Source organism: Cryptomeria japonica, chromosome 4 (assembly GCF_030272615.1).
Source record: "Cryptomeria japonica chromosome 4, Sugi_1.0, whole genome shotgun sequence".
Taxonomy (NCBI): Eukaryota; Viridiplantae; Streptophyta; class Pinopsida; order Cupressales; family Cupressaceae; genus Cryptomeria; species Cryptomeria japonica.
In genome coordinates, this window is record NC_081408.1 from 467,553,871 (window position 1) to 467,842,228 (window position 288,358).

At 37.5% G+C, this 288,358-nt stretch overlaps 1 protein-coding gene across 4 annotated transcripts; it reads left to right on the plus strand.

The window, feature by feature from the left end:
- The first annotated feature begins 31,805 nt into the window (after nucleotides 1-31,805).
- On the plus strand, nucleotides 31,806-217,914 carry LOC131066634 (ribosome-recycling factor, chloroplastic). 4 transcript variants are annotated; one of them, XM_058001447.2, is made up of 13 exons: nucleotides 31,807-31,959; nucleotides 32,071-32,189; nucleotides 52,764-52,866; nucleotides 140,149-140,311; nucleotides 140,436-140,505; nucleotides 140,662-140,757; nucleotides 177,983-178,080; nucleotides 178,168-178,279; nucleotides 216,263-216,304; nucleotides 216,482-216,538; nucleotides 216,664-216,714; nucleotides 217,399-217,455; nucleotides 217,561-217,914. In XM_058001447.2, exons 3-13 carry the CDS (start codon nucleotides 52,770-52,772, stop codon nucleotides 217,576-217,578), a joined length of 861 nt encoding a protein of 286 aa, XP_057857430.2. In that variant the 5' UTR covers nucleotides 31,807-31,959; nucleotides 32,071-32,189; nucleotides 52,764-52,769; the 3' UTR covers nucleotides 217,579-217,914. The 4 variants fall into 4 exon arrangements, with proteins under 4 accessions (XP_057857451.2, XP_059075868.1, XP_057857430.2 ...); XM_058001456.2 differs by having other exon boundaries at nucleotides 31,838-31,968; XM_058001468.2 differs by lacking the exons at nucleotides 216,664-216,714; nucleotides 217,399-217,455; nucleotides 217,561-217,914 and having other exon boundaries at nucleotides 31,806-31,959; nucleotides 216,493-216,539.
- The last annotated feature ends 70,444 nt before the right edge of the window (nucleotides 217,915-288,358 follow it).

A 288,358-nucleotide genomic window follows, 5' to 3' on the forward strand; every position in this document is an offset into this window, starting at 1 on the left:
TGTAATGCTTAAATATATGATGTAAGATGTATGATGTAGGAGGTATGCCTTTTATATGCTGTATCTTGAAAATGAGATGTATGTTTTATTTATGCTACTAAATGTATCGTGATATGTAAATGATGTTTAAATGATATGGAATGATGTGTATGCAACTAATTGTAAAATGATGTGCAACTAATTGTAAAATGATATGCAACTAAGTGTTTTTGGAGCATCCCTCATTCTGTATTTGCCATCCGATATAACCATATTTTTGCTTTCTTTGTAAATATCATCACTGAGCATTGATTTGTTTAGGATATGTTGAAAATCTATACAAGCATAATGGTATAATTGAACCATACTGACTTGAGAAAAATTTACATGATATTTGATTTTGCAAGATAGCACAAGCGTCAAGGTATAATTGAACCAGGACGACCTGAGTGCGTATTGCGTAAACAGACAAGATTTGATCATTTATATGCGTGAAGTGGAATCAGGCCTTTAGTGATATTCGATGTATCACATCTCGAGGCAAGTATTCACACAGTACAAGTGATCGCCTCCCAGATAGAAGACTAAGAAAATATTGGAAGTTCCCCTTGACCTCTAGCTGTGAAGCATTTAGTGAGACAAGGAAGAGAATCCAATAATGCAAAAAGTTCAAAATGCAAAACTAGTTAAGATTTTATGCTATAGTGCAACATTCAGTACTTCAGAAAATCATCAATCCTTCGTATTTTTGTGAGTTGTTTAGTTTTGTTTGGCGATGAAGCGTAGTTGTTTGTTGGATGTCATGCTGTTGAGTTTTGCATCTCGTCTTGATGTCTTGAGTGTTTGCAATATTATTGACATGCCCCTAGCTGAGTGTACCTCTTGATGTGAATATATACAGTGATTCCAAGCCATGGTGGATTAGTGGTAAGAGGATATATATAGACAAATCAGGATAGTGACTACGCTAAGTATGTCCTGAATGGATATTTGCTAAGTGTCGGGCGATGGCCGATAGTGTTTGTAGGGATAAAATGGTGTGGATATAGATGGAGGAGCCATTCTTTCACAAGGGCGCCTGTTTACCAGGTTTTTACCCTTTGTTTTTATTGTACTTTGCTTTTTTTTTGCTTTTTTTCTGGATTTTTTTTTGATTTTTTTGTTAGTTTTGGGCTTCTTCCGTGCACTAGGCTATTTTAAGTATAGTACCTTTTTAGATGGATGTTGTTAGTTGGTTCATCGAGCACATCTCCTTCAGAATTTGTTAGCTGATAAGCACCTAATCCATAAACCGATATGATAACATAGGGACCCAACCAGTTAGGTTCAAATTTCCCTTTCTTTTCTCGATCTTGCTGATTTCTTGGATTTTCTTTAAGGACTAGGTCACCAACCTTGAAGTTGCGGGGAATGACCTTGTGATTGTAGCTCCTGCACATGCGTTGTTGATATGCTTTGAGATGAGTATAAGCATGTTGGCGTCTTTCATCTAATAGCTCAAGTTCTTGTAGACGATTAACTCGATACTCTTCATCTGGGATTAAGCCTTGCAAAGAGACTCTGAGAGATGGGATCTCTACCTCCAGGGGTAAAATTGCCTCTAATCCATATACCAATGAGTATGGTGTTGCTCCTATAGGTGTGCGGATGCTGGTCCTGTATGCCCAAAGTGTTGGATTGAGTTGTACATGCCAATCTTTGCCTGCATCATTCACTGTTTTCTTGAGGATTTTCAGTATTGTCTTGTTAGATGCTTCCGCTTGACCATTTCCTTGTGGGTAATATGGTGTAGAGAACCTATGTTGGATTTTGAATTTTTCACATAATTCTTGGACATCTTGATTCTTGAAGGGTTGTCCATTATCTGTGATGATTGAACTTGGAATACCATATCTACAGATAAGATAATTGAGGATAAAAGAGGCAATTTGTTTCCCGGTCACCGTGGTCATGGGAACTGCTTCTATCCATTTGGTAAAGTATTATGTTGCTGTTATAATGAACTTGTGTCCATTTGAAGATGACGGATGAATTTTGCCAACTAGGTCCAGTCCCCACTGGCAAAAGGGCCATGATGTTGTAAAGGGCTGCAGTTCCTGTGCTGGTGCATGTATTAGATTTCCATGGATTTGGCATTTAGGACATTTCTTGGCAAAGTGATATGAATCTTTCTCCATTGTAGGCCAGTAGTATCCCATCCTTAGAAGCTTTTTAGCAAGAGTAGTGCCGCTTGAATGTGTGCCACAAATACCTTCATGAAGCTCATTTAAAGCCAAATCAGAATCATTACGATCAAGACAACGAAGAAGAGTACCATCGAGACCTCGACGATATAAAGTATCAGCGGTAAGGGTATAACGGGTAGCTTGTCGAATAAAGTTACGTTTTTGGTTGCGGGATTGGTCAATGGGTAAAATATTGTGTTTGAGGTAGTCGTATATTGGTCCATATAACAGAGAATCTGAACCAGTCAAGGCATAGATAACATGGGATTCAGAGTGGTCATAGGCGGGGGAGAACAGTTGCTCTACCAGGAACTCATAATGACTCTGTTGCTCAGGAATTTGTAGTAGCGAAGCGATTGCAGCCATTGCATCGGCTGCTTTGTTGTTCAACCTTGGTATTTGCTCGAAGGTGATGTGCACAAAATACTGTTTGAAGTCATCCACCATTCATTTGTAGGGTAGTAGCTTGTCGTCCTTTGTCTGATAGTTGTTATTGATTTGATTAATGACCAGTTGTGAGTCTCCATAGACTTTTAACTCTATGATTTTCCATTCTACGGCCATTTTGATGCCTATGACCAGTGCTTCATATTCAGCCACATTATTTGTGCATGGAAACATAAGTCTATATGACTTTGGCATAGTGTGTCCGTCAGGAGTGATGAACAGAATGCCGACACCTGAACCATGTTGAGTATAGGATCCGTCAAAGTATAGTGTCCATTGTTTAGTAGAAAGAGGAAGAACGTCCCTATCTGGAAATTCAACCTCCATGGTTTGTTTGCCTGGTAGCGGTGCTTCGGCCAACTGATCTGCAATTGCTTGTCCTTTGATGGCTCGTCTTTTTGTGTATTGGATGTCGAATTCACTGAGAATCATGACCCATTTAGCCAATCGGCCTGTAAGAGCTGCCTTGCTGAGTAGATATTTGAGAGGATCAATTTTCGCAACTAGCTTGATGGTGTGTGCTAGCATGTAATGTCGGAACTTCTGAGATGCAAAAACCACTGTTAGGCAAGCCTTTTCAATAAATGTATAATTGAGCTCATAGCCATTCAATGTTCTACTAATGTAGTATATGGCGCGTTCCTTTCCTTGTTGATCTTCTTGTGCCAATAATGCCCCCAGTGAAATATCTGTTGTTGAGATATATAGAATAAGTGGCTTTCCGGCGACTGGTGGTACTAGAACTGGTGGATTCATCAGGTACTGTTTGATTTGATAAAAAGATTCTGCACACTTAGCCTCCCATTTGAATGGTACATTTTTGTGTAGCAAATGGTTAAATGGTAGACTTTTATCTGCTAGCTGAGCGATTAATCGTCGGATTGATTGAAGTCGTCCCTGTAGAGATCTGAGTTGACTGATATTCTGTGGTGGTGGCATTTCCATAATGGCTTGTACCTTTGCTGGATCCACTTCAATACCCTTAGCTGAGACTATGTAGCCTAGTAACTTGCCTGATGTAACCTCGAAGACACACTTCTTAGGGTTAAGCCTGACTTGGAATTTCTCCAATCGATTAAAGATTTTTGTTAGGATGCCCAGATGTTCTGCTCTGGTGAAGGATTTAGCTAGTAAGTCATCCACATAGTCTTCCATAAATGTGTGCATCATGTCATGGAATATTGTGGTCATTGCTCTTTGATAAGTGGCCCCTGCATTCTTTAAGCCAAAAGGCATAACATTCCAACAGTACGTCCCCCAAGGACAGGTGAATGCTGTTTTATCTTGATCTTCAGGAGCTATCTTGATTTGGTTATAGCCTGAGAAACCATCCATTAGTGAGAGCATTGCATGGCCTGCTGTGAGATCCACAATTATATCGATACTTGGCAGAGGAAAGTCATCTTTTGGACAAGCTTTGTTGACGTCTCTGAAGTCAGTGCATATTCTGATACTACCATTCAGTTTTGATATTGGAATGATATTGGATATCCACTCTGCATAGTCAATGGGTCGGATGAATCCGACGTCTAATAATTTCTTTAGTACAGTTTTGACCATGAGTGCCACCTGTGGATTCATCTTTTGTAGCTTTTGCTTGACTAGCCTAACTCCTGTAGAGATGGACAGATGATGCATAATTAAGTGTGGATCTACTCCGGGCATATCAGCATATGACCAAGCAAAGTTGATTTGCTATTTTTTAAAGAAGATGATGAATGTCGATCTTTCTTCCTCTGTCAGAGATTCTGCAAGATGTATATTTCTGGCTGCTTCTGTGGTACCAATGTTGATTGATTGAGTGGGCTCAATCAATATGGGCGATCGCTCATGAAAGTGCTCAGGAAGAGTGTCCAGTCTCCCATCGTTAGGTGCCTTAAAAAGGTTTTCACCCTCCGATGCGTCCTTCATTCTTACTTTTTTATGATCTAGAGATGCCATTGACTGGTTTTCAGCACTAGATTCGTTATTTGGTTCATTTTTGCGACTAAGAGACTTGGCACTCCCGGATTGACAGATATCATTATTTTGTTCACTGGTAGAGCCTGTTTCCGGATTTACGGTACATAGGTAATGGACAATAGATGCATCATCTGGGAAAATTGGTATATCATTTGTTTCAGGTTCGTCCCAGTGGATGAGGTCAGGAAAGACAAGTGGTAAGGAATCGTTGGGTGGATTAAGTTCGGCTACTGTAAGTGTTAGGATAGAGTTTTCATCGTGCTAGGTTTTGGGTTTAAAGAAATTTAGGATTTCGTCAAGGTCTTCGATAATATCATCTTCCACATAGACTTGTTCATAATGTTTCTGTTCACTTTCCTGAGCGTCATAGATATGTTGCGGTCCAAATTCAAGAGGTCTATCCTCTGCGTTATGTTCTTCCTGAGAAAGGGATATAGAATCAGTATCATCGAGGATATCAGTAGTAGCATTGGAGCAGGTACCCCATTCATATTCATTGGAATCTGTCTCATAGGCATCATCCCAGATTCTATCTGTGCTGTAAACAAGTGTGTTGTATGGTGAAAACAAATCTTTGATGATGGTTACCATTTTGATGGTTTTTGTAGATTCTGTATCAAATCCGTCTTCTACTTGCTGGATTTGTTCATAGACTGTGCTTCTTCGAGGAGGAATAACAGTATTTGGAGATGACCTGATTTGTTCTTGAGATATTGGTGTTTGAATATAAGCTACTGCTGCAGATAGGGCTTTCTTATGACTTAGAAGCTTTTCCTGATGTAACTTCTGATCTTGGCGTTCCTGTGCCTTGCGGATTGTTTCTACTAATTCAAAAAGTGCTTCCTGCCAGGATTCTTCTTTATACTTCTTCTTTTCCTTCCATTGAGGTTTTATAGTTGTGTGTGGCGGCCGTTTTAATAGGAATGTGAGTTTAGAACCCAATCCTGCTTTGTTCCTACTAGGTTGTGAAGGAAGATCTATAGGTTCAGTGACTCCTTCTTTGCATTTGCCAATAGGTCCTTTACCGCCATATCCCATTTGCTTCATGATTAAGTAGCCTTTTCCATACATGTGTGTTGGTAGAACAATGTCTAGAGCAGCTGCTCTATGATTTTCTTCTTCACCTTTGTATAACCAGCTAAGAACATCTTTGTCTTCTGATTCATGCGCTAGAGTACCCAATTGGATAAAGGTACCATCAAATTTAGTGATGGGCTAAGTAGCCAGTTGTGTTGATGTAGTAGGCAAACCATATGATCTAGGTGAGGTTGGCAATTTTGCCAAACATAAAGGCTCCAAAGAGTATTCTCCCATGCCTTGGTCTTTGATTTGCATTTTCTGCTTGAAGTCTCCCCATAAGGAGTTGGATTTTGCTGTTTGTGGATCTGACGTTGAAGATTGCTGCTTTTCTCTATTATGAGGAACCAAACTGTCCTGGGCTGCCCCCATTGTATTGCAATGTTGAAATGGATTGTGATCAGCAGATATGGAGATTTCTTGTCCATCATAAGGAAACTTGACACATTGGTGATATGTAGAAGGTACTGCTTGCATTTCATGTATCTAGGGTTGTCCTAACAAGATATTGTAGGTTAGATCAATATCTAAGACTTGACAAATAGTATCCTTTTGTACTGGGCCTACTTGAATAGGTAATATCACTATACCTTTAGAGGACCTTTCCTCATCATCATATGCTTTTATGGTAATTTTCTTGCAAGGGTCAATAGATTCTTCTGAGAAGCCTAATGCACGGATAAGCTTTAAAGTACATATATTAAGACCTGCTCCTCCATCTATTAGGACTCTTTTGACTCGGTGTTTGCAAACAATGACTTCAATATGGAGAGGAGTATTATGTGGATGGATCAAGGAAGCATTGTCGTGCTCTGAGAAGGTAAGGTTATGAGGTCCTGTCATATGGGCGACCATGGCTTGAAATCTGTCTGTATCCAGATTTTGAGGTACATTGGTTTCCAATAGTGCAAGTTCCAATATGTCTTTGTGCTTAGGTGATAGTTTCAATAATTCCAGAATAGATATCTGAGCTGGAGTCTTGTGTAGTTGGCTAACCAAGTCATATTGGATTTTTGGTGTGGCGGTTGTAGGTGCAGTATGTCCCTTCAAGACATATTTCTGAGTTCGGGTTGTTACATTGACAGATTCATGATCACGCTGATCTCGGATGGTGATGACATTTACTTGATGATCTTCAGCTGATATATGGTTGATAGTGTTATTGTAGATGTGATTAATACGAGCTCCGCGTGTATCATCTGAAGTAGATGCTCCATCTTTGTTGTAATTTGGGAGAGGATTTTTAAAGGCTCCGTGATCACCATTTGTTTTGAGACCATCGACCGTTAAGTCACCTCGATCAATCATGTCCTGTATTATATGTTTCAATCTCATACATTTGTTTGTTCTATGACCCTTGTTGCGATGGAAATCACAATAGTGTGAATCATTCCACCAAGGTGGTTTGATTGGGGGTTCATAATTGTTGAGTGGCGGTAAAGAAAGAATCTTGTTTGCCAAAAGTTCTCTGAATGCTGATTCTAGTGATTGTCCCAGTGGTGTGAAGATGCGCTTTTGGAAATTGTTCGTGTTGTTGCGTGGATTGTTGTTAGGTCCTGGATTCATGTTTTTGCCTTGATTATCGTTGGTGTTGTTTGTGTTGAATTGTCCTTGATCAGTGTTTTGTGCATATGTGTTAGCACTGGGAGTAGCATTTTTAGGATTTTTCATGTTCTGAGGATTTCCAGATAATGCAAGCACTGGTTGTTTCGATTTAGGATCGTGTGATTCGTTGTTGCCTTCATTTTTGTTTCGAGTCCAAAATCAAGATTTGTCAAAGTTGGTGTTGTTTTGGTTATTGTAGTTTGATGAGTTTGTTCCTTCCTTGTAGAATTTGAGTGTTCCCTTTTTGACACATGCTTCCTCTACTTGAATGCCATTTTCAATCAATTTAGCGAAAGATGGTATGCATTGAAGTTTTAGTCTGTAACTCATTTCGCCATTCAAGTTATCAATGAAGATTTCCATTTTCTCCTTTTTAGGAATATCTCGAGGATATCTGGAGACCATGCGTCGCCAACGTTGAAGGAACGCCATGAATGTTTCATTGTTCTTTTGTTTGGTGTTGCAAACATCTAGCATGGTTATGGCATGTTGGATGTTGTAGGAATAGTGGGTGATGAATTTGTTAACCAACTCATCAAATGATCTGACAGGTGGCGAAATTTTGGATAACCATTCCATGGTTTGCCCACCCAAGCTTCTGGAGAATAACCTCATCAAATAGGTGTCATCATGAGCGAATTCAAGGCTTAGTGTGCAAAATTCCCGTACATGATCTCTGGGATCACTTTTCCCATCATATTTATCAAATTTGGGAACGTCCGAGTTTGGAGGAAAAGGCACCATATTCAAGCTTCTGTCAAATGGATAAGGACATATTTCATTTAAAGAGTACCGCACTGTTGTCCCTTGTTGCATATCCTGTATTTGTCTTTGCAACATTTGCATTTGTTGAGTAAGGGCAATCAAAGGTGCATTGTCTTGCCGAGGAAAAAGTTCTTGCCTTGTATTGGTTCTCAGCTGAAAAGGTGTGGTAAATGGTATATGTTGCTCTGGTGTTTCTAGTTCAGGTATACGCATTTCTGGTATGCGTTGTTCTGGAATGTGTTGTTCAAAGTTATGTTGTTCAGGTATGCGAGTTTCTTCTTCTTTGTTTTGTTCTTGATATGCATATTGCCGAGATCCGATTTGAAAAATGTTTGGGTCAAAATCTTCAGGAAGTTTACCGCCCTTTCTTTTGAGCATCAACATATATTTTTCCTTGTCATTTTCCATGAGCTTTTCAACAAGTTTTTGGAAGGAGGGATTTACTTGACATTCCCGAAGAAGGGATTCAGTAATTTCAGGTTCTTCTACGGGCGGAACTTCAAAAGGATTTGATAATCTTCGATTCATACTGGACTCAGTGGGTGTCTCGCTTTGTTTGTTACTTTGAGAGCGAGTAACAGGCATTTTAGTAGAAGCTTTCAGTGATGAAAGGGACAAAAGCCTCCTCGATGTGTTGCTCGGGCGTTGGTGGTTCTGGTCGAGATGTGTTATATGTGATGTACTCGTCGGGCAAGAATGCTGGATTGATTTTTCCACCGCGATTTATGGTTTGATTAAAAGTAGACTTTTGACAGTATGCTCTTGTCTTCAAGGGTTCTTTGTCAAATTGGCTAGATTTTTTTTGGATATAACGTTTGACGTGATGAAGGAATACCCGATGAGATTTGAAGAGTTGACGATTGATGTATAAATACTTATTTCGCTTGATGAATTTGGAAAAACTAGGTTGTCGTTTCTTCAACGTGATGTTACAATAGAGGTTCTTTCTTCTCAGAATAAGGGGATTAGTCATGCACGAGTGATCAATGATTTCCTTTGATTGGTTTGGATTCAATTGGTTCTTGTTTTGAAAAAATTCAAATCTTACTTTATCAGAGTGAAGGTTTAGATGTCCCTTCACGATAAAGCGTGTCAAATGATATGGATAAAAGCTTCCCGATCTGGAAACTGGATTTGACGATTTGAGAATTTTAAACAAGTGTTTTGAGATAGAAATCCGTAAGATGGTAAAAGATTTTGATGACACTGATGATGAAAATTTTTCGGATTATGATAGGAGAGACATCCTCTATTGCGCGATTTGTTTATGGATTCGGACAACTTGTTTAACACAAATTTAGCTCGAGAAAAGTTTTTAATAGTTTGTTTTTGTCACTCTGGTTTGATAAAAGATGATTTTTGATGAAAAAGTCTTCTAAAATGTTTTTGAAATTTTCAAAAAAAATTCAGTTTTGGACTCTCTGTTTTTCGGCCTTGGATCACGCGCTAAAACAGAGTTTACATGCGCTACTGAATTTACCTGATGCGCTAAAGGAATAAGCACACGCGCTAATCTGCCCCTAGATACGCGCTAAAGTTTGGATTTTGGAAAATTTTTGTTTAACTGGTGAAAAATCTACGCGCTAGACTGGGCTTTATACGCGCTAATTGTTGGAGTATATGCGCTAAAATATGGTTTCTACACGCTAAGTTGTTTCTTCCACGTGCTAAAGTTAGGACTGTTGAAAATTTGTTTGGAAAATCTACGCGCTACACTGGGCCTGATACGTGCTAACTGTTTGCGTGAATGCGCTAATGTGTGTAAGCCACGCACTAAGCTGTTGCTGCCAAGCGCTAAAAGTAGGACTGTTGAAATTTGTTATTGAATTTTTGAAAAAGTTACGCGCTACACTAGGCCTGTGAAGCGCTAACTGTTTTGTTTTATGTGCTAATTCTTAGTTCCCACGCGCTAATAGGTTGCTGCGACGCGCTAGACTGTGTTGTGGATGCGCTAAAGTATCATTACTATTTTTGCCTCAGAGTAAAATGCTACTGTTTTAAGTCCACGCGCTAATTTGAGGTTTGGATGCGCTAGAAAAAGTCTTCCACGTGCTAAGATGTTGTTCTTATGTGCTAGACTGCCCTGATTTTTTTGTTTGGGTGTTTGCTTGAGATTTTTTATTTTTGTTGAGAATTTTTCAAGTACGATGGATGATTTTCTGAAGTAATAAATGCAAGCACGACACAAAAAGTACAACCATTTTGCCTAATCTAACAAAAAGTGTATGTTCTGCGAGGATGTGTTCAAATCCCCAATGTTTTAACAGGTTTGGATACAAATAATACACTTCAGAAAGACTCTTTATTCAAGGGTCATAAATAACATCATAGCCCACTAGTCTCGATACTCCGTCAGCTCAAACAGCCGTGTCACCCCCTAGGGGGCGCCCATTTTTTTGTCTTTTGCCAGAAGTTAACCCAAAGTGAATTGCTTCACAGTTGAGTAGTTATCTTGGGAGATATATGGTGAGTAATCTTGGGGGCAGATTCTTCCCCACCCTTGCACTATGATGTTACAAATGTTTGGTTACTGACTCGGTTCAAAGCTTCTAATTCTATGGTTCATAATCAGGCTTCCCGTTCGGCCGTCAGTGATAAACTCCCTCAGGAGGCTTCCCAACCTTTAGAACAAAGGCTTTACGTATCTCAAGGATACTGGGGGAAGGCTAATCACTGCGCGCAACCGTTGAAAAGGACTTTCGTCACTTTCCACATTTGATTATAGTGGGTTGGAATTCTTGGCGTCAAAGTCGTTCCCCACTTAGGTCGTTCCCTTCACACCGGCCATAAACGGCTTTAAGAGTTGATTGCAACTCCTCGGGAAGGCAGGCCTGCTAAAGGATTTATTGCTTGAATGAAATAAAGCTGTAAGAATGTTCTAGATTTTTTATCACCCAGTTAAGGGGAGAGCATATTCCTACCACTTTCGAGACAAAACAATCAATTTTATTTTAGTCTTTCAAATCAGTGATTTTGCTAAAATCTATGTGGAGATGTTGCTCCACAAAACATGATGTTCATTTTTATCCTGTCAAAGCAATGATTTGCTGATCTATGAAAGGAATTTTGTCAACAAAGCAAATTTTTCGATGTGTTGGTCAACAAAAGAAATCGTTAAAAGGGAAAGATCTTCCCTCTTTAGTTGTAATTGACTCTGGACTTATGTGATTCTTTTACTTGACAGAAATTTGAAGTGAATCCTTTTATGCACCAAAGGATGGTGAGGTTCCTTTTAAAACTTTTGCCAAAATAAAATTTTGCTGGTTCTTTTTGGAGCTTCCAAAATGAATTGTTTTTCTCCTAAAAGCAGGAAGATGTTGGATAGTAGTTCGTTTTATAGCCCAAAAGAAACTAGTGATTTCAATTTTAAGACTAAAAGATGTTATAAAATTTTAAACTAACTTAACTAAGTTAGAGAAAATTTTAAACTATCTAAAATGCTAGAATCACGCTCCCTTCTGCAACAAATGTGGTTAGTAGCCTGCAAGCGAACCAAAGAAAATCGTTAGCTGATTTGGTGGACTTCCACAAGTCTAAAATTTTCTTTTCGGTTACAATTTGAAAATTTTCCTCTATCTGTTATGCGCTACAGAATGGCTTTTACGTGCTACAATAGAGACATGGTGCGCTACAACTATTTTCTGATGCGCTACACTGTTAAACGAATGCGCTATCCTGAAAGTTAGAAGCGCTGTTTTGTGGTTTTTTCTGAGACCTGCAGGAAAATTTTGAATTTGATGCGCTACTGTTTGGGTTGCACGCGCTGTATTATGGGTTATAAGCGCTGAACTGGGGATCGGATGCGCTAGTCTGGTTGTTGAATGCGTTGCTCTGTGATTCGCCCGTGTCGAGACCTACAGGAAAGTGTTAGAAGGAGTCATGCGCTAAGAGAATGTCTTCACGCGCTAATCTTCAGACCACACGCGCTAAACAGGGAGTTGGATGCGCTACTCTGTTGATTGGATGCACTAAACAGTGAACTGAAAGCACTACTTCAATTTTCCCGCATGCCTGCAAAAATGGTTAGTTTCAAAAACCGATTTGTTATTTGGGGTCGGGCCCCACGGTGGGCGCCAGAAATGTATGCGGGAAAAGTGGGCTGATAGAATTCAATATGTGAAAATATTTCAAAATACTAGTCCACACACACACACAGGACTTCTTAGTGCAAGCTATGGAGTAATAACATATTTACTCAGCTTCCCAAGGAGGGTCCCATGGTTCTCTATCTCACAATGTCCCTCAAACCAATGTTTTTGCTCTCAGATCACTGAGCAAAATGGTTTAGGGATGGCAAATGCAAGAACGAGGGATGCTTTGATAGATTTTAGTATGATATGTGTTATAAGCTATGTATGATTTTAAAATGCAATAAACTAAATGATAAGATGACAAGATTAGTATGAATACTATCTTAGCATACTATATTTAGTCTATGATTGAACTAAAATGATAAAGAAATTATTTTAAACATGCATATTTAGTCTACTTCCTGATCTAAAAGAGAGGCTAAATGATGAGCATAAAAATGATATGAAAGCTTGAAAGAATTTGAGCATAAGTGTAATGCTTCAAATTTGAAAGATGATTGTTTTCAGAATGGAGGAATGAGAGCTCTATTTATAGCATAAACAGGGCAATGGATGGTCAAGATTGAATGGTTTAATCAAGGGCCAAGTTTGAAAGTTGAGGATCCATGTGCACAATTGATACCAATGAAATGGTGACAAGTGTCAACATAGGATTGGGTTGAGAGAAGAGGTTGGAGGCATTAAAGGCCTGAGAAGACCTCATGGTTATCTAAAGGCTAAGGGTCAAGTCTAGATTAGGATCGCCCAATGGATTAAGATTTAATCCAAGGATAAACCTTTGTGCAAATGATTAAGAGATAATCATGGTCAAAGCATTAATGGCTTGATGAGACCCTTGGGTTGGATAGAGGTTGAGTCAAAACAAATGTTTTAACCATGTGGGAGGGTTTGAATTAACCATTAATGGTTATTGGAGACTTTGGGGATTAAGTGGTTGAAGGTTAGAAGCCTTCAATGGTTTTCAAAGACTTTGAGGATTTAGTGGTTGAAGGTTGAAAACCTTTAATGGTTATCAAAGACTTTAAGGTTTTTGAGAAGTGACTTCCCTTTGCTTAGGGATGTGACAAAGTTTAGAGGAGGGTTAGGTTAATTAGAAGCGATTAGAAGATTCTAGAAGGGATTAGGAAGGGGTTTGGGATTTTGCAAGTGGATGGGGGGATAATAGGATTTAATTGAAATAAAGTAATTTAATTCAATTTGGTTGTAATTTGGAGAAATTAAATAAATTAGATTTATTCAATTTTGGATAACTATTTAATTAAATTTGAATTTAATTAAAAGTGGATAGGGGGATTTAATTGAATAAAATGATTTATTCATTAAATGGGTATAGTGAATTTAATTTAAATAAATTGAATAATTTATTTAATTAAATAGAGGAATGTGGATAGTTTAATTAAATTGGATTTAATTAAATAGAGAAATGAACATAAAATATTCATTTAGGAATGTGGTCATTTTTATACGTCTACAGACTACATAATGGAAGCGGTGGAACCGAAAAAAGGAAGTAGTTGGCCCTATGGGGTATGAAGTGGTGAATGACATGTTGATCGGGTATGCCTCTACCCTACTTGCCTCTCTAGTGGAAGCAAAGAAGAAAAGAACCGGTACCTACTTCGAGAGGGTCACACCGATTGAGGAATCGAAGCAGAAAAAGGGCAAAGCAGTGCCATCCTATATCTGCACTGGTTACATCTGCCAGTCTTAAAGAGACCAAGCGGTCACCAACCAAAAAAAAACCTTAGAGTATTCCAACAAAATTATTCGAGAGGAAGCGGAAATCCAAAACCCACTCACCAGAGTCAGAGGACACTGAACCGAAGATTCAAACAAAGAAGACAAGGCAATCAAGCAAAAAGAAGAAGTCTACCGGTAATTTACCTGCAACATCAACACCGATAAATATAGATTTTCCTCTTATAAGCCAATGACACATTGTCAGAGGACACTAAAGAATATTAAGAGGAAAGTGCTTGACAATTTAAAGGAATATTTTGATGATTTTAATGATAGTGAGAAAGAGGAGGTAGAACAGGAGGTCATTAAATATTTATGTGTTAATGATCGGTCGCCATCAGAGACTAAATCTGTTACTCCAAATTCTTTGTACAATTCTTTGGATAATAAATGGCGCATTGCCATTGAGAAAGAACAAGAGATTAGGGAGAAAATTTTTGCACAATACTTTCCTGGTGCTTCTAATTTTGAATTATTTGAAATCATGGATAAGAACAAAGGCATTTTATTTATAAGAAGGAGGCAACTCGGGCTTCTAGAAGGTAAAACTTTTGAAGTGGAAAAGGATACACACATACATGTGAAAGTTGTTGTCAATATGCATTGAATATTTGAAGCCGCTAGACAGGTTGACCAAGCACCTGACCTATCCTCAAACAAACCAGATGAGGTATTTGACAATCAAAGTGAAAGAGTGTCAGAACAACCTATTGATATCGATGCATTAGATAATGAGGATATCACTCCTGACAAAGAGAAAGAACAAGAGGAAAAATCAAGGCAAGAAGAAGATAAGAAAAAAGAAGAAGAGAAGAAGAGAGAAGAAGATAAGAGAAAATAAGAAGAGAAGAAGAGAGAAGAAGATAAGAGAAAAGAAGAAGAGAAGAAGAAAGAATAAGACAAGAGGAAGGAAGAAGAAAGGAAGAAGGAGGAAGAGAAGAAAAAGAAGGAAGAGGATAAGAAGAAAGAAGAAATGGAGAAGAAACAAGAAGAGGAGAAAAAGAAAGAGGAAGAGAAGAAGAACGAGGAAAAAAAGAAAAGAGTGGAAGAGGAGAAGGAAGTAGAGAAGATAAAACAAGCAGAGATCCAAACTGAAGAAGGAGGGCAGACTCCTAAGACAACCGGTGATCAAACCAAGCAGGTTGATTCCACCAATACTATTGATCTAACTCTTGCATGTCTGACTCAATCTCAAGATGAGTCGGAGCTACTTCAAGGCATCAAACTTGCACAGGAGAGACTGGGAGAATTGTGGAAGAATAAAGAATAAGATGTCATACAAATTGCAGTTGACACCCTTACCAGTCTCATTCCCGGTACTAACCTCCCCAGTACCGACTCCTCTCTATCCAAGCTCAAACTTCTTTGTACCATAGTAGAGGACCAGGTACAATGCTTGGAAGATGTTACTCAAGCAACTGCAAGTAAGGAACATGAAAAGGCACTCAATATTGCCTTAGTCAAGAAAATGAATGAACTCAGGACACAACTACTGAAGCAACAGAATGATATCAGTGTTGCTATGGGAGAGGGTAAATTAATTTTGAATAAAATCTGCCAACCCCATCTGTTTTGTGAAGATGTGCTCAAATAGAAAGCTAAACTCCAATCAGAGTTACAAGAATATATCAACACGTTCAAGATGCCCTATGATTTATTCACTGCCTATGGACAAACTGTGCATCATTATCAAAATCAGACGGCCAAGATGGACTTAGAGATCAACAACCAGACTCAAGATTTGTAGGAGCTTCAACTACTCCTATTACCTAAACTGCAGGTTCTTCAGAGATGTTTTCTCAACTTGGAAGCCATCACGGTAACTCAAGAGCTGAGTACCATTGATGCAATGGAGGAACTGACGTTCCAGATGGAGACTGAAAGTGAGGTTGCTACCTCATTACTTGATTCATGGACCTTGGACATGAAAACTTTTGTGCAGAACTTTAAATGTGTTTTTGAGAAATTTCATTCCTTATTGTCATGAACATCTACTCTATTTTATTATATAAGCAAAAAGAGGTTACTTTGCATTACCTTGTCATTGTTGGCAAAGGGAGAGTAGTGTACGTTAAAATTTTGGTGAATGTTACCATTTCATGCACTTTCATGTTACCATTTTGGGGAATAGTGTACATTGTAATCTTTGCAAAAGGGGCAGTGTATATGCTTAGGGGGAGTAACTTTGATTATGGCATTTTTTGTTGTAAAAACACTTAGATGTCAAAATTTTCTCAAGTGTTGCCATCAATGCCAAAGGGGGAGATTGTTGGCATTTTGATGATGTTTTGATTGTCATTGATGGACACACACTTTCTTGATGTATGAGTTATGCTCAACTGGTAATTGTTCCAATCGGTATTGTGTATTATTGAATGTATAGTCTTTAGAGTATCGATATTTTGCAGAAGATGGTTTACTGGTCATAGATTGATTGAAGACCTCAAGAGGTTCGAGGATCTCAAGTGATACAAAGGACCTAAGCGGTAGTTAACTTTTGATAGGAACACTACGATCTTCTAGTCTTCATTTTTGACAACCGGTAATCAGTATATTATATTAATCGGTATATATCTGTGATGAGTTACCAACCGGTATTACTATAATGTGTGATGAGTTATCATCTACCAACACTTTGGCGATGAGTTTGTGTCGTGTTACCAAATGTGTCTAGATGCACTATACCTAGGAACTTGTAGTCTAATTCTATTGGACCGACATGAAATCAGATTCCTTTATAAGGACATCATGACTAGGGTTTGCATGGATGAGATAATGTATGAGAGATAGAATAGAAAAGGTTGTGTGCGATCAGTGAAGAGAAGATTAGGTCTGTGTGAAGAGGTAGAGTGTGCAGATATTGAAGACTGAAGTAATGTTGAAATGCATTAACAATGAGTTGTCAAGGATCTAATTAAGCATACTATGCTAGCATCTAGATCATTCACTTGTTGATTACTAATATCTTCGACAAGTCTGAAACCCTTAACCGGGTAGGCCCAACAAAGCCTTTGTAAATCCTCTAACAAGGTGGTTCACAACTATGGATCTGAAATCCTTTAACAAGGTAGTCTTTAACAGGACTTATCTCCTAACAGAGATCTAGATTCCTAACAAGATTTGTTCTGGTGAAGAACATTGTATGACCTTAATCGGTCTGGTTACTATTTTGCAGATAGTTACTTGTGAGTTTCTGCTCGCCATGGTTTTTCCCATTTGGGTTTCCACGTTAAATATCTTGTGTTATGGTGATTGTGCTCTTATGGGTGAACGCTTTGTTTGCAATTTGGTTTGCATTTATCTTAACCGGTTTATTAGTGAATCTGTTGCACCGGTTATCTGCTAAACTATTTTAAAAGATTGATTACAATATTTTTTGGTATACTAATTCACCCCCCCTCTTAGTATTCATTAGATATTATATGCAGAAACGTCGGTTGGGGCAAGTACAAGTAAAGAATTATGCTCTAGATTAGTGGAAAGGTTAAGTTTTTTTCTAGTGTATTGTATCAAATATGATTTGTCAGTGCCTACATTCCCTTGTATAATCATGTGGAGAGGTGGTATGGGTCAATGAGATGAATAATGGGCAAGAATAAGGTCAAGTACAAGTTTTTGTTTTGCCGCCAAGGGGAATGTATCAGTGGTAGAAGAAGCTGGTTGGATAAGGGTAGGCTGGCAATTTATTTTATTTGTGGAAATGAATTTAACAACAGTATGATGAAGTGGATTAGTGGGATGAGGTTCAGTCCAATCAAAGTTAATATCGTAATCACATCTACCCAACATTTAGAGATCATTGATGTTGATTTTGTTAGAAGCGCCCATTTGTGAAAGGTACTCCCATTCATACTGGTCTTCATTGTGTGAATGTAAGAAATCATTATCATCAAAGTCTGCATCATTCTCTGTTGTGCATTCTTATTCTATTCCATAAGTATGCCAACATGAGTAACCATGCATGTACAATAGCTTCCAATTTGCAATGATTTGGTCTGTTGATGTACCTATATCTGCAGGAATATGATGAAAGGGTTTGTACAAGAGCAACTCACTCCAACAATAGGCTTCAAAGTTGTCATCAACCTCATTTGGAGAGGTTTTAAATTGTGGGTAAACATTGACAATTGCTTGTTTTTGTAGTTTTTGCCATTTATGCTTCTTATGTTGGCTATTGTATGAAAATTGTTGTGTTGATTATATCAGTGAGACTTTTTCCAATTCAATAGGTCTTTCCATATAAGTAGAAATATAAGATTTGCAAAGTTCGACATTGTCATTTTGATCAGTAATACGATGGAGGACCTTCCTGCTAACATTAAGGGAGACAAAATGACAGCTACAACTGATCAATGGTAGTTTTTGCAACATATGGAAAGTTTCCTATGCGCTGATGTCTCGATCAACAACTATCCCCATCATGAATTTTTGGTATGATAGCAAGATAGTATCTTGAGTATTAGTTGTAGCAACTATTTTGTTTAGCATGTCAACATAGCCTTCTGATTTTTGTTATGTTTTTGAAGCATATTTGGAGATATATTGCAGAACAACCATTTTGGAACAAACAGGCTGGCAATCAACATTTGCACGCCATATTGCCAGCATAATTGGGTTGTGAATATTTAAATGACTGTCATTTCTTGCTGGTTGATAACATGGCTTGCGATCAGTATCAATAATCAGCGTTGAAAAATCTTGCTCGGGCCAAGGAGCTCTATATTGACAATGGAGGACTGGACCTTTTTTTTTAAGCAAGTATGAGTAGAGCATTTTGTATGCCACTGAACAACATTGACCAGTTCCTCATAATCAGAGAAAGGGTTAGCAGATAGAATTTGGTTTGTATTAGCCATGCATGGATCAAACAGTGAAGCAGTGTGCAGTTTATTGTCTCGGGCAAGTTGGTTGCGAGGATTCCATGCTGCAATATACCTATCAAAAAAGGACTTAGTTGATTGCACATCATCATAGTTAGACCAGTCTATATTGTCCATATCAGGCACATTCAGCAACCACAAAAAGCCATGTATATGTGTGAAGCCACGATGCTGCCATTCGTACCTGTACCAATGGTATTTTGATCTCAAAACTTTGTCAATAATCTCCTCATGAAATATTGTGAATCTAAAATGCAAGACCAATGCTGTAACGTGTGGATTTTGGATAATGTTTTGTATAAATTATTTCTTTGTGGATTGGAATTATGAAGATGAGTTAGCTAGAAACAAATTATGTAGCTCTGGCCATTTTGTATCAGTTGCACTCAATGTGAAGAACAATGTAGGTGCTCCCAATTGGTGCACCATTGTAGTGAGGTCCTTGCGTGATCTATTCCAATAAGCTCTTGGGCCTCACAATGAAGCTGCAAAATGCATTAATGGTTTGACAATTGATTGGAAGGTGTAGACTACAACTGTTCACACAAAGCTTGCAACGTAGTTGGGAAGGAGTCTTCTAAGTTGGTCCGTAGGAAAAATGAAGCTGATTGTTGGGAACAGTGTCTCATTATTAGATTGTAAAGATAATATCTGAACCTAACATACTGTCCAAATCTTTGGTCATGATATCTTATCAAGTGCAAAGCATATTCATGCAAGTGAACATGTTTTGTCCTTGGTTGGAGTGGTAGTGCAGATTTGTTTGGGAACAATGTTGGGAAATTCATAGTGAACAAGCCTTCAGTATTATATTCATTAATGGGTGAGCAACGTATTTCAGGCCAAGCTACAACATTTTGATCATCCTTATCTAGGTGCAATATCTTTTTAATGACATCTAGTTCAGGGGTTGAACATGGAAACTTTGGAATGAACGATGATGTGGTCTGTAACTCAACTTCATCATCATTATGGAATGGCTCTTGTGTTGGTGAAGGAGACTGTAGATCAATGGAATTTGGAAGGGTATGCAAAAAATCAGATATATCAGTAGATGTTTGTGGCAATAAATCAGCAGCTGCAATGTCAATGATAACATCATTGTAGTACTGGTCATGTTGAATTTTGTAATTCAATGCATCCATAACATGGAACCTATTTACATAATAGTCATATTTTTTCCCTTCGAGATTTGTCCTTCGAATAATCACAATCTCCAAATATTGGAATTTGTGTGGCAAAGTAGTTGCTATTTCTGAAATGTCTTGTGTAAAATTAATGGTGTGTCCTATATATTTGCATTGACCACCCCTGGCATGGGTAACTTGCAAAACAAGAGAAATCCTTGCTATAAGCATTTCTTCTACTTGTGAAACCATGAGTTGTTCGCCAGGATCCATATTGTTTGTAATAGAGAATCGGTGAACACCCTTTTCATTATAGCATCTTGAGTAAATGACATCAGGTTGAGTTAATTTGACATGCATACCAACATACTTTTCTTTGCAGATTGTACATATGTGTAGATGCGACAAGCTATCTATTCTTGTTCGGAAAGAAGCCAATGCATGTGTAAATTCAGAAGATCTGAAATGGTCTGAGATTGGTGTTGTTGTAGCAATAAAAGTTGCATTTGTCTACTAATCAATTGGCAAAGGTTGCTTGTAGGGTTGTTGAGCATATCTGAAGGATGGGTTGCAGATGAGCCTAACAATATGTGAGGTATGGGAATACCTATAGAGTTGGTTGCAACCATATTTGGCAATGGCTGCAAAGTATTGGAATCCATGTTTTGATTAAGGTGTTTGTATCACTGCTTTATATAAATTTCTTCTCTATGTTTTGCATAGTAAAGCCTATTTAGTTCTTTCTTTCTAGCTTTTTTCAAATCAGATATTTGTGCAGCAGGCTCTTTGGAGATGTGAGAGAAATACAATAATGGTGGTGTGTTAGAATGAGAAGCAACAAAGGGGAAAGAATAGGTGGAGGGCTATTGAGTGTGCGACACATATGGTTGGAAGCATATTTGTGATGCAACAATTTGAAATGCAGTGAAGAGTCTTTAATCGGTAGAACCCCAATTCCCTTCCAATGGTTCTCCACCCTCCTCCACCAATTGAAGATGAAGGGAATTCTATTGTATGGATGGCCTAATGAGAAGGGGTGCAACTTGGTCATGTGCGTTTGTGGAAGGGTGTATACGGGTGTGGTTGCATACTTATATGAATAGAAATGGTATACAAGGGGACATATAAATGGTGCAGTGCATTTATGCAAGGGTAGATATAAATGTGGTTATTTAGATAAATGTAAGGACATATGGACATACTTATTTATGTATATAGATATATACGTAGTTCAAAATAGTATATAGTTACATGTGTGCATATGTAAATACATAGATAGAGGAGCATATATATGTATATGAACACACACACACACACACACACACACACACACACATAGATAAATAGGTAAATAGTCACATATATGTAGTTTAGGATAATATATACTTACATATGTGCATATGCAGATAGATAAATATGTTAACATGCATATGTATATGTATACACACACACACACACACACACACATATATACCAACATGCATATATATATATGTGTGTGTGTGTGTGTGTGTGTGTGTGTGTGTGTGTGTGTGTGTACGCAAAGAGATAGATGTATATGTACAAATATTTATTTCAAGAAGGTAGTATATATGCAATTTAGAATGCCAATCCCATGCCATTTGACAGGTAGGCTAGGAGAACAACCATTATTAAGCAACAACATTAATTTAGCAAAGGACATTGCACAATACATACAACAGAGTTATCAGTATGGACAGAAGACACTTACATTAATGCCTTTGTGAACAGTGGAATGGGGAGATTTAAAAAAAACTGAAAGAATTACATAATGGTGGGAAACCAGGATATAGACTACTAAATGTTTGAAAAAAGTAACTAATCTAAGATATATATAAACAAAGTTAAATAACAAAAAAATAAATATTTTTTGCCAAATCACATAACGTAGATGTTGTTTCCTTAAGCAAATGTAAATATGAACTACAAAATTTGTAGGGCTCATAAAGAACACCAATAACCTATGGGAGGGCTTGAGGACTTCTTAGAACTAATAAGTTGAAAAGAGATGGTAGCAAACACAGATGTGGGCAACCATGTTTTTAATTTCCATTTTTTCCCCCAAAATCCCATATGTCTACACTAAATTAGTAATTCACTATTTCATAGGCAAGTTAATTTTCCAACAACCGCTTACAATATAACAAACTTATAATTGAGTAATTTGCAACCATTCCTATTTTTTATTTGGCAAGATTCAATCACAATGCAATAAAGTTGTAGTTCACAAGTTGCTTTAAATTCTAGCGCAATGTGAAATAACACAGATGGAATTTTAGAATCTAGATGAAAGAATGCAAGTGGAATGTAAATGCACATGAACAATCAGTGCAAAGATAAACTTGTTGGATTATAATTGGAAGGTTGAGTTTGGGTCTTTGAAATTCATGTAAGAGCCTTTTAGCGGAAGACTTATTACAGTAAAAAGAGGCCTTGTGAGATCAAAGCTGTATGAAAATAATACTTACCATTATGGTTGGCCAAGTAAAACAAAGATAAAGGAAAAATAGTAATTGTAGGAAGCATTTTAGATAATGGGGAAACTAGACAAATGGCAGTTAATCCTATTACGGTCTGTTCCATTTAGAAGTCCTATCAACGATGGTGGTAACATATAATCTAACAAAGATTTACAATGTAGAAGACTTGTGAACTATGCTTGCAAGGCAGAATATAACAAAAGTGTATGATGGCAGAAATATGTTGTTCAATATGCATGAAAGGCAGTGAATACGTTTCAATCAGTAGAACCCCAGTTCCCTTCCAATGGTTCTCCACCCTCCTCTGCCGATTGAACATGAAGGGGATTGTACCATATTTATGTATATAGATATATATGTAGTAAAAAATAGTATATAGCTACATATGTGGATATGGAAATACATTGATAGAGGAGCATCTCTATGCAAATGCATACACACACATACATATATACCTACATACATATATATATATACATAAATAGATAAATAGATACATATATGTAGTTTAGAGTAGTATATACTTACATATGTGTATATGCACACACACACACACACACACACACACACACACACACACACACACACACACACACACACACACACACACACACACACACATACTCACATCCACATCGATATATATATATATATATATATATATATATATATATATATATATATATATATCGATGTGGATGTGTGTGTGTGTGTGTGTGTGTGTGTGTGTGTGTGTGTGTGTGTGCAAACAGATAAATCTATATGTATAAAGATTAATTTGAAGAAGTTATCATTGTCATGATTTGAACTTTAATTTTGCTATGTAAATATGGAAGAGGTGGCAACAAAGCGCACATAGAATTGCAGTTTGAATAGAAAAGAAAATCCATAGACATGCACATTGTGATTAAAATTGTGGAGATATGTTTATGTATATAAATGCTAAAATATAAAGGTGTCATATGTTTCTAGTGTTGTTTGAATCAAATTTTAAATAAGGGATATAATGAACCATAATTGGATAAAATAATGTCTATTTAGGTATAACAGTGGATTGCACTACACATGCATACGAAGAGAAGTAAAAGTTAGTTCTTGGAAAATGAGCTTAAGTGTATTTTTTTTCAATCATCTTCAAAGAAAACTGGTAAATGGTTTGTTTTTTAAAGGAGAGAGTGAAGAGATTGCAGGGGCAAGACTTTAAAATTGTGGGTGTTTATATATATATACATAGATACATCCATACATATATATGTATACACATATATGTACAGAATGATATAATATGCAGTTACATATGTGCATAGGCAGATATATATATATATATATATATATATGGGAAGACATTAATTTGTGTATACACATATGCACATATGCTTAGGCACACACAGATTGAGATAGATATACATGCACGAAAATACATTCATATATATATAAAGAGAAATATTTGGACAAACTTGTACAGTGGTAACCTCAACTTTACTTTTATTATGTAACAATAAAAAACAAGGCATAAAACTGTAGTCAGAATTGCAGTTGTAATAGTATAAAAAGGAGACGCACATTTATATGTATGCAAAGAGAGTCTTAAAACAATGTAGACAACTTGAGGTACTCTTCCAAATGTAATTTTGTAAATATGCACATAACAACAAATATTGTGTGTATATGTGGATACCAAAATGGAATGTTATTAATATTCACATAAAGTATTTTTTGAAGTGGAGGATTGTCAGAATAAAAACATGCATAGAAAAAGAGGTTGTGAATAAAAGTAGACACAGTAACCACCAACCTTCATTAGCAAAAAAACATATCATTTAAAGGTTTGAGCAAGCCATCTCAAAATGCAAAACAACACAATAGTAATATGTCATTATATGTAGTAGTTCAATGTTTGAAATAACTGCGATTGAGTTTGGAGGAACAAAATATTGTCAAATTGTTTGCAAATGCAAAAATATGAGCTTCATATAGTGTACATAGTAAAAAAGAAATCCTATTTTTTTTCCTGCATTATAGAGTCATGCGGTTGCACCCATTCTGACAATCTCTGCAAGTAGATAGTTGGACTCAGCTTCAAAATCGAGCCTCTACACTTTGTTGATTGTTACTTTTATTCTACGTTCAGAGTTGTATGTGTCAGTAGACACCAAAACTGTAAAGCTATAGTGGTTGAACATAACTTTATTAAGTATGGTGGGAGGTGTTTTTTCTATTGTTAAGTCATATTGCAGCATGCATAGTTCCTTTGCGGACAGAGCCAAGAGTTTTGTGCCAACCTCATCAAATGCATTAGCCCAAACAATGCCTATTTGATCTTGTAGTTTCATCTGTAGGAGGTATTTGTAATTACATTCAGGGAATTGTGTTTGACACCTAGGACAGAGCCACAAATTCTCATCTTCTTTACTACATTTCTTTTTACATTCTTTACCGTTGAACTGTAATGGGCAAGCTGTATAATAAAATTGGTCATCCTTTATGAATCGCAAGACAACTATAATAGTAGTCTCAATGGTTTCTGGCAAAATGCTAAGACGTTATAGGATGGATGCAATTGACATTCTTTGATACTGGTTATTTTTGTGATGCACACCCGAAGAGTGTGGATCAAGGCATTGTTGTACAGGGCCTCTTAAACGGAGGGGGTTTGCTTCAGGAATGGAAGGGTTAATTTCGAAAGTTGTTGAGGCTGAAATATTAATAACTTCCATTGAAATAACCAACCCTTGCATTTTGAACAGCAAGGATGACAAATGTTCCAGATGCATGCATATTCTTCAAGTCATTGCGTAGCTGTTCTGATGGCGGTCCCCAAAGGTTAACACCAATTGTCAAAGTTGACATATCATTTATTTTTACTATTCTCTTGTTTACAGTAGAGCCATCCTTTCTACGAATTACAGGAATCTCTCCAACATTGACAACAACACCAATAACATCAACCAAAGTATTGTTGGTACTGGTGAGAACTTCATTAATAGGGGTGAAGTGAGTTTTTTTTTCTGTCTCAATAGTATCAGGGGCACACCGCTTCAAAACTGAAGTTTCTGTCAAGATAATCTCAAGGTGGTTGTTAAGCTTATTGTATATTGTGTTTGCATCTTTTACAGAACCTTTGGAAACAACATATGAAGCTCCTTTTTCAGCTTGGTGATAGTGCAATTATGCTATTTCATCAAAGGAAGTAATTCTAATTTCACAACCCTCTTCGTCTATAATATCGAAACTAAAAACTTGGCCATTGTGCTTTGGCGTATTATATTGATGCATCTTCCTCTTATTTGTTACCCAACCTTATGGTCCAATTGTTTTTGTAAGGGTTCAATATTTTAATAGGGCTGATATTTTTAGAGGGAGAATTTTGTGGAGAAGGCAAATCTGCACCAAATTTAAGAGCACATTTAGTGGAGGGTGGGGTTTCTCGACCCAACATTTGCTATTCATGTTCTTTAAAGAGGTATCTAGGTTTTCTAACCAAATCACAATTCATTTTTTTCACATCTAGAGTGAATATAATAATGGTCCTATAAAAGCGAGAAGGAGGTTTGCTCAATTGCAGGAAATATGTTTGTAAACAACATAGAAATAGGTTCACATAAATGAGGAAAATAGACTATAGAAGCTACCTTGTGTTCCAAACATATCGACAAGCATAGTTTGTCAACAAAGAATAGAACCTATCTTCAACGTCTCTGCATGCAATAAGTCAACATACTTGGGTGGTAAAATGGCTAACTGCATATACATGCCATCAAACAAGACTATTTTATATTTGTCATTGTCATTTGGATCTCCAGGCATTTTTTCAAATGACAAAAGCTGCAGCAATGGTGAAGGGATATCATCTCCAGCATTCATAGATTAGATTGCATATGGGGTAAGCTTGAGGTGGTCATTAAGTCCCTACAAGGAGAGGACGACAAGGCTGAATGTATAGACGAGGGAAGTTTCATAGCAGCAATGCAGATACGATAAAAGAAAACTATGTTTGGTGATATATATATATATATATATATATATATATCCATCCAAATTGGTGCCATTCTATATATCTATTTATGCAACGAGATAATAGAATGCCAGTCATATTAGAAGATGGTGGAGCAGTTTTGAATAAAAGAATGTGTCCCTGTATATTTCTATAAGTTAATGTGTTTGTGAGTTTTGTTTTTTTTGCCAATGGATGGATAGAATATATGCCCAGACTATGAAACATGGGAATGATGATAGCTATGTGGATGCAACGAAACATGTATACAAGTGATGTTTTCTATGTTGCTGAAACACCCAAAAGAATGCTCATATCTTTAAAGTTGCAATAACATAGAATGGATTATCTTACCGAAGTATCTAGGGGAGGCTGTTGTGATGGAGCAGGAGAGCTAGTAGAAGATGACATAGTGCTTAATGCTCTTCACAATTGGAGGAAGGGATCTTTTGTGAGAGCAGACAACATCTATAGAACAATAAGCAACATAAAGAAAGGTTGAATAACATATTCAAATAAATCATCCAAAGGAAAGTGCAACATAAAAAACAAACATTCATAAATATTGAGATTAATATACATGCAAATTATACATGCACACTTTGACTGTTTCCTATTTTTCCAAGGCAACAAAATACAAAATTATAGACAGCCAAAAAAGAGGCAACGAACACAAAATTATCAACTAAGGTGGTTTTTTAATTTTAAAATCTGCCTACTTGACATAAAAAGAGAGATGAAAAATACAAACGTATCAACTAAGTTGCTTCTTAGTTTTTAAGTCCGCCTAGTTGACCCAAATAAGCTTGGCAGTAAATACAAAACTTTCAGTTGAGCCGGTTCTTTAGTTTTAAAGTTTGCCTACTAGGCCCAAGAAAAGTGGTCATAATTGGAAAAAGTGTAAAGACAGATGGAGGCAACAAACACAAAATTATGAGTTAAGTAGATTCTCCAGTAACCTTTTGAAAAATGACTCACACCTTTGACGCATTATAATCGGTGTGAAGCTGTCAACATTTTATCTTACATTAAAAAATCAATTTGAAACCCACAATTCCAAAGGAATACATTTTACCTATGAAAGATAAACAGAGCAACCGACAAAGCTGAAGTGTAGGCAGGGCAAGTCATATCAATGTTCAACGCATGACCCATCAATGTTCAAGCCAACTCAAGAGCAATGTCAAATTAATTTTGCTACAAATTCACATAGAATGCACTACTTACAACTCGACACAATTCAATGAATCGGTGAAATGGAATGATGTCTTTCTTGCGGGAGGAGGCCATTGAGAGAAAATCAAATGACCATGAAAAAGTGGACTACATTTAATTAGAGTATGGAAATTCGCTTTTGCAAGTATTTGAAAGCATAGCCAAATCTAGCAGGAGGTCGTGTATGCAAGGAATTTTTAGGCAACACATTTTGTCGTGCATCCACTGCTTTAACCGCAATGTATTTATTACTCATGAACCTTGTAACTCGCATTTCTAACCTTGTAACTCGCATTTCTACAAGGTCACCGCTAACATATTTTGTTGTTCCTCGTTTAAAAATAAAATAAAATGGAATAATGACAATTTTCCAGGCATAAATGCCTCCACTAAAGCTGATATATATATATATATATATATATATATATATATATATATATATATATATATATATATATATATATATATATATATATAAAGCTATATATCTGCATGCACAGACATAGAAATCCATATGCATGTGTATGTAGAAACATAAATATGTATGTATATATATACATATACATATACATAGATATGTATATATGTACATGGATATATAGATGCAGAAGCATGTATGTATATATGGATATATGCATAAGCATAAAGCTATACATTTGCATGCACAGACATAGAAAATCCATATGCATCTGTATGTAGAAGCATAAATATGTATGTATATATGTACATATACATATACATAGATATGTATGTATGTAGATGGATATATAGATGCACAAAACGACAATCATTCTTTCCATGATCTGCCAGTCAGAAAAGCAAATAACAAGCACAAAAGTATCAGAAAAGATGGTTGTTTAGTTTTTAAATTTGCCTACTTGGCCCAAAAAAGACATAATAAATACAAAATATTCAAGCAACGTGCAACTACTTTGAGCCGATTCTAGGGTGATTCCATCAAGGAATGACAATTTCAATGCATTTTGCTTGAATTTTGATGGGCAAAATTGCCCCCTAAACCTTAAATTTAGTCATTTTTGCTTTATTTGTTTGACAAGAAATAGGGAAAAAAACTTTGTATTATTTGACAAGGAAACAGTGTCGTAATAAGGTTCACAGCGGTGAGAGTAAGGAGAACCATATATTTCGTCTAATGTTGCAGATATTTTCACTTTGTGAGCAGTCTTATAGTCAGCATATTTTTATTGCGAGTTGCAGTGGACTTGCTTCTAGTTCTTCTAGTCTATCCAGACTATCTTACACCAATTACAATGATGATGTCATCTTGATAAAATGAGCAAAGTTTACAAAATTTTCTTTTTACCAAACCCTACAAAATCAGTTTTGTTTAAAAAACGAGCCAGTGTGCCTATTTTGAAAGTTTTTATTTGTGAACTTAGCACTTGGTTTGTGTTTATTTTCTCCTGGACTACATATGTCTCAAAATATGTTAACTGTATCTAAGAAATCTATGACATGAGCGTGCTTGATTTCAGCACAGAATAAATCTAAAATTGAAACAAATCCCCAAGCTCCCATCCCCCAACAAAAAATGCGGGGGTACACAAATTGATGAAGAAGCACATACCAAATACCACATTCAAGCTATCATGGATTTCTCTTTGTTTAATCTCTGCATTTCTAAAAAATCCATGAAGTGGGTCATTTTTAATGATAGTGCATATTCTGAAAACCCTATGAGCAAGTCTCCTTTGTAATAACTCCATATTTCTAAAACCTCTAGAACTTGATCTACTTAATTTCAACATAAGCTACAATAAAAGTTGAAAGAATATCAAAGAAAAAGATCCTTAAGGCAGTGGTAAGGAAGTTGAAGGAGAAAGTTATACAAGTGTTAACATGAAAACAACCATGGATTCCTCTTTTTTCTAAACTTTAAATTCTAAAATATATGAAGTGGGTCCACCCTATTCACTCTATAAATCTATATAAGTGGGTCAGCTTCGTCGAAACTGCATATTTCTAAAAACCTTTAAAAAGACTCTACGTTATTGGAGCACAAAATACAATTAAATTTGAAACAAAATAAGACGAAAAATAAACCAAATATGGCAATACAACAACCATGGATTCCTCATTGAGGTTTATCATCCCCTTCATGAATTCTTTTCTATTGAAGGTGCATATTTGAAAATCTATAAATGGGTTTGATGAGATGAAAATGAGTATTTCTAAAAATCTATAACATGGGCGTGATTTATTTCAGCACAGAATAAACCTGAAATCGAATGAAATCCCCAGGCTCCCATCCCCGCAAAAAAAATGCGGCTGCACACAAATTCATGAAGAAGCACAACATATCAAGTAATACATTCATGTAATATTGGATTTCTCTTTGTTTAATATCCGCATTTCTGAAAAATCAAGTATATGGCATATGGCTATAGAGCTACTGTAAGTGAGCAGTGTTTACAAGTTGATAATATACCAGCACGCTTAACAGTAAATCTATTAGTCTGACATCTAAGTGGTTCGAAGGGCTAAGGATTTCATAGTGTTTGCAATAAGCCTTGCTCGCTATAGGAGTTGCAAATTAAAATCTATGTATTCTTGTGTTGTGGATAATATAGAGTTGAATAATATTATATTGTAAGAGTGTTTTTGCTTGTGGTGACATTGTACAATGATATTTTTTTGTGGATTATCGTATAAAATGAAGCTTGTTAATTTATCAGAATTAAGAAAATCAACCTTAGAAATAGTATGACAGACCAAAACATTATAAAGACCAATTTGCAATTGTGAAGTATATACCTTCGGTGTCTTGATCAAACTCCCAATAATTTTCCAAAATAAATTTGTATTTTTCACTAACATTTCAATACAGCCGAGCACTTTGACTCTTTAGAGGAGGTGCTAAAACAGAGTTAGAAAGACAAAAGTAAAGTCAGCTGTATAAATCTAAGGTCATGCTTTCTGTGAAAGACATTTTTAATCTACGAGATTTGAGCATAAAAAACAATTAAATGCAAAACAAGCACAAAAAACAAGAAGGCAAACAAACCAGATATGGCATTAAAGCAATCATGGATTCCTTTCTGAGGCGTATTATCCCTTTCATAAATTATTTTCTATTGAAGCTGCATATTTCTAAAATCTATAAGTGGCTTTGATTTGTTGAAACAGAATGTTTATACAAATCTATCAAATGGGTCTGCTCTATTTCAGAAAGGAATCAAATAAAGATTGAAAGAAAATAACTCTAAAGGCCATGAAAATAAACACAAATAATTTAAGGAGATGATTGGAAATCCAAAAACATAATGAAATTAAACAGAACAAAGAATACTATACGGCCGTATGCAGATTTTGCCCAAAAAGGTTCACTAAAACGAAGGAAAGGAACTTACCTCAAAATCATTTTTGTTTCAAAAATGACCCAGTGTGCCTATTCTGAAAGTTTTTAATTCTGAACTTAGCACGGTAATCGCCAATGCTCTACTTGCTCGTGAAGAGCGTCCTGAAGTTTCCTTTTCTCTTCGGTATCATGTCTGCGAATGGCTCATAAACACTTCAAAGACGTACTGCATACATCTCACGCAAAAAATAATACTCTGCTGACATGAACGATGTTCAACGCAAATGAATTAACTCCGCTAATAAATACTTGGAAGACGTGAAACCTTGGCAACAAGAATTTTTGTCGTCGACCGGAAGCTACTTTTTCTGATGGGCTGTCGGAATGTCGTCGACTGGAAGCTACTTTTTCCGATGGACTGTCGGAATGTCGTCGATTGGAAGCGACTTTTTTCGATGGACTGCCGGAAGGCTGACAATTTTTCGGGCATAAATGCCCCCACTGAAAGCCTATCGGCTTAATTAAAATAGATATTAAAAATAATGTTCATGATAACTTTAAAAATAAAAGTAAAATTAAATAATTTGTTACAAATAAAGTAAAGTTAAAATAAATAATATTTAATATGCCTTTTCTTATTTATTGTTTATTAATGACATGTTTATGAATCTATCTAAAGATTTTTAATTTTTTTTTTTAATCTATATTAATTTATCATAATTCATATCTGAAATATATTTGTTCAAAAATACTAGAAAATATCAATGACAAAACACTTATCTATTTTCTATGATAATATAATATAAACACTTCCAAGACTGATATCTCTCACATTTTTTAATTAATATATCTATACTAATTTAATTAACCTCAATAAAATTAAAAAATAATTCCACAGCAAACCATTATTTTTGGTTGAAACTCGCTCACATGGATTCTCAAAGCCTCGTATTCATAGTCTAACGTGATATTAAGATAGCCCTACACTGAAATTGAACTTATCCTTCAGTGAACTTATCCTCCCCACTCAAAGTAAGCCTGGTCAGAATAATCCACCATGGAACCCCTCCTAAAAAGAGAGTCTAAAATATTCAATCTGTTTATCTGCACACTAACTCACAAATTTTAAAATTGAATTCTCAGGATGTGCAACAAAGATAGCGGCCGTAGATTTGCGAGAGGCAGATAAAGTAGCAGTCGCAGCAGCCAATAAACAGGAAAGAAGAAAGAAGCTCCATTCAGCACAAGTTTTTCTTTCTAAGGCATGACTGCATTTTATTTCATTAGCTTGCTGGAAGTTAAATTTCCTTGTCCCATATTTTGAATATTATATTTTGTCCGTCTGGTAAATTTTCTAATTCAGGAAACCGGAAGGAGTTATTGATAAGCATCATAAGAAACCCTGTTCAAATATATAAGCTTAGGAGGACTAAAGAACTTGGAAAACTTTATTTATTTATCCTTTCATTGCTCAAATTTTGAGCTTAGAACCCACTTGTTTGCCGGGGGTTAAATTTTGTCATTTTGATGTTCACAAAGAATGCTATTATTGTTCTTTCCACCTACGTGATGGAACCATTTACTAGTAGATTTGTTAAATTTTCTATTTTGAGTCTTAACATTTCGCTTACATGGCACAACCCAGGTGTACCTCTTTAGTCAAAGTCATCAGGGACTTGCACACAAACCCCCACTTCCGGAAACACTGCAACGAGCATGTTCGATACTTTATTTACCCAATTTTAACATATTTTAGTATCTTCTTGAGTTTTGAGCTTGAACCTTCACTTTGAAAAACATTGTTAACTTCTCTCCTTCATGTGGCTCTGTTTCTCTGTTTCATTTATCTGAAGATATTTCTGTATTTCTTGTTAGTGCAGTGGCCATAGTGGCTTAGTTGGCGTATACCTTATATTTTCTATTGCAGTTGCCAATGGTTTGAGAATTTCATCATAAATTCATACTTTTAGGTAATGCAAGCCTCTAGGGATGCATACATTTTGAAGACAGAACTTAATACGAGGAACATCTAATGATTCACATGGATATTTCTCTCTCTATTTGTTATTTTTAATTTTGCACCAACAATTCTCGTGAATAGAGTGTATGCTTTTCTCATTCTAAAATTGTGTATGATAGCCCCAAAAATATTTTGGGGAAAAAATCGGGGAAGCAAAAGTATAATTTTTTTCTGGAAAAATGGGAAAGAAATCAGATTAAAAGAAAAGGCATAAAAAAATTATAGAAAAAGAGACAAAAACTACTTGTTTCTGAAATTCAAAGGCATTTCCAGAGATATAAAGATCAAATAAAATTGAGAGTTTAGCCTATGAATTGAAGAAAATAGATCTTTGTTGTTTATGTTCATATCGTTGATTACATTTTACTGCACAAAGCATACTTCATAGTGTATAAATAATATCTAGATGTTGATAGTTCAGAAATTTTCAATTATAATATAGATTGTACAAAGTCAACCTATAAACTAAGTAGAAAGTTCCACAAAATCAAATGTAGCCAATTGCTACTACAAAGAGAGTTATGCTAGAGGGTTGTAGGTCTTAATGATGAAGCTGATGGGTTAGAGCATCTCCTAATTTGTTTAACCTCATTACTATCAAAGTTGGGCTACATTAGGATGTCAAAATTCTTAGGTTCAAGGAAATCATCATCACTGACAATCCTCACGGATTCTAGATCAATTTCATTAAGGTCGATTGGCTTGTCATCTTCAGTAGTACCTGATTTTGTCCATGTAGAAATTTGTCTTGACAATTGAAAATGAAAAATATATTGAATACAATTATAAATATGATTGTAAGTATATTAAAAGTCTAACTTTGATCTTCCTTTAGCTTCAGGTGGAGGTTGTGGTAAAAATACATCAAGTCATTCATTCGTTGTTGTATTAGATAGTTGAATTTATTGACGTGTGCGTCCAGAGACACTCAAGTACAATTGCAAGTGAAGGAACTATATGGCTGGTTTAAAATGCATCTTGCCATCCATTTAAGATTTTTGTTTTCTTGACAAAAAAAATTCCACTATTGTGTTGAAAAACACAAATTATTTCAAGGTGATATCATTTAAGAATATCTTTAAATCTTAACACCTTTAATTTACATGTCCACAATATAGAGAGACTATCAAATGTTTAGAGTCTATCTGGTTTGAAGGTCTTCCTGCCTTCCACAACAATTATAGTTAAGAAAAAGCCCCTTTCTTGCTTGGACATTGGCAACTCTGCCATAACAGCCTGCAATTTTTTTGAAGTAGGAGGCTCATTTTCTCCATGCATATGAACAAGCCCTGTGTGACCTCAACATCATCATCTTTGAACAAAAAGCTATAGAGCAACATTGAATTCAAATGTTTTTGGCAACACTGAGAGGAGAGTGCATTTGTCAGTCCTGTTGTGAGGTATTCACACATCGCCCCATCGCAAATGGGGACCCCCCACTTTTTGCTTTCTAGCATTAGCTCTTTTGGTTTTGTTGTTGGTCGTTTTGTGTCTTAGCCTTTGCATTGAAGGGTTTGAGTTTCTCAAAGGTCATCAAGTCAGGTGGATCTCCTTAGGGTGGAGTGGAAGTCAAGTCAGTTGGGTGATTAGGGGTTATTTAGATCATTCCTAGGGTTTTTATGTACTATTCGGTCATGCTTCAAGTTGCTAAATTAAACCTTGGTTGAATGCATAGTGACCTCCTAAGTCTTGTCCCTTACATCCAGGTCAGAGAAAACTCGCTTTAGAAGTCTGGAATGTCGTCTTGATCCTAAAGTGTCCTGAAATTTGACTAAGTCTGGAAATTTGAAGGATCCTCCAAAAACTAGATTTTTCATTATTACTCTTGGAGGTCCAAAACCACTCTCAAACATCCTGACAATATATATGGAATATAACTTAAAGTATAAGATTTTCTTATACTTAAATGTTATATTCCATATATGAATCCTGACGGAAAGACTAACTTGTCAACAACTTCCTACCTTGACCTTGTCCTTAGAGAAGTCTTAGAGAGAATTTATCATTTTCGCTCCTGTACCTCTCAGGAGGACAGGAGCGAATTTTCCTAGACTTCCCTTCTTGCTTCTTGCTTCTTGCTTCTTGCTTGGGTCAAAATTATGTTCTTAGGCCTTGATTGAAAGGAAATTGATTCATGTATGCCTTTGAAAGTAAGTTGAAATGAAGTTGATGATGAAAATGTAAAGAATTTGTGCAATTTTGCCAAATTCGCTCTTGTACCTTTGTTGATGTATTTTTCATGCACATGCGAACACAGAATAAAATACCAAGGTATCTTATCCTCTCTCGAACAAAGTTTCCCTGACTGCTGAAGATCTCGCCGAAGGATCAATCGGAGCAACTCCAAGGTTTTGATATGCAGTGTCTCTACGTGTGGATAAGCTCTTGCGGTATGATGTGATTTTGCTGGAATCACGAGGTGACTTACATTTGATGCTCTGAGCGTCTGATTTACTTTGGATATCACTGGAATGTGGGTCTTTACTGATCCTTGATTTTTTAAAAAAGGGGAAAGGATAAGGGTTGGGGAGGATCTAATTCTAATACTAAGAATGTAGGAGGAATGGATTACCTTTGATGAAACTTTAACTAAGTCTTGCTTTGACATGCTAGGATCATCTCCACAAGGTTAGTGCAATCTTCTAAGGAAAGCTTTATGATGTTCAGATCACCGCTACAAGCATAGACACCATCAGGTTGATGCATATCAATGAAAAAGCGATAATTGAAGTTAAGCTTAAGCTGAATGATTCCAGTTGACTACGCAAGGCAAGTTTGCAATCAACAAACCGCTAGTAGTATGGATATAGAAATTTCACCATTGATCATACAGATTTCTTCCATTCATCTAATAACATAAAATTAAATTTGAGAAGTATAGAGACCATGCAAATTGTAGAATCGACACATAGAATTCACCATTCCTTCAATGAAGTTTACATGTCTTTTGCAACAATGTCTTGGCAACAATCTTTGCCTTCTCTTTTCTCGTCTACTCTAAAAGCTAATTGCTCTTGAACTACCACTACTGATTATTGACTATCTCTAACTATTCCCCGTCTATTAACCTTTACAAAAGAAGAGCCAGGGCTTTATATAGAGAGCCCTTTACAAATTGACGGCTCTAATTGACTTAGAATCAATGGCTAGGATTAAAGGATAGAAACCCTAATTAGGGTTTGTTATAACAAACTTCCTTAGCCAATGAGAAAATTACATTCCAGGAGTGAGGACCAAAAGGAAGCAGGGGTAGGTACATCGAAGTTTGTGCCGTCCCCGATGAGTCAGGTACATTGAATCTGGACATGCTGAGGTGGACCAATCCGACTGGAGGAAAAATGATTGGGATGCCACCTTGTTTGACATCTGTGTCTTGGTTGATCTCTTTTTTGTCTTTTAACGCGATGAATGATGTACCTCCTTGACTCCCATATGCTTGATGAGACTTCCTCATTGTCAAGTGTTCTTTCTCTGGTAGCATACCTCGCCTTGAAGTGTCATTCTTCTCTGTCATCATGTGGTTTCTTCATGTGGTAGAATGAGGTCTTGAGGCTAGCTTGCAACTCCTCGAACACTTGAAGTCTTCCAACGCTTCAAAACACCTTGAGTCCTCCTTTGTGCATCTGGGACGTCCTTGATGGTGATGGGCTTAGAATAGGTCATCCTTGTCCTGGCCTGATTTTCTTCCACCTGCAAAACAAACCAAAAGATGATTAAGTACACATGGTATATTTATCTCACATAGCATTTTCTACTTTAAATCATCAACAAAAAGGCGTTAGAATGAAATTCACTCAAGATCCTCCCCATGGATAGGCCCTATAAGAATTTCACTCTTGACCCTTTGGAAGGGTCAGGAGCGAAATTTGCTATTTTGCTCAATTTAGACCTCATCTCCTTGCCTTGAACTTCTCTTGACCTTTGAATTGCTTTCTCCTAAAGACATCATTGATTTGACCTCCAAAAAGACCAAAAAAGAGGATTTCGCTTTGGACCTTGGCCAAGGACAAGACCTATAAGGAATTTCGCTCTAGACCCTTTGGAAGGGTCAGGAGCGAAATTTGCATTCTTGGCTCAAATTCTTCTCATTTTGTGACCACAACTTGCTCAAATGCATGTCTAAGAATGCCTATAATCTCAATCAACACTAGGTTTGATGCAAAATTGGAGCAAAATAGAGGATTTAAGAATTTCGCTCTGGACCCTTTGGAAGGGTTAGGAGCGAAATTCACATTCTAGGACAAAACCTATCATTTCCTTACTCGAAATTGCCTCCCAAGTCAAGCACATGCTAGCCCTCTCTCCACCAAGGCCTGGGAATCCATCTCTTAATCTCAATCATGGGCAAACTAGGTGATTTTGGGAATTTCGCTCGGGACCCTTTGGAAGGGTCAGGAGCGAAATTCTTCCTTGAGCTCATTTCACACCTCCTTCCTCCTTTCCTTGCCTTGGATATAACTTCTCAAGACTTCTCCTATCACCATCAAGTCAACTTGCTCTTAAAGTGGCGTTTATTTCAAGGTCTTAGTGAGGAAATAAGGTCATTCAAGAATTTCGTTCTGGACCCTTTGGAAGGGTCAGGAGCGAAATTCTTACTTGGGCTCATTTCTCACCTTTTTCCTCCCTTCTTTGGCTTGAATATAACTTCTTAGGCCTCCTTCCATCATGATCAAGTGAATTTGCTCCTCAAGTTGGCATCTAGTTCAAGATTTTGTGAAGAAATAGGGTCTTACAAGAATTTCGCTCTGGACCCTTAGGAAGGGTCAGGAGCGAAATTTGCATTTTGGGTTGATTTCTGGCTCCATTTCCCAAATTTCTTCATTTAAACAAGTGAATTGCCTTCAATAATACTTGGGACATGGATTAGCTCATGGCTTTGGGCAATGTAGAGTGTCTTACAGAGGAATTCGCTTTGGACCCTTTGGAAGGGTCAGGAGCGAAATTCCTATTCTAGGCTCAATTCACCTTGGATTTGACTTGACTTTGCCATGTGACCTTTGTCTTAAATCCTTGAATCTAGCAAACGATGCATCAACTAGAATACTACTAATGTACCTATACACAACAAGAAGTTTCACGTTAAATTTGAAACAGCTGCAGAAACAACCTCTTTGGAGGAGAGTAGAAAACCTTCACTTCTTGAAAGCCTAATTCCTATTACACAGCTAAGGCTTCAATGACCAAAGACAACCTAGAATGCAAACACAACTTCAAACAAGATTCGGACAGGTTTATCACCCAAATACCAAAGCCACAAGGTAGCAAAACTGGGATGATTTTAACCCAACATCATTCAACACATGAGCAAAATAAACACTATAAATATAATATAATGATCCTAGAAAACCTTAATCACACCACCATCAGAGAGGAGAGCACTTTAACAAGAAATTAAAAAAAAAAGCTCACAGCATGTTAGCAAAACACAACCGTGCTTGAGAGAATGCAAAAAACCAGTAATCAGCAACACTTACGGACAATATTTTATAACCATAAATTATTAAATTCCTGCATAAGCTGCAAAAGAATATCATTTGCACAAGATTTTGGCCCTACATCCTCTTCCAGCATACAAGGTTGATCTCCTACAACAATATAATTGAGAGAAGAAAGGTATATGTGCTTCTATAATGTGTCTAGCAGCAATCTCAAACTAATTATGTCAAGGTTTCCTAATCCATTTCTATATTGATCTTTCATGTAAAAGAATGTCTTTTTGCCCCATTAAATTTAATGATGTGAAAATATATTAATGCCTGTGAATAACTAAATTATAGATAACAAGGTTTACTAACATAAAAGCAAGGAAAGCAAAACAAATTGAACAGAACAAAACCATGAAAAAATTGCCTACCTCTGACCTAAGGAAATGCACTGCCTTTTTCTGCCTCTCAACTCTCTACAACTAGTCGCATCAATTATGAATGTCTTGGTGCAGTTGCGCTCTAAAAATGTCATGCGACTGTTCTATAAAGAATGATTTTGCAGGTTTTGCAGGTTGGGGAGAGTTTTTTTTGATGTTTTAGACATGATTTTTAGGTGATTTAAATAGGAAAAAATCATTGAAAATTGTTGTTAACGATTTTTAGTTTATACACTATTTTTACCCCAAAAAAATTGGTTGATGGACCCGTTGATGTGTTTTTTAGGTACAATCAAACACTTCATAAAATACCCAAAGGCATCTTATCCTCTCTAGAGCAAAATCTTCCCAAATGCTAAACTATGTGATCAATTGGAAGACTCCAAGGTTTCTATTGTTTGGTCACAACTTGTGGATAAACTCAATTGGTCGTTGTGATTGCTGTTACTCCAAGGGGCCTTACGTACTTCTTAAGGGATAGATGAATGTCTAGACTTCAAGGAATGCTTTTCGAATGATATGCAATAAAGCTCTTATACTTGCTACTACTTCTACTAGTTTGATAAAGAAAATGCAAAAGTTTAGGGTTGAGGGATACCACGCTACACCTAAGAATGCAAGGATGAAGGATGGCTTTACATGAAACTCCATTAGTCTTTGTTTTGACATACAAGAACAACTCCACAAAGACTAATGCAATCTTCTAAGGACATTAAATGATTTTCAAATCATTTCCAAGCATAGACATCATTAATTGAATGCATATCAATGATTGAATAACAATTGAACTTAAGCTCATCTAAGAGTTCTAGTTGACCACACAAAATTTGCAATCAACAAACTGCTAGTGGTATGGATTAGGAGTTTCATCATAGATCATACACAACATTCTATCATTCAACCTAAATACTTAAACAAATTTTAAAGTTTAGATTGAGAAGATGAATAACCATGCAAATGCTCCAAAGATTGAATAGAAAACACCACACTTCAATGTCTTTATTAATCCAATAGCAAAATAGCAACAATTGTTCAAGTCTATCTCATACATTACAAAATGAAAGATGGTAGTTTATATAGAGCTCCCAAAATGAAATAGAGGCCAAGATTGCCCTGAAATGAATGGCTAAGATCAAAACCCTAATTAGAGTTAGTTGTAGCCAACTAACTAATTCCATAATCAACCAATAGAAATTAGGCACGTTTTTGGCTCGAAATTTCAGGAAATTTCCACCAATGAGAAAATAAACATCACATGGGGATGACAACAAACTTTCTTCTAGAAGCTCATTTCCTTGATCCTTCTCTTTGATGGCGAATGCAACGAATCTAGACACCCCTGCATTGAGCTCCTCCATGGACAAGCTAGGCAAATTATCGAGTTTGAATTCGATCACCTCCAATGTGTCAGCACAATTGGCAAAGACCTTTTTGCCATTCCATTTCGTGTTTTCGAAACATCCCCATGAAGACCATGAATGAAAATACTTCATTCAAAACATTATTTGAGAAGCCTGTGTTTGGAAAGAAGATGGACTTTATCTTGTTATGCAATTCATTAACATTGAAACCATCTTCATCAAGCATGTCCTGGACAAACACTTCCCTGGTTGAGATGATAAATTGTTCTTGAATACTTTTAAGTGTCTCCTCCATTTTGATACAATCATCTCTTGTTTTATCCGCTTTTGCTTCCATCACTCCACCATCAATTAGCACCTGCTTGGGAATTTCTTTCAATGCTTGCAAACGTGGTGTAGCGTCGTAAATTGTACGCACTTGCTAGGGTGGTACAATTTCACACCTAGTTTACCACCCGCCTTGGCGCATTTTGCATTTTGCATTGCATTTCCCCTTTAGCACTTAATTAATTAAATTAATTAGGTCTAAGGTCCTATTTTATCATCTCCCATATCATAAAGTTGGGCCCTTTCATTAAAGTGTGCCCCTTTCATTTTATTCTTCCAATACATCATTTAATCAAAAACCCTAATTAGGTCCTATTTTGAACTTGGGGGCTTGATTTCGGGGGTCAAAACATTTCGAAATCACCTGTAACTTCGGGATTCTCTCTAAAATCATCATATCTGACGGCCCTGAAAATTTGGTGAAAAGTTGTCGGGACCATGGCGCCCGTGCAACATGGTCCCGGACATTTTTCCCGAAATTTTGGGAGCACGATCCAATCATAAAATAAAGCTTAACCCCAAGAAATTGGTGGGACATTCAATCTCTAGGTCGGCCAAAATACGAATTTACGACCTAGGGTTTCATACATAAGAGCTCTCTTTCTTCATTTGAAAGGATCGGATTTTTGGCTTTCAAGGAACTTCATAGGCAGCGAAAGAGCAAATCTTTGAAGACTTCAACAACATTCAACATCACTCTATCAAGCATCTATCAAATTCATTCATTCATCCATTTAGGGCTTGGAAGACATTGAAGAACAATAGGAAATTACCGACTGAAGATTGGCTTGTACTCCTCCCTTGAGGGTTGGGTATGATTTCATGTTGTTTTCATGTCTTTGCATAAGCTTCAATATATCCTTTATTCATGCTTTAGATCACATTGCATCTTGATTTAGAGCATTTGCATTATCATTTACAAGCAATTAGGGTTTACTTTCTAGGTTGCTCTAGTTTGCTTTCTTGCATTTTGGACCTTGCACACACACTAGGTCTGCACACACAATACATTTTACAAAACAACTTGGCTATTCGTGGAGGTGGAAATCACCGAAGCGGGGGTTTGACTAAGGCAAAACCCTATATAGCCGCCCTTCCCCCTTTTCAGATATTTTTGCAGGTTTCGGGATTCGGACGACGCCGCGGGACACAGATCCGGAGAGAGAAGACTGAGACAGACCTTTCCACCAAATTTCAGTGCAAAAGACCAGGACAGGGGCGTGGGGCGCCCTGGTCCTGCCAGGACAGGGGCGCTGGGCGCCCTGGTCCCTTCTGGGCGCCCTGGTCCCTGGGACAGGGGCGCTGGGCGCCCTGGTCCGACAGCATTTTCAGCATTTTTGACAGCTTTTTCCAAAGTGCAAAAACAGCAGTTTCCGGAGCAGTTTCAGGGGCAGAATCAGGACAGTGGCGCCCGCGCCCCCGTCCCGAACATTTTCAGTCAGATTTTAACTCCGGGTACGCACCGACATTCTTATTTCATCCTTGTATTTACAGCTTTCCATTGTTTAAGTTCAATATTGCAATCTTGTTATTAGTTCATACTTGCACTTTGGGGTTAGGGATTGAACTTGCATCATTTGATCTTCCAATTTCAACAAAGGAATAGAAATCCTAATAGATATCCCGTGGCTCTCTCTTTCACAAAAAGAAGTAGCCAATTGTGCGATATCTCTAGGCTCTTTCGTATTCCGTAATGTGTGTCAAAAGGTAGGATTAGGGCATGTTAACCTAGTCTCGCTTTTTCCCCTACACACGTGGTATGGTCCTATCTCGGATAAATTGAAACTCTTCCCATATCTCCATGATGTTCTGGATCCTGCACAAGAATGTGGTGACTCTATCATATGTTTGCATGAATTCATGAGTGAAGGTACTGGCTTGTTGAAAAGCATTCTCAATCCATGTTTTAGTGACTTGGGCTATCATTTTTGTCTCTTCCACTCCTTCAACTGCTTCTTTGGAGAGTATCTGTGGTGGACATGGTGTGTATTCTTCTTGCCGGGATGACATATGGTGAATGTAGTTTATCAATTGCTTGTTTTCCTCTTTAAGTTGCTTCCTTTTCCTCACCTCAATCTCCAGTTGTTCTTCCATGTTAGAGGCTGATCCTCTAAATTCTTCAACTACTTGAGTGCGAGTGATAGGACCAATGTCTATCTCTCTTATGTCATAATCTTCCGCTGTAATTTGATCCCTTGTCTTATCAAATTTAGGAATAGCCACTTGTACTTTTCGAGAGCCAGATGTGTCATTCACAATCCTGGAATATTTCTTAGGCTTCTTTTCTTTATTTTGTTCTACTCTGGCAAGCAAAGTGTCCAAATCTCTTACCTCATCAACTATTGTCACTGTTTTCTTTTTCATTCTTTCTTTCAACCATTCAGGCACTTGATCATCTTCCTCCTCCAATTTGGATTGCTGCTGGTTACCCTCGGGAGCCGTGAATGTATCTTCATAATGTTCTTGATTTTGATCATTGACATCCATGCATTGTGTTTCTCCCATTGGATTGGTTTGTTGATCGTAAACAGGTTCTTCATCATGAGGTGGTGAATTAAATTCTTCATTATCTTGCTGATTGGTATCACTGGATTCATTAGCACTTCTCCTATCTTGTGTGTTTGAATGACTCCCTCATCTTCTTGTGAGATGTTCTTCCCTTTTGAGGCTGCATTCATGTCCACAAAGATGTCTGCCTCTCTGTTAGAGGGAGTACTAGTAGTAGATGGAATACTTGTTGTCTTTTGTTTCTTTCGCTGAGTTGAATCATCATCTATTTCTTTTCTCTTACTAGCTTGGGCTTGTGAACTTTCGAGAATGTCTTGTTGACTACTCTCCCCTTGTGTGATCACTTCATTTCCTGTGCTTTCATCTTTAGACTCTTCTGAATTCTTATATTGATAAGATGATGACTCCTCATTATCCATTCGGTCATATGTTGGAGTGATGCCTTTTTCTCTTAACTTGTTTGCCTGGTATAGTATCCATTTTTTAGTGTTTTCCAACACTAATTGATTTATTACTTCTGGTTGGGTGACTTCAGGAACATACCAATCTATTGCAGAGAGGGGCTTGTCTTTTTCTTTCTTATAGTGTGGCAACACCATATCTTCATCACCTTGGATTTGGTCTGGAACGCGTAACACCTTTGTGAGCCTGATCAACTTGAGAGATAGTCTTGAATACTCTTTCTCTCTTATCTCAAAATCGTCAGCTGCATTTGCCCAATGGTCTTCAATATGCATGAAATGATGAAATATCTCCTTGTTTATTGTCCCAATGCTGTGGTAGGGATCGAAGTTGCTTCTTGAGGTATGAGTCTGGAGATTGTAGTGCTGTAGCTCTTCCTCTGATCCTTGTGCTGCTGAAATAGTGGGGCATGTTTCAAGTGATTTACCTATCTTGACTGGGAAGGTAGTCTTAGCTTTCTTCTTTCTTCTCTCGAGTGCATCATATTATAACAACTGCCTAGATACCTCCAATAGTACCATTCTATTTGTAGGAATTCTAGGAAGACGATAAGCATAAGAAGAGCATCCTTGTATTCTTAAGTAGGTGAATTTTGGAAACTGAATGTACCAAAAACCATATTTTTTCACCAACTTCTTGGATTCCTCAGATAGCCTAATATGTGTTCCTCCTTGCAATGTTCTTACAATATGCATGGTGAAAGCATCATTCACCCTTCTATAATGGGCAATACTATTCTTCAAATGCAATTGTGGATATGCATCATATGACAACATTTGACCCTCAGCTGGTCCTACTGGTGCTCTACAATTCAATCCCTTGTATTTACCATATCTAGCTAAGATTTACATCAAGTATGAGCTCATGTAAAATGTTTTAGTTTGTTCCACATTCATCAATTGCTCATGTAAATTATCACTTACTAATTTCACCCAGTTGATGATGTTAGCTTCTTTGGTTGCTCTTCAATGTAGTACTACCACATCCATGGTTCATATGATGAAGCTTGAGGTGATCCCATGACTCTGTTTAGCATCATGATCAATTCTGCTAATCCTTCCTTGAAATCTGATTTGAGGAGTGTTTTCTTCGGTTTTCTCTTATGACTTTTTCTAGGCTCTAGGATCCAATTTCTATGGAGGATGTCGTCACAAGCTTCTGGTTTACTTTAGTACAAAGCTAAGGCATCATCTTTGCTTTTGTAGATCATCTTGTCGTATGTAGGAACAATGAACACTTCAGCTACTGATAGTTCTGTGAGATATGCTATCTTCCTTCCATTTGGTGCTACGATTTGCCTCTGCTTCGGGCGGTAATGCTTAGCACATTCGAGGACCAGCTCACTACATTGGACTGCCGATGGGAAGCAAGCTATATGAGATATGCCATTCCTTGTGAACTTCTTCGCCATCTTGGAGGTATTGTACTTGCCTCTCCCAAACACTTGATCTCGGAAGTCATCCATATCTGTGTGTCCAAAGTTGGTGTCACTAATCTTCCGCCATTTGGATGTGAGCTTAGTATTGAAGAGCATGTCTTTGAATTCGTTCTTCATTAGTGCTTGCCTTCGTTTTCCTTGTGTCTTCATGTCAGACATTAGCCTACAAACAAAATGATCTTGTTACCAAGTTGATATGGATTTTTGAAGTTCTAAAGAATAAGGTATGGTAGATAAGAATGCTAGTAATGTTCAGCTTGATCAATAACTTCTCATACCTCAGATAAGGCAAACAAAAAATCTTTTCTTAAGAAAATTGTAAGCTACAGCTCTTTGTGATGACGAAAATCAGACCTGGAAATGAGAAAATAAACTCAGATTTATAGCAACTAGTGAGACCCTAGGGTCTGTAAAAGTGGTTTTGTTTTGAAAAATGGTCTTACAAATAGAGATTCGCCAAATATCAACACCTGATTTAACTTTTATTTGTCTCTCTGTGCTGCTGCAAGTCTAATGATGCATACAATTTCGCTAAATTCTGTCAATGTCGCCTTTAATTTGGACTGGGATTTTTTCAGATTGGATTTAGAATTGTTCTAATCCAAATCGCTTCTCTTAAAGGTTCATTTTGATCAATGAAATGATCAAAATCCTTTATCTAAATCGCTGACTTCCTTTGTTCAATCGCTAGCCTGAAGACAGCAATTGTTCTTCAAAATTATCGCCTTGAATGACAAGATCGCTAATGTCTTTGAACTTGCAGATCGACTTTTGTTTGAATGATGTTTTAAAAATGAATTTGAATGCCTTCTTAATATAGGCGTTAAAGACATAGAGTCACCACCTTTCATCTCTAATTCCCACACAGGCTGACTTTGTATCTTAATAAAAACATTTTAATTCGTTTTTTCCTAGCTGAGCACTTCTCCTTCATGGCCGACTTCTTCTCTTCTTGCACAATATTTTCTGCTTTTGATGTCTCATTTGGACTTATGTCAAGTCGATTTTTCAGATTGCATTGATGGCGAAACATTTATTGGTTTGTACTTATCATCATAGGCGGTTGTTTGCATTTAGACAACTTGGCGGCCTTTTGATCTTCATTTGCACCTAAAGGTTCGAGTGGCTTTTTCTCCTCCGTTTGTACTTCAAGATCTTGATTGTTATTTTAAGGTTCATTTGCATCTAGCAATCCTGGCAGTATTTTAAGGTTCATTTGCACTACATTATCTTGGTGGCATTTTGGACTTCGTTTGTACCTTGAGACTTGGGCGGCTTTTCATGCTTCGTTTGCACCATTTGATTTGAGCGGCTTTTCATGCTTCGTTTGCACTTAAAGGTTGGAGCGGCTTTTCATGCTTCATTTGCACCATTTGATTTGGGTGGCTTTTCCTCCTTCGTTTGCACCTAGAGGTTGGAGCGGCTTTTTTCCTTTCATTTGTACCTCATCATCAGGGTGGTCTTTCAAGCTTTATTTGGACTTGATAAACTTGGAGGAATGTTGATCTTCATTTGGACTTGATGAAAACTTCCTTCTCAAACTGGTGATTGGAGCTTTATTTGCACTTAGGTGTTTTACATTTCATTTGTTCCATTTCCATTTCGCATCTCGTTCGTACCTCTTTTCTTCATTAATTTCAAACTTGAGTGAGGCGGCATTTTGTTATCCATTTGCACCAAATTCGTTTCACATTTCGTTCGTACCTCTTCCCTTTTGTGAAATCTCCAACTTTAAGGGCGGAAATTTATCCTTCATTTGGACTGAATTCATACCTCAATCAAATCTGGATTTCAAAGCTCTCACCTATACAAACTCGAAATTGCTAAGCAATCATTCATCAAGATCAATTTTAGCAAATTTAGGCCTTAGCCTATTTTCATCTCAAAATTCCTATCCGGCCTATGCTATGAGGTTACATCATCTATCTTCCCTGAAAGGGATCCTGATGACTCTATTTCTCACTCGGACCTAGACCACTTCAACTTTCATTTTTGTATTCTTTTAACCCTAAAAGACCCTTTGAATTGTCATCAAGATTTGAAATATCCTAAGGCTAGGGAAACCTTCAACTTGGAGTCCGACTAGGACTATTAGCTACTCAATCAATCAACTTGAGCTACTGGAAAAAGGGGGTCTCCATTTTGATGGGGTGATGTGTGGAATGGTCACAATAGGACCGATTCACAATTTATCACATATAATCGTGACTTTTTTAGTTTTTTGCTTCTATAGATTGTTAGCCATGCAACCTATCTGATATTGATCACTACGAGTCAAGGAATGACTTTTATAATTAAGGATTGCACATCAAATATGGTTTAATAGTATAACTAGATACTATTTGTTTAAAATGTTCAATTTGATGAATAATGACCATTTGTACTATATCCAAAATATGATCCTCAAATATTCTAATTGCTGAGACTCAGATGTGTTGTGATGTAATCGCACATCACCCCATTGCAAATGGGGACCCCCACATTTCGCTTTGCTTGGTAATTTCTTGGTTGTTAATCTTTACTTATGAGTGGAAGATGGTTCTGTCAGCCCAGGATGAGTCTTGTCAAGTCAGGGTTAAGTTTGTATTGCTAGGGGAACAAGATGTCATTGTGAGTCTATGATTGAATAGGTAGGGGCAAACTTGCTTGTAGTTCCATCAGGAACTTCAAGCATTGCACCAAGTGTCTTGAATTTCAGCATGCACTATATAGCACCAAGGAGGTAAAATCATCAAAATTTGACTAAGGCATGAATTTGCTCAAAAGTGTGATCTTAATTTGGGTTTTCTTAACAAGTTCAAAATTGTGCAATTGACGAGCAAGAGGCCGCGTAGGACAAGTTTAAGTTGCTCATGACAAAGACAAAATATCACCTAAGTAAGAGGGTTTCATGCAAATCAAAGGTAGAGGGCCGAAATGATCTTAGTGCAAACAAGCCTCCAAAGGCCGCACAAGTTGATTGCAAATACAATTGAACCATCAAAAGCCGCCACCCTAAGCCAGATTTGAGCAAGTTTGAACGAGTGAAAGGGTTTTAAATCACCTACCTTGTGCAAATAAGAGCAAAAATACCGACTAGCAATGAGAGTTTTGATCAAAGAAGAGATGAGTAATATGTTCGCCAAATTTTGTTTTGTGCAAACCAAGCCCAAAAGACAGATTTATCTTGGTGAGGTAAGAAAAACAAAATTTGATTGATCAAATCATTGCATACAAATGGAGCTCTCATGACCGATTGAGCAATGAAGGTTCTTGCTCACAAAAGGATAATAAAGGCTCTTCACCAAACAACTTTGTACGAATGGAACCCCAAAAGCTGCCACATCAAGTTTGACTTAGGAAAGGTGAAAATGGTGCAAATGAACACATGAACGCTGATCTATCTTGGTGAAGAAGGGCAATCACATTTGACTAAATGAATGATCTCATGCAAACAAGGCCCTTAAACCCAATTCACCTTGATGAAGTGAAATAACTATAATCTGATCGGTCAAAACAGATCATGCAAATGAGCCTTGGAAAGCCGATTTGATCAAATGCAACAAGGCAACCTAACTTGATTGATCAAAACATCATATGCAAATCAGACCACAAGGGCCGATTTGTCTTGACAAGATAAGTTGCAAGGTAAGATAATCCAAAGTTGATCGATCAAATCACTGCATACAAATGAAGGTGCAAATACCGATCAAGTTTGTAAATACAAATGAAGATGCAAGTACCGATCAAGTTTGTAAATGCAATTGAGGACCCAAATGCCGACCAAAACCTTGTAGTGCAAGTGGAGGGGAAATTACCTAAATTCATGTTGAGTAAACAATCAAGAAAAGTCCTCCTAAGGTAGGTCAATGCAAATGAAGGAGAGAGAGAGCTGATTATCCTAATGAATTTTACAATGCCAAAGTCATAATACAATTGAGATTGCAAATCCCGAAATGCAAATGGAGTCATTTATGCTGCTCAAATCATGATACAAATGGATCATTCAAGACCAAACTCCTAATACGAATGAATAAGAAAAGACCGCCCAAGTTCAAGCCAATACAAATGAAAGGATGGATGCCGACTAGGCTATGCAAGTAGGGATTCAAATGCCGACCCCCTAAATTAACCAAAAGACGATAGTAAGTCGGCCATCTTGTGAAGTGCCCAGCAAGAATAACAAAATTAAAATGTTTTATCTAAGAAATACAAGTCGGCCTAAAGAGGTTAGAGTGAAAAAAAAGGTGACTCTTGTTAGAGTGAAAAAAAAGGTGACTCTTGGACACTCAATGCCTATATAAGAAGAGTATTTCAAACTCAATTCATTTCAAACATCATTCATTATTCAAAGCAATTTCCAGTTCTGATCTGCACAGCGAATTGCATCATAAGGCAGTGATTTTGCAATTATTTCATTTAGAGATTCTGATCAGACATAAAGGCAGAGCGAATTGCACCATAAGGCAGCGAATTTGCAACCATTTTGATCATTTCATTTATCAAAATACACTTTCAAGGCTGATTATAAGGATTTTGAACTCATTTCCAGCCTACTTTTGAAGGCAGAGCTGAGTCGATTTTTCACATATGATCAGACCTGTGGAAACATAAAATCAGACTTAGAATCAGATGTTTCCAGACAACAAAATGCATTTCCAGATTTGAAAGAGGGTTTTCACACTTAATTGATGAGGTTTTGATGTGATAAGGGTGTGTTGGATTAAGTCCATTTTATTATCTCATCAATATGATTCAATATGTTTTCTTTTTCAGGTTTGGTTAGAAAATCATAGCGAGGAATGAGGATGCACATTCAAGATTACATCAAGATGGGATGCAATACAAGGGGTTACTCCATAAGTTAACAGTCTCCAATGTGAGGAGTTTACAACACCAAGGTGTTCAAGTGAAGATCAAGGTAGCTCCAAGACTTTCCAGACATAAAGGAAAAAGGGAAATCAATCACCTCAAGACAAGGAACACTTCAGCAAATTAAGGGCAAATCAACATCAGGGCAAGATAGGCAAGCAAAGGTAGAAGGTTGACTTGATCGTGATAATGCCATCATCATCACTCCAAGCTTTGAGATGTTGAGTATCAAGAGATATTGCCCAAGGCATCAACACTCCTTCATGATGACGTATCAAATCTACCAAAGGCAAGAAAATTTAGGTGGCATCCTAGTCATCAACTCATTCAATCAGGGTTCTACATTAGCATGTCTAGATGCAATGTATCTGACTCATTCAAAGGAGGCACAAACTTCGAGATACCTAACCTCATTTCCTATTGGTTCACATTCAATATTGAACTTAAATGTAATTTTATCATTGGCCAAATGGAGTTGTTATAACAAACCCTAACTAGTGTTTTTGTTTTGTAATCTCGACCATTGATTGTGATTCAATTGTAGCCATTCATTGCAAAGAGCTATCTATAAAAGGCTCAAATCTCTCATTTGTAAAGGTTAATAGCAGGCAAATAGAGAATAGTTAGCAAGAGTAGAAGAATATATAGATTAGAAGTTAGAAGCTAGAATAGAGTAGGAAAGGAAGAAATTGTTGCTAAGACTTGTAAATGGAAATACTCTTTTCATTGAAGATATGGTGAAATGTGTTGTTTCAACAAGTTGCATGCTTTCTCCTTTTTTATTTGCTTTCATGTTGATTGGATGAATGAAAGGAATTGTGAATGATTAATGGTGAAAGTCATATATCCATACCACTAGAAATTTGTTGATTGTAAGTTTGCCTTGTGTGGTCAACTGGAATCCTTAAATGAGATTAACTTCAATTGCTACTTGCCTCATTGATATGCATCGTCTTGATGGTGTCTATGCCGTTGGTGGTGATTTGAACATCACTTTGCTCTCCTTAGAAGATCACATTAGCTTTGTGGAGTTGTTCTTTGATGGCGAAGCAGAGCTTGGTTGAATTTCACCCATTCGTTCATTGTCTCTTGCATTCTTAAGATTAGATTAGACTCCCCTAAACCTATCTCTTTTGCTCTTTTATTTTCCAAGCAAGTAGTTAGAATCTGAGTTCCAACAACATCCAGACGTTCAACATTCAAGTATTCAACGTAAGTTCCCTTGGATTACCAGCAATCACATCAACCAATTGAGCTATCTACTCGTCAAGACCTGACTAAAGAAACCTTGGAGTCATCTTGGTTGATCATTCAATTTAACATCCAGGAAGATTTTGATCAAGAGAGGATAGAATACTTTTGGTATTTTATTTTGTGTTAGAGGTGCATAAAAACAAATCAACAAGATGTTGCCCTGGAGTAGGGTACCTTTTTTCAGAGATGAGGGAACATGATAGAGTGGTCTCTTGCGAGTAGGGATGGCCTTTGATTCTCTTGGTGCCTCAGTGAGTGCCTTCTCAATATAGAGAGGCAAAAAGTAAATGAAGGTCAAAAAAGCCCATGCAGACTATTTCTCACAAATCCAAACAAAGAAAATGGCAGCAAATTTGAAGAGCATATAGAACTTACCAAAATAATTGTGGAGAAAATAGGGGGACAAGGTTACCTTGGAAGAATTATGTTTATTTGACAGAATTTTAATTTTTCTTTTTGGTGCATATATATCAGACATATCCTGTATCTTGAACCTTTGCACATCAATACCTAAGTTCTGAAAATGGCATTCCATATCTGTATCTATGTCTTTTGGAAACTATGCCTCTTGTGCATATACTATTCCAAGTCTTACAAACACTTGAAGTCATGTTTTGAAAATGGAACTCAAATTATTGTGTCTCTGAAATTGCAAAAGAGGGCTGAATCTTAAAAATGGGTTTTGGCATGTGAGTTGTATGTCAAAAATTAAATTTTAGTTTGAAATTTCAAGTAGGTGTAAGAAATTGTTGAGCAAACAACTACTCTTGAAAGTTGAAACTAAGTGCTAGCAGCGTGTTTTGAAAATCATGGCCTTAGGTTTTGCTGGGGTTGACCAACTCTTTGCTACAGCTAAAAAAATATAGGAAATAAATATGAATTTAAGTTCCTTTTTGGAAAAGATGTTCTATTACATCAGGTCAAGTACTAATGTGGTTCTCTTGTCTCCATACAAGGTCATTTATTGAAGAATTTCCAAAATGTTTAGAGGGTGTATATGAGTCTGTATCGTGTTGGAACTCTTAATAAGTTTTCCATTAACAACAAGCTTTGATGTAAGGGATCAATGGCTATATCGGAAAGAACTTAGTGTATATATGAAGTATGAACAAATTTCATTGACCCTAGGTTTCATTTTTCATTTTGTGTTGGTAATATTCAATGACTTAGGTCCTATGCCAAGAGCGGGATAAAGTATAAAATAAGAGTATGAAATACCTAGTGAATTTGATGAAGTTCAGGCTTTATGTGAAACCAATGGCTCCCAATGTGAATAAATCGTGACTAGGCACCTAATTTTGAATATGGCTAAAAATCACCATGGAACAAAATTCAAAAGGAAGAAAAAATATCTGTAAAAATCACACGTCTTACCTGCCACACTCTCACATAAGGAGCAAAATTATTTGCTTTAAATATGTTAGGCATTGCATTATCTATATCACTCTTTTGTCGTATGTTTCTAGTATATCCATTATTGAACTATTTAGTCATGGCATGGCCCAATCATTTTTGGAGATTATAACTTTCTCATAGTTTGTTGAAACTTCTAATGTTGTTTTTTTTCCATTGAAATCCTTTGAGTTCAAATGACAATAATTATGCTAGCAAGGCACTTTGATTGTAAAAGATGTAGATGAAGCAAGTATTTCATGAAAATCCATTTATCTCACCATATTTCTTATAAATGTAACTCTGCTACTATTTGACAACCATATGTAGTTTTGATCATCTTTTTTGTTTCATTGGCAGGTCAAAATGACATCTACATTTTCATGTGCTTCAAGTGGTTCCACGGTTGTTTCAATCTCAAGAGGCCCAAAAGCTTCCTTCAGAAGAAGGGGTGCAGGACAAGGTAAGAGTCTAACTATGGTTCACTCTTCATTCTCATTCTTAAATGGATTTATGTGATATTGGAAGTTATTACTTTGAATCATGTTATTGAAGATGATAGTTTGCAAGGACTCTTAGGTATTTCCTATTTTTTGATGAAGTTTTACATGTGTATTGTGATGATTGTTAATTAATTTAGAGATTCCAATAAATGGTTCAGTAGCATGGAACCCTTTTTACTTATGCATTATCTCAATGCAATTTTCTACCGAATTCACTACATAGAGTGCAAAATTTTGATGTGTTATAGGCTTATGGCTCTTGGTTGCCATCTACATCTTGTTAGGTTTTGTGTTGTATACTTTGCATGCACATCATGTTGGGTATGTGTTGCACCCCATCATTCCTAGTGGTGCCCTAGTTATGGAATATGAGGAGTCATGTTCAAGGTATGTGGACCCATGTTTGCGATGTGAGAAATCATGTTCAAGGTATGTGGACCCATGTTTGCGATGTGAGAAATCATGTGTGTGATGTGAGGAGTCACATGTGGAACATGAGGAGTCATGACTAGGGTATGTGGACCAATGTCTAGTACATGAGGAATCGTGCGTGGGTTGTGAGGAGTCAAATGTGGAACATGAAGAGTCAAGTGTGATGTGTGAAGGGTCTGTTACCTATTTTTGCTACAAGCTCAATATGCCTTAGAAGGAGAAACAAGTGCTAAGTATGAAAAGAATACATGTTTTTGTCTAACTTGTTTGCTTCATGTGCAGACACAGGGTAAATAACTTTTTGTTCATTGAATTATAGCATGTGGGGTAAAATGTGGCTCCCAAGAGGGTTGAGCCCAACATGTTGATGGAGATGGGTGTTTCTTGCAGTTTTTTGAATTTTTGCCCTATCGGTAGGACTAGTCGCACGCTACCCCCATGACCCGATGAGTAGTACGGAGCGCGGAATGTTGTCATCGGCTATCGGAAGGAGTGGTTTCATGTTATCCTGATGACCCGATGGAAAGGCCCAAGCGTAGACCATTTATCCCACATTGGCCGCGCAGAGGAAATTTATCGCATTTATATGCAAGACCGCATATATCCTTAGTGTCAAAGCTTAAGGGCTTTTGGCAAGTTGCAGCTCAATGTGTGGGCCCCTGCGTGCGCGCGCGTCTCAAAGCGGCCAAATTTTGCAGTAAAAGGGCAAATTAACAGGCGAGCAGGTTGCAAAGGATTTGACGGCCATTGCTATACCGCTATGCGAAAGTGCTCAACTGTTAATCTCCACGACTTAGCGACTAGTGAGGTGGTGTCCAGGTGGAAGTTGAGGTGGTGCCTGGGTGGATCATGTGGCAAAACAGAGGTTGACACGTGGTGACACCGTGGCATAAGAGAGAGCTGCTTAGAGAGACTAAAGACCGAGTAGATTCAGGTAGATCAATGGTGATCAAGAAAGATCCGACGGCTGTCGCTATGTCGCGATGGGAAGATAATCGCCAAATACTCCCTGCGACTTGGCGACAAAGCACGTGTCGAAAAGGGAAAGTTAAAGCTCGAGCATATCATTGAGATTCAATGATAGATCAAGGAAGATCGGATGGTGGAGTGACATTCCGGGGCTATCCATGATTGTCGCTGTACCGCGATTGTGAAGTGCTCGAAACGAATACCCTCGCGACAGGTGGCAGGTCAGGTGGTGCCGAGGTGGACTCTGAGCGTATCACAAGGTGACATGTGGTGACACGCCTTGCGACAGGTGGCATGTCATCAAAGTGAATGTCGAACAAACCTTGGCTGCGATAGATCTCTAAATGGTTTCACCGAATGCATCAGTTTCATCAAAAGAATAGGTATCGATGAAATTGCAGTTTCGATGATACATGAAAACTGTTCGCCGAGGGAGGTAGTTTGGCCGAAAGACTGATGCCGAACAAACCAAAGTAAAACGGTGGGTCTGGTGGCGCTGAGGTGGCGGATGAGGCCGTGCTTACGTGGATCAGGTAGCAAACCGGAGATTGACATGTGGCACGGATGGACGAAGAGGTAAGGGTCGAGCAGATCAAGAAAGATCAACGGTGATGCAAGAGATCTAATGGCCATCGCTATACCGCTATAGAAAGAAGCTCGCCAGTTATCCTCGTGACTTGGCGACAAAGCACGTGCGGAAAAGGTGAGCGCCTTAGGTGAGATAAAGATCGAGCAGTTTGAGGGCAGATCGACGACCGTCGCTATACCGCAAGATGAAGATGCTCGATAGTTATCCCCCACGACATAGCGATTGGCGAAGTGGTAGGTCCAAGTTTCGAGACATGCGGATCTCGTGAACGAACCAGTGGTTGATGCGTGGTGACACCGTGGCATAAGAGAGAGCCGCTCAGAGAGGTTGTGACCAAGGCAAATCAAGGAAGATCAACGGTGATCACAAAGATCCAACGGCTGTTGCTAAGGCGCAATGAAAAGTTGCACGCCTAGTTATTGCTGCGACTTAGCGACTGATGATGTCGCGGTTTAGGTGGAGCCCAGGTAGTGGCCACGGACAAGTTGGATTGTAACACGTGGCAAGGGTCTACAGACGAGTGACTCAAAAGTGGGCCCGTTTTGAAGAAAAAGCAGAGTGGTTAAAAGCCGAACAGGTTCCTGAAGATCCGAGGGCTGTCGCTATACTGCAATGAAAAGGTGCATAAAGGTTAATCCTTGCGACATAGCAACAAGCCGTTAGCAGTCCCGACGGTTTCTTTTATGTGCTGACGGTTAATGTAGGCGGCTAAATCAAATGGTTAGGTAACCGGTAGCATCCAGGTGAACTCAACATGAAATGACATGAAGTTGTGTTCAGTTTGGCTACTCTTTTTTGCAGTTTTGGAAGAGTTTCTTTCTCAGTTAAGCCCCCTGATTTTGAGGAAAAGCTTAGAATTGATGACAACTGATCCATCTTGGAGCCAAATTTTGAATTTTTGCGAGCTTTTGTATAAGTGATTGTTTTTCACTCTTTTTTTTTGAGAGGAGTTCTGGAGTTGTGTTGTGACCATTTCACACATCACCCCATTAGAATGGGGATCCCCTCTTTTTGCCTTAGGTTTTGCTTTCTCTTTGCTTGTTTTTCTCTTGGCTTTTAGGGTTTTGGGTGAGTGAGTGGTCTGCTTGGGTTGGCTAGATTAGGGCTAAACTTTGGAAGCTCATTTTAGGGTTTCTTTCAAGCTAAGTCTAGTCTGGTTTAGGAGGTTGTTAGTCGTCTGCCTGAAGCCTCAAGATTGCCAGAATGAAGCATGCCCTTCAGGAGATTCAAGTTGGTTAGATCAGGGGGCAGGGTGAATAGGTCTTATCTCAGGTCAGGTCTAGATTGAAAGAGGGTTTTTTCTGGTCAGGGTCATGTTTGTTTCCCAGGCTGAGTAAGTTGAGCAGAGTCGGTAATTAAAATCAGGATCTCGATGGAAATGCGTGAAGGAGAATCTGTGTTTGCCTTTCAGGGAAAATTGGAGTTTAAAACATCCAGAATCAAGCTGAGAGAGGATTTCCGCTCCTGACCCTTCCAGAGGGTCCAGGGCGAATTTCATCCTAAACACTATTTCTTGCCTTGGATAGCCTTGCAATTTTGTTCCTGGCTTAGAAAAAGACCTAACTTTGCCTTATGAGGTGGTTTAAAACTTGAAAACTGAGCAATTTGGCCTGGAATGGAGATTTCGCTCCTGACCCTTCCAAAGGGTCCAGAGTGAAAATTTTATTTGAGCTTATTTTTCACTGACTTTGGCTAAATTGTGACGTGCAGGGTATCTTGGGGGAAAGATTGGACATCCTTGAGATTTGGAAGCATGAAAAAATGGAGAACTTTGAGCAAAATGGGAAATTTCGCTTCTGACCCTTCCAGAGGGTCCAGGGCGAAATTCCCAAAAGGCTCTTATTTTGCAATGAAGAAGGTCAAGTTTTTGACATGATGGAAGAAGAATAGCTTGTTTTTGCCTCCTGAAGAAGTTTCAACTTTGAAGAATGAGGGATTTTGCTTAAAACCTAATTTTCGCTCCTGACCCTTCCAAAGGGTCCAGAGTGAAAATCTCTATGAGGGATATTTCTTGCCTTGTTTGGTCAAGTTGAGGAGTCTAAGGCATCATGAAAGGAAGAATGAGCATATTCAAACCCTTAGGTATGTTTAGAAGTCATGAAGAAATGAAGGATTTTGCCCAAAAGAGGGAAATTTGCTCCTGACCCTTCCAAAGGGTCCAGGGCGAAAATTTTCAAATCCTTCTATTTTTCTTGCAAAAATCTAGTCAAGCTTGGCATAGATGTAAGAGGAGTAGTGTCTTTTTCTTGAGAGGTGAAATCAACTTGAAATGATGATTGAATTGAGCCTAAATTGAGGAATTCGCTCCTGACCCTTTCAGAGGGTCCAGGGCGAAAAACTTTATAGGAGGCATTTCTTGCTCAGCTTGACCAAATTGTGATGCCCAAAGCATGTTGAAAAGAGAAATGGACATGATCTTGCTTTGAGAAGTGTTTGATGGCAAAGAGAGATGGAGATTTTAGCCAAGAAAGGCAATTTCGCTCCTGACCCTTCCAAAGGGTCCAAAGCGAAATTCCTTGTAAACCCATTTTTAACCTTTCTTGGACATGAAAACCTTGTTCCTAGGGCAATAAAAGATGAAACCCCACTAAGCAAAGAAGTTTTAAGGTGAAAAAATGAAGATTTTTGGTCAAGATTGCAAAAATCGCTCCTGACCCTTCCAGAGGGTCCAGAGCGAATTTCCTCAAAATCACCTTTTGCTATCAAATTTTGCTAAGCCAAGTATGGGATAAGGTCAAACCCTGAAAGAATTGCCCCTAGGAGTGAATTGAGATTGCAAGAAATCATCAAAAAGTGAAGGAATTGAGCGAAATTCTTAAAAGCATCTATTTCCTTGCAAGGTCAAAGCAACTTTTTAGTTTTTATGGCTTGGATGGGTGTGAGGAAGAGTGTTTTGCATTTTGAAGATGATTGAAATTGTCAAGAAGAAGCAATCTAGACTAGAACATGATTTTCGCTCCTGACCCTTCCAGAGGGTCCAGGGCGAAAATCCTAAAACCTATCTTTTCTTCGAAAGATTGGACTAGACCAAGCTTAGACATGGGTTTGAAACGACTTTTGAATTGCCTTGAAGAGGAATTGGATTGCTAAGAATGAAAATTTTGAAGCCAAGAGGGAAATTCGCTCCTGACCCTTCCAAAGGGTCCAGGGCGAAATTTCCAAATCCTCCTATTTTCCTTGCAGTTCAAGATTAGATTTTGGTTTTCAGGACTCAAAGAAGAGTGAGACATGATGTTCTATCACTTGGAAATGATTTGAAGATGAAAGGATGAAGGAATTGCCTTGAAACCTAAATATCGCTCCTGACCCTTCCAAAGGGTCCAGAGTGAAAAATCTAAAACCAGTGCATTCCTTTCAAGTTTGTGCTAAGACAAGGCTAAACCAAGCTAGAAAAGGCCTTTGAGACCACTTGTGAGTAGGTGTTTGTTTCAAAATTTGATGATTCTAGGTCAGAGAAGGAAAATCGCTCTTGACCCTTCCAAAGGGTCCAGGGCGAAAATCCTTCAAACACCTATTTTGCCTTGCAATAACAAACCAAGCATGCATGAAGTGAATGAAGAGGATCATTGCCTAACCTTGTGAGGTGGATTGGAATTAAAATGATGGAGGAGTAAGCCTAAGCAAGAAAAATCGCTCCCGACCCTTCCAGAGGGTCTAGGGCGAAAAACCCTAAATTCACCTTTTTCTCCAAGATTTGAGTGAGACTAAGCCTGGACCTCAGTGAAAGAACCCTTTTGAAATGCATTAGAGAGGTTTTGGACTTACAAAAATGAGAATTTTTGGGCTTAGGAGAGAATTTCGCTCCTGACCCTTCTAGAGGGTCCAAGGCGAAATCATCAAAAAAACCTATCATTCAACCTTGGTTGATTAAGTCTTAAGGCAAATTGCAAAATTGTGAAGACAAAGTCATGGAAATTTGCAAAAATGTAGGTTGAGAAAATTTCAATTTGATCAAGTGAACAAGCCTGGATGGGTTCAAACAGGTCTTGAACTGAACCTAGACCTTCATCACTATTGAATATTTCAAAGCCTAAGGAGAAAGGAAGCTCCATTAAGCCTCAACCAAACCTCCGTATTCCCAAATTTTCACCAAATTTGCTAAAATTAAGACATTTGGGGAGGTTAAATTAAGTTCGCATAATTTGAGGCCTTTGTAATAGAATTGATTAATTTTCAAGCCTTAAAATAAATGTAAAAATCCACCCTTAAAGCTTTGAAATTAATTCAAAAATGAAAAAATAAAGGTGAGCGCTCAAACACATTTATTGGCTTTTACAAGCAAGTCGGCCTCCTTTTTAATGGATTTTATCTTATTTTAAAGCTTATTTGCTAGGTCGGCCTTATGCTTAACTAGGGTGAGCGCCCTATATAAGAGAGGGGTGTTGTAGCATTTTCAAATCATTCATTCATTCCTTCTTATGCGAATTTGAGGAGCAGATCATAGGAGCGAATTTCTTAGCGAGTTGGGGGATAATTTCCAGATTTTGAAGTTGTTTGAAGGATAATTTCCAGATTTTGAGAAGCTAGTGGAAGGCGAACTTCTTTTGAAGGTTAATCAAGACATAATTCATCCAAGAAGGCCAGCAATTCAATCCTTATCCAGCAAAGTCTGATCTTCGTTCTTCATTTTTCAAGGTTCATAGTTAGGCTTTCAAAGGAGAAGGTATGAGGAATCAAATTATTTGAAGCTCTTATTCAAGACTTGTTTTGATTTTCATAGCATTTTTTTTTAAAGTTTAAGTTTTGAAAATCCAATTTTCATTCATAATTAATTTGAGGAATCATGTCCTTTTCAAATTAATGTTTTGAATTATTCCCGTGGAAGTTCTTAAATGCTATGCTTTAAGGTATGATGCTTAAAGACTAATCTTAAATTTTTGTGTAGGCATTAAATGACGACCCCCAAAGCCGGAGGATCTACTAGTCGGCAGGCTCTCATCAAGGAAGATCAGAGGAGCGACGAATTGGAGACCAGGATCGTGTCCAAGTGGAATAATGTCGGAGACACCAACTTAGGAAACTTCAATGTGAAGAAGTTTCGAGAGGTCCCCTATATTGGCAAGCCATCACCTGTTGCAAGGAGGATAATCGAGAGTGGCATCATCAAGGCGACAGGTTTCCCTCCCGCAGTCAAGTGTCATGAGTTGATGATCGAGTGTGCCCGCCACTATGACTTACAATCAAGGATGATTGTAACCAAAGACGGGAACATCTTAGCCTACCTTTCAGAGGAAGCTATAAGCGAAGCTCTTCATCTTCTAGACCATAAAGATATGATTTACAAAAGCTTAGAAGGAGCCAGGTCGATCTATGAAGATGATCCCGAGTCTTGTTTGAACTTCATCAATAAGAATTGGTTGCTCAAAAGTCAGCCTCGCCTGAACAAGATTCCCAATACACCACATAGGATCGACTTCCAGGAGGAATACAGAGACTTGATAACTTTGCTCAATCGAGTTACAGGTGCTTCTCAAGCCTTCTTCTTCGAAAAGTGGATGTTCTTCTTTATACAAGTGATAGTCCAAGAAAAAGGAATGCTTCATTGGGCCAGAATCATTAGCAATTGTCTGGACGTGCAGTTGAGAAGGCTAAGACCCACCAAATCATTCCACATGAGCTCATATGTTATATATGCCTTGATCAGGAGTTTCGAGTATTCAGGGCTACCTCACAGAGGAGTGATTGGAAGAGGACCCGGAGAAATAAGGGTTTGTGATTCTTGTGTTCATTTGCATCATCCGCCTAGAAGTGACTACAAGTTAGTCAATGACACCTTCACGATGAACATTACCAGGATATTGCAAGGGGGAATTCACAATCGATTGTCTCTAGATGCACAAGACCTTATGAAGAAGTATGGCGCATGGTTCATCCAGTTTCAAAAGTTCACCTCCTTACATGTTGCCAAGATATCCAACAGATAGGATAGTGCTACTTGAGGTGACTAGACAGTTGGCAGCTTATGCGAAGGCATCCAGACACAAGCATGGAAATGGGATTCCCGTGCCCATCATACTAGGGAACTCAATTGAGGTGTGTCCTAATACTCAAGCCGCGGAAGATGCAGAGAAGGAATTATCTTTATACTCATTCACATCCTTTGCCTCGCGAGAGAACTTTGACCCTCATGGTTATATGGACGAGATAGTCGGTAGAAAGTACAAGCATGAGTTTCAGGTGGAGGACTTTTGGATGAATCTCCTAGGTGATTTAGAGGTTAAAAGAAAGATGCATTCCAGGCTACCCTTAGATATCATCAGGAAATGCAAAGTTTATAGAGTAGCCGATCAAGCCCAGGATAATGGTAGATACCTCTAGTCGTCCTATGAGAAAGAGGACAAAGAAGTGAAGATAGATTGGAATGAACCCGAGGTTTTAGACTTGAGAGCTTTGATGGCTCCCGTTTTATCCTGCACTCGCAGATGGGTGGATGTATAGCATCAAAAGTTGAAGGAGCAGAATGTATCAATGACATTTACTTTGGAGGCAAGACCATAAGAAGGAGAAGCAAGTGTGAGTGAGAATACTTCTCATTCCAAAGGCTCAAAGAGGAAAGGAGGACCTGAGAAGAAAGAACCTTCCAAGAAGAAGCAGAAAACAAACCCTCATCACCCACCAAGCACATCTTCTAGGCATGAAAAGGAGGCGAGTCAAGGGGAAGATCAGAGGCAGATAATATATGAAGTTGATGAGTCTATGGAATCCATGGTACAGATTGATAAACAAGAGAAAGGACAGACACCTCAGCATTCATCAAGTCAATCTCCCCAAGTTGATGCTAATGAGCAACACGAAGAAAAGAATGATGAAGAAGCAACATCTCCTTTCTGGGAAGATAGGCCACTACCTAAAGAAATACAAGTGAGGGAAACAAGATCTGCCATTCCCGATTGGCTGAAAGAAAGACTGACAAAGGTAGTTGTGGTTGAAGAGGAAGATGTGTTTGACTTGGAAAGCCTTATAGGAAATTCTCATGAGGTAATGGAGAAGAAAAAGGCCGCAAAGATGTCTAAGGTAATTAGAGATGAGACAGGATCCAGGAAAGTGCAGGTAGCTACACCAGTGGTGGACAAATATGAGGATGAGATTCTTGCAGAAGAGTATGACTTAGAAACATTTGAGCTTGGTCCACTTACCTCTGAGCAAGCGATGGAAGAAGCAACTGATTCATTTGAAGCACTTAAAGACAAACTTAAAGAAGAAATGGAAAAGAATAAAAAGCTTGAAAGGGAGGTCAGTGCTTGGAGGAACTATTTTAGTCACCTTAATCAACCCTTGAGACGTCAGGATCCAGCAGTATCTCCTTTACAAGCACTCTCTCCTGAATCAGTAGGTGAGGCAGAAAGGGTGAAGAGCTTGGTTCAACTTATAAGTTCTTGGATTGATAAATCCCACACGGTAGCCGTTGAATTTACAACAAGAATGATGAAGACAGTTCATCGAGCTATCTAGGTCCTTGAGATTATCCATAATCTAATGATAACTGTAGTTGCATTCGCTCACACTAGAGATGTTATCATTCATGTCTTACAAGTAATAAGACAAACACCAAGATGGATTCTGGCACAAGAAAAGATAATGGATGGAGGAACTCCTAACCTCCTACTGTGGTCAGCTCTGCTCCAGATGAAAGAGGTCCTTTTTGAAGACATCAACACCAGATGCAGTCGAGTTGAAGGTATCATTCATCCAATTCAAGATAAGGTGTTTGAGGTGTTGTGTACCATTCTTAACAGGCGGATCAAGATCGAGACAGATGTGGACATCCAAGAGTTGGAGGATAGAATTAAGGTCATCTTTTGCAAAGAGGAGAACATCATCACAGATAAGCAACGAGATCAGATGTACACTACTATGTTCCTGATTGAGAAGACCAAAGAACTTGAACCTGGATGGGAGACAACTCTTCTCACTGCTTTTGATCAAGTCCTTCACTTGGAAGAACGAATGAAGAATCCTCCTGAGATTCCCATTACTGAGATTGAAGGAATTGTGTCTAGATTCATTGATTATGCTAAGAAAGAGGATAGGAAAGGGAACAACATTCTAGATGAAAAGTTGTTATAGGATGATGTGGCAGCTTAATTCCTATTGGTCTATGTCTCCTCGGTTTTTGTGCCAATTCTTTATTGGCTATGGATTGGTGATGTTTATCTAAATGGGGACTTTTTTGTAACAAACCCTAATTAGGGTTTAGGTGTCAAAATCTTAGCCGTTGATCTTCTTTTGATCTGGGCCATTCATTGTATTTGAGGATGCTATATATACCCTCACTCATTTCATTTCAAGGGTTACAGAGAGAAAAGTTAGAGAAGAGAGAGAGCTTAAAGAGAAGAAAGTTAGAAAGTTATTGTTGTAGCAAGATTGAGTAGTGAAGAAAGAATTTTGAACAATTGTTGTCCATTTGGCTATGAGATCAATAAAATATTGAAGTTATGGTGTTTTATTGCAATACTTGTGGTTGTCTTCATGATTGTTTATCTTCTTGAATCACTCTCAGTCGAAATAGCATTTAGATTTTAAGTTTGAAAGACGAAGTGTTGTGCTTGATCTTTGATAAGATTCATATTCCAAACCACTAGCTTCTTACTGATTGTAAGGATGCCTTGTGTGGTCAACTGGAAACCTTGAGATTGATTAAGAATTCAATCATACTTGGAAGTATTGATATGTATCTCTATGGTAGTATCTATATCCTTGATGATTTGAAAAACTATTGAATCCCCTTAGAAGATCGCATCAATTTCAGTAAAGTTGTAATTTCTTGGCGAAACTGAAATTGGTAGAATCTTATCAAGTCTAGTCTTCATTGAGTCATTCTTAGGATCAGTTCAAGTATTCCTTCCTTGAAACCCTTACCTTTTGACATTTTTTGAAAATCTATTAGTGTTAGGAAAATCCTGTTCTTGCATTTGGAAAGAGAGTAACACGGACAAGCTTTCTCTGAAAGTACGTAAGGCCCCTTGAAGAAACAACATATACAACGACCACTGGTGCTTATCCACACATAGAGATCCTACAACAAAGAACCTTGAAGTCATCCCGATTGATCCTTTTCGCGACATCTTCAGCATTCAGAGACTTTAATCAAGAGAGGATAAGGTACCTTTTAGGTATTTTATTCTGTGTTTGGTCGTGTACAAAATACACATCAACAAGTTGGTACCTATTCAGTAGTACAGATCTTTGCTCTTGTAACTCATTTTTTTTATGAATATTTTCAGATTTTCATGAGCATTATTCAGACTTTGTAATGAGAAATACTCCTTGTTTTCAATAAACAACTGAATCCTTCTCTTATTTTGTGTTCTAAATGTTGTTGTGAATATTTTTGGATGAATTAGTTGTGATTATTATCAAATAATTCTTTATTTTATCTCTATTCCTTCAATGTTTAGTACATGGTTAAGCATACTATAGTGCAGATCAGTGTTTGAGTTATACTTTTTGGTAAATGAAGTTGTGGGAACTATCTTTGTTCTCCTTCACAAAAATATCAGAAAGACTGAACCTTTCACATGAAGCATTTATGCAACGTATGCAATCTGGAGTTGTGAGTGTTTTAGTTTCTTTATTGGATTCTTGTGAGTTCCTTATCATTGCAAGTCATTTTCAATCATTGGTGGATCGCCTAGCAGTAGTTAATTTTTAGTCTTATGCATATCCTTCTTCCCTTTTCTCAGAATTTCAAGTCAGTATTAGGTGATCAAATAGGAAGCCGGCCTATAATCCGGAGGTCTGCTCTCATAATAGGATACCCACAGCTTGAGAGTAGTCCAATGTGTCACTAGATTGCAGGAATTTCAAGCTTGGATGGGGTGCAAATCCATGTGACAATAGTTTTTGGCACGCCCGGTGGGACTGTTGAACTTTATAATTCATAGAAGGCCACCGTATGCTATCTCGGTGTGTGCAACAACAAATTATTTTTCACACCTGGCAACTCAAATCTTTGGTATTTTAGCAGTCCAACCTTCCTAGCTTATGAGAAAGTACCGGACTAGGCAAAGTGCAACCTTAGTCAATCATACCCAGCTATCACCCCCAAAAAGGAGAGCTAGGGTAGTTAACAAAGTTCCAGATCCAGCAGTTGGTTTGCTGCTTGTTAATTCCAATTCTTACCTTGCTATTACAACTTATAACAATCCACTGTTTGTAAGTTCTTCCAATTAGAATACACCAAATATGGCTCTTAATTTACCCCCTAGTGTACATCCATTTGTGCCTTTTAATCAGGGTAGTCCTTTAAATCTGGTTCAGCATGATGATATACCAGCAACAGCACTTAAGAGCTTGCCATTTTCACTAGAGAGGATCAAACAATGGCTGTTGAACACATTATAGATATGGCTTCCTTGTGTGGAGTGCATCATATCATTGTAGAGAATGTTGCATTAAGACTTTTGGCAACCTCTTTCAAAGGGAAAGCCCTTCAGTGGTTCACGGGTCTACCTGTGAACTCAATAGCTACTTGGGATGAGCTGGTACAGTTGTTAAATCGGCATTTTGAAGACAATTTAGATCATCTTTCATGGGTGGAGCAGCTCACTACCATCAAAAGAGCTCCACATGAGCATATGATGGATTTCAACTATCGGTTTCAAAGGACTTGGAATCGGATTTCTGCATCGGTAAAACCTCTTAATGATTATGCTTTTTTGTTTTACCTAAAGGCTTTGAATAGTGATATTGCACTCATGATATAGTCTATGGGGGGAAATACTCTACCAGCAGCATTTGATGTTGCTGTTAGGGCTGAGAATAGTCTTATTCAAGCAGGGAAGATAGCACCTAGGCCTCCCATGCCAATTTTAGCTGATATACAACCCATTATCCCTGTAGTTCCACCTGTTATAGCTGTTGTACCTTCATTTCCAACATATAATGCTCAAGTTGCAGCTCAAGAGCATGTTGTCCCTAGTCATTTGCAGGAGATAATAATTATTAAGGAGCAAAACGCTAACCTACAGAAGACTTTGCAAAATTTTGTTAATGAATTGGTTAATATCAAGAAAGCCCAAACTCAACCACCTTACCAAATTCCTTTCCAAGCTCCATACCAGGCCTCATACCAGCCAAACTCTCAAGGTCAAAGAAGGAATTTTAACCAAAGGCCTTTTCAACAGTATAATCCTAATACACCTAGTTCCTCAAGGGATATTGTTCCAGTCCAGAACAACTTGGTAGCTGACTATGAGTGGTGTTTTCCTTGCAACCAGCCACATAACCAATCTACATGCTCCAATGGCGTGTTAAATCAGGCATTGACGGTGCAAAACAGTGTTGTTGTTCCAAGAAATCAGTCTTAGGAAGTCAATGAACAACAATTTGCACCCATGGAACAAGGTAGTGCTGATGTTACTTTGATGAATTGGCAAGGTGAGGAGTTTTGTGGGGTTAATCAGCCTCAAAATTAGTCATATATCCCTGTAGCAAACAACACAAGATCCAAGAAAAGGGCTGTCGACATGGGGCAGCAGACTGATAAGAATAATGATCAGCCTTTCTCAAGTACCCAAGCTCAGGCAGGATCTTTCTCCACTCAAAATACACAGATTCTTTAGAGATCACAGCCTGTGGTGACCAAAGATCAGCCAAAAAGCCAACCTCAGGCAACACAAATGCAAAAGGACATTGTTGTTACTAAGGGACAACAGAAGGTTAGTATGACTGATTTTAATATTTTGGATCAGTTGAAGAAAACTCATGTTAGTGTGTCAATGTGGGATTCACTAGCTCTACCTGGGCAAAAAGATTTGTTACATGATGCTTTGTCTAACCTTTCCTTGACTGCCCAACCATCTAATCAACAAGCTTCAAAAGTTGTTCTTACCAATAAATCTCAACAGAAGAGTGAACAGCAGTCTCAGTAGTCCAAGGTAAACAAACCACCTCCCTTTTATGTCACTCTAATCATTGCCCAGCACCTAGTGCTGCATGATAGATTCAGGTGCAAGTAGCTCAGTCATGCCCAAGCAGTTGGTTGACCAGTTAGGATTGACTTATGAGCCATTGAATAATGGTGTAGTGCAGTTAGATAGGACTGCTGTAAATACTGTAGGAGTCATTAAAAATTTGAGTCTAACACTCCATGCTTGCCCCAATTTTTCTATTCCGCAAGATGTATATGTGATAGACCTGCCACCCTACTTTACAATTTGCTTATCAAGAGACTTTACAGCCAAATTAGGGGGTTATTTGCCATCTGACTGGTCACATATGTTTTTTAGGACTAGGTATGGAACTAAAGTTACTATTAAATCAGAAGCTTTAGCTAATGATCACATAGAACCCTATGTCCCTAGTGCTATCAATGCCAATTTGACCATTCATGAGCAGGATGACCAACACATTCCGCGAGATCCAAACACCCCTATTGATGACATTCTTGACATTATTCTGGATGAATGGGTAGCTGAGAATCTTGAGGAAGATCCTTTTAAAAATATGGATGAGGTAAACCTTGGAGTCTATATGTTTCATGAACAAGGTTTTGCTGTCCCAAACTTGATGAAGGATGCTGGACAACAAGATAATCAACATCAAAATAGAGCTTTGGAAGCTCTATTTTGATGGGTCAAGAAGTAAGAATGGTGGTGGTGGTGGTTGCGTGTTGATTTCCCCTATTGATAATAAGTATTATGTAGCTTTCAGGTTTTCTTTTAGCTGCACCAATAATATAGCTGAGTATGAGGCTTTAATTCATGGTCTAAAATGGGCAAAGAAGAGAGGAATCAACTGTTTGTAGGTTTATGGTGACAGTGAATTGGTTGTCAGCCATGTAAGAGGTCTCCATACCACTAAGAATGATCTTTTAAAGTCTTATAAACATAGGGTATGGGATCTTATTGAAGATTTCCAAACTTTCAATCTGCTGTCTATTCCTAGAAATCTTAATAAGCATGCTGATAGACTTGCTGCAATAGGAGCGCAGTATGATATTCCAAGTGATATCAGCAATATTAATAAACATCAATATGTAAAAGTGATTGTTAGGTCTTCCATTCCTAATAATGCTGATCATTGGCAAGTTTTTGATAGTGATCAGTAGATTATTAACTTTTTGAGGGAAGAGATAGAGTTTTCAAATACCAACCAAGAGAAGCTTAAGCAACAATATGATGATCAGGTCATACAGCTGAAAACAAACAAGCTACCTAAGGGTTTGGTCACATTGGAGTCAATTTTTAATGAGGATGATCAAGTGAGAAAAGAAAAATCCAGCTTGCAGATCAAGGAGGAACATTATGAAAATGTTGAGATTCTCAAAAATAAGCTGTTAAAGCTTGGCAAGGTGTGTACTTTAGAGAAAAGGCATGCTTCTGTTTTACCATGGCAAGAGTTTAGTGACATATTTGCTTGGCAATATTCTGATTTAAAAGGCTTTGACCCTAGTATTGCCCAACATACCATAGAGCTTGAGTCAAATGCTAAACCTGTGAGGCAAAAAACAAAGGCCTCTTAATCCAAAGCTTGAGCCCCTTATGGTCAAAGAACTTAATAAACTCATTGAGAGCAACATCATTTTTCCTATTAAACACACCTCTTGGGTGTCAAACCTTGTCCTAGTTAGGAAAAATAATGGTGAAATCAGACTTTGTGGTGATTTCCGAGATCTCAATAGAGCCTCATTGAAGGATAGATATCCACTGCCCTCTATGGAGCAGATTCTGCAAGTTGTTGCAGGTTCTGAGAGATTCTCCTTGCTAGATGGTTTTTCAGGTTCTAACCAAGTTTTAGTGAAGGAGGAAGATCAATTTAAGACAACAATTACAACTAAATGGGGCACTATGGCATATAAAAAGATGCCATTTGGTTTGTCAAATGCTGGTGCCACTTTTCAGCGTGCTATGGATATGGCATTTCATGGTTTGATGTATAAATTTGTACTTGTTTATTTGGATGATTATCACTGTTTATTCCAGAAATTCAGTTGAACACCTAGCTCACCTAAAGAAATTTTTTGAGAGGTGCTGAGAGTATGGTATATCCCTTAACCCAAAGAAATGTGTGTTTTCTGTTCATGAGGGTAAGCTTCTGGGCTATGTGGTGTCAAAAGAGGGTATTACTATTGATCCGGAGAGGGTAAGTGCTATTCTTTCCTTACCTCTACCAGCACACAAGAAGGGCTTGCAAAGCTTCTTGGGTAGGATTAATTTTGTTAGGAGGTTTATTCCAGATATTGCAGAATTATTAAAACCTTTAACTTCTATGTTGAAAAAGGATATTCCTTTCAGCTGGTCTAAGGATGGGAGGAGGAGTTTTGAGCTTATAAAAGAGGCACTTGCAGCTGCTCCTACTTTGCTAAACCCAAATTTCTTAAAAGACTTTATTTTGTATGCTTATGGCAGTATTGACAGCATGTCAGCTATGTTGGTTCAAGAAAATGAGCATGGTTTGGAGCAGCCTTTGGCCTTTTTCAGTCAAGGCCTTAAGGATTATGAGGAGAAATATTCTTTTGTTGAAAAACATGTTCTTGCTGTTGTTAGGAGTTTGAAAAAGTTTAAGCATATGCTGTCTAACAATAGGATTAAGTTGATGGTTTGTCACCCCTCAGTTAAAGAGTTTTTGCTCAGCAAAGAATTAAATGATAAGAGGGCTGGTTGGGTGACTAAGGTGATGTAATTTGATGTTGATATTAAGGTCACCAAGCTAGTCAGAGTTAAGGGACTTTGTGAGCAGCTTGCTGATCACACAAACAACAGTAAAGAGGACGAGGAGAAGGTTGTTTTGGCCCTCCAAGACGAAGAACAAGTAGCTGTTTCTGTTCCTCCTATTAGCTGGGTACAAGAAATGACTCATTTCTTGCTGACCGGTGAGTGTCCTCATGGATTGAGTAAGTCAAGAAGAAGGTATTATAGACTTCAGTCCATTCCCTATGTACTCTAGAATGGTTTTCTATTTAGAAAGGATTTTCATGGTGTATTATTGAGGTGCATAGATGCTGATCAGGTTGATAAGGTATTGCATGAGTTTCATGAAGGATCAACAGGAGGACACTTTTCAGCAAGAGCTACAACTCTGAAAGTTATGAAAGGAGGCTATTATTGGCCTAATTTGTTCAGAGATGCACATTCCTGGGTTAGAAAGTGTAAAGAATGTGCCATGTTTGCAGGAAAAGGGAGGTTGGCAGCGCTGCCATTGCAGCCTATTCAGGTAGAACAACCCTTTATGAAGTGGGGTTTGGATTTCATTGGAGTCATAAATCCACCTTCAAATGCTGGCCACAAGTGGGTGCTCACAGCCACTGATTATTTTACTAAGTGGATTGAGGCTGTAGCACTAAAGGAAGCAAACGAGACAACTGTTTTGAACTTTTATGATGAGTTGATAACTAGATTTGGTGTCCCTCAATCTATAGTTTTAGATAATGCTCTTGTTAGGGAGCCGAATATCTGATTGGGCAGTAAAGAATGGTGTTTATCTCAACACCTCATCTAACTATTACCCTCAGGGCAATGGATAAGCTGAGTCCACAAATAAGAATCTGCTCAGAATCATCAAACAGACTATGGAAGGAAATCAGCGAGCTTGGCATACCAAGCTTAAATCAGCCTTATGGGCTGATAGAATCACACCAAAGAGGTCCACTGGAATGTCTCCATACATGCTTGTGTATGGGAAAGAAGCAAGGTTGCCTATTTCACTTGAGTTTCCAGCCCTTGATCTATCTAACCAGCTGGATATGATTGAAGAAGAGCCTATGATAGCAAGATTGGCTCAACTGATTGAGCTAGAGGAAGTTAGAAATGAGGCAATGAGGCAAATTGTACATCACCAAGCTCAAATGAAAAGATCTTTTGATAAGAGAGCTTCTCCTAGAGTTTTCAAGGAAGGTGACATTGTCTTGAAATGGGATGAATTCAAGAGCAGGCCAGGCAAGCATACAAAGTTTGATGCTTTTTGGAGTGGGCCTTATATGATTTCTGACTGTAAGCAACACAGTGCCTTCCAGCTGTCTAAGTTGGATGGTAAAGTTGAACCAATCCCAGTTAATGGGATTCACCTCAAGCATTGCTTTTGAGGTATGCCTAAAATTTGTACTTTTTTCAGTTTTTCTAGTGGTAATAAGTGCTTTGCACAGTAGGTCAGTTTGTAGTTTTGTTTTCCCTTAGTGCCTAGAGCTCAGTTCTGAAGGAGTAATAAGAGTCATACTGCTGCAATCCATCGAAGCTATAGACCAGAGGTGTCCATCATATGAAACAAGGAATATGTTTATCCCCTCTCACACACAAAAGGCATCTCCCTCATATAGCTGCAATAAATTGTTGCAGTGTTTCAGAAGTGTTTGGTTGTTTTGTCCTGTCCTAATCTGTCAATACACATGCCTAATTCATGACAGTAAGGTTGTCATGTCCCCTCCTTGATCGTTATATCGATCCTAAATGAGACAAATATTATTATTAATTAATATAATGATTAACAAACGAATGGTTATTTGTTTATTAAATAATTATTTTTAATTAATATATATTAATACTTATTCTTGAAATGTGATAAAGTCAATTATTAAAATGATGAAATATATTAAATATGGTTAATATACTATAGGAGGAGTTAAATTATTAAATAATATTAATTACAAGGAATAAATTATTATATTTAAAGGTGGAGAAAACACATTGATATATTTAAATATATTGAAGATGGGGAAATGAACAAGCTTCGTGCCCTCACGGGAAGAACACGTGGACTCCCCTCCCCCTGCAGGAAGTGGTGGGATGGGAAGCCGCAGCAAAGGCTGCAACTACTGTCATAGCCCTTCCCTCTGAAGGGAAGTAGTGTGATGGTAGCCGCAGCCTAGGCTGCGACTCGTCACACCCCTTCCCACGGAAGGGACCCCGTGGAGGGACACGACTATTCCCCTCCACGGGTATATAACCCATGCAAACCGTAGGACCTGAGGGGCACGGGAGGATAGAGGGAGAGTTAAGAAGTACAGGCGGTGTCATCCTTGTTCTTGGGGGTATGCATAGGATCGTGCTTAATATGTATGCTTAATATTTGAAGCCCGATAACATTCCTCTACAGAAATTAATAGTAATATATATCTAGATAATAATAATATAATTATACTAATACTAATAATAATAATAATAATAATAATAATAATAATAATTATTATTATTATTATTATTATTATTATTATAATGTTTTATAAGTTCTGCATCTGCAGTAATATAATGATAATATCTAAAGATAAATAATGTATATTAATATGTATAAAACTATATGTATATTAATAATAAATATTAGTATATAAATCAGATAGAATGTTTAAGATTATATCAGGAAGAAGCCTATGTTCTTTGTTATCACTGATTGGACTCATGTTAAAGATAGTTTTGTCTCCTAATCAATTTAGTTTAAGCCAAAGTACATCGAGATGGATTAATTATGGTTAAAACAAGCCAAGACTTAGTAGAGGACATTACAAGTGATACGACAAGAAGGGAGACGGGAGGATAGCAAGCGGACTACGGTCTAGGAGCTTCAACAACAGACAACAAACTGCGACAGGTAAGTGATGTCTGCGGTTCACATAGGATATATATGTGTGTGGACGTGTGTGCCACACACACACATATATAGTAATGGATATTTTAATACATGTTAATGAATATTTCTAGATATATGTTAATGCATATTTGTGAATATACGTTAATGAATAGCCATGCAAATATGTTAATGAATATTTGTGAATATATGGTAATGAATAGTTCTGAATATATGTTTATGAATATTTCTTTATATGTTAATGAATCTTCCTGAGGACATGTTAATGAATATTTTCTGAATATATGTTACCAAATACATGTTAATATAGGAATATGTAAATGTGGATTACAGAATGAAAATGATAATGAATTATAGAATGTAATATGAATGATGTGGCTATATGATGGAGGCTATTGGGAAGAAATTCCCTTAGTCTAATGGAGGGATTATGATAATCTTTGGTAGGCAGTATATTGTAAATGTGGATTACAGAATGAAAATGATAATGAATTATAGAATGTAATATGAATGATGTGGCTATATGATGAAGGCTATTGGGAAGAAATTCCCTTAGTCTAATGGAGGGATTATGATAATCCTTGGTAGGCAGTATATACTGAGAATCTATATGCATATATATTATGGCTTGGTTGACAAAGTCATCCAAGAAGAGACGGATCTGGCCGGTCCTCTCTGGTAGACTTGGATGATGAGATGCATCATCCAAGGCAAGGAATTGATCATATATGATGGTCTTCCTTGGTATGGCTTGGGTGTAAGAAATTACATTCAAGACAAGAATCGAATTAACCTTCGATTTCTTGGATGGCTTGGGTGTAAGAAATTACATCCAAGACAGGAACCGAATTAACCTTCGATTTCCTAGTATGGCTTGGAACCAAGATGGGTTCCAAGAAGGCGAGCTTCACAGTCGCCTAAGGACATGCCCCGGTGCTGCACTCGTATCCTTTTTTAAGAATTGAGATTAGTGTTAATTAAGTAATTGAACTTTAATTGCAAATTAGATTAGTTATGTATATATTTTTGTTGTGTTCTAACAATCTATTTTGCAGAATAATGATGTCTAACTAGTAGGGACATTACAGTGGTATCAGAGCATAATCCTGCCATCCTGTGGGACAAAATTACAACATTACTCTTTATATATGTGTGTACTTTTCAAATAAGAAACACCACATTTATTCTGCATGTATGTTCCTTACCTAGTGGGTATTCATAGGTGTATGGCTCATGTCATAAAGGTTTCACATGCTTCGTGTTCTACGTATTGATGTACATGTATCCCGCTTTAAAGTCTATTGGCATGAATGCATGTGTTTGCATTGAGTACCTTACTTGTATTTATGTGCTTCACATGTATAATTCATACTACATATGTATGCATTTGAAAGCTTCTTCCCCTAAGTGAATAATTGACAAGGTAATTACAATAGGGTCGTATTAAATTGAATTCTTAACCTAATGATTTTAGTGTTTTGACTCTTCACTTTCTCTAATGCTTGCAAAGATAGGGAGTGTGTGGGGGAAAGGCCGAATAACTCAGTCACATGGCGAAAATGTCCCAAGACAGGTAGCAAACCTTGAGGGAGCCACATGTAGACAGTGTCATGCGCCCTTGGCACAACAAATTTACCATCTTGTAAGATGGAGGAGAATGAGGAAGAGGAGACTCATGCAATCTATGAGAGCTAAGCATACAACAGATTAACAACTATTCACCATATTTGATAATATTTTTAACCTTTCATTATGGGTGTCTTGTATGGTTGTTTATGAGAATGCTCAAAGTTGTCATGTACGCTTCAAGTACTCCTTGCTTATATACTACGTATACTCATGTGTTGGCCTCATGTCTGTTACGCTTGCAACATGTATGCCTTGTGTTTTTATGTGTGCCTGAGGACTAACGTGTCTTTAACATGTTCACTCCATGATCGCCTTTTCTTATACATACATAGTACCTTCTGTACTGCTTCAAGCCCTACATGTCTTATGTACATACTTCACGCCTTGAAGGTAGTCTTGTGGATGATTCACCTATATTTCCATATATGATTCATACGTGTGTTTAGGTATATAGTCCATACTCAAATGAAATTATATGTGCTATATACATTCGCTGCGCTGCCGATTCCATCCTTGATAAGTACTTCAAGCAATGCTTTTCATCATGTTCCTCTGTCTCATGGACTCGACATTGCCCTGGTCTTGCAAACTCGGACAATCTGCGTGGATAAAGCTGTGTATCTAATCTCCACCAAAGTTCAGGAAAATCAACTTGTTGCTCATCGTGAAACTGTTGTTGCTCCATGAGAAATCTTTTCTTTTTGATTTTTTGATTTTTTTTGGTTTTTCTGTTTTCACTTTTTTTTTTTTGATTATCTATTTTTACTTTTTTTGAATTTTTTGGTCTTTTTTTTTGGATTTTCTATTTTTCACTTTTTTTTGGATTTTTTGGAATAAGAGAGATCTTGAATATCTCATATTCAACTAGAACGTTCAACTGGTTCCAGCTTGCTTCCTTGTTTTCGCAAGTCCAATTGACGACCTAGCGATCACCACCTTTCTTTGTATCACTTCCGTAGAGTGTTTGAGAAAAGGCTTTCCACTGATCTTCCTTGGATTCAAGAGTTCGTATTCGCTCACCTTTCTTCTGCTCCAATTTTGTCGAGCGTGGAGGAGGGTAAAAAGCTCTGGATAATTTCTTCAAATGCGATGTGACTTGACAAGATCCGACGTTCAAATGCTCAGCCCTCCTTCTAGCGCCAGTTCTGTTGATGCACGGGAGGAGGGTAAAAAGCTCTGGATATCTTTTCTAAATATGACTTGATAAGTTCCACTGATCGCGGCTTGACAATGATCAACCCTCCCTCTAGCGCCAATTCTGTTGATGTGTATTTTGTACATGACCAAACACAGAATAAAATACCCATAGGTATCTTATCCTCTCTTGAGTAAAACTCCCGAATGCTGAAGATATCGCAGAAGGATCAATCGGAAAATTTTCAAGGTTCTGTTATGTAGGATCTCTACTCGTGGATAAGCTCTTCGTGGTATGATGTGATTTTTGCTGGAATCACAAGGGGACTTACTTTTGACGACATGAACGTCTGATTTGCTTTGAATATTACTGGAACACAGGATTTCACTAGCCTAAATTTTTGAAAAAAGGAAAAAAAGGATGAGGGCGAGGAAAGGATCTAATTCTGACACTAAGAATGTAGGAGCAATGAATGACCTTTGATGAAATTCTAACTAAGTCTTGTTTTGACATCTCAGGACCATCTCCACAAGGTTAGTGCGATCTTCGGAGGAAAGCTTTATGATGTTCAAACCATCGCTACAGGCATAGACACCATCAGGCTGATGCATGTCAATGAAGAAGCGGCAATTGAAGTTAAGCTTAAGTTGAATGATTCCAGTTGACTACACAAGGCAAGTCTGCAATCAACAAACTGCTAGTAGTGTGGATATACAAATTTCACCATCAATCAAACACATTTCTTCCACTCATTTAATAACATGAAATCAAATCTGAGAAGTATAGAGGCCATGCAAATTGTTGAATCGACCCATAGATTTCACCATTTCTTCAATGAAGTTTACAAGTCTTTTACAACAACATCCTGGCAACAATCTTTGCCTTCTCTTTCTGTTCTACTCTAACTGCTATTCTATTTGTTATTAATCATTAGCTATTCTAACCTCTATCAACTAACTATTAACCTCCTAACTATTAGCCTTTACAAATGAGGAGCCAGGGCCTATATAGCGCTCTCAATACAATTCAATGTCTCAGATCAATTTGACATCAATGGCCAAGATTTTACAATGAAAACCCTAATTAGGGTTTCTTACAACCAACTCAATTCTGGCCAATGAAATAATTGCATTATTGGGACACCTCTTCTCTGGAATATTCGACCAATGGATAATTGGGGTAGGTACATCGAAGTTAGTGTCATCTTTGATGAGTCAGGTACATTGAATCTGGACACGCTGAGGTGGACCAATCCGACTGGAGGAGTGATGACTGGGACGCCACTTTGTCCGACACTTGTAACTTGGTTGATGTTCAATTTGATGATGCTGAGAAGCTAACTTTAATTAACTCTTATGAAACTATCTGCTTCTCCAATGGACCCTTGCTCTGACCTCCTTTGTCTTTGATGTGCAGGATGGATGGTGTACCTTTCCTTGAAATGCTAGACTGGAAGAGGTCGTCCTTGATGATGCTGGACTGGAGAAGGTCGTCTTTGATGATGCTGGACCAGAGAAGGTCGTCCTTGCCCTGGCCTAGTCTTCTTTCATCTGCACAACAAACCAAAAGATGATTAATGTCATATAATAAATTCATTTCAACATAGTATTTTACACCTTAAATCATCAACAAGAAGATATAAAAAATAAAGCTTGTTCAAGATTTTCCCCAAGGATAGGCCCTATAAGAATTTCTCCTTGGACCCTTTGGAAGGGTCAGGAGCGAAATTTGCTATTTTGCCCAATTTAGACCTCTCTTCAACATTATTTCACAATTAGCTCTTCGCCTGGCCCCAACAAGGTGAAAAATAGTAGTTTCAAAGGATTTCGCCCTGGACCCTCTGGAAGGGTCAGGAGCAAATTTTGCATTTTTGGACAAATTCCATCATGTCTCTACTCCTAAATGCCTTCCAAGTCCAGCATACGCTATCCTTCTCCTCACCAAAGGCTAGGAATCCACAACTTGACCTTCCTCATGGGCAAACTAGGTGATTTTGGGAATTTTGCTCTGAACCCTTTGGAAGGGTCAGGACCGAAATCCACTCTTTAGTTCAAAATCCTTACCTCTTGGACTCAAAACCTGTTGAAACACATGCCTATGGCCATCTTTAGGTCCAATTTGCCTTGATCATCGTCTTGGCTTAGCTCAAACTTGAAGGAAAAAGGACATTTTGTGAATTTCGCCTTGAACCCTTTGGAAGGGTTAGGAGCGAAATTCAAGTTTTAAGCTTGATCCTTCATCATCTTCACTCCAATCTATCTTGCAAGGCTAAATAACATCCTTCCATCCTCAACCACGCCCTAAGAATCAAAGTCTTGGCCTCATACAAGGGAAAAATAGTTGATTTGAAGAATTTCGCTCTGGAACCTTTGGAAGGGTCAGGAGCGAAATTCATTCCTAGCTTGTCTTCCCTCACTCAATTCCATTCTTCTCACTTTGTCTCCCCTTGACTCCCTCAATTGGATCTATCTCTCAACTTGACAACATTTGCTTGATCCCCGGAAGGCCTAAAAGGGAAAATTCGCTCAAAATCATGGCTAAGGATAGGACCTATCTAGGATTTCGTTGTGGACCCTTTGGAAGGGTCAGGAGCGAAATCCTTGTCTTAGCTCAAAATCTACATTTTTGGTGGCCAAAATCCATTCAAGGGCAATCTTAAGGGCTTATCTTACCTAGGTCTAGGCTTGGCTTGGCACAAATTTTGGAAGATAGGATGGGTTTTAGGATTTTCGCTCTGGACCCTTTGGAAGGGTCAGGAGCGAAAATCCTAAAACCCATCCTATCTTCCAAAATTTGTGCCAAGCCAAGCCTAGACCTAGGTCAGGAGCGAAAATCTTGTTTTGAGCTTATTTCTTCGTTCTTTCAACCTCAATCAACTTCAAAAGGCAAGGACACACCTTCTCACTCCCATCCACGCCATAAAAACCAAAAGTTTGATTTGATCCAAGGAGAAAATGATGGATTTGAAGAATTTCGCTTTGGACCCTTTGGAAGGGTCAAGAGCGAAATTCTTGTTTTTGCTTAATTCCTTACAGTTCATTGATTACTAGCAACTCAAAGCCATTCCTGAGGATATCTCCAATCTCAACTCACTCCGATCCACACTTGACTTAGCATAAACTTGAGATAAAAGAGAGTCTTGGAGAATTTCGCTCTGGACCCTTTGGAAGTGTCAGGAGCGAATTTCTTCCTCTAGCCCAAAATCATCATTTTTGGAGACAACAATCAATTCAAGGGCAATCTCAAGGGCTTCCCTCACCTTAGTCTAGGCATGGCTTGGCACAAATTTTGGAGAAAATGATGGGTTTTAGGATTTTTGCTCTAGACCCTTTGGAAGGGTCAGGAGCAAAAATCTTGTTTTAGGCTCATTCCTCCATCCTTTCAACTTGAATCCACCTTGAAAGGCAAGAAAACACTTCTCCTCACCCATCCAAGCTACAAAAAACCCAAGTTTGACTTGACTTTGCTAGGAAAATAAGGGATTTTAGGAATTTTGCTCTGGATCGTTTGGAAGGGTCAAGAGCGAATTTCCTATTTTGAGCTTGTTTTGACTACTCCATTACCTCAATCCAATATTCAAAGGCAAGAACACATCAAAGTCCTTCTAACCATGCCATAAAATGCAAGAATTTGACCATCTCCATGAAGAAAATATGAGTTTCCAAGAATTTCGCTCTGGACCCTTTGGAAGGGTCAGGAACGAAATTCACCCTCTTGGCTAAAATCCTTCATTTTTCAATGCTTTCAAACATTTCCAAAGGCCAAACATGTCCACTCTTCCTTTTAAGATACCTTGCAAGTCAAATTTTGGTCAAACAAGGAAGGGAATGAGGTCTAAGAAGATTTTCGCTCTGGACCCTTTGGAAGGGTCAGGAGCGAAAATCATGATTTGGGCTTGTTTGTTCAATTTTCAAACTTTCAATCTCATTTGGGAGAAAACATAGATCATTCTTCATCTAAGGAGCAAGGTTTCAAGCTAAAACAAGGGAGCAAATGAAGTATATAATGGATTTCGCTTTGGACCCTTTGGAAGGGTCAGGAGCGAAAATCATCCTTGGGCTCAAATCCTGACTTCATTTTCACATTTCCTCATTCAAACAAGCGTTTTTACCTTCATTCAAGCCTAGGAATGCGTTAGTTCTAGGTTTTGGTAAAAGTAGAATGTCTTATGGAGAATTTTGCTCTGGACCCTTTGGAAGGGTTAGGAGCGAAATTTGACATTTTGGCGTCTCCATCAGGATCACTTTATGGAATATAACATTTAAGTATAAGAATTTAAGTTATATTCCATATATACTGTCAAGATGTTTGAGAGTGGTTTTGGACCTCCAGGAGTTATATTGCAAAATCTAGTTTTTGGAGGATTCTTCAGTTTTCCAGACAGTCAAATTTCAGGATCAGGACATTCCAGACAGCCAAATTTCAGGATCAGGACATTCCAGACTTAGCCAAATTTCAGGGCATTTGAAGATCATGATGACATTCCAGACTTCATCACTCACCAACTTGACCTAGCTCGGACCTTCAAGAATGATACTCACTCACCAAGCAAGACACAATTAGCAACAAGAGCAAAACCAGGCCCTAAGGAAGAATTTCAAAGAAACCCTAATTCTGGGGCCTGTTGTGATCATTTCACACATCGCCCCATTAAAATGGGGACCCCCTCTTTTCGCTTTTGTTTTGCCTGTTCTTCTCTCTGCTTTTAGGGTCTTGAGTGAGTGAGTTGTCTGTCTGGGCTAAGGCTAAACCTTAGGGGTTTCTTTTGAATGTTTTTTAAGCTGAGTCCAGTCAAATTTTGAAAGTTATTAAGCGTCCTCCCGAGGATTGAGATTGTTGAAATAAGGTAAGTTTGTCAGGAAGTCAGATAGGTCTCAGGTTAGGTCTAGTCAGGGTTTTTGTGGTAAAATCCTAATTTTGTCTAGGTGTTAGCATTTTGAAGGTGAAGCTATGTATTCTTGCTTAGGTAAATTTTGATCAAATTTCGGAGGTAAAATGATGCCTGAAACGGAGAAATCGCTCCTGTCCTTCACTGGAGGCCCAGGGCAAAATACATTCTAAGTGCAATTTCTTGTTTTTGACAGGCGTGCTAACTGGTTCCTGGCCTTGAAAATGACCTGACTCTGCCTTGTGAAATGTTTGGAGACTTAAATTTTGAATGGATTAGCCAGAAAGGACAAAATCGCTCCTGTCCCTCACTCAGGGACCAGGGCGAAAATGTTATTTAATGCATATTTGTCACTGACTTTTCTATTTTGTTTTGTGCAGGGTCTCCAGGAGTGATGATCGAACGTGACTTGATACTTTTGGAGATTTTGAAGGCACGAAAATGGTGAATTTTGAAGATTTAGAGAAGTTCGTTCCTGTCCCTCTCCAAGGGACCAGGGCGAAAAGACTTAGCAGAGTCATTCTTGACCTTGTTTGGTCAAATTGAAACATCAAAGGCATGGTGGACGGCGAAATGAACGTGATAGAGCATCTAGACTTGATTAAAAACAATGAGATGATGAAGTTTTTGCCTAGAAGGTTAAATTCGCTCCTGTCCCTCTCTGAAGGACCAGGGTGAGATTCTTTATATCCACATTTTTGGACCTTGCTTGGACTTGAACTCTTATTCATAGCATGTAACAAGATGAAATCTTTCCTAGCCAAGACATTTCATGATGGAAGATGAAGCATTTTGGCCTAGAAGGCAAAGTTCGCTCCTGTCCCTCACTGAAGGACCGGAGCTTGATTTTCAAATTTGCACTATTCTTGTAGGATCAAAGTAATTTTATGATTTGAAGAGATCAAGGAGGGCATGTTTTGTCCATTGAATATAATTTGAGTGGTCCACAAAGGAGGAAATCAACCCAAGTGGCAAAGTTCGCTCCTGTCCCTCACTGAAGGACCATGGCGTTTTTTCAAGATTGTCCTCTTCGTTTGAGATTTTGAGGCAAAACCTGACTTGGATGGGAGGGAAAAATGATGTTTTATGCCTTAGATGCGATTGAAGGTTTAAAGAACAAGGAAATATACCTAGAAGGCAAAAGGCGCTCCTGTCCCTCTCCAAGGGTCCAGAGCGATTTTCCAAAAGTGCAAATTTCTTGCAAAAGACAAGGCAAGTTTGTGATTGAAATGAATGGGATAAGGCATGTTTAGCCCGTTGAAGATAATTTGGAAGGCTAGCAAAGGACGGATAAGTTTGAAATTGCAAAATCGCTCCTGTCCCTCTCTGAGGGACCAGGGCGAAAAACATGTTATCTAGCCTTTCTCTCCAAGATTGGACGAATCTAAGCCAAGGCGCAAGTTTGAAAGAGTGTTTAAAATACCTTGAGGTGGAATTGAGATTGCAAGGACCACAAATTTTGATGATAATAAGAAAAGCGCTCCTGTCCCTTGCTGAGGGACTAGGGCGAAATTTCCAAGTATGCCCATTTACCTTACATTTCAAGATGCTATTTTTGTCCCCAAGACTCAAGAGGAAGTGAGGTGTGATGTTCTACGCCTTGAGGGTAATTTGAAGATTGAAGCGATCAAGAATTTGCACAAAAGACTCAAAAGCGCTCCTGTCCCTCACTGAAGGACCAGGGCGATTTTCACAAAATCAACAATTTCCCTCTAAGATTATGCTAAGGCAAAGTTGTGCAAGATGAGAGATGTCTTCTAAAGCATGGTGAACAATGGTTTGACTCCAAAACTTGACAATCCTGGGCTAAAAGTGAAAAGTCGCTCCTGTCCCTCTCCAAGGGACCAGGGCGAAAATCTTTGGAGAATCAATTTTGCCTTGCAAAAGCAAGTTAAGCATGCATGGAATGGATGAAGGGGATCATTACTTACTCCGCATTGAAAGTTGGCAATTAAAGGATGAAGGATTGAAGACAAAAGTAAAAAATCGCTCCTGTCCCTCACCCAGGGTCCAGGGCGAAAATGTCCTAATACACTTCCCTTCTTAAAATCAAGCGAATTAAACTCAAGACTCCAATTGAAAATGCCACTTTAGATGCCTAGATGAAGTTTTGGCGATTAAAAATGAAGAATGCAAGGTTTAAATTGCAAGTTCGCTCCTGTCCCTCTCCAAGGGACCAAGGCGAGGTTATTGGCATTCTTTATTTTTACCTTATTTCAACGTTGATATCCTCTAAAATCGCATTAGATGCCAAAATTGTCAACTTTGGAATATTTGAAAAAATTTAAATTAAATTGGCATTTAATAAAAGGCGCATTGGTATTTAATAAATTAATTTTGAGCCTTAGAAAATTGAATTTTTATTATAAAGGCATTTAAAATTAATTTTTGTGAAATTAAAATTTAAAATGGAGCGCTTGAGGTATTATTTTTATTTATTTTATCAAGTCGGCCTCTTCTTTTTGCAATTTTATTTATTTTTTAGGCCTATTTTGCCAAGTCGGCCTATGGGAGGCAAAGTGGTGAGCGCCCTATATAATAGGGGTGTTTTGATCAAGTTTAATCAATCATTCACTCATTACTTTAAGTGCGAATTTGGAGATCAAGAAGAAGGTGTGAAAGCTGGTCTAGTTGGAGCGAATTTATCTTAAGTATTGAAGACTAGAGGTGGTGGAGTTGATGCTTGTGAGGACTAAAGGAGGCGCATTTTGCTAAAGGGAGTTTTGGTCCACATTTTGCCTAGCGATTTCTCCTATTTTTGCGTCATTTCTTATAATGAATTCTCAAGAGGAGGTATGGCGAAATTACCTTGACACCATTATTGAAGATTTGAATTTTGAAAATTGCATAGTCAATTAGGAAATGATAACTCAAGATTTATCATGAAGTTTCCTAATTAATATCTTTTATCTTCCTTTTGAATCTTCCTTGCTACTCTCTTAAATATTTTACTCATTATGAAATGTTGTGTAGGTGTCAAGATGGCGACTCCAAAGGCAGGAGCATCTACTAGTCGTCCAGCCCTCATGAAGGAAGATCAGAGGAATGAAGAATTGGAGACTAGGATCGTGTCCAAGTGGAGCAATATTGGAGATACCAACTTGGGAAACTTCAGTGTCAAGAAGTTTCGAGAGGTCCCTTACATTGGCAAGCCATCACCTGTCGCAAAGATAATAATTGAAAGTGGCATCATCAAGGCGGCCGGTTTCCCTCCAGCAGTCCAGTGCCATGAGCTGATGATTGAGTGTGCCCGCCATTATGACTCACAATCAAGATCGATCGTATCCAAGGAAGGGAACACTTTGGTGTACCTTTCGGAGGAGGCTATAAGCGAAGCTCTCCATCTTCCAGAGCATAAAGATATGATTTACAAAAGCCTAGAAGGAGCCAGGTCAATGTATGAAGATGATCCAGACACTTGCTTGAGCATCATCAATAAGAATTGGTTACTCAAAAGTCGTCCTCGCCTAAGCAAGATTCCCAACACACCACATAGGATCGACTTCCAGGAGGAGTACAGAGATTTGATAACTTTGCTCAATCGAGTTACAGGGGCTCCTCAAGCCTTCTACTTTGAGAAGTGGATGTTCTACTTCATCCAAGTGATAGTTCAAGGGAAAGGAACAATTCATTGGGCTCGAATTATTAGCCATTGCCTGGACGTGCAGTTAAGAAGACTAAAGCCTACCAAGTCATTTCACATGAGCTCATACGTCATATATGCCTTGATCAGGAGTTTCGAATATGCAGGACTACCTCACAGAGGAGTGATCGGAAGAGGACCCGGAGAAGTGAGAGTTTGTGACTCTTATGTTCATTTGCATCATCCACCTGGAAGTGACTACAAGTTAGTCAATGATACCTTCACGATGAACATCACTAGGATATTGCAAGGCGGGATTCACAATCGACTATCTCCGGATGCACAAGAACTTGTAAAGAGGTATGGTGCTTGGTTCATCCAGTTTCAAAAGTTTACTTATATTAGAGTTCATGGGTGTCCTTCACCTCCCTATATGTTGCCAAGGTATCTGACAGACAGGATAGTGCTACTTGAGGTGACTAGGCAGTTGGCGGCTTATGCCAAGGCATTCAGACACAGGCATGGAAGTGGAATTCCCGTGCCCATCATATTGGGGAATTCAGTTGAGGTATGTCCTAATGCTCTAGCCTTGGATGATGCAGAGAGGGAATTGGCTTTATATTCATTCACGTTCTTTGCCTTGAGGGAGAATTTTGATCCTTATGGGTATATGGAAGAGACAGCTGGCAGAAAATACAAGCATGAATTTTAGGTAGAGGACTTTTGGATGAATCTCTCAAATGATTTAGAAGTGAAAAGAAAGATGCATTCCAGATTACCTTTAGATTTCATCAAGAAATGCAAGGTCTACAGAGTGGCTGATCAAGCTCAGGACAGTGGCAGACATCTCCAGTCATCCTATGACAGAGAGGACAAAGCAGTGAAGATAGATTGGAACGAGCCTGAGATTTCAGACTTGAGGGCTTTGATGGCCCCAGTTTTGTCATGTACTCGCAGATGGGTGGATGTACAACATCAAAAGTTAAGAGAATAAAACGTACCAATGACTTTTAGTTTGGAGGAAAAACCAGAAGAAGGAGGAGCAAGCGCAAGTGAAGACAATTCTCATCCTAGAGGCGCGAAGAGGAAAGAAAGACCTAAGAAAAGGGAACCCTCCAAGAAGAAGCAAGAGGCCAGTCGAGATCGCTCATCAGGCACATCTTCTCGACATGAAAAAAGGACAAGTCAAGTTGAAGAACAAGAGAAGACGGTGCCTGAGGTTGATGAATCTATGGAGTCGATGGTACAGAATGATAAACCTGAAAAGGGGGAGGCACCTCAGCATTCATCAAGTCAATCTCCCCAAGTCGATGAGCTACATGAAGAGAAGAACGATGATGAAGTGACATCTCCTCTCTGAGAAGACGAACCATTGCCTAAAGAAATACAAGTTAGAGAGACAAGATTCGCCATTCCAGATTGGTTGAAGGAGAGACTGACGAGGGTAATTGTGATTGAAGATGAGGATGATGTAATTGACTTAGAGAGCCTTATAGGAAATTCTCAAGAAATAATGGAGAAGAGGAAGGCCACCAAGATGTCCAAGATGATCAGAGATGAGACAGGGTCCAGGAAGTTGCAGATAGCTACACCAATAGTGGACAAGTATGAAGGTGAAATCCTTGCGGATGAGTATGATGTGGAAACATTTGAGCTTGGTCCACTCACTACTGAGCAGGCACTAGATGAGGCAACCGATTCATTTGAAGCACTTAAAGACAAGCTTAAGGAAGAAATGGAAAAGAATAGAAAGCTTGAGAGAGAGGTCGGTGCTTGGAGAGGTTACTTTAGCCATCTCAATCAGCCCTTGGGACGTCAGGATCCAGCAGTGTCTCCGGTGCAAGCACTTCCCCTTGAATCAGTTGGCGAGGCAGAGAGAGTCAAGAGCTTGGTTCAGCTTATGAGCTCTTGGATTGACAAGTCCCACACAGTAGCCGTTGAATTTACAACAAGAATGATGCAAACAATCCATCGAGCTATCCAGGTCCTGGAGATCGTCCACAACCTAATGATAACAGTAGCCGCTCTCGCTCACACTAGAAATGTTATCATTCCTGTTCTGCAAGTGATCAGGCAAACACCAAGGAAGATCCTGGCACAAGAAAAGATAATGGATGGAGGAGCTCATAATTTACTTCAGTGGTCAACTCTACTCCAAATGAAAGAGGTTCTTTTCGAGGACATCAACACCAAATGCAATCAAGTTGAGGGCATCATCCATCCAATTCAGGACAAGGTGTTTGAGGTGTTGTGTACCATTCTTGGCAGGAGGATCGAAGTTGAGACAGATGTGGACCTTCAAGAGTTGGAAGAAAGAGTCAAAGTCATCTTTTGCAAAGATGAGAATGTCATCACAGATGAACAACGAGATCTAATGTTCACTACTATGCTCCTGATTGAGAAGATCAAAGAACTCGAACCTGGATGGGATACGGCTCTCCTCAAAGCCTTTGATCAGGTTATCCACTTAGAGGAGCGAATGAGGAATCTTCTCGAGATTCCTATTGCTGAGATTGAAGGAATTGTGTCCAGATTTGTTGCATATGCTAAGAAAGAGCATTGGAAAGGGAATAAGGGTCTAGAAGAGAGGTTGTTATAAAATGATCTGGCATCTTAATTATCATTGGTCTATGTTCCCTTGATTTTTGTGCCAATTAAATATTTGGCTATGCATTTAATATTGTTCAACTAAAAAGGGAACTTTTTGTAACAAACCCTAATTAGGGTTTAGGTGTCAAGATCTCAACCGTTGATCTTCTTTTGATCTGGGCCGTTCATTGTAATTGAGGATGCTATATATACCCTCACTCATTTTCATTTTGTCATAGTTAGAAATTAGAAGATTAGAGCTTTTGGAGAGAAGAAAGTTATTTTTTAGCAAGATTGAGTATTGAAGAAAGAATTTCAAGCAATTGTTGTCTATTTTGGCTTTGGGATCAATAAAATATTGAAGTTATGGTGTTTTATTGCAATTCTTGTGGCTACTTTCATGGTTGTTTACTTTCTTGAATCATTCTCAGTTGAAGTAGTATTTAAGTTTGAAGGACTAAGTGTTGGGCTTGATCTTTGGTGAGATTCACGTTCCAAACCACTAGCTTTTTACTGATTGTAAGGACGCCTTGTGTGGTCAACTGGAGATATCCATATTGCTTGAACGTTCAATCATTATTGAACTATTGATATGTACCTTCATGGAAGTGTCTATAATTCTTGATGGTTTGAAAAATCACTAATCACCTTAGAAGATCGCATCAATTCCAGTAGAGTTGTAATTCCTTGGCAATACTGAAATTGGTAGAATCTTACCGAGTCTAGCCTGCATTGAGTCATTCTTAGGATTAGATTAGAATTCATCTCTTGCAAACCCTATCTTTTGATCTTTTTTGAAAACCTGTTAGTTTTAGGAAAATTCTGTTCCTGCAACTCGAAAACGTAAGGCCCCTTGAAGAAACAGCATTTACAACGACCACTGGTGCTTATCCACACGTAGAGATCCTACAACGAAGAACCTTGAAGTCACCCTGATTGATCCTTTCTCGTGATATCTTCAGCAATCAGAGGCTTTACTCAAGAGAGGATAAGGTACCCTTGGGTATTTTATTCTGTGTTTGATAGTGCATAAAAAACACATCAACAAGGCCCCAAAGACTCAACCTTGGCTCAAGCAAAGCTTGCCATCCTAGTGATCCCCCTGGCAACACTCAAAAAGCAAAGGCTAACAGACAAAACCCTAAAAACCCTAGAAAAACAAACCCCAGAAAGCAAAAAGTAGGGGTCCCCATTTGCAATGGGGGATGTGTGAATACGTCACAACAGGAACCAAGATGGGTTCCAAGAAGACGAGCTTCACAGTCGCCTAAGGACATGCCCCGGTGCTGCACTCGTATCCTTTTTTAAAAATTGAGATTAGTGTTAATTAAGTAATTGAACTTTAATTGCAAATTAGATTAGTTATGTATATATTTTTGTTGTGTTCTAACAATCTATTTTGCAGAATAATGATCTCTAACTAGTAGGGACATTACAAAGGTGTTAAGCTCACTGCCATAAACCACACACCTGTACTCAATAGATTAGGATAGGTTTTTGAGGGAAAAGAGAGTTCTTGCAGTCACGTGTGACGTGTTGTTTTAGTTTTCTATCAGTCTCAGTGACTCTGTGCCCAATAGATAGACTTAGGCAGCTGGTCAAGATGTTTAGCAGGCAAACATATGGCAGATGTTGTAAAAAATGTTACCTATTTTCGCTACAAGCTCAATATGCCTCAGAAGTAGAAACAAGTGCCAAGTATGAAAAGAATACATGTTTTTGTCTAACTTGTTTGCTTCATGTGCAGACATAGGGTAAATAACTTTTTGGTCATTGAATTATAGCATGTGGGGTAAAATGTGCCTCCCAAGAGGGTTGAGCCCAGCATGCTGATGGAGATGGGTGTTTCTTGCAGTATTTTGAATTTTTGCCCTATTGGTAGGACTAGTTGCACCCTACCCCCATGACCCGATGAGTAGTGCGGAGCACGGAATCTTGTCATCGACTATCGGAAGGAGTGGTTTCATGTTATCCCGATGACCCGATGGAAAGGCCCAGGCGTAGACCATTTATCCCACATTGGCCGCACAGAGGAAATTTATCACATTTATATGCAAGACTGCATATATCCTTAGTGTCAAAGCTTAAGGGCTTTTGGCAAGTTGCAGCTCAGCGTTGGTGGGCCCCCACGTGCGCGCGTCGCAAAGCAGCCAAATTTTGCAGTAAAAGGGCAAATTAACAGTCGAGCAGGTTGCAAAAGGATCTGACGACCATCGCTATACCGCTATGTGAAAGTGCTCAACTGTTAAATTCCGCGACTTAGCGACTGGTGAGGTGGTGTCGAGGTGGAAGTTGAGGTGGCGCCTGGGTGGATCATGTGGCAAAACAGACGCTGACATGTGATGACATCGTGGCATAAGAGAGAGCCGCTTAGAGAGACTAAAGACTGAGCAGATTCAGGTAGATCAACGGTGATCAAGAAAGATCTGACAGTTGTCGCGATGGGAAGATAATCGCCAAATACTCCCCGCGACTTGGTGACAAAGCACGTGCCGAAAAGGGAAAGTTAAAGGTCGAGCAGATTGCTTATATCCAACGGTAGATCAAGGAAGATCGGACGATGGAGTGACATTCCGCTATCCATGACTGTGTGCAGAAACATTGGGTCTTCAAATTTGAAGTCGTTCTTCGACCTTTCGAGATTATGCCCAAAAAGGCTAGGTGTTGCTTTCTTTTGATCAAAGTGAAGTTTGCTTCCATGTTTGGCCCTTTGCAACTTGACAACCACTTTGTAGCACTCTTCTCACCAAAACGCCCAAATGAGGAGTGAAATGACATTTTCTGCTTCTTAATACATCTTCGCACGATTTCCGTTTCATGATGGACACGTTTCCCTTATTTTCTCATTATGATAATCACATTTGGTTGCATCTGGTACCATCCTCTCCTCAATATGAATACTTCTAATATCTTTCTAAATCTCTTTTGCTTGATTTTCATTAAATGCGGCCTCCCACTTTGATAGGTTGTCTATTACTTCATTCCCCTCTCTCTTCGTATGGGGGATTTTGAATTCTGAAAACAATGACAAAATATTTCTTGTAAATTTTATATATTTATTTAACTTCGATGCCAAGGCTTGACCTTTGATAGTTGCATTGATAATTTCTGATGAGTCTCCTTCTAAATTTAGCCTCGGAATCGAAAATCTTCTCGCCATTTTGATTGCCAATAGTGCAGCTTGAGCTTCGGCTTCACTATTCGTCTCATCAATCAACTTCTTTGCTCCAAAGGCTACAATGATACCCTTTAACACCCCGTCAAAATTTATCTTCACCTATCCTCCTTCCGACTTGATCCACATAACAGTCTTGTTCAATTTGGCATCTAGATGAACCCAAGAAGCTTGATTAACATGTCAAAACCTGATCAATGGCCATTTTGTTTGAATAAAATTGTCCACTTGATTAAAAGGAATTTTTGTGGGATTCAGTTGTGCAGCTGCTGCACCGACCAGTTCAAATATAGCATTTTCAATGCATGCAAACATGCGAGACAAAGATTCCTCCTCTCGAAATATTTGCTTGTTCCTCGCTATTTTATTGGGTTTTTTACTCTAAAGGGTTTCCTAGGTTAAAATTTGTGTCATTGCTTACTTTCTATTGTATTTAAACATTTTGTTACCATAACTTATCTTGTAAAAGGCTATCAAACTTTATTATTTCCTTTCATTTGGTATTAGAGCTAGGTTTTAGCTAAATCCATGCAAGGGAGGGCATTTTGGCGTTGCAATAAGCTTTTGCTTGAGTGGGAACTTTGTGTAGGTGAACAAAGGTTTACACAAGAAATGGTGAGCACTTAAAGGATGGTGATTGAAAAATTTAATGACTAGAACTTTGAGCTATGGAAGCTCAAGATGGAAGATCTTGTTGTTGATATGGATCAATGGATTGCCATGTTAGGATGGAGGCCCTTAGATACGCTGTCAATAGAATGGACAAAGATTGATAGGAAAACAAGAAGTTTAATCTTACTTTCGCTTTCAGATTCAATGGTGTTGAATGTCTCAAGAGAAGCCATCGTGAAGGCCTCCAAAAAATCATCAAAAGTTATAATGGGGGAAGGGCAACAATTATAGAAAGGTGAGATCAAACAAGAAATGGTTGATAATTTGCTCGCCATAAGAAACTATAGATTCATTGCTCATACACTATCAAGGCTAAACTGGACAAGTGGGATGGGGCGAGGTTTGTCAAGGCCTACAAGAAAAAATGGACGGGGGTGGGGAAGGGGTTCCCTAGCAAAATCGACACCTATCCCAGCAATCTAGGGGATAAGCTATGATCTTTGTATCAGACAAATTCTCTAGTTAAACTTTTTCTTTGTAAGTTTTATTCTCTTAGAATGATTGCTGGTGACTTTGTGATGGATTATTTGAATGCATTTAATATCGTGGTAAGCCAATTAGCCTTTGTTGGTGTTAAGATGGATGAAGAAGATAAATGTGTTACTTGGTTATGTTTGCCTAATTCGTAGAATAATCCTGTTATGGCCATTAATAGTAACTCAACCAAGTTAATCCTTCAGGATGTTGTCACTGCCCTTTTGATCAGAAGAAATGAGGCAGAAATCTATGGAAGATGTTACAAAGGATATCCTATTTGAAAGAGTCTATTCCCATAGGAAAGGGAAGAACAAATGAAGAGATAGACAATCAAAGTCTAAATGTACATCTCTTGGAAGATTTAAAAAAATGTTAGACTTGTAGTAAATCTGGACATTTTATAAGGCAATGTAAGATTAAGAAGACTAAAAAGGAATTGTTTTTTGAATATGAAATTTATAATGGAAGTGATGTCTTCTTAGGTGATAACTCAAGTCATAAGATCTTTGACTATGGTAAGGTCCAAGTGATGCTTGGAGATGGAAGGGTCAAGTCATACTCTAGAGTTTTTCATTATCTAGGTCCATGAGTAAGTTGAATGATATAGGCATGTAGATAATCTTTAACAAAGCTAATTGCAAGATGATTTGAGGAGCAATGGTGTTGGTGAGAAGTGTTCATATTGGGGCTCTATTCAAGTTGGATGAAAGCATTGAAAGAATTGTTATTGTTGGTATTTTGGTATGGTTTTGTCATTGATGTCAACACCTGCTAAAACTCTAGCACTTTGGAGATCCAGCAACATTCATCGGCAAGTAAGTGACTTTTGCATAGTCATCGGTATATGGTACCCCGTCAGGATATAATGATCACCGACACTTGGAATGGCGTGGAAAACACTTGGTTATGTTGAAGACATTGTTTGGACATCTTATCTTGGAGAATTGTTTATTGGTATATGTGTATTTGCATATTTGCTGTTACGGGCGAATAGGTCGAGGATATACACCGAGAGGTTTATCTTTTCCAGATCAGCACGAGACGCCATGGAGATGATTAATTATTGTTGTAAATACATTAAGCCGACATGTTGAATCGGTTATTGCATCGTATATTGTATTGTTTGTAAAATGTTTTTATTGTAATATCTTATAGAGCCGACCTACTAAAATTGGTCTTAGGTTATGGTATAAATGTAAGATCTTGCTTGTAAGATTGGTTGTGGGATGCAAAAAGGAATTGTAAGAAGGTATATGCGAGATTAAGCAGAGCTATACACGCATACATCATTTGAAGGTGAAGCTAGGTTTTTGCAATCAGAACTACACTGGTACTGAATCCAGCATATGAAGATGCTATTTTGAGCAGTACATTCTTATTTGATTTAACCATCCAATTGTAGTCAGTGTAACTCCCATTTGTGTTTCTCTAGGCGCTTGGCCTTTCTGCATGTGTAGACCCCATTTATGTTGACTTACTATCTGCAGTAGTATTATTTGATTGTGGATAAGGTTTCCCACGGTGGTTTTTCCCCTTACAGGGTTTCCACGTACAAATATTGGTGTTATGTGTTGTGGATGACTTTGTCTTTTTGTTTCATGCATTAATGTTTACTGGTATTACAATTATCTGATAAAACTGTCCACCGGTATAACAAACTGGTTCACCGATATTTAGCAGTAAATTGGTTAAGTTGTTTTTGGTTTAAATTTAGTTGACAACTGATTCACCCCCCCCCCCCCCGCCCCTGCCCTTCGCAATTGTCTCCGGGACCTAACAATTGGTATCAGAGCCTAGTCCTCTTTTGCAGAAGCTTAGTAGCTTGAGGAGATCCAATGTCTACTAACTATTTCAGGAAGGAAAGTCCTAAACTTGATGGAACCAACTATGGCATATGGAAGATCAGAATGGAGACACATCTAAATTGCATTGGAAAGGATATCTGGGAAGTTACAAAGAATGGCTATACTGGTCCTACTTCCAGTAAGCCTAATCCACCCAACTTGACTAAAGATGAAGAAAATGATTGCAAAGCAAGAGAAGCACTTTTGAGTGCATTAACAGATTAGCAAATCATGGGATTATCAGACAGATGAACTACTAAAGCTATTCGGGATCATTTGGAAACAGTGAATGAAGGAGATTCCACAGTCAAAATTGCAAAACTTGAAAGCTTCTGGGTCAGGTATGAAAATCTGAAAATGGAAGAAGATGAAAAGATTTCTGCTTTTATGGAAAGAGTTAATGAAATTGTTTTGGGTATTAAATGTTGTGGAGGAACCTTAAGTGAAGATGAAATTGTTTCAAAAGTTTTAAGAGGATTGCCACCGGCATATAAAATGAAGGTTAATGCTATAAATGAGTTAAGAACAATACCTAATACATCAGTAACTAGGGATGCATTGATTGGAAAACTTTCAGCCTTTGAAATTGAGGAATTTGGTCCTGTTGCTACTATAAAGACAGATTTAGCCTTCAAAGCATCAACATTGTTTGCATCATCATTTGACAAATCTGATTGGAAAGCCTTATATGCAAGAGAACTTGAGGAAAGTAGGAGAGAAAATGAAGAACTTGAAGAGCTTGAAACACTATTTGCAAGGAAAATGTCTAAAGGTCCAGTTGGAAGTAAGTATGAAGGTAAAGCACTCTTTAAATGTTTCAACTGTAATAAGATTGGTCATATGGCTTCAAGCTGCCCTGATAGACATGCTAGACTAAGAGAAGAAGCTAGAACGACATACAAGCCTAACCCTGAATATCAGAGATACAGATTCAAGAAGAATAAGGACAAATCTTGTTATATTGTTGATGAAGGAGTGACTGATGATTCTGATGAGGATTCGACAGACAATGGATGGGTTTTTGTGGCTATAACAGAAGATCAACTGGCACCTGCAGTCCAACCGGTAGAGCAGGCCTTGGCAGCTAAAATTGAAATTAAGGATGAATGGATCATTGATTCTGGATGCTCACATCATATGACAGGAGATAAAGGTAAATTATTGAACTTTCAAGAATATAATGGAGGCTTAGTGAGATTTGGAGATGATAAACCTTGCCTAATCAAAGGTAAGGGTTCAATATTTCTTGATGGTAAGCATAATACTGACAATGTCTACTATGTTGAAGGTTTAAAGCATAATCTTTTGAGTGTTGGTCAATTAGTTGAGAAAGGATTTCAGTTACAATTCAAAAATGGAAAATGCAAAATCATGAATAGAACTGGTTTAGAAATTGCAACCGGTAATCAGACTAGAGGTAATATCTTTCATTTGAATAACAGTGAAAAGACATGCTTGATTGCACATATTGATGAAAGTTGGCTATGGCATAAGAGACTCTGTCATGTAAACTTTGATTGCATGGTAAAAATCAATACTACTAAGGCAGTTATAGATCTACCTAAAATTGTCAAACCTTACAATATAGTATGTAAGGAATGCCAATTTGGAAAACAAGTTAGAGCTAGTTTCAAAAGTATTCCAGAAAAATCTAATAATGCTCTTGATTTAATTCACACTGATTTATGTGGTCCAACTAGAACTAAAAGCTTACAAGGTGATAGATATTTCTTGCTAATCATTGATGACTATTCTAGAATGTGTTGGGTTACTTTTCTCAAAGAAAAATCAGAAGCACTTGGAAAGTTTAAATTGTTCAAAGCAATGGTGGAAAATGAAACCGGTAAGAAAATCAAATTTCTAAGATCAGATCAAGGAGGTGAATTTACATCTAAGGAATTTAATGCATTCTATGAAGTGAATGGAATTAGAAGACAGCTATCAGCACCACTGACACCACAACAGAATGGAGTTGTTGAAAGGAAAAACAAAACTATCTTGGATGCAGCTAGAAGTATGTCATCAGAAGCAAACCTACCACATGTATATTGGAGAGAGGCAGCAAGTACAACGGTCTAGACATTCAACAAAGTTCACATCAAAGGTGAAACCGGTAAGACCCCTCATGAACTATGGTTTGGTATTACTCCTACTCTTAAATATTTCAGAATATTTGGAAGCAAATGTTATATTAGAAGAGGTTAGTATATTGGTAAATTTGATCCTAGAAGTGATGAAGGAATATTTCTTGGCTATTCATCTAAGAGTAAAGCATATAGATGTTTCAACAAGAGATTGTAGAAAATTGTTGAGAGTACAAATGGAAAGATTGATGAACAATTCAGAGGAACTTCAAGGTACATAGATTCTGAACCGACAATAGAATATCTAACAAATGAATCTACACTGAACCCACTGGTACAGAATGAAGATCTAGTTACACCGGTATCATCTGAAAATTCCACTATGACTGAGGAACAACAACAAACAAAGACACCCCGATATATTCTGAAGATCAGATAATTGGAAACAAGTATAAAGGAGTTATGACAAGAGGAAGATTGGCAAATGAAGAGGTATGTCTTATTTCTCAAATTGAACCATCATCAGTTAATGAGGCATGTGAAGATAAATATTGGACTAAAGCTATGGAAGAAGAATTATAACAAATTGAGAATAATAACACTTGGACATTAGTTCCCTGACCTAAAGTTAAAAATGTAATTGGAACAAAATGGGTATTCAGAAACAAATTTAATGAAGATTGTAAGGTTATCAGAAATAAAGCAAGACTAGTGTGTAAGAGATATTCTCAAAAAGAAGGAATTGATTATAATGAAACCTTTGCACTGGTAGCTAGAATTGAGGCAGTTAGACTGTTTTTGGCTTTTGCAGCACATAAGAACTACAAAGTATATCAAATGGATATTAAATGTGCATTTCTAAATGGAGATCTTGAAGAGGAAGTTTACATTGAACAATCTGATGGATTTTCTTTGACAGATAATAAAGATATGGTTTGCAGGTTAAGGAAAGCCTTGTATGGATTGAAGTAAGCTCCAAGAGCTTGGTATGCAAGATTGGATAAGTATCTTTTGAAAATTGGTTTTTCTAAAGGTAATGCTGACAACAACCTATACTATAAAGTAACTAATGATGACATCTTGGCTATAGAAGTTTTTGTTGATGATATAATCTTTGGAGGAGAAGATGGATTGTGTAAAGACTTTTCTATCAAAATGCAGCAAGAATTTGAAATGTCTATGATTGGTGAAATAAGATTCTTTTTAGGATTGCAGATTTCACAGACTGACAAAGGTATATTCTTAAGTCAATATAAATACTTAAAAGAGTTACTTAAGAAATTTGGGATGGAGAACTCTAAACCGGTAAGCACACCTATGACTACAAATGACAAACTATCTTTAAGGGATGAATCTACATCTGTTAATCCAACAAGGTACAAATCTATGATAAGAGGTTTATTGTATTTGACACAAACCAGACCTCATATTATGAATGCAGTATATATTGTTTCAAGATTTTAGAGTAATCCTAGAGAAAATCACGAATCAACAGTAAAAAAGATTTTCCGGTACTTACAAGGCACTACAAATCTTGGATTATGGTATCCTAGAGATGAAAACTTTGAACTACGTGCATACACAGATGCAAATTGGGCAAGAGATGTGGATGATAGAAAAAGCACCACCGGCGGAGTAGTTTTTCTTGGAAGTAGACTAGTTTCTTGGTTGAGTAAGAAACAAAGTTCTACATCTTTATCAATAGCAGAATCAGAATATGTTGCAGCAGCAACTAACTGTACACAGGTACTATGGCTTAAACAAATGTTGAAAGATTTAAAGGTAAAATGCAAGGAACCTATAACTATCTATTGTGATAAAACAACAGCAATCGATATATCTAAGAATCCGGTACTACATTCTAAAACAAAACATGTTTCCATCAAATTGAATTTTCTAAGGGAAAATGTTGAAGCAAAAGAAATAAAACTGGTTTATGTGAATACTAAAGGACAACTTGCAGATATTTTCACTAAACCTTTGCCTAAAGAGACCTTTGAATATCTTAGAAAACAGCTTGGGGTCATACCCCCACCTGTAGATACTTAGAGAGTTGATACTTGTCATCAACCGACAAAATTAACAGAGAAATCTCTTTTACTCCGGCTTTGATGAGGAAGCTACTTCTCAGGGGGAGTAGTTGGTATTTTGTATATGAACCTGGTTTTGTTGTAACTTTGAAATTTGATGTCAAAGGGGGAGTGATATCTATGGAAAAACACATTATCTTTTGGGGAGAGTTTACTTATACTCTGGTAATTGTTGGTACTTTGGTATTTTGCATTTCTGTTTTGGCACTTTGATGGTTTTTCCATCTTGTGTTGCCATCAATGCCAAAGGGGGAGATTGTTGGTATTTTGGTATGGTTTTGTGATTGATGTCAACACCAACTAAAACTCTAGCACTTTGGAGATCCAGCAACATTCACCGGCAAGTAAGTGACTTTTGCACAGTCACCGGTATATGGTACACCGGCAGGATATAATGATCAACGACACTTGGAATGGCATGGAAAACACTTAGTTATGTCGAAGACATTGTTTGGACATCTTATCTTGGAGAATTGTTTATTGGTATATTCGTATTTGCATATTTGCTGTTACCGGCAAATAGGTCCAGGTTATACACCGGCAGGTTTATCTTTTCCAGATCAGCACGGCACGCCACGGAGTTGATTAATTATTGTTGTAAATGTATTAAACCGACATGTTGAATCGGTTATTGCATCGGATATTGTATTGTTTGTAAAATGTTTTTATTGTAATATCTTGTAGAGCCGACCTACTAAAATTGGTCTTAGGTTATGGTATAAAAGTAAGATCTTACTTGTAAGATCGGATGTGGAATGCGAAAAGGAATTGTAAGAAGGTATATGCGAGATTAAGCAAAGCTATACACGCAGACATCATTTGAAGGTGAAGCTAGTTTTTTTGTGAAAGCATATCAGAACTACACCGGTACTGAATCCAACGTGTGAAGATGCTATTTTGAGCAGTACATTCTTATTGGATTTAACCATTCTTATTTTGAGGTGTTGCTTTCTTTTGATCAAAGTGAAGTTTGCTTCCATGTTTGGCCCTTTGCAACTTGACAACCACTTTGTAGCACTCTTCTCACCAAAACGCCCAAATGAGGAGTGAAATGACATTTTCTGCCTCTTAATACATCTTCGCACGATTTCCGTTTCATGATGGACACGTTTCCCTTATTTTCTCATTATGATAATCACATTTGGTTGCATCTGGTACCATCCTCTCCTCAATATGAATACTTCTAATATCTTTCTAAATCTCTTTTGCTTGATTTTCATTAAATGCGGCCTCCCACTTTGATAGGTTGTCTATTACTTCATTCCCCTCTCTCTTCGTATGGGGGATTTTGAATTCTGAAAACAATGACAAAATATTTCTTGTAAATTTTATATATTTATTTAACTTCGATGCCAAGGCTTGACCTTTGATAGTTGCATTGATAATTTCTGATGAGTCTCCTTCTAAATTTAGCCTCGGAATCGAAAATCTTCTCGCCATTTTGATTGCCAATAGTGCAGCTTGAGCTTCGGCTTCACTATTCGTCTCATCAATCAACTTCTTTGCTCCAAAGGCTACAATGATACCCTTTAACACCCCGTCAAAATTTATCTTCACCTATCCTCCTTCCGACTTGATCCACATAACAGTCTTGTTCAATTTGGCATCTAGATGAACCCAAGAAGCTTGATTAACATGTCAAAACCTGATCAACGGCCATTTTGTTTGAATAAAATTGTCCACTTGATTAAAAGGAATTTTTGTGGGATTCAGTTGTGCAGCTGCTGCACCGACCAGTTCAAATATAGCATTTTCAATGCATGCAAACATGCGAGACAAAGATTCCTCCTCTCGAAATATTTGCTTGTTCCTCGCTATTTTATTGGGTTTTTTACTCTAAAGAGTTTCCTAGGTTAAAATTTGTGTCATTGCTTACTTTCTATTGTATTTAAACATTTTGTTACCATAACTTATCTTGTAAAAGGCTATCAAACTTTATTATTTCCTTTCATTTGGTATTAGAGCTAGGTTTTAGCTAAATCCATGCAAGGGAGGGCATTTTGGCGTCGCAATAAGCTTTAGCTTGAGTGGGAACTTTGTGTAGGTGAACAAAGGTTTACACAAGAAATGGTGAGCACTTAAAGGATGGTGATTGAAAAATTTAATGACTAGAACTTTGAGCTATGGAAGCTCAAGATGGAAGATCTTCTTGTTGATATGGATCAATGGATTGCCATGTTAGGATGGAGGCCCTTAGATACGGTGTCAATAGAATGGACAAAGATTGATAGGAAAACAAGAAGTTTAATCTTACTTTCACTTTCAGATTCAATGGTGTTGAATGTCTCAAGAGAAGCCATCGTGAAGGCCTCCAAAAAATCATCAAAAGTTATAATGGGGGAAGGGCAACAATTATAGAAAGGTGAGATCAAACAAGAAATGGTTGATAATTTGCTCGCCATAAGAAACTATAGATTCATTGCTCATACACTATCAAGGCTAAACTGGACAAGTGGGATGGGGTGAGGTTTGTCAAGGCCTACAAGAAAAAATGGACGGGGGTGGGGAAGGGGTTCCCTAGCAAAATCGACACCTATCCCAGCAACCTAGGGGATAAGCTATGATCTTTGTATCAGACAAATTCTCTAGTTAAACTTTTTCTTTGTAAGTTTTATTCTCTTAGAATGATTGCTGGTGACTTTGTGATGGATTATTTGAATGCATTTAATATCGTGGTAAGCCAATTAGCCTTTGTTGGTGTTAAGATGGATGAAGAAGATAAATGTGTTACTTGGTTATGTTTGCCTAATTCGTAGAATAATCCTGTTATGGCCATTAATAGTAACTCAACCAAGTTAATCCTTCAGGATGTTGTCACTGCCCTTTTGATCAGAAGAAATGAGGCAGAAATCTATGGAAGATGTTACAAAGGACATCCTATTTGAAAGAGTCTATTCCCATAGGAAAGGGAAGAACAAATGAAGAGATAGACTATCAAAGGCTAAATGTACATCTCTTGGAAGATTTAAAAAAATGTTAGACTTGTAGTAAATCTAGACATTTTATAAGGCAATGTAGGATTAAGAAGACTAACAAGGAATTGTTTTTTGAATATGAAATTTATAATGGAAGTGATTTCTTCTTAGGTGATAACTCAAGTCATAAGATCTTTGACTATGGTAAGGTCCAAGTGATGTTTGGAGATGGAAGGGTCAAGTCATACTCTAGAGTTTTTCATTATCTAGGTCCATGAGTAAGTTGAATGATATAGGCATGTAGATAATCTTTAACAAAGCTAATTGCAAGATGATTGGAGGAGCAATGGTGTTGGTGAGAAGTGTTCATATTGGGGCTCTATTCAAGTTGGATGAAAGCATTGAAAGAATTGTTACTGTTGGTATTTTGGTATGGTTTTGGCATTGATGTCAACACCCTTCTAAAACTCTAGCACTTTGGAGATCCAACAACATTCACCGGCAAGTAACTGACTTTTGCACAGTCACCGGTATATGGTACACCGACAGGATATAATGATCACCGACACTTGGAATGGCATGGAAAACACTTGGTTATGTCGAAGACATTGTTTGGACATCTTATCTTGGAGAATTGTTTATTGGTATATTCGTATTTGCATATTTGCTGTTACCGGCAAATAGGTCCAGGTTATACACCGGTAGGTTTATCTTTTCCTGATCAACACGAGACGCCATGGAGATGATTAATTATTGTTGTAAATGCACTAAGCCGACCTACTAAAATTGGTCTTAGGTTATGGTATAAAAGTAAGATCTTACTTGTAAGATTGGATGTGGAATGCGAAAAGGAATTGTAAGAAGGTATATGCGAGATTAAGAAGAGCTATACATGCATACATCATTTGAAGGTGAAGCTAGGTTTTTGTGAAAACATATCAGAAGTACACCGGTACTGAATCCAGCATATTGAGATGCTATTTTGAGCAATACATTCTTATTGGATTTAACCATCCAATTGTAGTTAGTGTGACTCCCATTTGTGTTTGAGCAGTGAGCTCTAGGTGCTTGGCCTTTCTGCATGTGCAGACCCCATTTATGTATACTTACTATCTGCAGTAGTATCATTTGATTGTGGGTAAGGTTTCCCACCATGGTTTTTCCCCTTACAGGGTTTCCAGGTACAAATATTGGTGTTATGTGTTGTGGATGACTTGGTCTTTTTGTTTCATGCATTAATCTTTACTGGTATTACAATTATCTGATAAAACTGCCCACCGGTATAACAGACTAGTTCACCGGTATTAAGCAGTAAATTGGTTAAGTTGTTTTTGGTCCCCCCCCCCCCCCCTTGTCAGTTGTCTCCGGGACCTAACAGTTACAAGACTTGCTAGGACTCACCAAGACTTGGCGAGTGACCCTGTTTGAGTCTTGGGGACTCAAGACTCAGGTATATGATGAGTCTGCTAGAGTCGTCAGATCTGATGAGTCACGTAGGCTATATTTGGTTGTGGCAGGGATTTGTGACATATTGCAGATTTGAGGAAATTTTTAGCAGTTTTTCATCTTCTTCACAAATGTTTTCTGGCTTGTAATTGATGTGTGTAGAAACTTCTGCACTTGTTTATTAAATCAAGTAGAAAGCTTGCTAGGGTTTTGTTAATTATAGTCTCAGTCGTAACTCTCAGCAAAATAAATCCATCTCCTTAGTTTTATCAGCGCACAGAAACTAAGTCTATCATTTGCGATTTATTTAAGATTAAATTTAGTTAGTATTAACTAAATTTAATTGCTATGCTATAGTTAATGCATCGTGGAGTTTATTAAAGGAAATGATCGCCGGTGTAGAAGGATCGTTGCTCCACACAGGGGTCACGACCCTATGTGGAACCACGTGGTTCTACATAGGATCGTGACCCCCTGTGGAGGCACGATCCAATGAAACAAAATATATATATGCGCTACCCTCTCCATTGATAACATATTCGATAGGAGAAAACAATATACTGTGATCGGTGGTAAATATAATCGTTTGCTTTTCATCTGCAGAGGCAAATCGATAAGACTAATAAAATCGATTTTACATTCCTTATATCCCACGCTAAAACTTTAAAGTAGTTGTCTCAGAATTCTGATCGCTCAGAAAGTAATAACAGTCCATTTACATTCACATGGTATCAGAGCCTAACTACTTAAGATCCGAATAGACTGAAAGTGAAGTTTACAAAATTGAAGAATTCTAAAATGGCAAACACAATTAGATTCGAGGACAGACTCGAAGGAGCAGCAAATTATGTGGCTTGGAAAGTCAGAATTATGATAGTGTTAAAGAGAACAATGTAATCAAATTCATAAAAGAAGACAAGCCCGAACCTGTAGATGAACTTGAGAAAACTGCATGGAATGAGGGAAATGATAAAGCTGTAAAAATCATGATAGATGCAGTAAGGAATCACACAATACCACGTATATTAAAATATGACAACGCATATGAAATGTTCAAAACCCTTGAAAGGACGTATGAAATAAACAATCTGAGCAAAACCCTAGCTCTAAAAAGACAGTTGAACCACATAAGTATAAATAAAGGTGAAACAATAAACTCATACTTCATGAGGATAGGTTCACTCAGAGATCAACTGCAAAAACTTGATTATCATGTCGAGAAGCAAGAACAATCAATGATTACCCTAGACGGATTACCTGAATCCTGGGAATCATTCAAACAAGGCATAAATGCAAGGGATAAATTCACAGAATTTGATTGACTAAGGGATGACTGTCTCCTTGAAGAATCAAGGCAAATGAAAGGGGGAAATCACAAAACTAAAGATGAGGACCTCCACATTCTGAATACCGACTCCCATAAGAAAGGCAAGAAGAGAAACTTCAAGAAGAGAAAATCCCATCATGGGAAAAGCTTTCATAAGAAAGACATGTCAAAAATCCAATGCCATAGATGTGATCAGTACTGACATATGTCATTTAATTGTCCTGACAAAGTAAAACAGCAGGCATCATTCGCCAAAGTAGAGAGGAACATAGAACTTGAATCTGAGAAGTTTGTATTATATTCAGCACTATCAAGTCAAGCTTCAAACAAGTCTAACACTTGGGTGATAGACAGTGGATTGTCAAGACATGTCACCGGATTTAGAGAATTACTAGACTCAATGGAAATGGGATCAAATGAAGAGGTAACAATAGGGATGACTCTGCACATCCTGTAAAAGGTGTCGGGACATGTACAATCAGATTGAAGTCTGGAATCTCAATCCAACTCACCGGGGTACTATTTGTACCAGGCATCAAAAGGAACTTAGTCTCTATCTCTGCACTTGAGGACGACGGATATAGAGTCTCATTCATAGAAGGAAAAGTAATGGCATGGCCAAAAACGACCACCTTCAAAAGAGCACAAGTGATTGGTTACAGACAAGGGCACCTATATGAATTGTGTAATGAGCCAAATCAAACCTTACTTCATGAAGTCATAGATCAAGCAAAAATTTGGCATAGAAGACTAGGGCACCTACATTTTCGTGCTCTACCCTCTATGGAGAAATTAGTCACAGGACTACCTAAACTAAAGCCAATTCATTTAGATGTTTGTAAAGGATGTGCACTAGGGAAAAACACTAAAAGCTCTTTTCCTTGCAGTTCTAGAAAAACTAAAGGAGTACTAGAACTAGTTCACTCTGACTTATGTGGGCCTAAAAAACTAAAGGAGTACTAGAACTAGTTCACTCTGACTTATGTGGGCCTATGTCTGAACCATCACTAGGAAACGCATTATACTATGTAATCTTTGTAGACTATTTTTCTAGGAAAACTTGGATTTATTTCCTTAAAAGTAAAGAATCTGAAGATATTCTTAGGAAATTTAAAGAGTTCAAATCTATTACAGAAAATCACTCTGGTAGGAAAATCAAAACTCTTAGGACTGACAATGGTAGGGAATACACATCAGAAGTATTTAAAGAGTTTTGTAAAGATGCTGGGATTAAGAGGGAGTTCACTGTACCCTACAATCCTGTTGTGACGTATTCACACATCGCCCCATTGCAAATGGGGACCCCTACTTTTTTTGTTTTCTGGGGTTCGCCTTCTAGGTGTTTAGGGTTCGTTTGTTAGCCTTTGCATTTTGAGTGTCGCCAGGGGATCAATAGGATGGTAGGCTTTGCTTGAGCGAGGTGAGTCTTTGGGGCCCCAGAATTAGGGTTTCTTTGAGAGTCTTTCTTAGGGCTTGGTTTTGCTCTTGTTGCTAATTGTGTCTTGCTTGTTGAGTGAGTATCATCCTTGAAGGTTTGAGTTAGGTCGAGTTGGTGAGTGATGAAGTCTGGAATGTCATCCTAATCTTCAAATGCCCTGAAATTTGGCTGTCTGGAATGCCCTGATCTTGAAATTTGGCTAAGTCTGGAATGTCCTGATCTTGAAATTTGACTGAAGTCTGGAAAACTGAAGAATCCTCCAAAAACTAGATTTTGCAATATAACTCCGGGAGGTCCGAAAGCACTCTCAAACATCTTGAAAGTATATATGGAATATAACTTAAAGTATAATAATCTTTCTTCTTTCTTATACTTAAATGTTATATTCCATAAAATGATCCTGATAGAGAGTTCAAAATGTCAAATTTCGCTCCTGACCCTTCCAAAGGGTCCAAAGCGAAATTCTCCATAAGACATTCTACTTTGACCAAAACCTAGAACTAACACATTCCTAGGCTTGAATGAAGGCAAAAGCACTTGTTTGAATGAAGAAAAGCGAAAAAATGAAGTCAGGATCATGGCCTAAGGTGAATTTCGCTCTTGACCCTTCCAAAGGGTCCAGAGTGAAATTCATATTTCCTCTATTTTTCTCCTTAGCTTGACCAAGTTTGTAGACTTTTGAGGCATAATTGAGAAGGTTTGATGCAACTTTGCCTTGGAGAAGAGATTTTAGACCTTGGGATGATGGATTCTAGCCTGGGAGAGGAATTTCGCTCCTGACCCTTCCAAAGGGTCCAGAGCGAAAATCCTTATAACCCTCATTTTCCTTCCTTGTTTTGGATGGGCGTTGGTTTATTAGGCATTGTGTGTGAGTCTTGATGTGTTCTTGCGTTGTGAAGTGTTTTGAAAAGTGAGGATCTTGTCCAAAAATAGGAATTTCGCTCCTGACCCTTCCAAAGGGTCCAGAGCAAAATTCTTCATAAGCCTCATTTGCTCCCTTGTTTTGGATACCAACCTTGTTCCATGGGCGAATTTGGGAAGGAAATAACATGTCTCTGCCTTTTGAGGTGATGGAACGTAAAAATGTGAAGGATTTTGGCCAAGATTAGGAATTTCGCTCCTGACCCTTCCAAAGGGTCCAGAGCGAAATTCACTATAATGCTCATTTGCTACCTTGAATGGGCTTAAAACCTGGTTCCTCAAGTGGAAAACAATCTATATTTGCCTCCACGAGAAGATTGAAGTTTGAAAAATGAGCAATTAAAGCCTAAATCAAGATTTTCGCTCCTGACCCTTCCAAAGGGTCTAGAGCGAAAATCAACCTAAGACTCATTTCTTGCCTTATTTGACCAAATTTTGATTTGCAAGGCATTTTGAAGGGAAGAGTAGACATGTTTGGACGTAGGAAATGTTTTGAAAAAATGAAGGATTCTAGCCAAGAAGGTGAATTTCGCTCCTGACCCTTCCGAAGGGTCCAGAGTGAAATTCCTTGCAAGCCTATTCTTTTGACCTTGTTTTGGCTTAAGACCTTATCCCTTGGGTGAAGGATGATGTTTAGTTACCTCTTGAGGTGATTTTGAGTTGGAAAAAGGAAGAATCAAGCCCAAATCATGATTTTCGCTCCTGACCCTTCCAAAGGGTCCAGAGCGAAAATCCTCCTAGACCTCATTTCCTTCCCTATTTGACCAAATTGTGATGTCCAAAGCATGTTGAAAGGGGAAATGGACATGATCTTGCCTTTGAGAGTGTTTGGAAGTTGTGAAAATGAAGGATTTTAGCCAAGAAAGGAAATTTCGCTCCTGACCCTTCCAAAGGGTCCAGAGCGAAATTCCTTATAAGCCTACTTTTTGACCTTTCTTGGATATGAAACCTTGTTCCTAGGTCAATGAAGGATGATATTCTACCTTGCAAAGAAGTTTCAAGTTGAAAGAATGATGATTTTGGGTCAAGAATGAGATTTTCGCTCTTGACCCTTCCAAAGGGTCCAGAGCGAATTTTCTCAAAACCTCTCTTTGCTATCAGTTTTTTGCTAGATCAAGTGTGGGCTAAGGTAAAATCAAGGAGAAGTTGCCCCTGAGAGTGACTTTAAGTTGCTAGAAACCATGAAAGATGAAGGAATTGAGCCTAAAAATGAAATTCGCTCCTGACCCTTCCAAAGGGCTAGAGCGAAAATCCTAAAATCTACCTATTCCTTTCAAATTTGTGCTAAGCTATGCCTAGACCAAGGTAAAAGATGCCCTTGTGATTGCCCTTAAGTCGATGGTTGTCTCCAGAAGTAATGATTTTAGGCCAGAAGAGGAAATTCGCCCCTGACCCTTCCAAAGGGTCCAGGGCGAAAATCCTTCAATCACCTATTTTGCCTTGCAAAATCAAGATAAACTTGGGTTGGATGAGAGAAGAAAAGTGTTTCCTTGCCTTGTGAGGTGGATTGAAGTTGAAATGATGAAAAAATGAGCTACAAACATGAAATTCGCTCTTGACCCTTCCAAAGGGACCAGAGCGAAAAACACTAAAACCATCCTTTTCTCCAAATTTTGTGCTAAGTCAGGCCTGGACTAGGGTGAGAAAAGCTATTTGGAATGCCTTGGAAAGATGTTTGACCTTCAAAAATGTGAATTTTGAGCTAAAGTTGGAATTTCGCTCCTGACCCTTCCAAAGGGTCCAGGGCGAAATTCTTATAGGGTATGTTCCCTGAGAAAATCTTGGGCAAGTTTCATGTTAATATCTTTTTTTTGATGATTTAAGTTGAAAATGCTATGGTGAAATGAATTTATCATGTGTCCTTAATCATCTTTTGGTTTGTTTTGGCAGATGAAAGAAGACCAGGCCAAGACAAGGACGACCTTCTCCAGCCTAGCATCAACAAGGATGATCTTCTCCAGCCCAGCCTCATCAAGGAGGACCTCTTCCAGTCCAACATTTGAAGGAAAGACAAGGTGGTATCCTAGTCATCACTCCTCCAGTCGGGTTGGTCCACTTTAGCATGTCTAGATTCAATGTACCTGACTCATCAAAGATGGCACTAACTTCGATGCACCTACCCCGGCTATCCATTGGTCGAATATTCCAGAGAAGACATGTGTCCAAATAATGCAATTATTTCATTGGTCAGAATTAAGTTTGTTGTAACAAACCCTAATTAGGGTTTCATTGTAAAATCTCGGCCATTGATCTCAAAGTGATCTGAGCCATTGAATTGTATTGAGGGCGCTATATAAGCCCTGGTTCCTCATTTGTAAAGGATAATAGTTAGTCGGTAGTTAGAAGGTGAATAGTTAGAAATAGTGAATAAGTCCGTTAATAGTATAGCAATTAGAGTAGAATAGAAAGAGAAGGCAAAGATTGTTGCCAAGATGTTGTTGTAAAAGGCTTGTAAAACTTCATTGAAGAAATGGTGAAATCTATGGGTTGATTCAACAAATTGCATGGTCTCTATACTTCTCAGATTTGATTTCATGTTATTAGATGAGTGGAAGAAATGTGTTTGATTGATGGTGAAATTTGTATATCCATACTACTAGCAGTTTGTTGATTGCAGACTTGCCTTGTGTAGTCAACTGGAATCATTCAGCTTAAGCCTAACTTCAGTTGTCGCTTCTTCACTGATATGCATCAACCTGATGGTGTCTATGCCTGTAGCGATGATCTGAACATCATAAAGCTTTCTTCCGAAGATCGCACTAACCTTGTGGAGATGGTCTTGGGATGTCAAAACAAGACTTAGTTAGAATTTCATCAAAGATCATTCATTGCTCCTACATTCTTAGTGTCAGAATTAGATCCTTTCCTCGCCCTCATCCTTTTTTCTTTTTTTCAAAATCTAGGCTAGTGAAATCCTGTTTTCCAACAATATTCAAAGCAAATCAGACGTTTAGTCATCAAGTGTAAGTCCCCTTGTGATTCCAGCAAAATCACATCATACCACAAAGAGCTTATCCACGAGTAGAGAACCTACATACAAGAACCTTGGAGTTGCCTCGACTGATCCTTCGGCGAGATCTTCAGCAGTCGGGAAACTTTGCTCAAGAGAGGATAAGGTACCTTTAGGTATTTTATTCTGTGTTCGCATGTGCATAAAAAACACATCAACAAATCCTCAACAAACCGGGGTTGCTGAAAGAAAAAATAGAACAATAGTAGAAGCGGCAAGAGCTATGTTGTTAGATTAGAACCTAGAAACTGCACTTTGGGGAGAAGCCACTAATACCGCTGTATACATTCAAAACAGATGTCCTCACTCTCATATTGGTGACAAAACTCCTGAAGAAGTCTTTACTGGAATTAAACCTGATATTAGCCATCTCAAAATATTTGGATGTCTTGTTTATATTCATGTACCTAAGGAGAAAAGAATTAAATTAGAACCTACTGGACAGAAAGGGATTTTTGTAGGATATAGTGAAACATCTAAAGCCTACTGAATATTCATCCCTGGTCAAAGACAAATAGAATTAAGCAGAGATGTCATATTTGAGGAAGATATAGCTATTAACAAAACAAGGAGTTCCATCACACCTGAAATCCCAACTAATTCCATTAATTTGGAAGAAGATTCTCTTTCTGAAACTCAGAGGGAGCATCCTGAGGATAACACCTTGGAACTTGAGAGCACTACAACAGAGAATCCCAGGAAGAGACCACAATGGGCCACTAAAACAGTACAGGAAGCAGAATCCTTTGCAGCACCTAGAGGAACAGTTAGAGAAAGCAAAAGACCTTCAAAGTTTTCTAGCTATGTTACTCTAATGACAGATCTCATAAATGTTGAACCTTCAAGTGCTGGAGAGGCTCTTAAACAACAAGTATGGAAGGATGCCATGATAGAGGAATACCAATCTATCTTAAAGAATGATGTGTGGAAAATTGTGCCTAGACCTAAAGGAAAATCAGTTGTATCTTCTAAATGGCTCTTTAAAATTAAGCATGCTGCTGATGACAGTATAGAAAAACATAAGGCAAGATTTGTTGCTCGAGGCTTATCTCAGAAGGAAGGAATTGACTATGAAGAAACATTTGCACCTGTTGCATGACACACTTTTGTCAGAACAATCCTGGCTATAGCAGCATCTAAAGGATGGAAAGTTTATCAAATGGATGTAAAAATTGCATTTTTGAATGGAACAATTGAAGAAGAAGTATATCTAGAGCAACCTGAGGGATTTGAGGTAAATAATGCTAAAACATATGTATGCAAGTTAGAGAAAGCACTGTATGGATTAAAATAAGCTCCCAGAGCATGGTACGAAAGAATTGACAGTTGCTTATTAGAGATAGGTTTCTCTAAAAACATTGCTGATCCAAATCTGTATTTCAAAATAATCAAAGGTGAAATGTTGATACTCATATTATATGTAGATGACTTATTAATTACAGGTGAAGATCATCTCATTGCAAAATGCAAACAGGAAATAGCTTCAGAGTTTGAGATGAAGGATTTAGGTCTACTCCATTATTTCCTTGGATTAGAAGTATGGCAAAAAACCAGATGGTATTTATCTAAATCAAGGTAAATACACCATTGACATTCTGAAGACAATTGGAATGATGAATTGTAAGCCAATGTCATCTCCTATGGAAACAAACCTACATAAACTAAAAGAAGCTATAGCAGATTCCAAATTTGCAGATCCAACATTATACAGACAGATTATTGGATCATTAATGTACCTAGTCAATACCAGACCTGATATATGTTATGCAGTAAATGCACTCAGCCAACACATGGTTGAACCCAAAGAAATACATTTGGTTGCAGTAAAGCATATATTAAGATATCTACAAGTTACCTTGGACTATGGACTGTATTATGAACACATTGCATTGAACCCACATGGATACTTTGATTCAGACTGGGTTGGAAGTGTGATAGATAGCAAGAGCACTTCAGGATGCTGTTTCAGCTTAGGGTCAGTTATGGTATCTTGGATCTACAGAAAACAATCATCTGTAGCTCAGAGCTCCACAAAGGCTGAATATATAGCTGCATCCATGGCAGCTAAGGAAGCCGTATGGTTGAGGAAATTGATAGTAGGATTGTTTGGTGAAAGTCTGAAGCCTACTATCATTCATTGTGACAATCAGAGCTGCATTAAGCTTTCAGTGAATCCAGTTTTTCATGATAGATCCAAGTACATTGAGATCCCATATCACTATGTAAGAGACATGACAGAGAGAAAGGTAATGAGACTGGAATATGTCAATACAGGAGATCAGATAGCTGACATTCTCACCAAACCCTAGCAAGAGTGAAAATTGATCACTTCAGGAGGTATCTTGGTATGGTTAAAATGTAATTGATGTCTAAAATTTATGCAAACTTCTTGGTCATATATTTGAGTATATGAAGTATGTAACCTTTCCCTGTGTTCACTCCTAAAGGATGACGATTCTTTAGTTAATGAACACTTGTATTTTAACATTGTAAGGTGACGATCTTATAAATGTTTGAAAGATCATGTAAACTGAAAATCAGACAATTTGAATATCAGTAATATGATAAGTTATAGTAGACATTATGTAAGCGGATTAATGTCAGTGCACATACTATAACAGGGATATCAAAGTGAGTATATCCTTAGTATCACATGCTGATACTTATAACAGGGATATCAAAGTGAGTATATCCTTAGTATCACATGCTGATACTTACAACAGGGATATCAAAGTGAGTATATCCTTAGTATCACAGGCAGATACTTAAAATTGGATATCAAAGTGAGTATATCCTGAGTATCACGCGATGATACTTCACACCTAGGTGATGTAATTCTCATGAGATTAGTGGTGAGCTAAATTAAGTTGTAGGTCTATACTCCTAAGACTAAGAGGGAGTGCTAATTATAGTCTCAGTCATAACTCAATAAATCCATCTCCTTAGTTTTATTAGCGCACAGAAACTAAGTCTATCATTTGCGATTTATTTAAGATTAAATTTAGTTAGTATTAACTAAATTTAATTGCTATGCTATAGTTAATGCATCGTGGAGTTTATTAAAGGAAATGATCACCGGTGTAGAAGGATCGTGGCTCCACACAAGGGTCACGACCCTATGTGGAACCACGTGGTTCCACATAGGATCGTGACCCCCTATGGAGGCACGATCCAATGTAACAAAAGATATATATGCGCTACCCTCTCCATTGATAACATATTCGATAGGAGAAAACAATATACTGTGATCGGTAGTAAATATAATCGTTTGCTTTTCATTTGCAGAGGCAAATCGATAAGACTAATAAAATCGATTTTACATTCCTTATATCCCACGCTAAAACTTTAAACTACTTGTCTCAGAATTCTGATTGCTCAGAAAGTAATAACAGTCTATTTACATTCACAGATTTTAAGGCAATACAGTTAATTTTCATGGCACATAGGGTTTGATCAGCGAAGGGTCTTGTGATGCTAGCGTTTGTGAGAGCTTCGAACTAAATTTCAGCAGTATTGGGTACAACAGATTTTTGTAGAATACAGGGACGTAGGGTCTAGATTACAGCCTTGCATCAAAGAGAAACTGATTTTGTGAAACCTTTCAACAAACAGCTGTAGAGAGGGTTTTGTATTATATACCCCACCTTCAAATACCACAGGAGGGCTCAATCATTTAATTGCAAATTTAGCAGCAATACATCTTCGTTGGGCCTATATTGTTAAGCATGCACAATAGCAACTTTTGTAATACCCCTACTTTGAAATAGAATTTAATAATAAATAATAATAATAAAATTTAAATATTAGAGATAAAATTAAATTATAAAAGAATATTATTAAATAAAATTAATTAAAATTTAATTAAGTTAATGAATGGTCAAAAGACATGGAAGGAAAAGTTGTGACTCCCTCAACGATGAGATATAAAAGGCAGAAGAGAACCTCATTTGAGAGGGGGATAATTGGGAAATGAGAAGTGCACATCTGATTTAAATAAGAAGTGCAGGCCTGATTATGAAAGGTTATGTCCCTTTCAAAGGGCAGAAATAATGAAGAGTTGCACTCTTTCAAAAGATGCTAATGGTGAAAGGGTGTGTCCCTTGCCAAAGGGCATGCATGATGAAGAGGTGTGACTTCTCCCTCACATTGAGAGATATAAAGGAAAGGAATCAAAGCATCCAAGAACATCACCATGGATTCGATCAGATCAGAACTGTTACTAAGTTATAGGCAGTAGCATCTTGGTTCTTAGTGTCGTACTTAATTTCATATATAATCAATAATACATAGAGGAAATTATAAAGTCTGCCAGCAAGGAATATACATAGAAACTGTTGGGAAGGAAAAGACGGGAGGGAATAAACATGGAGTATTGATCTGAGTCTGCCAGTAAGGTAAGAAAGGAGCACGGGAAGAATCTTCAGGTCTGCCAGGATAGGAAAATAGGAACAGGCAGCAACATGTATGTAGAAGACCAATTTTTGTTAGAACTTTAAAGTATAGCAGTCAACAAATTATAATTATATTAAATCTTATTGATATATCAATAATGGTAACTATTGTATGATATTAATTTGAGAGACAAATTAGATAAATAATATTAAAATGATAATAGTGTCAGACTGGACGTATAAATATATATCTGCACATTAATTCTGGAATACATCATACAATTAAATTCAGGCTGCACAAAATATTGTAATGCTGTAACTCCATATGATGCGACTAATATAAGGAATAATAAATTCAGTATAATGGAATAATAGATTCAGTATAATGGAATAATAGCAATAAATGGTTAATACTGATACAAAGATACTAACAGAAAATATTGATGATAACACAATACTAGGCACTAATGTAATATAATGAAATGTGACAATTATATCAGATATAATGGATTATCATAATGTGATGAATTGAATAAATATAATAAATGATTCTTTGTAAATGAGGGACTCTCTTAAGTACACCAGTCCATAGTGGATGCCTAACACCTGCCACATGGAGCCAAGAGGGGTGAAGCATCTGCTCTTGGGCTTAAGAGAGAAGGTGGTTGTGATGAGGGCGAACAGTGATAGAACACCTCGTTGGGTATGCCACTCCATGATGGATGCCTAACACCTGCCATATGGAGCCAAGGTGGATATGGTATTCTGCCCTTGGGCGTAGGATGGATGGTTTCTTGGACACCCTATCCAACTAGTGGACTAAAGGAATTGATTAGTAGTTGACTTACAAACTGACTTTATATAATAATCTGATCTCATCTAGGAAATATAATAATCTGATCATATTCAACAAATATAATTCTAACGATCATTAATATAGCAGATTTGATATCATTTAATATAATTCATATTTCAGTTTAAGTATTATTTCATATATGTTCTCCAATTTTGTTGCAGGGAAACAATATACAAATGTACGCCTATAAAACCCAATTACTTATTTTTTTTTTAAAAATAAGGGGTAAACGCTTTTGACTTGGAGCTATGAACCAGTGAGGCCACAACTGGGGGACCTCATCCCCACACTTCACTTGTTCAAATCCGCGAGCACAATGGCCCAATGAACGCACAAGGCCTTGCGAGCACAAAGGCCCAACAGGGATTTGAACCATGGTGGCCGCTTCACCAACGAAGTGTTTTAACCACGACACTACATGTCCGAAGACAAACCCTATTACTTATTTATAGATTTGGCCAAATTTGGGTTAAATTAAAGCGTAACTAATTAGGGGACATTATAGTGGTATTAGACCCTTGATCTTGCCATCCTGCAGGGTAAGGCTAAAACAATGAATACATTTTAGTCAATAGGGAGATCTATCAATACATTTATTCACATATATGCTTCATGAATCAAGTGAATTGATGTGTATACTTCATGTGCTATGTATGTTCTCATATATGCTTCATGATTGATGTGTCTTCAACATATCCACTCCATAAGTGCATTTCTCATAAATGCTTGTACCTTATGTGTATGTACTACCATTGAATCAAAATTGCCGAGTTTGGGCGATTCCCGAGTCGAGTGAGGGTCGCCGAGTCTACTGGGCTCGAATGCGGACTCGGACGAGTTTGGCCCCAAAAATTGCCCAAAATCGCCATCTTCCAAACTCGCCTAAAATTGTTGAGTCTGGGAGTCATTACTCGCCAAACTTGGCTGACGTAAGGCAACTTAAAGACAAAAAATAAACATGTTTTAAAATGTTTTTAACTTATTTTTTTTGTTTATATTTTGCTTTGTGCCTAAAAGTGAACTTTATTTCATTCATTTGGCAAAATAGGAGGAGAAAAGTGAGTTGTGAGGAGAAACAATAGAAAAATAACACCCGATGGCTTTATCAAATAATAATCAAATTACCTTCTACACAGTGAATTCATGGCTTGCTTTTAGAAAGAAATTATCAAAAATCAAAGATTGGATCAAGCTGTATATTATGTGTGTTTGATGTTCAATTGTTCATTTTGCAGGAGGTAAGGAAAGAGATCAAATGGGTTAGGTTGAAGGAAGATCGGAACAAGGATCTCAAGGAGAGAATTTCAGCATCAAGGTCAAGATACAAGGAAGACGCCTTCAAGAAGCTTCATCAACAAATACAAGAACATCAAGGAGGAGAAGATCTCGAGATATTCAAAGATTCCCACCACATCATGCTGACATGAAGAGATCAAAGGATGCAAGGAAGAATCCACTCAACTACCTCAAAACACTAGAGCAAGAAGAAAGATAACCTACATGATGGAAGAATGTTTTACCATCTTGAATTCCCTTCGGGAATCCAAGAATCAAATTCAGTACAATGAAGAGCTACATTCAACTAAGTGCATCATCCACTCGAAGTACATTGTGAGCAAGAGAAAGTTAAAAGTCCTCTTCTCATCAATCATCACATTTTGAGCAACTGAATAATGTTGAGTATCAAGAGATATTTCTCAACATCCCTTCATGATGATGAATCAAATCAAGTCTACAAAATGCAGGTTGAAGTGGCATCCCAGATGGCATCCTAGTCACCATTCATCTAGTCAATGAAGTCCACATCAACACGTCCAAGTTCAATGAATCAAGCTCATACACGAAGGCACAAACTCTGATGTAACTACCCTCAATATCTATTGGTCCACATTCTTTGAATGTAATTTTCTCTTTGGTTGGGAGTTTGTTATAACAAACCCTAATTAGGGTTTCATTGCAAAATCTTAGCCATTGATGGAGATTCAATCCTGGCCATTCAATGTAAATGAGCTCTCTGTATAAAGCTCGAACTCTTCATTTGTAAAGGTTAACAACGAATAGTTAGAAATAGGAGAGAATAGAATAGCAATTAGAATAGAAGTTAGATTAGGAGAAGGCATAAATTGTTGCCTAAGTTGTAAATGAACTCCATTTTCATTGAAGTTATGGTGAAATGTATTGTTTCTTTACAACGTGCATGGTTTCTTGTTGGATCTTCATGTTAGATGATAAATAAATTAGGTTGAATGGAGGAATTTGTTGAATGTATTCATGAGGAATCTGCCTAGTCCATACCACTAGCCTCTTATTGATTGTAAGTGCGCCTTGCGTGTTCAACTGGAATGATACGAGCTTAACTTCAAATCGTTCTACACTCATTGCTTATGCATTAACTTGAATGGTGATCAATGTTTGATGGTATTGATACGAACATCTTTGAAACGTCCTTAGAAGATTGCACTGAGCTTGTGTCAAATTGTTCAAGTTGATGGTGAAACCTTGCCTAGTAGGATTCCACCTAATCATTCATCCATCTTCCTACATTCTTAGGATTAGAATAGACTCTCTCAACCCTTTCCTTTTGCCATTTTTTCAAATTCGAGCTAGTTTAGGACCGAAAATCGTCACCAAATTGTAACATTAGATGATCTAAGTTCCAACAAATCAAGCATTCAAATGTAAGTCCCCTTGTGATTCCAGCATAATCACATCAACCAACAGAGCTTATCCACATGTAGTGACCCTAAATTAATGAACCTTGGAGTCTTCTCGAATGATCCTTAAGCTAATCTTCAGCATCCGAGAGATTTTGTTCAAGAGAGGATAAGATACTTATGGTATTTTATTCTGTGTTCGCATGTGCCTATAAAAACACATCAACAGCCTCCTCATGAAGTGATGTAATTGGATAGGTGATGAACAGGTGCCACGTCATCTTGATTGATCTCTGTAACTCATCACAAGTGTGCTATTGAATGTGGCATATCTCTCGATACTCAACATGTGTGAGCGCTTCATGTGAAGATGACTTCGCTCATGTCGATCTTCTAACTTTGATTAACTCTTTTGAAACGATCGCATGTCTTGATTGCTTGCATTTGCGAGCCTTCATCTAGCTATACTGGCAAAGATTCTTGGATTTCTGAAGGAAATTCAAGATTGTAAAAATTTCATCTTGAGTGCTTGATGTGCCATTTATCTTTTGCCTTGAGTTTGATTGCTATCAGCTGTTTCGCATCCGATGTAGACTTTGTCTTGCCTATGCTTGATCCTCATCATGCCTTGAAGTGCATATTGCGCCTGGAGTGATTCCTATTCCTGCTTTGCATGAGCCTGCGAGAGTTGGCTAAGTTAGTTGTATTGATATTACAAATAGATAATTGATTTATTAGGCTAAGTTAAGAATTTGAATCATGCATTGACCCCAATTGAAGCAAAACACCCTAATCGAGACAAAACCCTCATAACAAAATTAAATCTGCCCTGATATAGGGTCTAAATCGCAGATCTGAGACTGATCGAAACATGGGATTTTCAATGACTAAAAGCTGATTGCCTTCAAACCTTCAAAATTCTGTCAATAATCTGGCTTATTGGGTGATTCGAACCTGATATTTCACACTTTCAAATGCACAAAGTTATTCCAAATGAAGACACTCAATTTGACTTGAAAGTGACTGATTCAAAAAATTATGCTCTAGATCACCCACTTAGAGATCAAAATCAATGAATTGAAGGTAAATTCACTGAAATGAGGCTCGCTGTTATAATCCAGAACAGTGGTATGTGCAAACTTTGTATATCTTGAGACCTTTGTTGCTAAAAGTAGTTGATTGATAAGACTTCAAAATCTGATAGCTCCATCACAACAATGTGAGGGCGAATCTCTTATCAAATGCAATATATCAAATAGCCTCCAAGACAAAATCACTATCTTGACAAAATCGCCTTACTTTGATAATCTTGAATATGAATGTTTGACCTTTGGAGTGCTGGCAAAATCGCTAGGCTTTGTCAAGAATCGTTAAGATTATATAGTGAAATTACTGGCCTTAATGATCCAATGAAGTTGCTGAAATCAAGACGTTGATATCAATTTGGAAGGGTTAATGATGAAATCGCCACATGTAATGAAGTCACCCTATGTAATTGCTGATGATGAATTCACTGAAGTTGAACTCGCTGATGTTGAATTCATGGTTCACCAAAATTGAGAAGTTTGCTGCCAATATCTCTGTTGTCAAATTGCTGTTATGAACATGGAGTCGCAGCAAGTAATATCATCATAAGTAAAATGAAATCGCTGAGCCAAGGGATGAATTTCGCTGAAGTCTGGACTGAGTCGCCCTGTGTCCAAATTTGCCAAAGTTTGAAATGAAATCACTGCGATCAAAAGATTAGAATCGTCCAAAATGCCTTAGACTGAATTCGCTGATCAAAATCAGAGCTTTCTTGATCACAAGTTGATCGAATGAAATGATCGACTTGGAGCTATATCGAATTGGTAAATCATCACCAGATCAGCAATTCTCATTAAATGTTCTTGCATTGAAGAATTAATTAAATTGATTGCCATCTTTACATGTTGGTTTGCAAATTTTAAATGATGTCTCACTTCTCCAAAATTGCTGGGCATTAGTATTAGAATCATTCGACCAAATTCATGATGTGTTTTAAATTTCTAAAATGTTTCTCACTTTCACCAATAACCTGTAAAGCATTGTGCATTGAATGGTTGCAACCTTGATTAAATATCCTTCAATCAATCATCGAATTTTGAAATTTAAAATGCCTCTCATTAATTGAGTCCACTTTTATTATACAAAATCCATCACTCTCATTTAATGCCCTTTAATCAATTCGAATTCATGCTTTGGATTTCCAAATTGACTTTAACATTCCACAAAGCATCGATTTGAATTGCTTAGTCGCCGAACATCACCACCAATGCGTAATTCGGTTTTAACTCACCCACATTGTGCTTTGTCAAGTTACCACTCATGCTTACATCGAATGCTTTCTCAACTAATTAAATTCATCCTTGAACTCATCTCAATTGCACTCACTCCACACTTCATCCTCATTGAATGCAATCATTCGAATTGCTTCTCAATTGATAATGGGGTTCGCCTTGCTTAATGAACATCTACCAAGGATTGCTTTAAGTGTTTGTATGATTAAAAGTAGTGCAATTTAAAAGCAGTGATGAGCAATGCATGAAAAGTGCAATGTTTTCGAGAAGCAATGCTTAAATAAAGCAATGCCATTGAAAGGCAATGCTTAAAAGCAATAATGACATTAAGGGGCACTGCATAAAAGCAGTAATGCTCTTGAGAGCCATTGCTTAAAAGCAGTAATGACATTAAGGGGAATTGCTTAAAAGCAGTAATGCCCTTGAGAGGCATTGCTTAGAAGTAGTAATGCTCTTGAGAGGCATTGCTTATTTTCCATGCCTTGGCCAAATTTTCATGATTTTCATTTTTTTTTGTATTTTTCAGTTTTTGATTTTTCAATTTTTTGATTTTGGCTCTAACTTTATATTAAATTAAGACACCCTATTCTACGACTATGCTAAGAAAAAAAAGAGGGGTCCCCATTTGCAATGGGGCGATGTGTGATTACATCACAACAATTGCTAAGGCCTTAAGAACTAACTGATTCAACTCCATTCAAACATAAAGAGAGAGAGGACTTGATCACTCATTGACAACCTAAGGCACTACACCTCCTCAAGTAAAAGGTTAATAGCTAAAGACACTACCAGACGACTAAACTAAGACAACTAACCTAGAAAGCGAAAAAGAGTGGGGTTCCCCATTTGCAATGGGGCGATGTGTGAAAACGTTACAACAAGGACCAAGAGCCTTGATTTTGGGATGACAACGCAATTATATATAGTACTTAAATAATAACAAAAGAATATACAAGGTAGAACATATGAAACTTTGAAATATTCAAAAGATATTTGAAATTGCGTGGAATAATCAACAAAAATTTCGAATATCCATATAGTCATATTATATTGAAAATGATGATTATAATTAAAAATAAAATTGGCCAATAACCCAATGCCTCAAATTATCATTCATCCCCAAAGTCCATGCCACTCCTTATCACTCCTCATCACTATTCTCTTCGGGGTCAAGCTCCTTAAAGCAATACTAACCAACCCTCATTTTCATCAATCAGTGTTGGCTCCTTTGGCTCTACAATAGACTTTCCTTGTACATTAGTGTGTTGCGATCTATGAGATGCAAGGCATTGTGTACAACTACAAGCTTCTTCACTCTCCTAGAGGTAAGTTGGTTCCTCTTAACAATGTGGATGAAATTACAAGAACACCAATTTCTCTCAGTAGCAGAAGAACTAGAAACTTGAGATAGTAGATGAATGGCTAGTGTGATTTAAAGAATTAGGCCTATGGATAGTCCACCATAGAATTGGATCCTCCTATGCCATAGTCTCCCTATCCATCTTTGTCTCTTTTGAGTATCCCTTAAGGATCGCAAATTTTGTCCACTCAATATGAATGATGTTGGTCTTTGTAGAATCATACGTCTTATGATTGGCCTTCATGAACCTTGCTTTCACCTCAATATCTTGTATAGGGGTAATTGTGCTAGGCCTTTGCACATGCCACTTCGAGTTCAATGCATAGGTCGCATTGTGCAAGGTAGTGTTGAGCTTCTCCCATTGGCGATGGATGATTGGCTGAATGTGTTCATTGTAGAACTCTAATGTGTGGTCTTTCTTTTGTACAATGACCTTCATTTTGCTAAGCATACTATCAATGCACTCATACACCCCTCCAAGGCTAGGTGCATTTGCATTCCCATATCTTATAATTGTGAAGATTGGAGTAATGATGACAACAATGTATCTTGCATTAGTCCAAAAGTGTCACCCTTCACCACATCCTTCACTCTCCTCCCTTTCTTTGACTTTGAATCGAGCCATTGATTCCACTTTGTTGTCATGACTATTAGTTGCAATTTCTCTTGCAATTCAAGCATCTTGTCCAAGAGAATGAATTATGATGCATATCTAGTCTCTACAAGTTTCAAAAAATCCTTCTTAGAGAAGGTCTTGAAGAGTGCATGTGAAATATAGCGGTTGTAGATAATCATTTGCACATATTTAGCATCATTAACCACCTCTTTGATCTGTCTATTTTTTCTTATGTCCTTGAGTGCATTATTCATGGCATACACATAACAAGGAATCCACCTAATATGCATGCAGGTTGTCTCAATCAAATTCTTTGTAGCCTACACATATATTGCATCTTTCACTACTTGCATCACTTTCTTTGGCCCAAACTCCTTAATAGCATCTATAAGGATTTGGAATTGAATATTAGCATCCTTGTGGTGCCTTGAATAATCAATAGCCCTAAGGAAGTCAGGGCCCTTTGTACATGTGAACTTAATGTTGACGGATGGATGATCCTTGATATTCGTCCTCCCATCCATGATAATGCTACATTTGTTAAACACTCAACAAGACTAAGAGGGGGGTTGAATCTGTCTGGAACTTTAAAACATATTATTAATAAACAACATTAACTAACTTAGTAATAACACATTAATCACCAACACATGAGCATCAACCACCAACACATGAACACCAGATTTACGTGGAAAACCCAAACAGGGAAAAACCACAGTGAGAATCTAACTCACAATATTAATAACAATGATTACATTATTTTAGGCTTATTACCAAGGAGCACCAACACTTGAATGACTTGTAGAGTTAAGGCGCACAACCTTAGGCAAGATACAAAGAGGACTTGCTCGGTACAAATTGTTGCCGAAGGACTTACTGTCAGTCAACAACGAAGGAAATAGCTTGTAATTGAGAAGGATTCTCTTGAACATGAAATTGTCCTTGAACAACTAGATCAAGTGACCAACATCATGACAAACATCTTTGATAATTTTCACTGTCACAACACACTATCTTGCATATTATATCACCTTCAAAGCTCTTCTCAAACTGACTTTCACACAACTACAAACTCAAATTTGCTTGCATATCATTTGCATACACTTCTCACACAATCCAGTTTTCCATCACATCACAATTCATCCATCCACACATCTTAAATATGAGATACAACATTGAAAACCTAATTAAGAGTCGACGAAAACATAATAAGCAATATTACACAAAATAAGCCACCCAGACCTAAAATACTCAAATTAGTCCACTGCAGGAGAACGAGGGAACCAAAACAGATTACAATACATTCTTCCACGATTGATCCAACGATCCACACATGCTAACACATTCTTCACACGCTAACACATTCTTCAAAGCCGTTACCGAACGTAACGTGTAGAAATAACAACCAGTTGGACACATAACCTCTTCTGATGCAAAATACTCCATGCGGATCTCCACACGCCATGGTGAGACCCAAAAGAATATCTCAGCACAACTTCCAACACATATCTAGACCAAAAGAATATGATCCACTAAACTGCAACACAATCGGCAACATATCCAAAGGGCACCAAAAGCTTTTCGGACCATCTTGAATACAAGATGCCAACCAACACCAAAAACATTAAATGCAACACAAAACACAATCTGCAACAACCAATAACACATCCAAACCAACATTCATCTAGATAATCAGGTTTGACATCAACGACAACCATACAAGCTCATGCTTCCAACAATCCCCCCCTTTGTCATTGATGGCAACACCAACACTAACACTTGATCATAACAATTTGGCAACAACTCTCTCCAATCTCACAACTCTCTCCCCCTTTGACAAAAATGACAAAGGGCGCTGCAAAACAGAGTGACCAACTCACATCACTGCTCTCTTTGAGAGCAACAACAACATCAATCCAAGAGACAAGGATAAGCACCGAGTCTCCCCCTGGAAAGATGCACCACTGAAAAATGCATCTAGTTAGAAAAAGGAGGGGCAATAATGCCTAACTTCTACCTGAGATACTCAAAAGTATCCTTCGCCAATGCCTTAGTAAAAATGTTTGCTACCTGCTCTGTTGTAGAAATGTACTCCGGTTTGACTTTTTTATCTGCAACCTTCTCTCTTAAGAAATGATAACGGATTGAGATATGTTTAATCCTTGAATGCATAACCGGATTCTTTGAAATGTTTATAGCACTGGTATTATCACACATAATAGGAATAGCTTCATCATATACCACTCTGATATCCTTAAGAGTCTTCTTCATCCACATAACTTGAGTACAACAAGATGTTGCAACTATATATTCAGCTTCTACAGTGGATAATGACACCGATTCTTGTTTCTTATCCATGAAATCGGTCTGTCTTCCAAAAAGAACGCACCACCACTAGTACTCTTCTTGTCATCAATACTTCTGACCCAATCAGCACTTGTATATGCTTTCAACATGAAATCTCCATCCTTCTTGTAGCATAGGCCAAAATCCTGAGTTCCTTTTAGATACCTAAAAATCCTCTTCATTGCTTGTTCATGAGTTTGCTTCGGATTAGCCTGAAATCTTGCAACCAAGCATACAGCCTGCACAATATCTGGTCTAGTAGCAGTAAGATATAACAGTCCTCCCATCATAGATTTGTACTGCTTCTAATAAACATCTAGAGATATATCATCTTAGCCTAATTTGCAACCAATAGCTAAAGGGGTAGTATCATGCAAAGAAGCAAACATCGTGAAAAAATCGCGATTATACTTGATTAATCAGGAGTCGGCGAGATGGGCGATTTTTTCCCTCAAAAAATCGCCAAAAAATTGGTCAACGCAGTCAACAAATTTTTCGTTGAAAATCACCAAAAAATCACGTTTAAAATCCGATTAATTGCGGAAAAAAACGCGAGGAAAAAAAAACCCTAAATGACGTGAAATATTTTTATATTTTTCTTTAAAGCCGGCGGGAAACTTCTTCGAAATCACCAATTTGATGCAGGAGCATCTACAATTTGTCGCGGGAGCATCTGCAAGTGTTGCGACGCAGGATCAGTGATTCACAAGATGTTTTTTGCGTGGGAATTTTTGTTTATTAAAATCGTTACAGAATGCATATCAATTTTTATACACTTTATTAAAATCGTTACAAAATGCATATTAGTTGAATAATTTTTATACACGTTATACACTTGGGAATTTTTGTCTATTTTGATTGCCTACAATATCTCTCTGCTATGGAAATGCCCTAAATTATCAAAAAAAAGTAGTTTTTTGATTTGTTTTTTTTGCAATTTTTTACATTTTTTTGTAAATCCGTTTTTTTTTCGATTTTTTGAAAAAATCTTATACTTTTGTTTTGCCGATTAATTCCCCAAACGATTATTGCTTCCTTGGTATCAGGTTTACAATTCTCCATATCAAACTTCTTTAACATCTATTTGACATACTTAGCTTGAGAAATAAAGATTCCATCATCCAACTGAGTAACTCGAAGACCAAGAAAGAATGACATCTCTCCAAACAGAGACATCTCAAATTCTTTCTGCATCTCTTCTGTAAATTCTTTACACAAGCCATTGCTTCTTCCAAAGTTAATGTCATCAACATAAACAACAACAATCAACAACTTAATGCCTTCAACCTTAAAATAAAGATCGCTATTTGCAGTTCTTTTCTTGAAGTTTTGTTGTAACAAATATCTATCCAATCTCACATACCATACTCTAGGTGCTTGTCTGAGTCCATACAATGCCTTCTTTAATCTGCAAACCATATTCAGATCTTCTGACAATCTAAAGCCATTCGGTTGCTCAATGTATACTTCTTCTAGTTCTCCATTCAAAAATGCTGACTTAACATCCATTTGATAATGTAATATACCTTGTCCAGTCTAATGTAAAATTTGCCATTTATGGCTCAAGGAATATTGTCAAACAACTCACATATAATCTTCTAGCTTGCTGGTCTGAGTTATCAGTTTGATATAAATGCTTGTAATTGATACAAGGCACAAGAAATGTTTGCAAATGATTTCCATAATATCTAAGCTATAAGCTCAATCCATAAATGACTTCTTTTGACCTTTCCAATACATATATATGATTTTCAAATAAAAAATGTGCACCTACAGTCAAGAGTCATTTTCACAAACACTTGGCTTGCAAACTACTATCATCATGAATATGAACATATCATCAAATAATGGCCTGCAACTTATTTCTCCTTTATTATATGCAATCTCCAAATACAATAGAACATGTAGATACCATGACTCTAGGCTTACATCCATGAATCAACTACAATGATAGATCTGATATAAAATGACATCTACAATAACAATTCTCCTAATGATGACATATGATCAATGCACTATAAAAATACATGAAAACTTGGTAAAGGAGAGTCACCTTAGAGAGTAGAGGAATTGCAGTGCAAACTTCACTGAAAATGACCTCCTCAAGTGCCCAAATCATGACTCTCTAGCTGCCGCCCCTGTTTTTGGAGAAGATAATTTTAAGAGTTTGTTTGTCCAATCAGACCTGGGCATTGCCAGTAAAGGAGAGCTACAACAAACTTAGTGGCTGATCAAGCCACATTTTCTGCGAATTTGGAAGTGGCGCCATTATTGGGGAGCTGCGATTTTGTTTGGGAGGCTGATTGCCCCATAGTTTGGGCATATTGTTAGGCGCCATTGATATTTGGAGGCTGCAAACACACTCAAATCTGAGTTGGACGCCACAGTTGGAGGATGTTGGACACCATTGTTGGCTGGAACTTTCATTTCCAGACTTAATTTTTCATTTCCATCCACTTCCACACTTAGGCGATTTTGTTTGGGAGCCATTTTTGGTGAGTTTGGAGGCTTTTTCTGGGGACTCCATTGTTGTTACAGTCTGAAACTCTATAGTTGCAGCTTGTCTTCAGACTAAAGTTTTATTACCAGCCACTTATTTATGCCCAGACTTAGCCATTTTTGACCTTGGAAAGGTAAAATCATGCAAATGCAAGCATTCTACATGGTTGTGACTACTTCAAGTCACTAATTTTCACCATTTGCGGGTTGTCTTCAGATTGCTTATTCATTTCCAGCCACATACTTGTGCCCAGGCGTGGCCATTTATGAGTTTTGAAGGGTGAAATAATTCAAGTGCAAGCATGTGACATGGCTTGACCACTTCCAGCCATTAATATTGACCATTTTCAGGGGTGTCCTCAGACTTTATACTCAGAAATCAGAGCTGAGATTGCATCAAACATGTCATTTTCTAAGTTTACAGGGGTGTCTTCAAACTTATTTATTGCAATAAGACTTATCCTAAGTATGAAAATCAGATTTTTTGAGGACAAATTTTCCAGATTTTGATCAAATCTTTTGTATTTTCCAGAATTATGTTACATAATTCCAATTTTCTGATTGAAATCAGAACCAAAGTTAATTCTGGAAAAATTGTTTGGACAAAGAAAGGAACATTTAAGTATCTTGATGAGGTTAGAATTTCCACTCCAGCAAATGGTGTTCGAATCAAATAGGATTTTCAAGGACAATGAGTCTCGATGGGGGTTGGATTTCCACTTGAGTGCAGAATTACAAAGGAAGGGACAAATCAATTCGAATGAAGATCAATAACAAAGCAATCCCTAGGCATCAAATTTCCATTGAGTGAAGGAAGGCACAAGGATATGCGGATGTTTTGAGGACTGATCCATTCGTATGCAGATAGATTTCCCACTAAGGTTGAAATAAAGTTTATCCCACAGAGGTTTGATTCAATGTTTGTTTTGTAGGTCTGCTACGAGGAAGGGAAGCATGATGATCAAGGCTTGAAGAGGATGTAGCTTGCAGGGATACTGTTGATGTGTCTTTTGTACACGACCAAACATAGAATAAAATACCTAAAGGTACCTTATCCTCTCTTGAACAAAGTTTCCCGACTGTTGAAGATCTCGTCGAAGGATCAGTCGGAGTAACTCCAAGGTTCTGATATGTAGGTTCTCTACGCGTGGATAAGCTCTTTGCGGTGCGATGTGATTTTGCTGGAATCACAAGGGGACTTACATTCGATGACCTGAGCGTTTGATTTGCTGGAATCACAAGTCCTATTTACTAACTGGAAGATAAAGAAATGGCAAAAGATACAAGGTTTAGGAAGTCTACTCTAAGACCTAGAATGTGAGAAGATGGATGAATGACTAGGTGGAGTCCTATTGGGCTGGGTCTCACCTTCAGGTTGAACAATTCAACACCAACTCAGTGCGATCTTCTAAGAGAGGTTTCAAATATGTCCAAATCGTACACCATCAGATATTGATCACCATTCAAGATAATGCGTGAACAACAGAGGTGTTATGACTCGGGATTAAGCTCGTTCTATGCCTGTTGACCACACAAGGCGCTCTTACAGTCAGCAAGAGGCTAGTGGTTTGGACTAGGTGGATTCCGTGCGAGTGCATTCAATAACTTCTTTCATTCAATTTAATTATCTATCATCTAAAATGAAGATTCAACAAGAGACCATGCATATTGCAAAGAAACAACACACATCACCATAACTTCAATGAAAATGGAGTTTATTTACAATCAATGGCAACAATTTCTTGCCTTGTCCTCCTAATCTACTCTAATTGCTATTCTATCAGGTGACTATTCACTATTTCTAACTATTCACCGGCTATTAACCATTAACTAACTATTAACCTTTACAAATGAGGAGCCAAGGCTTTATATAGGGAGCCCTTTACAAACAGGCGGCTTTGATTGATTTAGAATCAATGGCTAGGATTACAAGACAAAAACCCTAATTAGGGTTTGTTACAACAAACTTCCTCTAGCCAATGAGAAAATTACATTCCAAGAGTGAGGACCAATAGGAAGCAGGGGTAGGTACATCGAAGTTTGTGTCACCTCTGGTAAATTAGGTACATTGAATTTGGTCATGCTGAGGTGGACCAATCCGACTGGAAGAATGATGATTGGGATGCCACCTTGTCTAACGCTTGTGGCTTGGTTGATCCTCTTTTCTGTCTCAATTTGATAAATGATGTACCTCTTTTACTCCCAAGTGCTTGATGAGGCTTTCTAATCGTCAAGTCTTCCTTCTCCGGTAGCATACCTTGCCATGAAGTGCTGGCGAAGCCTTTCTTTGTCATCTTGTGGTAGAATGAGGTCTTGAGGCTAACTTGAACTCCTTGAACACCCCTAGTCTTCCAATGCTTCAAAGCACCTTGAATCCTCCCTTTTTGCATGTGGAACGTCCTTGGTGATGACAGACTGGAAGAGGTTGTCCTTGTCTTGGCCTGGTCTTCTTTCATCTACAAAACAAACCATAAGATGGTCAAGGATACATAATAAATTCATTCTAACATAGCATTTTCTACCTTAAATCATCAACAAGAAGACATCAAAATGAAGTTTACTTGAAATCCTTCCCAGGGACAAGCCCCATTAAATTTCGCCTTGGACCCTGGCCAAGGACAGAACCTATTTGGGATTTTCGCCCTGGACCCTCTGGAAGGGTTAGGAGCGAAATTTGCATTTTAGGACAAAATCTTCACAACTTGTGACCACAAATTGCTCAAATGCATGTCTAAGGATCCCTTTAACCTCAACCAACATCAAGCTTGATGCAAAATTGGAGAAAAATGGAGTTTTTGAGGATTTCGCTCTGGACCCTTTGGAAGGGTCAGGAGCGAAATTCTAGTTCAGGCTCAAGTTTTATCACTCCTCCACTCTGAAATATCTTCCAAGGCAAGCATACACTAGTCTTCTCTCCACCAAGGCCTGGGAATCGATCTCCCGATCTTCATCATGAGCAAATTAGGTGAAGTTGAGAATTTTGCTCCGAACCCTTTGGAAGGGTCAGGAGCGAAATTCATTCTTTCGCTCAAAATCCTTACCTCTTGGACTCATAACCTATTCAAACACATGCCTATGGCCATCTTTGAGTCCAATTCACTTTGATCACTGTCCTTGCCTAGCACAAATTTGAAGGAAAAATGACATTTTGAGAATTTCGCTCTGGACCCTTTGGAAGGGTCAAGAGCGAAATTCAAGTTTTAGGCTTGATCTTACACTTCCTTTACCTCAATTCACCCTACAAGGCAAGAATACCTCACTCCACCTTCAACCATGCCATAGGTATCAAAGTTTTAGCTTCACTCAAGGAGGAAAAGGGTGGTTTGAAGAATTTCGCTCTGGACCTTTTGGAAGGGTCAGGAGTGAAATTCATGATTGCTTGTTTTCCCTCACTTAACTCCATTCCTCTCACTCTGCCTCTCACCTCTGGACCTATCTCTCAACTTGCTTGACAACATTTACTTTGCCTCAAAAATGGCTAAGAGGGAAAATTCGCTCAAAATTATGGCCAGGGACAGGACCTATCTAGGATTTCGCGCTGGACCCTTTGGAAGGGTCAGGAGCAAAATCCTTGTCCAAGCTTAGAATCTTCATTTTTGGAGGCAACAATCCATTCAAGGGCAATCCTAAGGGCATTCCCCAACTTCCCCCACCTTGGTCTAGGCTTTTAGCTTGGCATAAAAATGAAAGGAAAAGGGTGTTTTAAGGAATTTCACTTTGGACCCTTTGGAAGGGTCAGGAGCGAAATTCATAGATTGGGTTGATTTCTCACTTCTTTCATCCAATCCATCTTCAAAATTAATCAAACTCACCCACCTCTCGCCATATTCAAGTCCACTTCCTATCCACTTGGCTCAAAAATCTTTATTTTTAATGCCTTAGGCCAAAATTGAGGGTCAAATGAGGATTTCGCTCTGGACCCTTTCGAAGGGTCTGGAGCGAAATTCTCATTTTGAGCTAATTTCTTACTTCCTTTCTCCTTTTCATGCCTTGAACACACTTGGTTAGGCTTCCTTCCATCATGACCATGCAAATTTGCTTGTTAAGTTGACACATAGCTCAAGAGTGAAATTCTCATTTTGAGCTAATTTCTTACTTCCTTTCTCCTTTTCATGCCTTGAACACACTTGGTTAGGCTTCCTTCCATCATGACCATGCAAATTTGCTTTGTAAGTTGACACATAGCTCAAGATTTTGTGACAAAAAGGGTTTTATATGAATTTTGCTCTGGACCCTTTGGAAGGGTCAGGAGTGAAATTCCTCCTTGGGCTCAAATCCTGACTTCATTTTCACATTTCTTCACTCCAAATAAGTGTTTTGCCTTAGTAAATGCCTGTGAATGAGCTAGTTCATGACTTTGGGCAGTGTAGAGTGTCTTACAAAGGAATTCGCTCTGGACCCTTTGGAAGGGTCAGGAGCGAAATTCCTATTCTAGGCTTGATTTACTTTGGAATTGACTTGACTTTGGCCTAGACTCACGCCTTGATGCATATCCTTCCATATCCTTGCCCATTTGCTCAACCACTCTTTGACTTAGGTGAGATCCTGAGTCCTTGGTGAATTTTCGCTCTGGACCCTTTGGAAGGGTCAGGAGCAAAATTTGACATTTTAGCCTCTTCGTCAGGATTTATTTATGGAATATAACATTTAAGTATAAGTGATACTTTAATTTATATTCCATATATATTGTCAGGATGTTTGAGAGTGGTTTCGGACCTCCAGGAGTTATAATGCAAACTCTAGTTTTTGGAGGATTCTTCAATTTTCCAGACTCAGTCAAATTTCAGGATCAAGAAGACATTCCAGACACAACCAAATTTCAGGGCATTTGAAGATCAGGATGACATTCCAGACTTCATCACTCACCAACTTGACCTAACTCAGATCTTCGAAGAGGATAATCACTCACCAAGCAAGACACAATTAGCAACAAGAGCAGAACCAGGCCCTAAGGAAGACTTTCAAAGAAACCCTAACCTAGAGCATCCACTGACTCACCTTTAGCTAAAATAGAGCTTGCTATCTTAGTGATCCCTCTGGCAACACTCAGAATGCAAAGGCTAACAGACAAAACCCTAAAAGACCTAAAAAAAACAAACCCCAGAAAGCAAAAAGTAGGGGTCCCCATTTGCAATGGGGCGATGTGTGAATACGTCACAACATATACCAAGGGCTCAACACTTCAAAGCAACAAATGATGAAGGATCAACTCCAAGATGACATGCATATTGCAAGGACAACATCAAAATGCGGATAAGGAAGATCAAAATTTCAAGGATGGGAAGAGGACTTCAAGACAAGGATTTCCAAAGGCAAAGATGTGGACTAGATCAAACATGAAGAAGACTTCACCTTGATGGTGAACAAGTGAAGGAAAGCAAGTTCAAGGCATAAGCACAAAGGATTCCACATTATGAAATCAAGAGCTACATCAAGGAATCTCAAAGTCAAAGAGCTTTAAAGGGGAATTTCCTAACATAAGGATGAAATGCAAAGTATCACAGGGAATTCCAAATATTATGAGGAATGTTTAAGGATAAGTTAATCTACAAGGCAAGCTGAGGTGACATCCCAGTCACCATTCGTTCAATCAAAGGGTTCCAAGTCAACACTCATTCAAGGAGGTAATGGGTGACATATGGCACTACCTCAAATATTATTTATCTTACTTACCCTCATCTCTCATTGGTCAATGTAATGGTGGTTGTAACAAACCCTAATTAGGGTTTCTATCTTTCGATCTTGGCCATTTATCGTGAATCATTCTAAGCCATTGATTGTGAATCAATTTAAGCCATTCATTGTAATGAGCTATCTATATAAGGCATAGTGCTCTCATTTGTAAAGGTTAATAATAGAAGAATAGTTAGCAGTAGAAGAGTAGAAGGCAGTTAGGTATTAGAAGTTAGAATAGGAGTAGAGTAGGAGAAGAAGAGATTGTTGCAAAGGCTTGTAAATGAATATACTCTTTTCATTGAAGATATGGTGAAATGTGTTGTTTCAACAAGTTGCATGGTTTCCAATTCCCATTTTCTTTCATGTTGATTAATTGAATGAAAGATCTTGTGGATGATTCATGGTGAAATTCGTTTAATCCTTACCACTAGCTTCTTGCTGATTGTAAGTTTGCCTTGCGTGGTCAACTGGAATTTTATGTGAACTTAACTTCAATTATTACTCTTCCATTGGTATGCATTGCCTTGATGGTATTGATGTTGATTGTAATAATTTGAACATCATATATTTACCTTAGAAGATTGCACTAGCTTTGTGGAGTTGTTCAATGATTTCAAAGCAAAGCCTATTAGAATCTCACCAAGTCATCCACTACATCCTACGTTCCTAGGATTAGATTAGACTCCTGTTGGTGTTTGTTTTATCATCTACCAAACATTAGAATAAGATACCCAAAGGTATTCTATCCTCTCCTGAAAAATTACTACCGATTTCAAGGTCTATATGTGCGAACAAGCGACTTTAGTGGGATAGCTACTTGGGTAGTGTTTGCTGAAAATCTCAAGGGGGACTTACGTTTACAAATGTCTTTTAAGCTTCTGGACTTGGATGGATTTAACAATTTTAGGCTCTCTCTCTTTTTTTTTGGATTTTCAAGATTTAGACTTTCAAAAAAAAAAGGAAAAGGCAATAGGGTTTGAGAAAGCTGATCTAAACCTACGAATTCTGGAGACAGTATCAATTGGGTGCTCTCGGGAAACCACACTTTGCTTCGCCACACTGGGACAACTACACAAAGCGGGTGCAATCTTCAACGGGTTGTGCTTATGATCGAATTGTTGGCATGCACAAAAGATAGGCTCAGACTAACTTTGCACAGTGAAATGGAAATCATCCATTCACCAAAAGTATGAGCAAAGATACATCGCCAATTAACACTTATCAAATCCTTCAATCAATTTTAACAACATGAAAGCAAATCTAAATTAACTTTAACTAATGTGTTGAGGAAATTGAAACCATGCTAATCACTCAAACAACAAAGATTACGAAGCCTTAAAGAGAAAGCGCACATGCAATATATTATTTGAAAATGACTTTCACGCAACAATACATCAAAAACCTCACACTCTCCAAATGAGAGGAGGTAGCCTTATATAGTTTTTCAAAAAATCAATGAATGACCGAGATCAAACAGTGATCAAGGGCCTAGATTGAAAGTTACAAATCCTAATTAGGGTTTCCCAACACTCTATCAGTTTGAAAGAATGAGAACATGATAAGTGGCACAACTGCTATTGTCACCGAGGTGAGTGTCTAGTTTCCCCTTTTGCAGATTCAATGTATCTGGAAACGATGAGCCTAACCTTTTCCATAGTGACACTTGGCAAGTTGCTAATCTGGAAGTCAACGATGTCCACATCATCAGTACACGTGGCGAGGATGCCTTCCCACTCAACTGCCTAGACAAGAAAGTTCTTGTCAATGAAGAGAAAACTTGCAATCCTTGAAAGATCGCCCTTATCAATCATCCCCGAGTCTTTGAAAAAGATTGACTGAATTTTGGCTCTCAGGTGTTTTTCCCGTATACCCTCTTTCTTCCAGATCTCTGATGCTACACGAAACACCTTACTCAAAATTTCTTTGACACTTTCCTCTGTCTCAAAACACTTAGTTTCGGATTTCTTCAGAACTTCAATCCTGGTGACCAAAGCATAATACCAAGTGTTAAAGTCATATCTATCCCTAGCCTGTATGACGCCTGCATCTACCAAGCTTTGTTTTGACAGACTCCGGATAACCTTCAATTGCGGAAGTATTTCATCTTGAATTTCTTCAACATCTTCCCAATTTGCAGCTAAGTCCCGAATTCCGCTGATCAATGAAGAAGCCAACTCATGTGCTGATACTGAATTTTCTACAAGTATGTCAGCACGTGCCGAAGCATTTGAAATCCATTCCTTAGCCTGTGCGAATGTTCCCTTCATGTCCTCGTAATCTTTCATTGACTCTTGCTGAAGAGGCTGTAGAGGGGTGACTGGTATCTCATGGTTGAGTGGCCTAGTTAGATGGAGAACATATTTCCTCCACTGCTGATTCTCTTCCTCAACCTTCTTTATTTTCTCCTTCTCGTTGGCTAGCCTAGCCTTGAGGGCGTTGCGAGAGTCGTCAAAGTACTGGACTTCTTAGTCCTTAGTAGGCTTACTCAACTCTATAGTAGTAATCTTATAATCCTCTGGAGCAATATTGTCCTGAGTTTTTCCTTCCTTTGGCATAGCTATCTGAACTGTCCTAAACCTTGCACTATCCCTCTGAATCAAAGAGAATTTTCTAGTTGGCTTAGGTGTCTTAACTATGACTGGTTCGTTCACCTTTGCCAGAAATGCTATTGTATTCTCTTCAGAATGGGTTTCCTTAGGGACCTTAGCCCTTATCCTTTCCCTCAACCAATCAGGAATGGTTGACTACTCCACAGTATTCTGATCAAATCTATCATCTGTCCCTCCTGGTCCAGTAACTATACCATCAAGGAAAACTACTGGGGGCTCAGGCTCTTCAACTTCTGTGGCTGCATTTAAAACTTGTTCCTTGTCCGGGCTTTGGACAACTTCTCTCATTATTTCTTTGATCGAAGAAGAAGGCACTCTCACTTCATTATTCCCCATATCTGTGTCCATCTCTTGCTCTTTAACTGCATTTTGGTCAGGCACATCAGATGCGGCACTCAGAATGTAATGACCTTCGTTAGACTCACGTCTCTCCCCAACAACTTTCTTTCCCCTGGCCTTTCCAGAGCTTCCAACTAATTCCTTCTTTTTCTGGGACGCAACACTCTCTGGTTCCGAGCATTGCCCTCAGAGATACAAGGGTTGGAGGACAGAGAGTCATCTATTCCCATTAAATCATAATTCAGGGCAACACCTTTGGACTTCAATTGTTTTGTCTTCTCAGATGTCCACCACTTGGAGTATTCGACTACTGATCTCATGAGGTCTGCTAGATCTGACTTCTCTCCTTCTGACCAATCAACTAAGGCCAGTGGCTCATTCCTCATCTTCTCAAAGCCCGACTGCTGAAGCTCAAGACTGTCTTCTACTTGATCAGCAACTCTGAATACTTCCGTTGCTCTCACTATGCTCAAGGGAATCCTTGACCAAAATCTCCTCTTGATTTCGAAACTATCGACTGTGTTAGCCCAATAATTTTCCAAATTAGCTCTGTGCTCGAATGCCATCCCTTCTACCCCTTTCATCTTATGGAATGGATCAAAGTTCTTTCTTGCCTTTGTACTAGTAGAAAGGGTACCAAGCCAACTCTTTCTCTACAGTGGCAGCAGCTTGTGATCACGGGCACGTCTCTAGTCCATTTGCAATCGTGAGAGAGCAGGTTCTTGCCTTCTTCTGCTTATCTCTTTGAACTGTCATATAGCCCTCTAGGTGCCTCACAACTTCCAGTAGAACAACTCGATTGGTAGGGTAAGCTGGGAGCTTATAGGGAGATCCAGAAAACCCCTGAATTTTGATATAGGTGAAATTCGGGTATTGGATATACCAATATCCGAATCTGCTTATGAAGTCCATAGACTCTTGAGAGAGTCTCTGATGCAATCCACCTTGCAATGTTCGTGTGATGTGCATCAAGAATGTATCATTTACCTTCTTGAAATGAAACTTTTCTTCCATGTGAAGCTGGGGATAACAGTCATAGTCAGGAAATTGATTCTCTTTATTTTCCACTTCCCCTCTGTAGGTGAGGCCTTTGTATCTGTAGGTTCTAGCCAGGGAATAGAACAAGTATGAGCTCATGTAAAAAGTCCTATCCGCCTCTAGATTTCTTAGCTGGCTGTCCAAGTTATTGCTTATCATCCGAGCCCAGTCTATCATTTTAACTCTGTTCATTATTTCGTTTATGAAATAATACATCCAAGGCTCAAATGGAGCGCCTTGAGGATTACCCATTATCCTGTTCAACAAGACAATCATATCTCCAATATCCTCTTTGAAATACGCCCTTACCAAGCTCTTTCTCTGCAGTTTGGAGGCACCCTTCCTTGGCTTGTCCAGCTAGGAATGATTGACGATGGCGTCGTACTCCTCCAAATGATCTTGATACATTCGATCAGCCTCATCCTTGGTCACATATATAGCATTATGGTATTCTGGAATTCTGAAAGCTTCCCTTATGGCCTCATCGCTGATGTTTGCCAACACTCTTCCATCTGGTGCGACAATATCCCTATTGACAGGATTGTAGTGCCTAGTGCACTCAGCTACCAACTCTGTGCACTGCATGGTAGGGAGAAAGCTGACAGCATGCACGATACCACTCTTCATCATCTTTCGCGCGGTCACGGTAGGCACAAGGTTATCTAAACCGAACATCCGCTTCTTGAACTCCCTCAGGTTGATATGTCCGAGGTTGGTGTTGCTAATATTCTTCCATTTTGAGTTCATTCTCGATTCAGGAGGAGCATCCTTGTCTACTTGGAACTTCATCGTGCCTGAAATCTACGAATAAACATGAAGCTTAAGTTAGAAACCGGAACTTAGATTAAAAATTCGAGGTTTGCAGATGGCTAAGAGTTTGGAGCTTTTACTTCACTTTCATACTTAGTCATGAAAATGGAATTTTCACATGTAAACTCCCCACTCTTAGGGACATTTATGATTTGCAGTCCAAACCGGGTTTTATAACTTTGAAAACTTTCATTCCATTTAGTCCAAAAATGATCTTTCTTACTGAAAATTTGAATAAATCCACAAAAAATCACTTGCAACGAATCTGGAAAACTCAGAAAATATAATAAATCTGCATTTAAAACCAACTTCACCTTCGAATGAATGAGAATAAGGTGAAAAGATAGAAGGAATTTCAAGAAAACTCAGAAAATTTGATGAATCTGCCTTCTATCAGCTGGTTCAACTCCAAAAATCTGTAGATATTTGATAAGAATGAAGTTGATAAATCAAAATTCCTTAAACAGCTCGCTCAATCTGCAAGAGATCACCTTGCAACACCTGCAATCTATAAAATCTTCTTCGAAATGACCCTCAATCTGCAAAATAACTCTCAATATCTCTCTTAGCTTGCTCAGAAAGTTCAAACTTTTGTGTGAGAATGAAGAAGTAAAGAATGTATTTGTAATGAAGTTCAAATCTGCAATTAGAAACATGCAGATCTTTTCCAATTCATGTTTCTAATTCTTCCATAGTCCATTGTATCCACAAAGAAAGTTTCCATTTTATACTTCAGTTGGCTTGTCATCACCTTAAGTTCGAAAATCTTATTCTTGTGCAAGTTTCTAAATTGATTTTAGTCTATATGTCTGAACTTGATCTTTCAAATATCATCCTAGAAACTTTCTAATTTGGGATTCAGTTCGAGTTCCATGAAGATTTGGATGACATCACCAAAGAATATTCCTTGTTCTCAATACTCTAACAAGTATTGGTTTAACCTTTGACTTAGGCGGACTTTTGAAGCACCTTTCTTGTTGCTTGGAGGGTGGACTTTTGCTTCACCAAGGATGTTGGACTTTTCTTCACTTTGCATGTCTTCTTCTTTATCCACAGGGCGAACTTTTGGAGCATCTCTCCACAGGGCGGACTTTCCTAGACACCCACTCATAAGCACCATGGGCAGAGTTTTGGACTACCTCCATCATCATGCTTGGGCGGAGTTTGAAGAGACATGCTTCAAGGTGGAGTTCTGGCTTCCAACTTCATGGCGGACTTTTGGGAGATATACAACTTAGGCGGACTTTATACTACCCCCAGGGCAGACTTTTGAGAGGTCCTCAAGGTGGACTTCCTACTGACCTTGGGCGGACTTTGGAGGCTTCACCAAGAGGGCGGACTTTGAGGACACCTCCATCATTATGCTTGCACGGAGTTTTAGGCTACCTCTTTCATGTTTGAGCATGGCGGACTTTTTTTACTTTGCATGTCTTCTAAGGTGGACTTTGAAGACTTCTCAAGAGGGCGGACTTTTGGGAGGCTTGCACACCATTCACCATCATCTCATAGGGCGGACTTTGTAGGCTTCTCCAAGTAGGGCGGAGTTTGGACTACCAAGAGGGCAGACTTTTGGAAGGCCTCAAGAGGGCAGACTTTGACTATCTAAGGTGGATTTTCATGCTTCCATTGCATAGGGTGGAGTTTACAATGACCACCAAGAGGGCGGATTTTATGCTCTTAACTCCAGGGCGGAGTTTAAACACATGCTTCAAGGGCAAACTTTTAGACATCTCCATTGTCAGCACCTTGGGCAGACTTTTCATCACCTGCCATAACACTCACCATCAATCATTAGCCTTAGAAAATATAATTCAACAATTTCTTCAATTTTAACCAGATCAACTTGAAATTTGAAATCCATACTCAGACAAACCATCTGAAGAGCCATGACCCCTAAAATGTAGGAATTTAACTTTTTAGGTCAAAACTTGGAAATTCTTGATTGCGATTGAAGCAGGTCAGTGGTATCAGTGCAAACCCTAGGTCCGCACTTCGAAAAAGGAAAAAACAGGCATCCCTAAAAAATAGGGAAAACTTTCTAAAAATAGCAATACTGGGGATTGGGCTAAAAATGCCAAAAACGAAACTTCCTAAAAAATAGGAAAAAGCAAAAAAGCAAACTTTCTAAAAATAGAAAGTTGTTCAAATTTGTTCAAATCAATTGCGTTCTTCGTCCTTTGGCCTTTCTAGGCACTTCGACAGTGTCTAGACTCCGTTATCACTTGGCTTGCACAAACTGACTTTCAATCTTTGGGACTCACACTGTTCAAAACTTGACAGAACCGAGCAGAACTGAAGCAGAAGGCCACAGGCACTAACAAAAACCCTAGAAAGCAGGAAAAGGGAAAGCAATGAGTGAAAAAGGTCACAACAACTCCCTAAACCCTTTCCTTTTGATCTTTCTTTGTTAGATGAGTAAGTCTTGAGTTCCAGCAACGTCCAAGTATTCAAGCATTCATATACAACGTAAGTCCCCTTGTGATTCCAGCAATATCACATCAACCATTGAGCTTATCCACAAGTTGAGACCTGACTTTTCGTAACCTTGGAGTTGTCTCATTTGATCGCGAAGCATAGCATTTGAGAGACTTTGTTCAAGAGAGGATAAGATACCTTGGTATTTTATTCTGTATTTGTGTGTACATAAATACACATCAACAATCACTTTCTTCTAGCACTCCACCAACAACTCGGATAGCCTCGGCGGTACCATTTACTCTATGTATGTAGCTCTCAACACTTTCATCATTAGCCATTTTGAAATCTTCAAATTTCTACTTCAAGTTCAAAAGTCTTGCTTGCTGTGTCTTTGGATCACCTTCATATGCATAACATAACTTGTTCCAGACTTCCTTGGCTTCCTTCAATCCTTTAACCTTGCTAAATACTTCATCACTTAGACAACTGATAAGTATTGTTCTAGCCTTTGCATTTGTCTCCTTAGCCTTAATTTCATCCGGAGTTGATGGTCCATTCTAAGGTCGTTATAACCTGACTGAATAATCTCCCAGATTCCATTCTGCAATGTCTCCAACTTAGACTCCATTCTTTTTTTCCAATAAGTGAAGTTTGTTCCATCAAACATCGATGCTTTAACATGAAGTTCCTGTGTCATTTTTGGATCTACCTCAAGCGGTTAAGCTTTCCAAAGAGGAACAAATGCTCTGATACCAATTGTTGAACACCTAGCAGGATTGCGTGGGGGGGGGAGGTGAATCAGTCCAAAACTTCAAAACAGATTATTAATAAAGAACATTAACGTAGTTATAACGCATTGATCACCAGCACATGAGCATCACCCATCATCACAAGAACACCAGATCTACGTGGAAAATCCAAACGATTGATCCAATGATCTGCACATGCTAACACATTCTTCAAAGCCGTTACCAAATGTAACATGTAGAAACAACAACCAGTCGGCCACATAACTTCTTCTAATGCAAAATACTCTATGCGGATCTCCACACGCCATGGTGAGACTCAAAACAACATCTCAACTCAACTTCCAACACATATCCAGATCAAAAGAATATGATCCACTAAACCACAACACAATCGGCAACATATTTGAAGGGCACCAAAAGCTTTCCGGACCATTCTGAATACAAGATGCCACAACCAACACTAGAAACATTAACTGCAACACAAAACACAATCTGTAACAACCAAGAACATATCTGAACCAACATCCATCTGGATGATCAAGTTTGACATCAATGACAACCATACGAGCTCGTGCTTCTAAGAACATCAACTAGTGATCTAGGTATATTTCATTTCCTCCATTAGCATATTAATCTTGGAATGGTTTTTATCCAAGATTATTGTTCTCAATTTTGTCTCCCTTGATGGCACAGATGGTGGTCGCAATTTGATTATTTTTTCCATAATATTCTTATAATAAGAAGAGTGAGCCACATGGAATGGAATGCCATCGGCAGAGAAGAATTCACCAACCACATCATTTGTCTCATCCTTATTTTGCATATTGAATAACTCTACCATTGTGTTTGCAGCATCTCTAATGGTCATTTATGTTTCCCCTTGGGCTCTGTTGTGGCTTTCCCTAAACTAGATGGAAAAGTAGAAGTAGAATGAGTTGGAACTCATAGATTTGGGTCCTAGTACTAGTAGGAGGAGGAGACCTCAATGGCAAAGCAGCAGGTACAAGACTTTTGGTCATAAGCATAACCCTACTATATATTTATTTCAATTCTTTTTTCAAGTGACAATCCCTTACATACTCCTACACCTTTGCTTGTGACATAAAGAAGCTAAGCGTTAACTCTTGTGATGGCGCTTTGAAATTCAAGCTGATAGAAATGACATCTCCATTGCCAAGTGCCCTCCGTTGCCCTAGGTTTTTGCTTGCAATCTAGTTGCAAATTGCTTTAAAGGTGACTTCCTTTCAAAGGGACTCTTCTTATTCTGTTTTTTTTGCATTTGGAACTTTACAGAGCTTGGGGACTGGAACCATGGGGGAGGAGTTCTATTGTTTTTTCATGTGCAGCAGTCATAGACCTATTTGACACTTTCTCCTCCCTCATATTTTTCATTTCAATAAAAAAAATGTCTATATCTTCTGGTTAATATGGTTGGTCTTATCAAAATATTCCATATATTTAAATTTGGTTTCACTATTTTTTAACAAGAGTAAAGAGTGGTGTAATGCCTGATATCTCTTTAGCAAAAATACTGCAATGTACTTTGGTTCGCCTATATATTCTCCTTTCTAGACATTATTCCTTTCAGGGTTTAATTATTTAGTTTGTAATTTGGCACTCTAAGTGGTCCTTACAGTTTGTTAATATTATGGTACGAGTATATAGCTGTTCTGTGGGGGGATGTACATATGATATTGTGGAAATGAGGAATGGTTACAGTTTCAGTGCTGCATTAGATGACTGTAAATGTGTGCTTATTGCTAGAAGAAATATATTGTTTGACTTTTTCCTTCTAATCAAATTTATTCTCAGTATATTTCGGCTGCTTTTCAGGTTTTGGATATGGGGTAAAACCATTTGCGGGATCAAATTGTAGACATGTAATGATTTCTACAGGAAGAAATTCCACCTATTCCATAAGGTCCCTGGCTTCTAAGGATGGATTCTTTGGAAAATCTTTGATTCTCAGACCTTTTCAACAGAAAAGGAATGTGAGGTATTTAGCTTCCATATCTTTAATTCTACGAAGACTGTCTACTTAACCCATTTATGGCATTTTATGCTTGATGGATCTAATGTAGGAGGTTGCAGTCACTGATATAATGAGTTCTCTACTTCAGAATAGGTGCTTGCAGTTGTGCCACTTCTGAAGAAACATATGAGGAGAAGCTGTTAACAGAAGAAGATGCTGTAAGTATATCTAATTTGAATTTCATATATCTTCTCGTTAAAATGAAGAAGCATCAAATCCCAAATTGCCAGTTTAGATATGGTGTAGATTCTGTCAGACTAAACTCTCAATAATTGAGCTGCCCAGTTTAAATGTACATGCATGATGAATTTCAGAGGGAAAGGATGAGTAAGACTTTGGAGGCAATGAAATCAAATTTCAATTCAATAAGAACAGGAAGATCAAGCCCAGCACTACTAGATCGAATTGAGGTATATTCTAAGGTTCTGTTCATTAATCTTCTGTGAGTCATGAGAAAAGCTAACGGTAGGGAAGGTGTGGCCCAGAAATGTATACAATAATCAATTAATTGTAAATTTTTTCCTATCCTTAAACATGCTTTTGTAACTGGAAAATCCACCTAATTGACACATCTCCATCCATTTAAAATAAATGTAACCTTTAAGTGACATTTGTTTTTATACAATGATTATTGTAGACAAATTGATTGCTTTTTAAGTAGAAAAGGTAGAATCTGCTTATGATTTAAATTTGATATGATTATGTCGTTTTGTACAATTGCATTTGTCTGCTTCTAAAGGTTCAAAGGAAAAATATAACTGCTGTGCAAGGTCAGAAATCAGTTGTTTTTTCTGTGTAAGGTATTCCTTTTTTGTGCTTCTACTTCAAAATCTTGCACTCAGCAAAAAAATGGCAGACCTAAAATTTGACTTTGATTTGGAATTCACCAAAAACTTGTCAAAATTTTCATATTAAAAAATAAACAAATATATTTGCGAAATAATCTTTAAAAACGCATAAAAGTGAACTTAGAGAACTGATGAGAATTTTTTCATACATTTATAAATCAAAAAAGAAGTTCAGCACACATCATAATGTCATATGAGCATAAATTACAAATCTATAGTAATATTTTACAAATTATTTCTGAAAATAAATATCTTCCTCAGGCATATCAACTGCAATTGCATTCAATGAAGCCCCGACCGATGCCTTGCTTTCTGTTTATTCTTTTGCTGCTATTCTCATTTGCACAAAGAAAAACTTCTTTTTGCATCTTAAAATGGAATATCTTGAGCTCAGGTATATCATCAAGTTGAGCTGCAACTTGCTGATTATCTTCACATGTGTATAGCAGCTCAACATTATTTTCACTTGTACGCTGGAACCACATAAAGGACTCAAACTCTGGTGTATCAGCATCATTCATAGCATTAGAAACTTGACCTTCATTACAAAGAAAAGCTTTGTAGTCATTAATGTTCATATCAAGCTCTTAGATAACATGTGGCTAGCATACATTGTTGTCATATGTGCTGATTTACTTCTCAATGTCTGAATCATAAAATGATTCAAGCCACATTTCAAACCATCAACACATGAGTCAACATGAGACATTTTAGGTGAAGAACCAAGTTCCTCAAATTGTCCCTATGTTTCAAGCTCATTTAGCAAATTGTTGTGTCATGTTCACTGCTGAAATCAGACTGGTAACAATTTACCCCTTCTTCCTCCTAAATTTTGACAACATTTCCTTGCAGCCCACTTGGAGCACAATTAGCATGGGGGAGACAACATATTTTGCACAAAAGAAATAGGCTCTCATATGCATTCACATGATCACCTTCTTCACAATCATCAAGGGAACAAACTAATAATCCATGTCTACACTGTCATTTATCTTGGCAATCTTATCAGTAAGTGCAGGAATATCCATGTCATCTTGATGCAAACAGACATCAATAGCCTCATCATCATCCAAGGAAACAAAGAAAGGCAACACATCAATTAAGAAACTATCGTGATGATAAGTCTCATGAACTGATTTGTTTGATTGCATAGTTGTGCACACCCATTCCTCTTTGTCCACAGGTTTGTCACAAAGTGTAAGGCTACATATCACATGGGTATATACAACTATGATGATTAGTCTCGTGAACTAATTCATTTGGTTGTATACTTGTGCATACACATTGTCTTTGTCCACAGGGTTGCCACAAAACGCAAGGCTACATGTGTTAACCTCAAGTTCAGGGTCAGCTTGCATATCATCACTATCATCTCCAAAGAGTAACCCATCCAACTAAAGATAAGTGCATACATTGTCTTTGTGATTTGTACAGCTGCCATCTGATGTAGTATCACAAATTTCTAGCCCTTCAAGTTCACTCTCAATCTAATCCAATGTTGTAGTCACTTTACTATGGTATGCATCTCCATCCTTTGCACTACATGCCATATTGATACATGTTGTATCCATCTCATAGCTAGTTGCGACAATCAATTCATTACCAATAACACTAGCATTTGAGCACAACAATTTCATCAAGTAGTCATTACTAATTCTTTCTAGGGAGTTGAGGCATCCATAAGCTTGTTGCAAACTTGTAAGCTTCAAATCCTTCTGCACTGAACTCTAACCATCCTCATAGGCCTCAAAGAATAGATCAACGCAACTTATACATCAGGACTAAAGCATTTGGATTTTTGGAAACAGCAACAAAAAACCTATGGTTGAAGTCTATTCTTAATTCTCTTTCTTGTCTTTCGATATATACCAATTCTTGCACAAGAACAGCAGGTTCCACATTGCTTGTGAATTCCTCATAAAAGGCAGCCACAAGGTCCCTTCAAGAGGCAAACTAATGCTCCGGAAAGCATTCAAGCTATCTCCTCACCTTCGAATGTAGTGTCCTAACAGAAAATCTCATCCAGATGTCTTTGTCTTCAAACTGAAATTTTTCTATAAACTCTGAAAATGCATCAACATGTGTGTCCCCTTCATAAATATCATACCCATCAAATCTAGGCATTTGATTCAAGACCTTGGTTGTGATGGCTTGCATTTCATGATTGACTCAAGAGAGCTCTAACTATTTGTAGGTGGTGTCTAGAGAGATGATGGGGGATCGAACTATAATGCCTTTTGTGATAATAGGTAGGGACTTTTTTTTAATTCGAACTTGAGCTTCTTGATCTGATTTTCAGCTTCTTTTTGTTGCCTAACAAGTTCATCTCGTTTTTGCATGTATATGCTTGAAGGCTCTGAGATGAGAATGCATAAAGTGCTTGGGTATTTGAATACTAGGGAGAGGCATAGTCATCTTCCTCACTATAGTATCCAGAGCTTGAAACATAAGGCACAAATGAAGGAGTAGCTCTAGGGTGATCATTGTCAAACCAAGAAGCCATGACTAGAACATCCAATCATGCAGGGAAGAACACTTATTTCTTATAAGTTTATAACACTGTCTTTCTTTATCATGAAAGAAACTTTATCTGAAGAGGGAGGAAGGAAATCCATTTGTACATTTGTTACTAGCTGCTGTAAATTTGAGATGTTTTATTTAAGCAGCAGCAACAGATAGGGTGCAGCAGCAGTCAAAGTTGAGTCCTAACAACAAATTAGCCCCCTCTTCATAAGAGGAGTACCTTGAAGCACAGTTGATCTTGAAGGCAACAAATTGGTGTTGGTTTAGCTCATTAGTAGCATATTCAAAGTTTCTCAACCACTCAGGATAAGATCATTCTGAATTGTCCCCCACTAGAGTCGCCAATATGATGATGCTCTCAAGTGTAGGCCTTTTCCTCTTGCATTGTAACCCAAAGTGAGATAAATGTAATAGGGTATCTTAGGTAGATAAAGGGATACACCAACAAAGAGAGCATGGTTTCTGACCAATGCATAGGATTAGGGCATATCCTCTTCTTCTTCAGGCTTTGCAGAACCTAGGGGTATTTCCTTGAGGTCTTAAGATAAGACAACCATTGGAACAAGGGTTCGACAACCATGCCCTATTGGCCGTCAAAAACAAGCCTGTTAGACCTCATTAATAGTAGATACAAGCAAACATGTAAGTACACCCAAAAACATAACAAGTTCTAAACACCAAAGGTAAATCCCCTTAAATCATATAAACACTTACATGACCCTCTAAATAACTATCAGATGCAAGCTCACTAAAGATGTAATAACCAAATCTGAGAATAATAGATATAACAACATCGGAATAGTTATTGGATCAGCAACTAGACCTTGATGCCCACATTTTAAGCATAAAAGAAATTTCAAAAGTTAATGGAGGACTTTAGAATGATGGAGAGAGTGCCTGGATTATTTGCACTAGTACCTATTATTAGGAGATGAGTTCTATGCTACTATGTCTATGACAATTTTTGTCAACCAAAATTGAGGAACAAGCCCAAAAGGGAGAGATACACCCTATCAGGATTTGCAGTGAAGGCTGGGCAAGTTGTCCATACCTACTTTTGATGGCTCTAACAAACGCATAATACATTGATGGATCCAAATACTAGACACGGATTTCTTTTTCAACCCTGTAATGTCCCCTTCTCAATGATGTGCTTTCAGTGGTCCATTAGCCTATTCCGGAGACCCGTAGGCTATGTGGAAAGGAGAATTAGGGTTTCCAACTTTTGTGGAGTTCTACACGAGCTTTCTAGGGTTTATCAAGAGGGAATTCTTGAATTCTGTCTATGGTTTTCTTCTGGGTTTTTCATGAGCTCCAGGTTAGCATAACATGCATTGAATTCTTTGGTGAAGTGAGAACTTACTATTTTTAGTAAGTTAGGGTTTGGCTGTTTGGATGATGCTGTCTTACTGAGCTTTCCAAGCTCTTCCTTTGGGTGCGAAGATCATGATTTTCGGAGAAGTATTTCATGACTTACTATTTTTAGTAAGTGACAGTATTGAGCGTTTCTATTTTTAGCAGTCTCGGACAGGGTCCTGATTCAGCACAGTTCAGTGGTCTTCATCGCACATCTTCATCCTTGATTTTGATGTTAATCAGTACCGAAGTTGTAAGTTATGAATTAAATATTATTTCCTTATCCTAAGGTTTAATATTTAATTATTTTATTACTCATTAATTGTGTTGTGGGTGACTTAGGGAAAAGGATAAATATTTGCTACTAATATTATTATTTCCCCTAGTCAGGTGGCGTTGAGAATGATAAAACATGTCATGTTTATATTGTTTTAATATTGCAAGTTGTTCACCAAGCAAAAGTTCGAACTCTGTTGGGCGCCCTTGGAGTGTAATGAAGCGACATGTAATTTGGGCTTATTTGTGTGCATTTGCATTTGAATTTGGTGGAGCAAAAGGTTATAAATAAGAGCCTTGGGCTCTCATTTTGGTTATCTTGAAAATTGCATCGTTATGTTGCCGGTTTGGCAATAGAAATCTGAGCTTCGAAGTGAGCCTTCCTAGCTAAGTGCAGTTTCGTACTTGCAAGACAGTACCTAGCTGTTTTTCATGTTCTCTCAATGATCTTTGTGAGTTTGTTGAAGTGTGGGATTGCTAGTTCTGCTGTATTTCGAGTTTCAATGTGTTTCCAGTCGGCTGAGAAAGTCATGGCTGAAGCATAGTTTCATTCATAAGTTTCCGTGTGATCGCCTACTGCTTTTGGGTATTGGCTCTTTGTTTTTCTGTGTCCCAGGCGATGGTATTTGTAAGTTTTCAGCACTAATCTCTGAGTATTCATTTTTATATTGCAAATCAAAATTTCCAGCTTTGGCGTTTTTCTTTGTGTGGGCATTTGGAAGCAAGTTGAGTTGAATTGGATGTTTGGTGGTCAATTTGTTGGTTGTTCTTGGTCGTTATTGATATATTAGCAGTTTGGGTTTGGTTTGGAGTGATTTGGGCGAGTTGTGAGAGAGTTTATACATTTTAGTGTGTCTTGGTGTTGCTGGTTGTGCATTTCCCTCTTGCTGTCAAAAATTATAGATTTCCAGAAGTTAGCTTTTGGGTGTACATTTAGGAGTGTGAGTAGATTAGTTGATTTGGGAGTGATTTGGAGAGATTTGGGTGAGTTTGGAGAGAGATATGAGTATGTCATAGCTTCTTGAAGTTGCTGGTCTGCGTGTCATTGCTCCTAGAATTTCATAATTTCATGTTGAAGGGCTTTTGGGGAGTTAGCACTTGCTTGGGAATATTTATCAGCTTGGACAACATTACTTCTCCATTCAATCTCTCTATTTTCTATATTGTAAGGTTAAGTAGTAGTAGTACTAACCATTTCTGATGTGTTGTTTGCCCACTGCATAAGTGGAAGAGGCTGGCTTAGCCGCCTTCTTGCTTTGTAATTCAGTTTATGTACTCAGCCCTCCCACTGAATAAGTGGTCGAGTGATAAGTTTTATGCATTGCCCTCCCGCTGAAATATGCGGTAGAGTGATAGCTTAATGTAATGTCCTCCCGCTGAAATACGCAGTAGAGTGATTGAGTTTTAGTTTCTTGTTATCTCCCTTGGCTGGTTTACTGCCAAGAGTTCAGTTTCTATCCTATTGGATAAGCAGAAGGGGCTGACTTGCCGCTCGTGCATTATAATTTCAGTTTGGTTTATGGTGCTAACGATCCCCTCAACATTGTATGTTCTCACCCTCCCAGGTTGGGCTTTGGGTGATCAGAAAGTGGAGGGTTGCTTTCAGTTGTATGGATTATTTTTCTAACCTTAATGGGTTCTGGTGTTTTCTTTGTAATTCTTATTGCTAAAAACTCAAAAAAAAATTAAGGGCAATATTACAAACCCCATGTTTGAAAATGATGCAATAAAATATGCTGCACTTCATTTGGAAAGGGATGTGCATGAGTCATGGTAACATGGGATTGTAGCACTGAGGCACAGTCTCATAAACTCCTATACAGATTTCAGCCAGAGACTCATTGACAGGTTTGATAAGAAGGATAAGGAACTACATTTCAGGGAGCTTGCATAGCTGAAGCAGTATGGCTTAGTTAATAGCTGTGTTTGAATTTCAAAGGCTTTTGTTAATGGTTCCTAATGTATCAAATAGAAGACTTACTGTTTTTTTTATTGAAGGGTTGATTGATCCAATGAAAGGTTGGGCGAAGGAATTCAACCCACCTTATTTATAGTATGCAATAAAATGGGCAAGGAATATGGAGTTTTCTACACCTAAAAATAAATTCCAGACCAAGTCATTTCCATTGAAGAAAGATGAAAAACCTTTCTAGAAGGAATGGCCTAAGAAGGAAACTATGGATGAGGGTAAAAAGAGTGAGCTTTGGAGAAAAAAAATATGTTTTTTGTGAAGAGAGCCATGGGAACCAGGTCATAGGTGCCTAAGAAGAGGCAGGGTTCACTACATTGAGGTCATCTCTGACAATGAAGCAGAAAAAGAGGAAGATGGTTCAAGGAGTGCTTAGGAAGAAGAAGAAGCTAAACCAGAAGACTAGCATGTTGGAGGAGTTTAATCCATTTAAAGTTAGAGCATTGCAAGGTTATAGAATGATGGTTTTGATTAATAGTGGGGCAATTCACAACTTCATTGATAATGACCTAGTAGCCAAGAGAGCACTTGAGGTGGAAATTTTTGAAGGATTCAATGTGATCGTTGTAGATGGGTTTACTATGACATGCACCAAAAGGATGGCACAATTGAGCATCATTTTAGGCAACCATAAGGCGACAAATGATTTTTAAATACAAAGCTAGAGTTCGAAGAAAACAAGAAATGAGTAGTACTTTGAGACATACCTAATGGATCACCCAAATAGTCACTGCAAAGAATATGGAGGCTCTTTTTTGGCATGGTGAGGTTGAATGGGCAGCACAATGATTTATTTCTACAAAAACTTCTTCACAAGATGAGAAAGCTTATCATATTGATATTCAATCTCCGTTGGAAAAACATAGTTTGGTATTTGGCAACATTCCTCCAAGTAGATCATCGGATAAGGGGTTTTGAACATGTCATTGAGCTAGAGAAGGGGCTAAGCCCGTAATAACTACTCCTTATCACCACCCAAAAAGGCATAAGGAGGAGATATTGAAGGCAATTAGGGAGCTACTTGCTATGGGACATATTAGACCTAGTTGCGGTCATTTTGCTTCTTCAGTAGTTCTGTTTAAAAAGGAGGACAAAACCATGAGAATGTGCATTGATTAAATGGTTCTCACCCAAAAAAATTTAAGAACAAGTAATCTATCCTAGGATCAACGAGCTGATTGATGAGTTGCATGGGGCAGTCTACTTTTTGACGTTTGAGCTTTGGTCAAGATACCCTCAGATTAGAGTCACAAAAGAGGACATACATAAGACTGCATTCAGATGCGACTATGGACACTAGGAGTTCTTGGTCATGCCTTTTGGATTGATTAATGCACTTTCTACATTTAAAGTCATGTATGAGTTTAGATTTTCAAAAAACAATTACAAAAATCTATACTTGTCCTCTTTGATGAGATTTTGATATATAGAAAAACATTGGAAGATCATCTTAGACATATTGAAGAGGTTTTAGGGATGACGGAAGCACAGATGCAAGTTTGGGATGAAAAAAAAATATATTTCAGACATATTGAAGAGGTCTTAGGGATGACAAAGGCACAAATTCAAGTTTGGGATGATTTTTTTTTCTTTATATATTTGGGACATGTGATTCGTGCAAAAGGAGTCAAAGTGGACCAGGGGAAGATTCAAGCTATCTTAAGATAGGCCACCACCTAAGACATTAACTTATCTTAGAGGATTCTTCAATTTGTGTAGTTATTATAGTAGATTTGTACACATTTGTTTATGTGACCTTGTTCTTGTGTAGAATTTGGACATTGAAATACTTAATTAATTGCTTGATTGCATCTCTGCAAGTAAGTCCCACTAAATCCTTTGGCATGACCTTTGGCTTCCTTCCTCCACCTTTCTTGAAGGTTTGCTCATTCTTTGAAGTATGTTTAACATTGCTAGACTCGATAATCTCCTTATATGTGTTAGGGTTCCCACAGATACTGAGAGGGGGGGGTGAATTAGTATCTGACCGGTAATGAAATTTTCTTAAAACTGAATATGCAGAATATAAAGTAACAGTATACCGGTATGCAAGAATTAATGCAAATAACAGAATCAAAAGCATCCACATGAAAAGAACACCATGACACAAGATGTTTAACGAGGAAACCCGGTGTGGGAAAAACCTCGGTGGGATTTGTGACCCACAATATTCACTTACTGGCCAATAAGAGAATATTACTTACAATAGGGGCCTGCACATGCAGGAAGGCCAACTGCCTAGAGCTCACTGCTCAATAAGAAGTCACATTGACTTACAATGAGGATTTACACAAATCCAATATCTTGTACTGCTTTACAATAGCATCTTCAATGCTAGATTCAGTACCGGTTCTTGCTCTGTTCTTTACTATACCCTTGACCTACAATTCGCACATTAGGTCTGCCTTATAATTTATTTATTGCTTTCTATCCATATCCTACAAATGACTACAATGGTCTCTTTTATATACAAGAGTCATTTTACAATTTACCAAGTCGGCTTACAATAATAAACAAAATATTACATATCAAAAATCCTGTCGGCCTCTGTGCCGGTATTCATCTTTTCTTCTATGCCGGTGTACATCTTCTGTGCCGGTGCCGGTGTAGATTGATTTTGTTGATGCCGGAGCACTGTTTTGTTTGAGTAATGCTTTGCCGGTATAATGTCTTGCCGGTGCCATAGGATTGCAAGGTTGCTTGAGTAATGCTTTGCCGGTGCCATAGGATTGCAAGGTTGCCATCAATGACAAAACCTTCAATTACACACAATGTCTCATTGGAGTGTCCATATGCCAACAATCTCCCCCTTTGGCAACAGTCATGAGAAATTATAAAAAGATATCCAAAAATGTGTAGACTAAAAAATGTTACCAAAAATGTGAGAGCTCCCCCTGAGCATGTGATCCCTGTGTTTTGAATTTTCTCAACTACTACTCCCCCTTTGGCATCAATGACAAAGGTTAGTAGATTTTGTAGTTGTACCAATTCATAACCTCAACCTTGTAGTTGGGTAGTTATTATCTGAAGAATATCTCCCAAAATTAAGTTTATGCCATCCATAAATTTCTTGCTCTCTTTTATTGCTATCTCAGTTCTGTATACTGTACCGGTGAGATGCTGCAAGTGCTCTACCGGTGTTTTGCTACCCTGTGTTAGTGCCTCTGAGATTTCCTAACGCAGAGATGCTAAATAGTCCAATCTTGGACTTAGTTTAGATCTCAAAGATTTTGCCTTGTTTATTATTTTCTCTTTTTCTCTTTCTAATTTGAGCAATTCTTCCTCAAAATTTGTTATCTTTTCCTCAAAAACTGATAATGTATCAGGTGAGTTAACAAAATTATCAGCAAGTTTATTGATCTCTTCCTGTACCTTGCTCATCTTTTTGTCTACATCCGTTGTCAAAAAGTTTATCTTACAGGTATCTTTGTACAGAGTTTTGTACTCTTTCAATAAATTGCATAGTTCTGGTAGAAGTGTGTCAAATTCCCTGTTACACTTCTTTATTCCTTCCTCAAAGAATTTCTGTTTCTCTTTTTCTACACTTTCCTTTACAGTTTCTACCTTTGTTTGCTCAAAATTTCCAAAAATATATTTACAAAGTGTATCCAACTGGCCTAAAGAATCTTTGTTGGCTATATTACAATTGGGAGCTATTGATTTCAAAACTGGAATTGAATCATCTATCGCTTTATAGGCTTGTGAGCTATGATCAGTTATTTTCTTGATAGATTCGAGCAATACCTCTGTTACATTTGATGGTGACCCAATAGACTGAGTGCCAGTGGAAGTGACCATGCTGGTATTGACCTCTGGTAGATCTGTTTGTGTCTCCATCTCTTTAAGCACAGTTTTTCCTGCATCATTTCTTACCGGTGGCATCTGTTCTGGAGCCTTTAGCTTTGTTGGTTGCTCTATTTGTGTTCCAGATTCCACCTTTTTCTCTGAATCTGCTGCCGGTTGCTCTTTGTTTCCTGTTGCCGGTTGGTCTTTGTTTTCTGTTGCCGGTTGCTCTTTGTTATCAAATTTATCTGTGGTATCCTTATCTACCACTATGTTGATTTTTTGAGTATCAACATTCACAGTATATAAGACTTCAGGATTAGGATTATTATCCTCTGTGTCCATGCTCTCAGCTGCCAGTTGATCTTCTGCAGTTGTTGTTTTTATCGGTGGAGTATTTAAAGGAGGTGGGGGTAAGTTGTCTCTAATCTTGATACTTGGTGGTTCACCAACTTTACCTTTCCCTTTGTCCTTTTGATATACCAGAATGGGCTTGGGATTCCTATATTTTTCTTGTTTTTCTTTTTCAACCAAGAATATATCCCAACCATTTTCCGTTTCCTCTGAAACTTCTGTAACTCTACCTACCATTAGTGAAATTTGTCGGTGTGCAGTGGAAAAAACAGTCCGGTTGGCCTGAGCTATCAAATCATCAATTTCCTTAGGTGAGTTGACCGGGTATACTGCAAGTAATTTTTCTATTTTAATTTTCTTATCCAACTCAACTATTCCTTGCCTTCTGGCCTCAAGTCTTTTATATAATTCATCAGGAATTTCATTTAGGACTTGCATCAAAAACTTTTTATACATGTCCATGTGTAATATAACACTTTCCTCGGCTTGTCCTTTCTCATCATCTGATAGAGTGTCATAGATTTTCCCTATGTTTTTCAATTTACCTTCCTCTGTGATCTCATTCAGTAATATGTCAAAAGGGGCCAAGTCAGTGTTTGTCTTCTTCTTCTTTTTGGGGGTCAACTTTTTCTTAGGTGTGGCTTTCTTGACTGGAGACCTTACAACTTGTTGCTTCTATCTTGTCCTTCTAGGTGAAGGAGTGGATACCGATGAGGGGTCTCTTTTCCTAACAACTCTTTTGAAAGTTGCTGGCATATCTCCTTCTGAGGAGGTATCTACCGGTGATAGATGAGTTTCAGGCTGTTGGGCTGCCAACTCTTCTTCTGTTATGCCGGTTTTCTTTAATACATCATCTTTTATGGCTTTTGCTTGCTTGGTTCCTTTCCTCACAACTGCCTCAACTTTCTTTACTCTCTTTTTAGATTGAATTTGACTTTCGATGGTCTTAGCACTATCAAATACTTCTTCCTTTGGTTCATTGGGGGCTTCCAGAAGTGCTTTGGCATATGTTTCCACTATGTGGTCATCTGTTTCATACCCCATCTCTGTAACCTAGATTGTTCTTGGGATGACTGCTTCCATCCAGATCTCATCCTTTTTGATTACAAAACATATGTCATCCTTGTATTTGTTGACAATTTCCTGTGATAGTCTGATTCTTTTATTCATTTTGACCTTTAGTGCTTGAAAATACTCATTGATAATCTTTTCTCTGTTTTCACCCATGTTGAATAAGTCAGATAATTGTTTTCCTACCGGTATGTCAAATCCAAAATCCTTGTTGCCTATACCGGGAGCCTATTTGGTTATATGTAGCATTAAACATACAAGTAGATTTCCAAATCTAAAGGTTCCTTTCTTATCCTTCTTGATTTTTGCCAAATTGTCAATTAACTCATCTTTTAACCATTCATAGATATCAATTTTTACATTGTCCTTAACCATGTCATAAGCACTTTTTATGCATAAACTGGAAACAGAGTTAAGCGTATTTGCATGAGTTGCTTTGTAACCTAGAATCATGCTAATGAATCTCACATTTGTATCAGTCACATCATTAACCCTCAATGATCTTTTGTCAGATGTTGCACCAGTTAATTTCATTACTAGGTCATTGGAGAACTTCTTGGTTTTGTCGGGTCTGGTACCGGTGGAAGGTAACCCTGTTACTGCTTTCACAGCTACCTTTGTAATTTTATGCACTGAGTCAAGCCAAAAGAATGAGCCATGTACCCTGCTAAGAACTATCCTAACCACTTCCTTGGGAAATTCAGGAATGCAGAGGATTTCAGTGAATCCTAGGGTTTCAACAATTTTATGTTCAGGTTTCACATTTCCGGCATTGTCACATATAACAGATTTATACATGTTTTTGATTTCTTCATCACCTAATTCCTCTATGTTGCAATGAATATACATTCTAGGGTCTTCTGCATAAACAACACCCCTTGGAATTTGGGAAAAAGCACCTGTGTTGTCATCTTTCTTAGCTATCTCGGGAACTAGCTCAAACACGGGCCTAGGTCGTTTTATAACCTCGACTAATGTAGGGTTTGCTATGAATTCAGGTGCAGAGGAGGATGCCATGCTGATAAATACCTTTTTTTGCCTTTGGATGGATTGATTACTAAAGTGCTTTGCCTCTTTGCTTGGAATGCCTTAGCTTGGAAATCTTTGCGCTCTCTGAAAGTTTGAATTCACGGTGAAATGAAATGGAGCCAAAAACCTTATTTTATAAAGTCTTTTCTGCTACCTACCACATTAATTGTTTGCCGGCAATGTATTAACTCAACTTTATTTGCCGGTAATGAAGGATTTTCAACTTCTATTCTCTAACCGAGGGAATAATAGCACGTGTCATTAAATTGCCAAACGCTCAAGATAATTTTCTTCAATTTGATGAAGAACATCCTGCCGGTGGAGCATTGCTCTGTCCTGCCGGTGGAGCATCATATTGTCCTGCCGGTGAAGCATTTGTTGGTTCTACCGGTGGAGGAGTAACTCCAATATTTAGATCACCTTTTCTAATCCATTGCTTTGAAAATTCTTGCTTAACCTCTTCAACCTTTTCTTTACCTTTCAAGCTAGTACTTTTGTTATCTATTGGTGTACCTTTACTTCTACAGAATTTAGCAATATGACCAATCTTGTTACATGCATTACATTATTTTTCTGAATAGCTTTCCCATAACCTATGCCGGTTTGTGTTCTGCATTTATTTGATAAATGACCAAATCTTCCACAAACATAACATCTTACATTCATTCTGCAATTTTCAGAGTTATGACCAATTTTGTTGCATTTGGTGCATTGACCGGTGGGAGGATTGATGTTCTGATAATTCCTAGATCTACATTCATTTGCCCTATGACCATATTTATTACAGTTAAAGCATTTTCCATTGAATTTGTAAGTATTAGAGGGTCTTACCGGTTTGCTTTGATCCTGGGTATTTGTAGTACCAGAGCTTTCTCCAACTTCAAATCCAACTCCAGAAGTGTCACCTTTGGGTTTTTGATTCTTCAAGAAGGTACCAAGTTCTTCTGAGCTTTTCTTGAATTTTTCTTTGTGTTGATTTGCAGTTTCCAATTCCCTTTCCAAGATCTCTTTTTGTCTCAGTTGTTTCATTCGAGTCATTTTGAGTATGCATAAGATCTGTCTTCAACATGTCATTTTCATAGCTAAGTCTTGTGTTCTCATTTGCTGCATCACTTAGTCTTCTGGTCAATTCTTCTTCATTCTTCTTTTTGTCCTCAATCTCTTTGCAAAATCTCATAGTCATATCCTGCATTTCATTTTTTGTTGTCATGATCTCTTGTTTCAATTTGCTTATCATATCATTTAGTGATTCCTTTTCATCATTTTCATTTTGCAATTTTTCACAAAGTTCTCTTCTCTTGTTTCTTGTAACAGTAAGATTTTCTTGAAGTGCCTGAATAATGTCCTGAGCTGCTTTTAAATCATCTTCTAATTTGATATTATTCAACTTCTCTGCATCATAGTCAGTAAGAGCTCCTTCAAGTTGCTTCATCAGATTTTCCATCTTTACCGGTGTCAAGATCTTCCTCAAGCTGTTAGGCTTCTGAAAATAGAGGACCAAGCTCTGATACCAATTGTTAGGGTTCCCACAGATACTGAGAGGGGGGGGTGTATCAGTATCTGACCGGTAATGAAATTTTCTTAAAACTGAATATGCAGAATATAAAGTAACAGTATACCGGTATGCAAGAATTAATGCAAATAACAGAATCAAAAGCATCCACATGAAAAAAACACTATAACACAAGATGTTTAACGAGGAAACCCGGTGTGGGAAAAACCTCGGTGGGATTTGTGACCCACAATATTCACTTACTGGCCAATAATAGAATATTACTTACAATAGGGGCCTGCACATGCAGGAAGGCCAACTGCCTAGAGCTCACTGCTCAATAAGAAGTCACACTGACTTACAATGAGGATTTACACAAATCCAATATCTTGTACTACTTTACAATAGCATTTTCAATGCCAGATTCAGTACCGGTTCTTGCTCTGTTCTTTACATATACCCTTGACCTACAATTCGCACATTAGGTCTGCCTTATAATTTATTTATTGCTTTCTATCCATATCCTACAAATGACTACAATGATCTCTTTTATATACAAGAGTCATTTTACAATTTACCAAGTCGGCTTACAATAATAAACAAAATATTACATATCAAAAATCCTGTCGGCCTCTGTGCCGGTATTCATCTTTTCTTCTGTGCCGGTGTACATCTTCTGTGCCCGTGCCGGTGTAGATTGATTTTGTTGATGCCGGAGCACTGTTTTGTTTGAGTAATGCTTTGCCGGTATAATGTCTTGCCGGTGCCATAGGATTGCAAGGTTGCCTGAGTAATGCTTTGCCGGTGCCAAAGGATTGCAAGGTTGCCATCAATGACAAAACCTTCAATCACACACAATGTCTCATTGGAGTGTCCATATGCCAACAATATGTATAGATTTGTCTTCCACTACCTTGTTTGCTCTTTCCTCATTGGCCTTTATTGCATGCACCTCATTGTTTGTGAGGATACTTCTAGCTGTAGAGTGCAAATTGAGAGGTTTCCTCTATAGAACAAATTTGTAGCAAACATATCTCATCTTGAATGGACACATGAAAACAATTCACATAACTGTTGACGTGTATTTTGTACACCATCATACACAGAATAAAATACCTAAAGGCATCTTATCCTCTCTTGAGAAAATAGTCTCTAACTGCTGAAGATTCGCATAAAGGATCAGTTAGGTAGACTCCAAGGTTCTTTTAGTAGGGTCTCTACGTGTGGATAAGCTCCAGTGGTATGATGTGATTTGCTGGAATCACAAGGGGACTTACATTGAACTTCCGATCTGCTTTGCTGGACATAGGCTCTTACTAACTTAGATTAAAAAAAAATGGAAAAAAGGATGGAGGGCGAAGAGAGGATCTATTCCTAATACTAAGAATGTAGGAGCAATGATTTGATTTTTGATGAAACTCTAACTAGGTCTTGTTTTGACATCAATGGAACATCTACACAAGGCTAGTGCGATCTTCTAAGGAAGCTTTATGATGTTCAAATCATCACCGCAGGCATAGATACCATCCAAGTTGATGCATATCAATGAAGAAGCGACAAATTGAAATTGAGCTTGAGCTGAACGATTCCAGTTGACTACACAAGGCAAGTCTGCAATCAACAAACTGCTAGTAGTATGGATATACGAATTTCACCATCAATCAAGCACATTTCCTCCATTCATCTAATTATCTACCATCTAAGATTGAAGACTTCAACAAGAAACCATGCAAATTGCAAGAAAACGACATATTTCACCATTACTTCAATGAAAATGGAGTTTGTTTACAATCAATGGCAACAATTTCTTGCCTTGTCCTCCTATTCTACTCTCTAACTACTTTCAACTATTTACAACTCTCTCTCTAATTATTGCTAAAATTCCCCTTTACAAATGAAATGCCTGGGCTTATATAGTGCCCACAATACAATTTGATGGCTTAGATCAATTCAAGATCAATGGCCAAGATTCAACAATGAAAACCCTAATTAGGGTTTGTTACAACCATTACATAACATTTAATGCTTGACCAATGACAAAATTGTATTGCTTGGACACATGTCCCTTTTAGAAAAATCGACCAATGGATAGCCGGGGTAGGTACATCGGAGTTTGTGCCACCTTCCATGAGTTAAGTACATTGAATCTGGACATGCTGAGATGGACTTCACTGATTGGAGAAATGATGACTAGGACGCCACCTCATTTGACACTTGGAACTTGGTAGATATTCAACTTGATGTTGTTGAGAAGCTATCTTTGATTAACTCTTCTAAAATTATTTGCTTCTTCAACGAGCCCTTGTCCTAACTCCATGTGTCCTTGATGTGCAGGATGATGATGTACCTCGCCTTGGAACGTTGGATTGAAAGAGGTTGCCCATGTCCTTGCTTGATCGTCCCGGCGAAGACCGTCCTTGATCCGGCTTGATTTTCCTTGATGAGATCTCCATTTGATGCCTACACAACATTTCAAAATTAGTAACATGATTTTGCAATACATAACATAAATTAGAGAGCAAAATTTTAGGAAACTTAAAGATAAGTCCTTTATTAATCATTTCCTAAAAAAGATTGAGCTAAGGATTCAAAACTTCAAAATTTCAAAATTTAAGCTACAACGATCAACGCTCAAAATCAAAACAATAAATCCATATTGCCATACCTCTTTGAGAGTTTAACTCTAAAATGCAAAATAAAGGAATTCGCCCAGGCAAAATTTGAAATTCGATAGTCTTGATGTGATCTTCAAAAGAACGTTCCTCTTATCAACTTCGCCACCCTTCAAGCCTTGGATGTGATCTCCTCTTCAAGTTAGCAATTTCGCCATCTTTGATATGTCCTTGACGTGATCTCCAATGCCTTGGACAAGTTCGCACTTCCTTGGATAGTACTAACGCCTTCCTTTGGATATAAATTCGCACCTCCTTGAACACAACTTCGCACTTCTCCCTTTGTCTTCCTTAAATCGCACTTGAGATGATAAAAATGATAATGTGAAAATAAAAATCTTTCACCTCCCTTATATAAGCGCCTCTCATCATTCACCCTAAGGCCGACTTTTGTGAAATAAAGCAATTTTAAACGATTTTTAATTAAATAATAAAGGCCGACCTCCCTATCTAAGCGCTCCTCTTGATTTTTATTAATTAATAAATAATTAATTAAATGCCTTTATCATTTAAATTGACAAATTCGATTTTTACAAGGCAAAATAATTAATTAACATTAAGCGCAATACTTAAATGCTATTTTTAATAAAATATCAATTTTGTTAGCATTTAAATAAATTAAAAAATGTGTTTTAAGCGCCAAAATGAAAAAGTGAGAAGATACGTACCTCATCGCCCTGGTCCCTGACTGGGGGACAGGAGCGATCCATCAATTTGATCATAATTCTTGCATTTTGACGTTCAAAGTTCTCATCTCCACGTTGATTTTGCGATGTTTGTTGGGTCCTTCAAACTTGAATGTCTTTCTTGTGCGAACAAGTGCATCTCATGACCATTATCGCCCTGGTCCCTTGGAGAGGGACAGGAGCGATCTCCATTCTTTTACGTGAGATTCTTCGTTCTTGATGTCAATTCCTCGTCCATTATCCTTTAAACAACGTTTTGAACCTTTTGCAATTTTGTTTTGCCATGATCTTCGAAGGAAAATGAGTGCTTTGGCAAATATCGCCTTGGTCCCTTCCTGAGGGACAGGAGCGATCCTAGTGTCCTGGCTCAAATTTGCAAACTTTTGATCTTCGTTCTTCGTTCATTGCCTTCCAAAGGACGCCCTTGATCTTGCGTGAACTTGCCTTGACATGCATTTAAAGGAACATGAGTGTTTTAATGAAATCGCCTTGGTCCTTGTCCAAAGGACAGGAGCGATATGAGTTCCTTAGCTTAATTGATAGCATTTGGACGTTCCAAACTTTGATATATCACTTTCAAAAGACGCCTTGGACCTCTTGCGACCTTGGAAAACCTTGACCTCACGTGATTTTTGCATGAATTAGCAACTGGTCCCTTCCTGAGGGACAGGAGCGAATTTCAAGATTTTGAGCTTGTCTTTGCCTTTTTCAACTTGCCATTGCCTTCATTGGGTAAAACGTGGTCCCTTGATCCTCCTCAATCACTTGATGCGTGATAAACTTTCAAAATTTAGAGCCTTTATACAAATTTCGCTCTGGTCCCTTCCTGAGGGACAGGAGCGAACTGGGAGTCTTAGTGCAAATCTTTCAATGTGACGACCTTTGTAACTTGTTGCTTGATGGAAATGCCTTGAGACGTCCTTGCCACCTTGTTCTTCGCCTTGGAGTGGTTTTGAACTTGAAGAAAAGGCAACATACTTATTGTATCGCCCTGGTCCCTTGGAGAGGGACAGGAGCGATTTTGCTCTTGTGGTCTTCATTTCACTTTGCTAGCTTCCAAATTTATATTCAACGGGTTCGTAATGCGTCCTTCCATTCATTCATGCCTTGAGATCGGTTGAAATTTGGCGAGAAAATCATCTACAACAAAAATCGCTCTGGTCCCTTCCTGAGGGACAGGAGCGAACTTAAGCATTTTGGTCCTTTGTTGACGTTTGATAATCTTCAATTTGTCTTCAACGGGTTCGATTGACCTCCTTTCTTGCCTTCGAACATAAAATTTGCTTGGTCTTTGTTCAGGACGTACCTTATGAAGAACTTCGCTCTGGTCCTTCAGTGAGGGACAGGAGCGAAATTGACCCTCTAGGCAAAACTTCATCATTTCATTGTTTTTGATCAAGCCTGGATGTTCTATCATGCTCATTTCGTCCTTCACCATGCCTTTGATGTCTCGATTCGTCCAAACAAGGTCAGGAATGGCTCAACTAAGCATTTTCGCTCTGGACCCTTGGTGAGGGACACGAGCGATTCGCCTTGGTCCCTTGCAGAGGGACAGGAGCGCATTTCGCTCTGGACCCTTGGAGAAGGACACGAGCGAAATTTGACTTTTCGCACTCTCGATCAGGACAATTTTAATGGAATATAACATTTAAGTATATACTTTAAGTTATATTCCATATATACTTTTAGGATGTTTGAGAGTGGTTTCAGACCTCCAGGAGTTATATTGCAAAATCTAGTTTTTGGAGGTTTTTTCAGTTTCCAGACTTAGTCAAATTTCAGGATCAGGACATTCCAGACTTAGCCAAATTTCAGGATCAGGACCTTACTCAAGCCGGACTTGCTTATCCATGTGATCTCCCCGACAGCACTTCAAGTTATATTCATTTGATAAAATGTACCTCTTTGGACCTTTTCACATCGTCAAGACGTTAAAATCTTGCAAGGACAAAGCAAAATTGGATTTGTAGCTCCGGTCCTTCACTGAGGGACAGGAGCGATTTTTCCCCTGGAGGCATTTCTGTGCTCATGAAAATCTTCAATTTATATTCAATGGAAAGATCTCGCCTTTCTCCATCACTTCCAATTCGTAATTCATCTTGACCCTGCAGGAATAGTAAGATATTTGAAAACGAGCTCCCGTCCTTCACTGAGGGACAGGAGCGATTTTGCTCCTACAGGTCAAAATAACATGATTTTACACATTTTAACACTTCACAAGGCGAAAACAAATCATTTCCAATGCCCAGGATCAAATATCAAAAAAGTCAAAATTTGGTCAAAAATATTCAATTGGACAAAAATTCACATTTCATCTTCAACACTTACACAAATTTAAGCTCTGCATCAACATTCCAATTGAAAATTAGACCATTCTGGCAAATTCATTGCATTCAAAATTTGCATTCTAGAAAAGGAAATTCAAAAAGCTCCCAAAACCTGACTGGATTTTGGTCCGAAAAGACGGTAATTAGAACCCTAAGGCTTGACCCTAAATCCAGACAACTAACAAACTAACAAAACCCTAAAAAAGCAAAGCGAAAACGAACAAAAAAACATGGGTCCCCATTTGCAATGGGGCGATGTGTGAAAACGTCACAACAATAACTCAAGGGCTTCCTATCATCCTGTAGATGATCGTTGCAAAAACTGAGTTGATAGGACTTCTCCATGTATACGCTTACTGTGGTCTCTCATTGGTGCAAATTTTGGACTTTTTTGAACATATCCAACGAATATTAGGTAGGTATAAAATTCCCTTTCAACTTGGTGATATATGGATTTAAACTCAAAATAGTTTTCTAGGTTAATGATCTAGTTCAACAAATCTTCTAGATTTAAGCTTCTTGAGTAGCCCAGAGATCAAATCTTGGTTTGTTGCTTACCTTCATCAACATCAACACAAATTTCTTTCTATTTATAGTTCTTTCTTCAAACTTGATGCACCATCTTTGTGAGCTTCTCAATCTGCTTGTTCATCATCTGATTCATCCCTAACATTTGCAGCCACAACTATTTGTCACGTCTTCATGATCTTAATGGCTTGGCACTTGGCTTGAGAAGTTCTCAACATGGCAGCTAGATAGTGTTGTGTGTTTTGCACACACACCCGGACCTTGATGGGGACCCCCATTTTTTGTCTGCCCGCATGAGAGGAAGAGGACAAAGAGTGTAAAGTCAAATTTGCAGGATGAAATTGCACATTTCTGTCACGAAGTCGAAGTCCATCTTCTAGACCAAAAATGAAAGAACACTCCAAATATGCATTCTCAGAAAGATACACAGCTGGATTTAATTCCAAAAAATCAGTTTAAAAAACTGAAATTGTTTATTGTAAAAAAGAGAGCTGCCTGTGGGCCCCATTTAATGGATTCAAAGTGAGGGGACACAAATTAGTTATCTCCAACTGCCAAATTGACCAAATTAATGCCAAATAGTGATAGGTAGTTGAGAAAGTGGTTGGGGGGAGAACTGAGGATTGAATGGGCATGGGTTAAAGCTGCCAAGTTCTAGAAGGAAGATCAGGACCTTTGGATTCAGTTAATCCTGGCCATCGATTCAAATTGTAAAATCTATACGAGGCAAAGGCCTTTCTTTTGTAAAGGGTTAGATTTTTAGAGTTAGACAGGTTAGATAGTTAGAGATTTTAGTAGTTAGATTATTAGGAATAGAGTAGAACTGCTGCAGAAATTGTTGTAATGACAGCCAAAATCAATATATGAACATTGAAGTATGGTGTTTGTTATCTTTGTTTTCTTCTGTTTGCATGGTTTCTTTTAGCAGGTTTAGATAAATGCTTTTGGTGTGCAGGTATTTGATGGATTCAGGTTCATACCATTGGGGATATGTTGATTGTGTATCCCTGTGTATGGTTAGCCTGAGCCATTAAAATTGTGTTTAGTTCAATTGTAGGTGTCTGTCTGAGCCGTGCTAGAATTGGGTGCTTAGGCATGCACCTGCAATCTGAAAATCTTCTAAGTCCCCTTGAAGATTGCACCGTTCTTGTGAGGTGAGTTATTCTGGCCAAGCAGGGATTGGTTATGTTGAATCCGTCTACTCACACACCAGTCTTGTTAATTTTAGATTTCCTAAACCCTTCTCGTTTGCTTTTATTTCCCAGTTTGAGAATCGCAGCAGACCGACTTGTTGTAAACGTAAGGCCCCTTGTGCTACCAACAAAACACATTGACCGTTGAGTTATCCTACAGTCAAGAATTGACATTTGGAACCTTTAGGTTGTCCCCTTTGATCAACTAAAACAGCATAAGGATTCCTTATACAAGAGAGGATAGGATACTGAGCGAGTACATTCTATTCTGCGTTGGCCGGATAGAGTTGTAGCGATACGACTTTAGCCACGTTAACAAAATTGGCATTAGGAGGGTTGTGTTGACGTGTATTTTGTACACAACCAAACACAGAATAAAATACCCAAATGGTACCTTATCCTCTCTTGATTAAAGCCTCTGAATGCTGAAGATATCGCGAAAAAGATCAATCAGGGTGACTTCAAGGTTCTTCGTTGTAGGATCTCTACGTGTGGATAAGCACCAGTGGTTGTTGTAAATGCGGTTTCTTCAAGGGGTCTTACGCACTTTCTGAGAAAACTGGTCCGTGTTACTCTCGTTTGACTGCAGGAATAGGATTTTCCTAATACTAACAGATTCTCAAAAAATAGCAAAAGACAAGGGTTTCAAGAGATGAATTCTAATCTAATCCTAAGAATGACTCAATGTAGGCTAGACTTGGTAAGATTCTACCAATTTCAGTATTGCCAAGGAATTACAACTCTACCGGAATTGATGCGATCTTCTAAGGTGATTAGTGATTTTCAAATCATCAAGGATTATAGATACTATCATAAAGATACATATCAATATTTCAGCAATGATTGAATGTTTAAGCAATCTCAATATCTCCAGTTGACCACACAAGGCGTCCTTACAATCAGTAAGAAGCTAGTGGTTTGGAACATGAATCTCACCAAAGATCAGGCACAACACTTAGTCCTTCAAACTTAAACTTAAATACTACTTCGACTGAGAATGATTCAAGAAGATAAACAACCATGAAGATAGCCACAAGTATTGCAATAAAACACCATAACTTCAATATTTTATTGATCTCAAAGCCAAATGGACAACAATTGTTCAAAATTCTTTCTTCACTACTCAATCTTGCTACACAATAACTTTCTTCTCTAAGCTCTCTCTCTTCTCTAACTTCTAACTATTATCTATCATCTCCTATCAAAATGAAAATGAGTGAGGGTATATATAGCATCCTCAAATACAATGAATGGCCCAGATCGAAAGAAGATCAATGGCTGAGATTCTGACACCTAAACCCTAATTAGGGTTTGTTACAAAAAATATCCCCATTTAGATAAACATTATTAAATGCATAGCCAATATTTAATTGGCACAAATGTCGAGGAAACATAGACCAATAGGAATTAAGCTGCCACATCATCCTATAACAACTTTTCATCTAGAATTTTGTTCCCTTTCCTATGCTCTTTCTTAGCATATCCAACGAATCTGGACACAATTCCTTCAATCTCAGCAATGGGAATCTCAGGAAGATTCTTCATTTGTTCTTCCAAGTGAATGACTTGATCAAAAGCAGTGAGAAGAGCTGTCTCCCATCCAGGTTCAAGTTCTTTGATCTTCTCAGGCAGGAGCATGGTAGTGAACATCAGATCTCGTTGCTCATCTGTGATGACGTTCTCCTCTTTGCAAAAGATGACCTTGACTCTCTCCTCCAACTCTTGGATGTCCACATCCGTCTCAATCTCGATCCGCTTGCCAAGAATGGTACACAATACTTCAAACACTTTATCTTGAATTGGATGGATGACACCTTCCACTTGACTGCATTTGGTGTTGATGTCTTCAAAAAGGACCTCTTTCATCTGGAGTAGAGCTGACCACTGTAGGAGGTTATGAGTTCCTCCATCCATTATCTTTTCTTGTGCCAGGATCCGTCTTGGTGTTTGTCTTATTACTTGCAGGACAGGAATGATAACATCTCTTGTGTGAGTGAAAGCGGCTACAGTTATCAATAGATTATGGATAATCTCAAGGACCTGGATAGCTCGATGAATTGTCTTCATCATTCTTGTTGCAAATTCAATGGCTACCGTGTGGGATTTATCAATCCAAGAGCTCATAAGTTGAACCAAGCTCTTGACCCTTTCTGCTTCGCCAACTAATTCAAGAGGAAGTGCTTGTAAAGGAGATACTGCTGGATCCTGACGTCTCAAGGGCTGATTGAGATGACTAAAATAGCCTCTCCAAGCACCTCTCTCTCTCTCAAGTTTCCTATTCTTTTCCATTTCTTCCTTAAGTTTGTTTTTAAGTGCTTCAAATGAATCAGTCGCTTCTTCCATCACTTGTTCGGTAGTGAGTGGACCAAGCTCAAATGTTTCTAAGTCATACTCATCTGCAAGAATCTCACCTTCATACTTGTCTACTACTGGTGTAGCTATTTGCAATTTCCTGGATCCTGTCTCATCCCTTATCACCTTGGACATCTTTGTGGCCTTCTTCTTTTCCATTACCTCTTGAGAATTTCCTATAAGGCTTTCTAAATCAAACACATCTTCTTCCTCTTCAACCACAATCACCCTTGTCTCTCTTTTAACAAATCCAGGATGGCGGATCTTGTTTCTCTTACTTGTATTTCTTTAGGCAGTGGTTCATCTTCTTGGAGAGGAGATGTCGCTTCATCATCATTCTTCTCTTCATGTAGCTCACTAGCATCAACTTGGGGAGATTGACTTGATGAATGTTGAGGCGTCTGTCCCTTCTCTGGCTTATCATTTTGTACCATAGATTCCATAGATTCATCAACTTCAGGTACCATCTTCTCTTGACCTTCCCCTTGGCTTGCCTTCTTTTCATGTCGAGAAGATGTGCTTGATGGGTGATCTCGATTGGTCTCTTGCTTCTTCTTGGAAGATTCCCTTTTCTTAGGTCTTTCTTTCCTCTTTGCACCTCTAGGATGAGAAGTGTTCTCACTCACGCTTGCTTCTTCTTCTTCTGGTCTTGCCTCTAAAGTAAAAGTCATTGATACATTCTGCTCTCTCAACTTCTGATGTTGTACATCCACCCATCTGCGAGTACATGATAAAACAGGAGCCATCAAAGCTCTCAAGTCGAAAACCTCGGGCTCATTCCAATCTATCTTCACTCTTTTATCTTCTTTGTCATAGGATGACTGGAGGTATCTGCCATTATCTTGGGCTTGATCAGCTACTCTATAAACTTTGCATTTCCTGATGAAATCTAAAGGTAGCCTGGAATGCATCTTTCTTTTAACCTCTAAATCACTTGGGAGATTCATCCAAAAGTCCTCCACCTGAAACTCATGTTTGTACTTCTTACTGACTGTCTCCTCCATATAACCATAAGGATCAAAATTCTCCCACGAAGCAAAGGATGTGAATGAATATAAAGATAATTCCTTCTCTGCATCTTCCGAGGTTTGAGTGTTAGGACATACCTCAACTGAATTCCCCAATATGATGGGCACGGGAATTCCATTTCCATGCTTGTGTCTGGATGCCTTCGCATAAGCCACCAACTGTTTGGTCACCTCAAGTAGCACTATCCTGTCTGTCGGATACCTCGGCAACATGTAGGGAGGTGAAGGACACCCTTGAACTCTGATGTATGTAAATTTTTGAAACTGGATAAACCATACACCATACTTCTTCACAAGTTTTTGTGCATCCAGAGATAGTCGATTATGAATCCCACCTTGCAATATCCTAGTGATGTTCATCGTGAAGGTATCATTGACTAACTTGTAGTCACTTCTAGGCGGATGATGCAGATGAACATAAGAGTCACAAACTCTCACTTCTCCGGGTCCTCTTCCGATCACTCCTCTGTGAGGTAGCCCTGCATACTCGAAACTCCTGATCAAGGCATATATAACATATGAGCTCATGTGGAATGATTTGGTAGGTCTTAGCCTTCTCAACTGCACATCCAGACTATTGCTAATAATTCTGGCCCAATGAAGCATTCCTTTTCCTTGGACTATCACTTGAATGAAGAAGAACATCCAGTTTTCGAAGTAGAAGGCTTGAGGAGCCCTTGTAACTCGATTGAGCAAAGTTATCAAATCTTTGTACTCCTCCTGGAAGTCGATCCTATGCGGTGTGTTGGGAATCTTGTTCAGGCGAGGCCGACTTTTGAGCAACCAATTCTTATTGATGAGATTCAGACAAGTGTCGGGATCATCTTCGTACATTGACTTGGCTCCTTCTAAGCTTTTGTAAATCATATCTTTATGCTCTGGAAGATGAAGAGCTTCACTTATAGCTTCCTCTGAAAGGTAAGCTAAGGTATTCCCTTCCTTGGATACGATCGACCTTGATTGTGAGTCATAGTGGCGGGCACACTCGATCATCAGCTCATGACATTTGACTGCTAGAGGAAAACCTGCCTCCTTGATGATGCCACTTTCAATTATCTTCTTCGCAACAGGTGATGGCTTGCCAATATAGGGGACCTCTCGAAACTTCCTCACATTGAAGTTTCCCAAGTTGGTGTCTCCGATATTACTCCATTTGGACACGATCCTGGTCTCCAATTTGTCATTCTTCTGATCTTCCTTGATGAGAGTCAGGCGACGAGTAGATGCTCCTGCCTTTGGAGTCGCCATCTTGATACCTACACAACATTTCAAAATTAGTCCTTGAGCATTAAGGGGTAGAAAATAAGACTCAAAAGGAAGATTCAAGATATTAATTAGGAAATCTCATGATAAATCTAGAGTTATCATTTCCTAATTAACTAATCAACACTTAGACTTTTCTAAAAAAGTGTCTAAAAATCAAGTCTTGAACAAGAATGTTAAGATAATTTCGCCATACCTCCTCTTGAGTACTAACTCTAAAAATGATGCAAGAAAAATGGATTTCGCTAGGCAAAGTTTAAATCATAGCCCTCTCTTGGATGAATTGCGCCTCCTCTAGCTTCAAAAGAATAAACTCCACCCTCCTTAGCCTTCAACACTTGGAAGAAATTCGCTCCAAACAAGCTATATTTCGCTCCTCCAATTTGCTCTGCAATTTCGCACTTAGAAGGAATGATTGAATGATTTTAAATGTGAAGCAACACTCCTCCAATATATAGAGTGCTCACCCTACTCCCTTCAAGGCCGACTTGGCAAAAAAGGGGTAAAAATAAATAAAATCTCCAAAAAAGGGTGGCTGACTTGCAAAATAAAGGCAAAATAATGCCTTGAGTGCTCACTAATAAATTTTAATTTAATAAAAATTAATTTTAGATGCCTCCAAAGTAAAATTTCGATTTTTTCAAGGCTTAAAATTAATTTATTAAATGCAAAATGCTTTGAAATTAATGCGAATTCAAATTTAATTTTCCAAATGTCTCAAATTTAGCAATTTTGGCGATTTAGTGCAAACTGGAGAATATTAATTTTTTGATCAAGGTCTTAATGAAGCTTGCTAATGATTTCGCCCTGGACCCTCTCCAAGGGTCAGGAGCGATTTTCCAAATTTGACTTTGAATATTTCGTACCTTGACTCTAAAATCTCCCGGAGGATGAATTCATACCCAGTTAAGGTCTTGTATTTCAAGTTTTGGTATTCTGCATGAGGATTTAGGTGGAAGTAAGGATTTCGCCCTGGACCCTCTCCAAGGGTCAGGAGCGATTTTTGCATTTTAGGTTGTAATCCACCTTAGCTTCGATTGTTGAACTCTCAACGCAATTTCCAAGATCCATTTCCTTGCGCCACCAAGTTGCTTCATCAAAAATCTTGAAGGAAATAATGCTTTTAGAGGAATTTCGCCCTGGACCCTCTCCAAGGGTCAGGAGCGATTTTCCTAATTTGGCTCAAAATTGGCATTTTTCAAAGTTCAAAATCTCTTCAAGACATCTCAAATAGGTCTTCTCACTGGATTCCAGACTTAGCTCTATCCAACTTAGGAGAAAAAGTGTATTTTTGGTGTTTTTCGCCCTGGACCCTCACCAAGGGTTAGGAGCGATTTTTTCAATTTTGACTAAAAATCCTCATTTCCTTATCCAAAAAAACTTCTTCACCAAGCAAGATTATTTTTATGCTTCCAAACCAAGCAGGAAAATCTTCTTTCCAAGTTTTTCGCCCTGGACCCTCAGCAAGGGTCAGGAGCGATTTTGCAAATTAAGACCCAGTCCATCATCATTTTTCTTTGAAACTTCATTCCCCACTAGGTAACGTCCTTCCTTATCCATTCCATCCAAATTTGTCTTGTTTCTGCAAGGTAGAATAAGAGGTTTTCAGATTTTCGCCCTGGACCCTCAGCAAGGGTCAGGAGCGATTTTTCTTTCCTGGCTCAGAATCATTAAGTTTTGGGAGCAAATCCTCATTCATCATGTTTTTGAAGGCTTTTTCTACCTTAGTATAACCTTGCCTTAGCACAATCTTGAAGGGAACATGTTGGTTTTATAATTTTCGCCCTGGACCCTCTCCAAGGGTCAGGAGCGATTTTTTGGTTTTAGGCATATTCCTTCATTCTTTAGACTTCAAATTACCTCTAAGGCATAACACATTGCGTCCTTCCCCTATCCAAGCAAGATTTTGTCTTAATTCCACAAAAAAAGGAGAGAACCTTGGAAATTCGCTCTGGACCCTCAGCAAGGGTCAGGAGCGATTTTGATAATTGCCTTCAAAACTTGCATTCTTAACAATCTTCCTTCACTTCAGGGCAATTCCAACATCATTTCAAACTCATGCCTAGTCTTAGCTTCGCTCAAACTTGGAGGAAAAGGTCCAATATTAGGTTTTTCGCCCTGGGCCCTCAGTAAGGGCCAGGAGCGATTTTCCCTATTTAGCCTGATTGCTTCTTTGTTGATCATCCAAATTATCTTCAATGGGTAAAACATGCCTTTTCTCATCCATTCCAACCATAAGAATCATTTTGACTTTGCAAGAAAAATGTGCCTTTTAGAATTTCGCCTTGGGCCTTCAGAGAGGGTCAGGAGTGAATTTTGCAATTGTGACCAAAATGCCTCACTTTTCATCCTAAAACCTCTTTGCTAAGGAAGATTTCATCCCTTTCTATGCTAGGAATATGATTTTCATGTCCAAGAAAAGTCAAAAAATGTGTTTATAAAGAACTTCGCTCTGGACCCTCAGCAAGGGTCAGGAGCGAAATTACCTTTCTTGAACAAAACTCCTTCATCTCTTCATTCTCAAACAAGTTTGAAGGTTTCATCATGCTCATTTCACCATTCATCATACCTTTGATATCTCAATTTGACCAAACAAGGCTAGAAATGACTCTAATAAGAATTTTCACCCTGGATCCTCTCCAAGGGTCAAGAGCGATTTTTTGAATTTTTCAACAAAGTCCTTCATCATTTTTAGTTAAAACTCTTTCAGGCGGGTGGAGGGAGTTGGTCAATTTCCATTCATGTTCAAAACTTGGTCTTTTTTCACTGCAAAATGAGGAAAATCAAAATTTCGCCCTGGGCCCTCAGCAAGGGTCAGGAGCGAATTTGCCCTTAGTGCCCAAAATTCATCATTTTTCATGTCTTCAAACCTTCAATTGCCTCAAGTGACGTCCAATCCTCCTTCCGGGAGACCCTGCACAAAACAAGTTAGCCAAAGTCAGTGCCAAATAACCTAATACAACTTTTTCGCCCTGGGCCCTCAGCAAGGGTCAGGAGCGAAATCCTCATTTTAGGTTAAACTATTCAAAATTTAAGTCTCAAACCACTTCACAAGGCAAAGTCAGGTCATTTCCAAGGCCAGGAGCTAGTTAGCAAATCCATCAAAAAAAAACAAGAAATTGTGTTTAGGATGAAGTTTGCCCTGGACCCTCAGCAAGGGTCAGGAGCGACTTTTCTATTTCAGGCATCATCTTGCTCTCAAAAATTCGATCAAAACCTCTCCAGGCAAGAACACACAAATTCCTCTTCAAACATGGTAACACTTGTTCAAAATTGTGAAGGAAATCCAATTTACAAGGAATTTCGCCCTGGACCCTCAGCAAGGGTCAAGAGCGAATTTGACATTATCAGGCTCTTGATCCATTCTGTTCCCTATTTAACTTAGCCCACTAGACTCACTTTCTTCACCGACCTTGCCTAACTGACCCAGACTTGGAAACAAACTGGACCTTACACTAAAAACCCCCATTCAATCTAGACCTAACCTGAGACCTATTTGACTCCCCTGAAAGGTTTACCCCATTCCAACAATCTCAATTCTTCAGGAAGACACTTAACAATTTCCAAAATTTGACTGGACTTAGCTTGAATGATGCCAAAGAAGAACCCTTAAGGTTTAGCCCTAGCCTAGACAGACAACTCACTCACTCAAAACCCTAAAGGTAGAGAGAAAAACAAGCAGAGAGAAAGCAAAACAAAAGCAAAAAAGAGGGGGTCCCCATTCTAATGGGGTGATGTGTGAAATGGTCACAATAGGTTGGTATGATGAATGTCTAAACAGCTAAACCCAGATCATATCAGTCTATATTTTCCAGGAGTAACCTTATAACTTTTTACCCTCCTCCGTGCTCAACAAAATTGGTGCTAGAAGGAGGGCCTGTCAGGGTCCTTGCAGCACAATGTCATATTTGGGATATGCAAGGTACCAAAAAACCAAAAAACCAAAAAATCTGAAAATACCAAAAACTTTCTGAGTCAGTATGTCGGGCCAGCCATTTCATGAAGACTATCCACAGTCCGACATTTCCCAAATCCAGCAAAAGGTTGAGTCTGTAGTTGTATCCAAAGCAGCTGTTTGAATTCGTATCTGCAGGTCATTGCAGAATTCATGGCACAACAGAGCACGAGGAGTCGAACTGCTTGACGTTTTTGTCAAGGGTCGAGTTAGCATTACAGGGAAGATATTCTTTTGTGATATCCCCAAGTCAAAAGAGTTCAAACAACCGGATATCCCCAATCCTCCGTCAAGCACTAATGAGTTTACACGATTTAGGGACCGGATTGAGAACCAGTTTGGTCTCGAAGAGGAATTATGCTAAGAGAGTGTGTTGTCACCTTGGTGGTGCAAAATTCATCGCACTCCACACTCAAAATTCACCTGCTCGTTATGCATGGAGACAGTCAATCAAGTTAAAGCCCAATATGGATTGTCGGAAGAACCAGAGGAGACCATCACCAACAAGGTGTGGAGTGCCTACCTTGCCGCAGATGAGTACAAAAGATCTCAAGATCAATGCAGCAGCACACTCCCTGATGATGTTAAGATGGAGTCGCCAAGTGTTGAGCAAGATGAACTAGTCAATTAGATTGTGGCAGCGAATGATTTTGTTGTCCTTGCACCAAAGGAAGATGCGACAAAAGATGATTGTGCTGTCCCTACACTTGATGAAGCTAGGGTGGAAGATGATCAAGTGAGTTTCGAAGATCAGCCCCAAGCTGAAGAGCAATTTGTAGCAGCCCTGCCAATGGACGATGCAGTCCAAGAGCCCGTTGAAGACATTTTTGAGGGCCAAGCTATCAAAGAGTCGCTGCTGTTTGGGGATATGCTGACAGAAACACATAAAGCCGCATTGTTCATGCAACCTGAGGATGCAACGATAGATGATGCACTCCACTTTCTTTGAGTTCAAATTCGAGACTGCTTTTCAACCTATGCAACCTGAGGTAGAATTTGATGCTAATCTGCACAAGCTGAACGTGAGCGGGATACATCACCACCAGTTGCGACCTCCTGAAGCTGCTGAAGCTTTTCCACCGCACGACACCTCGCATGACTCAGAATCCCACTAGGTTGTTTCTTTCCTTTTTGCTATTAATTCTAAAAATTTTTAGTTTAATTTTGAATATTCTGGGAAGACAACCTGTAAATGGAGTAACCACGGACTTAATGAACTTCCCCAATTGATCATACTACCCGACATCTTGGTTAAATCTGAGAGTGGCCAACTGAAAAATTTCTTTTCAAAATATAAAGACAAACTATCCAAATTGAGAACTATTCCCGTTGCCCCATAACTGTTGCACATACTAAGAAATCATCCTGGGTCGGGAACGCATGAGTATAGTCCACGTCTTGTACAGTCAGTCTCTTCTTGTATATAGTTAGTTTAGGTTTTTTGTTTTTTTGTTTTAGAGTAGTTTATTTTTTGTTCTTAGCTTAGACTTCTTGTTTTTCTGCTTTAGTTAGTTTTCTTTGCCGTAGCGTAGGTGTCCTTTCGGAAGGGCTTGTCTCCCTGTCATTTTTGTAGGGTTATGTTTGCTATGCATGGCATTGGTGTGCGAAGTCAAGATGTTTGTCAGTCTGTTTCTTGGATGCCGACTTTGGTAGAGAACCTAATTGATGGTTGCCCTCGTAGTCAACTTATTTGGTTTAAGGCTACTTTGGTAGAGAACCTAATTGACGGTTGCCCTCGTAGTCAACTTATTTGGTTTAAGGCTTAGTTGTTCTAAAAATTTAGTTGCTTACTGCGTTTTGTCACCAAAATTACGATCACTGCACATTTAACGCTTAAAATTGCCCAAGTCTATTGTTTTATCAAAGTGAAGTCATTGCAAGTGAAAATTCTGAAGCTCTGCTTCAGCGACCACTATAATGCTCAATCCCACGTAGGCTTCACTGCTTACCAACCAACATGAAAATAAAAGAAAAATCAAAAGAAAGAAATTGAAAAGCAAAGAAATATCAAAAACTTGGCTTTGGGAGTGTAGACACCTCTGTCGGTATTCAAAAAGAAATCTACCGGAAACAGAGCAATCTCTGTGAGCTTATAGGCGATAACTCCGCCTGAGCTATAGACGCTCATTGGCAACAAGGCTCTATCCAGGTTGCTTTTGGAGTAATGAGTCCGCAAGGTAACTTGTCTTGATTGAACGATGATATCCCAACTTTCTTTAAGCTGGAATGAACACTACACACACTTGATTTTCAAGGTTGGTGACTTGATTCAGTTTGCGACCTCATTTTTACTTTGAATCTGTCTTTTGTCGTTTGTGTTGTTTTGTGGGGTATATACTAGAGATTTTGGGGTTCGATCCGGATAGTCATCCTTGAAATGTTCAGGAACATTTCCCAACCGAGTCGGCATTTGTTGTGCGTTCTGCACACACACCCCAACCTTGACGGGGATCCCCATTTTTTGTCTGCCCGCATGAGAGGAAGAGGACAAAGAGTGTAAAGTCAAATTTATGGGATGAAATCACGCATTTCTGTCACAAAGTCGAAGTCCTTCTTCAAGACCAAAAATGAAAGAACACTCCAAATATGCATTCTCAGAAAGATACAGAGCTGGATTTAATTCCAAAAAATCAGTTTAAAAAACTGAAATTATTTATTGTAAAAAGAGAGTTGCCTGTGGGCCCCATCTAATGAATTCAAAGTGAGGGGACACAAGTTAGTTATCTCCAATTGCCAAATTGACCGAATTAATGCCAAATAGTGATGGGTAGTTGAGAAAGTGGTTGGGGAGATAACTGAGGATTGAATGGGCATGGGTTAAAGCTGCCAAGTTCTAGAAGGCAGATCAGGGCCCTTGGATTCAATCAATCCTGGCCATCGATTCAAATTGTAAAATCTATATAAGGCAGAGGCCTTTCTTTTGTAAAGGGTTAGATTTTTAGAGTTAGACAGGTTAGATAGTTAGAGATTTTAGTAGCTAGATTAAGTAGGAATAGAGTAGAACTGCTGCAGAAATTGTTGTAATGACAACCAAAATCAATATATGAACATTGAAGTATGGTGTTTGTTATCTTGGTTTTCTTTTGTTTGCATGGTTTCTTTCAGCAAGGGTAGATAGATCCTTTTGGTGTGTAGGTATTTGATGGATTGAGGTTCATACCATTGGGGATATGCTGATTATGTATCCCTATGTATGGTTAGTTTGAGCCATTAAAATTTTGTTTAGTTCAATTGCAGGTGTCCGTCTGAGTTGTGCCAGAATTGGGTGCTTAGGCATGCATCTGCAATCTGAAAATCTTCGAAGTCACCTTGAAGATTGCACCGTTCTTGTGAGGCTGCGAGTTATTCTGGCCAAGCAGGGATTGGTTATGTTGAATCTGTCTACTCGCACACCAGTCTTGTTAATTTTAGGTTTCCTAAACCCTTCTCCTTTGCTTTTATTTCCCAGTTTGAGAATCCCAGCAGATCGACTTGTTGTAAACGTAAGGCCCCTTGTGGTCCCAGCAAAACACATTGACCGTTGAGTTATCCCGCAGTCAAGAACTGACATTTGAAACCTTGAGGTTGTCCCTTTTGATCAACTAAAACAGCATAGGGATTCCTTATACAAGAGAGGATATGATACTCAGCGAGTACATTCTATTCTGTGTTGGCCGGATAGAGTTGTAGCGATATGACTTTAGCCACGTCAATAGATAGTCATATGGTGCTCTAGCATTTCAACCATTTTTCCTACCACCTTTATGAGACATTTTCACATTTGGACCACCTTCAATGCAACGAATGCACAATTTTCTTCCATCATGGAGCACAACTTACCTCTTTCAGGACTTAGAACAGTTTCTTTGATGCCAATTAATGTATTGATGGAAGTTAAATGAACTACTAGTCATCACATATGTAGAATATATGATGAATAGCTCAAAAGAGGTGTTTCAGAGAATTAATACGATGAATTCATAGAACTTATATCATTGCACAATTATTGGCAACACATTAACAACAAATTACAACATAGGTGTATAGAGACTCTCTACACCTTGAATCCAGTAATGGTTAATACCAACAACCTTCGCTCCAATCAGCCAACTACCTATCTTTCAATATTCTGCACATATATAGAATCAAATCTACATGGCCTCTTCAACTGGTACATTTTTCAAGAAAATTCATTGTCAGCTTGGGACGGGTCACCTTCCAGGATAGCTGATCTTCCAAAGAACTGTTCGAATAACTAATTAATAGGCATCATCGTTTAACCCATTAAGAAGTCGATGATCAATTTGTAAGCCATTGACCCAACACACCACTAGGATACTTTGTGAGGTCCCCTTTATGGACTGAGACAATTAGATTGCAGAATCACTTGCAAGAGACTTCTTTTCCTAAAGTCCTAGTTAATACTTAACAGTAATAATCAAAGCTACTGGATCGCAAGAATGAAAGCTTATGATATCCGTTTATCAGAGATTGTTCTATGAAATATTATTATTATTACTTATATTCCGATATTACAAGATGTATACAAGCAAGTATTGCTGTCTTTCTGATACTTAACATGTGCGAGATGATCCTGAGGAACTATACCCGATCTGCAACTGTATCTGATTGGGTGTTGATGAAATTGCGAGTCGAGAAGTATCTGAATGTCCTGTTCCCCTGATTGTCTAACTTCAATTGCCTTCTATATCTTGGAATACCGAAAGGATAGGTTGTATTTCAGGACGTGTCTTATGCCTCTCCACAATCACCTTGCTTCATAACATCGATTTGTTAAGCAAATCATACTCCTTCAAGAATTACTAATTTATTATACCAATCGCACACTTTCTTAAATTACTGGCACTTTAACTATTTTGATTGTGTTCTTTAGAGTATGTCCATTAGTCAAATACTCTTTATCGCACCTCTTGATGTCATTATCAGTGAATCACCTAATTAATCAATTATTCTTTTGATTATCGCTGTCATTATACTCACGTGATGTAGACATGTAGACATGGGCCATAATCGATGTTGCTATCCGCCTTCCGTAATCATCATTCATCACGTCTTATGTCATTTTTCTATAGTGGCATTGCATTGGATAGTGTAACGTCTCCTATACATGCCATGAAGAGCGAAAGTTTCACTGCCCGTCACTTAATAACATCTCTGATCCGATCTGATCAATGGTGATCATGCTTACAGTCTTTTGGAAATTATCGGGTAATGCATATATGTGTTCCTAGAGTGGAGGTCATCACATACTTGGGAAAAAATTATGTTCCAAACCAACTAAAGCGTGCAGCTCAGAAATAGATGTGGAAATTATTTGTGCATGCCAAAGATCATATGCATGCAGTTTTAATGGTCAAATACACTTGGATCATGATGCCATGCATGGTCTTTGAGCCGAGCAACCAATGTGAAGAGTAAGAACCAAAACAGAAAACACAATAAAGAAAACAAAAAAATGAGTGCAACCAAAACTTGCATACCAAACATATTTTTGGTTGATGCAAGATTGCATGACACTTGAGATGCTTCTGGATCACTGGGTCCTTTCCCCAAGGTTAGCGCTCTAATCCCATAATATACAAAAAGGGTGTTGTGTTCATTAGTCAAGAATTGGGCCACTACATAAAAATATGGTCAATCCAGTTGCAAAAGGGTGGACTGGGCCATTACTATTGTCATTATTAGTGGCATCCTAACTTCTTTCTTTAAATATTAATTGTAAAGTAGCTCCTAGGTCCTATCATTATTTCAATCTTTCTCCTAATTCCATTCCAATTCTCTACCATCTTGCCCTCTTTGAATTTTGGACATGGTTATAGTCCTATAATTTTGCATGTCAAACTCTCCCATTATAAGTCTAATTTTTTGCTGTACCTCTTCTATGGCTGGGATATTGATAATTGGAGCCTTGTCAAGTTGGTGACTGCAGATGATCACATTGTAGTGATTGAAAGAATTTCAAAGACATTACTCTGAATGGAAGATCCCCCTCTCCATTCTCCTTGCCTCATCACACACTTCAATAAATTCAAAGTAATTTCAAGTACTTTTATATCCCTAATTTAGAGAAACCCTCTATAATCATAGTTTGTTTCCTATTTTGCTTGAAGTAAGCCTCTGATTCTTTTTTAGTTGGTATGTCATATGCATTTATTACCAGTGAGAATATTATGTATTAGTGTGGATGGGAAAGCTAAAGCCTCCCTTGTTATAGCCATCCTGCAGATGGAAGTAGATCAAATTAAGGTGGGACTTTGCTGCATAACAAACTCATGCAAAAAGCTCTTAACTAGAAGGAAAATTTACTTATTTGTGCATAGTTTTTTTGTATGATATGGAATAAACTCTGGAAGTAGCCAATGGTTGAGGCCAGAAATATGATGAGATTCATCTTTGGCTAAACTAGACTGTATAAATATGAGCAAAACACCCAAATATTGATAAACAACTTCTTTTGCATTTTTCAAGCTCACCTACAAAGAAGAGTTAAGAGTAGAAAGTTGTCTCATTTCTGTGCCTATTTCATGGTTCTTAAATTTTTGATTTTGTTTCTATAATGTTAGATGGTTTTGCAGTTTAATGCATCTTACAATGCAAAAATTAGCCGATGAATTCGTTTTCATTTCATTCCAAATTTTGGTGTGACACTTCAAAATGGACAGTTATGCTACCATTTTATCATTCACATGGCAGGGGAAATGTTTTATTTCTTCTAAAATTAGTAATACTTTGTATTTAATTTCTTCTAAAAGTAGTAATACTTTTTCTTTTCTTTAGGTTGAACCAAATATGTTAATATTTTTGCATTCACAGTTCACAATTCACAATTGTCATTGTTGATATTGTTTATGACACCTTATTAAATCTGGATGGCAATGGGGTGTACTAGATCATACACTTAAGTTATTCTAATACTTATAATCTTGGTAGGTTGAGTACTATGGAAGCCCTGTCAACCTCAAGAGTCTTGCACAAGTTAGTGTGACAGAAGGAAATTCTCTTTTGATTCAGCCATTTGATAAGTCCAGGTAAGAAAAGCAACGCTTATTTCTCATTATTGTATTTGATCATGCTGACATTTCCCTATTTAGGTTAACAGGGTTTATATTTTGCAGTGTAAAGCCTATTGAAAAAGCCATTAGCAAGTCTAATCTGGGTTTAACTCCAAGCAGTGATGGAAATATAATTCGATTAAATATTCCACAGCTGACAGCTGAAAGAAGAAAGGTAACGTTTGATTCAGTTAATACTTTGAGTTTTTTTTTTCGGTTTTACACCTTTGCAGTGATTTGATGTTGTTTTCCTGCATTTCAATTGTTGAACATAGTAGGACAGAATCTTAAATTTACAAACTATGCATTTTATAACTCCTCCATTATTCTTCAAAGCAGTCTTGTGGTACTTATTTCAAATGTTGTGGACACCAGTTTGAAAAAGTGTAATAGCTGTATCTTCCCCAAAATTCTATTTTAACGAGAAGATATTAGGATATAAATATATCAAGACATGTATTAGCCCTTGAGAATGTTTTTGAAATTTTAATGGCCCCAAAGTCCGGGTTTCAATGTCAGAATTATGAAAATGGGAGGTATAGCCTCCTACCTTTTAGCCATGAGAATTCTTGAAATGTTGCTTTTTGCATACGTTTTTGATGCACATGTTTTTCACCTCTTTGATAATATCTAATGCTCCCTCCCACAATCATACTTCATTAGTTGGGGTTGACACTTTGTAGTGCAGATATGCAATAGTATTAGGACTGATTCATAAATCTGTCTATAATTTTGAGTTTTGCCATTTCTATTATTTACATGGTACATTTGTAGCTGCAATATGCAATAGATTCCATCCATGATATGTTGCCAAAATTCCCTTGCCAATGCACTATTAGTTGATGTTTATCTCATCCCTTCATTGTGGTCAAGGATTGTTATCAATGCTAGAATGCATGTACAGGATTGTCTGGACATGTAAGATAACTAAATGCATGAACCAATCAAATTCCTAAGATAATAGTTGTGTGATGAATTCAGTTTCATCAGAAATACCATTCTGCAACACCCAGTTTTCCTCAAAGAGCATTGATACAGACTGTCCCATCAATACCTGCACTAAGAAAGAAGATACATGCCTATGTCCAGAATAACTACGGACTCCCCTTACACATGTTAGTAATCAAAACATGATGGGTTTGGCATTAGTGGAGACATCACTGAATGACATCCTTCTGAATGGTGTCTCTTAATGTTCATTCCGGTAAGCCATCAAAGGACATCCTTGCAGATACTGTCCCTTAATTATCAGTACTGTAAATCATCATTAACTTGGGATTCCAAACATCATCTCCATTGCCTGGCTGAAAATGATAAAGCATAGAATATCTCACCAAAAAAATCCTTTAGATTTCATTTATTTAATTTCATCGCAACTATAATTCATTTAGTTAAATTAGTGCCCCTTATGGGACTGCTATTTGTTGTCCTCATTTTTGTTTTCAAAAATGAAGGACCATTACATAAATTTTTGGTGAAAAAATGAAAATTTTACTCTATGGCATGCTTCCCGAGGCAGACTTTCAACTAATCCTTGGATTGGCTTAATCCTCAGTCCATCCTCGAATCACATTCCAAATTTCGTCGCATTCTGGATTCGTTTGCTATGTCTTTCCTTCAATTTCGGGTTTTTTCTCCCTGACTGCAGGTGGGAAATTTCTCTTGAATTGCAAGTTTTAATGATTTCCATTGTTTTGGTCTTGTAGGGAAATTTTTGGCTAATTACAAGTGCACTTTATTAAAAAATAAAAACTTGTAATTTGCTTTTTATTTCCTCGATGCTTTTTGGCTTTTCAGTTAAAATATGGATTTTTGGGTTAAGTTACAAGTAAACTTTTAATTCTTTTTTAAAACCCCTACTTTAATGGCTTTTGCTTGTAATAGGGATTTTAAACCCCTATTACATACGTGCAAGTTATTATTACTTGTTGTAGGGATTTTATTTTCCCTTTACAAGTAATTTTAAACTTGCACATCTCTCTCCAAAACCCGATTTTGCCTAGGAATGAGAAAAAGTGATATTTAAAACTTGCTATTTTGCCCAAAAAACCCGATTTTCTCTATAAAGTGCATTTTTGAAGGATTTTAAACATGTAATTGCATTTTAAAAACCCGATTTTGCCTTGTTGAGGGAAAAGTGACATTTAAAACTTGTCATGTTGCCCAAAAAACCCGATTTTGCCTTGTTGAGGGAAAAGTGACATTTTAAACTTGTTATATTGTCCAAAAAACCTAATTTTCAACAATACATGCAAAATCGAACTTGTTCATCTTTTTCAAAAACCCGACCAGCAAGAATAACGGATTTGTTGAAGATTTCGATGCAATTTTTGTGGAGATTTGTTGGAGATGCAAGGCATTTAGGATTCTTTCCTATTCTCATGCAAATGCAAACATCTTTCACGCCATTTGGGATTCTTATTTGCTGATTTTCTGGCGAAATCCCCTTCCACATGGTCCCTTGAATCCACATTTTGGGGTGTTTTTACTCCACAAATCTGCCATCTCCTAAATCGTTTTTGCCTCTCTTACCTAGGCGTTGGAGTTAGAGGAAGATTTGGCCACTTCTTGTGCCATTTTGCTTGCATTTGTTACCACGTTTTTCTGCCCTAGGCGTTTTGGGAAAAATGTGGCAAGGGTTTTTGGAGTTCATTCATTGCTTATTTAAGGGATTGTTTTCTTGATTCAAAGATTAATCATCTTGTTGAAGGAGCATTTTCAGATTGGAGCAAGGTATGATTTCTTTCCTTTCCATGTTTTATTTTCTTGTTTTCTTGTTTTCTTGTTTTCTTATTTTCCTTTCTAGTTGTAAATTTGTAAATATGTTGTTCTTGCCCCAAAAATTGGTTTTTGTGAGAGAGATTTTCCCCCTTCATAAGCAATTTTTGAATTGCATTGATCTTCCCCATTTTCCCTCTTTACTTGTATTCGGGATTTTAAATCCCGATTACAAGTTGGCTGGAAATCTTTGTTCTTCCCTTACGGTTAAAGAATTTAACCATTTTTGGATAAAATTCCAAGTTGAAAAGATGTGAAATACTCTTCCTTTCAAAATCGGGTTTTAAGAACCGGATTACATGTTGAAAAGTTCTTCCCATTTTCATGAAAATGATATTCCCGGATCTTCCCATTTTTCTCCATTCATGTCACCCATATCCGTGTTTTCCATTTTTCGTCATTTCCCGCAAGTCTAATTCTCATTTTCCACCCATTTCTCCATTTGCAAATTTACAAGTGTACTTGCATTCGGGTTTTAAAAATTCGATTGCATGTATGCTCTTTCCAACTTGTATACTTGCAAAAATTTCCCCAAGATCCAAAATTGGTCAAAGTCAGGATTTCCCCATTCCCATTTATGTCCCCTCTTTCTCTCACAAAGTCGTGAAGTTCAAGAGTAGAAGTTTTTCCCATTTGAAGAAGGAAAAATGTTAGTTGCAGCTGAATATGATGTTGCCTTAACACTTTTAAGCTAAGTCACTACATTCGGCGAATTTCATCCATGAGATTTGAAATTCAACGAATTTTTTAAAAGCCCAAAAAATTCGGTTAAGTTCGCCTTAAATTCGTACGATCAATGGGTAAGGGTTTTTTAATCAAAAACGTATTTAAAAAACGTGAGCTTCCTTCACGGGTTTGCTGGAATCTATTCACAGACTTTCGTGAAGCTACATGTGTGAACAGAAGCAACGTCGTGCATGTCCAACGCGACCAAACAATGCCCTGCAAATTTGAAGAGAGGCGATGCCCGACGCCCAATGCCCTGCAAGCCCGACGTGAAAAACCTTATGCTCTGCAATTTTCGCGTAACCCAGGATGCGGCTAGTCTTGTGTGAACATCGTTTTAGTTTTCAATTAGGTTTTTATTTTCATTTAAAATTACTTTTTCCTTTATGTTTTTTTTGGCTGTCAAAACTTTAATTTTTAATTAAAATATTGACTTAGATGTCAATAAAAGTTTAAATATTATATTATTTATGTTAATTTTTATAAAAAGTAATATTTAATTATAATAAATTTAAATTTAACATCTTTTCTCTTTAAAAAATAATAGTTATACTAATTTAATAGTTTATTGGATATATTTACTTATATATAAAAAACTTATATAAGGCGAATTTAATGTCGAATTTTTTTTCCGAAATTTTCACCCTCGCTAAACTTCATCCGAATTTTATGGTTGCCGAACTCGAATTCGAATTCGAACGCGGTGACTTAGCTTTTAAGTCTTCATCACAGTATTCCAGGTTGTCCATCAATGTCAGATTTGCTGTCATCACCAATTCCAAAGAAGATGAAGTATAAATATGACAAGTACCAAAACGGAGTTGCACCTTCCCAAGTTTCCTCTCCTTTGGATTGCATAAGAGATACAGAGATAGGGCATGTGGACATGTCAGAGTTTGTCAAGAGGGTTGAGGATCCACAAGATAGCAATATGCAGCAGCTGTTGGACAGCCATATCCATCATGCATCTTCTTTTCCAGTGGCTGCCCTAGAACCTGAATTTGTTCTCGCTTGCGCCCATCACTTTGACAAGGAGACAAGAATCATTAAAAATGATGATGGCGAAGCAATAATCCGCCTTGATGCAGACACAATTGAGAAAGTCTTCAAAATACCTCCTGCACCTGTTTACATGGAAATTTCCAAAGAGAGTGCAGTTGAGTATTATGTGAAAAGGGAAAAAGATTGCAAACGTCATATCAACAGGTGGATCCATGAGCCACGAGCCGCCTTCTCAAGGTGGGCTAAGTTGTACCGCTGTGACTTCAAATGGGAAATAGGAGACATCATATCCCTCCTCAGCAAGATAATGGGCCTTGAACATTCTAATGTTTTTGAACCCTGGATGTACCGATTCATCATGTTCATAAGGCAGTCCCATCATCTATCATGGGGAGAAGTCATCAGCGATGCCTGAACAACTTTCAACAGTCTCTTCCACCATGACTTTCTACATGAACCCATATTTGGTGTACTTGGCAACATCACTTAGACATTTTTCAGGTCTTTCTACCAAGGGTGATCGCTCGCTTATACTGGTATAGGAATATTATGATCAGTTGCCTTTGAGACCCAACAGATTGCATTTTAGAAGAGTCCAAGATGCATTCTTCGGTTACTTAATGTGTCAGTTTGAGAGAACTCTGAAGAACAAAAGGGTATCAGATGAGGCATGGGAAAGGGTGAGTGAGTATGGATGCTTGTTTCTACAATTCCCGACCTTCACCTATATGAGAATCGGCTGCTATAGTGGGCAACCATATATGCTCCCTAGATACCCAACTGATAAGATCATTCTTATGGAGTTGGGAAGACAGATTATGGCTGTCCACGCTCATCAGTCCGCAAGACATAAGGTTGGAATGGGGATCTCTACAACAAACCCATTGAAAATTGGCCGGCATTCTCTTGTCACATCCGTTAAAGCCAAGGCCATGGAGACCGAAATGCAGGAAATTAAGCTCAAAAGGTTTAAATCCAGAGCTGATTTTGATTACCGGGGTTTGAAGGAGAAGATCAAAAAATCTTTCTTGCATGTGCATCGCATTGAGGATATCTGGGCAGATCTCCGTATAGAGGTCGAAGTTTTGAAGATGGATTACTGCAGGCTCACTGTTGAGCAAATTGTTGATTTGAACTTGGTGGATATTCCACAAGGGATGATTGACGATGGGCACGTACTTGATCTTGAATATATTTCACGAAGGGTGGAGGAAGCTTCTTCCTTTAATCCAATGGTCACACAAGGAGTGCATATCCATTCTTGAGAGATTTTAGCCTATCTTGGCTAACACCAACACTTGGCTGAAAAGTAATGCTGTTAGACTCATAAAAATCAAGATTGGAAAAGAAGATGATTCTACGGGGCCTCTTGGACGTAAGTCTGAGATTCAGGTTGACAACAAGGAAGGCGCATCATCTTCGAGCACAAGGATCAAATTGCGAGTTAGTCGGGCAGTAGCGCTTCCTCCTGAGGAGGCGACAGTTCGTGGGAAGGAAAAGTCACGTTTTCATGTTCAGGTAATCGATTTGGACAATCCAGAAGAAGGGCAGCAATCTAATGATGCTCCTAAGTCTCCGGCATCGGACTCGCCTCATGAGATCCCTTCCCTAGTTTCCATTGAGACGCCCCTTTCTCCTCTTGACTTGATTGTGGATGAATCTCCTCAGAATGCCATTCCTATTTCAGCATACGAGCCGCCTCCTGATCATCAACAAGAGAGTGTGCTGGAAGTTCCTGAAGATACTCCTGCATGTATCCAACTGTCAGAGATTGATACCTCCACTTCTGGTTTTGAAGAATTTACGAGGCAATCTTCATGCCCATTGGTTACTGAACAAACCGTGGTCGCCATCCAAACAGATATTCATCCCAGGATGACCATGGTTATTCAAACAGAAACTGCTTCTCCTTTGCCTACAGCTACTACTGAAGGAGAGTCGATGGCTTTACCTCCATGGCTTAGTTCTTTTACTCCAAAAAGGAAGAAGCAAAAAATTTCACCTGATGCCTTTGATTATCAGCAACTTAAACAGTCTAGATCCAAGGTTGCTAAAAAGGCCAAGACTATCTCCAGAGTAACTGTTGACAACAACAAGATGAAGGTAGCTGAAATTGTTGAACCCATTGCAGATAAGCCACTTGAAGAAATGTCAGCTGTTGATTACAAAGTTACAAGGATAGAATTGGGTAAACAAACGCATGAGGTGATTAAACATGATGCTCAGTTTTCTATAGTTTCATTGGTACAGCGATGTGATGAACTTCTAGCAAAGAAAGACAAGCTAGAAGAGGAAAAACGACAACTTATGACAACTGTTAATAAAATTACAAAACCTGCTACTAAAGGGAGTAATCCCACAGGTTCTTCCGGCTCCCAAGAATCAATTCGTGGAGTTGAAAAGGATGCTCAGAAGGTACAAGCATTGGATTCCTGGGTTGATCAACTTCATGATCTATGTGCAAAAGTGATGAAAGACATTTTTCAGATGATGTCCAAGTTGGAAACCGTTGAAGAGAAACTAGATGAGACTTCCGATACTTTCAAAAAGAATCTGGAAAGTTTTGAAGATAGTTTGACAATCTAGCGTGCCATGTCCTAACAACAGTTGAGTGTTCTACAGGAGCATGCCATCATCTCTTCTAGGGTCATGTACTTGGAATTTGAAGAGCTTCTAGAAAATAAGGCCCTTGTTCTTAAATTCCTCATTGAGGAGATTGGTGATGCAATGAGATTACGGGGTGAAGTTTTCCAAGATATTGTATCTCATTGTGTAAAGGCCTCTTGCAACATAATAAGTCAGGATGGAGAGCTAATACCAGAAGAAGTTCTTGCAGATTTGCAGATAAGGATTCATAATGAATGGAAGAGCGATCAATTCTCAGCTGTTTCAATTCAAATATTGATGAAACACCAAATCTTTTTGCTTGAAATTCAATCCATCCTGGAGAAAAACAGCTTTGCGCTCTTCCGATGCCATGATACCATTGTGAAGACCATGGTTGTTGCCAAGAACACCCATGAACCGGATCCCGATGAACTACAAATGATCATCCAAAAGTTTGAAGGATTCTTGTCTTCACGTGCTACAGCTTAAGTGTTTTTCAACACTTAGTTGTATTTTTCCACATTTGTAATCTTTAGTTGTAGTTTTTCTTTTGACAAGTTACATGTAAAAGTCTTTTTGTAAAATGCAAGTTAATTCACTACTTGCACTTTTGTAATTACATGCAAGGCAACTACAAGTTGTGTTCAGTTAGGACTTGTTGTGACCATTTCACACATCGCCCCATTGGAATGGGGACCCCCTCTTTTTTGCTTTGTTTTTTGCTTCTCTTTGCTTGTTCTTCTCTCTGTTTTTGGGGTTTTGAGTGAGTGAGTTGTCTGTCTGGACTAGGGCTAAACCTTAGGGGTTCTTTTGGATGTTATTCAGGCTGAGTCCAGTCAAATTTTGAAGAATTGTTAAGTGTCCTCCCGAATAATTGAGATGGTTGAAATTAGGTAAGTCTTCCAGGAGAGTCAAATAGGTCTCAGGTTAGGTCTAATAAAGGTTTTTAGGGTAAAATCCAATTTTGGCTAAGTGTTAGCATTTTTGAAGGAGAAATTGTGTGTTCTTGCCTAGGTGAGTTTTTGATCAAATTTTTGAAGCAAGATGATGCTTGAAACAGACAAATCGCTCCTAACCCTCAGAGAGGGCCCAGGGCGAAATTTATCCTGAGTGCAATTTCTTGTTTTTGATGGACTTGCTAACTGGTTCCTGGCCTTGAAAATGACTTGACTTTGCCTTGTGAAGCAGTTTGAGACTTAAATTTGAAGCAGTTTGGCCAAAAAGGGTAAAATCGCCCTGACCCTTGTTGAGGGTCCAGGGCGAAAATGTTGTTTAAATCATATTTGTCACTGACTTTTCTAAATTGCTTTGTGCAAGGTCTCCTGGAAGGATGATTGAACGTGACTTGATGCTTTGGACAGTTTGGAGACATGAAAGATAGTGAATTTTGGAAACTAAATGAAAAATCGCTCCTGACCCTCAGAGAGGGCCCACAGCGAGATTTTGATTTCCTTCATTTTGCAATGGAAAGAGACCAAGTTTTGATCATAAATGGAAAATAAAGGACTTTCTCCACCTGCCTGAAGAGGTTTTGACCTGAAACGATGAAGGACCTTGTGGAAATTTCAAAAATCGCTCCTGACCCTCAGAGAGGGCCCACAGCGAGAAATCTTATAGGGGTCATTGCTAGCCTTATTTGGTCGACTTAAGATGTCAAAGGCACGGGGATGGATGAAATGAGCACAATGAAGTATCCAGACTTGATCAAAGATGATGAATTGAAGGGGTTTTGCCCAGGAAAGGTAAAATCGCTCCTGACCCTCAGAGAGGGCCCACAGCGATTTTCTTTGTGTGCACATTTTTGGACCTTTCTTGGACATGAATTTTTATTCATAGCAAAGAACAAGATGACATCTTCCTTGGCAAAGTGATTTTTAGGTGAAAAGTGAAGCATTTTGGTCCAAGTAGCAAAAATTGCTCCTGACCCTCAGAGAGGGCCCATAGCGAGATTTTCAAATATGCACTATTCTTACAAGATCAAAGTATGTTTTATGATTGGAAGGGGTGAAGGAAAGCATGTTCTATCCATTGAATATAACTTGGAGGATCAACACAAGATGAAATCAACCTAAAATTCAAAAATCGCTCCTGACCCTCAGAGAGGGCCCACAGCGAGAAACCTAATATGGGAACTTTTCATCCAAGTTTGAGGAAAGCTAGGGTTAGGCATGGGTTTGAAACAACGTTTGAAAGGCCTTGAAGTGAAAAGAAATCGTTGAGAATCAAAATTTTGAAGGCAATTACAAAAATCGCTCCGGACCCTCAAAGAGGGCCCATAGCGATTTTCCAATTTTCTCTCCTTTGTTTGAAGAATTGAGACAAAATCTTGCTTGGATAGGAGGAGAACGTGATGTGTTATGCCTTGGAGGTGATTTGAAGATTAAAAGATAAAGGAATTTGCCTAAAATCAAAAAATCGCTCCTGACCCTCAGAGAGGGCCCAGAGCGAAATTATTGAAAATCCTCATTTTACCTTGCAACGACAAAGCGAGTTTGATGAGATGGATGAAGGAAGAACATTGCCAAGTGATGAATGAAGTTTCAATGAAAAATGGTGGATAATCAAGCTCAAAATCAAAAAATCGCTCCTAACCCTCAGTGAAGGTCCAGGGCGAAATTTACATTTTCACCTATCTTTCCTCATAAAAAATGTCAGTTTAGAAGTGCAACGTGTTAACTAGATATCAATCTACCCTCCAGGAGATTTTCAAGTCAAAATGTGAAATATTCAAGGCTAAAATTCAAAAATCGCTCCTGACCCTCAGAGAGGGTCCAGGGCGAAATCCTCATGAAATCTCATTAAGCCTTGTTTTAAAAATTTATATTCTCCAAATTGCACTTGATCGCTAACATTGCTAATTTTGAGGCGTTTTGGAAAATTAAGATTAAATTGACATTAAATTAAAAACATTTTGGCATTTAATAAATTAATTTTAAGCCTTAAAAAATCGAACTTCTATCTTGGAGGCATTTAAAATTAATTTTTATTAAATTAAAATTAAATATAAAGCGCTCAAGGCCTTATTTTGATTTATTTTGCCAAGTCGGCCACCTTTTTTTGGAATTTTATTTATCTTTTTGCCAAGTCGGCCTAGAGGGAGCAAAGGGGTGAGCGCTCTATATATTGGAGGTGCTTTTTCACATTTCAAATCATTCAATCATTGCCTTAAGTGCGAATTTGGAGAGCTACTTGGAGGTGCGAAATCTGGTTTGCTTGGAGCGATTTTCTTTCAAGTGTTGAAGGCTAGAAGGAAGTGGAGTTTTATTCTTTCCCAAGCTAGAAGAGGCGCAATTCATTCAAAGGAAGGCTTTGATCTACATTTTGCCTAGTGAAATTCATCTATTTTTGCATCATTTCTTAGAGTTTAATACCCAAGAGGAGGTATGGCGAAATCATCTTGACACCCTTGTTGAAGATTTGATTTTTGAACATTTGTTTTGGAAAAATCTAAGTATCGCATGGTTAATTAGGAAATAATAACTCAAGATTTATCATGATGTTTCCTAAAATCTTATACCCTCCTTTTTAAGTTTAATTTCTACACTTCAAGATTTATTGCTAATTGTGAAATGTTGTGTAGGTGTCAAGATGGCGACTCCAAAGGCAGGAGCATCCACTAGTCGTCCAGCTCTCATCAAGGAAGATCAGAAGAATGACGAATTGGAGACCAGGATCGTGTCCAAATGGAGTAATATTGGAGATACCAACTTGGGAAACTTCAGTGTGAAGAAGTTTCGAGAGGTCCCCTACATTGGCAAGCCATCACCTGTCGCGAAGAGAACAATCGAAAGTGGCATCATCAAGGCGGCAGGATTCCCTCCGGCAGTCCAGTGTCACGAGCTGATGATCGAGTGTGCCCGCCATTATGACTCACAATCAAGATCGATCGTATCCAAGGAAGGAAACACTTTAGCTTACCTTTCAGAGGAGGCTATAAGTGAGGCTCTTCATCTTCCAGAGCATTAAGATATGATTTACAAAAGTTTAGGAGCCAAGTCAATGTACGAAGATGATCCTGACACCTGTTTGAACCTCATCAACAAGAATTGGCTGCTCAAAAGTCGTCCTTGTCTGAACAAGATTCCTAACACACCACATAGGATTGACTTCCAGGAGGAGTACAGAGATTTGATAACTTTGCTCAATCGAGTTACAGGGGCTCCTCAAGCCTTCTACTTCGAAAAGTGGATGTTCTTCTTCATTCAAGTGATAGTCGAAGGAAAAGGAACGCTTCATTGGGCCAGAATTATTAGCAATAGCCTGGACGTGCAGTTGAGAAGACTAAGGCCTACCAAGTCGTTCCACATGTGCTCATATGTTATATATGCCTTGATCAGGAGTTTCGAGTATGCAGGGCTACCTCACAGAGGTGTGATCGGAAGAGGACCCGGAGAAGTGAGAGTTTGTGACCCTTATGTTCATCTGCATCATCCACCTGGAAGTGACTACAAGTTAGTCAATGATACCTTCACAATGAACATCACTAGGATATTGCAAGGCGGGATTCACAATTGATTATCTCTGGATGCACAAGAGCTTGTGAAGAGGTATGGTGCATGGTTCATCCAGTTTCAAAAGTTTACATACATCAGAGTTCAGGGATGTCCTTCACCTCCCTACATGTTGCCGAGATATCCGACAAACAGAATAGTGTTACTTGAGGTAACCAGACAATTGGTAGCTTGTGCAAAGGTATCCAGGCACAAACATGGAAATGGGATTCCCGTACCTATCATATTGGGGAATTCAGTTGAGGTATGTCCTAATACTCAAGCTTCAGAGGATGCAGAGAAGGAATTAGCCTTGTATTCATTCACCTTCTTTGCCCCACGGGAGAATTTTGATCCTTATGGTTATATGGAGGAGATAGTTGCTAGGAAGTACGGACACGAGTTTCAGGTAGAAGACTTTTGGATGAATCTCTCAAGTGATTTAGAAGTTAAAAGGAAGATGCATTCTAGATTGCCTTTAGACTTCATCAGAAAATGCAAGGTTTACAGAGTAGCCGATCAAGCCTAGGACAAGGGCAAATATCTGCAGTCATCCTATGACAAAGAAGATAAGAGAGTGAAGATAGATTGGAACGAGCCTGAGATTTTGGACTTGAGGGCTTTGATGGCTCCAGTTTTATCATGTACTCGCAGATGGGTGGATGTACAACATCAGAAGTTAAGAGAGCAGAACGTACTAATAACTTTTACTTTGGAGGAAAGACCAAAAGAAGGAGGAGCAAGCGTAAGTGAAGACAATTCTCATCCTAGAGGCGCAAAGAGGAAAGAAAGACCCGAGTAAAGAGAATCCTCCAAGAAGAAGCAAGAGGCCAATCGAGATCGCCCATCAGGCACATCTTCTCGACATGGAAAGAAGGCAAGTCAAGCTGAAGGTCAAGAGAAGATGGTACCTTAGATTGATGAATCTATGGAATCCTTGGTATAGAATGATAAGCCAGAGAAGGGACAAACACCTCAACATTCATCAAGTCAACCTCTACAAATTGATGAGCTACAGGAAGATCAGGGAAATGATGATGAAGCGACATCTCCTCTCCGAGAAGATGAACCACTACTCAAGGAAATACAGGTTAGAGAGACTAGATCCGCCATCCCAGATTGGCTGAAGGAGAGACTGACAAGGGTGATCGTGATCGAGGAGGAAGAAAATGTGATTGATTTGGAGAGACTTATAGGAAATTCTCAAGAAGTAACGGAAAAGAAGAAGGCCACCAAGATGTCCAAGATGATAAGAGATGAGGTAGGATCCAGGAAATTGCAAATAGCTACACTAGTAGTGGATAAGTATAAAGACGAAATTTTGTTGCAGAGGAGTATGATGTGGAAACATTTGAGCTTGGTCCACTCACTACTGAACAGGCAATGGATGAGGCAATTGATTCATTTGAGGCACTTAAGACAAACTCAAGGAAGAAGTGGAAAAGAATAAGAGGCTTGAGAGAGAGGTCGGTGCTTGGAGAGGCTACTTTAGTCATCTCAATCAGCCCTTGAGACGTCAGGATCCAGCAGTATCTCCTGTGCAAGCACTTCCTCTTGAATCAGTTGGGGAAGCAGAAAGGGTCAAAAACTTGGTTCAGCTTATGAGTTCTTGGATTGATAAATCCCACACGGTACCCGTCGAGTTTGTGACAAGGATGATGAAGACAATCCATCGAGCTATCCAGGTCCTTGAGATTATTCATAATTTATTGATTACTGTAGCCGCTTTTGCTCATACTAGAGATGTTATCATTCCTGTCCTGCAAGTAATAAGGCAAACACCAAGATGGATCTTGGCACAGGAAAAGATAATGGATGGAGGATCTCATAACCTATTATAGTGGTCAGCTTTGCTCCAGATAAAAGAGGTCCTTTTTGAAGACATCAGCTCAAAATGCAGTCAAATTGAAGCTGTCATCCATCCCATTCAGGATAAAGTGTTTGAAGTATTGTGTCCCATCCTTGGCCAACGAATCGTTATTGAGACAGATGTGGATATCCAAGAGTTGGAGGATAGAATCAAGGTCATCTTTTGCAAAGAGGAAAATATCATCACAGATGAGCAACGAGATCTGATGTTCACTACTATCCTCCTGATTGAGAAGATCAAAGAACTCGAACCTGGGTGGGAACCAGCTCTTCTCACTGCCTTTGATCAGGTTATTCACTTAAAGGAACGAATGAAGAATCTTCCCGAGATTCCTATTGCTGAGATTGAAGGAATTGTGTCCAGATTCGTTGGATATGCTAAGAAAGAGCATAGGAAAGGGAACAAGGTTCTAGAAGAAAGGTTGTTATAAGATGATGTGGTATCTTAATTATCATTGGTCTATGTTTCCTCGACTTTTGTGCCAATTAAATATTTGGCTATGCATTTAATAATGTTCATCTAAAAGGGGAACTTTTTGTAATAAACCCTAATTAGGGTTTAGGTGTCAGAATCTCAGCCATTGATCTTCTTTCGATCTAGGCCGTTCATTGTAATTGAGGATGCTATATATACCCTCACTCATTTTCATTTTGTCATTAGAAATTGATTAGATTTTAGAGAAAGAGATTAGAGAGCTTAGAGAGAAAGTTATTGTGTAGCAAGATTGAGTAGTGAAGAAAGAATTTTGAACAATTGTTGTCCATTTGGCTTTGCGATCAATAAAATATTGAAGTTATGGTGTTTTATTGCAATACTTGTGGCTATCTTCATGGTTGTTTATCTTCTTGAATCATTCTCAGTCGAAGTAGTATTTAAGTTTGAAGGACTAAGTGTTGTGCTTGATCTTTGGTGAGATTCGTATCCGTACCACTAGCTTCTTACTGATTGTAAGGACGCCTTGTGTGGTCAATTGGAAATATTGAAATTGCTTGAACATTCAATTATCATTGAAATATTGGCATGTATCTTTATGGTAGTGTCTATAATCCTTGATGATTTGAAAACCACAAATCACCTTAGAAGATCGCACCAATTCTAGTAAAGTTGTAATCCCTTGGCAATACTGAAATTGGTAGAACCTTACCAAGTCTAGCCTACATTGAGTCATTCTTAGGATTAGAGTAGAATTCATCTCTTGAAAACCCTATCTTTTGATCTTTTTGAGAATTTGTTACTATTAGGAAAAATCCTGTTCCTGCAGTCGAGTGAGAGCAACACGGACCAGCTTTCAAAGTGCGTAAGACCCCTTGAAGAAACAACATTCACAACGACCACTGGTGCTTATCCACACGTAGAGATCCTACAGCGAAGAACCTTGAAGTCATCCTGATTGATCCTTTTCGCGATATCTTCAGCATTCAGAGGCTTTACTCAAGAGAGGATAAGGTACCCTTGGGTATTTTATTCTATGTTTGATAGTGTACAAAATACACGTCAACAGGACTATAGTTGGAATAAGTCTTAGTTAGTTATTGAATAAGTCTTGGTGGTTGAGAGAATCTCTCAAGTTAGTTAGGATCCTCCCACCTTTTTCTCAAGGCTCCTCTTCTATAAATACTTGAGGGGTCTAATGTAATATTTATCTTTTGGAAAGCAAGCAAAAACTTTGCCAAATTTACAGCAAAGAAGTCTTTGAGCTTTCATGTGTAAATTCAAGAATTGAAAGGACTAGAAGGAAATTGCTCAAGTTTTGAGTCTTTGTGCTACATACTTGAGTTTGTGTTCTATATTATCTTTCTTGCAAGTGTTTCTTAAAGAGTTTAATCACATTTGATTTGCAGTCTTTGTGCTGCAAGTAGTTGAGGTTAATATAGATTAAAATAAATATTTTGTTGAGAGAAGTTGTAAGTCTTTGTGCTTTCACTTGTTCTTAGGATAATTTAGGAGCAGATTTTGTGAGAAATAGCTGTGAGTCTTTGAGCTTATACTACTTCCCATTGTTTTAAGTAGAAAAGAATAAGATATTCCAGTCTTTGAGCTGTTATAATTTGTTCTTGATAGAATTAGTATAGAAAAGGGTAGATAGGACTTCACATAGTCAAGTTTTTGAGCTTGATATTGCTGTCGCGTCCTGAAGGAAGTGACAGAAGTCTTTGAGCTTTCAGGAAACTTCATTTCCTTTCTCTCATTTCATTTCAAAAGTTGTTACTGCTGTCTTATATCAAATCGCTATCACTTTTCTGTGAAGAGAAAAGGATATTGTCTTTCTTGAAAGAAGAAGAAAGATTGCTGTCCCATCCTATTTTATAAAGTTGTAGTTAGATAGGGGGAGCCTTCCCTTAATTAGGAGAGTTTTACTCACATGCTGTGGTTGAAACCACAATTTTGTATTTTTCCCCAAGTGTACAAAATTTTCAACCAACACTATTCAATCACCAAACATGGGCTTGTTTGGCACAAAATTCTGAAGTTGTCTCTGATGCAGACAATAGGTATCCATAAAATTCATAGGTCATCATGTGATCATTTTATGGGATCCACTTATCATAGATCACATTTATAAACCCTGAAATACAAATTGAATGATAGTAGTTAATCAAATCAATTTTCCAAGTTTGATTTCAGCAATTGCATTAAACTAATTATTTAATTTAAGTAGGGACAAACTCAACTGATCAGTCAAATACCATTGTCAAAGCTGAAATCTGTGGATGTCATCTAGTCCATCTTGTGGCCGCTAAATGTGATTGCTATTACCACACTTCAATGCTCCAAATTTTTGTGAAAATTCACCTGACTATTGAAAGTAAAAAAATCTCTTCCCCAACTTTGTCAGAACAGTCAATGTTAGCATCAAAACAATCATCTTGTTGGAGTTCAATCCTTCTGAAAAGTTTTCAATAAAATCAGATCTAGCTTACAAAGTAGAATAAATCACTTGATTGTCAGACTGTACTTCTATCCTCTTCTGCTTTGAAGTCTGCAGTAGGGACTTATGTTGACTGACTGATTATCAAAGTGGTCATACCTTTAGCCTATTTACATCCATTTGATGCAAAATAAATGATGATGTTCAGTCAGGAGACTAGCATCGTCAAGGTTAAGCAACGTAAGTTCAGAAATCAGGTGTGAATCAGACAGCAGAGAGACTGATGAGCCCTGAAAATGTATACAATTGTACCTCTTTTTTCTGTCCATAAACATGCTTTTGTATCCAGAAAACACACCTAATCAACTCATTTTAATGCATTTTATACAAAACATAACCCTGCAGTGATTTCTGTTTAATATTATGATTATTCTAGATGCATTGTTGCTTTTTAAGTAGAAAATGGTAAAATGGACTAATGATTTGAATTTGGTATGATTAAGATGTTTTGCACAGTTGCATTTGTGTGCTTCTAAGGTTAAAAGAGGAGATACAGCTGTTTTACAAAACCAGAAAGTCAGTTATGGAAGTTGTTTTGCTGCACACAATAATTCCTTTGCTGTTCAAGAAAAAACCTTGTTGTGCAAGCCAACAACTTTGCTGTGCAAGAGACTAACTTGGCACACAAGACAATTTTGCAATGCAAGGTAGTTGCTGAGCTGTCCAGATTCACCCTACCATGCAAGATGACTATTCTTCTTGATCAATACGTTGCACAAGATTCACATGCTGCCCTTAACAACATTGTTCCAAAATAGGTGTGTTGGAAATGTTGTCATTGATGTTGTCTTTGTTTGTTGGATATGTCATCATTGATGTCAAAGAGTGCTGATGCATTGATATGTTGATGTCAAAGGTTGTTTTGTTTAAGCAAGAATGAGATTGTTGAAATTATGGTCATAGATGTCAAGCTCGAAGAGTGAATTGAGCCTTGGCCCTCAAGAGTTCAATGTTCAATGTTCTGTTGGTAGAGTATGAGGTAGGGCCGACCCTCGATCCCTGAAATGTACTTACTCCTCTTCGGTGTTCGGACTTAGCATTTAACACTTGCAAATTTCGTGATTGGTATGCGGTAGGGTGAGGGTCTGTTGTGACCATTTCACACATCGCCCCATTGCAAATGGGGACCCCTGCTTTTTGCTTTCTAGCGTTTGTTTTCTAGGTCTTTTAGGGTTTTGTCTGTTAGCCTTTGCATTTTGAGTATCGCCAAGGGGATCACCTGGATAGCAGGTCCTGCTTGAGTGATGTCCTGATCTTGAAATTTGGCTAAGTCTGGTGATGTCCTGATCTTGAAATTTGACTAAGTCTGGAAAGCTGAAAATCCTCCAAAAACTAGATTTTGCAATATAGCTCTTGGAGGTCTGAAACCACTCTCAAACATCCTGAAAGTATATATGGAATATAACTTAAAGTATAAGAATATACTTAAATGTTATATTCCATAAAATGATCCTGACGGAGAGTTCAAAAAGTCAAATTTTGCTCCTGACCCTTCCAGAGGGTCCAAAGCGAATTTCGCTCCTGACCCTTCCAGAGGGTCCATGGCGAAAATCAATCTAGGACTCATTTCTTGCCTTATTTGACCAAATTTTGACTTGCAAGGCATTTTGAAGGGAAAGTTGGAAATGTTTGAAAACCTTGAAAAAATGATGGATTTTGGCCAAGATTAGTTTCGCTCCTGACCCTTGCTAAGGGTCCAGAGCGAAATTCATTATAAACTTCATTTGCCACCTTGTTTGAGCGTGAAACCTTGTTCCTGGCCTTGAAAATGATCTTACCTCATCCTGTGAAGTGGTTTGAAACTAAGAAATTGAATAATTTAGCCTGGAATGAAGATTTCGCTCCTGACCCTTAGAGAGGGTCCAGGGCGAAAATTTTGTATGAGCCTATTTTTCACTAATTTTGGCTAACTTGTTTTGTGCAAGGTCTCCCAGAAGGAAGATTGGACGTCACTTGATGCAATTGAGGGTTTGAAAGCATGGAAAATGGTGAATTTTGGGCAACTAAGGTAAATTCGCTCCTGACCCTTGCTGAAGGCCCAGGGTGAAATTTTGAATTTCCCTTATTTTGTAGTGAAAAAGGTCAAGTCTTGGGCATGAATGAAACAAGGACAACTCCCTTTACCCTCCGGAGAAGTTTTAACTTAAAAGAATAAAGGATTTTGCCTAAAACCAAAATTTCGCTCCTGACCCTTGTTGACGGTCTAGGGCGAAAATCTTAGTAGAAGACATTTCTTGCCTTGTTTGGCCAAATTGAGGTGATTTTGAGTTTGAAAAAGGAAGAGCCAAGCCTAGAAAAGGAAATTCGCTCCTTACCCTTGCTGAAGGTCCAGGGCGAAAATCCTAAAACCTATCTTTTCCTCCAAAATTTGAGCAAGGCCAAGCTTAGACATGGGTGTGAAATGACATTTGAATTGCGTTGAAGTTGGGTTGGATGGCTAAAGATGCAAATTTTGATGCCCAAAAGGAAATTCGCTCCTGACCCTTGCTGAGGGTCTAGGGCGAAATATTCAAATCCTCCTATTTTTCCTTGCATTTCAAGATTGGATTTTGGTTTTTATGACTTGGATGGGAGAAAGACATGTGTGTTGTGCCTTAGAAATAATTTGGAGCTAAAAGAATGAAAGAATTTTCTCAAAAAACTCAAATTCACTCCTGACCCTTGCTGAGGGTCCAGGGTGAAAATCTTGTGGGAGATGTTTTTTGCTTAGTCTTGGTTGAATTGGAATGTCAAAGAGGTTTCAAGGTGAAAAATGAAACATTTTGAGTCTAGATTGCAAAATTTGCTCCTGACCCTTGTTGAGGGTCCAAGGCGAAAAACTTGGAAGGAGGCTTTTTCTGGCTTGGTTTGATTGAAATGAAGTATCAAAGGCATATTGAAAAGAGAAATGAACATGGTCTTGCGTAGTGAAGGAGTTTCAAGTTTGAAAAATGAAGATTTTTAGTCAAAATTGCAAAAATCGCTCCTGACCCTTGCTGAGGGCCCAGGGCGAAAATTGCAAAATCAACCTATTTCCTTTGAGTTTTGGCTAAGGCAAGGATGCACTAGGGTAAAAATGGCCTTCAAAAACATGATGAATAAGGATTTGCTTCCAAAACTTGATGATTCTAAGCTAGGGAAGAAAAATCGCTCTTGACCCTTGCTGAGGGTCCTGGGCGAAAATTTGAAAATCCCCTATTTTGCCTTGCAGGAACGAACCAAGCTTGGATGGAGTGGAAGAAGAAGACCTTTGCCTAGCCTTGAAGGGTGGAATCAAGAAAAGTTGATGAAGGAGTAAGCACAAATTTGAAAAATCGCTCCTGACCCTTGCTGAGGGTCCAGGGCGAAAAAATCCTAAATGCACTTTTCTTCCAAAATTCAAGTGAAATGAAACCCAAATTCTAGTAAAAGATGTCATTTGGAGTGCCTTGGTGATATTTTGGATTTGCAAAAATAGGATATTTAAGGCCTAATTTGGAAAATCGCTCTTGACCCTTGCTAAGGGTCCAGGGCGAAATTATTGTCAATCTTCATTGAGGCCTTGATCAATCATCGATGTTCCTCAAGTCCCCCAAAATTGCTAACTTCGAAGCCTTTGGAAAGGATAAATTAAATTCGCATTTATTAAGGCATTGACAATTTAATAAATTAATTTTTAGGCCTTGAAATAAAGAAAAAATTCCCCTTGGAGGCATTGAAATTAATTTTGAAACTGAAAAAATTAAGTTGGACGCTCAATATTTGTTATTTGCCTTTATTTGTCAAGTCGGCCTTCTTCTTAGTGGTTTTTATTTTATTTTAAGGCTTATTTGCTAGGTCGGCCTCATGGTTGATTAGGGTGAGCGCTCTATATAATGGGGGAGTATTGCTTTAAGTTTCAAATCATTCATTCATCCTTTGAAGTGCGAAATTGAGGAGGAAATTGGAGAGGCGAATTTCTTGCTAGATTGAAGGATAATTTCCAGATTTTGGAAGGTATTTGAAGGCGAATTTCCTGATTTTGAAGAAGCTAGTGGAAGGTAAAGCTCTTTTGAAGACTAATGGAGGGAAGACTACAATCTAAACCTTGTCTAGCAAAATCCAGTCTTCTTTCATCATTTTCGAAGGTCTTAGAGTTAAGTACTCAAGAGAAGGTATGGAAATCATTTTGATATTCTTCGTCAAGGCTTGTTTTAATTTCATAGCAATTTTTGAAAAGAAGTCTAAGACTTGAGAGTTTGATTTTGTTGATTAATTAATTAGGAAATGAAGAATTCTAGATTTATCATGAAATTTCCTAATCAATATCTTGAATTTTCCCTTTGGTGAGTCTTAATTTCTACATTTTAAGATATAATGCTTAAAGACTAATTTTGGAATTTTTGTGTAGGCATCAAACGACGGCCCGGAGTTGGAAGATCTATTACTTGGAGGACCCTCATTAAAGAAGATCAAGTCAGGACAAGGACGACCTCCCCCAATCTGGCCGAAGTTGGAAGATCTATTACTTGGAGGACCCTCATTAAAGAAGATCAAGTCAGGACAAGGACGACCTCCCCCAATCTAGCATCGACAAGGACGGCCTTTTTCAGTCAAGCATCATCAAGAATAACCTCTTCCAATCCAGCATTCCAAGGCGAGGTACATCATCATCCTGCACATCAAAGACAAAAGAAGTCAGAGCAAGGGTTCGTTGAAGAAGCAGATAGTTTCAAATGAATTAATTAAAGCTAGCTTCTCAGCATCATCGAATTGGATATCTACCAAGTTGCAAGTATTAGACAAGGTGGCATCCCAGTCATCACTCCTCCAGTCGGATTGGTCCACCTCAGCATGTCCAGATTCAATGTACCTAGCTCATTCAAGGTGGCACAAACTTCGATGTACCTACCCCAACTATCCATTGGTCGAATATTCCAGAGAAGACATGTGTCCAATTAATACAATTATTTCATTGGTCAGAATGGAGTTTGTTGTAACAAACCCTAATTAGGGTTTTCATTGTAGAATCTTGGCCATTGATCTCAAATTGATCTTAGCCATTGAATTGTATTAAGGGCACTATATAAGCCCCGACTCTTCATTTGTAAAGGCTAATAGAATATAGAGAGTAGTTAGAAGGTGAATAGTTAGCTAATAGTGGATAGTCAGTTGATAGAATAGCAATTAGAGTAGAATAGAAAGAGAAGGCAAAGATTGTTGCCAAGACGTTGTTGTAAAAGACTTGTAGAACTTCATTGAAGAAATGGTGAAATTTATGGGTCGATTCAACAATTTGCATGGTCTCTATACTTCTCATATTTGATTTTATGTTATTAGATGAGTGGAAGAAATGTGTTTGATTTATGGCGAAATTCGTGTATCCATACTACTAGCAGTTTGTTGATTGCAGACTTGCCTTGTGTAGTCAACTGGAATCATTCAGCTTAAGCTTAACTTCAATTGTCGCTTCTTCATTGATATGCATCAGCCTGATGGTGTGTATGCCTATAGTGATGATCTGAACATCATAAAGCTTTCCTTCGAAGATCGCACTAACCTTGTGGAGATGGTCCTGGGATGTCAAAACAAGACTTAGTTAGAATTCCATCAAAGATCATTCATTGCCCCTACATTCTTAGTGTTAGGATTAGATCCTTTCCTCGCCCTCGTCCTTTTTCCCTTTTTTCAAATCAAAGCTAGTAAAATCCTGTGTTCCAGCAATATTCAAAGCAAATCAGACGTTTAGGTCGACAAGTGTAAGTCCCCTTGTGATTCCAGCAAATCACATCATACCACAGAGAGTTTATCCACACGTAGAGATCCTACAACAAAGAACCTTGAAGTCATCCCGATTGATCATTTTCGCGACATCTTCAGCATTCGGAGACTTTATTCAAGAGAGGATAAGGTACCCTTTAGGTATTTTATTCTGTGTTCGCATGTGCATAAAAAACACATCAACAGGGTCCAACCCCCAAACCCTGAAATGGTCATCATTGCCAATCGAACTTTGAAGTTAATGTTTGTGAAGTGTCCTTTTTGGTAAGTGGCATGATGAGTTGCTGACTCTGGATCCTGGATGTAGTTTGTTCTCTTTGCAAATTTTGCTAAAGCTATTAGTCATCAGTGATCGACATTGTAGTTTACTTTGTTCGCCATCATTTGGAAGGTGGCAAAGTCGAACTCCGACCCCTGATGGGCTGACATGAAAATTTGTCTAAGCGATCAAAGTTTCTTTCCTTCGATGATTGGTGGTTGAAGGTTTGTCATTCTGTAATGTGGTGAAAAATTAGGTTCTCACTCAATGATGAAGTAAAACCCTTGATTTTTGCTTAGGGACCAATTACATTAGGGAAAGAGGAATTTGATAGATCTAACCTTAATAGATCTAGATTTTGATTAGATTCCAAGGGTTTTAGATGTGCCTCTTCTTTCCCTTTAATTTGAATTGATTTGATTAATAATGTTGAAATTAGGGTAAATGTGCTAAAATTGAAGTAATTATGCATAAAAAGTGAGCTACAGTCGTTGGATAGAGTCACAAACCTGGATCTGAGCAATATGTGAGTGTTCGGAGCTATTCCCAAAAGATCATCCTGAATTGTCGGGACTAGAATGCCTGTTGCTCTGGTCCTCTGAACTTTTCGCCATCCAAAAGGGAATCTGTTTGTCTCCATGAATAAAGCCGATCCTGAGAATTTTAGCTTTGTACTTGCTCCTGCAAATAGTAGAGAAGGGAAATTTGTTGGGAATAGGGGTTTGCCTTAGGTCAAAAGGGAATCTGTTCGTCTCTATGAATAAAGTCGATCCTAAGAATTTCAGCTCTGGACCTGCTCCTCCACATAGTAGAGAAGGGAAATTTGTTGGGAATAGGGGTTTGCCTTAGGTCAAGCCCCGGTTTTGGAATTAACCATGAAATAGAAATGAAATGTAAATGAATTGTTGTAATGGAAATGATTTGCTTTTGAGGGAAATGCTAAAAATGTCTGAAACACTAATGATATACTTTTTCATGAAGTTTTGTCCGTCTTCACAAGGAATTAGGGTTTCATGTAGTCTTCATATAACATAGAACATGAATGTCATCTCCAATGCTTGAATCTTGACCTTACTTCAGCTCCAATACTTGAAAGAAGATTGATTGCTTGATGGATGTGATAAGTGATCTCAAAATGAGAGGGGTAGACCTCCTTTTATACATGCTAGTCGAAAAACAACTTAATTTTCCGACATGAGCTCATCCGATGAGGCTCCACCCTCCAAGAAGACAAAGACCCAAGGTGAGCCATCCGAAAGATCTAGAGGGAGTAAGAAGCAAAAATCTGAGATAGATGAAGCTTTAGAATCTGGTAAGGTTGAGTTCATCCATCCTAAATCCTTAGAAGATTAAAGAACGAAATCATTAAGGATGGAAATTTGAATAATCTTGCCATATATTATGAGAATGCAGATGATAAGGAGCGGAGAGAAATTGAGGAAGTAGTTGTTCAATACATGAACAACTTGTAGAGCTCTAATTGAGTTATCATCTGAGTCACCTAAGGAATTGTATGATATTCTTGACATTCGGAGAAATACTGCTTGTCGGAAAGATGAAGAAATGCAAGAATATGTATTGGTTAATACGTGTTCAATTATCTCTAGAGATGAAGTTGACAGATTATTGAAATTGGCAAAAGAGAAGTTCAGGAGCAAGAGGAGAGTTAATAGAGTAATGCTCGGTAAAATTGATAATGTTGTAAAAGAGGCAAAACAAATAATAAAAGACTTTTTGCTAGAACTAAGATATGAAGTAAATCAGATAGAGGATGCCACCCAGCCGGAAAAGCACATTCCTAAAGACACTTCCCTTCCAGAAGTACATGTAGAAGTCTCTGGTGGTCAGAAGGATCAGCCATTTGTTGATCTAGTTGAAGCAGCACTAGATACACCTTCTGAGAATCCAGTAGCAGATATCTCCGGTGAAGCTAGTTAGGACCCTCTTGAGATAGAAGTAATTGCAGAAATGATAGCTGAGGAGATTGCAAAAGTTGAAAAGAGTGTGAGTGCAGAGGTTGAGAAGGAGAAGAGTGATGAACCTACAGAGAAACCTCCGGTAACCATGACTGCGGCCAATGTCACTGACAAAGGTAAGCAAATTGATGTTGAGGATGACTTTTCTCATGTCTCGGTTGATTTAAGCACTCTTTCCACTCTTCAAGCATTGAAACTTGCCACCCAAGCTCAGATTAAGGCAAGTGAAGACCAGTTGAAATCTCAATTTGAAGATAAAGAGGTCATCTCTCTTGCAACTGAGGTTTTGGAAAAGATTCTACCTAGTTTCAGTCAGGATTCTTGGTGCTTCTCCCTCCGGAAAGCTTAAAAACTTGTTAAATGCTGTTAGCACTCATTTTGTATCACTAGAGAAGGCTGCAGATGAATCTGTACAGAAGAGATTTAATGAGATGAGATGGCAGGAAAAGTTGAAAGAAGTTGAGAGAGATAGAGCGAGCCTGAAGACTGCAATGAAGAGTATAGAAGAGGCATTGGATGAATGCGGAAATTTTTTCAAATCATGTTTGTTTTTGCCCAAATCTATTGCAGACATTGCTCGGCAGATAAAAGATCTTGAGGGTAAGTTAGCCGGTATTGGTCAATCTTTTGCACCTCAATCGGTCTTTCCGAGTTCACTTGAAGCACAAATTTTGAAACTCACTCATAAAATAAAGAATTTGAATAAAGACAAGGAGAGAATTTTGAGCAGAGTGGGAGATCTGAGGAGTTTGATAACTACTTGGATAGATACCTTGCTAGGAGCACAACAGGATGCAATAAATGCCTTGAGTAAACCGATGCCATCTGATCTTCAGAGTCTTGAGGTTCATGCATTTATGTACAATGCCTTAATAAGTGTTTTGGAGTGTTTCCTAAGAGGATGGAACCAATATTTGGAATCCTTGAAGGTGACCTACTCTGATATCTTCAAGTCCATGTAAACAATTGCATTCATTCATTCTTTTGTACATAAGTTTTGGTGGATTCCAACCCTTTGCCATTGATGTCAAAGGGGGAGAGAGAGAGAGTAGTGAAAAATGGAGAAAGCAGTTCAGGGGGAGTAAGTAAAATTGAGTGTACAAAATTTAGATTTTTTTTTCTCAAGTGTTTTGCATTTTTTGGGATACTTATCATTTTTTACTAGTGTTGCCATCAATGCCAAAGGGGGGGAGATTGTTGGCATTTGATGTTCTGGTGATGCTTCGGTGAAGATTGGTAGTTCATGATGCTTGCAGATTCTTAGGAGTTGTCATTGATGGCAACTCAGGCTATTCATCTGATCTGGTATGAAGTTTTGGATAATTGGATGTCTTGGATAATATGTTCCTGGATTAAGACAGTTAGTACGGTTTTGTGATTCTTCGGTGAAGCTGAGTTTGGTTTTGGTGATCGGTGATTAGTTAGTTGGGCATATGAAGTAGATTATCTTGACAATCCACCCTCCAATGTTAATTCCTATACCTGTTTAAAGATTTGGTATCCGGTAGAGCAGTAAAGGAGAATATTCTTCATGTTTGGTGGCGTATCGTGCGTCTGGATTCTTAGAGTTGATTCTGGTGTTTGAAAATGTGTTTGGGGCGGTATGTGAGACCTATAAGAAGCGTGTGATTTTGTATTTTGGGTCCAGAATATGTTTCGATAAAAAGATCTAAGCAAACTTGCTGCTACACGGTTCATTTTGATATTTTGTGAAGCCGACTTGTGGGAGATTAATTTTGCTAGTCCGGATATATAAGACCATTTTGGATGACGCATTTGGTGTGTGATACGATGTGGTAGATTGTTTTGGAGCAATTGAGTGCAGTTTCACGTGCGCATTTTGATCTTGGTTGGTCCAGTAAGCAGTTGCAGAGTAGAACAGAGCAGATAAGCAAATCAGTTGCAACGGATCATTTTGCACTTAACCGGAACTGATTTTTGGCATAATCAGATGCTATTTTTCGGTTCACTACTTGTTGCAATCAATTTGTGATCTCTTGTAAGGCAGTGAGCCTTCCTTCGAGGTTGTTGCTCTGTTTTGTAACTTGAGCAGTGAGCTCTAGGTAGTGTGCTTGAATGCAAGTGCATTCCCCTCATGTAATATTGTTTTGCTACTGGCCATAGTGGAATAATATTGTGTGTTCAAATTCCACCGTGGTTTTTCCTTTTTGGGTTTCCACGTAAAAATATTGGTGTTATGGTTGCATGGTTATTTGTTTTGTGTTGCTGCACTTTACTTTCTTTCTTATGCTTTTGGTGGTTAAAGAATCAGATTAACAAGTTTAAAATTTGCAGGACACTGATTCATCCCCCCCCCTCTCAGTGTTCCCTGATTTCAACATCTGTAATATATCACTGCAGGTTAAGTTTTAATGTATTTTTCATAATTACATAATCACACACATTTATATTCATGGGTGTGAGTTATAGCCTTAAAGAAAGGTGAGTGTAACTATAAGGTTATGCTGAATGATACCACTCAGATTAGAGGGTTTGCATACCAAAAGGACTTGTATTATGAAGAAATAACCTTCTTAATTTGAGCTATCTCAGAATTATCCAAGTCTGAAAAATCATAACAGCAGTGAGGCTGATCTATCAATTTGAGATTTACCTTATCTAGCTAATGTTAAAAACTAAAACCCTAGTTTAGGAAGGAAATGGGTAAGAGTAGAACAGTTGACCGTAATGCAGTTAGCATATCAATTAAAGAAAATACCCTAAAAATTTGCAATGACAACAGAGACATGTCATGCATGGTGTTCATTCCAAACTTAAGGATCATGCGGGCAGCTGGTGGCTCTTAAGCCATTTACCTTCCCAATCTAGGGAATTAGTTGTGATGTCCACATCTAAACAATCAAAACATGATAATGCCCAAGCTAAAGTAGATTTTAATAATAAATAATAATACAATTAATATATATATATAGAATGAACTAAATAAAATCTTAATAATAATAATAATAAACAAGATTTAATATATAATTTATATTTATTAAATATTAATATTAATTTCATATTTATCAAATAATAATATAAATTTTACAATATTATATTATTGACAAAATAACAATATAAATATTATAATAATACATTATTGCAAAAATAATATTATAAATACTGTATTATTAAATTATCAAAAAGGTATAGAAGCTTGAAATAATTGTTTGGATGATGAGATATATTTGTGGGACTGGTTCACATAGTAAGAACATGAAATACTCCGTTCATACCAATGAAATATCACAGGGCCATCGGGTATTTGGCATCATTAGTTATGGCAAACAAATGTTTATAGAACTCTGGAGAAAGGCATTGATGTAAGCATTTACGAAGTAGTAAATGGCTAGGTCATATCTACGGTGCAACTAGAAGACGATATCATAAATCAGGTCCAAGAAGATGCCGATACTACCAAGTAACATGTGTTTTTAGTCAATAATAAAGTAATCGATATTAAAATAGTAAATTGATTATAAACAGCAACTAATTTGTTAACAAACCAATATCTAAGATAGCACAATAATAGTCATCGATTAAGCAATATGAAGTAAGGGATTAGACATGTCTCCTTCGTGGTAAGTCTTCATTCCATGAAAGACAATATAAGAAGGAGATCCCAAAACCATTAAAGCGAGCATGGACCACGACCACTTAATTATTATTAGTTTTTTTTGATTCATAGATTCTCAGGAGATAAACAATAAGGAGCAATATCAATGCCACAATAGATCAACGAGATGAGCATTGATTATAGTCTAAGTTGCCAGATTCTTCTGAGAATTGGCTGGGTTTTGGTTCGGTTCCCTAGCAATTCTGGTTCGTTGTAAATTCGTTGGAAATTCGGCTAGGGTTTGCATTTCACCCTGCAAATTCGTTCAGCAGAACCTGGGAGAAATTTTGCCGCTTTTTGGGCGAATTTCATGACGGAGCTAATGAAGATGGATGCTACTTCTTTCGATGCCCACAAATTTTGCCGAATAGCTGGTTTGATATGTCGTAAAAACATGGTTTTTGCTTTGAATGTGATTCAATTTTTTCACAAGCCGATAGAAACGAGGAGAATGTCTTCTTCGACAAGAAAGAGCTGCAGGAGTTGGGGAAATGATATTACGGGATCTTAGCCCTCCCAAATATTTGATCTCATTTCTGCCCATCGAGTTAGCAGAGATGATGTTGCCATTTTCTTTTGCAAATGTTTCTCGAATTCTGAATTTGTTGAATATCTCGAGCGAGTCGAAATTGTACCGCAGCATAGTGGATACATTGAAGATGTGCGAGGGAAGCTGTGTAGAAGGAGAAGTGAAGAGGTGCAACATCTCTATTGAGGGCATGGTGGAATTCATGGTGTCTCTTTTGGAATTTGACGTGGACCTGTTTCCTGATTCATTTGTGAAAATGAAGAGTGCTCATGAGCAATGGGACAAAGTCTTTATTTGCTACAATATATATGTATATATTTTTATTTTTTTATTTTTTATATTTTTTGTACGGACGAACCCAAAGCAAACCGGAACCCAGCCCCCCCAAAATGAATGAATTTGCAAACCCGAATCTTGAACCAGAATCCGATTCTGAACTAGGACCGACAACTTAGATTATAGTCATACATAACTACATATTTGCAAAGCGCTCAAGGAGCCATATTACAACAAAGGAGGGAAGAAAGATTACATATGGGAAATTAGGATATATACATTCCTTTGTGGGACCTTTGACGTGAGCATTCACACTTGGGGAATTATCATAATACGCCAGATAAGCATCGAAGCACAAAGCACCATAAAAAACGTAGAAAAAGACTAAATAGTATGTCGAAGCCAAACAAGTAACTATTACGTTGCCAGGAACTGGTAGCAATCAGCCATATTGATTGATGGATCGATATTGATGGTCAGCAAAGGCATATCGGTTGTCCTTCCTAGTCGAAAGGATCGATCAATACAAAATTCAAGTCTCATCATAGCTAATAAGGAAGAATGAAATATAGAAGATTCAATCAAGAATGGGGATTAATGTGATATCCAGATATATGTAATACAATGGTTAAATATGCAACAAGCAAGGACTTTACTAAAAGAAAAGACAGCGATCAGGGTCCATGAAACAAGCAGTGACTGTGTTAATTTAGAAGACAATGAGTATTAGATAAGAAGGCCGTGATTTCATCAAAAATAATAATTATTAAACAAGGTAGCAAGTTTATGGCAGTAGGTAAGGAAAGAGGAATACATATGCAGATTTAAAGACATTACATGCGGGTATATGAAGGGGACATTGTTGTCGAGTAATTAAGCATTAAGGTAAATTGTGTTAGCATCGGCAGTTAACCCATCGGTTGTCGGCAGTTGGCACCGGGTAACTGACCAGACTCCTTTATATTGTATTTGTTTCTAGTCTTTGGACATGCTATTGTAGTTGAACATATTGCTATCATTGTATGTACTGGCTTATTATGAATCAATAAAGCACTTGTGAGTTCCATATATTCTGTGTACTGTACTTCTGTCGTTTATGCAATGTCTTAACCTGACACCCTACGGGGAAAACATTTGGCGCCGTTGCCTAAGTAAAAACCTGGGAGCAATGGGGAAAAGGACGTACTACATGGCACATGGATAATGGGACAACCATTACCAGAAGGAACGAGTGACCTTGACAGAGAACCCGAAGAATTGTTTGAGGGAGAAAAGACACTCACGAAGGATTTCTCCTGCATCTTACAGGCGGCAATCGAAACACACGTATGGAGGGAAGCCACCGCCGAAGATGTCCCAGAAGATGCTGTGTGGAGTTCGCTTGGAGTAAGCCCTGTTGTGAATCGGTTGATGAGCGAACTGCCTAACCTTTTGGCACAAGGATTTTTGGCTCTCCAGAATTGAAGGGAAGACATCTACCGAGAGAACCGACGATAGCAAATTCTACGGGAATTTAGGGAGCGCCAAGAAGATGAGCGCAATACATGAACTCTGAGGGTCAGAGAGAATAAATAAGAACACCCCCATTGTAATGAGTATGTCAGTGACATACATTATGTACGAGGGATGAAGTAATAAAAGTTTTTTTTGTTTTGTGTACATGGTGTGTGCTTGCTGTGTACGGAAGTGATTTATGCCCAATATACTAAATAAAGACAAAAATAAAAAGATACAAAGTGATGAATGGGAAGTGGCACAAAGAGCGTTGAATCTTAGACAACAGATAGAACAAAGGCGTAGGCTAAGGAAGCTTGCCGACGGACGACCAGTTGAGGGGTTGCTCGAAGGGAACCCAGGAGGTGTCACGAAGGTTGCAGAGGCCGAGATAGACGAAGAGAATTACACTCTCTACACTATTGTAGGGTTGCCCGAAGGGAACCTGTTGTGACGTTTTCACACATCGCCCCATTGCAAATGGGGACCCTTGCTTTTTTGCTTTTTAGGGTTTGTTTTCTTGGTTTTTTAGGGTTTTGTTAGTTAGCCTTTGCATTTTTGAGTGCTGTCGGGGAGATCAATGGGATAGCAAGTCCGGCTTGAGTGAAGTCCTGATCCTGAAATTTGGCTAAGTCTGGAATGTCCTGATCCTGAAATTTGACTAAGTCTGGAAACTGAAAAAACCTCCAAAAACTAGATTTTGCAATATAACTCCTGGAGGTCTGAAACCACTCTCAAACATCCTGAAAGTATATATGGAATATAACTTAAAGTATAAGAACTTATACTTAAATGTTATATTCCATAAAATTTATCCTGATAGAGAGTTCGAAAAGTCAAATTTCGCTCCTGTCCTTCACTGGGGATCCAGAGCGAATTTCGCTCCTGTCCCTCCTAGGAGGACCAAGGCGAATCGCCCCTCACCAAGGGACCAGAGCGATAATGCTTAGTGGAGTCATTTCTGACCTTGTTTGGACGAATTGAGACATCAAAGGCATGGTGAAGGACGAAATGAGCATGATAGAGCATCCAGACTTGATCAAAAACAATGAAATGATGAAGTTTTTGCCTAGAAGGTCAAATTCGCTCCTATCCCTCACTGAAGGACCAGAGCGATTTTCTTTATATGCACAATTTTAGACCTTTTTTGGACATTAACTTTTATTCATAGCATTAAGTAAGATGATATCTTCCTTAGCCAAGACTTTTTTTGATGAAAATTGTAACGATTTGGCCTAGAGAGCAAATTTCGCTCCTGTCCCTCAGTGAAGGACCGGAGCTTAAAGTCAAATATTTTTTTGTCCTTGCAGGATTTTGACGACTTGACGATTTGAAGAGGTCCAAGGAGATGCATTTTATCAAATGAATATAACTTGAAGTACCGTCGTGAAGGAGAATGACCCAAGATGTAAAAATCGCTCCTGTCCCTCAGCCAGGGACCAGGGCGAAGTTCTTTGTAGCTCCCGTCCCTCTCCCAGGGACCAGAGCGAAATCCTTCATAGGGCATGTTCTGGACGAAGATCAAGCAAGTTTTTGGTTTGAAGGCAAGAAAAGATGTGACTTGAGCCCGTTGAAGATAAATTGAAGATTATGAAACGTCAACAAGGGACCTAAATGCCCAAGTTCGCTCCTGTCCCTCAGTCAGGGACCAGAGCGATTTTTACCTTAGACAAATTTCTTGCCAAGTTACAATGAATTCCAAGCCATGGATGAATGAAAAGATACATTACGAATCCGTTGAAGATAAATTTTGAAGTTGGCAAAATGTGATGGAGCCTACAAGTACAAATTCGCTCCTGTCCCTCTCCAAGGGACCAGGGCGATATAATGATAATATTGCCTCTTCTTCAAATTCAAGATACTCTAAGACGGAGAACAAGGTGGCAAGGACGTTTCGAAGTGTTCCAATCAAGCACAAAGCATCAAAGGTCGCCAACATTGAAAGATTTGCACTAAAATATCCCAGTTCGCTCCTGTCCCTCAGGAAGGGACTAGAGCGAAATTTGCATAAAGGCATAAGTTTTGAAAGTTTATCACGCATCAAGCGACTAAGAAGGATCAAGGGACTTTATTTTGTACGATGAAAGTAATTGCAAGTTGACCGAAACAAGGACAAGCTCAAAATGTTGAAGTTCGCTCCTGTCCCTCAGGAAGGGACCAGAGCGATATTGAATATATTGGCCAATTCATGCACAAATCACGTTAAGTCAATGTTTTGCAAGGTCATACAAGGTCTAAGGTGTCTTTTAAAGATGATATACAAGGGTTTTGAACGTCAAAAGGTTATTATTTGAGCTAAAGAGATTATATCGCTCCTGTCCTTTGGACAAGGACCAAGGCGATTTTCATTAAAACACTCATGTTCCGTCAAAACCAAGACAAGGCAAGGATAGGCAAGGTCAAGGATGCTATTTGGAAGGCAATGAACGAAGAACAAAGATTGAAAGATGGCAAATTTAGACCAAGACATAGAGATTGCTCCTGTCCCTCTCCAAGGGACCAGGGCGATATTCCTCCTAACATCAAATATGCCTTATAGAAGTCAAGGAAAACAAGCGTGGAGTAAAGAAACAATGTTATTATTCGCCCTATGATGAAAATTGGAGATCGAAGATGCAAGATCTAAGTGAAAACATGAGGATCGCTCCTGTCCCTCTCCAAGGGACCAGGGCGATATCATCACAAAAGGACATTCATTTGCAAAGATAAGTCAATCAAGCTCGAAGGACCCAGCGAAAATGGCAAATTCAACGTGGAGATGAAGATTTTTGGACGTAAAAAATGCAAGGATCAAGACAAAGTTGATGGATCGCTCCTGTCCCTCAGTCAGGGACCAGGGCGATGAGGTACGTATCTTTCATCTTCAAAATTTGGCGCTCAAACAAATATTTTTGAATTTATTTTAAATGCTAAAATTCGATAAATTAAAAGATTCAATTAATCAGCATTTAAATATTGCGTCTGATATTTATTAATTATTTTTGCCTTTGTAAAAATCGAATTTGACAATTTAAAAATGAAGGCATTTAATAATTAATTATTAATTTAATAAAAATCAAAGGGAGCGCTTGGTATTTCATTGTTTTATGAAAGTCGGCCTTGGTTTTTTTAATTAAAAATGGCTTTTAATTATCTTTGTTTTCACCAAGTCGGCCTAAGGTAATGCATGAGGAAAGTGCTTATAAAAGGAGGTGTTTATTTCATTTCTAAATCATTATTCAAGCATCCTCTTTCATATGCGATTTGAAGTATGCAAAGGAAGTGCGAAATTATCATTCAAGAAGAGGAGCGAATTTCAAAGGGAAGGTGCAAGCATTATCAAAGGAGTTCGAGTTTCAAGTTAGGCGAACTTGCCAAGGACATTGAAGAACACATCAAAGATTCCAAGGATGGCGAATTAATAAAGAGGACGTTCATTATCCTTCAAGATCAAGTCAAAGGCTTCAAATTTTGATTTTTGCTTGGGCAAATTCCTTTATTTTGCATTCTAGTGTTAGCTCTCAAGAGAGGTATGGCGATATGGATTTATTGTTTTGATTTTGAACGTTGATCGTCATAGCTTAAATTTTGAATTTTGAATTTTGAATTCCAGTAGCCCAATCGTTTTTTTTAGGAAATAATAACTCAAGGATTTATTATGAAGTTTCCTAAAAATTAAATTAATCTATGCTATTCATCGCAAAATCATGTTACTAATTTTGAAATGTTGTGTAGGCATCAAATGGAGATCTCATCAAGGAAAATCAAGCCGGATCAAGGACGGTCTTCGCCGGGACGATCAAGCCAGGACAGGGGCGACCTCTTTCAATCTAGCATTCCAAGGCGAGGTACATCATCGTCTTGCACATCAAGGACAAAAGGAGTTAGAACAAGAGTTAATTAAAGATAGCCTCTCAACGACATCAAATTGAATATCTAGCAAGCTACAAGTGTCAGATGAGGTGGCATCCCAGTCATCACTCCTCCAGTCAGTGAGGTCCACCTCAGCATGTCCAGATTCAATGTACTTAACTCATGGAAGGTGGCACAAACTCCGATGTACCTACCCCGGCTATCCATTGGTCGATTTTTCTAGAAGGGACATGTGTCCAAGCAATACAATTTTGTCATTGGTCAAGCATTAAATGTTATGTAATGGTTGTAACAAACCCTAATTAGGGTTTTCATTGTTGAATCTTGGCCATTGATCTTGAATTGATCTAAGCCATCAAATTGTATTGTGGGCACTATATAAGCCCAGGCATTTCATTTGTAAAGGCTAATTAGCAATTGTTAGAGATAGTATGTAAATAGTTAGAATAGTTAGAGAATAGTTGGAAGCAATTAGAGTAGAATAGGAGGACAAGGCAAGAAATTGTTGCCATTGATTGTAAACAAACTCCATTTTCATTGAAGTAATGGTGAAGTGTGTCGTTTCTTGCAATTTGCATGGTTTCTTGTTGAGTCTTCAATCCTAGATGGTAGATGATTAGATGAATGGAGGAAATGCGATTGATTAATGGTGGAATTCATACATCCATACTACTAGCAGTTTGTTGATTGCAGACTTGCCTTGCGTAGTCAACTAGAATCATTCAGCCTAAGCTCAATTTCAATTTGTCGCTTCTTCATTGATATGCATCAACTTGATGGTGTCTATGCCTGTGGTGATGATTTGAACATCATAAAGTTTCCCTTAGAAGATCGCACTAGCCTTGTGTAGATGTTCCATTGATGTCAAAACAAGACCTAGTTGGAGTTTCATCAAAAATCAAATCATTGCTCCTACATTCTTAGTATTAGGATTAGATCCTCTCTTCACCCCCTTCCTTTTTCCCTTTTTTAATCTAAGTTAGTGAGAGCTTGTGTTCTAGCAAAGTAGATCGGAAATTCAATCACCAAATGTAAGTCCCCTTGTGATTCCAGCAAATCACATCATACCACGGCGAGCTTATCCACATGTAGAGACCCTACTAAAAGGAACCTTGGAGTCATCCTAACTGATCCTTTATGCGAATCTTCAGCAGTTAGAGACTTTTTCTCAAGAGAGGATAAGATACCCTTAGGTATTTTATTCTGTGTTAGGCTGTGTACAAAATACACGTCAACAGAACCTAGAAGAAGTCACGAAGGGTGTCGAAGGAGAACTCTACAGTTCACCAGAATACCACCATAGGATAAGAAGTCGTGAAGAGTTGGTGGAACAAACAAGGCAAAATCTAAACCTGATCAACGCTACCAGAGACCTACTAAAGAACAAATTGCTGATATTTTCACTAAGCCTTTGCCTACAGATACATTTGTCTATTTGAGAGACAAGTTAGGGATATCTACCCCTCCCGATGAGAACTAGATGCATTGAGTTGCATCAATCCGGCGGACTTCACAGTCTTATCTTCTTGTTCGGATTGATGAGTTTATGCTGCTCCTCTGGTGGAGTAGTTTGTTTGTGGTTCAGTTGAGCTGATTTGTCTATCTAAGAGGGAAAGTTTGGTTTTCAGTTTTGAGAACCTTTGTCATTGATGTCAAAGCGAGAGAGAAGCATGTGAAAAATTGTTTTATCTGCTTGATCTTAGGGGGAGTTTGTTGAAGATGTTTTCTTTCTTTGCATTGATTGTTTTTCACATCCATATGTTGCCATCAATGCCAAAGGGGGAGATGCAACAACACATAGCACTCAATGCCTCACACCTTTACAAGTTGTTGCAAGACAATTGTGTGCAATTTTAGTGGAATCTCAACAACCTAAATAGTGTTAATAAAATAAATTAAAATTAAAAAAGTAGATGATGTCATATATCTAAATGCAGATTTAGGTAAATTAGGAAAAATTGAAATTCATAAACTTAAACAAGTCCAACTTGAATAACTTAAAGATGGATTGTAATATATTATGATTTGTCATAAACATCTGAATTTCTTCACCCTTAGAGCAGATTTCTTTTACCCCCTTTATCTCAATGCCAATCCTCTACATCACCAAGTTGAGGGATTGGACAAGACATAGTGCCAAAAAATGTGGTTGTATGTTGCCTTGACCAATAAACCTATTGCCTTGCAATCTTTGGCATTGTTTGTTATGACTTGGATAACATTTTTAGCATCCACCATCTCTATCACTTCTATAAGAATTTTGGCAATGAAGCTTTCATCCTTCACTTGATTGTCACAATCAACACCTTCAAAAACATTGTCCCTTTAGGGCACATCGCAATGACATTAATTAAAGGTTGGTTTTTACAACTTTTCCAATCCATTAGAAATGATGGGACTCTTGTTTCGTCTATGAATCTATGATTTGTTGTGGTGATGTCTCTACAAAGTGTTTTTCTTTTGCCCATAAGGTGGTGCACACCTTTTAATACCTTGGACCTATGTAACCTAAGGGTGTTTGACTAATTGTTGTCACTATTTCATGCCAATATGGTGATATCACTAGGTTCCCATTGGCATAGATATGATGTGCAATGTGCTCATTTTCTATGCCCCTCACCTCATTCTAAAATGTTCCATCTAATGTGCTTCTTTTGTGGGAAGGTGATGTTCCAATGAATGGATCTGGGGCAATAGTTAGGTGGTTTGCATGATTCTTTCTTGGATCAAGGATGGGATTTATATCAAACTTGCTTTGTCATAATACTTGTTTCTTGTTCTCATCTATATGCAAGAATTTGTTTAGAGGGAAAGCCTTGTTTGTATGGTCCTAGACAAACTCTAATCCCTTGGCCGGCCATAGCACACAAGTGAGCTTTCACCCTACTATATGAGATCTTATACTCGTTATTGTAGTGACCACATTGCCAAAGGAAATGCCCACCTCCTGCAAGTTGCTCAATCATCATCACATGGTCTGAAAGAAGATCCTTGGTCAAAGTTAAAAGTTATCACCATCTTTAGGTGCACTGAAGTTGAACTAGCGATAGCCATTATGAAGTTGAACTAGCGATAGCCATTATGAAGTTGAACATTAAGAATATCTGAACCTACATGTTTCCAAGAAAAAAAGTGGAAAAACAGAAAATTAAAATAAAAAATGTAACCCTAAGCTACATTAACCTAAAAAAGTGAAAAATACATTAAGAAAGAAACTACAAAATTAGTTTACATTAAAAGAGAACATATTGAAATAAAACAATAAATGCTGAGAGAAACTTAGGAAGCTTGAAAATTTCAAATAAATTTAAAAAACTCAAAATAAGCTTACCTTTGAACAGGGAATCTCCTTGTTGCAAGCTATTTGATCTCCTAAGTTCCTAACACTCGTGAAATGCTCATTCGCGCCATTGGAATCCTTCACCACTCAAAAAACCAGCTACCTTTTCTCGTGGAAAACTAACTTTGGGTAAATTAGAATGAAAGATAGGTTGTGTTTATTTTTTGTTTTGTGTTATGTTATAGGGCGCATTTACTTCAATTTTCTTTTAATTTTAATTTAATCATTTTTGTGCAGCGTTTTTGCTGTGCAGATCTGAGGGTCTGGCCATGTACACCCATGGTACTGCCTGGGCGACCTGGGTATACCAAGGGTATGCCTTTGGTATACCTGAGGTGGACCTGGGACATGCCCACCCCCAGCCCTGGACCCATCCAATATGGGTATGGCGGCCTACTGGGGCATACTTGACAGCTTATGTAAAATTGGAATATTTGTAAAGAATCTTGTTAGTACCATTTCAGTCTACTCTCATGATGATTTCCATCAACAATTTATCATTATGAAATTAAAAAATTGTGGTAAGGCTTCCAATCAGGTACTGAAGCTCAGTTTGCTCTGTAGCCCTCTTCAAGGGAAGATTATCCTTGGACAGCTTAACTGTTTTCTTAAACTATGAGAAAATAAATTATTTATATTTCATCTTATGCTTTAATCAATACATTTTTTTATTTTGCCGCCTTGTTATGAAAGCAGGAACTCCTGAAAGTAGTTGGAAAAATGGCTGAGGAGGCAAAGGTAAGCATATATTTCTCTCCAGCAATTTGCTCATATATCTAGACTGCCAATATGCAGTAGAAATTGATTTAAAGCTTCATCTACTTATCAAGTTTTACGAAAGAAACATCTGTATTTGGAACCGTTGAGGTTCTCACCTCTTTTATATTATTGACTGTTAAAACTAAACCATCACAGGTTGCCATCAGGAACATAAGAAGAGATGCGATCAAAAGTTATGAGAAACTAGAAAAGGTTCAATTTTAACACCAATTTTCAAGATTTGCAAGTAGTGTACATGGCACTTTGATTCTTTATTATGCTTGTGAATGTTTGATATATCGAGTGTGCTTCTGAGCTGTTTTTGTTGGTACTTTTAGGAAAAAAAACTTTCTAAAGACAATGTAAAGGATTATTCAGATGATATGCAGGTAAGCCTGATAGAGGATTTATTTACTTTAGTGTAGGGTAGAACATAAAATTCATATTGTCTAAACATTGTATCTCCTTACCAGTTGGGAATATTAGTAAGTAGAGAGGAAACACTTGAGGGATATTTTGCTACCTTTAGGTTTCAAATTTCATGTTTTATGTGTGTATTTTCTCTTTAGCACGTCTTGATCCATGCAGTATTGTTGATCTTGCACAATGCATAGTATTTATGTGGTAAAGCACAGCTCTTAGATTTCTTCATCCTATTAAAAATGAAAAATGGACACATTACTACAATAATTGCATTGTAAACCTTGGTTCTTAAGAGTTAGAATAACTTTCCTGACAAAATTAGGGAGACACACAACATTGATCACCAACAGAGGTTGAAATTCTTATAAACTATTTGGTTGTTTGTTCTCATATATTGGTAATATACATGAAATAAGTAATTTGCCGAAGCACTCATATTTCAGTTCATGTCATCTAAATTGGTTTCCAGTTGCCGTTCAATGAATTTAGACTATCTTGAGTAATATCTAATAATATTGATGGTTCTGTTCAATGTTAGACAGTCTTGATTACACTATGATTTTTGCATAATCAATTATTAGATATTAGAGCAAATACATTTCTGCATTAAGACTGATACCAACAAGCTGTCAATGATTTGAATTTTGTAGAAGATAACTGATGAATATATAAAGAAGGTTGATTCATCGTTTAAAGAAAAAGAGAAGGTATGTATCTTATGCATTTGAAAAAGGCTTACATGCCCAAGCTTTTGTAATAGTTCAATAGAAAAATCTTCAATTTTAGAATTCCTTATGATGATCATTCTACAGGAGTTGATGACTATCTGATGGTAACCAAGTGCCACGTTTTGTTATGTTGCAAGTGCTACATGATCATCTGAAGGTTGGAGGAATACATTTTGTATTTTCAATTAACTATCTTTTGTTCAGGGTGTATAATTACTTATAAAAAAAATAACTAGCAATTTTCTATGTTGTACACTGGTGCAATTTCCAAATAGCCAGCATTGTGAGCTTGATTTTGGCCTTGCAATATGGCAATCTTTTTGTTGTCTCAAACCAATTTTGAGGCTTCCGATCTTCTCTTAATGCTCATTGAAATATAAATTTAATGCTAAAGATAGTCATATCTACAATATATGGCAGTAATTTGAAAGAATTCAATTACATCTCAAAAGTGTTAATGTCTTAGAGTTAATTTTAGACAACTTTTCTTAGACGAATCCACCACACAAACTGAGTATCAGCATTGTTGTATTAGTAATGTGGTGCGCTAACATTTTAACAGCCAAAAATTGTACATCGTTTAACATGTGGTTAAGTTACTCTTGGAATATATTTAACATGTATAATATTGTCAGACATTTTGGTACTGGTACTTCAACTTGCACAAATGAAGATCTAACACTGTCAAATAAATTTAGGATAGTGGAATATTGTGAACTTTTATTTATATATTTTTTAATTTGAAGTTTATTGTAATTATTTTAAGGCATCTTTGTAGACGTATTATCCTTCAATTGGTATTCAAGGCAAGGAAAGGGAAAGTCTCAACTACTCCATATAACAAAGGCTAATTCCTAAATATTTTAAATGACCCTATTTTACGACTATCAAATAAAAATAATGCAGCCAACCTCACTAGTCCTACAGCCACACTAAAAGATTGGAGCCTTGCACAATGGATGCTCTTAATTGCCATAATACAATCTTGTATGGTATAATGATCAAATAATATAATATATTAAAACATCCATTTTGGAGAGTGAAGAAAAAACTTTGACAATAGGTCATTGAACCCATGCATGTGTGCCACCTTCTCAAATCTTATTAATGCTTCTACAAGGTTGACTCATAACATGTTTTAAGGTTAGTTGTTTGTAACGCTCAAAACTGCACCTCATGCAATTCCACTTCCCATTGCACCTTCACTTTAAGCCGAATCAGAGATGATCCCTTGGCTTCCATCTCATCCGTTCGCTTGGCCTACTTGGTCATCCTTTTTGTTAGATTTCTAGACCGTGTTGACTGTTTTATTCGGGGACACTTGCGCATTGTGTTTGTCCTATGAATTTGCAGTCCAAAGGTGGCCGTTGAGACGTTACACCTGCTAATTCTGGGGGTGTAACGCCTCTTGCAAGCACCGACATCGGGATTCTATTCTGGATGGTATTTCTTGCTTTTTTCACTTCATTTTGCCTTCTTCGATCTTGTGGAACTCTTGGCTAGCTATCATTCATGCTTTGCGATTGGTTTTCGGCATCTTGTCCACCATTATCATGCTTGTTAATTGTGTTTTTATCATTGTTGTAGCTTCGTTTGTTCGAGGGATTGGTTCTCATCTTCACTCCAACAAGCTTCCCACTTATTGGTGTTGAAGGGGAGTTTCTTCTTCCTCTATTAAATTTTCCATTTGTTTATCTTTGTTTGCATATAATTTGTGTTATTTTCATTATCATTTATCTATCTATTGATCTTGGCTGTTCGTGGAGTGGAAACACCGAAACAGGGGTTTGACTGTGGCAGACCTCTTAATCACATCTCCAACATTTTGTCTTCATTCTTCTATGTGCAAGTTTGGCAAAAGGAAGCACTGCATTGACTAGAGGCTTCACTAGTTGGACCCCTTGTGAATTTATTCTGCTTTTGCTTTGTCGTTTCGTTGTTTACTTTCAGTTAATTTAGCTCTCTGTTGTCGTTTCAACATATTAAATATTTAGAACCCGTGTTTGGTCACTTCTACATTTTTTGGTATGGTCTTTGCATCTTGTGCATACATGATGTTAGCGCACTGCGTTGTCATCCATGACTTGCGTGTGCATCCTAAATAGTGACCTTGCAGAGTCTGCCAGATGATCTCTATGACATGTACTTTTTGGTTATGTGGTTAAAACATTTTTATTTATTAGCAGTAGTTAGTTTCACACCTTTATTTAATTTTAGTGAGTTAACTTAGAGGTTAGAGGACTTCCAAGGTTGCTCCGACTGGAGAGGAGGTTAGTGAGTCCTTGAGAGGTTTGACCACCTTTCATAGTGATTCACTTTTTTGTACTCTACATTTAGGTGAACTTGATGTGAACATGCCTCTTTTGTGGTTTATTTCAAAATGTTTGTAATTTTTTTTCTTAAATTAAATAACTCATTGCTTGTGTCGGGTTCCTCTTTCGCATACTCTCTGAGTTGTTGAAGCATTGTGAGGCTTGTCTATGAGATTTATTGTTAGATACTTGGTTAATATTTGCTTGGTAGATGAAAGATCTAAACTTATTTGCAATTCTGTAATTGAAATTAATATACCAGTGAGCAAACAATAATGCAGTAAAGAGAAACAAAAGAATCAGCATCAATGCACACCATAACACAAATATTTTGGCGAGGAAACTCGATAAGGGAAAAACCTCGGTGGGATTTGTGACCCACAATATTTACTCACTGACCAATATGAATAAATATTACTTAGTACAAAAGGGGCCTGCACATGGAGGAAAGCCAACTGCCTAGAGCTCACTGTTCAACAAAAATGGAGTCTCACTAACTATAACATCACATTGATGTAAACAAAATTGAACTCTTACAACTTGCATCAAAATGCTGGATGAGTTATTTGTTATGCTTTGTCTGATACTGGTTCTGCCTTTGCCAAAAAACCCTAGCCGGTATGCTGTCAATATTACCGCTTACTTCCTATATTCGTTACATACCATACATACCAAATGAGCTACAAGAACTCATAAATATATGAGTCTTTACAATACAATATGTCGGCCATACAATTATAATTTACATTACAATATATTTCACATAAACAATACTATTGCCAAGTCGGCCCAAAGTGTCGATAAGATTTGCTGCTGGTGTAAACTGGATGCCGGTGTGAATAAACCTGTTGTATCTGTCGGTGCCGGTAGGTGAAGTCTATTACTGGTCGAACCTGTAGAACCTTGTTGCCATCAATGACAATATCAACCTTTCTCATCTGAGTGTATAATGCCAACAATCTCCCCCTTTGGCATTGATGGCAACATTCATGAGAAAAAAAAAAAACCAAAAAGAACTGAGAGTGCTCCCCCTGATCAAATGATCTCCTCTTGTTCACTTTTCACCATGCCTTACACTGTACATTTTTCTCACTATACCACTCCCCCTTTGACATCAATGACAAAGGATGTCAAAAGTATCAAAAAATAAAAAAATAACCTACATACCTGAAGTCTGTTATGTACAATCTGACAAATATCTGCAAGAACTAAGTTAAGACCCTGAAGGAACTTTGTACTGTCGGTAATTATTGCTCCAGTTTGTCTAGTCATCCCGGTAAGATAGTGCATTTGTTGTTTTGGTGATTTGTCTCCTTGAATTGTTGCCTTTGATAGTGCATTCTGGTGTGTTAGTAGATTGTCCAATCTTGGACCAAGCTTATTCTTCAACTCCTGGGTTTTCATTTTCAATCTAGCCTTTTCTTTTTCCAGATTTTCAATCATTTCTACATGAATAGCCATTTCCTGATCTAAGATTGATGTTAGTTCCGAAGAACCAATTATGTTATCTGCAATATCGTCAATCTCCTTTTGAGTTTTCCTAATTTGATCATCAATATCTTCAGTTAAATGATGAGGTTTGCAAGCTTCTCGGTATAATTCCTTATATTCCAAAATAGTGGAATTCAATGGCGGTAGCAATGAATCAATTTGCTGAGTACAATCCTTTATGGTTTTACCAAAGAATTCTTCCTTTTCTTTATTAACTCTTTCTTGAATAGTCTCCTCATTTATTTTGTCTAATGTCTGAATGTTAGCAAAAATGAATTTAGACAATGTGTCCAATTTACCTATTGAGCCAACAATGTGATCTACCTTGCACTCCGGTGCAATCATCTGCAAAATCGGTGGAGAGTCATCTATAGCCTTAAATGGTAAGGCATTACATTTAGTTATTTTCTTGATAGAATCAAATAATACATCAGTGACAGTTGTTGGTCTGAAATCCATAGTGGAAGTACTGGGAGAAGTGCTAGGTTCTGCATTAGGTTTATTCTCTTCTCCTGTTATCTGTTCGGCTACCTTAACCACTTCCTTATCCTCATTCTCACTCTTATTCACTACCGCTTCAGATGCTATTTGTTCTTGTTCGTTTTCTGCCGGTATCTCAACATTCTGCTAAGTGTCAACTACCTTGACTGGTGAGTCAGAGATCTCAACATTTACAGATTCAAATTTCTTCTCCTCAAAACTTTATGAAATAGAGGTATTATCCATTACAATATTGATGACCTGAGTGTCAACATTCATTGTAAATAGAATGTTTGACTCGAGATCAACATCTTCTGTTTTTACTTCCTCTGATATCTTTTCTTTGGACTGATTCTGCACATCTACCAGTTTCTCTGCTACTGCCGGTGGGGGTAAGTTATCTTTTATTGTGAAGTCAGGTACACTGCCAGCCTTATTCTTTCCTTTATCTCCTTTTTGGTATACCTTAGTAAAAGATTTGTCGACCTTTTGTCTTTCTTTTTCTTCTCTTCTCTTTTTCCACAAAAAAAATATCCTATTTATCTGCTGTCTCATCTGCTATTTCCTTTATTCTGCTAGCCATGAGGCTTACTTACCGGTGACCACTTGCAAAAACAGTTCGGTTAGCTTCAACTATCAATTCATCAATTTCTTGTCTAGATTTAACTGGATGAACAACCAACAGTGCTTCAACCTTCAATTTCTTATCCAATTCCATAGTAGACATTCTTTTATCTTCAAGTCTCAGATATAAGTCATTAGGGAGAACATCAATGACTTCAATAAGAACTTTCTTATATATATCTAAGTACAAAATTATGCTCTCTTCAATAGTGTCTTTATCTGAATCTTTAAAAGAATGATAAAAATTACTAACATTACTGAGATTTCCATCCTGAGTTAGTTCATTAACAAGCTATTCTGATGAAAGAGTTCCGGTTTCTTCTGTGTAACCTTCTTTGGACCGCTAGTCTCTCTCACAGCCCGTTCTTTCTTTCTAAGTGTCCTTGTCTTCTAGGTGATGGAGCAGGTGCCGGTGAGGATTTTCTCTTCTTCCTATCCACCCTTTTAAATTCTTTAGCCTTGTCACTATCAGAGTCGGATGAGGTAACAACAGGGGAAATATGTGTTACCGGTTGCTGTTCAGATTTTCTTTCTTTTGCAGTAACACCACTCATTGGATTAAGTTTCAACAATCCCTTTGTAACAACTTCAACGAACTTTGAAGCATCTTTCAATATTTTATCTCTTTTCTTCCTTTGCTTCTGAATATCCACATCTTTTTCTATGGTCTCAACAGTGCCAAAGATCTTTTCACTAGGTTCCGGTGGAGCATCTAGAAGTATCTTGGCATAAGATTCCAAATTGTTTGAGTCCACTTCATATCCCATCTCAGTTACCCAGACAGTTCTAGGTTTAACTGCCTCTATCCATATTTCATCTCTCGTAATAACAAAGCATATCTGTTTGTCATATTTATCAACAATATTTTGAGGGATTCTTTCCCTTTGCTTCATCTTAGCTTGAAAGTTTTCGAAGTAATCCTTTACCTGCTTGTTACCTTCTAAACCCATGCCGGCAATTGCCTCCTTAATCTATTTTCCAATAGGAATATCATAGGCAAGTCTTTGTGGCCTATATCGGGAATCTCCTTTGAGAAGTATAGCATTAAACATACAATCAAATTTCCAAATTTGAAGGTTCCCTTTTTGTCACCTTTGATTTTGTCCAAATTTTCTATCAGTTCATCTTTCAACCACTCACAAATGTCAATTTGAGTATTGTTCTTTACCATCTCATAAGCACTGTGAATGCATAGACTGGAAACAAAATTCAAACTATTTGTATGTGCAACCTTATATTGAATAACCATGCTATGATATTTAACATTGTTATCAGCTATGTCGCTAACCCTGAGTGATCTATTATAATGAAACTGATTTTAGTCACATGCTAACATTAGGGAAGTTTTCCCACTCACTGCACAACCTTCAATGTAGACTTAGGAAGGGCCCTGCTCCAAAATAGGGTAGGGGACAAGGGTGCCACACCCCTGTCCTAGGAGGATAGGGGTGCCATGCCTCTTTCCTAGGGGGGACAGGGGTGCCACGCCCCTGTCCTGCCCTTTTTTGTAGGACAAGATGCAGGTTAGGCAGTGCAGAGGTCAAGGGAGATGCAATTTTTGGGGGTTGAGTAGTCTCCAGTGTTCGATCAGGCTAGGGGATTCAATTTTGCATGTGAGGACCCTAATGTGGTCAAAATTTGCTAGGGTCACAATTTTATGACACTACATTTAGCCCCCACTTTAGCGGGAGTATGAGCGTATGCCAATACTATCGGTAAAGTGCAAGGAAACAAGATTGAAAGACTTACCACGTCAAGGAGGAAAGATGCATGAAACCCCTAGTGGACTTAGGATCTTACGACTTTGATTGACAAAGTAAAACGGAAGATTAAGAAGGGGAGAACCATGACTGCATGTAGAAAAGCTCCCTTGACCATGAGTCATGAAAGCAAGGATACCAAAGATTACAAAGAAAAACAAAGTTCACTAAGTAATTCTTAAGTATCAAGAAGGAGAATATGAGTGGAGTGTATGCCCCCATGTTATAGAGATCGCACGCACCTTATCAGGAGTGATTTATTCAAGGTAGGATACACCTAAGAGAGAGAGAATAGAGAGAGCACGTTATCAGAAGGATTTAGCCCCCAATCGAGGAATAAACCCAAGGATAATGAACACAAAACACGAGGTAGTTTCACTTTCCTCAGGGTCAGTATGTTGTATGATAACTCATGTATATCATATATGTATGTGCATATAATAATTGTCATTCCCCAAAGAAAGGAAACTTCCTTGGAAGAAAAGGAAGATGAGTCTATTGAGTCAACATGAAAGAGACCAAAAGAGATCTAAATGATTTGCATCATCCTCAAGTAGAAATTAAGGGGGCAGTAGAAGAACATGTATACACAGAAGAATAGTCACAAAAGAGCAAGAGAGGAGAGAGAGTGAAAATCTATGGTGCCAATATTGCTAATCTAGCACGACATGCACCTCTTGATCTTGCTGATCACTATTTAGAGAAGGTGAGAAACACGCCGAGGAGCGACATTGAGAACAAAATATGGAGCTATCAGAAGATCCAAACAAGGAATATGCTCATGTGGTAAGTCAATTTGTTCGACTCTAAGAGCTAGGATTAGGGATTTTGAAAATTCAGTTGATAAATATTTATCAACATCAACATATTCATAATCACTATTAGAAGCATTAGGAGTTGTATTTCCATTGTGAATAACATTTTCACTCATTTCCGTATCAAGATTTATAGAAAGAGGAGCTTGCACATGAATAGAAGTAAAACAGTCACATGTTTTTTGCAACTTATGATTTGGAAATTTAGGTTCAACAACTTGCTTAGGAGAAAAGGGAATCATGTCAACTATTGGAGTTATAGGAGATTGAATAGTTTGAGGGATAGCTTCACAAGCTCAAACATGATGTCTTTGTCAACATTCTCTCGCACAACGATTTCATCGAGTCTTACTGGAAGACTGAGAAGGAGGAGGAATATTTTGTGAAGGAGGAATATCCTCGTCTTTGATAGTTGAAGGTTTAGGTTGAGGTATTTTAGGTTTAATAAGGGGAGAAGCATGACTCTTCTCTCTATAAGAGGAAGGAGGCAGAACTATGCCATACAAAGGAGGAATATTATGTGTAGGAAGGAGACCAGGTCCATCGTGAGGAAGAAGATTAGTTCTATCCGTTAGGGGGAGAACTTCATCTTCAAGAATGATAGAAATGAGAAGTATTGGGGATCTAGGTTGACTTAAGGATAATATCATATCTTTCTTCCATTTTTGATAAGATTGAAAAAGATCATCGCTCCTTGATGGAAGAAATTGAAATTGCTTAGGCCAAAAGAAATCCTCGTCTTTGATAGTTCACAATTATGATTTTGCCATTGTGAGGAAATTTCAAACACTTATGGATTGGAGAAGCAATAGCCTTCATGTAAGATAGCCAAGGATAGCCCAGCTTCACACGAAATTGCTTAGAACAAGGAATGATCACAAAGTTAACATCCATAGATTTAGTATGAACTTCAATGGGAAGGGTGATAGAGCCAATGGTAGGATAAGAGAATCCATCAAATAACTTCACAACCACATTAGAAGCATCATATATTGGTTTATGCAATCGTAAAGTGAAAAGCTACTCCTCAGTGATGGCATTAACCATGCAAGAGGGATCAATAAGGGCACCATGGCAAGGTATATCCTTAACCTTCACAACTATGTATAAAGGGCCATCGGGTGCTCTAATGGTCTCACTAGGGTCAAATTTAATACAAGGATCCTTAGGCGTATCTTGTTTTTCTACCATATTTACCAAGTTCGGAGCCATAGAGGTGAATTCCTCAGAAAAGAAAGAAGTAGGCACAATCTCAATCACGTTAGAGGTATGAGAAGGTAAGGGATCAATGAAAATATTAAGATTTTGATTAGGAGGAGCTATTGATTTATTCCCTTTATCATTCACACCTGGCACAAATATAATACTATTATCAATCAAATCTTGAATCTTATTTTTCAATGCGAAACATTTCTCAGTATCATAACCAAGATGATGATGAAATTGACAAAATGAATTGTTATCAAAATAAGGAGATGCAAGTTTAGAAGGATCAACTAGTTTTATAGGAGGAAGTTTGGTAACATTTCTTTGCAACATCTGAGACATAATACTATGTAAAGATTCATTCAAAGGAGTAAATTGTCTTTCTCTTTGGAAAAATTTAGAAATAGAAGGCACACCTATTGTAGCATTCACATTGTTTTTGTTGATTGTATCATTGAACTTGATGAAGCTTTTTGTTGGTTTGAACTTCACAAATAGTTGTTGAACACTCTCCCCCTTATCACTTGGAGCCATAGGAGTGGATTGCTCCATTTGACTCACAACCAATTGATAATTGTGGAGTGTTGCGCACAACTGGGGAAAAGAAGTAAACTCAGACAAAAGAAGCTTTTCCCCAAAATCTTTTTGCAAATTAGAAATGAAAATTCTTTGAATATCATTATCCGGTATAGGAAAAAAATTTTGAGCACACAAATGTTTATATCTACCAATGAAATCAATCACTTTTTCTTTAACACCTTGTTTACAATGCATTAAATTAGTCAAAGTGATTTTATGACCAATATTGTTTTGAAATTTCTAGATGAAAGCATTTGTCAGTTGTTGAAAAGAAGTGATAGAATAAGAAGGCAAAGAGCAATACCATTGTAAATCCTTATCTCTTAGTGTTCTTGTAAACAGTTTTGCAAGCAATCTTTGATCATAAGCAAAGTCAGTACACAAGGTTTGGAATGTTTTGACATGTGTAAGAGGATCACCTTTTTCATTATAGAGTTCTAATTGAGGGACCCCAACATGTTTAGGTGACACGACTTTAACAATATCAAGAGAAAGTGGGCTTGCAACATCAAATGTGGACACACTAAACTTGGATTGACTCATAGAAGCAATTTGTTGTTGTAAGGAAGACATGGTTTGATCAAGATTATTAATTGTCACTTCGGTAGAAGAATTGGTGTTAGACATAATTGATTGAGAAGGTGGTGTGATGTTATTGAAAGAAGGCATGGACTAAGAATAAGGTGGTGAGAAATTATGATAAGTAGGCATAAGTGATGATTGGGTAGGAAAAGGGACACTTAAAGGAGGAACAAAGTTGTTGTAGGAATTGCCCCCTTGTGTCACATTATTGGCTGAGGGATAATAGGAACACTTATTGAAGACATAGGTAAAGATGGAGGACTTAATGAAGAAGAGGGATTTCCCCCATGACTAATTGTTGTAGGGATGACATTTTGAGTTGAAGTAGCCATGATGTTGGAGGTAAAAGTAGGAATACTGGTTATAAGAGTAGTCAAAGGAATAGAAGGATTGACTTGTGTTGAAGGTTTTGAATTGTTGGAATCCAATAACATTGAGAGGGGGAGGGTGAATAAGTGTTATACCGAAACTATCAATTTTAGGCTTATTAAAACATGCATACACCAACCGATATACTAGTACATATAGATTTGAAAGAAGTAAAGCAACCAATAAGCCAATCACATAAATGCACACCATAACACATAAAATTATATGTGGAAAAAATCAAAGAGGAAAAACCATGGTGAGATTTGTGACTCACAATATCAATCCGTTGGCCATATGAAGAGATATTACAAAATATAGGGGCCTGCACTTGCAGAAAGACTTACAATTTAGAGCACACTGCTCAATCACAAAAGGAGCCTCACTGGCTACATACAAATCCAGACTACAATCCGGAGAAATGATTGAACTGCAAAGATAACATCTTCTATGCCTGAGTACAGTTCTGGTTAAGCTCTGTCTATTTCGGTCTAAAACCCTAAACCCTTTACCGGAATACCCCTTTGCAAAAATATCCTCTCATACATAATCTCTCTCATATATTTCACATCTTCTATCCATCCATATTCGCATCTTTATCATCATCTACATATACATCACACATTCAAAATGATCTAATCCAACTGACCTATATACCCTATACAATTTATCATGCCTTATGTTGTCTTACAAAGATAATTGCAATATCAATATACATATTGGCTGGATAACATAAATACATGAATATCAAAAATAATTGCTGATGCCGGATCCAAAAGATGTCAGCCTTCAATATAGATAACCTGATTCTAAACCATATCGTTCTGCATTGCCGGTGACCTGAAAATTCCTTCCAACCTTTCGATGCCGGTGCCAGTGAAGTGTCTACCGGTACACAACTAACCCAAAACGTGAAGCCGAAATAAGCTGCCATGTTGCTATCAATGACAACATAGTGAAACCAACTAATTGAGTGTCAATTGCCAACAATCTCCCCCTTTGGCATTGATGGCAACACTCATGTGAAAAATGATCATGGTTTCTAACTGTCGGTTTCATCCAAAACCTCCTCCCCCTGAGCTGAATATTCATCTATGATCATAATAAAAAATACTCCATATCTCCATATCTCCCCCTAATGTATACAAATCCCTTTTTATTTTTCACATCTATATCACTCCCCCTTTGACATCAATGCCATCAAAATTTCTAGAAATAATACCAAAAATAAAAAACGAGGATGAAGAATGAAAGATATTGTACAATGAATATCCCAAAAATATCTTATCGGAGCTTAACATATTTGAAAATTTTTGCATAGGCCTTCTCCAAAAGCTCTAGATATGTATCCCAACCAGATTTTAAAGTGCTAGAAATAGATATAAGTCCATTTAGCATATGTGCAAATGACTCTTTCTCATTTAACTCTGTCGGTGTGGGCTTACCAACTATATCTATACACTCCTTCTTATGTACACTAAGTGAATCCAACTAGGGACTCACCAAACCTCTGAGACTTCTGGATCTTCTTATGACTTTGTCTTTTTCTTTCTCAAGAGAAGAAACTTGGGCTTCCAAAACCAAAATTTGACCATCAATGGATGTAGTCAATGAATTTAATCCATCAAAAGAATTGGCTATACCTCCAATTTTGTCCTAAGTTTTCTTAATCGCCTTATCCAAATTGACTGTAAGACAATCTATGTTACAACATACTGTAAATATTTGTACACTGTTTTAAAGAATTATCTATCAATTTCAACTTTTCATTAATTTCCTTCCTTTCAGACTCATCATTTGATCAAATGTAGCTCTCTTTGCCTGTGTGAACCTCTCCAGTGCTTTCCAGTTTGAAATCTATTGTAAGGATTGGAAATCCTTTGAAATGTGCTTTGTAATTGTCTTAAGCTTACTGGAAGGGCTCACTTCTCTGTCAAACTTGCACTCTGGGACTAGTCTATGCAAAATAGTGATAGATTGATCAATAATCCCTTTATCCATAGATCCTTCTTTCAACATTTTCTGTGCAACCATCATCATGAGTTCAGTAGAACTCATCTCGGTTATGCTTTTCTTTTCAACTTGCGAGGTGTTAATTGACAACAATGATGGACTATCGGTTCCTTGCCGGATTCCTCTTTCTTCTCCTCTGATGATTTATCCTTTATAGCTTTCTCACTTGCACCGGTGGCTTCGCCACTTGGTGCACTCTTAGTAACTGCCGGTTCCTCCCTAGGAATTCTAACCTCATCCTGTACATCTGTATTCAGAGGGATGTTTTCCTCAACATTAGTATCCTGTACATTATCAACCTTTACAATCTCTGTATTTGCCAGTAACTCTGCATTTGTCTGTACATTTGTATCTATCGGGGGCTTAATTTCCACTATCCTAATGTTTTTCAAAATTGAGGGTGAAGTACCTATAATACCCTTTCCTTTTCCTTCAACTGGGATGTCTGTAGTATCTGTCTTAGATTCTGGTGAAGTATAAATACCATGGTTCTCTTCAAAGAACTTAACCCATGCCTTGTGGGTCTCCTTGATTATATCATTCACTCTCCCATTAACTCCTTCATGTACATGCTCTTGATATCAATCGTTCCCAAATCCTCAATATAATAGTGGATATAAGCTCTTACATCTTCAACATATACAACTCCTTTCGGGACACAGGAAAAAGCGCCAACCGAATCGTCCAGGGTAGCCACATGCGGATATTGGTTGAAAATTGGTCTGGGACGGTCCAAACCTCAACTACAGTTGGATTTGCAACAAAGATAGGAACAAATGATGATCCCGCTTCCATGATTGAAGATAAATGCCAGTGAATCACTGTCATTGAAAAACCCTAAAGACCTCTTTCAATCGCTCGTGAAATCACTCAAGAAGATATCTGATCGCACTGAATCGCCCTTAATCACTCTGAATTTCTCTAAATTGCTTTGAATGCAAGGTGATAAAAAATGAAGTAGATTCAACCTTTTATCCTCTAAGAAAAACCCTAATCTTTCATTGACATCAATGACTACCAGTGGAAGATACCAGATCTCGGTTAAACATCTCCATGCCAGATAAGCATCTCCAATATTTAAAACATCTTCCAGAACCTCTTCCTGAGGCATATGCAACATCTTCATGAATTTTGCCTACCCCTAAGGCATCTTCCTTAGTCATCGGTTGAGCTTCTTGTCGGTGCAGGAGCAACCTCTTCTACTGGATAAGTAACCAGTGCATTCCCATCTGCAGATTGTTCTTCAGACTTCCTAACCCATCTCTGGGTATTATGTTGTCAATTTTCATTAACCTTTTCTTTCCCTTTCTCATTTGATCCTCCATTACCAATCGATGGATTTTTGCTTCTACAAAATTTAGCAATATGTCCAACCTCATTACATGCATAACATGTAACATTGTTCTTTTGAATTGCTTTGCTAAAACCGGTGTAATTGCTTGACCTGCATTGATTAGCCATATGTCCAAATTTTCCACATGCATAGCATTTAACATTCATTCTACAATATTTTGTCTTATGCCCATACTTATTACATGGGAGCGGAATCAGGGTTCTGATTTGCTCTGTTTGTACATTGCCTAGCCATGTGACCAAACTTATTACAAACAAAACATCTACCATTAAATTTATAAGCATCTAACTGCTTTACCAGTGCCTTATGGTTTTGATCTTCATTTGCAGTACTAAAACTCTATCTTTGCTCAAATCCAAGTCTAGTGGAATCTCTATTCTGCCTTTGTCTCTTCAATAACTCATCTAGCTGTGCTAAACTAATATTAAATTTTTCTTTATACTCACTTGCAATAGTTAGATCATCTCTTAGAATTTTCATTTGTCTCTCAAGCTCTTGTTCATTACTCTGGGATTGTACTAAATCAGTTCTCAACATATCATTCTCAAGAACCAACCTACCACATTCTTCAAATTTGTTCTTCAAAGATATAGAAAGATTTTGTTCCTTTTTATTCCGGTTTTCAAACTCCTTAGACATTCTCATGGTTATAGCTTGCATTTTATTTCTCATGACCATGTTCTCCTTACCCAGCTTCCTACAGTGTTCCTTAAGTGCATCTTTCTCTTTATCATCTTGATTTTGCAAAAGTTCCTTCCTCCTAGCTTGAACAGATGACAACCTCTCCCGTAGGACAAGAATGAATTTCTTAACAAAATTAATTTCATCTTGTAGTTTTAAGTTCTTCATCCTTTCAACATCATAATTTTCAAGTTCCATCTCAAGTTGCTTTTCCAAACCCATATCCATGGATTCCGGATTCAAGATCTCCCTCAAGCTATTAAACTTCCTCCGAGGCACAAATATTTGATACCAATTGTTGGAATCCAATAACATTGAGAGGGTAGGGTGTGGGGGGGGTGTGAATCAATGTTATACCAAAACTATCAATTTTAGCCTTATTAAAACATGCATACACCAACCGATATACTAGTACATATAGATTTGAAAGAAGTAAAGCAACCAATAAGCCAATCACATAAATGAACACCATAACACATAATTATACATGGAAAACCTCAAAGAGAAAAAACCATGGTGGGATTTGTGACCCACAATATCAATCCACTGGCCATATGAAGAGATTTTACAAAATATAGGGGCTTGCACTTGTAGGAAGGCTTATAGCCTAGAGTACACTGCTCAATCACAAAAGGAGCCTCACTGACTACATACAAATCTAGACTACAATCCAGAGAAATGATTGAACTACAAAGCTAGCATCTTCTATGCCTAAGTACAGTTCTGGTTAAGCTCTATCTGTTTCAGTCTGAAACCCTAAACCCTTTACTAGAATACCCCTTTACAAATATATCCTCTCATACATAATCTCTCTCATATATTTTGCATCTTCTATCCATCCATATTCACATCGTTATCATCATCTACATATACATCACACATTCAAAATGATCTAATCCAACTGAACTATATACCCTATACAATTTATCATGCCTTATGTAGGCTTGCAAAGATAATTACAATATCAATATACATGTTGAGTAGATAACATAAATACATGAATATCAAAAAAAATTGCCGATGCCGGATCCAAAATATGTTGACCTTCAATATCGATAACCTGATTCTAAACCATGTCAACCTGCATTGTCGGTGACCTAAGAATTCCTTCCAACCTGCCAGTGTCGGTGCTGGTGTCGGTGAAGTGCTTGCCGGTAGACAACTAACCCAAAACATGAAGCCAAAATAAGCTGTCATGTTGCCATCAATGACAATATAGTGAAACCAACCAATTGAGTGTCAATTGCCAACAGTGAATAAACCTAGGGTTTCGACACAACTCTTGATATGCATGACATTAGAATCAACAATATGTGCAATGTCGCGCAATATATCAGTTTCATTCTTATCACTTTGAATCGTGCGCTTAAGGCCTTCAATTAATGAAAGAGATTCACTATTAGGGTATTCTTGGGACATCCATTGTTGAAAGTTATCAAATTGATTGTCCAATTTGAAAAGTTGATCTATAGAGACCCTAGTTAAAGTTTCTTCTTTGTCATGAGATTCATCAATGGGGTAAATAGGCACATGATTAGGATTGGAAGAGTTAACATGATCTTCATTAAAGAAGTCACCCAAATTAGGCTCCATCTCCTCAATAATTAAACCTTGAGAGGACTTAATTCTTGTTAGAATATTTAATCTTTACTTGGCTTAGGTTTATTTGTATTTAGTTTAGGATATTCCTTTGGAATTCCTACATGTAATTTGTCCTCTAGTACATGTGTGAGGACAAGTCATTTCTTTTATTTTCCTTTATAAAGGAATATTAGATTTCCTCCATAAAAGGATGTGGACATATGACACACACATTTTCTGAATGGTGGCATTCATAGATTTGGGAGTTACTTTGTAACTCCTCTCCTCATTTCTATTTAAGAGATGTCCCCTCTCTCATTTCTTCTTAATGACAATATTGTAAAGAGCCTCTCTCTCTCTCTCTCACACACACACACACACACACACACACATTTTAGGCATTGCCTCATTCATAATATCACAAGGGGTTTTTCTTTTCTTTTCTCCTTTCAAAAGTTTTCGTGCCTCCTTATTCACATTTGGGTGATTGCTCCAAGGTGTTTGCATTTCTCTTGGCAACATTTACTTCATCAATAAACTTACTTGGATTTTATTATTCTTTCCTTGCTCTTATATTTCCTTTCATGGTATCAGAGCAGGTTCTAATCCTTGTTTCAAGTTGAGATTGATGAAGGTTACCATTCTGTGGAGTTCACCTTCTTGGAAGCATTCTTGAGAGGAGAAGAAGTTCTTTCTCTAATATTTTCTACTGTGCAGGTTTTTTATTTCAGATTTTAATTTTTTTTTTCAAACTTGTTAACAAGTTTGCCTGCAGGTTTAATCTTCTATTCTAGTTTTTTTATTTAAAAAAAAAGAAAAAAGCTTAAGAAGGCTTGCCGCCAAAGTTTTTTCTTTCGGTTTAAAGTTGTGGCTTTGGAAAGCTTGCTGCCAAAGTTTTTGATTTTTTTATTGTGAATAGTTTGGAAGGTTTACTGCCAAACTCAGCCTCCTTAATCTGTTTGGTCGACTTGTCGTCAAATCTGATTTATTATTACATTGCTTCTCTGTTTGTTTGCAGGTTCTAAAATTTTATTTCACTTGCAAATTATTGTTGGTTTATATATTTTCTAACAATTTATATTTGCAGATTCAAAAAAAAAGAAAAAGAAACTATAGTAATTTTGTTTTTATATTATTTCAATCTTTTGTTAATCTTTCATCTTTTTGTTTAAATCTGTTTAAAATAATGCTATTAAATCTAAATTTATTTCATTTTAAATCTGAATTTGTCCATTTCATTTACTTCAACCTCTGTGTTTTCTAACCGCTTCTTGTGTAGACTTTAATTTCAAAGTTTTCTGGTTTCAATTTCAGTTGTAGATTTTTGGATAATCTCTATTCTATTAATCTGTGTATATCTTCTATATTTTTTGGCTGCGTGCAGATTGTTGTATCAATTCTTTTTGTTGCCCCTCTTGTCTCTGTTGTCCTCGCTTGTTCTACTCTTGTTACTTTTGTCTCTGTGCCTCCTTTGTATTGTTTTCTGCTATTTGTTCCTATCATATTTCTCCACCTATGCTGCTTAATTATTTATGTGCGTTCATAATTTCCTTTTCTCTTTGCATTTTCTGCATTTTCTGTTTGCAATATCTCTGTAGTTTCAGTAATCATTATTTTATTTCTACCAACCAGCATTCTTTGTCCTGCAATAACGTCTTTAATCATCCTTGCTTGTAACGTCTTCCTTTTACCTGACTTGTGTTGATTATATTTGTTGAAGTTTTCTTCTTATTCCTTTCATAAGTATTACTCAGTTTAAAGCAAAGTTTAAAAGTTTAAAAGTATTTATAAAATCAAGTCTAATTTCTTTCACATAAAATAAGTTTACTTTTCAAAATAAAAGTCTCATTTCTTTTACATTAAGTAAACTTTATTTAAAAGTTTAGTTTAATTTAGTTCTCCTAAAAAGTTTATAATAAATAAAATTTTTTATATATAAAAAGCTTCGAAAGTTTATTTTAAAAAAAAAAATGTTTTTTATATATATGAATTTTTTAATAAAACTTTTTAATTGTTTTTTTTATTAATAAAGATTTAAAGTTTAAATATAAAATTCATTTATTTAAAATTTAAGTTTTTTTAAATTTAAATTTGTGACCAAAATTTAAAAAAATTCAGTTTTTTTCATATTATATATTTTAAAAAATATAGTATTAAAATTTGATTCTTTATAATCAAGGAGGTTAATTTTCATTTTTTACTCAAAGGAAATTTTTTTTACTAACCATTATTTTGCTATCATGTCTAAATTAATTCCAGAAATCATACTAAATAGTTCTAATTATCATTAATGGAAAACACATATTTCTTTTATTTTTCGTTTCAAGCATCTTTTGGATGTTGCAACTGATAAAACCTTTGAGCATGCTACAACTGCTCCTCAAGCGGACCAAGATAGATGGAAGACTCAAAATGAAGAAGCACTTGGTTTAATTGGTATTTCAATGGTTCCTGATTTGTATGTTCTAATTGGAAATTGTACAAAAGCGTATGAAGCCTGGGAAATTTTAAAAACAATTTATGATAGTTCAAATGAATCCCAAAAAATTTAGCTTCAAGATCAACTTGAAGATCTCAAGTAATCATATTTTAAAACCATGGATGAATTCTTATTAAAGTTTGATTCTATTAATAGTCAATTAACTGGTTTAGGAGTTACTCTAGCTGATTTACGTTTAATTCATCTTATTCTTAAAAAATGTCTTCCTCATCAATTTCAACAATTTATTACGAATATTCATGCTCAACTTGCTATTCCTAGCTTAGCTACTCAATTAACTTGTGATATTTTTCGTAATCTATTATGTTAAGAGGAAGCTAAATTAATTCAATTTGGTACTCTTAAAAGTAGCGAACATGCTTTTATGTCTAAAAATCAAAATCATAACAATAATTTTAGATCCAATAATAATAATCATAATAATAATCACAAATCTTCTAATTATCAATCTCATTCTAAATCCTATCATAACAATTCTCATAATAATAATCATAATAATACATACAATAATCAAAGGAATAATTCTCAAACAAGACCCCATTGCACATATTGTGGGAAAGATGGACATATTACTAATAATTGTTTTAAGAAGCAAAATGGTAAAAAGCCCATGAACCAAAATAATCAAAATAATCAACACCATAAACTTCATCATAAGAAAGGTAGAAATAATGGTAATTCATCTCGTCATGCATTTACATGTACTTATAACGTTTCTCAACCACTTGAGTGGATTATTGATTCTGGTGCATCTCAATATGTTACTTCTCATAAAAAATATTTTGAATCTTTGCATCCTGATACTTCTAATATTCCTGTTCAATTAGCTAATAATCATAGTTGCAAAGTTGAAGCTATTGGTGATGTGAATGTTCCTAATGGGAAATTACATGATGTTCTTTATGTTCTTGAATTAAAATAAAATTTGATTTTAGTTCCTAAACTTTGTCAAGATTATAAGATTAACTTTTATAAGGGCATATGTTATATCATTGATCCCAAAACTAATCATGTTATTGCTATTGCTAAAATGGATAGTGATAACTTACTCAAGTTCTATGAATTTGATCCTCCAAAGTATTCCTTACTTACTACTGTCGATTTTACTATATGGCATGAAAGACTTGGCCATCTCAATTCTGATTATATTTCATTGATGCAAAAAGAAAATATGGTTGATGGATTGCCTGCTATTGTTCCTTCTCAAATTGTTTGCAATGGTTGCATGAGTGGTAAGATGCATAGGGAACCCTTTCCTCATGGTCAATCTCGAAGGGCATATACTAAATTGCATTTAGTTCATAGTGATCTCTTGGGTTCCATGGAGAATCCCTCCATCCAAGGTTCAAGGTATTCTCTTACCTTTGTTGATGATTTTTCAAGGAGAATATGGATATATTTTCTTCATAGTAAGGATCAAGTGCTTGATGTGTTTACTGAATTTCATATGTTTGTAGAAAGGCAATTTGGTTCTAAAATTAAGATTCTTCGTACTGACAATGGAAGAGAATATGTCAATAATGCATTTAATGCTTATTTGAAATCTTTTGGAATTAAACATGAGCTTACCGTTCCTTATACACCAGAACAAAATGATGTGGCGGAACGGAAGCATAGGACAATTGTTGAAATGGCTAGATGTTTATTGCATGCAAAAAATATGGATTACAAGTTTTGGGCTGAAGCTATGGCTTGTGCAACTTATTTAATTAATAGAACACCTACCAAATCCTTAAAGGATAAAACTCCTGAAGAAGCTTGGTCTGGTAGAAAGCCCAATTTGCAGAATTTAAGAATTTTTGGTTCCATAGCTTATGTTCACAAACATAAGGAAAAAAGAAAAGAATTAGATGCTAAATCTTTTCCTTTTATTTTTGTTGGTTATGATGAAAATACTAAAGGTTATAAAGTTTACAATCCTATTACTAACAAGGTAAAAGTTGCAAGAGATGTTTGTATTACAGAAAAAGACTTTGATGATTGTTCTAAAGTGGAGGACGATGAACTTGCTCAAAGCAAAGTTGTGCTTGTGGAGGACCAACCTCCTTCTCTTAACCCTACTCCTAATGCATCTCTTTCTATTCCTTCTAGTGATAGTGATGATGATAATAATAGCTCTACTCCTCATGACTCTTCTTCTAGTGATGAATCCATTATTTCTAAAAGAAGACCTAAATGGTTTAAATCTTTAATTCAAGATAGTGATGAATACTTAGCTAGAATGGATAGACTTCAAGCTAGAAGAGTTAATTATTGTAATTATGCTTTAATGACTACTATTATGAATTCTAATGATCCTAAAACATTTGATCAAGCTAAAAATCAACCACATTGGCAAAAAGCAATGAAGGAAGAATATGATACTTTAATTTCTAACAAAACTTGGGATTTAGTTCCCTTGCCTCATGCTAAAAATTTTGTTTCTTGCAAGTGGCTTTATAAAACCAAATTGAATGCTAATAATCAAGTTAGTAAATTTAAAGCTAGATTAGTTGCTAGAGGTTTTTCTCAAATTGAAGGCTTAGATTATACTGAAACTTTTGCTCCTGTTGCTAAAATGCCTACAATTAAACTTGTGCTTGCTTTAATTTCTAGAATGAATTGGCCTATTCACCAAATGGATGTTAAAAGTGCTTTTCTTAATGGTGATTTACATGAGGAAATTTATATGTCTCAACCTCCTGGTTTTATTAAAGAAGGTAATGCACACTTAGTTTGTAAATTAAAGAAATCAATTTATGGATTAAAGCAATCTCCTAGGGAGTGGTATTCAAAGATTAATGCATTCTTTCTTTCTCAAGGCTTTATTAGAAGTAAAAATGATCCTAACTTGTATATTAAACATAGTGAAGATGATATTATCATTATTATCTTGTATGTAGATGATTTGATTCTTACTTCAAGTTCCAATACTTTGATTTCTAATTTTTAGTTTCAACTGAATCAAAAATTTCAAATGACTGATTTAGGTCTTTTACATTATTTCTTAGGAATGCAAATTTGGCAAACCTCTAAAAGAATTTTCTTATCTCAAAGTAAATATGCTCAAGATCTCATAGATAAGTTTAAAATGAATGATGCTCACCATGTTTCAATTCCTATTGAATTAGGCACTAAGTTAATGCTTGATATGCAAACTCCTCTTATTGATCCTACTTTGTATAGACAATTAGTTGGAAGTTTTGACTTATTTCTCTTACTAGGCCAGATATTGCTTATAGTGTTGGTTTGGTTTCAAGATTCATGTCTAAACTTCAACAAACACACTTTAAAGTTGCTAAGAGAATTTTAAGATATATTAAAGAAACTATTAATGTAGGTTTGTTTTATGATGCAAATTCTGATTTTACTTTAAAAGGTTTTACTGATTCCGATCTAGGTGGAGATCCCAATGATGGGAAATCTACTTGTGGTTATTGTTTTTTTTGTTGGTTCAGGAGTAATTTCTTGGAATAGTAAAAAGCAACAATCTACCTCTCTTGGATCCACTGAAGCTGAGTACAAAGGATGCACTAATGCTTCCAAAGAAGTCTTGTGGCTTAGAAGACTACTTGAAGATTTGGGTCTACCTCAACATGAACCAACTCAATTGTATTGTGACAACCAAAGTGCTATTGCCTTGGCTAAAAATCCAGTTTTCCATGCAAGGACAAAACATATTTATCTCCAACACCACTTTATTAGAGAACAAATTGAAGACAAGAAAGTTTCACTCCTCTATTGCAAGGGGGAAGAACAAGTTGCAGATATTTTGACCAAGCCACTTTGTAAAGAAAAGTTCCAATTTCATTGTAAAAATCTTGGATTGCAACCCATTGAAGGGTTTGATGTAAACTCCCCAAGTAAAGCATAAGGGGGGGTGTTAGAATATTTAATCTTTACTTGGCTTAGGTTTATTTGTATTTAGTTTAGGATATTCCTTTGGAATTCTTACATGTAATTTGTCCTCTAGTACATGTGTGAGGACAAGTCATTTCTTTTATTTTCCTTTATCAAAGAATATTAGATTTCCTCCATAAGAGGATGTGGACACATGGCACACACATTTTATGAATTGTGGCATTCATAGATTTGGGAGTTACTTTTTAACTCTTCTCCTCATCTCTATTTAAGAGATGTCTCCTCTCTCATTTCTTCTTAATGACAATATTGTAAAGAGCCTCTCTCTCTCTCTCTCTCTCTCTCTCTCTCTCTCTCTCTCTCTCTCTCTCTCTCTCTTCATTTTAGGCATTGCCTCATTCATAATATCACAAAGGGTTTTTCTTTGCTTTTCCCCTTTTAAAAGTTCTCCTGCCTCCTTCTTCACATTTGGGTGATTGCTCCAAGGTGTTTGCATTTCTCTCGGTAACATTTACTTCATCAATAAACTTACTTGGATTTTATTATTCTTTCCTTGCTCTTGTATTTCCTTTCAATTCTAATGCTTTGTCTAAAAGGGATAGTATAGGTAGGACTAATAGTGGTAAAACTCATGCAGTAGAGGGAAAATTTGAATTTTGAATTATAGGAACAAAGCTTACAAAATTGAGTAATACAAAATTTAAGAAAATAATGATTACACAATTTGAACTTTGTTGGAGAAAGAAAAAGACAATTGGAATTTTAAAATTAGGGCCAAGAGGATACCACTTAATTTTAAAATTAACAAAATTTTTAAAATTAGGGCAGACTATAATTAACCTCTTAATTTTAATTTTTTTTCTTGAAATTTGAAATATTAAATTTTGGAGGTATTTTCTATTCTAGAGGGATAAAAAATTGACAAAATCAACCAATCTTCTAGATTTAGGCTATTAAATACAGTCATAACACTCTCCCGAAATTTCGAGAAAAAAGCCAAGGACCATGGTGGGAATGCACATGGTCCGACCAATTTTTTCCAAATTTTTCCACAGATGAATATTATGATGATTTCAAAGGTAACCCCCCAAAATTGGCGAATTTTACGATTTCTTGATGGGTAAAATTAAGGTTCAAATTTAAAAATAGGACCCTATTAGGGTTTTGAAGAAAATGAGGAATTGAATTGCAAATTTGAAAAAGGTCAAACCTAATGGATAGGGACACCCTGGAAAATGTTTAGAAGTCCAAATTTGAATGAAATTGATTGAAATTTGTACAAAATCCAATTAAATTTGAAAATTAGGGTTTTATGACCTAACCACTTAATTTTGAAATTTGAATTTTGGGAAAAGGGAGGGAAATTGAAAATTTGAATTGTAGGAATGAAAACAAGTCTGAGAATAATTACAAATCTTAAAATTAATGGAAATCCAATTTTTGCACAAGTTCAAGATGATTTTTGAAAATTAGGGTTTTAACTAGTAACAACTTAATTTTGTAAATTTGATTTGCAAATTGAACAAGACAATGAAGAAATTGAATTTGACAAACAAAACAAGTTTTAGATCTAAAATAACCACAAATAAGTTTTACAAATCACAAGTTCAATTCTGATTTTAAAGAAAACTAGGGTTTTGAATGAATGAACCACTAAGTTTGCAGAAAAATTAAACTTGTAAATGAAAAATATGCACTTTTGTTCAAAGGAAAGAATGCAAGACGTCGAGTTCACCAAAATGTAATGGTGGGTGAAAAAAGTGTGAATGAGAGATCAAGAGGAAAGATACCCTTTCCCTCCAAGGAGAGATGAGAGTTTCACTACTGATTTCCCTTCAAACACTTTTCACGCATTATATTGGAAGAAAGGGGGGGGGGATTCACTAGATTCAACCTCCAAAGAAGAAGATAGAATTTTGAATGATAAGTCAATCCTCTCTTCTACTCAGAATGGAAAGGAATTGATTGAATTATGTATTAAGACTAAGTGAAAAGAGACAAAGAACTGATAATAACTCAATATCAGAGTGTGAGATGAAGTTGTGCACCTGAAATTGGTAGTAATATGTCGAGACGAAATCGCCCTGCGAATTTGAGGAAAAGTTGCCCGAGATGTGGAAAAAGTGTACATGGTCCTCCGAAAAATCCGTGAAATGAAAAAGGGTTTTTCTGCCTCTACAAATGGAGTCCAAATCTGAAAGTATAGCTGCGAACTTGCAACCTACACACAGAAAATAAAGGAAAAGGGGTTGGGATTGGGGGTTTGCCTTTAGTTCAAATCCTAGTTTTGGAATTAACCAAGTAATGAAAGAAAGTACTTGCAAGTAAATGTAAATGGAAGACTGAAATGTAAATCACCTCAAGGGAGGTTGTGATAGAAATGTTGATAGAAATTCTTGTATGAAGTTGAATGTTGAAATGGATCTCCTCTTCAATGGTTGAATCCTTGACTTGAATGCAACACCTAGCCTTTAAGGGAGACTTGAGATGCTCAATGCTTGAAATGGATGCTTGAATGCTCTTGAGTGCTTGATCGCAAATTTTTCAGCTTATTGAACTTTTGCAAATGAGAGGACAAATATAACTTTTATACTTGTTAATGAGGGTCAATGAAACCGATTTTCTTCACAGGTCGACATCGGGGAAGTTTTCCTGCTCACTGCACAACCTTCAATGCAGAGTTAGGAAGAGTCCTACACCAAAATAGGGTAGGGGATAGGGGCTCTACGCCACTATCCTAGGAGGATAGGGGCACCAAGCCCCTGTCTTGGCCTTTTTTGCAGGACATGATGAAGGTTAGGTAGTGCAGAGGGCAAGGGAGATGCAATTTTCAAGGGTTGAGAAGTCTCTAGTCTCTGATTAGGATAGGGGATTCAATTTCGCATGCGTGAGGGCCCTAATGTTGTCAAAAATCACTAGGGTCACAATTTATGTCACTACACTTACATCATATTTATATCAGCCGAGGACCTAAACAATTAGGTCGACCACCTAAAAGATAATACAATAAATTCATAACATAAACCTGCAATCCAATGATCAACCAAGTTGGCCTAAGACCGAAAAATATAATCCAATCAATGAATCCATCTGGTAACGCATCGGGATCACCCATCAACATTTTACATAAGACGGTCCATAACCTAGCAGAATAAGACAACATTAGGTTCGGTCCTAAATGCAAAACCATCGATCAACAAGAACATGAACAAGATAACCATCTATAAGCCGCACCAACACCACTTATCACGTACATCCAAAGATCTTCAACAAAGCTCTACCGGTAAAACCCTTACCGATGACCAAAAGGCTTACTAGAACAAATGATAGTATCTGAGTTATCAAATCCTAAACAAGCTAATCGTGATATGCATCTGAATAGCATGAATGATAGATCAAAATCAATTCCACAAACTAAAGCATACCAAAGCATACCAGATCAATATCATAATCCAACCACTCTACTGGAACCAACCGAAAAGCGGTAAACAACCAAAACAACCGGTGTTGCCATCAATGACAAAACATCAATGCAACACATAATCAATTCCTCCAAATTGCTAATAGTATGCCTAATCCTAAAATAGTGAGTGCTACTCCTATATCCATGAGTTACCCTCCACTCAAAGCCCAATTTTAGGCCCATTTTACTGATGCAAATGTGTGTTGTATCTCTGAAAACTCGTTCGGTGATTCAAAAGAAGACTAGCAAAGACAAGTTGACCAAATGAAAGTAGATAGAATGAGACTCATACAGGAAAGCAAAATGATGATCGAAGAAATTATTATATTAGCCTCTTGGTCAACCTTCCCCATCCCTCCTCTGATAGGTTTGTGTGGAAATATGACAGGCCAAATGCCCGTTTCATCTGTAATTGGAAGTGCTGGCCCCTTTGTCTCATTTCTTCTTGTATCATGTACATAAATTATTAATAGTTCATCTCTCCCTGCAAGTACAAGTGCTGGTACTCAGAGCATTGCAACAAATCCTACAGTATCGTACATACTCAAGTTAACATAAATGCTCAGACAAGTTCTTCAAATGCTACCACAAGTTCCATACTCGTGTCTCTTCCTTGGACCACTAGAATGCCTAACATATCTTCTATTTCCACAAATATAAATCAGTCTCATGTTGGTGCTCAGTATGGCAATACCAGTCAAGAAGGGACAAGCCATCAACAAAATCAGTATCAACAACAATTTGCTATTTTAAACCAACTTAATAGGCTAGGGCCTAGACATAATGCCTATCAGCCTCAGTTCCCTTTTCCTCCACCACATGGGTATTTTTCTCAATATACCCCCCACCAGTGTATTCACAAAATAACCAAATGGTAGGAAACAGTGCCTACCAAAAATACCTTTAGTTTTTGCAATATCATCAACAAGTGGCAGGCTAGGCCCAACACCAAAATCAACAACACAATTAGCAATAACAAATTCCTAATCGAGAAATAATATATCCTGGAAATATATTTGAATTATGGAAATGGAGGGAATAGCAAGGTTGGTTCCTCTGGATCTGCTGCCTTTGAAGCTCAAGGACAAGTGATGGATGATGAGGATGGGAGACTGGATGGGGACCCATGACATTGGGACCCTCCTCTTGACTGCAAAAAGATGAAAGATTCTCCAAAATCGGGTCCTGAGGGCGTGAAAGCTGACTTAGAAAAGACTACAGAGGTGAAGGCTCTCAAACCTTGGAGTAGTCTTTTTGCAAACAAATCTACTGGAAAATCGTCCTTCCCCTTTGTGGAAGACATCTCTGATAGAAAAACAGGTAAATTTGCTATTGTTGTTCCAGATTTGGTTATTGATCATAGCATTTCTTTAATGGCCTTCTCTCTAGTGGGAAAGTTTGTTGGACCACGACCCAATATTGAGGATGTTAGATCATTTGTTAAGAGAAAATGGAGGCTGAAAGGACAGGTTGATGTTTCAGCCTTGTCAAGGGGTTTTTTTGTTTTTTCCTTTTCTTGTGGGGAAGATCTGGAAGCAACATTAAGTGGTGGACCATGGATGTTTGGTAAATCTTCCATATCACTGAGAAAATGGTCTCCAAATATGGAACTCAATGATTCCTTCTTTGAATTTGCTCCGGTCTGGGTAAGGTTGCCAAGTTTGCCGCTTGAATTCTGGGTTGAGGATGTTTTTACAGGTATAGGGAATTCCTTTAGGGAGCTGGTTTGCAGCCTGAAAGAGACTGGTTTATGCGATAATTTGTGTCAATATATTGCAGAAGATGGATCTTCCTAGTTCTATTGATATAAAACCCAAACTTGGGTTATGGGAACAGACAATAGAGTTTGAGTCCCTCCCCTTTGTGTGCTTTTCCTATAAGAAAGTTGGACACTGGGCTAAGGCTTGCCCTAGTAACCCCAAAAAATCTATGAAGGTTAATAATCCCCATAAACAGGTATGGAAAGAAAAGAATAAAATGAAGGAAGATAGTAGAGTGGAAGGAGGAAGTGTAATTCTTGGTAACATAAAAGACTTATTAGAAGATGATAGAAATGCTAACCCTCTTAAGGTTTCCCTTTTGAAGGAAGATAAAAAGGATGAAATCAGTGGATTTGAGATCAAAATAGTCAATAATTTTAAAGTTTTACAGGCTCAGGAGTAAGAGAATGTAATCATTGAAGTGATTCTTGAAGAAGGTGAGATTGATGATATAAATAAATCTCAACATGAGGCCCTTCAAGTTTGAGTAATGAAAAGTGATAAAGATTGCCCAAATGATTTTGAAGGACCTGAAGTTAATTCTGGAAGGAAGAACAAGTTCAGATCCCCTAAGGTTAACCTAAACTCTTTATTTTAGAATGTTGGAGTTGACACACCCACTTCATCCTAGAAAAGAGGAGAACTGTGGAATAACATGCAAGCTGATCTCAGAGATGAACATGAGGAAGAAATAACAGGGAATGGAAAAAAGAAAAATAAGAAGGCAGGATGCCCTAATGGGGTGAAAACTAGGACCAGATCCAAGGCAGATATTGGTCTTTCCAAATCTCTGTAGGGTTGTAAACCCATGAAATGTCATAGAGACCAGGAGAGTAAGCAAAACATAGCTGATGGAAGGCAGCGAACTATACAGGAATCTTGCCCCAGGTTTCCAAATGAAGGTGATCTTATGGAACATTCGAGGCCTAAATGGTCTCAATAAACATGATATATTATGGAATCTCATTCGAGACCATAAGCCAAATATTATCCTTGTGCAGGAAACTAAAATGAGTAAGGAGAAAGTTGAGAATTTAAATTTTTTTAAAAATGGAGGAGTCTGTGGTAGTAGCTCGAATGGGGCCTCGGGTGGGGTGGCTATTTTTTGGAACAAGAAAACTATTTTAGGAGATATAATTGATGAAGATGGTAATATTATATCTATGAAAGTTAAAAGCATCACTGAAGGAAAGGAATGGGTGGTTACAAATATCTATGCCCCTAATTCCAAAGCTGTTAAGAGTAAATTTTGGGATAAAATCCAGCAGAAAAGAAGCTCTTTCTCTTAGGATAGCTAGCTGTTGATGGGAGATTTCAATACTCCATTGTAAGGAACTGAAAAATTTGGAGGAACTCAAGCCCAACTAGATATCAGATCTGATTTGATGGACTTCATCAATGTCAATGCTCTTATTGATACTGATCTCACTGGAGCTTCTTACACCTGGTCTAATTGCAGGGATGGAGAAGACCTCATTCAGGTAAGGCTTGAGAGATCCCTTATTACTTATGACTGGATCCTTTCTCATAGATGTTCCTTGTTAGTTGTCAATAGAATTAGCTTGGATCATTATCCCATTTCTTTTGTTGCTGAGTCTATTAAGAGTAAACAATGTTTCCTTTTTCGGTTTGAGAAAATGTGGATCTCTCACCCCTCTCTAGAAAAATCCATTGCCAATTGGTGGAATATTGATGTGGATGGAACAACCATGTACAAAGTTGCGAAAAAACTTAGAAACATCAAAGATAACATTAAGATATGGAATAAGAAGGTTTTTGGTGATATTTTTGAATTAAAAAATAAAATTGAAGGAGGAATTAGAACAAATCCAAAACTCTATACAGAAAGATGGCTATAAAAAGTATCCCAAGGCTAAGGAAGATGATATTTTAGTCAAACTTCACAACATTATATCTAGGGAGGAAATCTATTGGAGACAAAGATCCAAGGCTATTTGGCTAGAAGCTAGGGATAGAAATACTAAATTTTTTCAAATGACTTCTATGAAACATAAAGCTGCGAATAGAATATCCAGATTAATTGCCGAGGAAAAAATTCTTCTTAAGGAGGATGGAATTGGGGATGAAGCTGTTAGTTTCTTTTCTCAGCTCCTCATAGGTAGTAAGGAGATTGATTTTTGCTAAGCAACAGGATCTAGTTGACAACATCCCCAAGATTATTGATCCTCACTAGAATAAGGCCCTTTCTACTATCCCCTTTGCTGAGGAAATTAAAAAAGTGGTCTTGTCCTTTTAGGGAGATAAGGCTCCGGGACCTGATGGCTTCCCCATGTTCTTTTTTAAGGGATTCTGGCATATTATGGGAAAAGACACGATCATTGATGTTAAAGAATTTTTTGGATCAAGAAGAATCCTTAAGGAAATCAACTCTACTTTTACTGCCTTAATTCCTAAGGTGGCTGGGGCAGATTCCATGGGAAAATTTAGGGCAATAAGTCTATGTAATTCCTTTTATAAGATCATTTCTAAAGTTATGACTTCCAGACTGTTGGTTGTCCTCCCCTTTATCATCTCAGAGGAGCAAAAAGGATTTGTCCCTCGTAGGCAAATTTTGGATTCTATCATCCTTGTGCATGAGAACATTCATTCTCTTAATGCTGCCAATAAAGAAGGCTTTCTGATAAAGTTGTATCTGGCTAAAGTCTATGACAAAGTGAAATGGCAAGCTCTTTTAAGAATTATGGAGGCCTTTGGATTTGATGAGAAGATAAACAAAATTACTAGAGAGTTGATCTCCACCCCTATGTTTTCAATTCTCATCAATGGGTCTCCTTCTAGATTCTTTAAATCTTCTAGGGGGCTTAGACAAGGAGATCCCATTGTTAGGATTCCCACAGATACTGAGAGGGGGGGTGAATCAGTATCTAACCGGTTAGAGAAATTTCTTAACTTAAAACATGCAGAACATATTAATACTGTATATCGGTAAACAAAAAGTAATGTAATAAACAGAGATAATAGTAACCACATGAAAAACACACCATAACACAATGGTTTAACAAGGAAACCCAGTGTAAGAAAAACCTCGGTGGGATTTGTGACCCACAATATTCACTTATTGGCCAATAAGAGAATATTACTGCTACAATAGGGGCCTGCACATGCAAGAAGGCCAAGTGCCTAGAGCTCACTGCTCAAATACAAAATAGGAAGTCTCACTAACTTACAAAATGGATTATATAAATCCAGTGTCTTGTACTGCTTCAAAATAGCATCTATAATGCTAGATCCAGTATTGGTTTCTACTCTGCTTCTTACATAAACCCTTAACCTATAATTCGATAGGTCTGCCTTATTTCTCCTAATTACATTCCTCCATAATAATCCTACTCTTTTTTTTAATGTTCTATAATGAACTCTCTTATATAAGAGTCATTTTACATCTTGCCAAGTCGGCTTACAATGTTTTTAAAATAATAAACAAAATATATTACAACAAAAATCCTGTCAGCTTCCTATGCCGGTATGCTTCCTTTTACTGCCGGTGTCGGTGGTCTGAGTGCCGGTGTAGAGTTTGATCTTGCTAGTGCCGGTGGAATGCCTTGTAGGTGTCATAGGATTGTAAGGTTGCCATCAATGAAAAAACCTTCAATCACCTACAATGTCTCATTGGAGTGTGCATTTTCCAACAATCTCCCCCTTTGGCATTGATTGCAACACTCATGAGAAAAATCCAAAAACTGTCATCCAAAAAGAATTTGCCCGAATTGTCTTACCAAAAATTGTGTATCAAAAGAATGTGTACTCCCCCTGAGTTGATGAGTCATTTGTAGATTATATTTTTCTCATTCCACTACTCCCCCTTTGGCATCAATGACAAAGGTTGTCAAAGTGTCAACAGAGTGTGGTTTCTTGTCTCAACCTTGCAACCGGGTGGTTACAATTTGAAAAAGATCTGCCAAAACTAAGTTCAAACTTTCAAGAAACTTTTTACTATCATTTATTGCTGCCTCTTTTCTTTGAACTATACCGGTGAGGTGCTCCATTTAATGCCTCAGATATTTCTTTCCTTAAAGATGCTAGGTAGTCCAGTTTTGGACTTAGTCTCCATTTAAGATCCTCTGCCTTATTTTTTATTCTTTCCTTTTCTCTTTCTATCTTTAGTAACTCTTCCTCAAAATCTGTTATCTTTTGCTCAAAAATTGATAATGAATCAGATGAATTAATAAAATTGTTAGTTAGCTTATTAATTTCCTCCCATATCTTGCTCGTTTTCTTGTTAATGTTGACTGTCAAAAAGTTTGTCTTGCAAGTATCTCTGTACAAAGTTTTGAATTCTTTAAGTGTGCTGCACAGTTCCGGTACAAGTATGTCAAATTCCCTTGTACACTTCTTTATTTGATCCTCAAAGAATTTTTGTTTTTCTTTTTCTAACCTCTCTTTGAATGCATCTTCCTTTATTTGTTCAACTGTCACTGTGTTGTCAGTAATATACCTAGACAAAGTGTCAAGTTGACTCAATGAATCCTTATTATCTACATTGCATTTTGGAGCTATCATTTTCAAAATTGGAATTGTGTCATCTATAGCTTTATAAGCCTGTGAACTACAATATGTTATTTTCTTTATAGAATCTAAAAGAATTTCAGTTACATTTGTTGATTTAAATCTTGCAGAGGAGGAATCAACATTCTGAATTCCGTCAGTGGGAGAAATAACCTTGCTCGTAGTGACCTCTGGTAGGTTAGTCTGTGTTTCCATTTCCTTCAGCAAAGGTTTTTGTTGCTCTTTAGTTGCCGATGGGACTATTTCCACATGAACCTGTTGCTGTTTTGGAGCCTGTTGCTCTGCTTGTTTCTCTATTTGTTGATCTATTTGTGTTTCCGCTTGTTGCCCTTTGTTATCATATGTTGGTTTTTCTTGTGTGTTATCAGTTACTGGTGGCTCACTAGCCATATCTGTCTTACCGGTTGTGTCCTTGTCTACCACAATGTTGACTTTTTGAGTATCAACATCTACTGTATATAATACCTTTGAGTTAGGATTAGTATCCTCTTGTGATACATCCATACTTTCATCAGTCGGTTGATCTTCAGTTGTTACTACCGGTGGAGTATCTTGAGGTGGTGGGGGTAGATTATCAGTTATCTTTAAGCTTGGAGGTCCACCAACCTTCCTTTTTCCTTTATCTTTGTCCTTTTGATAAACTTTGATTGGCTTGGGGTTTCTATACTCTTCCTGTTTTTCCTTCTCAACAAGGAATATATCCCATCCATTTGCAGTTTCCTCTACAACCTCATTTATTCTTCCAACCATTAGTGCAATATGCCACTGTGCAGTAGAGAATACTGACCGGTTAGCTTCTGCAATTAGATCATGTATTTCCTTTGGTGAGTTAACTAGGTAGACAACAAGTAATTTTTCAATTTTTATTTTCTTGTCAAGCTCTACCACAACTTGTTTTCTTGCTTCCAGTCTCTTGAATAGTTCATCTGGTAGTTCATCTACAACTTGCATTAAGAACATCTTGTAGATATCCAAGTGTAAAATAACACTGTTTTCAACCTTTTCTTTATCATCAACTGATAGTGATTCATATAGTTTGTTGATGTTTGTTGATGTTTTTGAGTTTTCCTTCTTCTATGATTTCATCTAACAGTCTGTCAATCAGAGCAATATTTTGTTGAGTCTTTTTCTTTGGTGTCAACTTCTTCTTCTTAGGAGTTGTCTTCTTGACCAGAGACCTTACTGCCTATTGTTTTTGCCTAGTTCTTCTAGGTGAAGGTGTGGATACTGGTGAAGGTTCTCTTTTCCTGACAACTCTTTTAAATGCTGCAGGCATGTCACTCTCTGAAGAAGTGGCTACCAGTGAAAGGTGAGTTTCAGGTTGTAGTGCCTCTAACTCATCTTTAGTGATACTTGTTTGTTTCAATACATCTTCTTTGATAGCCTTAGCCTGTCTTGAACCTCTCCTCACAGTTGCTTCTACTTTCTTTACTCTCTTCTTGGATTGAATTTGACTTTCAATGGTTTCAGCACTGCCAAAAACCTCTTCCTTAGGTTCCTTGGGTGCTTCCAGAAGGGCTTTTGCATATGTCTCAATGATGTGGTCATTGGTCTCATAACCCATTTTAGTAACCCAAATTATTCTTGGGATCACTGCTTCCATCCAGATCTCATCTTTATTGATAACAAAACATATCTCATCCTTGTATTTATTCACAATTTCTTGTGACAGTCTGACTTTGGTGTTCATTATGGCCTTTAGTGCTAGAAAATATTCATTGATATTCTTCTCCTTGTTTTCACCCGTATTGTTCAATAAGTCAGCTAACTGTTTTCCTACCGGTATGTCAAATCCAGGGTTTTTGTTACCTATAATGGGAACCTATTTTGTTATATGTAGCATCAGACATACAAGTAAATTGCCAAATCTAAATGTCCCTTCCTTATCCTTCTTTATCTTTCCTAGATTATCAATCAATTCATCTTTTAGCCATTCACATACATCAATTTTCACATTTTCATTAACCATATCATGTGCACTTTTTATGCATAAGTTGGAAACTGAGTTCAGTCAGTTTGTATGTGTGGTTTTGTATCCTAAAATCATGCTAATAAATCTCACATTTATGTCAGTCACATCATTAACCCTCAAGGACCTTTTTTCGGATGTTGCACCTGTTAGATTCATTACTAGGTCATTTGAGACCTTCTTTGTCTTGTCTGGTCTATTACCGGTGGAGGGTAACCCTGTCACAACTTTCACAACTTCCTTGGTAATTTTATGAACTGAATCTAGCCAAAAGAATTCACCATGTACCCTGCTCAATACTATCCTAATAACTTCCTTGGGGAAATCCGGAATGCTGAGAATTTCAGTGAATCCTAGGGTTTCAATAATTTGGTGTTTAGGTTTTACATTACCAGAATCATCACAGATAATAGTTTTGTACATGTTCTTGATTTCTTCATCTCCTAATTCTTCTATATGGCAGTGGATATAAATTCTGGGGTCTTCTGCATAAACTACTCCTTTGGGAATTTGGGAAAAGGTACCAACATTATCATCTTTCTTTGCTATCTTAGGAACTAGCTGAAATATGGGCCTAGGGCACTTGATCACTTCCACTACAGTAGGGTTTGCTATGAATTTAGGTACAGAAGAGGACGCCATGATTATAAATACCTTTTTCTGCCTTTGGAAAGATTGATTGCTGAAATGCCTTGCTTCTTTGCTCGAAATGCCTTAGCTCTGGAAATTTCGCGCTCTTCGAATGTTTGAATACTTGAAGAAGTAAAATGGAGCCAAAATCACTAATTTATAATGTTAATTAGCCAACTACCACATTTAATGCATGCCAGTTAAGTAGTCACTTAACTTTATCTGACGGTATAGAAGTAATTTCTACTTTTGACCATCAACCGAGGGAATAATAGCATATTTCACATTGATTTCCAAACCTTCAAAGAAATTTCTTTAATTTGATGAAGAGACTCTTGCCGGTGGAGTGTTACTCTGTTCTACCAGTGGAGTATTGCTTGGTTCTACCGGTGGAGGAGTATTCCCAACACCATTTAGGTTTGACTTTCTAATCCATTGTTTTGAGAATTCTTGCTTAACTTCTTCAACTTTTTCTTTTCCTTTCAAGCTAGGACCTTTGTTGTTTGCCAGTGAGGACTTGCTTCTACAAAATTTAGCAATATGCCCTATTTTGTTACATGCATAACAAGTCACATTATTTTTCTGAATAGCCTTTCCATAACCTATGCTAGTTTGTGTTCTGCATTGATTAGATAAGTGTCCAAATCTTCCACAAATATAACATCTCACATTCATTATGTAATTTTTAGAATTATGACCAAGTTTGTTGCATTTTGAACATTGACCGGTGGGTCTATTGGTATTCTGATAACTTCTAGATCTACATTGATTTTCTCTATGACCATACTTGTTATAGTTAAAGCATTTTCCATTGAATTTATAAGCACTAGGTTGTCTTACCGGTTTGCTATAATCTTGTGTGTTTGTAGTACCAGAGCTTTCTCTAACTTCAAAGCCAATTCCACAAGTGTCACCTTTAGGTTTCTGATTCTTCAATAAGTCACCAAGTTCTTCTAAGCTTTTCTTGAATTTTTCTTTGTGCTGATTTGCAATATCTAGTTCTCTTTCTAAGATTTCTTTTTGTCTCATCAGTTCATTTGAATCATTCTGTGTGTGCATCAGATCTCCTTTCAACAAATCATTTTCATAGCTAAGTCTCGTGTTCTCATTTGCTGCATCACTTAGTCTTCTATTCAAATCTTCTTCATTCTTCTTTCTATCTTCAATTTCCTTACAAAACCTCATAGTCATATCCTGCATCTCATTCTTTGTTGTTATGTTCTCTAGCTTCAACTTGTTTATGATATCATTAAGAGTTTCCTTTTCATCATTCTCAAATTGCATTTTTTCACAAAGTTCTCTTCTCTTGTTTCTTGCAATAGTAAGATTTTCCTGAATTGCTTGGATAATATCCTGAGCTACTTTTAGATCATCTTCAAGTTTGATATTTTTTAATTTTTCTCCATCATAGTCTGAGATAGCTGCTTCAAGTTGCTTCATCAAGTTTTCCATCTCTATCGGTGTCAAGATCTTCTTCAAGCTGTTAGGCTTCTGAAAATAGAGGACTAGGCTCTGATACCAATTGTTAGGATTCTCACAGATACTGAGAGGGGGGGGTGAATCAGTATCTAACTGGTTAGAGAAATTTCTTAACTTAAAACATGCAGAACATATTAATCGTGTATACCGGTAAATAGAAAGTAATGTAATAAATAGAGATAATAGCAAGCACATGAAAAACACACCATAACATAATGATTTAACGAGGAAACTCGGTGTGGAAAGAACCTTAGTGGGATTTGTGACCCACAATATTCACTTACTGGCCAATAAGAGAATATTACTGCTACAATAGGGGCCTGCACATGCAGGAAGGCTAAGTGCCTAGAGCTCACAACTCAAATACAAAATAGGAAGTCTCATTGACTTACAAAATGGATTATATAAATCCAGTGTCTTGTACCGCTTCAAAATAGCATCTATAATGCTAGATCCAGTACCGATTTCTGCTTTGCTTCTTACATAAACCCTTAACCTATAATTTGCACAATAGGTCTGCCTTATTTCGCCTAATTACATTCCTCCAGAATAATCCTACTCTTTTTTTAATGTTCTACAATGAACTCTCTTATATAAGAGTCATTTTACATCTTGCAAAGTTGGCTTACAATGTTTTTACAATAATAAACAAAATATATTACAACAAAAATCCTGTCGGCTTCCTGTGCCGATATGCTTCCTTTTACTACCGGTGCCGGTGGTCTGAGTGTCAGTGTAGAGTCTGATCTTGCTAGTGCTAGTGGAATGCCTTGCCGATGTCATAGGATTGTAAGGTTACCATCAATGACAAAACCTTCAATCACCTACAATGTCTCATTGGAGTGTGAATTTGCCAACACCCATATCTCCTATCCTATTTACCATCTTGGCGGAGAGCATGAGTAGACTGATCCAAAAAATGAAAGTGAATAAAACTATCAAAGGTCTTCAACCTTCCTCTGCTAATGTGTCTTGTATTCACCAACAGTTTGTTGATGATACAATCTTAATGGGATACTCCTCTATTGGGGAGGTTTCTGGCTTTAAAGGTGCTTTTAGCTCATATTCATTGGCGACAGGCCAACAAGTCAATTGGGACAAGACTGCAATCTATTTCATGAATACTCCTATCATAAGACAACAAATAATTACTAATATCATTGGGTGCAAGGTGGAAATGCTCCCCTCCACTTATTTGGGTCTTTGGATTAGTTCCCCCAAACTCTTTTGGGAATTTTTTAATTGACAAACTCAATAAAAAACTGGTTGGCTGGAAAGGATCCATGTTATCTCAAGTCGGAAAGTTGCAGCTCCTCCAAGCTACTCTTCAGAATCTCCCTGTCTATGCTCTCAGTCTATTTTGTATTTTGGATAAATTTGTTGAATCCTTAAAGAGGATTCAGAAAATATTTCTTTGGTTAGGGGTAGAAGAAAAAAAAAGGATAGCCTTGGTTGCTTGGGCCAAAGTGTGTAAGCCAAAGAGAAAGGGAGGTCTTGGTATTAAAGCTCTCAAAACTTTTAATAAATCTCTTCTTGCTAAATAGATATGGAGGGCTTATGGCATTAAGAAAGATTGGAACTCGGTTTGGTTTGATAAATATATTCATGATCAACCTCTCTAGTCTCTCCTCTACTCTGAAGACATCCCTATTGGGTCTTTCATTTGGAATAGTATTATCAAATCCACAAAAGTTGCCAAAGCTGGAGCTGGATGGGTCCTTGGCAAAGGTGGTAAAATTAGGTTCTGGGAGGATCCTTGGATTAAAGATGAACCTCTCTTTAATCAAGAGTGCAGTCATCTCATTAATGGATGTAAAAGAAGGTTTGGGTCTATGGTTTGTAATTACTGGAAGGAGAATAGATGGGTAAGGCTTGATGCTATTTATGCTGGGTTTTCTCTACTTCAACATGATCTACTGTCCTTTTCTATTAATAAAGATTTTGATGATGTGTTCCTCTGGAAGAGTAATCCTAGGGGTAACTTCACTGTTGCCTCAGCCCATAAAAACACATTCACCCAGATCAGCAACCTAATATGGGGTAAAGTTTGGAATAGAATTCTTATTCCTAAAGTCAACATGTTTTTTTGGCTTGCTATTCATAATAGGACTCTTACTATTGATAATTTGGCCTGAAGAGGTTTTATGTTTCCTAACAGGTGTGAGCTATGTCAGAAAGAGGAAGAATTAGTAGATCATCTGTTCATCCATTGCTCCTTCACTTGGGAAATTTGGAGTAAGTTTTGGGTGAAATGGAAATTTGATTGGGTTATGCACAACAGTCTCAAGGAAACTATTTGGCAATGGACCTTTCCCACCAAATTTCCTCTTATCAAGAACCTTTGGTCCTTAATCCTTCCCATTACTTGCTTGTACATATGGAAAGAGAGAAATAATAGAATATTTAGGGAAGCTAAGTGCACATCTTAGGTGGTCTTTGAAAAAGTTTGTAGGGCTATAAAAGAAAACATATATATTCCTCACAAAAACAAGAAATGGTTTTTTGTTGACATGAATGATATTGAGAAAGACATCCTTACTGAATGGAAATTGATTCACAAGTTTGCAAAACTGATAATAAGACTAGGAGAGAAAATATTGCTTGGATATTTCCCGATTATGATTGGGTCAAGGTGAATTTTGATGGGGTTGCTAAAGGCAACCCTGGGAAGTCTAGAGGGGGAGGAGTCATCAGAAATTCTCAAGGTGTCTACATTGCTGCTATTGCTTCTCCCTTTGGAGTTCAAAATAATCATGTGGCTGAAGCTCATGCTATGCTAAAATGCCTCCAGCTTGCTCAGGGTTTCAAATTTTAAAAAAATTGGTTGGAAGGGGACTCCCTCAATATCATTCAGGCTCTTAAAGGTACTAGCTCTTCCTCTTGGAATATAACTAATACCATTTAAAGTGCTAAAAAGTTATTAAATGACTATGATAGTATTCTCATAACCCATACTCTAAGGGAAGGCAATAAGGTTGCAGACATTTTAGCTAATGAGGGGGTCAATTTAGAGGTGGAGGCTAAATATATCAGAGAAGCCCAATATAAAAGGGATGTTCGGGAGCAATTATCATTTGATTGTATTAATGGTTCAAGTTAAAATCATGATTACCTCTTGGGGTTCGGAAACCAAAGACAGAGATTGGGGGCATGCAAAATGCTAGTTAATGATTGTTTTTAGGCATCATTCTTATGATAAATGGTGTGATGGGGCTTATAATAATAAGTGTTGGATCTCTGCGGCCATTATTATTTACTATTTTAAAATCACGGAAGGTACTCTATTTTGTGACCCTGATATTTTTCTCAAGAGCTTGTGTTTAAGTCTTGGTCTGCAATTTGTGAGATATACTATTGAAGACTTCGACTTGCATTTCAACATGGGAGGTAACCTAAACCGGAATGAGCCCTTTGGTTGTGAGAACTGGAAAAGTGAGCGGAAAGTGTGGAGGAGGCTCCATAGACATGGATTCACCGACTTCATGGAAACGCTGCATGGTAGCAAAAATTCGGTGTCTCAAGGCTTTGCTAAGGGTTGGAACAACAAAAAAGTTACTTTGTTTGGGGAGACCTGGAAGATTGATGAGGATTTGGTTGCAGAGGTCATGAGACTACAGAAGGAGGGCACAAAGTTCTACATAGACCGAAAGTTTGTTGCTGAAGAAATTAAAAATTTCTCAAAAACTGAGGATGAGAAGGCTCGGCTTGCCAAGAAAGACAACATTTCTTACTACCTCCCTCATCAGGTAAAGTATTTTTGGTAGAAGATGCTAAGGGTTTTGATGTAATTCCTGACTATTGATGGTAGATTTACTAAAGTTTACAATTATCACTTTGCTATACTCAATCATTTTCGCCATGGGGTTAAGATTTCTCTGCCCTTTTATTTAGCTTCCTCCTTGAATGAGATCTTGGCCGACCGTGCCAAAAAGCCCAAATCTTACCCCATAGCCCATCAGGGGTTTATTTTGCTCATTTATGAACACCTAAATAAAAAAGCTAGGGTTAGCAAGGATGATAATCTAGTGACAAATGCTCATATTTTAGAGAGTCATAAGAGTCTGAAGATGACTTGTCTAATGTTCCTACCCATAAAAAAGGGAGGGCTGGCATTTATACTATGGACACGGAGGTGGATGATGGTATGGAGGAGGAACAGGGGAAGGAGGCTGATATTGAAGTGGAGAGTGAGAAGAAAGAGGATGCTAGAGAAGAGGAGGAAAGGAAAATAGATGCTCATACTAAAAACCCTGATTCTAACCCTATGGTTTCAGATAGCAGGAATGTTTCCTAGAATTCCATGGAGGAAGCTAACCCTAAATCTATGAGATCTGAGCAGGGAAGGGATATGGAAAACACCATTTTGAATGCCTCTCAAAATTGCACGCTAGAGTCTTTCAATTTTTAGAAGTGGGTTATTGAAAATATTACCAGCATACAGAGCAAAAAGAGAGACCTGGAGAATAAGATTCACAATTTGATCAAGGATACTAATTTGGGGAAAAAGAGTGCAGAGGTGGAAACCAGTGAAGCAGAGGATGAAATTGAAATGCAAGATTGGTCAGAAAAAAGATCTTATAAAAGGAGATTTGAAACATCTGGAGGATGTGATTAGAATTGTCAAAGATAAGACTGAGGCTGATAACGAGATCATCATCAATCGAGTTGCTAAAACTGAGAAGGCGTTGAAGAATTTCATGAATCACAGTCTTGAGGTCTTGAGGATCTCGTCCCAAAATATGAATGCCTTGGTGGATCACTTAGAGAGGAAAAATAAGAATAAGGATATGGTAATCATTGATGATATGCTGACCTCCAACTCTACTCCACAAATCTGTAAGCTAAGGACCAGACAGACGACCATTGATTTGGAGACAAAGACGAAAGACATTCAGCTGAAGCAGGAGAACAAAGATCTGAGAGAAGCTGCTAAGGCCATGGTGCTGTTGGTTAAGAATGTAGAGGAGTCCATAAAAGTTTTTATTTGAAATGTAATGTTGGTTTTTGAATTCCAGTTTCTCGCTGGCTCTGTGCTATCCTTTTTTCCTAGCTACTGGTTTTTATGCTGGCTTTTTTGCAGCTTTTCTGTCTAGGTCTTGTCTTCTCTAGTTTCTTTCATGCTTATCCTTCATAATGTAAGTAGGTTTTGGGTCCCTTAAAACCTAATTCTCCTTAATCAAAAACAAATTCCTAATCAAGGGAATGTGCAACAATATCAAGATCATCAACAGTTTGCTCGGAGACCTATGCAATTAGACAAATATAGGAAAATTGACTTCACAGGAAAATAGGATTTCCTAATGCTGTTAATAATGAAGTAAGAAATGCATTGCCCGAATTCTCAAGGAATGATGCAATCATTGGTGAAGATCACATTAAATATTTTTAGAATGTGATAGACAATTTTGAAGTAGAGCATGAGGATGTGTTCATGATGTTGTTCATGCAATCTCTTATTGATGATTCTAGAGAATGGTATAAGGGTTTTCCTGATTTATCCATTAGATATTTTCAAGATTTTAAAAAGATGTATATGGATCAATACGATGACCATTCAGATCCTAAGTTTTCCCTGCGTGAGTTAACCAGTTTCAAAATGGGGCATAACGAAGAGGTGTCATATTTCAATAATAGTTTTATTAAATTGCTCAATAAGATACCACCTCATTTGAAGATCACTGATCATATGTGTTTGCTTTTTTATTTTGATGCATTCGACCCAAAGATTGGCTATGAACTAAGGTCAAGTAATCCTCCAACTTTGGGTGCAATGTTTAAAGTTGCACAAACTATATAAAATAATAGGAAAGCTTCTGGAAAGGCAGCTAGAAAGGATGATGTTAGAATCTTGTAGAACCCCAAAGGGCATTATAGCAAGAAACCCAAGGAGGAGGACAAAATGGATAAAGTCATGAGTGCCCTTAAGGATTTAAATTATAAGTTTGCAAAAAATTAGAAGGACTTATCCCATGACATGCCTAACTATCATATGCATGATATTCCAAGGCTTCATGACATGCCATATAACACAACTTGAAAGGATGGAAGACCATTGAATAGTCAACAAAGGCCAATAAATAATAAAGAAAATCCCGATCCTTTGAAGAAGCCAGGAGTGCATTTTGTGGAAGAAAATCCTTGGTGTATTGTATGTAGTTTGCCACATTCCCAGACACAGTGTGCTATTGCCAAAGCAATGGACGAGGATGAGGTTTATACTTGTTGCGGGGAGGATGGTTTTGAATCTGACCACATGGTTAATATGTTGTCATTTTATAGTGGTGATGTAGGATATGCCTCTTCTGAAGAGGATAGATCATAAACTAGTGTTGATAACTAAAGAAAGTGGAACAAGGGAGAGCACCAAGAGGTCTATTTTGATAATGAGGACTTTGAATATTTCAAGGTAAATGCTACTTCTCATGATCAATCTATGAATGTAAATATGAGAAGGCCAAGTGAAGAAGAGATTAAAGAACTTACTATAGCTGAAATAGCTCAAGTTAAGAGTGATTACAACTTGAGATCTAAAGGTGTTGCATATAACTTGGGGAATCTAGAAAGATTGTTTATAAAAGAAAAGCAGATAGATTCAAAGGCTTGACCTACAACACATAGAGATGGACACAAGAGTAAAGTATCTAAAGCATAGGTTGTGCATCGCTATGTTCCCAAAAGTCACCCTAAGGGGAAGAAGATTAAAAAAGACGTTGTTGCAGGAGAGCCACTGATCCCACCTGCCATGGCTGAGAAGGATATGAAACTAAGGGAAGTGATGCATAAGGATGCTATATCAGGTATTCCTAAATCATCTACTTTTGATATGATTCAAACGCTATCTCAAATAAAAGTATTTGTTCCCCTACTTGAAATGATGAGGATAAATGAACATAGAGATAATGCATTGTCTCTAATATCAAATGTTTCTCCCACGCCTTATGTTGCTGAGAAGAAGGGGATAGTAGAGAATGGGAATGTCCATATTAATGAGGTTGAGAAAGATTTCATGCAAATCCCATAAGTCTATTTAGGAGGCACTATAAATAAGGGCCCTTCACAGGTGGATCCTTTTTATCTGACATTATTAATCAAAAACAAATTTGTAAAAAAATGTATGATTGATTTTGGGGCTACTATCAATGTTATGCCTTTTGGAGTTGTGAAATAATTAGGGTTTTTAGTTGATAACAATTATGGGAGGTGTTATGTAATGGATAATAGGTCCATCCCAGTTATAAGAATCCTGAAAGACTTGGAGGTCCAATTGGAAAACTCCCTAGAGGCTACATATAAACTTGATGTCACTATAGTAGATGTACCACCCACTTATGGCATGCTACTATCTAGATAGTGGACAACAATAGTAGGAGGAAATGTGTAGTTAGATTTGTCCTATGCAACTATCCTAGTGAATGGGATTGAGGTTAAATTGGAAAGAGAATCCAAAGATGATACCACATTTGAGATTGTTAACCCAAAAAATATGATATGTTTTTGTGACATAGATATGGGAAATTTCAGGGTAGAGTCCTCTGAGCCTCAGCTGCGTAACATAGACCCAATTTATAGTGAGGTACAAAATGATTAGAACAATCTATGGTAGATGTTTTTTGATGGAGCATGTAGTAAGGAAGGATCTAGAGGAGTGGTTTTTATCACTCCTAGTGGGAAAACTTTTAATTATCCCTTCCATTTGTTATTTGAATGCACTAATAACGTTATTGAGAATGAGGTGCTACTCTTAGAACTTAACCTTGCTACAAAGCATGGCATTAAAATGCTGATTGTTTGGGGTGACAAAGAGTTGGTGGTGTCTCAGGTCAGGGGACAATATTCATCAAAAAATAAGAGACTAAAACAGTACAAGGGTGTTGTATGGGATTCAATTTAAATGTTTGATGCCTTTTCAATTGGATGGGTTGAGAGGTCAAAGAATATTATGGTTGAATTTCTAGCTAATGTTGCTTTGAAGAGTGATGATATTACTTTGGTTGGTATTTCACAAGTTGAAGTAAAAGTTAGGTCGTTTGTCCTTGATAACATTTGCAATTGGCAGTCTTTTGATGATGATAGTGATTTTCTAAAGTAAATACATTGTGTAGATGAATATGAAAGTCAAGAAATTGACTTCAATTCTTTTGTTGAAACAACTGATAGAAAGAAAACAATATTTGGTAATGATATTGTGCAACTAAGGACAAATAAGATACTAAAGGGTCTTGTGACATTAGAGTGGGTATTTGATGGGAATGGTAGTGGACTTGTGAAGATAGCTGCATCTAGTGTGGATAAGATGGAAGAGAAAAATTTAGGGACTGATTCATCACCTAAGAGGGTATACATTGGCAAAAGGATTAGTCCACAAATTAGGTCAATGCTCATAGATCTACTAAGGAAATACAAACATGTGTTTGCTTGATCATATGATGACCTAAAATCTTACAGAGAGGACCTGTTCTAGCATAAAATACCACTGGACCCTAATGCCAAGCTATTTAGGCAGAAGAAAGGCCAATAAATGCAATGCTCAGGCCTAAAATGCAGGAAGAGTTGATGAAACTCAGGGAAGATGGAATCATAAAGCTTATAAGACATTCCTCTTGGGTGTCCAATTTGGTACCAGTAAGGAAGAATAATGGCAATATATGGCTGTGTGTAGACTTCAAAAACCTAAACATATAATCCCTCAAAGACAATTATCCACTCCCAAACATGGAGGCTATGTTGCAGAAGGTAATAGCTTATGAGTTGCTCTCCATGATGGATGGATTTTTAGGGTACAATCAGGTGAAGGTAAAATAAGCTGAACAATATAAGACCACCTTCACAACTCCTTGGGGGACATACGTGTATGTGAGAATGCCTTTTGGTTTAACAAATGTTGGAGCTACCTTTCAAAGAGCTATGGATCTATCTTTTTTAGACATAATATATGTCATTATGGTTGTTTCTCAAGATGATATAATAGCATTCTCTAAGAAGGTAGAAGAGCATTGATTGCATTTTGAAAAGGTATTCACCAGTGCCTTGGAATATGGGATTTCTCTTAATCCTAAAAAAGTGTCACTTTGTTGTGACTGAGGGCAAATTATTGGGTCATATTGTGTCTAAGGATGGGGTAAGAATAGACCCCGAGAGAGTGGAAACCATTGACAAAACACCCATCCCTAAAAATATAAAATCCATCCAATTTTTCTTTGGCCAAATAAACTTTTCCCGTAGGTTTATATCCAACTTTGTTGAAATAGTGAAGCCTATTTCTAAGATGTTGAAGAAAGGAGCTAAAATAGATTGGACAAATCAAGCCCTCAAAGCTTTTGTAGGTATCAAAAGAGCCATCAAACATGCCCTTGTTTTAAAAACACCCAATTTTAGCAACCCTTTCAGGTTTTTTCTTTTGCTTCATTCCACACAATTGCTATTGTCATATTACAGAAGAATAATGAGGGATATGGATAGCCTATTTCCTTTTACAATAAATCCCTCCATGAAACCAAGCTCAAGTATGACATCATGGAAAAGAAAGATTATGCTTTAGTCAAAGCTATGAAAAACTTCAGACCTTACCTTATAGTTGCCCAGGTCATAGCTTATGTACCTAATGCAACAGTCAAAGAAATTTTTGTCCAATCAGAGACAACAGGTAGAAGATGCAGATGGATCAACAAAATACACGAGTTCAATATTGATACCCAGATTACCAAGTTGGTCCAGGGGATGGGTTTATTAAAGCTCATGGTAGAAGAAAATTTTTATACTTCCCAAATTAGTACTTTGTCTACCTCAGAGGACAACATATGCAGTTTACAACACACTTCATGGTATACCAAAATTTTGTACTATCTAAAGTACATGAAATGCCCCGATGAACTTACTGACACTCAGAAAAGGACTTTGAAGCTGCAAGCCCAAATATATGTTTTTATTTTTGGGGATTTATATTACAGAGACAAAGATGGTCTATTATTGTTATACCTAGATAAGCATCAAGCTCAAGTAGTGCTTAAAGATACACATGCATGGATATGTGAGGGGCACTATACAACAAAGACTACCGCCCACAAGGTGTTAAGGGTTGGATGCATTTGGCCTACACTATTCAAAGATGCTCATTAATTTATTAGAAAATGTGAACCCTACTAGAATTTATCTGGTAAGATGAAGTATTCAGGAGCTTTGCCTCTCAGGACCATGTAGGTTGAAGCCCCTTTTCATTAATGGTGTATGTATTTTATTGGGGAAATGATTGAAAGGTCTAGTGGAGGACACAAATGGATTCTTGTAGACACAAACTATTTCACTAAATAGGTGGAAGCTATTCCTACTAGGCAGGAAACTAGTAAGGCTATAATACCCCTAGGTTTGGGGTCCCAGTCAGATTAATAATGGATAATGCAATGTGCTTCAGATTTGAATAGATTACTAATTTTTGTAGTACATATGGCATCAATATTTCTTAATCATCCCCATACCATCCATAGGGAAATGGATAAGCTGAGTCTAGTAACAAGAGTCTTCTAAAGATCATCAAGAGGACCCTTGAGAAGGAAAAAGGCATGGGATTCAAAGTTAAAGACTGCACTATGGGCTGATAGAATCACTGTTAAGAAAGCTACTAGCAAATCTCCATTTGAGTTAGTATATGGCACATAGGTCAGACTACCCATAAATAATTTCTTGCCAGTGTAAAATTTTATTTAGCAGAATGAATGGGATATACTTGAGCCAATGGAGGAAATAATGGAGCAGTTTGCAAACCTTGATGAGGTTAGAAATGATGCACACAAAAGAAACATGAAACGACAACGATGAAGCAAATATCTATTTGGTTTTGGCATAGAATGCAAGAGGCCAAGACAAGGGAAAACATGGTAAGTTTGAGGATTTGTGGATTGATCCATACATTTTTGTAGAGAAACATCGTGAGGATTCCTATTTCCTTGCAAATTTGAGTTCCGTAAAGTGCGGAAATTGCCCGTGCATGGACAATTCCTGAAACATTTCTTTTCTTGAAATTTTCCTTCCATGCACAATAGGTTTAGGATTGTAAATATAGGTTAAGGTTTTGTGTAAATATTCCCTCTATTTTTTGAAGTGGTCTTCTTTCCCAGAAATTTGAATCCTCACTTTGAACTAGAAGATAAAATGTCCCCAACTAGAGCCACTATTGGAAGTGTCAAAATCTGGCTTTCAGATGTGCCTTTCTTGTATTTTGAGTCCAAGGGTTTAAGGCTTATGGAGGGCTTTATTTTGCTAAATTTATTCTTTGTTCTCCCCAGACCATGCTATGTTTCATAGTTGACCGTCATCAGCTGGTTTCCTGACCTTAAGTCATGATCAGGAGGGTTCTCTATCATTCGTTTATTGGCCCACGCGTTAGGTTTCTTTATCAGACTGGTTACCTAAAGTGTGTGTCGCTCAAGTGTTATATTATTTGACCGGTGACTAAATCTTAGTCATAAATTTACCTAGCAAGGACCATTGCATGACCACTTTACCCATCATAAGTTCCCACGTGCTTAAATTCCTCACTTAAGTTTTAGCCTTAGTATCTCTATTGCATGAGATAAGCAAATCAAAGGATAAGTGTAAGAAGGTGTTATCCCGCAAGTATATTCACAGTGGTTTCTATTTTCCAGTGATAAGATGAAGGCATCACACAAAAGGAAAGGATATCCCATGACACATTTGAAGTGAGGATTTAGGGTCACAGGATAAGAAATGGTGCAAATAAGCAAGGAAATGTTATCTTGTAGTATCTTTGGGACACCAAAAAGGCAACGCGGGATAAGGGACAGTGAAAGGAGTAACAAGCATATAGGCTTGTCCCGCATCATTCTTTAATATGCAGGTTGGTCGCGCGAGATAAGGATGATCAAAGGATATAAAGAATATTTTACCCCATGAAGGCTCTTGCTGGTTCAAAAGAGGTCATGGGATAAGAAAGTAAAGGGAAGAAAGGGTCCATTTTCTTATCCCCCGTATTACCGCAGAGATAAGAAAAAGGTTGCAGGATAAGAGAGTGCTAAGCCAAAAGGCTTATCCCATGAGAGAAAATACAAGAGGAGAAAATATTCTTAAGTAGCGATAGGACAAAGGGATATAAGAAGTGCAGGATAAAATAAAGGATTTTAAGGCGTGCAAAAGTATTATCCTGTTAGGACTCAGAGGCAACTGAGAGGGGGGGGGTGAATCAATTGTCTATTAATTTCAACCCAAATATAACTTAATCAAACTTGATACTTAATACTGGTAAACCAAAATTAATGTCGGTAGACAAATTATTAGTTAATATTAATACCGATGAGACATAATGCATAAAACAGAAAGAGAAACAATATCCACAACACATAACACAAATATTTGTATGTAGAAACCCTGTAAGGGGAAAAACCACGGTGGGAAACCTTTCTCACAATAAGATGATACTACTGCAGATAGTATGTGTATACAACTAGGTTTTGCACATGTAGAAAGACCAACCGCTTAGAGCTCACAACTCAATCACAAAATAAGAGTCACACTGACTACAATTGGATGGTTAAATCCAATGATAATGTACTGCTCAAAGTAGCATCTTCAATGTTGGATTCAGTACCTGTTAAGCTCTGCTAATCACCTTCAACCTATTGGCAAATGAACACTCCAATGAGAAATTGTAGGTGATTAAAGGTATTGTTATTGATGGCAACCTTACAATCATGTGATACCGGCAGAGAAGCACAGGCACCGGCACCGATAGATTCTACACCGGCATACAGATCACCGACACCATGACCGCCATGAATTTTGTGTAAATGTATTTTGTAATTAATTATAAAATCTTTTGTAAGATGACATGACGGATTGTAATATGACTCATATATGTATGAGATCATTGTAGATCATTTAGTGTGCAAAGTATGAAAAGAATATAGCAGACCTAATGTGTGAATTATTAGGATAAGGGTTTATGTATATTGCAGAGCTTAAACCGGTACTGAATCTCACATAGTAGATGCTGATCTAAAGTAGTACAAGACATTGGATTTGTATAATCCAATTTTGTAAGTCAGTGTGACTTCTTTTGTAACTGAGCAGTGAGCTCTAGGCACTTGGCCTTCCTGCATGTGCAGGCCCCTGTTGTAAATAATAATATTCCCTTATTGGCCAGTAAGAAAATATTGTGGGTCACAAATCCCACCGAGGTTTTTCCCACACCAGGTTTCCTCATTAAAATATTAAGTTATGGTGTGTCTCTTATGTTGTGGTTGCTATTCTTATTTACTGCATTATTTTTGGTTTATCGGTACATAGTTTTAATATGCTTTTCATGTTATAAAACAAGAAAATTATCTAACTAGTCAGATATTGATTCACCCACCCCTCTCAGTATCTTTGGGAGTCCTAACAATTGGTATCAGAGCTTGGTCCTCTATTTTAAAAATCCTAACAACTTGAGGAAGATCTTGTCACTGGTAGAGATGGAAAACTTGAGAAAGCAATTGGAAACAACTCTTTCAGACTATGATGCAGACAAGGTGAAGATGATCTAAAGGCTGCTCAGGATATCATTCAAGGACTTCAAAAGAATTTCATTTTTGCAAGGAACAAGAGAAGAGAACTTTGTGAAAAGATGTTGAATGATGAAGATGAAAAGGAAACTCTTAATGATTTGGTGAACCAACCGAGACAAAATAACTGTACAATGAAGAATGAGATGCAGGATATGGCTATGAGGTTTCGTAAAGAAATTGAAGATAGAAAGAAGAATGAAGATGATTTGGCTAGAAGACTAAATGATGTTGCAAATGAAAATCTAAGACTCAGTCATGAGAATGATATGCTAAAGATAGATCTAATTCACTTAGAACATGATAAAACTGAACTCATGAGACATAAAGACTTCTTGGAAAATGAATTGGCTACTGCAAATCAACACAAGGAGAAATTCAAGAAAAGTTTAGAGGAAATTGATGACATGTTGAAGAATCAAAAACCTAATGGTGATACAAATGGCCTTGGCTTTGAAGTTGGTGAAAGCTCCGGTACTGTAAACAAACATGATCATAGAAAACTGGTAAGACAACCTAATGCTTACAAATTTAATGGGAAATTCTTTAACTGTAACAAGTATGGTCATAGAGAAAATTAGTGTAGATCTAGAAATTATCAGAACACTAATATACCCACCGGTTAATGTTCTAAATGCAATAGTTGGTCATAATTCAGAAAATTGCAGAATGAATGTAAGATGTTATGTTTGTGGAAGATTTGGACACCTATCTGTACGTTAGGAAATAGGAAATCATCACAAACATTATAAACATTAACCATTAGCTCAATCACAAAAGCAAAATTGCAATGATCTATCCTAATTACATCCAATAGAGACATAAAGATAAAACATTCAAAAAGATTATGTAAACCAGATGTAAATCCAAATGTTTTCTTCATGCGGCTCCATTGTTCTTCTTTCCTCTTCAAATAGTTTGGTTGCGGATCTCACCTACAAGTGCACATACATGATTGAAAGCAAGTAGATAAGAAAATTGCTCAAAAGTACTCGAAGCATGATTGATTAGAAATTCGATAATCTGATTAGGGATCAAGAATCAAGGGCTTTGATTGAAGAAATTCATCCAATTTATAGATAAATTGGAGAAAAGACAAGATTAGCATGAAATTGATTCGAATAGAAATTCAAATCAAGAATAGCAAAATTATGACATGTGTATGACAAATTGCTATGCAAGGATTTATGACAATTTATGACAAATTGCTATGCAAGGATTTATGACAATTTATGACAAATTTCTATGCAAGGATTTATGACAATTTATGACAAATTTCTATGTAAGGATTTATGACAATTTATGACAAATTTCTATGTCATTTCCATGAATTTAGGAGAAAAATAGGAGAGAATTGAAATTAGGAATTAGAAAAATAGAAAAATAGAAAATTGATGAAAATTAGGAAATTAGGTAAATTAATTAATAATTTGTCATTTATTAATTAATTCACAAAGATGAATAATTAGCCAATTAAATGAACATTTAATTGCAATGAGAAGACTTAGGATAAATAAATAAATTATTAATCCTAAAGGGAGAAATGACAAACAAGGTTAAATGATTAAATCATGAAACCTTAGAAGATGAATTAGGCCTTGATGAAAGATAATTGACTCGATCATGATTCTGATTAACAAAGGACCAATGTGATAAATGATTTAATTGATAAATGCACCAATTGACGAGGAACAATGACTAATTGATCCAAATTGACATAATTCAAATAGACAACGATCGATGACAAATCGATCACAAAATGACAAAATTGACAAGAGGACAAGGATCGATGACAAAATAGATTGCAAGATGACAGGATTGAAAATGACCACGATCAATGACAAATCGATCGCAAAATGACAAGATTGAACATGACAACGATCGATGACAAATCAATCGCAAAATGACAAGATTGAACATGACAACGATCGATGACAAATCAATCGCAAAATGACAAGATTGAAAATGATAAGGATTGATGACAAAACGACAAGATTGATAAGAGGACAAAACCCTAATTAGGATTGACGATGTCCAAAATGATGACAAATGAGCACGCACATTGATGCGACAGGATAAGATCGATTAAAATCATGACTGGAGATTGTTGTCGACAAGACCAAATTTGAGAGTGAGACGAATGAAGAATGTAGAAGAATGACACGATGCTTGCAAATGATAAAAACCAAGTGCGTGACATAGGAGAAATGTTAATGCGACACAAAAACGTAAAATGAGGCAATGTGCAAATGTTAAAGTATGACTCCGCAAGCGTTGACCATTTTTAGGTGTCTACATTTTGCCCCTCTTTGAGACAATGCGATTTTAAGCGTTGTTTCAAAGAATAATAATGAAAATGCCCCAGACAATTGCAATGACATATGCATGCCCCCTCAAGGAATTGGCCGGAAACATGCAGAAAAGAGGCCAATTGATCGATAAGAATGATAGAAAATGATAGGAGCAAACAGATTGACAAGACTGACAAAAGAAATGTTAGTAAGTAGAAATTAGACAGAGGACAGTTAGAGATGAAGGAAAACTTTCTTTCACAAATGCACATAAGTAGGTGAGAACCTTTATTTGATATGGCAAAATGGATGCGTAGCATCATGGCATTGAAGGCCAGAGCTGAAATGCAACCCTTTGTGCAAAAGATAGACACATTGCAGACAAACAACAATCACAACAAAAAGAAAGGGACCATGAACCATCCCGGTCACTCTAAATCACTCAGTGACATCATCGAGCAACATAGGAACATGACCGAAGAGAAATCAATAAAAAAGATAAGATGCCAATAAATCAAACAAACACCTTGATCTTCATTGTCAAAAGTTGAAAGTGCTGATAGGACGATCATGCTGTTTGGTTTCTGGACATGCGGTACCCCGTCTAAGATAGGACACAGTTTGGTTTCGAGTATACCACACCCTGTATAAGACTCATGATAGTGTGCCAAGGACAAATAAATTTGTTGTTGATTGATATGACAATTTTGATCAATTTAAATGTCTGGTTTGAGTGAAAAAGTTCATCTGTTTAAGCGTGATTTCATTAAAGCACGAGTGTCATTGGATGGATGCTCGGTGATTTGTCTTATGCACAAAAGGGGATATTTATTGACAAAATGCTTGTGTTTTGGATTTTAATGTTTTGAAATGTTTTTTGTTCATTTTTTTTCAGGACTTTATTTGATTTTTTCAGGACATTTTTCAATTGTTTTTTTTTTTTGGATTATTTCAGGACGTTATTCAATTTTTTATGATTTTGCCCCCAGTGTCTAGCAAGGAAAGGAATATGACAGGTGAATAAATAGGCTTGCTAAAATGATGGTGGATAGAGGGAAGACAAAGGCCTTTTATTATGGAGACAATACGGATGCAATTTCCAAGGGCTATTGCGTGATGGGACAAGAGACCGGATATGACAATGTAAAGCAGGAACATGGCATGAGGGACATGTCAAGAGGTTTTTGAAACCATGTTTAAATTTTGCGTCCTTATGTCAGATCAAGATCAAGGAATGAAAAAGAGTGTATGGATAGTGATAAGATATGGATAGGATAAGCAAGACCAAGAATGGATAAGGGACATGGACTGAAGGTCGGGATAGGATATGGGATAGTGGCAGAAAGTTGCAATAAGATAGGGAATATGGATGAAAGGTTGTAATAAGCAAATGGATAAAGACCAAAAGCTATGATGGACTAAAAATTGCAAACAAGATGCATGATGCTCATGACGATCCTCAGCCTTGTCAAGATCAAAGGTGGAAAGGGAAAATGGACATGAGGGACAATAGGATAATGGAGGGTAATGACATGGTATGATAGGATAATGGAACAATGAAGGACAAAAGGATATGAAGGAGGAAACCTGCCCCCAAGTGTGGTATGCAAGAAGTTCATTGATTACGCATGATGCCTGTTTTCTAGGTTTTCATCATGGTACTTGCCCAAGGCGCCTGTTTGCCAGGTTTTCACTAGTGGACGAATTATTTTTGCTTTACTTTTTTTTTTCTTTTTTTTTCACTTTTTTTTTTTTGTATTTTTGAGCTTTTCAATAGAAGATGGACACATGATAGGGGATGGAAGAAGGAATCAAGCATCTTATTTCTTGGATAGTAGCCTTGAAATAAATGGACCATGACCTTTAAAAGTATGCTCAAAGACATTGGTAGGATAAGGACATGGAAAAACAGATGAAACTAAGGCGAGGATTTATGCAAAGGATGGGATTAAAGGATGGAAGGATGGAAAATATGCATTGGATAATGGATAGGGTATTGGAAGAATTGGGCTTCAGTGGATGAAAATGAAGGCAAGATCGACATTGGCACACACCTTGACGGGTGATGGACTGATGGAGGAAAAATGGATCTCAGATTATGAGATTTAGATGGAGGAATAGCTTGGGATTTTGGGACATAAGGGCCCAAAATGGATGAAGAAGGTGACGAAGGAATAGACTTGGAAGGTTTGGATGGAGGAATAGAAACTTTGGATGCCAAGTTGGATATTTCTTTAGGCTTTTGTGCTTCAAGGAGCCGCTTAGGGATCCACATGGTTTTTGATTTTTCATGCTTTTGTGGTTCCTTGGAGTGCATTGCTTGCACAAGGGATTTAGGAACCCATATATATTTTGACTTTTCTTTATTTTGCTCAGTGGGGCTTCGTGACCTTTTGGATATTTCTTTTTCTTTATAGATCATGGTGTTCTTTGTTTTGACATGTTGATTATATTGGACATGTTGATCCTTGAATACATGTGGATTTCTAGACTTATGACTTTTATACTTGGCATCCAAATTGCTTGGAGGGGGAAATGAATGCATGGATGGATAGGAATGAAATGGAGTTCTTTTGGATGACTGGAAGGTTCTCAAAGATGTGTGCCTTTGCTAACCTTGCATAGAGGATGAAGGGATATAAGGACCTAAGATGGATGGAAGGGATGATGGGGAAGGGATATGTTTTGATTTTGATGGAGGGATAACAACGTCTTGAGAGTGAGTTGTGTAGACATGACCCTTAAGATCTTCTTTAACATGAAGGGATTCTTGCTTATGGAGATCTACTCCTTTGCCTTTATGAATATCTTGACTTGTAGGATACTCTTTTCTTTGGGAAGAAGACGCGAGTCCATATGAGGTGGATATGATATGAGAGAAATAATGAGATCTTGAAGTGGATCAGATTGCACCAAAGTGGAAGAACCCATTATGCATGTTGAGGATTCATGAACATCTTGCACTGACATGTTAGAATCATGAGGGGGATTAGGATCATGAGGGGGACTAGGATTGTGTAGTGGACATGGTTCAATGATAGGCTCTTCAAGAGATGGAATGGGAGAAATAATGGGATCATCAAGAGAAATGAGACCTTGGAGTGTATATGGAGAATTAGGACAAGGAGATGGAGGAACAAGTGGATCTTTTGGAGGATCTGAAGGAATAATTTGATCTTGACAAGGAGGAAGATCATTGGATTCCTCTTTAAAGGTGCTTTTCTCTTGACTTTCAATGGGATCATCAGAAAGGATGGAAGGGATATCTGGAATGTCAATGGGATTTGAAAGGATATTGTGCTCTTGGATAGAATGGACAGGAATAATGGAATCATTGCGAGTGTCTGGGAACATGGGGTCCTGGTCAACAATTGGATGGGATGATAAGGTTTCAGGATCTTGATCTTGCTCAAGGAATGGAGTGTCAATAGGACTTTGGATAGGATGGACAAGAATAGGGGAATCATCATGAGTTTCTGGGAAAATGGGATCCTGGTCAACAATTGGATGGGATGATAAGGTTTCAGGATCTTGATCTTGATCTGTTTTAACACGCGTTTCTTTATGCTCTAAATTATCCTCTTAACATGGGGTTGGACTTTGGATATGCATGGAGGATTCTGGCAAGGGCTCAATATTTTGGCATGAAGGAAATGCACTTTGAACATTTGTGATGGATTTTGGCAAGGAATCAATGCTTGAACATGAAGAAGAGGGACTTCAAATGGGGTCCTCTAAAACAAGTAATGGCAATAAAGTGCATGGTGGCATTGGGTCTTGTATTTTTGAAACATGACAAGGATGTGCATCATGAATTGGATTATCTTGGCAATCAATTATGGATAGCTCTTGGATAATTTCATCCTTAGGTGTATTGTTTGATGAGGACAATATGGAAGGTTCTTGTGAAACTTCTAGAGGTGTAGGGATAGATGCCACTGGAGAATCAATTTGTTTGTGGGGGGATGAGGCATTGCTAGACATAGGTGTATTATCTTCATCTTCCTCAATAAACTCACTTGGTAATTTCCTTAAGAGCATTGCAATAAAGCCACCTTTCTTTCGAGGTTTTGACATGATTGGATCTGGAATTTGAACTTGTTTTTGGTTTGATGTCATGTTTTGATATTGGACTTGGTTCAATTGTTCCGACATGTTTGAAACTTGGGTTGGTGTGTGTTGCAACCTTTGTATTTGAATGTTTTGTTGTTGTTGACATTGATATTCCACCATTGGTTGAACCATTTGTTGATATTGTATAGTTGGTTGGACATATTGTTGATATTGGACCATTGGTTGTGTTGGTTGAATATGTTGGACAATTGGTTGAACCATTGGTTGTGATGGTTGAAAATGTGATTGATAGTAAACACCTTCTTGTTCTTGTTGTGGAGGCACATAATGTTGATATTGTTTCATCATCTCTATTTGGGAGAGGAGAGCTGGTATGTCTGATCATTCGATAAGAAACCTTACATCAATTGGCTCAATATTTGGATTTCGACCTGGAAGTTTTTGAAACATTTTGGACATTTGTGATCTATTCTTTGCAATGTTTTTCACTCTTTTTTCCAAAATCTCATTTTCTTGAGCTAGTTTCTCCTCTAGTTTTTGTATTTGGAGACTTGTTTCATCATAAAAAGTTTGATCAATATTGCCTTGTTGTTGGGTTGGATAGAATTGTGATTGCATTGTCGGTTGATATGTCAAACTTTGTTGCATCATTGGTGCTTGGAACCTTGTTTCAATAGACATGTCACTATGCAAATGCAATATTTTTGGAATTTTTTTTCAAAGACAATATATGATATGCAACTAAATGCAAACTAGATAGACGAGCATGCAATCTATGGCAAGAGTGCAACCTATGTTTTTGGTTGTTTTTCAAGATTTTGACAAACTTTTGAAATGCAAATCTAAAAAGAGACCCTTAGGAAATTGAAATGACGTCTAGACCTCAAAGGAAAAAAGGACCAAGTGACAAAAGGACAAAGTGACAATGTCTCCCCTATATGCTTGGATACTAAGCTAGGTTTGACAAAATGACATGGATGACAAAAGGACAAAAGGTTTGATAAGGTCTAGACTTCTTAACAATGACTTAGGGTTTATCCAAGATTTGGATTACTCAAGTATGACAAAAAATTGGTTTTGACACTATATGCAAAGGGACAATTACTATGCAAATGACCTTAATATGATATGATAATGACCTAAGCTTGATGAAGAGACCTAGGGTATGCAATGTATGACAATGGTATGACTTTAATGCAAGAGGACATATGCAAATGGATGACCCTTATTGATATGAAAAGGAGTATGACCTAGGTGAAACCTAACCTTGGTACTTGATAATGACTTTGCAAAATGAAAACCTAGGATGAACCTAAATCTAAGTGACATGAATGTTGAGACAAGATTTTGAACAATGTTTGACAATAATGTTTGAAGGTGTTTTGAACTTTGTTGAATGAAATACTCTTGTGTTTAACCTTGTTTTGAATCAATTTGCCTTTTTTTTGAAATGAGATGCAATTCAACTTTTGACAAGTAAAGAAGACAAGATATTTCAACTTAGACTCAAGACAATCATGCTCATTCCCACATTTCTTATGGTAGGCAAGGACATTAGGTACTTGAGAGGTAGACTCATTATGGGATTCAAGGAGAATACATAGATGCTTGACCCCACGGGCTCCCCTCCACGGCACTCACTTCTCAGGGTAGCCAAGCATCAGTCCCCATGGAAATCTCCCCATGGCGAACTTAGTATCTCTTCCAAGTATCCGAACTTGTCCTTCTCAAGCAACTAGAAGGGTTTTTGGCCTCTAAAAACAAGGTATTTAGTCAGGATTTCTGTTAGGCATTACTCCTTGATGTCACGCAAGCATGATTGAGACATTAAGCCCACCAAGATACCAAACAAATGTAGTCATGCAAGCATGATTTAGACCTTGAGGCCCTACTTAGATGTTGATATGAGAAAGAGTTCAAGGGTCATCACTTCCTAAGTAACTGCAATTCCCACGTAACCCTTCCTTCAAAGCTTTCGCTCATCAGGTATTTGTTTATAGTGAGTTAGAATGCCAAGGTATTCTAGCCATACTCACTTTGGGTCGTTCCCTTCTCATGATTATCACTTGCTTGCAAAAGCAAATGGTCGGGAAGGTAGGCCCTCTAATGGATTTTTGATCACCCTAATAAGGATGAGAGCATACTCTCCTACTCCAATGTCAAGCTCAACAATCAAAGCAAAAACATGTTCATTCCAACCTATTTAGAAATCACTAGGTGCCTATAACATTAATGGCAAAGACCAAGTTTAGTTGTTTCTCCAAGGCAACCTGCAAAACCCAAGTTAGAAGTTTGAGGTGTTTATTCTTTGACTATCGATTCTACATAACACATGTTAGTAGTTTCATTTGTTGTCTTTGCCATGCGTATGCCAAGATGCTGCACAGATAATTAGTACCAAAAACCAAAACATAGAAAACAGAATGCAAAAACAAACAATTTTTCAAGTAAAACACTGCATTTTTACCTCTGTTCTAGACTTTACACGGGCGCATAACTCATGACACAGGTGCAGAACTCATGACACAGGCGCAGGTTACCTTACACAAGCGCAGTTTTTTTTTTTTTTACACAAGCGCAGAATGCATTGACACAGGCGCAAAACTCATAAAGATGCAATTGTGTGCCTTACACAGGCACAGAAGTCCCCAGAAAACCCTGCACTACCCTGTTTTTGGGTTTTTGGCCTGCAAATCAACTCAAAAGCACTCAAAAACACAGTTAAGGGGTTAGATGGTTAGTGTTCATGTCGGGTTCACCAATTAAAGTACATTAGGAAATAGGAAATCATCACAAACATTATAAACATTAACCATTAGCTCAATCACGAAAGCACAATTGCAATGATCTATCCTAATTACATCCAATAGAGACATAAAGATAAAACATTCAAAAAGATTATGCAAACCAGATGTAAATCCAAATGTTTTCTTCATGCGGCTCCATTGTTCTTCTTTCCTCTTCAAATAGTTTGGTTGCGGATCTCACCTACAAGTGCACATACATGATTGAAAGCAAGTAGATAAGAAAATTGCTCAAAAGTAATCGAAGCGTGATTGATTAGAAATTCGATAATCTGATTAGGGATCAAGAATCAAGGGCTTTGATTGAAGAAATTCATCCAATTTATAGATAAATTGGAGAAAAGACAAGATTAGCATGAAATTGATTCGAATAGAAATTCAAATCAAGAATAGCAAAATTATGACATGTGTATGACAAATTGCTATGCAAGGATTTATGACAATTTATGACAAATTGCTATGCAAGGATTTATGACAATTTATGACAAATTTCTATGTAAGGATTTATGACAATTTATGACAAATTTCTATGTCATTTCCATGAATTTAGGAGAAAAATAGGAGAGAATTGAAATTAGGAATTAGAAAAATAGAAAAATAGAAAATTGATGAAAATTAGGAAATTAGGTAAATTAATTAATAATTTGTCATTTATTAATTAATTCACAAAGAGGAATAATTAGCCAATTAAATGAACATTTAATTGCAATGAGAAGACTTAGGATAAATAAATAAATTATTAATCCTAAAGGGAGAAATGACAAACAAGGTTAAATGATTAAATCATGAAACCTTAGAAGATGAATTAGGCCTTGATGAAAGATAATTGACTCGATCATGATTCTGATTAACAAAGGACCAATGTGATAAATGATTTAATTGATAAATGCGCCAATTGACGAGGAACAATGACTAATTGATCCAAATTGACATAATTGAAATAGACAACGATCGATGACAAATTGATCACAAAATGACAAAATTGACAAGAGGACAAGGATCAATGACAAAATATATTGCAAGACGATAGGATTGAAAATGACCATGATCAATGACAAATCGATCGCAAAATGACAAGATTGAACATGACAACGATCGATGACAAATCAATCACAAAATGACAAGATTGAACATGACAACGATCGATGACAAATCAATCGCCAAAATGACAAGATTGAAAATGATAAGGATTGATGACAAAATGACAAGATTGATAAGAGGACAAAACCCTAATTAGGATTGACGATGTCCAAAATGATGACAAATGAGCACGCACATTGATACGACAGGATAAGATCGATTAAAATCATGACTGGAGATTGTTGTCGACAATACCAAATTTGAGATTGAGATGAATGAAGAATGTAGAAGAATGACACGATGCTCGCAAATGATAAAAACCAAGTGCGTGACATAGGAGAAATGTTAATGCGACGCAAAAACCTAAAATGTGGCAATGCGCAAATGTTAAAGTATGACTCCGCAAGCGTTGACCATTTTTAGGTGTCTACACTATCTAATCAATGCAGAAAACATACTAGCATAGGATATGGGAAAGCTATTCAGAAAAACAATGTGACTTGTTATGCTTGTAACAAGATTGGACATATTACTTAATTTTATAGAAGTAAGGCATCACCAACAAATAACAAAGGTCCTAGCTTGAAAGGTAAAGAAAATGTTGATGAAGTAAAACAAGAATTCTCAAAACAATGGATCAGAAAGTCAGATCATAATGTTGATGGGAATACTCCTCCACTGGCAGAACAAAGTAACACTCCACCGACATGAGACTCTGCATCTAACTGAAGGAAAATCCTTTGAAGGTTTGACAACAAATTGAAAAACATGCTAATATACCCTCAGTTGATGGTGAGAAGTTGAATTACTTCTTTACCGACAGATGAGTTAAGTTGTGACTAAACTGACAAGCATTAAATGTGGTATTTGGTGAAAATAACATTATAAAGCAAGTGTTTTGGCTCCTTTTTCATTCACCGAGCATTCAAATCTTCGAGAGCGTGAAAATTCTCGAGCGAAGGCATCCTTAGAGAAGAAGTGAAGTAGTTCATCCAAGCACTCATCCTAAAGGCAATTTGAGGTATTTATAACTATGAATTCCTCATCCACTCCTGAATTTATTGCAAACCCTACTGTGATCAAAGTTATCAAGTGCCCTAGACCTGTATTCAAGCTTGTTCCTGAAATAGCAAAGAAAGATGATACCCTAGGTGCATTTTCTCAAATTTCTAAGGGAGTAGTATATGCTGAAGACCCTAGGATGTACATACATTGTCATATAGAGGAATTAGGAGATGATCAAATCAAGAACATGTATAGAACTATGATTTGTGATGAAAATGACAATATTAAACAATAATACAAGGTAATAGAAACCCTAGGTTTAATGGATATTCTTAGCATTCCTGATTTTCCTAAAGATGTGATAAGAATAGTCCTAAGTAGAGTCCATGGTGAATTCTTTTGGTTGGATTCAATTCATAAGATCACCAAAGAAGCTGTCAAGGCAGTAACAGGGTTACCTTCCATTGACAGCAGGCTTGACCGAACTAAAAAGGTCTCAAATGACACAATGGTAGCCCTAACCGACACAACATTTGACAAAATGTCTCTAAGGGTAAATGATGTGAAGGACATCAATGGCATATTTGTTAGTATGATTTTAGGCTACAAAGCTATGCATGCAAATAGGTTAAACTCAGTATCTAGCTTATGTATCAAAAATGCATATGACATGGTTAATGATAATGCTCGAATAGATGTGTGTGAATGGCTCAAAGATGAATTGATAAACAATCTAAAGAAGATAAAAGGAGATAAGAAAGGAAACTTTAGATTTGGAAATTTACTTGTATGTTTAATGTCGTACATTACTAAGCAAGTACCCGGTATTGGTAGAAAAGATTTTGGCTTTGATATACCGGTAGGAAAGCAATTATTGGATCTATTAAACAATATGGGAGAAAACAAAGAGAAAAACATAAATGAACATTTTTTGGCACTAAAGGCTCGAATGAAGACAAGAATAAGACTGTCATAGGCAATTGTGGATAAATATTAGAAGGAAATATGCTTTGTAATTAAAAAGGATGAAATCTGGATGGAGGCAGTTATCCCTAGGACTATCTGGGTAACTGAAATGGGATATGAAATAGATGAGAACATTATTGAAACTTATGCAAAAGCCCTCCTTGAAGCACCAAAATAACCTTATGAGAAAGTCTTTGGCAGTGCTGAAACAATAGAAAGTGGTATTCAGTCTAGGAAAAGAGTTAAGAAAGTTGAACAAACAATAAGGAAAGGCACTAGACAAGCAAAAGCACTTAAGGAATATGTATTGAAGCAAACTGGTATCAAAGAAAGTGAGTTGGAAGGAATTCAACTAGAAACTCATCTTTCAAGGGTTGCAACTTCCTCTGAGAGTGATATACCAGTGGTATTCAAAAGGGTAGAAAGGAAAAGAAAACCCTCACGGGTACCCTCACCCACTCCTAGAAAAATAAGACAAAAGAAACAGGCAGTGAGGCCTCCAGCAAAGAAGCTAACACCTAAGAAGAAGAAGGTAAAACAAGATATTGGTCCACTGGATAAACTCTTAAGTGAAATAACAGAGGATGGAAAGTTGAAAAACATTAGCAAATTGTACAACACACTTTCTGATGATGACAAAGAGAGAATAGAGTAATTTTACACTTGGATATTTACAAATTTTTTTTGATGGAAATTGTTGATGAAATACAAGTTGATTTGTATAGAAGACTAGAAGCTAGAAGGCTAGCTATTGTTGAGCTGGATGAGAAGATAAAAATTCAAAAATTACTTGTAGTGCATCCAGTAAACTCACTTGATGAGATAGACAAATTAATCAGTGAGACAAACCAGACAATATTTTCAACTACTCACCGACATGTAGCACTGATGGTGGGGAGAGTGAATGAGATAACAAAAGAAGTTGCAGACCAATGGGACATATTCTTTGTTGAAAAAGAGAAACAAGAAGAGCTACTAAGACCTAAGACCATCAAGGTATATCAAAAGGAAAGGGATAAGGGGAAAGGTAAGGTAGGTGGACCTCATAACTCATAACTTACCCCCACCTCCTTCGGATACTCCACCGATAGAAACTACATAAATCAACCGGCTACAGAGAGTATGGAGACTCCTCAAGAGGATAGAAATCCCGAGTCCAAAATTTTGTACACTATGAATATAGATACACAAGGGGTAAATGTTGTGGTTGACAAAGAAACCACTGAGGATAAAAAGAAAGATGTGACTACTGAGTCACCGGCTGCAGATGTTGAGGTTGAGGTTAATGATACTGTAAACATAAGCACAAAAAAACCTACTTAGACAGAGCAACCAATAGAAGACACCACTGGTAAAACATTAGAAGAACTGGTAGATAAAAATGAAAAAAAATCAAGAGAACTGGCAATGGACAGTGTAGAGGTACAAACAGAGAAACCAGAAGTGCATAGAGAGACTAAATCTGAGAAACTAGCTGTTGAGAGCTCAGGAAAACCTTCTGAGACACAGATGGAGAAACCAGAACAAAAATAGGTTGATGTACAGGTTCATACCGAGATAGTGCCACCCACTAAAACTGGAAAGCCTAAACCTTTGCTAATAGAAATGCAAACACAAACTAACCTACCAAAGGTCGAAACAAGAAAGGTTATCACTACAACCGACAACATGGAGATTGTGAAAACAATTGGGCAGACATTTGGTACTTATATAGAAGAATTCTGGCCTACAAATGTAACAGAGGTCTTACTGGACTCAATAAAGAAAATCATGGAGTGTAATACACAAGCCTATAAGGCTATCGATGACACAATTCCTATTCTTAAATTGGTAGCACCCAAGTACATTGTGGATAATAAAGATTCTTTAAGTCAATTAGACACATTGTCTTAATTCATCACCGACAACATTTTGACAGTTGATCAAATCAATGAAGACACATTCAAAGAGAAGATGAATAAGAAGAAAGAGAAATTCTTTGAGGAAATAGTAAAGAAGAATAAGGAACAAACAAAAACCTTATTACTAGCACTAGGAGAAACAATTTTGGATTTCAAGAAACTGTATAGGGATACATGCAAAACCGACATCTTGACACATGACATAGATTTGGAGATCAAAAAAACACAAACTAAGATTAACAATATTGCTGACAATCTAATAGGCACATCAGATTCATTTTTGGAAATAGAAAAGAAAATTTCAGATCTTGAAGAGAAGATTGAGGAGTTAGAAAAGGATAAAGAAAAGAGCTTAAAATGTAAACTCGGTCCCAAACTAGATTACCTCATTTCTTTGAGAAAAGATATATTTGAGGCTCTGGTTCCCAGACTCAAAACACCAGAAGAGAAAATGCACATACTCATCGGTATAGTTTAGAGAACACAAGAGGCATTACAAGACAACAAAAGATTCAACAATAGTTTAAATTTGGCTTTGGTAGATATTTTCTAGTTTGTAACCCACCGGTTACAAAAATCTAGGCAAGAATCACACTCCACTGATAGAGAATGACAACCTTTGTCATTTATGTCAAAGGGGGAGTAGTGAGATGAGAAAAATGATTAGAACAGGACATCATCAGCTCAGGGGGAGCATACATTTTTGGGCACACAGTTTTAGGAAGACAATTTTGGCAGATTCTTTTCCAGACATCATTTTGGACACCTTTTTGATTTTTCTCATGAGTGTTGCCATCAATGCCAAAGGGGGAGATTGTTGGCAAATGCACACTCCAATGAGAAATTGTAGGTGATTGAAGGTATTTTCATTGATGGCAACCTTACAATCATGTGACACTGGAAGGCACGCACAAGCACCGGCACCAACAGACTCTACACTGGCATATAGATCACCGACACCATGACCGATAGGAATTTTGTGTAAATGTATTTTATAATTAATTGTAAAATATTTTTTAAGCCGACATGACGGATTGCAATATGACTCATATATGTATGAGATCATTGTAGATCATTTAGTGTGTGAAGTATGAAAAGAATATAGCAGACCTAATGTGCGAATTATTAGGATAAGGGTTTATGTATATTGCAAAGCTTAAATCAGTACTGAATTTGGCAAAGAAGATGCTGATCTGAAGCAGTACAAGACATTGGATTTGTATAATCCAATTTTTTAAGTCAGTGTGACTTCTTTTGTAACTGAGTAGTGAGCTCTAGGCACTTGGCCTTCTTGCATGTGCAGGCCCCTATTGTAAATAGTAATATTCCCTTATTGGCGAGTAAGCGAATATTGTGGGTCACAAATCCCACCAAGGTTTCCTCATTAAAATATTGTGTTATGGTGTATCTCTTATGTTGTGGTTGCTATTCTTATTTACTGCATTATTTTTCGCTTACCAATACACAATTTTAATATGCTTTTCATGTTATAAATCAAGAAAATTATGTAACTGATCAGATACTGATTTACCCCCCCTCTCAGTATCTTTAGGAATCCTAACATAACCTTTCTTGAACCTTCTCTATGGTATGCTCATATGATCTTCAATATTCACACATACCATGTTACAATACTATAACCATATACCATCTCTTTACCTATTACATTATCTCACAAATGAGATCTTACATATATACCAAAACCTAAGACCAAATGTGTAGGTCGGCTAACCAAGAATAAAATCAATTACAAATAAGTCAAGACGTGATGCATCATGTTGGATCAATACATTTACAACAATATCAAATTAATTACATCATCTCTATAATGTGTCGTCCTGATCTAGAATAGATAATGCATGTCGGTCATAACCTAGACCAATTTGCTGGTAATAGAAAATATGTCAACCCGATTAGACCAATAACCAAAATATCAAAACCAAGTGTCCAAACCATGTCTTCAACATAACCAAGTGATCTCCAGATGATAACAAGTCATCTTCAGTGTCAGTGAACAATATAATCTGTCAATGAGTGATATACTGGTGACTATGCATAAGTCACTCAACTTACCGGTGAACATAATGTGCCGATTCAACATAACTAAAGATCTCCAGATGGATAAGTGTTGACATCAATGACAAAACCAATGCAACACATCCATAATACCAACAATCTCCCCCTTTGGCATTGATGGCAACATAAGATGGAAAAATATCTAAGTGCCAAAAACCAAAAACAACCAATCTCCCGAATAGATCAATACTAGAATGTTGGTATTCTGGATACCTTGATATGGTTTTGTCATTGATGTCAACACTTGTCATCGCTTGTCAACACTTGTCAACACTTATCAGTACTTGCAGATTTTGGTTATGTTCACCGGCAAGACAAAGACTTATGCAAGACACTGGTATTTGGTTCATCGACAGATTATATTGTTCACTGACACTTGGAATAACTTGGAAACTACTTGGTTATATCGAAGACATTATTTGATCACTTGTTTTGGTGATTTGGTTAACTGTTTATTCGGGTTTGCATATTTGCTGTTACTAGCAAATAGGTCCACAATAAGCACCGAAAGACTTATCTATTCCAGATCAACATGACATGTTATGGAGATGATTTATTATTATTGTAAATGCATTGAGCCAACATAATGCATCGGATATTGATTTGTTTGTAATTGATTTTATTGTAATATCTTTTAGTAAGCCAACCTATTTAATTGGTCTTAGGTTATGATATATATGTAAGATCTTAATTGTAAGATCAGATAGAAAAAATGGGATTGTGAATGCAAAAAGGATTGCAATAAGGTATACGTAAAAATAAGCAGAGCTATAAATGCAAACATCATTTGAAGGTTGAAGGAGGGTTTTGTGAAGGCAATTAGAACTACACCAGTACTGAATCGAGCATATGAAGATGCTATTTTGTGTAGTACATTATCATTGGATTTAACCATCCAATTGTAGTCAGTGACTCTCATTTTGTGATTGAGCAGTGAGCTCTAGGCAACTGGCCTTTCTGCATGTGCATATTCCATATTGTAAACACATACTATCTGCAGTAGTATCATTTGATTATGGGTAAGGCTTCCCACCCTGGTTTTTTCCCTTATAGGGTTTCCATGTACAAATATTGGTGTTATGTGTTGTGGATGTTATTGTCTTTCTGTTTCATGCATTAATATTTATTGGTATTGCAAATAACTGTTAAAATTGTCTACCAACATAAAAGTTTGGTTTATCGATATCAAGGATTAAGTTTTGGTTAAGTTAATTTTGGTTGAATTTATTGGACAATTGATTCACCCCCCCCCCCCTCAGTTGTCTCTGGGACCTAACAATTGGTATCAGAGCCTAGTCCTCTTTTTACAGAAGTTTAACAACTTGAGGAGATCCAATATCTTCTAACTATTTCAGGAAGGACAACCCGAAACTTGATGGAACTAACTATGGCATATGGAAGATCAGGATGGAGACACACTTGAATTACATTGGAAAGGATATATGGGAGGTTACAAAGATTGACTATATTGCTCCTACTCTCAGTCAGCCTAATCCACCAACCTTGGGAAAATATGAGGAAAATGATTGCAAAGCAAGAGAAATACTTTTGAGCGCATTGTCAGATCAACAAGTCATGGGATTGTTAGATAGATCTATTGCTAAAGCTATTTGGGACAAACTCAAAACATTGAATGAAGGAGATTCCATAGTCAAAATTGCAAAACTTGAATGCTTCCAGATCAGGTATGAAAGTCTGAAAATGGAAGAAGATAAAAGATTTTTTTCTTTTATGGAAAGAGTAAATGAAATTGTTTTAGGTATACAATGTTGTGGAGGAACCTTAAGTGAAGATGAGATTGTTTCTAAATTTTTAAAATCTTTGCCACCGACATATAAAATGAAAATTACTGCTATAAATGAATTAAGAACAATGCCTAATGCATCAGTATCTAGAGACACTTTGGTTGGAAAAATTTCATCTTTTGAGCTTGAGGAATTTGGTCCTGTTACTACTATCAAGATAGATCTAGCTTTTAAGGCATCATCATCAACTTTAGCAACATCATCACATGATAAATACGATTGGAAAGCCTTCTATGCAAGAGAACCTGAAGAAAGAAGGAGAGAAAATGAAGAACTTGAAGAACTTGAAGCACTATTTGCAAGGAAAATGCCTAAAGATCCAATTGGAAGTAAGTATGAAGGTAAAGAACCCTTTAAATGTTTTAACAGTAATAAGATTGGTCATATGGCATGTAGATGTCCTGATAGACATGCAAGATTAAGAGAAGAAGCTAAAAGAACATATAAGCCTAACCCTGACTATCAGAAATATAAATTCAAGAAGAATAGAGACAATTTCTTGTTATTATGCTGATGAAGGAGTTACTGATGATTCTAATGAGGATCCAACAAACAATGGATGGGCTTTTGTTGCTATAACAGAAGATAAACAAGAACCTACTGTTCAACTAGTAGAGTAGGCCCTGGAAGCTAAATTTGAAGATAAGGATGAATGGATTATTGATTCAAGATGTTCACATCATATGACTAGAGATAAGAGTAAATTCTTAAACTTTCAGGATTATAATGGAGGTCTAGTAAGATTTAGAGATGATAAAGCTTGTTTGATCAAAGGAAAAGGCACTATATCTTTTGATGGTAAGCACAATATTGATAATGTTTACTATGTTGAAGGGTTGAAGCATAATATTTTGAGTGTTGGTCAATTAGTTGAGAAAGGATTTCAGTTACAATTCAAAGATGGTAAATGCAAAATCTTAAATAGAACTGGTTGGAAATTCCAACTGGTAATCAGACTAGAGGTAATATCTTTCATTTGACCAACAATGAGAAAGCATGTTTGATTGCACATATTGATGAAAGTTGGTTATGGCATAAAATAATTTGTCATGTAAATTTTGATTGCATTGTAAAAATCAGTATTACCAAGGGAGTTAGAGATTTACGTAGGATTGGTAAACCTCACAATCCGGTATGTAAGAAATGTTAATTTGGAAATCAAGTTACAACATATTTTAAGATTATTTCGGAGAAGTCTAACAATGTTCTTGATTTAATTCATATTGATTTATGTGGTCCAAGAAGAACTAGAAGTATACAAGGAGATAGATACTTTATGTTAATCGTTGATGACTATTTTAGAATGTTGGGTTACTTTTCTCAGAGAAAAATCTGAAGCATTTGGGAAATTCAAACTATTCAAGGTAATGGTAGAAAATGAAACTGACAAGAAAATTAAATGTTTGAGATCAGATCAAGGAGGTGAGTTCACATCTAAGGAATTTAATGCATTCTGTGAAGTGAATCGGATCAGAAGATAGTTGTCAGCACCCTGGACACCCCAACAGAATGGATTTGTGGAAAGGAAAAATAGAACTATCTTGGATGCAGCCAGAAGTATGACATCAAAAACAAATCTACCTCATATATACTAGAGAGAAGCGGTCAATACAGCTGTTTATAAATTCGACAAAGTTCACATAAGAGGAGAAACCGGTAAGACCCCACATGAACTATGGTTTGGTAATACTCCTACTCTTAAATATTTCAAAATATCTGGAAGTAAATATTATATTAGAAGAGATGAGTATATTGACAAATTTGATCTTAGAAGTGATGAAGGAATATTTCTTGGTTATTCATCTAATAGCAAGGCATATAGATGTTTTAACAAAAGATTACAAAAATTTGTTGAGAGTGCAAATGTGAAGATTGATGAACAGTTTTAAGGAAATTCAAGGTGCATAGACTGTGAACTGGAAATAGAGATAACCACAAATGAACCTATTATGAATACACTGGTACAAAATGGTGATCCAGTTACACTGGCATCATCTGGAGATTCAACATTCACTGAGGAAAATAACAAGCAAAAACACCCCGATATGTAAGATTGAATCATTCTGAAGATCAAATAATTGGAAACAAATTTCAAGGAGTTATGACTAGAGGAAGATTGGCAAATGAGGAGGTATGTCTTATTTCTCAAATTTAACCTACAACAATTAATGAGGCATGTGAAGGTAAATATTGGATTAAAGCTATGGATGATGAATTGGAACAAATAGAAAGGAATAACACTTGGTCATTAGTTTACCAGCCTAAAGAAAAAAATGTAACTAGAACTAAATGAGTTTTCTAGAAACAAACTTAATGAAGATGGCATGGTAATCATAAACAAAGAAAGATTGGTGTGTAAGGGATATTCACAGAGAAAAGGAATTGATTACAATGAAACCTTTGCATCGGTATCTAGAATTGAGGTAGTAAGACTTTTGTTGGCTTTTGCAGCACACAAGAATTATAAAGTATATAAAATGGATGTTAAATGTGCATTTCTGAATGGATATCTTGAAGAAGAAGTTTACATATAGCAACCTTATGAATTTTCTTTGAAAGATAACATAAACATGGTTTACAAGTTAAGGAAAGCTCTGTATGGATTGAAACAAGCTCCTAGAGCTTGGTATGTAAGATTGGACAAATATCTTTTGAAGCTTGGTTACACAAAAGGTAATGTAGAGAACAATCTATACTACAAAGTAACTAATAATGACATGTTGGTTATTGAAGTTTTTATTGATAATATAATCTTTGGAGGAGAAGATGGATAGTGTAAAGACTTTTCTAACAAAATGTAACAAGAATTTGAAATGTCCATGATTGCAGACATAACATTCTTTTTAGGATTGCATATTTCACAGGCTGATAAAGGTATATTCCTATGTCAATCTAAGTACTTGAAGGAATTACTAAAGAAATTTGGCATGGAAAACTGTAAACTGATAAGCACACCTATGACTACAAATGATAAATTATCCTTGAAGGATGAATCTACACCTGTTAATCCGACTAGATACAAATCTATGATAGGAGGGTTACTATATTTGACACAAACAAGACCTAATATTATGAATGTAGTATGTATTGTTTCAAGATCTCAGAGTAATCCTAAAGAAAATCACAATTCAATAGTGAAAAGAATTTTCCGGTACCTACAAGGCACTACAAATCTTGGTTTATGGTATCCTATAGATAAATTTTTTGATTTATGTGCATACATAGATGCTAATTGGGAAAGAGATGTGGATGATAGAAAAAACACCACTGACGGAACATTTTTCCTTGGCAGTAGATAAATTTTATGTTTGAGAA

What these genes read in the sequence shown, in the direction of transcription:
- LOC131066634 (XM_058001447.2), top strand. Translation starts at nt 52,770, where the DNA reads ATGACATCTACATTTTCATGTGCTTCAAGTGGTTCCACGGTTGTTTCA. An exon ending in TGTTAACAGAAGAAGATGCT is followed by an intron (nt 140,506 to 140,661) that starts GTAAGTATATCT and finishes GATGAATTTCAG; the next exon opens with AGGGAAAGGATGAGTAAGAC. An exon ending in CAGCCATTTGATAAGTCCAG is followed by an intron (nt 178,081 to 178,167) that starts GTAAGAAAAGCA and finishes TATATTTTGCAG; the next exon opens with TGTAAAGCCTATTGAAAAAG.